The sequence below is a fragment of the Nycticebus coucang genome, chromosome 21 (assembly GCF_027406575.1).
Source record: "Nycticebus coucang isolate mNycCou1 chromosome 21, mNycCou1.pri, whole genome shotgun sequence".
Taxonomy (NCBI): Eukaryota; Metazoa; Chordata; class Mammalia; order Primates; family Lorisidae; genus Nycticebus; species Nycticebus coucang.
This window is the reverse complement of record NC_069800.1, coordinates 43,327,321-43,561,719: the sequence shown is the minus strand read 5'-3', so window position 1 is coordinate 43,561,719 and position 234,399 is coordinate 43,327,321. Positions and strand designations below refer to the sequence as shown.

General features: G+C 46.0%; 7 protein-coding genes and 2 pseudogenes across 15 annotated transcripts; 4 read left to right on the top strand and 5 right to left on the bottom strand.

Annotated features, from left to right (window-relative positions):
- The first annotated feature begins 4,903 nt into the window (after positions 1-4,903).
- Positions 4,904-97,982, top strand: NDRG3 (NDRG family member 3). 5 transcript variants are annotated; one of them, XM_053573566.1, is made up of 18 exons: positions 4,904-5,008; positions 22,912-23,013; positions 38,196-38,231; positions 54,509-54,614; positions 56,141-56,261; positions 59,135-59,197; positions 60,630-60,690; positions 63,085-63,171; positions 71,823-71,879; positions 79,182-79,285; positions 80,977-81,042; positions 81,162-81,213; positions 88,825-88,872; positions 93,592-93,627; positions 93,713-93,764; positions 95,057-95,095; positions 96,181-96,309; positions 97,733-97,982. In XM_053573566.1, exons 2-18 carry the CDS (start codon positions 22,957-22,959, stop codon positions 97,837-97,839), a joined length of 1,221 nt encoding a protein of 406 aa, XP_053429541.1. In that variant the 5' UTR covers positions 4,904-5,008; positions 22,912-22,956; the 3' UTR covers positions 97,840-97,982. The 5 variants fall into 5 exon arrangements, with proteins under 5 accessions (XP_053429541.1, XP_053429544.1, XP_053429545.1 ...); XM_053573567.1 differs by lacking the exon at positions 4,904-5,008 and adding an exon at positions 5,030-5,191; XM_053573568.1 differs by lacking the exon at positions 4,904-5,008 and adding an exon at positions 21,590-21,612.
- LOC128574412 (uncharacterized) lies at positions 18,337-18,426 on the bottom strand (annotated as a pseudogene).
- MYL9 (myosin light chain 9) lies at positions 43,557-226,705 on the bottom strand. Of its 2 annotated transcripts, XR_008376448.1 has the most exons (5): positions 226,600-226,705; positions 222,277-222,490; positions 219,818-219,979; positions 218,616-218,980; positions 43,557-43,567 (listed from the first exon to the last, which is right to left on the bottom strand). XR_008376448.1 is itself a non-coding variant. In XM_053573583.1 (4 exons), exons 2-4 carry the CDS (start codon positions 222,458-222,460, stop codon positions 218,808-218,810), a joined length of 519 nt encoding a protein of 172 aa, XP_053429558.1. In that variant the 5' UTR covers positions 222,461-222,490; positions 226,600-226,705; the 3' UTR covers positions 218,199-218,807. The 2 variants fall into 2 exon arrangements, 1 of the variants encoding a protein (XP_053429558.1); XM_053573583.1 differs by lacking the exon at positions 43,557-43,567 and having other exon boundaries at positions 218,199-218,980.
- LOC128573370 (S-adenosylmethionine synthase-like) lies at positions 65,390-66,979 on the top strand. The gene has a single exon (XM_053573571.1). The coding sequence runs from the start codon at positions 65,507-65,509 to the stop codon at positions 66,692-66,694; it is 1,188 nt and encodes a 395-aa protein (XP_053429546.1). The 5' UTR covers positions 65,390-65,506; the 3' UTR covers positions 66,695-66,979.
- LOC128574396 (uncharacterized) lies at positions 74,371-74,518 on the top strand (annotated as a pseudogene).
- Positions 106,440-140,441, top strand: SLA2 (Src like adaptor 2). 2 transcript variants are annotated; one of them, XM_053573577.1, is made up of 8 exons: positions 106,440-106,782; positions 109,859-109,992; positions 114,747-114,843; positions 115,208-115,294; positions 116,832-116,935; positions 136,620-136,769; positions 138,377-138,509; positions 138,797-140,441. In XM_053573577.1, the coding sequence occupies exons 2-8, from the start codon at positions 109,902-109,904 to the stop codon at positions 138,945-138,947; spliced, it is 813 nt and encodes a 270-aa protein (XP_053429552.1). In that variant the 5' UTR covers positions 106,440-106,782; positions 109,859-109,901; the 3' UTR covers positions 138,948-140,441. The 2 variants fall into 2 exon arrangements, with proteins under 2 accessions (XP_053429552.1, XP_053429553.1); XM_053573578.1 differs by having other exon boundaries at positions 109,847-109,992.
- Positions 139,897-153,335, bottom strand: RAB5IF (RAB5 interacting factor). The gene is made up of 4 exons (XM_053573585.1): positions 153,021-153,335; positions 151,396-151,499; positions 142,002-142,131; positions 139,897-140,441 (listed from the first exon to the last, which is right to left on the bottom strand). Exons 1-4 carry the CDS (start codon positions 153,132-153,134, stop codon positions 140,400-140,402), a joined length of 390 nt encoding a protein of 129 aa, XP_053429560.1. The 5' UTR covers positions 153,135-153,335; the 3' UTR covers positions 139,897-140,399.
- TGIF2 (TGFB induced factor homeobox 2) lies at positions 163,780-185,079 on the bottom strand. 3 transcript variants are annotated; one of them, XM_053573581.1, is made up of 3 exons: positions 184,914-185,079; positions 180,246-180,471; positions 163,780-166,516 (listed from the first exon to the last, which is right to left on the bottom strand). In XM_053573581.1, the coding sequence occupies exons 2-3, from the start codon at positions 180,435-180,437 to the stop codon at positions 165,995-165,997; spliced, it is 714 nt and encodes a 237-aa protein (XP_053429556.1). In that variant the 5' UTR covers positions 180,438-180,471; positions 184,914-185,079; the 3' UTR covers positions 163,780-165,994. The 3 variants fall into 3 exon arrangements, with proteins under 3 accessions (XP_053429556.1, XP_053429555.1, XP_053429557.1); XM_053573580.1 differs by having other exon boundaries at positions 184,821-185,051; XM_053573582.1 differs by lacking the exon at positions 184,914-185,079 and adding an exon at positions 184,230-184,262.
- LOC128573377 (60S ribosomal protein L21-like) lies at positions 198,223-198,732 on the bottom strand. The gene has a single exon (XM_053573584.1). It carries the CDS (start codon positions 198,707-198,709, stop codon positions 198,227-198,229), a length of 483 nt encoding a protein of 160 aa, XP_053429559.1. The 5' UTR covers positions 198,710-198,732; the 3' UTR covers positions 198,223-198,226.
- Positions 226,706-234,399: the final 7,694 nt, after the last annotated feature.

Here is a 234,399-nt window from a genome sequence, read left to right as displayed (position 1 = left end):
TGTTAGCTCACACCTGTAATCTCAGCACTTTTGGACACTGAGGTGGGAGCATCACTTGAGGCCAGAAATTTGAGACCGGCCTTGGCAACATAGACCTTGTTTCTAAAAAGAAAAAAATTAAAACAGATAAGGGATTTCCCCTCATGATGCTCACAATCTATTGGGGATATAAGGAACAAGAAGAGAAAACCACAGAAGAGCTATTTTAGCCGACTTAAGACGGATAAATGAGTTAAATGGAGAAGTATTTCAGGCAATATGATCAGTTTTCAAAGGCTTGAGGAGAGAGTAAAGTCTTCTGGGACACTTAAAAAAAAAAAAAAGGGCAACTAATAAAGCTGGAGTGCCGGGCATCAGTAGAAGAGTGGCCTAAGATGAGGATAACTGAAAGTCATTGGAAAGCTTTAAGAGGAGAGTGGCTGGGTGCAGTGGCTCACACTTGTAATCCTAGCACTCTAGGAGGCTGAGGCAGGTGATGCTCCTGCCTCAGTCTCTCAGTTAGCTGGGACTACAAATGTGCAACTACACCTGGTTAATTTTTTCTGTTTCTAGTTCAGACAGGGTTGTTTGAGCTCACGAGCAACGTCAGTCTGAGCAAAAGTGAGACCCCGTCTCTAAAAATAGCTGGTTGTTGTGGTGGGCACCTGTAATCCCAGCTACTCAGGAGGTTTGAGTCCAACAGTTTGAGGTGGTTGTGAGCTATGACACCACGGCACTCTACCAAGGGTGACAAATGAGACTCTGTCTCAAAAAAAAAAAAAGGATTAGAATTTTAAAATTTTATTTGTAGGGCCAGGCGAGGTGGTTCACGCCTGTAATCTTAGCATTCTGGGAGGCTGAGGCAGGTGGATTGCCTGAGCTCATGAGTTCGAGACTAGCCTGAGGCAGAGCAAGACCTCATGTCTCAAAAAAAAAAATAGCTGCGCATTATGGCAGGTGCCTGTAGTCCCAACTACTTGGGAGGCTGAGGCAAGAGAATCGCTTAAGCCTAAGAGTTTGAGGTTGCTGTGAGCTGTGATGCCAGGGCACTCTACTGAGGGCAACAATATAGGACTGTCTCAAGAAAAAAAAAAAAAAAGAATTTTATCTGTAAAAGATTTCTTTAGTTGCTATGTGGGGAACAGATAGAAGCAAGCAAGGGGTAGATGTGAGAGACGGGTTAGGCTCCTGTAGGAGTCTAAGTGAGAAATGACAGCTTGTGCTGGGTGCTGGCAGTGGATGAGTAGGGTGGGACTGTATGTTGCTTATAGTGTCTGAAACACAGATATGTGTTAAAAACCTAACTCTTGGGTGGTGCCCATAACTCAGTGGGTAGCTGGCCACATACACCAAGGCTGGCAGGTTCAAATCCGGCCTGGGCCAGCTAAAGCAACAATGACAACTGCAACAGAAAAATGGCCAAGCGTTGTGGTGGGTGCCTGTAGTTCCAGCTACTTGGGAGGCTGAGGCAGGAGAATCACTTAAACTCAAGAGTTGGAGGTTGCTATAAGCTGTGATGCCACGGCACTCTACCCAAGGCAACAGCTTAAGACTCTGTCTCAAAAAAAAAAAAAAAACCTAACTCTTAATGATTTTCAGGTATATAAAAAAACACTGCCACTTTAGTTAACTTGGACTGAGAAAAGTTATTTAACCTGTTATCTGTAAGGTTGGGAAAATGATAGAACCTGTATTACAGGGATACTCTAGCAGGGGTCCTCAAACTGTGGCCCACGGGCCACATGCGGTGGTGTGATTGTATTTGTTCCCATTTTGTTTTTTTACTTCAAAATAAAATATGTGCAGTGTGCATAGGAATTTGTTGATAGTTTTGTTTTTTTTTTTTCCTTTTTTTTTTTTTTGTAGTTTTGGCCAGGGCTGGGTTTGAACCCGCCACCTCTGGCATATGGGGCCAGCGCCCTACTCCTTTGAGCCACAGGAGCTGCCCTCATAGTTTTTGTTTTTTGTAGTTTTTGGCCAGGGCTGGGTTTGAACCTGCCACCTTCGGTATATGGGGCCCGCACCCTACTCACTGAGCCACAGGTGCCGCCCCATAGTTTTTTTGTTTGTTTTTTTTAACTATAGTCCGGCCCTCCAACAGTCTGAGGGACAGTGAACTGGCCCCCTGTTTAAAAATTTGAGGACGCCTGCTTAAGGATTAAATAAGTTTCGAACAGTGGTATCAATATGCTGCAGAGGGTGAAGCTTGCACAAGTGGGTGATGATATAGCAGTTAATGAAACAGGAAAGCTAGTACTTCGATTTGGAATACCAAATGGAGAAGTCAACTAGATTCTCAGATACAGGTAGAAAACTGTGTAGAAAGATCCAGATGAGAGTTAAAATTTGAAAGTTACTGGCTGGTCTAAGTGCAGTGGTGTTTACAATTAATTGATCACGACCAGGTAGATTCCTTTGTTCCTTCTCCCACTGCTTCATTGACTAGCCTTTAAAATAACAAAATCGAGAGTTACTGATATCTAGTTACTGAAGACTTGAAAATGAATGATACTGTCCAGGGTAGAGCAAGAAGGGAAACTTCGGACACCCTTAAGGAAACCCAACATTTAAGACTCAGAGGAATGGTGTTAATTGCCTTCTCAGAAAGCAGAGTAGTATAAGGGAAAGAGTATAGAGCTTGTAGTTAATCTTACTTTCTTATGCTCAATTTTCTCATCTGTAAAAACAGGATAGATCATTCTCTAAAGGTAATTATACTTCCCCCATTTGATTATAAGGATTTGTTCAAATTCAATAAAAAGTTTTGGGTCTTCAACATCTAAACATGATAGAACATAGAAATACAATCATTCAACTCTGAGCATTTTACATGAATATTATCATTTAGTCTTTACTACAACTTGTATTTTTTTTTTTTAGACAGAGTCTCACTTTGTCACCTTCAGTGGAGTGCCATGGTGTCATAGCTCTCAGTAACCTTAAACTCTTAAGTTCAAGTGATTCTCTTGCCTCAGCTTCCTCAGTAGCTGGAACTACAGGTGCTGGCCACAATGCCCAGCTATTTTTTGGAGACTGGGTCTAGCTTTTCCTCAGGCTGGTCTTGAACTCAGCTGGAGGCAGTCCACCTGTCTCAGCCTCCCAGTGTGCTTAGGATTACAAATGTGAGCCACTGTGCCTGACCAACTTTTTTTTTCTTGTCATTATAGATGAGGAACTCAAGTATGTATGGAGAGACTAAGTAACTTAACCAAGGATATACAGATAGTACTGAAGGGTGAACTAGAATCAATTTGGCATTTAGTAAATGTTAACAAATAAACATAAATCCTATAATAAAGGGGTATGCTCAATGAATATTTTCCCTCTACCCAAATGTGTTTCAGAATTGGGATTGATAGATAACATTTCTGCCTTCTGAGATATTTAGTAATATTTGCTCCATTCGTGCAATTTAGTTAATATTTTAATTTTAGTCAGTTATACTTAATATTAAAGAAATAATGGATTAATAAACTTTTAAAGGAAGAGTGGATTTTTGTGTTATTTAAATTGTTGAGTTATATGTGCAGTCGTTCTGGAAAAAGAATTCCATCTCTCATACTGCATTCAAGAAAGTAGATGTGGCTGGCAGTTTAACAGAGGTGACACAATGGAGGACTGGGAATTAGGAACCTTGATTCTCGAATTCTAGGGTTTTGGGGGGGGGGTTGCTTTGTTTTGGGGACAGTCTCACTTTGTCGCCCTCTGTAGAGTGCTATAGCGTCACAGCTCACAGCAACCTCCAACTCCTGGGCTCAAGCATTCTCCTGCCTCAGCCTCCCAAGTAGCAGGGACTACAGGCGCCGGCCACAACGCCTGGCTATTTTTAGCGATGAGGTCTTGCTGTGGCTCAGGCTGGTCTCGAACTTGTGAGCTCAGGCAATCCACTGGCCTCCACCTCCCAGAGTGCTGGGATTACAGGCGTGAGCCACGGCGCTCTGCCCCTAGTTTTTCAGGGGGTCTGGCTCTTGCTCAGGCTGGTCTTGAACTTCTGAGCTCAAGCAATCCACCGACTTGGCCTCCCAGATTACTCGAATCTTAGTTTTGTTGTTTTTTTTTTTTTTTTCTAGAGACAGTCTCACTTTGTCGAGTGCGGTGGCGTCACAGCTCACAGCACCCTCCAGCTCCTGGGCTTTGGTGATTCTCCTGCCTCAGCCTCCCGAGTAGCCGGGACCACAGGCGGCCGCCACAACGCCAGTCTTTTTTTGTTGTTGCAGTTTGGCCGGGGCTGGGTTTGAACCACCAACCTCGGTATATGTGGCCAGCGCCCTACGCACTGGGTCACAGGCACCGCCCTCGAATCCTAGTTCTTAAATTACTTTTTATTGGGTGGCGCCTGTGGCTCAGTCGGTAGGGCGCCAGCCCCATATACCGAGGGTGGAGGGTTCAAACCCGACCCTGGCTGAACTGCAACCAAAAAATAGCCGGGCGTTGTGGCGGGTGCCTGTAGTCCCAGCTACTCGGGAGGCTGAGGCAAGAGAATCGCTTAAGCCCAGGAGTTGGAGGTTGCTGTGAGCTGTGTGAGGCCACGGCACTCTACCGAGGGCCATAAAGTGAGACTCTGTCTACAACAACAACAAAAAAAATTAAATTACTTTTTATTCACCAAAAATTTACTAAGGCCCACGTACCAAGCATTGTGCCAGGCACCATGTGACTGACCTTGGGTATGGCTCTGAGGCCTCCTTGAAAGGCTTCCACGAGAGGCGACTTAGGGGAACGAAAGGAGCTACCCAGACGCAGCACACAGCGCCCCTCCCTCCGGGCAGCTCTTAAGTGTGAGATTCTCCTCCCAGGAGACTCAGAAGCAAGAAAACTACATCCAACATGGCGCTGCCGGCCCCTCTCGGCTGGGCCTCCATCTCCTTGGTAGTTCCCGAGGCGGGCGGAAGCAGTGCGCTTGCGCGGCCTCTAGTAGCCTCAGCGCGCCTGCGCGGCCGCAGCGCCTCTCCCGCCCCTCTCGCCGCCGCCGCTGCTGCCGCCGCCGTCGCCACCGCTGCTGCACTGACGGCGGGTGCTCGCGCCTCAGGTGAGTGAGTGAGTGAGCGCCTCAGCCCGGCCCGCGGGGGGCGCGCGGCGGTGCATGTGGGGGCGTAGCCTTTTCTTCCTGCTTCTTCCCCGCATCGTCTTCGTTCCACCGCGGGGCTCGGGGGCCAGGTACTGCCTGCTTCCTTGGACCCCCAGGGCTCTCCGCCTCGCCCGTGGGACCCAGGTCAGCCTGGCCTCCTCGGCCGCTCCCCCAGTCCTGCCCTCCGGCGACAGCGAGCTGGCGGCTAGGAACGAACCTGCCTCTAGCGCCGACACCTTGGCTGCAGGGACGTAATGCCCCCAACCCTCGCAGTCGCGACCCCCCTTTCCCACTCCTGCTCTGCAGGCGACGGAGCTCGGTGGGCCTCTGGGTTGGACATCCATTTACCTCGCCCGCCCTGAGCTCAGCGGCTTGGAAGGGGAGCTGTGAGCACTTCTTACACCCGTGTGGCTCCGAAGCAGCAGAGGGCAGCCTCTGATGGGACCCTAGACAACCCTTTGGGGAAGAGGCTTCTTAGCTCCACTTTACAGTCAAGGAAACTGAGGCGCAGAGAGCTGAAGCGCCATGCCCAAGGTCATGCTTCTGACTAGTGGCAGGGCCAGCTCTCGAACTCAGGGTCTCGGGCTCTCGGGCCAGTGCAGTTGGAATTTGATCTAGTACCTTTGAAAAAAATTGAAATACACTCGTCATCGCCGAAGTTGCTCTTAAACGTTATAAAAGTAGGCTGCAAAAAGATTATTTTTCACGTTTTCGGAGTATAATGGGGGCGTTACTGTAATACAGTAGCTGTGTTAATAAGAGCTAACGTTAATACAGTGCTATGTGTCTTGCTAAGCATTTATTATCTCGGTACATCAGCACTGCCCAATCCAATGCTTCCCCTTTGCTTTTCGTGAAACCTCTTTTTCTGCAGAGTTGGCCTCGTCACACACAGGTAGACTAGGAAGCTCGTGGTTTAGGAGGCAGGGGAGCTCCTTAGGTGGCTTACTTGGAGAACAGGAGTAAGCCTAGCCTGCTTGCATCCAGATTTTGCCCCAAGCCTGGCCCCCAGGGGGTATAAGTATCCTTCCTTCTCTGGCAGCGGGGAGAGCAGGACTGGGCTAGCTGGGCTGGATGGACTTGGAGGTGACAGAGCAGATTTGGCAAGCACTCACCTCATTCTGGGACTTTCTGGCTCTGCTCCAATCCCGGGCTTGAACATTTCAGTATTAAAGATAAAGTAAAAAGGGAAAGAACATTGACACCGTGGTTCTGAATATAAGAAACCTCTCATGAGTTAAAGTTCCAAATGAACAGCTATAAAAATATGTGAATGTTTCTCCCCCAAAATAACTAGCTCAAACTGTCTTTTTTCTCCCTTAGCAAATCCTCCTCCACATTTCAAAGGCTCCACTATATCACCACCTTCTCTGGGAAGCCTTCCCTGCTTGATTTTCCCAAATAGAATCACACAAACACGTTAGGGTCTTCCCTTCAGTCTTACCCCTAGGTCTGTTAGTCCTTTGAGGTCAGGGGGTCATCTTGGCAACCCCAAATGCTTGGCTCAGTAGACCTTTGGTAAAGATACAGTGAATTTCCTCTGCTGCTTTTCATTACTTTCCTATTGCCCTTCCATTCTTCCTTCTTGCCCTTCAATTTCTCTTTGCTGTTCCTTCCTTTGGATTCAACTTCTTATCATCCCTTACCACTCAAAGGCCTCTGTCTACCCTGTTGTTTCTGAAAACTTGCGGTTATAAGCATGTTTATCCCCAACAGTGGAGTTGGTATTTATTGCTTAAAGGTGCGGGGAAGTTTTAATTTGCATATTGTAGTTGCGTAGCCTGATGCTTACCTCCTTTTAGTCCCTAAGTGCATGAGAGATACATTTTTACATTTTTTATGCCTTGTAGTTGACGGCCCCTGGTGATACCAGAATAATCACAATCATTACCATATATCATTACATGGCATTTATATAATAAATGTTCAAAAGAGTCCTTTGGGAGGCAGCAGAAATGTGCATAGGGTCTTTATATAAATGTAGCTTCTTAAAGAGTTTTTCTAAATAATTTTCTGCAAATATATTGAACTGTTATGTGTAAGGCATAGTAGGATGCTGGAGTTAGTGGAAGATTCACAGGTGAATCAAACATGAATCCTATTGAAAGAGTTTAGCTAATTGGGAAACACTGTATCTAACTGTAAGTCAAGTCTAAAAATTGCCATATTAGTGTTACAAGCTAAGCCATGTTGGAGTGTAATGGAATAAGATATTCCAACATAGGTCGTTTTGTGAAATCTTACGTTATTCAAGCTGAAAAGAAGCATTAAGCATTGAGTCCAGCCTTCTCGCTTTTATAGACATCATCCTGAGAAATGAACTTGTCCAAGGTCATGGAACTAGGGCTACAATTTGAGATTCCAGACTCAGTATTTCTTCTCTCAGTGCATTTATAAGACATTACCCAGCAAATCCATTAAAATTTCATTTACGTCTGATGACCTAGCTCATGCTTCTATACCTAGTACTCTGGGAGGCCAAGGCAGGTGGATTGCTTGAGCTTAGGAGTTTAGGACCAGCCTGAGCAAGAGTGAGACCCCGTCTCTACTAAAAACAAAAACTATCGAGGTATAGTGGTGCATGCCTGTAGTCCCAGCTACTTGGGAGGCTGAGGCAAGAGAATTCAATTCCTTGAACCCAGGAGTTTGAGGTTTCTGTAAGCTATGATACCATGACACTCTATCCAGGTCGAGACTCTGTCTCAAAAAAGAAGAAAATTCTTTATGTGCTTTGATCAGGAGCAGGGGAAGAGTGATAAGAAACATGATTCATTAAAAAAAATATATATGATTCATATCTTCAAGGATGTTACAGTCTCTTGGAGGAAGAGTAAAGAACAGTTCTCTAACATTGAAGACAGAGTATATACCTAATTGTTAAGTTGTATGGTAGAGGGACTAGGTGTGTCGTTTAAGTTAGGGAAAGGGAGACAAGAAGGATCAGTATGAGCTGTAGTGGTGAGATCATGTTGAGGAGGAATTAGGACCTTCTGGGCTTTGACAGGCAATAGAGTCAGAGTTAATTAACAAGACAAGGAAAGCATTTTGAAGCAAGGTTGAAAATTGAGACAAGATAGCAGTGCCTGCCATATTTAAGGGAAAGTAAAAAAAGTTGGGTCCCACTTCCAGAGTTTCTGGAGTGGGCCCCTAGAATTTGCAGTTTTAACAACTTCCCAGATGAAGCTGATGTTGTTAGTCCAAGTTCCACACTTTGAGAACCACTGTGTTAGAAAGTTGAGGAGCTGGTCAAAAACTGTCAAAGAATTTGTTTTACAAGAGTGTGTATGTCTTAAATTGGCATCATAGGAGAGTTTTAGAAAGATATATACTATAACTATAGTGGTAGTCACTTGTGGGAGTGGGATTTAGAGGATTGGAGAACTGACTTTTTATCTTATCGTTCTATATTAGTTTTGCATTGTGCACATATTGCTTTTGTATTTTTAAAAGGAAAGAAAAATCAGAGTCCTTTTTGAAGATACATACTAAAATATTTATAGCCTAAAAAAAGAGCTTGGTAAAGTAATTTAGTTTCACACAACAAACATTTTTGGAGTGTCTGCTATATGCCAGATGCTGCTAGCTTCTGGAAATATAAAGCCTTTGCTAAAGCTTCTAGTCTGGTGATTTAGACGAGCAGATAAATAGCTCAACTTAGTGTGGCATGAGGTTCCTAAGAGCAGGTACCAGGATCTACATCTGTACTTGACTGATAATAGGCAATTGGTAAATGATGAATGAATGAACAAATCTAGAAAAGAATCGAAACTAGTAGGAAAGAAAGGAAAAGGCCAAGTGGGACTTTCTGGGAGAAAATTAACAAGCCTGGATGAGAATGGTGAAAGGAAGGGGTGCATTAAGAAGGACTTTCAAATCTAAAGATTGATAACATTTTGGGTTTGTTGCAGAATTGGATGTCAAATTATTCTAAAAGATTCCCCCAACCCCTTTTAAGAGTCTGCTTAAAAATAGCACACAAGGGTGGCGCCTGTGGCTCAAAGGGGTAGGAGGGGCAGGGCGCTGACCCCATATTCAGGAAGTGGTGGGTTCAGGTTCAGGCCCAGCCCCAGCCAAAAAAAAAAAAAAGCACACAAAAACATACCTAGCTTGTGTGTGAGAATTTACCAGGTTGCGGTGCTTTCTTTGGTAAATAAAAGTGTTTTTTTTTTTTTTGTTTTTTTTTTTTCAGTTTCTGGCCGGGGCTGGGTTTGAACCCACTATCTCCGGTATATGGGGCTAGCGTCCTACTCCTTGAGCCACAGGCACCGCCCAATAAAAGTTTTTTGTTGTTGTTTGTTTGTTTTGAGACGTAGTCTCACTGTGTCGCCCTGGGTAGAGTGCTGTGGCATCACAGCTCACAGCAACCTCAAACCCTTGGGCTTAAGCGATTCTCTTGCCTCAGCCTCCCCAAGTAGCTGGGACTACAGGCGCCCACCACAATGCCTGACTATTTTTTTGTTGCAGTTGTTAGTTGTTATTGCTGTTTAGCTGGCCCAGGCCAGGCTCAAACCTGCCAGCCTGGGTGTATGTGGCCGGCGCCCTATCCCCTGAGCTACGGGCGCCACCTAAATAAAAGTTTTTCAATCACAATGCTGATTCTGTTGTATTTATAGTATTTACCTATAATTGTTCTCTTATTTATTCATGTGAAATTAATTGATATTTGGAGGGGGTTTTTTTTTGTTTTTTTTTTTTAGAGACAAGAGTCTCACTTTGTCACCCTGGGTACAGTACTGTGGCGTCACAGCTCACAGCAACTTCCAACTGTTGGGCTAGGGTGATTCTCTTGCCTCAGCCTCCTGAGTTGCTGGGACTACAGGCGCCCGCCGCAACGTCCAGCTATTTTTGTTGCAGTTGCCGCTGCTGTTTTAGCTGGCCGGGGCTGGGTTCGAACCTGCCACCCTTGGTATATGGGGCCGGCACCCTACCCACTGAGCCACAGGCACCACCCTGAGAATGTTTTAAATAGTATGGGAAAATGGGTGGTTTTGTGTTTCTTTGGTCTTTTCAGTAAAAGGGATGGCAGTTGACTGAAAATTCTGTGATGTTTCCTGTAATGCCTGATAGAGTTAAAGATATTATCAGCCCTAAATAAATATTTGTTGTTGAAGACTAAATGGGGTGCATTTTTCAGAAAATATAGCTTCTTTGCATTGAGTTAAATTCTATATAAACACTAATTACTGTACTGAACAGGCTACGCTGTTAAACTTGAATGATATGGAGCCGGCATTCTGGATGTGGTGATAACACATGATACGGAGCCTCTGTTTTTTTTTTTTAGACACAGAGTCTCACTTTGTCGCCCTGGGTAGAGTTCTGTGGCGTCACAGCTCACAACAACCTCCAGCTTTTGGACTTAGGCGATTCTGTTCCTTCAGCCTCCCGAGTAGCTAGGACTATAAGCACCCACCACAACCCCCGGCTGTTTTTTTGTTGCAGTTTGGCTGAGGCCAGGTTTGAAGCTGCCACCCTCAGTATATGGGTCCGGTGCCCTACTCACTGAGCCACAGGCATTGCCCGATATGGAGCCTCTTTATATAGAGTTGCTACTTTTTCTCACTCCCCAGAGATTTAATATAGTAAATGAAGATTAATTTCCTCGGTAGAATGGTGGCTTTCCCCAGGTTTTGGCTATATCATTTGTCTATAATCTCTTAACCACATAAAAATGCCCGTAGTCTCCAGTATGGGTTTTTTAATTAGTAAGTATACATTCTTGGTACAGCCACTCTTCATACTTAATTTTATTACTTAGAGATTTTTTGTTTTAAGTTTTGCAGTATCTTTTTTTAAATGGTGCTATTTCAAGTTTTGGGACAATAACTGTCATTTTGGGGAGAACTGCCACTAATGTGATTACTTAAAAACTCATAAACCTAATAAATCAGGATAAGGAAATTGTATGTAGCTTATAAAAACAGAATGAAATTGCTTCCTACTTGCAGTGATAGCTTAAGATTAGAAATAGGGCTAGGTGTGTTGGCATGCTTCTGTAGTTCCAGGTACTCAGGAGGCTGAGGCTGGAGGATCACTTTAGCTCAAGGGTTCAGACCAGTCAGGGCAAAATAGCAAGATCTTGTCTGACAACAAGATCTTTTCCTTTCATTTGTTATGTAGTAATCTTTTCAGAAATATGTGCTTTCCAAACAGAGGGGGTTTTTTGACTCGGTGTCTCATGGCACAGTGGTTATGGCGCCGGCCACATGCACCGAGGCTGGCAGGTTCAAACAGCTAAACAATGACAACTGCAACAAAAAAATTGCCAGGCAGTGTGGCGGGTGCCTGTAGTCCCAGCTACTTGGGAGGCTGAGGCAAGACAATCACTTAAGCCCAAGGATTCAAGGTTGCTGTGAGCTGTGATGCCACGGTACTCTGTCACCCTCGGGAGAGTGCCATGGTGTCGAGACGGGGTCTCGCTTTTTGCTTAGGCTGGTCTCAAACTCGTGAGCTCAAGCAATCCACCCACCTCAGCCTCCCAAGTGCTGGGATTACAGGTGTGAGACACCACCAAGCCTCAAAACAGAGTTTTTAAAAAATGACAGTTTTGGGCCTTATAGGGTAGCTCACACCAGGAATTCCAGTACTTTGGAAAGCTGAGGTAGGAGGAGCACTCAAGGACGGGATTTTGATACCAACTGGGGCAACACAGTGAAACTCTGTTTTTTTATTAGCTGGTTATTGTGGTGCACACAATTAGTCCCAGCTACTTGAGTGGCTGAAGTGGGAGATTCTCTTAAGCTCAAGAGTTTGAGTTATAGTGAACTCTGGTCATACCACTGCACTTCATCCTCAGCAACAGAGTAAAATCCTATCTCTAAAAAAAAATGAATAAAAATGATGGCTTTATCTTTATGGTACTTTTGCATTTTTAGGCCTGAACTTGCAACTCATGGATAAAAATTGAATGCTTTTTAAAATTGTGAGATCTTAGTTCCAAAACCATTGTACTTTAAAAACCATAATACTTAGAAGAGAGCTAAGCGAGGAATCAGGCTATTTATTTATTTCCTTCCTTCCTTCCTTCCTTTCCTTCCCTTCCTTCCTCCCTCCCTCCCTCCTCTTTATCATAGCTCACAGTAACCACAAATTCTGGGCTCAGGCAGTCCTCCTGCCTCGGCCTCCCAAGTAGCTAGAATTACCAGTCATGTGCCACCACACCCAGCTAATTATTTCTGTTTTTGGTAGAGATCGGGTCTTGCTTTTGCTTGGACTGGTCTCAAATTCTTGAGCTCAAACAATCTTCAAGCCTCAGACTCCCCAAATGCTATGATTACAGGCATGCACCACTGTGCAGGCCACTATTGTCTTTTTATCCTTGCAGCCAGAAAGCTCTTGAGCCAGGGCCCCTCTTGCCATTTAAAGATGTTGCTTCTTTTAAGTCTTTGTGTTGGAAAGGTTTTAACCAAACTAAAATGAAGCTTTAGGTGATTAGATAGTCCCTAGATAGGTGGGAGTCTCTTCTATTAAGGTAGTAATGGTAATAATGATACCTGAACTTGTATAGTGCTTGCCAGTTTTCAGAATTCTTTGATCATTAAGATCCTGCCTGGTAAATTCCAGTAATCAAATCTCAGAAAATAAGTTAGAAGAACTAATGATAGGATGGCATCACGTGGGAAAAATTATTTATAGAGGTCTATTCAAGCTCTAGGTGCATATTACTCGGGTTCACGTCTTTGCTCTGCTGATTGCTAGCTGTGTGACCTTTGGCAAATTACAAAATCTCTCTAAAGCCTCAGTTTCTTCATGTGTAAAAAGGGGAGCATTACAGCACATAGCTTATAAATGTGCTTGGAAGTAAAATAAAACAATGAATGAATAAAGTGTTTATCATGGTACCTGCCGTAGCATAAGAGCTCAATATATTTGGCTAGTATGAGTATTAAGTCATGTATTTTAGGGTTCTTGTTTGTCCTTTACCTCACTCAGGCTGTCTTAAAGAACAAATTGTTTTTGGAGATTCTGCCTTAGAGCTGGCAGGAACCTGGAGCCCATCCAAGAGCACACCAGGGCCTTGCCAGCAGTAGCTTTCCTGGTGTCCTTAGCTGCATCCTTCAAGAATGGGAGCCAGAGGGTCGTGCTTCTGCTTTTAGAGTTACTTTAGTATGACCCTTGTGTTAGACCTTCAGATGACTGATGGGTGTTGGGGATTAATAAAAACCCTAGATTGGAGTTACTTTGTTGTAGCAGTTATCTGTACCAAGGCCCTGGAATGAATAGAATGAATATATGGGGCAGACTCCAATTCCTAGGTTGGCAGTCCCTGCAGATGTCCAGTTAACTACCTGCTGCCAGCACCCAGGTGTGTCACAACAGGAAGGTGGGCCTATTATAGGGGGTGCTGCCCTTTTCCTTTTCCTTTCAGGAAAATACAAGGGATGTGAATGGCTCTTATCCAGGACTGAGGACTGGCAAGGATGTTTCCTGTTAAAATAAGGATCCGTGAGCATGCTTCAGCAGCTGCCTTTGATCACTTCCTCAACCTCTTTGGTTATGTAGATAGGGGATAGTTACCTCACAGTATGTCTAATGGTGAGGAGGTACCCAGCCTTTCCTTTATTCAGTGAAAAATCTCTGTGAGCTGTATTTTAAAAAAATCATTGTTTCTTCCAAGGAGCTGGGTGGTTTGGGTTGTTTATCTGGTTTCCCAGGGACTCTCCTGAGACCTTTGCTTTCCTAAGGGCCTCCGGGAGACAGCAATGAAACCACCATCTATTACTCTACCAGGGGTCCTCAAACTACGGCCCACGGGCCACATGAGGCAGTGTGATTGTATTTGTTCCCGTTTTGTTTTTTTACTTCAAAATAAGATGTGTGCATAGGAATTTGTTCATAGTTGTTTTTTTTTTTTTTTAAACTATAGTCCGGCCCTCCAACAGTCTGAGGGACAGTGAATTGGCCTGTTTAAAAAGTTTGAGGACCCTTCTGGGGATGCTTAAGTCAACAGTTTATTATTAGATTAATTCAGGTTTTATCCCTGACAAAACTTAAAAGCCATAAGATACTTAAAACTTAAAAATCATCAGATAATTGCACATTTTATAGACTGAAGTTATCCCAGTACTGTAGTACCTTTTTCAGAGCCTGGGCTAGAAGTCCAGATGCTAGTAACGGCCCTACACCTAGCCAGCTGTGTGAATTTAAGCAAATCACTCAAGTTTTCTGGGCCTCTTTTCTCATTGGAGGATGGGGCTGTTACTGTAGACCAGTAGTTCTTAGCTATAGCTGCATGTAAGAATTACGTGTGGAGCTTTAAAAACAGTACTTGACCTGGCACTGCTGGGGAGGCTGAGGCGCCCTTGATGCCAGGAATTGAAGACCAGCTTAGGAGATCCTGGTTCAAAAAAGAAAGACTCACAATTCTTGGACCCTGCCCTACCACAGTTAAATTGGCACTGATACTCTTCAAAGCTGCCCAGGTCTTTTCTATGTATAATTATGATAACTACTGGACAACATGAACAAGTTTTCAATACCTGAAAAAATTAAGCTTCTTTGTTTTTCTGCTTCTCAGAAACCATCAGTGGTTGTCAACATAGTAAAGCCCAGTTCAGGCTGGGCACAGTGGCTCACACCTATAATCCTAGCACTCTGGAAGGCTGAGATGGGTAGATCACTCGAGTTCAGGAGTTCATGACCAGTGTAAGCAAAACTGAGACCCTGTCTCTAAAAATAGCTGGGCATTGTAATGGGCGCCTATAGTCTCAGCTAATTGGGAGGCTGAGGCAAGAGAATCACTTGAGCACGAGTTTGAGATTGTTGTGAGCTATGATGCCCCGGCACTTCACCAAGGGTGACAAAATGAGACTATGTCTCAAAAAATTAAAAATAAGAAAGCAAAATTCAGTTCAAGTGCTCTGCCTTCTCACACAGACTGCTCCAGCTTGTGTTCTTTTTCAGCCCTATTGTTCTTGTTGTCTCCTGAATGTCATATACATTTCTTTCTTATCCCAGATATTCTACTTGAAATGTCTTCTCTTTCCTTCTACCTAGCTAAAACATATACCTGGGTCAGCACCTGTGGCTCAAGGAGTAGAGCACTGGCCCCATATACCGGAAGTGATGGGTTCAAACCCAGCTCTGACCAAAAACTGAAAAAAATAAAAAATAAAACGTATACCTGGGCTTAGCGCCTGTAGCACAGTGGTTATGGTGCCAGCCACGTTCTAACCCAGCCCGAGCCTGTTAAACATCAATGACAACTGCAACCAAAAAATAGCCAGCATTGTGGCAGGTGCCTGTAGTCCCAGCTTCTTGGGAGGCTAAGGCAGGAGAATCGCTTGAGCCCAGGAATTGGAGGTTGCTGTGAGCTGTGGTGCCACAGCACTCTACCCAGGGTGACAGCTTGAGGCTCTGTCTCAAAATAAATAGATAAATAAAAAAGTCATGAAAATTCAAGCAACATTCTGTCCTCTTGGGAACACATGGAAGTGCAGAGATCCCTTACCCCAAATGCCTAAGACCAGAAGTGTTTTAGATTTCCCATTTTTTTCAGATTTATAATTGCATTATACTTACTGAATATTCCTCATTTGGAAGTCTAAAGTGCTCTAATTAGCATTTCCTTTGAGGGTCATGTTAGGGTTCCAAACGTTTTGGATAGGGAAGGGGGAGAAAGGGGCTCAGTAAGTCTCCACGTAAGGGATACAATGTAGGGGTATTGGCGTCTGGGTGAAAGACTCAAATAGGACTAGGACTTTTCCTACAAATGCAAACAATGTAGCCTTGTCATATGTGCCGTTATGTTAAGCCAAAATAAGAAGTAAAATAATTTTAAAAATTAAAAAACTTAAATGATGTTAAAAATGTTTTGATATTAGAATAGTTCAGATTTTGGATGTTCAGATTACAGATGCTCAGCATGTACCATTAGCATGACTTGTAAGACTGTTAAACATCTGTGTGATAGCTTGTATTGTTGGCTGTTTTATTGTGTGTGTATCTTGTAAGTATTAGTTCATGGATAGCTATCCATGATCTAACTTCATCTGTCATTTTTTTTACTTCCCTATTTCCAACAGGAACCTTCTGGTCTTTCCAAATTAGAATTAATATTATTGTTTTTTAGAGACAGGGTGGGAAGGTGCCTGTGGCTCAAAGGAGTAGGGTGCCGGCCCCATATACTGGAGGTGGTGGGTTCAAACCCGGTCCCGGCCCAAAACCGCAAAAAAACAAAACAAAACAAAACAATAAAGAGACAGGGTGTCACTATGTTGCTGAGGCTGGTCTCAAACTCCTGAACTCAAAAGAGATCCTCAGCTCCCATACATAGTGCTGAGATTCCAGGCGTGAGCCACCACATGTAACCCAAATTGGAACATTTTCCACCAGACCTGTGCTTTCTCATCTCTGTGCCTTTAAGTTATTCTCCCTTTCTGGAATTCCTTCTTTTATTTTTCTTTCATCCTCACCTATGGGAATTTTTTCTATTCTTCTAGGTGTAGTTTAAATATTACCTCTTCCATGAAGCTTTTCTCGGCACCTACAATGTGCATTAATATTTGCCCTAAAACCCTTAGAGCGATAGTTTTCAACTGGGAATACTTTTGCATTGTCTGGAAACATTTTTGGTTTTTACAGCTGTTGGTAGAGTGGTACTGGCATCTGGTTCTGTAGGCCAGAGATGCAGCTGTACATTCTAGAGCGTACAGGACAGTCCTCCCAAAAGAAAGAGTTGTCTGGTCTAAATGTCAATGGTGCCAAGTTTGAGAAACTGCCTTTGAGTTTGTCCAAGTCTTAAGTTTATGTGTATGCTGCCTTGAACTGTAGTGATTTGTTTATAGACTTTGTCTCTCCATCTCAATTGAATTAATGGGTAAAGAAGAACTCCAGTTCCAAATCTGTGCTTTCTTGTTATTCACACCATATCAGGGTTTTATCCTAGAGCCTATGGCCTGATCCTAACTGCTATGTGTGAAAGTGTTTTGTGAATTGTAAAGTACTGTGATGATTACTCTTTTAGCCACCTTTTATAGGTAAAAAGAGAAAGGATACTTAGATGCTCTCCTGACTACCTTTCCAGCCCATCCCCTGGCCACTTCTTGCTACTGTCTAACCATAACTACTAAAGAACCAGCTCCAGCTGACCCATTCCAAGTCTTTCTCCCAAGTATACCTCTTGTGTTTGCTGTCTTCATTCTGTTTGGGTTATCTGTCTACAGTCTTGGCAAAACCAAAAGTGGTTGAGTCTGCCCCTGGAATACAAACTAGTGATTTGGTGTTAGCACATACCAGCAAAATCTGACAAAGGCCAAATTACCTTGGTCAGGGAGAAAGCTACAAAACAAGACAGCTTGCAGTTTAGAAAGCCAGTGCTTTCTTATTCTTAGTCTTTTTTTAAACTAACAAAGCAATGCTTTTAAGCACTGGAAATGTCAGTGAAGTTTCTCTAACGGACATAGCTTAGGTGAGATAAAAACCCGAGACCCTCTTGTCTTTAAGGTCATACCAAGTATACTCTCCTGCTGATTTGCCCAGGGACCTTCAGCAAGTTGTTGAACCTCGGCATGCTGGAACCACTCAGGATTGTAGTAAGGGCTGTTATCAGTTACTCTGGGAAAAAATGTAATGTATATACTTTTATAGGGAGTTTCTGGATCAGAAAATGTTAGCCCTATTAGGGCCTCAAAAAGATCATCCTGGCCAGTCTTTCCCCTTGACAGACAGAGACTCATGCCTACCTGTGCTCACTGGGGTTATTCTTGGATTCCTGACCCAAATTGGTTTTTTGGATTTTTGTTGGTTAAATCAATTTCACTGTTAACTCTTTCTCAGCTCACTAATTTGCATTCATTGTGCATTCTTCTATCTCCCTAACCGGGATCCTTGGCGAAATCTGACTCTATTCTCACTTCATGCTGTTTTTACCAATTTTATATACCAGATCTCCCTTTTTCTCCTGTTTTTGTAATTCCAGTAACATGACAGACCTTTGTCACCTTTCAGCTAGTTTCTGAATTGTTGTTTTTCCATGATGTTCCCCTTCTAGTTGATCTGGCCTGTTGAGTGTTTTAAAAAATCCCATCTACTTCATTGAAATTCTTTTTGGAAGAAGCCAGGATGAAATAAAACTGAATCTTTCTCTACCCCATCCTCACTATCTTTATTGCAGACTGTTGCTAATAATCAAGCTTTTTAGTTCTGTACTTGCTTGACTCAGATAATCTCCACTCCTCAGTGATGAGGTCACATGTTAGACTGTCATCCCTCAAAACTGATGATGTCTAACATCCTAAACAAGATCCCCAGGTGATAGAGTTGGAGACACACTGTTCTTTTTTTTTCCATGTCAGATGGGTAATGTAATACGGTTTGAGGGAGGCACATCTCACACATGTGTGACACTCGGTCATCATACTTATGAACTATAAAAGGATCATACACCGTTCTGATAACAGACAAGAAATAGCTCTTTCTTCTGAAACTGGTTACCTAGTTTCTTTTTCTCTGCTCGTTCTGTGTTCTCCATGCCCTTCATTAACTGTGGAGCTAGTGAGGGCTCTTGTCCTGGTGCGATGACTCAAAATTTCATTTTTAAGATATCTGAGTCATTGTTGGTATGTATACAATTGCTTTAGGCTTCTATTACCTCAAGGAAGTATCACAATATGGGTAAGAGGAAGGAACAGGCCCATGGTCCAACAACTAGTTAGTTGGGGCCTTGGGATAGCCATTATGGTATACATGTTGAATATCCCTTACATGAAATTAGTGGCACCAGAAGTGTTTGAGAGTTCAGATTTTTCTGATTTTGTTATATTGGCATTACACAGTAAAACCTCTGTACGTTGACCATCCAAGGGACTGTATCAAATAGGTCAACGTACAGAGGTGGTCAACATAAGGAAGTAAGCCGATTATACTGATACATATACTGACGTGGTGCGTGTCCAGTATATGAAAATTAGGTCAACTTAAGGAGGTGGTCAACTATAGAGGTTCTACTATAGATTTACTGGTTAAATATCCCAAATCTAGAATTCCAAAATGATTGCTAACATGATACTGATAGGAAATGCTAATTGGATCATTTCAGATTTTAGATTATTGGATTTGGAATGCTCAAGCTATAATGGGAAAAGCAAATTTTTTTTTTTTTTTTTTGTAGAGACAGAGTCTCACTGTACCACGCTCGGGTAGAGTGCCGTGGTGTCACACGGCTCACAGCAATCTCTAACTCTTGGGCTTACGCGATTCTCTTGCCTCAGCCTCCCAAGCAGCTGGGACTACAGGCGCCAGCCACAACGCCCGGCTATTTTTTGTTGCAGTTTGGCCGGGGCTGGGTTTGAACCCACCACCCTCGGCATATGGGGCCGGCGCCCTACTCACTGAGCCACAGGCGCCGCCCAAAAGCAAATGTTTTTAAATCCTTGTACTACTATTTACTATCATTATTATTATTATTTTTATTATTTTCTTTTTTTTTTGAGACCAGAGCCTCAAGCTGTCTCCCTAGGTAGAGTGCCATCGTGGCATCACAGCTCACAGCAACCTCCAACTCCTGGGCTCAAGTGATTCTCCTGCCTCCACCTCCCAAGTGGCTGGGACTACATGCACCCGCCACAACACCCGGCTATGTTTTGGTTGCAGCCGTCATTGTTGTTTCGGCGGGCCTGGGCTGGATTTGAACCCGCCAGCTCAGGTATATGTGGCTGGCACCTTAGCCACTTGAGCCACAGGTGCCAAGCCTAGTATTATTACTATTATTAGAGATGAGGTCTTGCTATGTTGCCCAAGCTGGACTTAAATCTTGGGCTCAAGTGATCCTCTTCCTCAGGCTCCTGAGCAGCTAGGACTAGTCCACCTTCCTATTACTTATTAGATAGGGGATTTCAGAGAAGTTAATTAAATTTCTCATGAGTCTAAATTTCTCATCTACAAAGTAGGAAGTGAAGATATCTACCACAGAGGATTATTGTGAAGATTAAACATGAGGTACTTAGATAATTCCTGGCACGGAGTAGGTGCCCACCTTTTTCCCTTTCCACCCATTTAGTACTAGACTCACTTCCTTAACTTGAGGATGGCTAGTTTTTACTCATCTGTCTTCCCTTTTCCTCATAAGACTAGGAAAGACATAAAATTGTCTACTGCAGTTTATAAACTCTGTACTGGCCTTTTAAAAATATTAATAGCTCTGAGGTGGCGCCTGTGGCTCAGTGAGTAGGACACCGGCCCCATATACCGAGGGTGGCAGGTTCAAACCTGGCCCCAGCCAAACTGCAACAAAAAATAGCTGTGCATTGTGGCGGGTGCCTGCAGTCCCAGCTTCTCAGGAGGCTGAGGCAAGAGAATCGCCTAAGCGCAGGAGCTGGAGGTTGCTATGAGCTGTGATGCCTTGGCACTTTACTGAGGGCTACAAAGTGAAACTCTGTCTCTTAAAAAATATATATGTTAGGCTCAGCACCTGTGGCTCAAGCGGCTAAGGTGCCAGCCACATACACTTGAGCTGGTGGGTTCGAATCCAGCCCGGGCCCGCCAAACAACAATGACGGCTGCAACCAAAAAATAGCTGGGCGTTGTGGTGGGCGCCTGTAGTCCCAGCTACTTGGGAGGTAGAGGCAGGAGAATTGCTTGAGTCCAGGAGTTGGAGGTTGCTGTGAGCTGTGATGCCACAGCACTCTACCCAGGGTGACAGCTTGAGGCTCTGTTTCAAAAAAAAAAAAAAAAAATATATATATATACACACACACACACACACACACACACACACACACTATAAAAATAGCTCTTAGTACCATGATGGGATCTGGCAGCTATAGCATTTGTGCAGATGCTGGGACGCCGTTTGGGTCCCCAGGAGGGAGCCAGTCTGTGCAGCCCAGGGATCTAGAGATGGGAGTTTTCCACCATGTGATCTTAAGCTTTCTTATAGAAGTTACAAAATTGCCCATTGGTAAGGGTTGGCAACAATAAGAACTGAGCAAAAATTGAGTCTGGAAAGAAAACATTAAGTCCTCTAACATGTGGAAGGTGAATGTCTACTGCTTTGTTGCCAGCTCCTCTAAGTCACACTGGAGCAGCTAACTTACTGTTCTACACAGGCCATCCCTGATTTCTGGGGGGTGGGGGATAATACATGAGTGTGAATACTGGGTAACAGTGATCATTGGGCTCATTGGAAGCCATCTTAGAAGCTGACTACCATACTGCATCAACGGCTATGATTCCCCATACCTATTGCCGTTCCTAATTCAGGGCCTTATCCTACATACAGCATTAACCTTCCATTTTTATCCCTCTTAAGTTCTTCCTCTAAGCTATTGCTTCTTGAAGCATATCTCTGAGCATGTTGTGTCCTTATCCATTTCAGTAACTAAAGTGTATAATTCATGAGGGCAAAGATTATTGTATTTATTATTTATTTTTTGCTACATGAAAGTATTGCCACAAATTTAGTGGCCTGAAACAACACATATTTATTATCTTATAGTTTCCATGAGGCAGGAGTCTGCTGAAGGTTGCATAGGTCTTCTGCAAGGCTGCAATCAAGCTGTTGGTCAGGGCTTGCTTCTCATCTGAGACTCAGCTGGGGAAGGATCTGCTTCCAGGCTCCTGTGGTGGTTGGTCGCATTCAGTTCCTTGCAGACTGTTGGACTGAGGTTCTCAGATTCAGCTGGAGGCTGCTGTCAGTTCCTTGCCACATGACCCTCTCCCAATACCTCAGCTTGCTTCTTCAAAGCTAGCAGGGTAGAGAGTGTCAGCAAGACAATTGTTAAAACATCACATAGTGTCAGCAAGACAATTGTTTTTTTTTTTTCTGCCCGCGCTTGCGCCGTCCACTGCCAGCAAGACAATTGTTAAAACATCACATAGTGAGGGCGACGCCTGTGGCTCAGTGAGTAGGGCGCCAGCCCCATATGCCAAGGGTGGCAGGTTCAAACCCAGCCCTGGCCAAACTGCAACAAAAAAATAGCCGGGCGTTGTGGTGGGCACCTGTAGTCCCAGCTGCTCGGGAGGCTGAGGCAAGAGAATCGCGTAAGCCCAAGAGTTAGAGGTTGCTGTGAGCCGTGTGACACCACGGCACTCTACCCGAGGGCGGTACAGTGAGACTCTGTCTGTACAAAAAAAAAAAAAATCACATAGTGTAAATCACATACAGGTACTCCATCCTATCACTTTTGCTGTATTATGTTGTTTTTTTGGTTTGTTTGGGGTTTTTTTTTTGAGACAGAATCCTACCTAGTCACCTTGGGTAGAGTGTCATGGCATCATAGCTATGGCAACCTCAAATTCCTAGGCTCAAGCAATTCTCTTACCTCAGCCTCTGAGTAACTGGGATTATAAGCACCTGCACAATGCCTGACTAGTTTTTCTTTCTTTTTTTTTTTTTTTGTAGAGACAGAGTCTCACTTTATGCCCCTCAGTAGAGTGCCGTGGCCTCACACAGCTCACAACAACCTCCAACTCCTGGGCTTAAGCGATTCTCTTGCCTCAGCCTCCCAAGTAGCTGGGACTACAGGCACCCGCCACAATGCCCGGCTATAGTTTTTCTGTTTTTAGTAGAGACAGAGGTCTTGTTTTGCTCAGGCTGGTCTTGAACTCTTGAGCTCAGGTGACTCTGCCCCCCACCCCTAAAGCTTTCTAGCGTTCTAGGCCATATTCTATTGTTCAAAAGCAAGCCACAGGTTCTACCTCTACCTTTCCCAGGAGGGCAGAATTATGTAAGGATGTGAATACCAGGAAGCAAGAATCATGCAGGCCACTTTAGCATCTGTCTGCCATAACTATGTCTCTTAAGCCCCCTGAGCAGTGTGACGCAGAGTAAGCTCTGTTATTTGAATGAATGCGTGTAGTGTGACTATTTTATTTCCAACTCCTGGCTGAAGCCTTTTTCTTCACTTCTTTCTCTTCTTTTTCAGAGTTACTGATTTATTCTTGAGATTCCCCTGTTCTCATCTGTCCTCATGGATGAACTTCAGGATGTTCAACTCACAGAGATCAAACCACTTCTAAATGATAAGGTAAAGACTACTCCGTGTTTGCTAAAATATATGCAAGTCTTTCCTTCTGCTATTAGTTCATTTTCTGTATCATTTGAATAGTGACTAACACAGCATATTTAGCTTGACTTTCAATGGAGGGAATACTGTTCAAAATATATTTCTTAACCCACTTTTTTTTTCTTTTTTTTTTTGAAACAGAGTCTTACTCAGTCACCCTGGGATTGAGTCCTGTGCTATCATAGCTCACAGCAACCTTAAACCCTTAGGCTCCACAGCTATGTTTTAATAATAATAATTAAAAAAATCAAAACCAGGGCGGCGCCTGTGGCTCAGTCAGTAAGGCGCCGGCCCCATATACCGAGGGTGGCGGGTTCAAACCCGGCCCCGGCCAAACTGCAGCCAAAAAATAGCCGGGCGTTGTGGCGGGCGCCTGTAGTCCCAGCTACTCGGGAGGCTGAGGCAAGAGAATCGCTTAAGCCCAGGAGTTGGAGGTTGCTGTGAGCTGTGTGAGGCCACGGCACTCTACTGAGGGCCATAAAGTGAGACTCTGTCTCTACAAAAAAAAAAAAAAATAAAAAATCAAAACCAGGTGGCGCCTGTGGCTCAAGGAGTAGGGCCCCGGTCCCATATGCCGGAGGTGGCGGGTTCAAACCTAGCCCCGGCCAAAAACCACACACACACACACAAAAAATCAAAACCCTTAGGCTCAAGTAATCCTCTTTCCTCAGCCTCCCAAGTAGCTGGGACTATAGAAACCCACCACAATACATGGCTAGTTTTCTTTCTATTTTTAGTAGAGATGAGGTCTCACTTTACTCAAGGTGGTCTTGAACTCCTAAGCTCAGGTGATCCACCTACCTCAGCCTCCCAGAATGCTATCATTACAGATGTGAGCCACTGTGCCCAGCCTCTTAAACTACTTTTATTTCCACAGGCCAAATTCAATGAAGTTATATTTCGGGCTCGGTGCCCGTAGCACGGTGATTACGGCACCTGCCACACACACTAAAGCTGGTGGGTTTTCTGGTAGTTTGAACCTGGCATGGGCCAGCTGAACAACAATGACAGCTACAACAAAAAAATAGCTGGGCATTGTGGTAGGCACCTATAGTCCCAGCTGTTTGGGAGGTTGAGGCAAGAGAATTGCCTAAGCCCAAGAGTTAGAGGTTGCTATGAGCTGTGATGCCACAGCACTCTACCGAGAGTGACATAGTGAGACTTCATCTCAAAAATAAAAAAAAAATTATATTTGGAAAAAAATAATATGGCAAAGTTAAGCAGAAAGCATTGGGGTAGGGTAGGGTTTAACTATTTATTTTTTTTCTTTTGAGACCTCAGTAGAGTGCTATGGTGTCATACCTCACAGCAACGTGAAACTCTTGGGCTCAAGCAATTCTCTTGCTTCAGCCTCCCAAGTAGCTGAGACTATAGGCTATTTTTAGAGACAGGGTCTCACTCTGGCTCAGGCTGGTCTCGAACCTGAGAGCTCAGGGAATCCACCTGCCTTGGCCTCCCAGAGTGCTAGGATTACAGGTGTAAGCCACGTTGCCTGGCCAGGATTTAATTTCTATAAGGAAAATTTAACATCCATGACTTGTGATGTATATAGGCTGCAAGCCTCTCCAAAGTTTGTGAAGTCTGTGATTTGACCTTTCTGTCAACATTGTGGGGTTTTTTGTTTGTTTTGAGACAAACAAAAGAGGCTCAAGCTGTCCCCCTGAGTAGAGTGCTGTGGCATCACAGCTCATAGCAACTTCCAACTCCTGGACTCAAGTGATTATCCTGCTTCTGCCTCCCAAGTAGCTGGGACTACAGGTGCCCGCCACAACGTCTGGCTATTTTTTGGTTGCAGCCATCATTGTTTGGCGGGCATGGGCTGGATTCAAACCCACCAGCTCTGGTGTATGTGGCTGGCGCCTTAGCCGCTTGAGCCACAGGCGCTGAGCCAACATCATGTTTTTCATCAAAGATGCCTGGATGTCAGTACATACCTCTTCTTTTGTTTTTTTTTAAGACAGAATCTTAAGCTCTTGCCCTGGGTAGAGTGCTGTGCTGTCATAGCTCACAGCAACCTCCAACTCTTGGGGTCAAGCGATACTCTTGCCTCAGTTTTTCTTTTTTTTTTTTTGCAGTTTTTGGCCGGAGCTGGGTTTGAACCCGCCATCTCTGGCATATGGGGCTAGCGCCCTACCCCTTTGAGCCACAGGCGCTACCCAGTTTTTCTATTATTTTAGTAGAGATGGGATCTTATTTTTTTGCTCAAGCCGGTCTCAAACTCATGAGCTCAAGCTATCCACCCATCTTAGCCATCCAGAGTGCTAGGATTACAGGCATGAGCCACCTCTTTTAGCCCTTAAGCAACTCTCTTGCCTCAGCGTCCCAAGTAGCTGGGACTGTGAGCACCTGCCACAACACCTGACTATTTTTAGAGACAAGGTCTCACTCTGGCTCAGGCTGGTCTCGAACTTGTGAGCTCAGGGCAATCTGCCTGCCTCGGCCTCCCAGAGTGCTAGTATTATAGGTGTGAGCCACCATGCCCGGCAACATACCTCATTTTTATGTTAGTGTTAGAGAACTCCCCAATGAGCAGTGTGGTTAATAGCCACCAGGACTCACCAAATAAAGAATGGAGTGATATGAGTTACCAAAAAGTTGAGAAAGGCTTAACTTCTCTCTGTTTTCTTTCTATTCAATAAATCTGCCTTGGAATTCCTTCTTTTCCACCCTGTTCTTTGGGTTTGTTGTTATTGTCCCCTATTAAAATACTCTTGTAGTTTGGTATGCGTGAGTCCATGGCATCTTTTCCTGAGGGAGTGTTGATGGAGAGAAAGTATAAAGATGGGCATGGCTGGGCGGCGCCTGTGGCCCAGTCGGTAAGGCACCGGCCCCATATGCTGAGGGTGGCGGGTTCAAACCCAGCCCCGGCTGAACTGCAACCAAAAAATAGCCGGGCGTTATGGCGGGTGCCTGTAGTCCCAGCTACTCGGGAGGCTGAGGCAAGAGAATCGCTTAAGCCCAGGAGTTGGAGGTTGCTGTGAGCTGTGTGATGCCACGGCACTCTACTGAGGGCCATAAAGTGAGACTCTGTCTCTACAAAAAAAAAAAAAAAAGATGGGCATGGCTGGGATGGGGGCAACACCAGAAGATGTTGTTTATTCTTGTTCTGCCCAAAGCAAAGCCCTTCACCTACAACTTCCAGGGCTACTGACTTACGTGTTTACTAATTTGCTATTGAATCCTGTCAGCTCCATTTCATCCCTGTGACCATCCCCACTCCCACCTCTTCCTTTATTTTCCATCAGACTTCTTATTCTCTCCCTTGACAAGCTGCGCTATTTGGTTTCTCTTGCTTCTTCCCCACATGTTTAAAAAAAACTTTCTCCTTTAAGTATGTGAAGGACTGTCCACCAAATGATGTGCCTTGAAGAAAGGAAGGAAATGAAATCTGTATCTGTAAAACTTGCATATAGCCATGGAAATGAATAAACAAGACAGGTGAGAGAGGGCAGTTTAACTTTGGATAGGTTATTTATCCTAAACTTAGGTGATCCTCAGAGTCAGCTTGGGAATTGCTTAAGAATACAGATTTTTCAGCTGGATGTGGTGGCTCACACATATAATCCTAGCTCTCTAGGAGGCTGAGGCAGGTGGGTTGCTTGAGCTCAGGAATTCGAGACCAGCCTGAGCAAGAGCAAGACCTCATCTTTAAAAATAGCTGGGCATTGGCGGCGCCTGTGGCTCAGTGAGTGGGGCGCCGGCCCCATATGCCAAGGGTGGCAGGTTCAAGCCCAGCCCCGGCCAAATTGCAGCAGAAAAATGGCCAGGTGTTGTGGCGGGCACCTGTAGTCCCACCTGCTCGGGAGGCTGAGGCAGGAGAATCGCGTAAGCCCAAGAGTTAGAGGTTGCTGTGAGCCGTGTGACGCCCCGGCACTCTGCCCGAGGGCGGTGCAGTGAGACTCTGTCTCTACAAAAAAAAAAAAAAAATAGCTGGGCATTGTGGCTGGTACCTGTAGTCCAGCTACTCCCAGAGGCTGAGGCAAAAGAATCGCTTGAGCCTGAGTTTTAGGTTTCTGTGAGCTATGCCTCCATGGCACTCTAGACCAACTAAATTGGAATCTGGGGGGTAGAAGAGGGAGACAGGGCACATACCCTGTCTACGTACGATCAGTGGTTCTAAACTTTGACTTTTTTTTTTTTTTTTTTTTCTAGAGACAAAGTCTCACTTTGTCACCCTCAGTAGAGTGCCATGGAGTCACATAGCTTACATCAACTTCCAGCTCCTGGGCTTAGGTGATTTTCTTGCCTCAGCCTCCTGAGTAGCTGGGACTACAGGCACCCACCACAATTCCCGGCTATATTTTTGTTGCAGTTTGGCCAGGGCCGGGTTTAAACCCGCCACCCTCAGTATATGGGGCTGGTGCCCTACCCACTGAGCCATAAGTACCACCCTTGACTTCTTTATTGGAATTACCAGGGGAGATTTAAGAATTACTGATGCCTGTGCCCTGCCTCCTTATGATACCTGACCAAATTAGTCTGGGGTGTGGTTGATCTTCCCTTTTTTTTTTTTTTTAATTTGGCCGGGGCTGGGTTTGAACCCGCCACCTCCGGCATATGGGACTGGCGCCCTACCCGCTGAGCCACAGGCGCCGCCCTTTTTTAGCACATTATTAAAATTTGCTTTAAATACTTCTTTGGAGAAGAGCATACCATACTTTTAGTCAGTGAAGAGGAATGTTTTTATAGTAGCCTTTTATAACTATTATGCCATGAATTCACAGGGAAAAGGTTTCAGCAGCTCAGGAAGGTGCCTTTCCATTGAATGTGACAAAGCTTGCTATGCCTATTATGTCATGAATTCATGGGGAACAGATTCCTGTTCCATTCGTTTTCTTGGTGCTGTAGCCTATTATGCCATAAATTCATAGGGAATGGGTTCCAGGAGCTCAGGCTCCTTTCCACTGGTTCTCACAAGGTGAGCTTCTCTGGGTAAAGCAGGCTGGTGCTTCAGTTGAACCCAGGTACCTTTACTTTTTTATTTTTTTTTGGTAGACACAGAGTCTCACTTTATCACCCTCGGTAAAGTGCCGTGGCATCACACAGCTCACAGCAGCCTCCAACTAGCTTCAGCTTCCCGAGTAGCTGGTACTACAGGCACCCGCCACAATGCCCGGCTGTTTTTTTTGTTGTAGTTTGGCCGGGGTTGGGTTTGAACCCACCACCCTCCGCATATGGGGCCGGCACCCTACCCACTGAGCCACAGGCGCCGCCCTAGCATCCTTCTTTTTATGATCATTTTCCTTCATGCATTTTAGAAAGCTATCTCAGCTCTTAGAGTACTTAATATGCTCAATATGAATATTAATCCTCTTGGCAAGAATCTTGGCCTTAACTTGTTTGTTTACAACAATGCCAACAGCATGCTAGGTAACATTGTAGACTTTTCCACTTTTGCCATGGTAACATCTGTGTGGCATACCTTTTAGAACAGTACCCATTCCCTTGATGTCTACAATATCACCTTGTAGATTTACATATATGTGGCCAAAGGAACCACTCCATGTTTTCTTAAAAGCCTAGAGAACATATATCAGGTGGCTCTCCTCTTTCCCTTTTAGTTTGGTGAATTACTGGAAGATGGCGTCTCCTGCTAAAAACGAATGGTTGAGCATTTTTAAAAGCTCCCAAAATTGGCTTGGTGTCATAGCTCAGTGATTAGGGCGCTGGCCACATACACTGAGGCTGGTGGGTTCAAACCCAGCCCAGGCCTGCTGAACAACAGTGACAACTGCAACAACCAAAAAAACCAGCCGGGCCTTGTGGCAGGCACCTGTAGTCCCAGCTACTTGGGAGGCTAAGGCAAGAGAATGGCTTGAGCCCAGGAGTTTGAGGTTGCGTGAGCTATAACGCTACAGCACTCTACGGAGAGGGACAAAATGGGACTCTGTCTCAAAAAAAAACAAAAAACTCCCCAAATTGAGAACTGTGCCCAAAGTGATTCTGTTTAGCCAATTTGGAAACTCATGACCTGATGGCTCTCAGATATTTGAGAACTGGGGGACAAATGAGAGAAAGATCCTTTTCTAACCTGGAAAGACTATAGAATACCTGAGGGGGCACCTAAATTAAGAAATTGCAAGAATAAAAAAAAAAAAAAGAAGAAGAAATTGCAAGAATTGATTGAATGGATGTCTTATAGAGAAGACAGATGGAAAAGAATTTAGTGGATGTATGCATAGAAAAGCACTGAGTCTCCTCGCTGAGGCCACAGGTTTGCTCTCTTTAGCTATGTCTGATGTGTATCTGAATATTACAAACTGCACTGTGCTCACCCCAAATTTGTATGTTGAAACGCTAACCTCCCTTGCGACTTTATTAGATACAGAGACTTTATGGAGATGATTAAAATTAAATAAGGTCATAATGGTAGAGGCCTAAGCTAACAGAATCTAGCCAGGAGTTGTGGAAGGCACCTGTAGTACCAGCTATTCGGAGGCTAAAGCAAGAGGATAGTTTGAGCTCAAGAGTTTGAGGTTGCTGTGAGCTATGACACTATGGCACTCTACCTGACGGTGACAGAGCAAGACTCTTGTCTCAAAAAAAAAAGAAGAGGCTGCTCGGGAGGCTGAGGCAGGAGAATCGCGGAAGCCAAGAGCTAGAGGTTGCTGTGAGTCCTGTGACATCATGGCACTCTACTGAAGGCGGTAAAGTGAGACTCTGTCTCTACAGAAAAAAAAAAGAAGAAGAAGAGGAAAGGATCTCTCTCTCCTCCTGCCATGTGAGGATACAGAAGGCAAATGTCTACAAGTTAGGGGCAGGGCCCTCTTCAAAAAGGGAACCCCAGTGTTGAACTTTCTAGCCTCCAGAACTGTGAGAAAATGCATTTCTGTTATTTGAAGCAGTCTAGTCTATTATTTTGTTGTGGCAGCCTGAATAGTCTAAGACACCAAGCAGTGTCTCACTTCCTAACATCTGTCAGCTCCTCTTTGATATGCCTGTGCTGTTCCTACCTACTTATCATGCTCTGTCTTTCTCCCTGAGAAATAAGTGCTGCTGTCACCTCACCGTTTATGAGATCTCCATTGCCCTCGTCAAGCAGGTAGATAGGCAAGAGACCCTGTTTGGATGGTGGCATTCCCCAAAAAGAATTCTACCCCCATTAACATCCTTCCCTTCCCAGTAAGGGAAATTCTTCTGTTTTTCACCAGCAAGTGGGTGCTTTGCTGTATGTAGAGGTCTATTGATGAAAATGCCTCTTATCCATTATTTCACTTGATTCTCTCAATAGTTTGATGAGGTAGGGAGCAGAGATAATGTATTCCCATATTGCTGATGAGTAAACTAAGGTTAAGAAAGGTGCGGTAGTTTACTCATATTAAGTAGCAGAGAATGCTATATGGCAGGATGTAATCTCAGCACTGTTGGTGTTTTGGACCAGATAATAGTGGGACACTGTTCTCTGCACTGTAGGATGTTTAGCAGCATATGCTCCCTAGATGCCAGGAGCACCTCGAAGTGATGACAACCAAAGCTGTCTCCAGATAGTACCAAATGTCCTGTGGGGGCAAAGTTGCTTTGGTTTAGAACCCCTGGTATAAGGGAAAAGCCTTCAGATTTGAATAGGACCTAGATGTCTTAAGGGGTTTTTTTATTGTCCTTTTGGTTTAGTTTGGATTTTTTTTTTCTTATCCTGCTGTTATTTATTAAGCACCTTTTATATACCAAGTGTTTTACATATGTTCTCTCTAATTCTCGGACTATTCCTTTGAGGTAGGTGGTATTATTTCTCCCTTAGCACAGCCAGTAAGTGGCAAAGTTGGGACTGAAACCTAACTATTTCCTACTCTTACACTTGAGCCCTCACTGCTATGTTGACCTTGTAGATGTTTTGGTATCTCCTTTGTGGCTTGCCCTGTCTCCTTAAAGAAGCCTAGATATATGTATTACTTCAACTCATTTTTCTATCCATTCTCCTCATAAATATACTGTTTGCCAAGGATATTGCTGGACCCTTCTGGGCTTTAGGGAACTAAAGGAAGTCTAGACCCAATATAGAGAAATTTGTCCTGAGATGACTGTGAGGAAGCATTCTCAATATAGCTTTAAGCAAGGCTTATGTTAACTCATTTCTTGTCGTTGTTGGTACGTTTCCCATTTTATTTTAGTGTGCCTATAATTTTGTCTACAGCTCAGAATTGTCAAGGAGTGGATAATTTTGCTATGCTTGTTTTGGCTTCAGTGATGAAAAGAAACAACTACCTATACTTATATTTGTTTGAGGCGGGCAGAAATTGTATAGACATATGAAATGAAGTTTTTAATAGTATTTAACCATATCCCAGAACATTTTTATAAATATTTTTTTTAGATCTCCCAATCTCTTGTTGTGAAATAAGTAGTTGATGGTATTTTGATTCCATTTTACAAATGACACTAAGGGGTTATGTGACTTGTCTGAAGCTAATATCTATTAAGATGGTGAAGCCAAGACTAGAACCTGTGCCTTTAGACTTTGACCTAGATCCAGGGGTATAAGGTTCTTCCTAGCATATGCTGCCTCTTGTAACAGGTCATTCCAGCTTCCTTACCCAAAAGACCTAGCAAAAATGGAAGAGCTTGCTGTTTTGCTCTATTTTTCATGCCTTCCTCTACCTTCTATTGGTTCAGATACTGCCAAACCTGGTGAAAGCCAAAAGCCAGTCTTGAGAAAACAAGTAGAAGGCCAAATTGGCTTCTGACAAATTAAGGAACTATTAGGAAGGGGAATGCATATTTAGTGGTGAGAACAGAAACAAGTTAGTTATTTTGATTTGATTGTTGCAGTAGAAATTGAAGTAAACCTTCCTGCAATTCAAGTTTTCCCTGTCTGTTAACAACTAGACACGAAAAAAAATAACTAGACACGTAAGCAGCGGAGGGAGGAAGATGTTAGACCTGGAGCATGTAGAAGCCAGGGATCACCATTTTTTATAACCTGCAAGATGGCAGAAATAGGCAAAGGATTTATGCCATGGTTGCTTTAAAAAGAAAAAAAAGCATGGGTGGCACCTGTGGCTCAGTGGGTAGGGCGCCGACCCCATACCAAGGGTGGCGGGTTTAAACCCAGCCCCAGCCAAACTGCAACAAAAAAATAGCCAGGCATTGTGTTGAACACCTGTAGTCCCAGCTACTAGGGAGGCTGAGGCAAGAAAAACGCCTAAGCCCAGGAGTTGGAGGTTGCTGTGAGCTGTGATGCCACAGCCTTCTACCCAGGGCAACAGCTTGAGGCTCTGTCTCAAAAAAAAAAAAAAAGATTTATTGAGGTTTTCATTAAAGAATAGTCATAAAGTGCTACATTTAGTGTGGACTAGAGGGTGAGTGTCCCTTAATGTTCTAAAAGGTAATTGTCACATCTCTTGTCAGAAATGCGCTAGATAGGATGGGAGCAGGAAATGAGTTCCCAAGCAAAAAGTGATGCCACTGTGATAGACCAGATAACTCTCAACCAGTGGCAAGAAGCATTAGGAGAGCCCAAGCCTTAGTCAGCACTTAGCCAAATACCCACAGAATTTTTATTTATTTATTTGAGACAGAGCCTCAAGCTGTCCCTCTGGGTATAGTGCTGTGGCATCACAGCTCACAGCAACCTCCAGTTCCTGGGCTTAAGCGATTCTCTCGCCTCAGCCTCCCAAGTAGCTGGGACTACAGGCGCCTTCCACAACGCCCAGCTATTTTTTGGTTGTAGTTGTCATTGTTGTTTGGCAGGCCCAGGCTGGATTCGAACCCACCAGCTCTGGTGCATGTGGCTGGCACCTTAGCCACTTGAGCTACAGGCACTGAGCCCCCGCAGAATTTTTTTTTTTTTTTTTGTAGAGACAGAGTTTCACTTTATGGCCCTGGGTAGAGGGCCGTGGCCTCACACAGCTCACAGCAACCTCCAACTCCTGGGCTTAAGCGATTCTCTTGCCTCAGCCTCCCGAGCAGCTGGGACTACAGGCACCAGCCACAATGCCCAGCTATTTTTTTTTTTTGGTTGCAGTTTGGCCTTGGCCGGGCCTGAACCCACCACCCTCGGCATATGGGGCCGGCGCCCTACCGACTGAGCCACAGGCGCCACCCCCCCCGCGGAATTTTTAATGCAGAGGGTCAGTAACCTTAGCTTAACAGCATGTTAGTAGAGGTTTTTTAGTAGTAAAAATTGCACTTTTTCATCAGTGTGCTGGTAATTATCTAAATGTGGATAGTTTTATCCAAGTATTTGAGCTCTTTTTAAATTCCTTTATGAAGGCCAGGCATAGTGGCTCATGCATGTAATCCTAGCACTCTGGGAGGCCAAGGCAGGTGAATTGCCCTGAGCTCACAAGTTTGAGACTAATCTGAGCAAGAGCAAAACCCCAGTTTCTTAAAAAATAGCCAGGCATTGTGGTGGATACCTTTAGTCCCAGCTATTTGGGAGGATGAGGCAAGAGAATCACTTGAGCCCAAGAGTTGGAGATTGCTGTGAGCTATGATGCCACGGGCACTCTACCAGGGGTGACAAAGTAAGACTATTTAAAAAAAAAAAAAAATTCCTTTATGAAGTCTCAGTTTGTTTGTGTTTTGAGACAGTCTTACTCCATTACTTTGTGCTCACGGCAACCTCAAATTCTTGGGCTCAAGCAGTCTTCTAGCCTCAGCCTCCCAAATAACTGGGACTCGTAGGTGCCTGCCACAAGGCCTGGCCAGTTTTTCTATTTTTAGTAGAGATGGGGGTCTCGCTCTTGCTCAGGCTGCTTTTGAACTCTTGAGTTTAGGGGATCCTCCTGCCTTAGGAGAATGCCTTAGCTACTCAGAGTACTGGGATTATAGGCATGAGGGATTTTTTTTTTTTTAAATCAGTTTATTTTTAAAACTTTTTTTTTTTTTTTCTGAAACAGCATCTCGCTATGTTGCCCTCAGTAGAGTGCTTTGACATCACAGCTCACAGCAATCTCAAACTCTTGGGCTTAAGTGATTTTCTTGCCTCAGCCTCCCAAGCAGCTGGGACTATAGGCACCTGCCACAATGCCCAGCTATTTTTGTTGTTGTTGTTGTTGTTGTTGTTATTGTTTAGCTAGCCTATGCCGGGTTTGAACCCACCAGCCTGGGTGTATGTGGCTGGCGCCCTACCCACTGAGCTACGGGCGCTGCCTTATTTATTTATTTAATTTATTTATTTAGACACTGTCTCACTTCATCACCCTGGGTAGAGTACTATGGTGTCATAGCTCTTAGCAACCTCAAATTTATGGGCTCAAGCGATCCCCTCGCCTCAGCCTCTCAAGTAGCTGAGACTATAGGTTCCTGCCACAAGGCCCAGCTATTTTTTTAGAGACAGGGTCTTACTCTTGCTTAGGTTGATCTCAAACTCCTGAGCTCAGACAGTCCATCCACCTCAGCCTCCCAAAATGCTGCCAGGCATAGGCAGTGTGTAAGGCTAGTTTTTTAAAAGGTAGCCTTACATACAAGTGTGTAAGGCTACCTTTTAAAAAACAAAGAGTGCTCACCACTAACCTATAACTTCATAAGCTTTTGGTGTCTAGGTCAGTGCTGTTCAGTTGTAGTTACTGCAGTAATGGAAGTATGCTGTATCTATACTGCTCAATAATATGAGAATTTGAAATGGGGCTAATATGACTGAGAAACTGAATTTTTTTTTTTTTTTTTTTTTGAGGCAGAGTCTCAAGCTGTCATCCTGGCTAGAGTGATGTGGCATCACAGCTCATACAATTCTCTTGCTTCAGCCTCCCAAGTAGCTGGGATTACAGGTGCCCACCACAACGCCCAGCTGTTTTTTGATTGTAATTGTCATTGTTGTTTGGTGGGCCCAGCCTGGATTCGAACCCACCAGCTCTGGTGTATGTGGCTGGCACCCTAGCCGCTTGAGCTACAGGCACCTAGCCAGAGAAACTGAATTTTTTTTTTTTTTTTGAGAGAGAGTGTCTCACTCTGTTGCCCAGGCTAGAGTGTTATGGCATCAGCCTTGCTCACAGCAACCTCACACTTCTAAGTTCAAGCACTCCCCTCCTGGCTCAGCCTCCCTACTAGTGTTACCATACAAAGAAATCGCGCTGCCTGTCACTGTCAGCTGATACACAGAGACAGGGATAGGTCCACCAAACTATTTGTCAGAAGGCCAGGACTCTGGAGTACAGTGAAAGTACCCTCTCTGTGACTGTTCTCTTCCATTTTCAATTTTCTCTATGACTGTTCTCTTCCATTTCTATTTTCAGTTTTATACATTTGAGTTCAAAGTAAAGACCATGTTAACCCATATCTTAAACAATAACTGGCAGAACCCATGATCCATAGTAAACAATAATCTGTATAACTTATGACCCAAAATAACAGTCCGACTCAAAAGTTAATCTCGGCGGGGCAGCGCCTGTGGCTCAAAGGGATAGGGCACCAGCCCCGTATGCCAGAGGTGGTGGGTTCAAACCCAGCCCTGGCCAAAAACTGCAAAAAAAAAGTTAATCTCAGCTTGGTGCCTATAGCTCAAGCGGCTAATGTGCTGACCACATACACCAGAGCTAGCGGGTTCAAATCCAACCTGGGCCCACCAAACAACAATGACAACTACAACCGAAAAATAGCTGGGTGTTGTGGTGGGCGCCTGTAGTTCCAGCTACTTGGGAGGCTGAGTCAAGAAAATCGCTTAAGCCCACGAGTTGGAAGTTGCTGTGAACTATAATGCCATGACACTTTACCCAGGGCAACAGCTTGAGGCTCTGCCTCAAAAAATAAAAAACAAGCAAAAAACCCCAAAACTTAATCTCTCTTTTTTTTTTTTTTTTGTAGAGACAGTCTCACTTTATCACCCTCGGTAGAGTGCCATGGCATCACACAGCTCACAGCAACCTCCAACTCCTGGGCTTAAGTGATTCTCCTGCCTCAGCCTCCCGAGTAGCTGGGACTACAGGCGCCCGCCACAACGCCCAGCTATTTTTTGGTTTGCAGTTCAGCCGGGGCCGGGTTTGAACCCGCCACCCTCGGTATATGGGGCCGGCGCCCTACCGACTGAGCCACAGGCGCCGCCCAAAAAACTTAATCTCTTAAATCAATCCACCTAAACTACTCAAGGTAGACATTTTTAGGGTGAGAGCTAAATTTACAAAACAGTAAAAATGGGAGACGGGGGTAAAGGCAGGACTCAAGCAGAGCAGACCAGCTATGTCATGTCTGCCCTAGCCTGACAGACTCCATCTTCTTCTCATTATATGTGCTTTTGATAGCAGGGACCACAGGTGCTCACCACACCACCAGCTGATTTTTCTATTTTTTTTTTTTTTTTAGTAGTGATAGGGTCTGGTTCTTGCTTAGACTGGTATGGAACTTCTGAGCTCAAGGAATCCTCCTGCCTTGGTCTCCCAGAATGCTAGGATTACAGGCATAAGCCACCTTGACTGGCCTAAAATTTTAGTTTTAATTAACTAAAATTTAAATTGCATGAGTAGCTAGTGGCTACTTTACTAAATAGTACAGCTCTAGATCATCCCAGCAGGTTCTGTATTCTCCTCTTGAGGTAGACAAATTTTTTTCTTTGTATGTTTATACTGCACAGGGCTGTGGTTTTATCTTTTTGCTTTGTCCTGTCAGCAGTGTAGATGGTGGGATCTACAACTGTTTCTAAGAGGATCTTGAAGGGGGATGGGACTACTTTAGCACTCCCCTTGGGATCAGAGATCTGGAGCTTCTCTGGAGGAGCAGCTTTTGGGCAGCTATTGGGAACCTTCTGTAAGCTGTCGTAGAGACAGAATAAATATTGTTATGATAAATAAATTTCTAAATAATAAGAGATGTTTTCAAGGGAAGGGTTTATACTTTGTGAAAAATCAAGTCAGACGTTTGTTTCCTTCCCAGATGTATCACTTGTTACCCTTTTTATACTCTTAGATCATACTCTTGCACTGTGGCATCTGAAATGCTGCAGAAATGCTTCTGAGTTATTACCGTTGATTTTTTTTTCTTAATCTAACATTACTATAACATAATCCCCCCGGGCGGCGCCTATGGCTCAGTTGGTAAGGTGCCGGCCTCATATACCGAGGGTGGTGGGTTCAAATCCAGCCCCGGCCAAACTGCAACCAAAAATAGCCGGGCGTTGTGGCAGGCGCCTGTAGTCCCAGCTACTTGGGAGGCTGAGGCAAGAGAATTGCTTAAGCCCAGGAGTTGGAGGTTGCTGTGAGCTGTGTGAGACCACGGCACTCTACCGAGGGCCATAAAGTGAGACTCTGTCTCTACAAAAAAAAAAAACATAATCCCTTTTTAGACAAGCTCGATGAATTCTCCTTGGATCTTTTAACTGTATTCTACTTTCAAATGAATCAGTGACTAGTACCTTTTCCTTATCGGCATTTTTTTATCCATATAGTCTCTGTTGCCCAGGATAGAGTGCAATGGCATCAACATAGCTCCCTGCAACCTCAAACTCCTGGGTTCAAGCCATCTTTCTTCCTCAGTTTTCCAAGTGACTGGGACTATAGGCGCCTGCCACAATGCCTGACTAGTTTTTCTATTTTTAGTAGAGAAAGTCTTGCTCTTGCTCAGGCTGGTCTCAATGCCTGAGCTCGGGCGGTCCTTCCACCTTGGCCTCCCAGAAGGATTACAGGGATGAGCCATTGTGCCAGGTCCTATCAGCATTTTAGGGGGATGCAACAGATACAGCAGTGTATTAGGCATGCAGTTTTGTCTTTTTTTCCCCTCCTTCAGTGACAGTGACTGTCTTTGTTAGATTTCTGATCCATCCATGTCTTTGTCCTCTTCCTAATCTTTCTTTAATTTCTTTTGCAGGCTCCCTGGCAGGGTTGGCCTCCAACTCCTTTCCTCCCAGGCACTTCCTTCATGTGTTGAAGGTGTGCTTTCAGATTCTGATCTGTGTTTTACCCTCTTCCCACAAGTTCTCATTGTTCTCCTTAGATAGAGAGACAGGAAATTACAAGCTTGCTGGGAAACTAGGCTCCTTTCCTTTAGCTCCTCAGTAAGCCTACCAAAAAAACATAATCTTAGTTCTGAAAATTTAGTTACTTTACCAACTCGGGTTTATAACCCACCCTGCCTCTAAAGCCTTCTTACAGGAACCATTTTAATTTTATGCTAACCAAGAGGCTGCACATGAACTGCTTTCAGTGTAACTGAATTTGCTGCACATTTGGGGAAACCACATGGGGAAACTGACTGTGTTTTCTGCCTTCTGTTGACAGAATGGTACACGAAACTTCCAGGACTTTGACTGTCAGGTAAGGACTGTATCAGCACCATGGAGGCTCTGTACAGGAACTCTGCAATGCTTCCTTTCCTGTGTGATGGTCTTGACAAAGTAGATCTCTTACTGTAGCTCATGATGACTCCTTAATGTTCTTTTGGTCATTGGATCATTAGAAATGATTTGTTATTCATGTTCAAAAATTGCCTGCCAGGTACTTGTTTTATGATTGTAGGTTACTAAATCAAGCTACCTCTTTGTGATTAAGATCTCCTTTTCCTCAATGATATTGTCAAAGGTGGCAAATGGCGGGTTGTTACCTCACTGAAGAGAAGGTAGGGGAGGGGCAGTTTGGAAGTGGAGAGACTTCTTGATAGCAAAATCTTTTCCTAAAAGAAAAAGGCAAATGTTATTAATACAAAATGCAAGTTCCTCTTGGCCTTATGTTTGGAAATGCAAAATTCAGCCTAACTCATAAGTATTTTCCTAAAAGATACTGTTCTTCCTAGTCTACTTTTACATGTAGCTCTAATGCCAATTTGAAAATAACCAGTGACTCTACCTACTTTATCTGTTAACTGGTCTTGAAAGAAATGGGAGAAAAAAATGAGTACATGGATTGGGAACTTTGAAAGCCTAGACAACCCAATCTCTGGGATAGATGCCATAGGGTACTATCCGGAAGGGAGGGTGCTGGAAAACCAACTTTAGTATGTCTGGTTTTCAGCCAATCTCTATACCCACAGGTAAATAGTTATTTTCAAATATGCATTTTGTGTTAAGTACAGAGGAATCTCTATAACATTAACATCAAAAGAAAGAGCTAATATCTATCTCATAGTCAAATTAGTTATATCATCATAATTTATTGGGTACCTACTATAGGGTACCTACTAATCATACATTATCTTCAATTTGTAGTGCAATATTGCAAGGTGGTTTTTATTATCACTGTTTTACAGGTGAGGAAATTAAAACTCAGGCTTCATAACTTGCCATTGAGTAGTTGGGACTGGGAAACCCCATTCTCCCTGAATCTGTTGCCTATTCTTTCCTCCCTGTACATGTCCAAAGATGAAATGTTGAAAGGTGTTGAGTTGTCCTTAAAGGTGAGGTTCATGGGCCAAATGCCGTGGCTCACACTTGTAATTCTAGCATTTTGGGAGGCTGAGGCAGGAGCACTACTTGAGGCTAAGAGTTTGAGACCAACTTAGGCAACTTACCGAGACCTTATCTCTATTTAAAAAAGAAAAAATTAGGGGACAGAGCCTGTGGCTCAAGGCATAGACGCCAGATCCATATACCAGAGGTGGTGGGTTCAAACCGGGCCCCAGCCAAAAACTGCAAAACAAAAAAGAAAAGAAAAAATTAGCTGGGCATGGCATGAACTTGTAGTTCCAGCTCTTGGGACTCTGAGGCAAGAAAATCGCTTAAGCCCAGGAGTTGGAGGTTATAGTGAGCTGTGATTAGGCCACTATACTCCAGCCTAGATGGCAGAGCTAAACTCTTGTTTCCTCAAAACAAAACAACTGAGGTTCCTTGGCAGGACAGAAGAGGCTCAACTTGGAAGGATTCAGATTTCTGAATCCAAGTTCCAAACACCTCTTGATATAATTATTTGATACTTTATATGTAAAACAAAATTAGCCTCATTTCTTAGGAATAGTCTAATAGTCATTCCCTATTGGTGATGGCTCCTTTACTTGAAATAAAAAGTTCTATTTTTTTTTTTGGAGACAGAGCCTCAAGCTGTCGCCCTTGGTAGAGTGTCGTGGCATCACAGCTCACAGGAACCTCCAACTCCTGGGCTTAAGTGATTCTCTTGCCTCAGCCTCCCAAGTAGCTGGGATTGCAGGCGCCTGCCACAGTGCCCGGCTATTTTTTTGGTTGTAGTTGTCATTGTTTGGCAGGCCCGGGCTGGATTCGAACCAGCCAGCTCTGGTGTATGTAGCTTGCACTCTAGGCGCTGAGCTACAGGTGCTGAGCCATGGGTAAATTTTTAATATAGTAAGTAACATGTTCTGGCCTTGTAAAATATAACTTTTAGTTTCAGTTCTGATACGAATGGAGTGGTGCCAAATGTTTGTCATTGTCACTAGTATTGAATGTACAGAACTTTGGATTATAACAAAGAAAAAAACATGGACACTTCCTTTTTCCTCTTTCTAGCATTCATTCATGGATGCTATCGTACCTCTATTCTGGTCTGTCTCTTTGTTCAAGGTTTATGGGATGTTCTGGAGACTACAGCTGGGTCAGGAGTCTAGTAACAGGTTAATGGGAAACCTAGGAGTTAGAAACTGGGATGAGAGGTGTCTAGAATGGCTCGTCTTGCCTAAAGTCTTCCCCAAAACCATACTTAAGAACAAAGAACAAATCTAAAGCCAGTATTGTCATCTGATGGAAAGGCATTCAGCCTTGGCATTGGTGTTATCTGCTAGCATAATTATGATGTGTGGGTCAATTTAATCAGGGCTTCCTCAAGGAATCTTTGATGATATCCCCTGGAATTTATGTTAGTACTGACAACCAAGCTCTTAGCTCAATCTAAATTGCCTTCTTTCCTTCTGTTTTCTTTGCTAATCAACAATGTGCTTTTTCTCCTTCAGTAATTAAAAGCATGCTGTTTCTCTTGGGTTATAGTGTCCTAAGTGGTATCAGTGCTATATAGCTCCTCTGAGGCAAACAGCAGTTATAATATGGTTATAAGAGTAATGAAGGAAGAGGAATGATTCAAGATGAAGTGTTTGGAATAGATAAGAAAGGAGAAAATACCCTATTGCCAAATAAAACAGTTGAGGCAGCAGGCTTCTTATTGTCCATTTATTTACTTCAGTATTACTTAATTCTCTTCTCCTTGTGAGACCACTTAGAAGACTGGAACCAAAGGTGGGACAGATGCTGAAGCTTCTCTGTGTATATGATACGATGCTTTTTAAAAAATAATAACAATATTTTGTGGCTCAGCTATGACACCACGCACTCTACCCAGGGCAACACCTTGAGACTCTGTCTCAAAAAAAAAAAAAAAAATAGAAAGAAAGAAAAGCATATATATAAAGGTGGCTTATAATCCTACTACCTAGAAATAACCATATTTTATTATATTTCTTTCCTGTTTTTATTTATTTTTCTTTTTTGAGACAGGGACTCACTATGTGGCCCTGGGTAGAGTGCTATGGCAACACAGCTCACAGCAACCTCAAACTCTAGGGCTTAAGCAATTCTCTTGCCTCAACCTGCTGAGTAACTGGGACTACAGGCACCCGCCACCTTGCTCGGGTATTTTTTTGGTTGCAGTTGTCATTGTTGTTTTAGCAGACCCTGGCCGGGCTCAAACCCCCCAACTTTAGTGTATGCAGCTTGCGCCCTACACACTGAGCTATGGGCACCGATCCAGCAAACTCAGACTCTCGAGCTTAGCCTCACAAGTAGCTGGGACAGGCACCTGCCACAACACCTGCCTTTTTTTTTTTTTTTTGGATGCAGTTGTCATTGTTGTTTAGCAGGCCCCAGCGGGCTTGAACCTGCCAGCCTCTGTGTATGTGGCTGGTGCCCAACTCACTGAGCTACGGGCGCCAAGCCACCTGTTTTCACTTTTGTATTCTAGTTATCAAAAGAATGCATGCTGAACTGGGTGAGGTGGCTCACACCTGTAATCCCAACACTTTCAGCGGCTGAAACCAGGAGTTCAAGATCAGCTTGGGTGACACAGCACAACCCTAACTCTACAGAAAATAAAAAATTTAGCCAGGCATGGTGCCACACACCTGTACTCCTAGTTACATGGCGGGCTGAATCAGGAGGATCACTTGAGCCCAGGAGTTGGAAGCTATAGTGTGCTGTGATCACACCAGTGCACTGTAGCCTGGGCAGCAAGGTGAAACTCTGTCTCAAAAAGAAAAAAAGAAAGAAAAATGAAGTGTGCATGCTCATAGTTGAATGTTTAGAAAGCACAGAGAATTATGTACCAAGTGGAGTGCATTGGTGCCATCATAGCCCACTACAACCTCAAACTCCTGGACTCAAGCGAGCCTCTTGCCATAGCCTCCCAAGTAGCTAGGACTACAGGCACTGCCACCATGCCTGCCTAGTTTTTCTATTTTTAGTAGGGACAAGGTCTCACTCTTGCTCCATGTTGGTCTCTTAACTCCTGAGCTCAAGCAATCCACCAACCTCGGCCTCCCAGAGTGCTAGGATTATAGGTGTGAACTACCGGCCAAACATGCCCCACATAATTTTTCTATTTTTAGAAGAGACAGAGTTTTGCTCTTACTCAGTCTGGTCTCAAATGCCTGAGCTCAAATAGTCTTCCTGCCTAAGCCTCTCAGAGGGCTAAGAGTAGGTGTGAACCACTGTGCCTGGCCCTATATATTTTTAATTTTTATAAAAATGCATTTTTTTATTTATGTGTCTGTCACATTAGGTGTATAATTTGGTAGTCCCTTTTCTGACTTAATATTAGAAAACAATCTCATGCAGGAGCATCACATGAGTCCAGGAGTTTGAGACTATAGTTAGCTATGATCTTGCCACTGCACTCCAGCCTGGGCAACAGAGCAAGACTCTGTCTCTCTTTTTTTGAGACAGAGTCTCACTTTGTCACACTTGGTAGAGTGCTGTGGTGTCACAGCTAACAGCATCCTCAAACTCTTGGGCTCAAGCTATTCTCTTGCTTCAGCCTCCCAAGTAGCTGGGACTACAGGCACCCAACAAGACACCCGGCTATTTTTTGTTGCAGTTGTCGTTGTTTAGTTGGCCTGTGCTGGGTTCAAACCCGCCACCCTCAGTATATGTGGCTGGCATCATAACCACTGTGCTACAAGCGCTGAGCCAAGACTCTGTCTCTTTAAACCATGTCTCTTTAAACCAATCCATATCCATATATTTATATATATACATATCTGTATATGTTCAGTATACTGAACATTTTTGTGCATAAATATTATGTTTTTTAATTTTATTTATTTATTTATTTATTTTTTGAGATAGAATCTCATGCTGTCATCCTGGATAGAGTGCTTTGGCATCATAGCTCACAGCAACCTCCAACTTGGGCTCAAGTGATCCTCTTGCCTCAGTTTTTCTATTTTTAGTAGAGATGGGGTCTTGGTCTTACTCTGGCTGATCTCGAACTTGTGAGCTCAAGCAATCCTGCACCTGGCCTGTGCATAAATATTATTCGCACTTTGGACTATTTTCTTAGCTGGATTCTTTGAGTGTATTTAAGGCTCTTGGCATATCTTATCAAATTGCCTTCTACTTCCACCAGAGGTGTACTCACTATTTTTTTCTTCTTTCTTTTCTTTTCTTTTTTTTTTTTGAGACAGAGTCTTGCTCTGTGACCTGGACTAGAGTGCCCTGGCCTAGCTCATAGCAACCTAGCTCATAGCAATCTCAAACTCCTGGGCTCAGGCAATCCTCCTTCCTCAGCTTGCCGAATAGCTAAGACTGTAGGCGCACTCCACCATGTCTGGCTAATTTTCTATTTTTTAGAAGAGACAGGGTCTTTATTTGCTCAGGCTGGTCTCAAACTCCTGAGTTCAAAAAATCCTCTGGCCTTGGCCTCCCAGGCTGTTGAGATTATAGGCGTGAGCCATGGAATCTGGCCTCTCCATAAATGTTAATGGAGAGTGAAAAGCTGCTATTTCCATGGAAGATGTTGATAAAGGATGGAGTTCTTGTTTCTGTGATAATCCAGGCATGGCCAAGGGCCAAATAATTTTATGCTGGCTGTTTAATTGCAGTTGCTCTTTAGAGGACTGATTTATAGAACCCAACTGTGTGAGGGTTTGATTTTTACAACTCAAATATATATTTCTGACTGCTTCTTCAAAGGGGTCTAATTGTTTTAAACTACAGATCACTTGGTGATTGGGCATTATTTACAAAATAGAAATTAAGTGAAATAAATATCCTGAAAATTTCTTCAACAAAGAGATACTCTGAGAAATCTGTCGTTTTCATTCATGAACTGTTAGAGAGCTTGAATTAAACTTCATATTCCTCCCCTACTCTTGAAGTCTGCCTAGAATCTGGCCCTAGACTACCTTCCAGCCTCCTGTCCCACCATTTCCCTTTATATACACACTCCACCCCAGGAAAACTGGAATTATGCTGATCTCTCTTCTCTTCTGCCTTTTGCTTTTTATTTCTCACCGGTGTCTTTGGCCGTTGTTCCTTGACCACTCTGTTGAGATCCTTCTCTCCAGCTTTTGTGTTGATTTTGTTACCCTTTTTTTTGTGTGTGGGTGGGATCTTTTTTTTTTTTTTGTAGGGTAGCGGCAATTTAATTTTAGGAGACTTTATTTTTATTTAAGGGAAAATAAAAAGAACCTTGTTGAAATGTTAAAGTTCTTTTCCCTACCATCTCTTATTTCAATTCCCTTTTTCCTGTCACAGAACAGCAGTTTTCAACCTGTGGGTCGCAACCCCTTTGTAACAATGAAAATACATCTGGCGGCATTAGGAAGGTTGAGAACCACTGCACTAGAGAGTTTATGTCTCTGGCAATCTGTGTCACAGAACGTGTATGATAGCTGCCAAATGCCCCTAACCCACATTCTTTCAGCTTAGCAGCCTCAGTGTTAAGCGTTTACTAATAGCTCTAAGGGAAAAATCCAGGGAGTGAAGGGACTCTCCCTAGAGAATCTGTGTTCTAAAGGTGTTCTGGGCCGTTGTGTGTGAGTTAAAGAATCATTCAGTCTTTTTCATTGTTAACTAAAGCTATGTGAAGAAGATACTGGAGTTGGCTTTAAAGGAGAAAAAGATAGATTTTAGGTTGACAAATTGTAAAAGATGTTTTCAAATGAAGGGTATGATTTGTGAGAAGGAGACATCTGGAAGTGTGGACTGAACTATCCGGAAAGGTGGAAGAGGGAGAAGGGAAGCTAGTTAATGCTAGAATCAGGGAAAATACAGAACGATGAAAAGGAAGATGTGATTCACTGGTAGGTTGGAGGCTGAGTGATTAGTAAAGGCAGATTTTTTTACTGTGGGATTGAATGAGATTATAGAAATGAACTTTATACTTCTACACAGGGGTAAAGTAGTAAGGATATTACACCAAAAATTCCCATAGGATAATAAAAACTACACTTAAGGCCCATACAGTAGCCTGCTTATATTTCCTAGAGTATTCTGTCATACGTGTGTACCTAAGCTATTTCAGACTGGCCAGAGAGGGAAAGAAGTAGTAACAGGCGTAATATGATTATAATTTAGTAAATTTAGAAATACAAGTTAGATTGTGTCATCCTAGTGACAGCACATTTAGCTGAAAGGATAGGACTCAAGAAAAAGGTAAAAGTTAATTATTGTCAAATAATGTAATATCCTAAATTCTTAAAAAGACTTTCTGATTGGCTCAGCACCTGTAGTTCAAGCAGCTAAGGTGCTAGCCACATACACCTGAGCTGGAGAGTTCAAATCCAGCGTGGGCCCACCAAACAACAATGATGGCTGCAACCAAAAAATAGCCAGGCATTGTGGCGAGCGCCTGTAGTCCCAGCTACTTGAGAGGCAGAGGCAGGAGAATCTCTTGAGCCCAGGAGTTAGAGGTTTCTGTGAGCTGTGATGCTATGGCACTCTACCCAGGGCAACAGCTTGAGGCTTTGTCTCAAAAAAAAAAAGGGCTTTCTGATTGGCTCGGCACCCGTAGCTCAGTGATTAGAGCACCAGCCATATGCACCGGGGCTGGTGGATTCAAACCCTGCCTGGGCCTCCTAAACAACAGTGACAACAACAACAACAATAACAAAAATAGCCGGGCATTGTGGTGGGTGCCTATAGTCTCAACTACTTGGGAGGCTGAAGCAAGAAAATCGCTTAAGCCCAAGTGTTTGAGGTGGCTGTGAGCTGTGATGCCATGGCATTCTACTGAGGGTGACACAGACTGTCTCAACAAAAAGACTTTCTGATTAAAAGACTACATCTTTCTGGCAGGATGCAGTGACTCACACCTGTAATCCTAGCACTCTGGGAGGCCAAGGTGTGTGGTAAGTTGCCTGAGCTAAGATCAGCCTGAGCCAAATGAGACTTCATCTCTTAAAAAAAAAGCCAGGTGTTGTGGCACCTGTAGTCCCAGATCCTTGGGAGTCTGAGGCAAAAGGATCGCCTAAACCCAAGAGTTTGAGGTTGCTATGAGCTGTGATACCCAGGGTGAGAGAGTGAGACTCTGTCTCAGAGGAAAAAAAAAAAACTACATCTTTCATTAAGTAGGAGAGTCAGGCCAGAATAGAGAAGCATGTCAAGGATCTTTATGATTTCATATTATTTTATAAGCCTGGAGAATAAAGGGGTCATGTTCAGGAATTACGTAGACTTGGAGATGACAAGTAATCAGAAGGTGCTGGGAGAGATCTGTGCCCAGCCCATCCAGTGTTCCCTTGGGCTTTGCCCTTTGAGCACACCTCTCATTGTGTAGTCACACTGTCTAGAATGCTGAAGTAGGGGATGAGGTAACCAGAGAAAGAACAGATGATAGTTGACTGAAGCAGAAAGGTGGCAGCAACACGTCACTCTCGGCAGTGGCCTGGCCATTGAATTATCCCTGTAGCCAGGGTCTCTGAACGCTCATTTCCAGATGGAGTCTATTTCAAGCTATTCATTTACAGGGTCACAAGAGATGTGTGTGCAAGTCCCAATAAATGTGAGTGTCTCCTTTTCGTTCTTTATTCTAAGAACATTTATATTCACATACTTTGAAAATGAAGAATTTCATGAGATAATGACAACCAAGGGCTGTTCCAATAGGACAACAAATAGGACCTAGAACTCTTTACCTTTGATGCTTCCAGTGTTGTGTGATTTGAGGGCATATTATGGGGTGGTAGAGCCTGAGAGCTCACTAAAAAGTTCTGATTTTCTAAGGAGCCAATTTAACTCTGAATTTTATCCAGATTATAACAAAGCAGTGACTTTGTTCTGTTCCCTCATCTGTATTTACTCTGTTTCTCTTTTTGTTATCCTTCTGACCTTCCCTAACAATTCATTATCCCCCCACCATGCCTCACTAATCACCATCAGTTTACCTTCCTGGCTTTGCAGAGGTCCTACTGCACTTAGGGCCAAAGTGCAAACTGGGTGTTTTCAATTCTCAGTTCACAGTTGAGGCCAAGCTGGAATATTTAAGCAGGACTCTACTGAAGGTTTAGATATGACAGAAGGCAGGCTACAGCAACTAGATTATCAAGGTGACAAATTGTTGGATTCTTGGGTTTATCTCTAGTGTACGGTTTATCTCTAGTGTACATAGTGTCACTCTGTGATAGACACAGTCTTCTCCCTCTCTCTTCATTCTTTCTTTGTTTCAAGAAACAATACAATACATGAGAGATATCAAAGCCTCTTTTTTTTTTTTTTGTAGAGACAGAGTCTCAATTTATTGCCTTCCGTAGAGTGCCATAGCATCACAGCTCACAGCAACCTCCAGCTCCTGGGCTTAGGCGATTCTCTTGCCTCAGTTTCCCGAGTAGCTGGGACTACAGGCGCCCACCACAATGCCCAGCCTTTTTTTCCTTTTTTTGTAGAGACAGAGTCTCACTTTATTGCCCTCCATAGAGTGCTATGGCATCACAGCTCACAGCAACCTCCAGTTCCTGGGCTTAGGTGATTCTCTTGCCTCAGCCTCCTAAGTAGCTGGGACTACAGGCACCCACCACAACGCCCGCCTATTTTTTGTTGCAGTTTGGCCAGGGCTGGGTTTTTTTTTTTGTTTTTTTTATTGTTGGGGATTCATTGAGGGTACAATAAGCCAGGTTACACTGATTGCAATTGTTAGGTAAAGTCCCTCTTGCAATCATGTCTTGCCCCCATAAAGTGTGGCACACACCAAGGCCCCACCCCCCTCCCTCCCAGAGCTGGGTTTGAACCCGCCACCCTCAGTATATGGGGCCGGTGCCCTACTCACTGAGCCACAGGCTCTGCCCTCAAAGCCTCTTTCAGTTCTCTTTCGTTAACCATCTCCTGCCAGAAGGAAACAAAGCCCTACAAATAGTGTACATTCCTTTCCCCTCAATTTTTTCTACTTTAAATATATATGTAAATATATGTGATCTATAGTATTGCTTTTTTAAAAATTGACATAAGTAGTATATTGTATATACATCCTTCTGCCTCATAGTCTTTTATGTGGCATTGGTTTTTCAAGATTTTGTCCGTGTACTAAGTTCTACCTCATCATTTTTTTTTTTCTTTTTTGGCAGTTTTTGGCCAGGGCGGGGTCACCTCCGGCACCCCTTTGAGCCACAGGCGCTGCCCTTTACCTCATCATTTTTATCTGTATTTCATTAGATGAATAAATCATAATCCATTTATGGATTTATGAATATTTGAATGTTTCTAATTTTTTATATTATAAAGAAGGTTGCAATATATGTTTGACCCTTGAACAACACATGTGAACTGCAAGGGTCAACTTTTTTGTGTTTTTTTTTTTTCAATAAGCATGTTGGAAAAAATCTTGGAGATTTCTAACAGAATGAAAAAACTTGCAGATAAACCTCATAACCTAGGAATAGCAAAAAAAATTTTTTTTATTTTTTTGTAGAGACAGAGTTTCACTTTATGGCCCTCGGTAGAGTGCCATGGTATCACACAGCTCACAGCAACCTCCAACTCCTGGGCTTAAGCGATTCTCTTGCCTCAGCCTCCCAAGTAGCTGGGACTACAGGTGCCCACCACAACGCTCGGCTATTTTTTGGTTGCAGTTTGGCCGGGGCCGGGTTTGAACCCGCCACCCTTGGCATATGGGGCCGGCGCCCTACTGACTGAGCCACAGGCACCACCCAGAATAGCAAAAAAATTTAAAAAGCTATGTCACAGTTACATAAAATACATGTATTGTAGTCTGTTGTATCATTTACTACCATAAAATATACAGATTTTTATTTTATTTTATTTTTTTTGTAGAGACAGAGTCTCACTTTATGGCCCTCGGTAGAGTGCCGTGGCCTCACACAGCTCACAGCAACCTCCAACTCCTGGGCTCAAGCGATTCTCCTGCTTCCGCCTCCCAAGTAGCTGGGACCACAGGCACCCACCACAACGCCCAGCTATTTTTTGGTTGCAGCCGTCATTGTTGTTTGGCAGGCCCAGAATGGATTCGAACCCTCCAGTTCCAGTGTATGTGGCTGGCGCCTTAGCCGCTTGAGCCACAGGAGCCAAGCCAAATATACAGATTTTTATTATAAAAAGCCAAAACTGGCGCACATAAACACATGGCACCATAGTCCAGGGAAATGAAAACAAACATAAAGATGCAGTATTAAATCTTAACTGCATAAAGTTAATGATAGCATATATTGTACTACTGTAATAATTTTATATCCACCTCCTTTTGCTATTGGGTGAGCTCAAATGTTATGACTATGTGCTTAAACTGCCAGTGACACTCATCATCTCTGTGTGAGCAGTCCATCCCTCCACTAAATTGTGTATAATGGTTAAAGTGATGTCTTGAGGTTCTTGCATATTTTTCATCATGTTCAGCACAGTACCACAACCCTTGAATATCATGGGACCCATACAAAGTGCCACTAGGCTGAGGCACAACAATCATTTCAGCCCAAGAGTTTGAGGTTACAGTAAGCTATAGTTGTCTCATTGGTACACTCCAGCCTAGGCAACAGAACAAGATCCTGTCTCTGGGGATTAAAAAATAATAATAATAAGTGCCACTAGTAATGCTGGAAGCACTCCCAAGAAACAGAGAAAGGTCATGACGTTCCAAGAAAAAGTTGAATTTCATGATATGTCCTGTAAAAATAAAGTCTACAGCTGTGGTTGCCCACCATCTCAAGATAATGAATCCAATGTAAGGATCATTGTTTAAAAAAGAAAAAGAAATTCGTCAAGTTGTCACTATGGTTATGCTGGCAGGTGTGAAAACTCTGAACTTTTTTCAAAATACTTTTTATTTGATATTGAAAATACAGATTTTATGTGGGTTCAGGATTACTATAAGAAAGGCATACCTCAGGGCAGCACCCGTGGCTCAGTGAGTAGGGCGCCAGCCCCATATACCGAAGGTGGCAGGTTTAGACCCGGCCCAGGCCAAGTTGTAACAAAAAAAATAGCCAGGCCTTATAGCAGACGCCTGTAGTCCCAGCTGCTCGGGAGGCTAAGGCAAGAGAATCAATCGCCTGAGCCTAGGAGTTAGAGGTTGCTGTGAGCTGTGTGATGCCACTCTACCAAGGGCAATAGAGTGAAACTCTGTCTTTGAAAAAAAAAAAGAAAAGAAAAAGAAAGGCATACCTATAGGTTATGATATAATTCAAGAAAAAGTAAGGTGTGGGTGGCGCCTGTGGCTCAAAGGAGTAGGGCGCCGGCCCCATATACCAGAGGGTTCAACCCAACCCTGGCCAAAAACTGCAAAAAAAAAAGGAAGGTGAAGGATCTATAGCTGGAGAATTTAATGCCAGCAAAGGCTGATTTGATAATTTTAGGTGAGTTAGCTTTAAAAATGCTAAGGTAGCAGGAGAAGCCATTTCTAACAACCAAGAGGCAGCAGATGAGTTCCCATTAAGAAAATCATTGAAGAAAAAGGATATTTGCCTGAACAGGTTTTTTTCGTTTGTTTGTTTTTGTTTTTTTGGAGACAGAGACTCAAGCTGTCGCCCTGGGTAGAGTGTGGTGGCATCACAGCTCACAGCAACCTCCAACTCCTGGGCTCAAGCAATTCTCTTGCCTCTGCCTCCCAAGTAGCTGGGACCACAGGCACCTGCCACAATGCCCCGCTATTTTTTTGTTGTTGTTGTTGCAGTTGTTTAGCTGGCTGGGGCGTGTATATGATTGGCACTGTAACCACTGTGCTACAGGCTCAGAGCCTTGAGCCAAGATTTTCGACTATGGGAGAGGCACCCATAGCTCCCACAACAACTATATGTCTATGTAAATGTCTTTTTGTGTGTGTGTGTGTGACTGTGTTTGATAATTTCTTTAGACCATGCCTAAAAGTAAAATTGATCTAGGATAGGAACCTCTTAACTTTACCAGAAGTTACCACATTTTTCTCCAGGGTAGGTGTTCAGTTTGCATGCCTACCAGCTAATATGTGAGTTCTTATTTTTCTTTTTTTTTTTTTTTTTTTTTTTTGGTTTTTTTTTTTTGGCTGGGGCTGGGTTTGAACCTGCCACCTCCGGCATATGGGACCGGCGCCCTACTCCTTGAGCCACAGGCGCCGCCCGAGTTCTTATTTTTCTACATCTTGGCCAACACTTGGTATTATCTGTCTTTATTTATTTATTTATTTATTTTGGGACAGAGTCTCACTTTGTCACCCTCAATTGAGTGCCCTGGTGTCATAGCTTACAGCTTAGGTTCAAGTGATTCTCTTGCCTCAGCCTCCTGAGTAGGTGGGACTAACATGTGCCGGCCACAGTGTTTGGCTATTTTTAGAGATGAAGGTCTTGCTCTTGCTTAGGCTTGTCTCGAAACTGTGAGCTCAGGAAAATCCACCCACCTCAGCCTCCCAGAGTAATAAGATTACACCCATGAGCCACCGTGCCCAGCCTATCTGTCTTTAAATATTTGCCATTCTGGTGTGTATGAAATAGTATCTCATCGAATTTAATTTGTACTTTCCTGGCTGTTAATGTATTTCTTCTTAATTTTCTAGGATAGCACCCTATTTATTTCTTTCATAGCACTTATCACAAGCCATTATTTTGAGTTGGTCTGCCTCCCTATTTAGAGCATAATCTCTGTTAAGGCTGGGATCACATTTCTCTGGTTTACTATTTTATTCTCAGAGCTCAGTCCAGGGGTTAAAACTGAATGGTCTGACATGTAATAGGTGTTCTAGTAAATAGACGTTTAATGAATGAAGCTTAGGGGTCGGGGTATTTATTATCTCAGTAAATAAGTCTGACATTACTGTACTTGCAAGGGAAACATTTATACAGTATTAGAGATTTATTTTATATTCCTCCTATCCAAACCTTATACTTTATTCTATAGCTAGTTCACAGTCCCTGATTCTTTTTTTGTTTGTTTGTTTGTTTGTTTGACAAAGCCTCAAGCTGTCGCCCTAGGTAGAGTGCTGTGGCATCACAGCTCACAGCAACCTTCAACTCTTGGGCTTAAGTGATTCTTTTGCCTCAGCCTTCCAAGTAGCTGGGACTACAGGAGCCCGCCACAATGCCCAGCTATTTTTTATTTATTATTATTTTTTTTTGGTTGTAGTTGTCATTGCTGTTTGGGAGGACCGGGCTGGATTCAAACCCACCGGCTCTAGTGTATGTGGCTGGCGCCTTAGCCACTTGAGCTACAAGCACCGGGTCCATAGTCCCTGATTCTGAATCTTCCTTTTTTCCCCTTTTTAAGCCTTTGAATTAGCCTGAATGGGTGGTAGTAATAATAGGGGATAACAGAAATATTGAGTCATGCGTTGTTTGATTTAATAGATATCTAACTGCTCCCACTGGGGGCCTGTGATTTGAGATATACTGATGTCCAATTAACCTCAGATTGTCTTCTGAGTCCCACATCCAAGAAGAAACCAAAACTGATGAGGTTCATTATTAGGTAGGAAATTAAGTTAAAAGCCTTTTGCCTTAGTTGGGATTCCTTTGGACAGAGTTGATCTTATCTAATATAAGACTTTACGAGATAGGTACAGACTTCATCAGTAGAAATTCACTAAGCTAGGCATGGTAATTTTTTATTTTTGAGAAATATAAAAGTTGAAGAAGATTAGAGTAAACCTCGGTTAACTTTTTTGAAGTTCCTTTCTTGCCCACTAATTACTCTTAGTGCTATAGCCACTCCAAGCAGCTCTGATTGCATCCTGTTTGGGCTTATTCAGTTCCTGAGCTCTACACTGACTATATCTAAACTTTACTCATTGCCTTGGTTAGGATCCTCTGGGGTGTAGAGAACAAACCCAGGCAATCCATGGATATCCACAGATACCCATCTAGAATCTAAAAGCACACACATAACTAGAACCAGGAGTTAGAGTAGTGGAAATGTCTACTGAAAGTTCCAACCTTATGGCTGGGTACCTGTGACTCACTGGTTAGGGCGCCGGCCACATGCATGGGGCTGGTGGGTTCAAACTTGGCCCAGACCTGCTAAACAAACAAACAAAAAAAGTAGCTGGGCATTGTGGTGGGCGCCTGTAGTCCCAGCTACTAGGGAGGCTGAGGCAAGAGAATCTCTTGAGCCCAAGAGTTGGAGGTTGCTATGACGCAACGCAACGGTACTCTACAGAGGGCAACAAAGTGAGACTCTGTCTCAATTTTAAAAAATAAACAAAGTTCCAATCTTCTGTTTTTAAGAGAACCACTAAGCTTAGGATGGAGTCTCTTAGTTCCAATTACAAATTACTCAGGAAGGATGGGCCAGATGCCTACCTGACTCCAATAAGCTGTGGCTATAGGGTTATAGCTATAAACATGGCAGCCAAAAGCCACTCCTGTAATGGTTGATGCAGAAAGGCAGCAATCAGGAAAGAAGAGCAGAGTCTCACTTTATCACCCTCGGTAGAGTGCCGTGGTGTCACATAGCTCACAGCAACCTCCAACTCCTGGGCTTAGGTGATTCTCTTGCCTCAGCCTCCTGAGTAGCTAGGACTACAGGCATCCCCCACAATGCCCGGCTATTTTTTTTTGTTACAGTCTGGCCAGGGCTGGGTTTGAACCCGCTACCTTTGGTATATGGGGCCGGCAACCTACCCACTGAGCCACAGGCGCCTCCCTATACAACATTTTTATAAGCTCTGAAGCCTCACTTTGTTGCCCTCAGTATAGTGCTGTAGTGTCACAGCTCACAGCAACCTCAAACTCTTGCAAGCAGTTCTCTTGCATCAGCCTCCCGAGAAGCTGGGACTGTGGTGCCCGCCACAACGCCTGGCTAGTTTTAGAGACGAAGTCTCGCACTTGCTCAGGCTGGTCTCAAACTTGTGAGCTCAGGCAATTTACCCACCTCGGCCTCCCAGAGTGCTAGGATTATAGGCGTGAGCCACCATGCCCAGTCTCTTCCCCAAGTCTTAACTGGCTCCTTAACCCAACTTACTGATCTCATTTCCATACCCATTTGCGAATATATTTTCAACAGATGTCTGGCTTCTTGGACTCTTTAAGTGAGCTTTGGGGATGATAAGGTGTGCTTTTCTCCCTATTCACTTATCTGGAAGGATTAGAAAGTAGGAATATTATGTATAATACAGCATCTCTCTGATAGCCTTATATTTTATTAACATTCTACCCCACTTAGTGGGAAATGGTGGTGAAGTGGGTGTTGTGAAACTTTGGCAACCTGGAAAATGCATTCTGCTTTTGCTCAGAACTTTACATTTTCATTTTACAGGAACATGATGTAGAAACAACTCATGGTATGGTCCACGTCACAATAAGAGGCTTACCAAAGGGAAACAGACCAGTTATACTGACATATCATGACATTGGCCTCAACCGTATGTATTTGATTTTATACCTTCCCTTTTTTATCATATTTAATCTTTCTTTCTTTATTTTTGGAGGCAGAGTCTCACTTTGTCGCCCTTGGTGGAGTGCTCTGGCGTCATAGCTAACAACATCCTCAAACTCTTAGGTTCACAAGATCCTCTTGCTGCAGCCTCTCAAGTATCTGGGATTTACAGTCACCTGCCACAACACCCAGCTATTGTTTTTTTTTTAAAGATGAGGATGTTGCTCTTGCTTAAGCTGGTCTTAACTCCTGAGCTCAAGCAATCTACCTGCCTCAACCTCCCAGAGTACTGGGATTACAGGTGTGAGCCACCAAGTCCAGCTTAATCTTCATATATTAAAAAAAAAAAAAATGAATAACAGTATTCTAATAGAAAAGAGCTGTCCCTCTCTGTCATAACCTTTTCTCCTCATAACTACATTTGTTAATGGCAGAGTTAAAGTTCCTAGGAAGTGTGCAGGGGAATGTATTTTGGGGGATACTGGAATTATGGACTAAAGATTATACAGTGAACTTATTAGGAAAGCAAAACTGGAATCAGTTTTTTATGAGTCTGTATTTTGGCTTTTTCATAATTCAAGTTAGAAAATCCGGAGTTTGAACTTTTGTTGTAAGCTTTTCAGTCAATTAGTAAAACTATTCTTGCTACAGCCTGTTATCAGTGACTTTAAGTAGAGTTTTCTAAATGGTAGGGTAAGATTCTGGCTCTAGCCACAGGCACACGGAGTCTGTATTCACTAGTTTTCTTTTTTTTTTTTTTTTGTAGAGACAGAGTCTCACTGTACCGCCCTCGGGTAGAGTGCCGTGGCGTCACACGGCTCACAGCAACCTCCAACTCTTGGGCTTACGCGATTCTCTTGCCTCAGCCTCCCGAGCAGCTGGGACTACAGGCACCCACCACAATGCCCGGCTATTTTTTGGTTGCAGTTTGGCCGGGGCTGGGCTTGAACCCGCCACCCTCGGTATATGGGGCCGGCGCCCTGCTCACTGAGCCACAGGCGCCGCCCTTCACTAGTTTTCTTTAACACTGGCTGGCTTTCAGAGGTGGCCTGCATTTGAGACTATAGTTCAGTGCTAAAGCTTTTATATAGCCTTGGTATGGGAAGTGATTTAAGCATTTGTACTAACAGCATAGAAATTGAAGCAGCAACCCCATCATGCCTCCTAGCAGTTGTGCTAAAACATAAACTCCCATATGGAAAATAAAAGCAGCTAAGACATTCACTTTCACCAGGCCCTTGGGGTCTAGTCAGTGTCTCTTTGCTGGACAGAGAAATAATAATGAGAAATGACAACAATTATGGATGTAAGATTATTTTTGTGCAACATCCAGAAACCAACGAACATCAGGAAAGTATATCTCAGTATGGCTCTTTAGGGCAACTTGAATCCCTTTAGTGAAATGGTGATTAAAAGGAAGTGAATGAAGAATATGATACGGCATTGACTGTGTAGTAGAAAACTGGAGAGAAATGGGGGGCCCGTGACTTACAGGTGTTTTTACTCTTGTAGATAAATCCTGTTTCAATGCGTTCTTTAACTTTGAGGATATGCAAGAGATCACCCAGCACTTTGCTGTCTGTCATGTGGATGCCCCAGGCCAGCAGGAAGGTGCCCCCCCTTTCCCAACAGGGTAAGACACGTAAGACCTCCAGGGAGACACACACAGAGAAGACCAATGACCCAGCTCCAGTGGAAGAAGCAGTGTGTGCTTTCCTCCCACTTGATTTTATCACAGCCTATAGTTATACATCAACTGTATTGACCTCATATTCTCTCTCCTTGGGCTGAGAGGACTGTTATTTGTAGTCCACTGGGGGAACTGCATATTTTCCCATATCCAGGAATGGTTGTCCATAGTGTGAATGTGCTTTCCTATAATCACAAAGCATACGTGTCTGGAATACTCACTTCTTACTGTCTTTTTTTTTTTTTTTTTTGTAGAGACAGAGTCTCACTTTATCGCCCTGGGTAGAGTGCCGTGGCGTCACACAGCTCACAGCAACCTCCAGCTCTTAGGCTTAAGCGATTCTCTTGTCTCAGCCTCCCAAGCAGCTGGGACTACAGGCGCCTACCACACCTGGCTATTTTTTTGTTGTTGCAGTTTGGCCGGGGCTGGGTTTGAACCCACCACCCTCGGTACATGGGGCCAGTGCCCCACCCACTGAGCCACAGGAGCTGCCCTTACGTTCTTTTATCCGTTTCCTTTCTCATCTACCTGAAATCTGTTATTTTTATGTCCCTCTCTAGAACTCCCAAATACCTAGGCCCAAACTCAGATCCCTCTGAGCATCCCTGGGAACATCTTGCCATCCTTAATTTATGGGTTTTCTCTCTCTCTCTCTTTTTTTTTTTCCCAGTGATAGAAATTTGAATGTCTGTGTAACCATTTATTCTGAGAGGCTATCCTGGCAGATAGAGGTGCAGTCTGACTGGCATTGGCATTCTCAGCTTCATCCCAAGCCTGCTTTGCATGGCAGAGTCACAGGCTCCCTTCCTGTGAACCCTGGACTGTGTGCTTATCCAGAGGACTTCATGAGGAAGAGTGAGAGCACACACTGCAAGGCTAATTCTTCCCCTGTCCTTTTACTCATCTCCAGAACTGCTTTTCGCCAGTGACTGCTGTGAGATAAACCATTATAGATGAACAATAGCTAACTAACACTTACATAGTACTCAGTGTTTGACACTACTTTAAATGCTTTACTTTTATTATTTCATTTAATCTTCACTGCTCTAGGATATTATTATTCCCATTTTTTTTTTTTTTTTGTAGAGACAGAGTTTCACTTTATGGCCCTCGGTAGAGTGCCATGGCATCATACAGCTCACAGCAACCTCCAACTCCTGGGCTTAAGCGATTCTCTTGCCTCAGCCTCCCGAGTAGCTGGGACTACAGGCGCCCGCCACAATGCCCGGCTATTTTTTGGTTGCAGTTCAGCCGAGGCCGGGTTTGAACCCGCCACCCTTGGTATATGGGGCCGGCGCCTTACCGACTAAGGCGCCACCCTGTTATTCCCATTTTATAAGTAAAAAAAGTGAGGCACAGAAAAATTAAGTAACTTGGCTAAGATTACGTAACAAGTAAGTAGCAGAGTTAAAATTTGAACCAGGCAGTTTGGGTCCAGAATCTGTGCTGTGTCCAAGTTGTTCTGCCTCTCAAATGCAGATTAGCCTTTGAGTTTATATCCAACAAGAGTTGGTTCCCGTCCCTTCGTGTGTGTGCACGTGCAAACGGTTCAAGATCACTGTCTCCCTGAAAGTGTTCAAGCAAAGGCAAGGCGCTTTCCCTGTCAGATGTAAAGTAGATCCTGCCTCATACACAGGCAGCTGTCTTAGGATTCCTTCTGTCTCTTATTCTATAATCTCTAAATGCTTCTTTTCTTGGATTCCTGCCTTGGGTCTGTTCCTGAGCTTATCTGACCAATTTAGGATCAGATGGTTCATGTCATGAACCAAATCCAAAAACAATAAAATAGCCGTGTTATCCCATGCCTGAGTGAAACAAATAAGCATTCATGCTCAAGATTTCTAATTATGAGCCTAGGCCCAGTAAAGCTTTGTTTACATTTGTGTTTAGTGCCTAATTATAGGCTATAGACAAAGAGCCACTTCCTGATTTGACTCTTTTTTTTTTTTTTTTTTTGAGACAGTCTCAAGCCGTCGCCCTGGGTAGAGTACTGTAGCATCATAGCTAACAGCAACCTCCAACTCTTGGGTTCAAGTGATCCTCTTGTCTCAGTTTTTCTATTTTTAATAGAGACAGGCTCTCGCTTTTTCTCAGGTTGATCTCAAACTCATGAGCTCAAGCAATCCACCCGCCTCGGATAGGTGGTAGGATTACAGACATGAGCCACCATGCCTACCCTCTTGAGTTGACTCTTTTTTTTTTTTTTTTTTAATTTTATTTTTTTAGAGACAGAGTCTTACTTTGTCACCCTCAGTAAAGTACTGTGGTGTCACAGCTCACCGCAACCTCCAGCTCTTGGGCTTAGGCGATTCTCTTGCCTCAGCCTCCTAAATAGCTGGGACTACAGGCACCCACCACAACACTCGGCTATTTTTGTTGCAGTTTGGCTGGATCCGGGTTCAAACCTGTCACCCTTGGTATTTGGAGCCAGACCCTACTCACTGAGCCACAGGCGCTGCACCTGAGTTGACTCTTAATGCTGGAAATTTATCGAGCCTAGACCCCAAATGAAGTGAATTTTAGGGGGTTAGAAATACCCTGAGAGAGATCTGTATTACCAATTTTTGTTACATGGCTTCCTCTGGTCCCAGAGATTGCTCTTTAGGATATAGAAACATATAGATTGTTTTGCTTTCTTCTTAGCATGTCAGTCATAGAGAGTTACACAACATGATACAGTTGTTTTCACATTACCTCCTTTGAGCTTTTGATACAAGGGAATGGTTTTATCTAAGACTCCTGTACTTTTCCAGCCGTTGTAGTGAGTAGGAATTATGAGTACTTTCTAACTTAGGAGATACTCTTCTGGATTTCAGGTACCAGTATCCCACAATGGATGAGCTTGCTGAAATGCTGCCTTCTGTCCTTACCCACTTAAGGTAGGTTCATTCTGCAGTCTTTCGCACAGTTGGTTTTTTTTGTTGTTGTTGTTTTCTTAGAGAGTCTTGGTTGCCCTGGGTAGAGCGCGGTGACATCATAGCTCACAGTAATCTCAAACTCTTGGGCTCAAGTGATCCTCCTGCCTCAGCCTCACCAGTATTTGGGAGGTGACTGCCACAACACCCAGTTAGTTTTTTTATTTTTTAGAGGAGTTGGGGTCTCACTCCTGCTCAGGCTGGTCTCAAACTCCTGACCTCAATCAGTCCACCCACCTGAGCCTCCTAAAGTGCTAGGGTTATAGGCTTGAGCCACTGCACCCAGCCCTTTCACACATTTTTTTACTGACTTTCTATACTCAATTCTATAATGTCTGTTCCATAGGATGTGAAGGTGAGCAAAACAGGAAAGTCACTGTTCTCCTAGAGTTTAGTGGAGTAACAAGTAAGCGAACAGTCACAGTAAAGTGCTATGAAAAAGTTAGTGGGGGTGTTGTGATAGAGAATAAGGGCAGGATCTCCATAAATAAGGCTAATTAGAGAATGGGTGAGATCACCTAGGCTGAGACCTGGAAGACAAAAAAGAGACACCTAGACAGAGAGGTAGGGCAAGAGATTCTAGACAGAAAGAATATGTCCTAAAGCCCTGCATCAGATAACCAAATGGAAGAAGGGCGGGGAGTGAAATTCAAAAATAGACAAGGACCAGAAGAAGTTACTCTTACTGTGGAGAGAATGGTTTGGAGAAGAGTAAAAGACAAAAAGCAGAAAGAATGGTGGCGCTCATAGCTCAGTGGGTAGGGCATCAGCCACATACACCCAGGCTAGTAAGTTCAAACCTGGCTTGAGCCAGCTAAAACAATGACAACTGCAACAAAAAACGTAGCCAGGCGTTGTGGTGGGCACCTGTAGTCCCAGCTACTTGGGAGGCTGAGGCAAGAGAATTGCTTAAGCCCAAGAGTTTGAGGTTGCTATGAGCTATGACGCCACAGCAATTTACCCAGGGTGACAGCTGAGACTCTGTCTCAAAAAAAAAAAAAAAAGGCATGAAGAACAGTTAAACTATTAACAGTAGTCCAGGTAAGACATAATGATAGCATGGTATTGGATGCAGTCGGGGGATGGACTGAAGTAGATGGAAACATTCTAGAGGTAAACTTGCTGATAGGCTAGATACTGAGTGGTAGGACAGTGGGCAGTCAAGGATGATTTCCAGGTTTCAGTCGTATTTCCTTTAGCCCTTAAAACCAACTTGAAAATAGGTGGTGGTATCCTTCCTTGTTTTATAGGTAGGGAACTGAGTGTCAGAAAGTTACCAAGAAAAACTTGCCCAAATTGTCATGTCTAGTAAATGTCAGAGTCGGTGTTATATTCTTTCCACTGTATAATGCTGCCTCCAAATGAAGTTGACTGTGTTGTTATGTCCCATTCACAGTCTGAAAAGCATTATTGGGATTGGAGTGGGAGCTGGAGCTTACATCCTTAGCAGATTTGCAGTAAGTATTTACAACCAGATTCAGTACCTTTGAGACACTGATGTTAACTACTGTGTTAAATGACCAGGTACTTTACGTCAGCTTTCCTGTCAGTTTTGTCCTCTTAAGATAGGGCCTTGCTTTGTACTTATAGTACCTGAAAAACCACAAATGAGGGCAGTACGTTGTCAATTGAAAGTAAGGCTTATAAGTAACTCTGAGGAAAAAAAAAAAAAAGAAAGGCTTAGATGCTGCTTATGATACAATTTTATATAGCCATTAAAATTAAGTTGAAAAGTTTAGTCAGGCGGCGCCTGTGGCTCAAAGGAGTAGGGCGCCGACCCTATGTGCCGGAGATGGTGGGTTCAAATCCAGCCCTGGTCAAAAACAAAAACAAAAATTTAGTCTCGGCCCCAGTAGCACAGTGGTTATGGTGCCAGCCATGTACACCGAGGGTGGTGGGTTTGAACCCGGCAACAAAAAATTGCCGGACATGAGGTAGGTGCCTATAGTCCCAGCTACTTGAGAGGCTGAGGCAAGAGAATCACTTAAGCCCAAGAGTTGGAGGTTGCTGTGAGCTGTAACGCCATAGCATTCTACCAAGGGCAACATAGACTCTGTCTCAAAAAAAAAAAAAAAAAAAAAAGAAAAGTTTATGATGATACTTGGTTTGTTTGGACAGACTTATTTAGAAAAACAAACAAACAAAAAAAGATACTTGGTTTGTGTGTATATAACATTAACCAAAAAGTTGGGATATAAATTCATATGAAGTTTGTCATAATCAGAGAAAAGGACTTGAAGGAAGTGTTCCACGATTTTTTTTGAAACAGAGTCTCAAGCTATTGCCCTGGGTAGAGTGCCATGGCATCATAGCTCACAGCAACCTCCAACTCTTGGGCTTATGCCATTCTCTTGCCTCAGCCTCCGAAGTAGCTGGGACTACAGGCATCCACCTCAACGCCCGGCTATTTTTTTGTTGCAGTTGTCATTGTTGTTTAGCAGGCCTGGGCTGGGTTCGAACTCGCCAGCCTCGGTATATATGGCTGGCTCCATAACCACTGTGCTACGGGTACCGAGCCATAAGTATTCTAAAATATTAACAGTGATTGATGTGTGGTGAGGTAATGTGAGATCTTATTTTCTGCATTTTATAATTTCTCTGCTTAGTAGATTTCCTTTATTTATTTATTTATTTATTTATTTTTGAGACAAAGCCTCAAGCTGTCGCCCTGGGTAGAGTGCTGTGGCATCACAGCTCACAGCAGCCTCCAACTGCTGGGCTGAAGCAGTTCTCCTGGCTCCGCCTCCCAAGTAGCTGGGACCACAGGTACCCGCCACAGTGCCCGGCTATTTTTTGGTTGCAGCCATCATTGTTGTTTGGCAGGCCCAGGCTGGATTCGAACCCACCAGCTCAGGTGTATGTGGCTGGCGCCTTAGCCACTTGAGCCACAGGCACCAAGCCTGCTTATTAGATTTTCAGTAGTGAGCATAATCAGTGTAATACAAAAAATGTCAGCTAAAGTTTTTTTTTGGCTGGGGCTGGGTTTGAACCTGCCACCTCTGGCATATGGGGCCGGTGCCCTACTCCTTTGAGCCACAGGCACCACCGAAAGTTTTAAATTCAAGGTGGTGCCTGTGGCTCGCTCAGTGAGTAGGGTGCCGGCCCCATGTACTGAAGGTAGCAGGTTCGAATCCGGCCCTGGCCCAACTGCAACAAAAAAATAGCCGGGCGTTGTGGCAGGCACCTATAGTCCTAGCTACTTGGGAGGCTGTGGCAAGAGAATCGCCTAAGCCCAAGAGCTAGAGGTTGCTGTGAGCTGTGAGCCATGGCACTCTACCGAGGGCAGCAGAGTAAAACTCTGTCTCCAAAAAATAAATATATAAAGTTTTAAATTTACATGGAAATGTTCCTGTTTAAGACGATTTCTTTGAAATGCCTGCTAAGTGGTATGTCTTCTGAGGATAATATCACATATTCAGGTGGTTTCAGAAAAAAAACTTTAGAAGCCCTTATTGGGAACAAAGATACATGAATGTGAAACATCCCTTCTAAGCCTGAGCAGCCCCTTATGCCAAATAGTTCCAAGATTACTTTCCCAGTAGGGAAGATCCACTGTGAGTTGAACAAGTGCTGACAGACTAAATGCTTTCCTCCATGGTAGAAATACAAAAACGTGTCTTCCCTATACATCTTTGCAAGAGAAGATCGTTTTGATAAAGATTTAACAACTTGTTTCCAGATACTGCGTCAGACTTCAAGAGCTATTTTTCCACATATATTCCCTAGCCACCCCTCTGTAGTGCTACTTGCACATGTGCGGCATTAAAGCATAGTAAGAATTGATTAACCATGTTCCAACTGTTTAGAAGAACTGTGGAAATAGAACTTAAATACTGTCGTCTTTGTCTCAGCTCAGTCACCCAGAGCTTGTGGAAGGCCTTGTGCTCATTAACGTTGACCCTTGTGCTAAAGGCTGGATTGACTGGGCAGCTTCCAAAGTAAGTACCAAACCAGCCCTTATCAAAACAGCTTGTCTATATTTTATCAAGGAATACATGTACATACAGATAAGAGCAAAAAGTCTTCAGTATATAGCTTGAAGAATGAAAACCCAATCAATATAGACTTGATCTTAGCCAAAAGACCGAGAAGCAATAACCCAATCAATATACAGGGTGGCCATAAAGTTCGCATGCCTTTTAAATAGTTGTGCAGTTTAAATAGTAAATGGTACACAAACTTTATGGCAACCCTATATAGAATATTTCTATTTTTAAACAGGTTTATCTTTTCTTAAATAGGAATTATAGAACATACATTCCTTTGTGTCTAGCTTCTTCATCATTGTGCCTGTGAGCATGTTCTGTGTAGCACTGGGCTTTAGTTCTTTTTAATTGCTGTTTAGTAGTCTGTTATGTAAATATACAGAATGAGTTGTTTCCACATTTGGATCTTAAAAATAAAGCTGCTATACACATTCTTTTCAGTAAACATACACATTTATTTCTCTTGGGTTTATACCCAGAACTGAAATACTTGAGTCATACGGTTGTTGTATGTTTAGCTTTAGTAGATACGGCCAAAAATTTTTCAAAGTATTTGACCAGTTTATATATAGCAATGCATGAAAGTTCCAATTGCTCCACATCTTCATCAACATTTGATAGTCGGTCCTTTTAATTTTGTGAAAGATGAGCAATTTTACTTGTAATATTTGTTTCTATGTGGTACCTATTACCAAAATAGCTTTGGTTATTAAAATAATAATTTTTAATTATACCATTTTGAATAATGTAAGCTGTGCTAATAGGTAAATAATGCCAGGTTTTAGTTTGCATTTCCTGAGGGGTAAGGTGTCAAGCACCTCTACTTTAATATCCTCTTGTAAAGTGCCTGTTGGCGTCTTTTGCCCTCATATTCCTTCCCTTTTAAAAATATTCTAGGCCTGGTGCGATGGCTCATGCCTGTAATTCTAGCACTCTGGAAGGCTGAGGTGGGTGGATTGCCTGAGCTCATGGGTTGGAGACCAGCCTAAGCAAGAGCTAGACCCAATCTCTAAAAATAGCTGGGCGTCATGGCAGGCACCTGTAGTCTCAGCTACTTGGGAGACTGAGACAAGAGGATTACTTGAACCCAGGAGTTTGAGGTTGCTGTGAGCTATGATGCCATGGCACTCTACTGGGGGCAACAAAGTGAGACTCTGTCTCAAAAAAATAAAAATGAAAATACTCTGCATGTGAGTCTTTCACTGGCTACATGTATCTCAAATATCTTCTAGTTTGCGGTTTGCGTTTTCACTCTCTTAATGAAATGAATGAATGAATCACTCTTTTTAATGAACCCAAACAGCTTATCTGTGCTCCTGTTCCCAAAGACATGTGGATTATGCTAACTGGAAAATGAAGGAATTTAACCCCTAAAATCTGTAAAGGGAGATAGGAAACTAAAGGGGAAAGCTGAAGAGTTTACAAATATAAACAATCCCAATACCAAACCAAAGTAAAAAGAGGAAATAAGAAAAAAGGCATTATGTTATATCCCATTAAGGTCAAGCGAGGTGGCTCATGACTGTAATTCTAGCACTCTGGGAAGCCAAGGTAGGTGGGTTGTTTGAGCTCACAAGTTCAAGACCAGCCTTAGCAAGGGTGAGACCCTATCTCTTTTTAGCTTTAGAGACCCTATCTCTTTTTTACTTTCTCTGAAAGTAGAAAAACCAGTCAGGCATCATGATGGGTGCTTTTAGTTCCAGCTACTCAAGAGGCTGAGCCAGGGAGATTGCTTGAGCCTAGGATTTTGAGCTTGCTGTGAGCTATTATAATGCCATGGCACTCTAGCCTAGGAAAAGAGTGAGACTCCGTCTAAAAATACACACACACACACACGTGTATTATATTCCATTTACATTGAGGTCATCTATTCTAAATATGATTCACTGTTTTTAGGTTGGAAAGAAAGTAGTTTGGAACATTTTCTTGCTGAAGTACAAATGTCATTTGTATGTTGTTTTAATCTGAAACTGGGATTTTAGGTTAGGGTTAGAGAGAAAAATAACTTAAGCCTTTATTGCCTGATGTAGTATGCCTCATTTGTAAATAAATATCTACTTCAAAATACTTTTAAGTTGCCATGGGTGTTCTAATGTATCACTGGAGGACATGATCTCCAAAAGCTACCACCCAACTGGTCACATATGTTAAGAATCTTTATTGAGTTCGCTCCGCGCCGCTCGCTTTGAGTAGAACAGTTTGCAGCCTGCCCATTTCGCAGTCGCCACCTTGCTGCTGCTGCTGCTGCTCTTTCTCCTCAAGGCCACCTTAATTCACCGATACCAACATGAACGGGCAGCTCAATGGCTTCCACGAGGCATTCATCAAGGAGGGCACTTTCCTCTTCACCTCAGAGTCTGTGGGGGAAGGCCACCCAGATAAGATTTGTGACCAGATCAGTGATGCTGTCCTAGATACGCACCTTCAGCAGGATCCTGATGCCAAAGTGGCTTGTGAAACTGTTGCTAAGACTGGAATGATCCTTCTTGCTGGGGAAATTACATCCAGAGCTGCTGTTGACTACCAGAAAGTTATTCAGGAAGCTATTAAACACATTGGATATGATGATTCTTCCAAAGGGTTTGACTACAAGACTTGTAATGTGCTGGTAGCCTTGGAGCAACAGTCACCAGATATTGCTCAAGGTGTTCATCTTGACCGGAATGAGGAAGATATTGGTGCTAGAGACCAGGGTTTGATGTTTGGCTATGCCACTGATGAAACTGAGGAGTGTATGCCTTTAACCATTGTCTTAGCACACAAGCTCAATGCAAAACTAGCAGAACTACGCCGAAATGGCACTTTGCCTTGGTTATGCCCAGATTCTAAAACTAAAGTGACTGTGCAGTATATGCAGGATCGAGGTGCTGTGCTTCCCATCAGAGTCCACACAATTGTTATATCTGTTCAGCATGATGAAGAAGTTTGTCTTGATGAGATGAGGGATGCCCTAAAGGAGAAAGTTATCAAAGCTGTTGTACCTGCAAAATATCTTGATGAAGATACAATCTACCACCTACAGCCAAGTGGCAGATTTGTTATTGGTGGGTCTCAGGGTGATGCTGGTTTGACTGGCCGGAAAATCATTATGGACACTTATGGCGGTTGGGGAGCTCATGGAGGAGGTGCCTTTTCAGGAAAGGATTATACCAAGGTGGACCGCTCAGCTGCTTATGCTGCTCGTTGGGTGGCAAAATCCCTTGTTAAAGGAGGTCTGTGCAGGAGGGTTCTTGTTCAGGTCTCTTATGCTATTGGAGTTTCTCATCCATTGTCTATCTCCATTTTCCATTATGGTACCTCTCAGAAGAGTGAGAGAGAGCTATTAGAGATTGTGAAGAAGAATTTTGATCTCCGCCCTGGGGTCATTGTCAGGGATCTGGATCTGAAGAAGCCAATTTATCAGAGGACTGCAGCCTATGGCCACTTTGGTAGGGACAGCTTCCCATGGGAAGTGCCCAAAAAGCTTAAATATTGAAAGTGTTAGCCTTTTTTCCCCAGACTTGTTGGCGTAGGCTACAGAGAAGCCTTCAAGCTCTGAGGGAAAGGGCCCCTCATCCTAAATTTTCCTATCCTCTTTCAGCTCCTGATCAGTTGCAGTCACTCTAGTCAATGACATGAATTTTAGCTTTTGTGGGGGACTGTAAGTTGGGCTTGCTATTCTGTCCCTAGGTGTTTTGTTCACCATTATAATGAATTTAGTAAGCATAGGTGATCCATGTAACTGCCTAGAAACAACAGTGTAGTAAATATGCTTTGAAATCGAACTTCTGTGCCCTATCACCCAATGCTCCAAAGTCCTAATTGCATTAACTTTCCCACCAGACGCTAAAAATGTCCTTGTAATGTGCACGTAAAGTACCTGTAGTTCCACTATAGCCTGTCTGGCAATGCCATAGCCCTGTCAGCATGATTTGTAATGTCTTGAGCTCTATTATGAATGTGAAGCCTTCCCTTTATTCTCCCTGTAACTCAATCCATTGCTAATTATGTAGCTCTTTGTCAGGGAGTCTTCCCTATCCAGTCAATCTTGCATGTAACGCAAGTTCCCAGTTGGAGCTCTAGCCTGACATCAGAAAAAGGCAGTTACCATTAAACCATCTCCCTGGTGCTTATGCTCTTAATTACCACCTCTTTAACAGCACCAAATACAAATTTCTCCACTTCAGCTGTCTTTTGGAGGACGTACGTAATAAGGTTTTTACTTAGTAAACCAATCCTATGCATGGTTTCAGCACCAGCCAAACCTTACCAACTCTTAGTTCTAGAAAAACAGGCACTTGGCACCCTTGTGATTGTCATGCAGAGAAGTCACCCTCAGTACCTGAGGGTCTGTAGGTTGCACACTTTGGTACCAGATAACTTTTTTTTTTTCTTTATAAGAAAGCCCGAGTACTCCACACTGCACAATAACTCCTCCCAGGGTTTTAACTTTGTTTTATTTTCAAAACCAGGTTCAATGAGCTTTCTGAACAGCTGGTGTAGCTACAGAGAAACCAGCTTCCTTCAGAGAGCAGTGCTTTTGGCGGGGAGGAGAAAATTCCTTCATACTTGAACGTTTTCTAATTGCTTATTTATTGTATTCTGGGGTATGGCGTAAGTACAGAGAAGCCATCACCTCAGATGGCAGCTTTTAAAAGTTTCTTTTCTCTCAACACCATGATTCCTTTAACATGTTTCCAGCATTCCCAGGTAGGCCAAGCACTATACAGATATGTTAGGTTTTTTTTGTTGTTGTTTGTTTGTTTTTTACAGATAGAGTTTCACTTTGTCACCCTGGGTAGAGTGCTATGGCATCACAGCTCACAGCAACCTCCAGCTCTTGGGCTTAGGCATTTCTCTTGCCTCGGCCTCCCGAGTAGCTGGGACTACAGGCACCCTCCACAACGCCTGGCTATTTTTTGTTGCAATTTAGCTGGGGCGGGATTTGAACCTGCCACCCTCGGTATGTGGGGCCAGCGCCCTACTCACTGAGCCACAGGTGCCGCCTGATTTTTTTTTTTTTTTTAGAGACAGTCTTACTTTGTCACCCTCAGTAGAGTGCTATGGCGTCACAGCTCACAGCAACCTCCAGCTCTTGGGCTTAGATGGTTCTCTTGCTTCAGCCTCCCAAGTAGCTGGGACTACAGGTGCCCGCCACAATGCCTGGCTATTTTTTGTTGCAGTTTGGCCAGGGTCAGGTTTGAACCCACCACCCTTGGTATATGGGGCTGGTGCCCTACTCACTGAACCACAGGCGCCACCCAGGTATGTTAGATTTTTTTTTTTTAATTATCCTAGGCCAGGCGCAGTGGCTCACACCTGTAATCCTAGCACTCTGGGAGGCTGAGGCGGGTAGACTGCCTGAGTTTAACAGTTCAAGAGCAGTCTGAGCCAGAGGGAGACCTCCTCTCTAAAAATAGCTAGGCATTGTGTCAGGCGCCTATAGTCCCAGCTACTCGGGAGGCTGAAGCAAGAGAATCGCTTGAGCATAAGAGTTTGAGGTTGCCGTGAGTTGTGATGCTACAGCCTTCTACTGGGGGCGGCAAAGTGAGATTCTGTCTCAAAAAAATAAACAAACAACTTTTCGTTCTAGTAAAATTGTAAAATTCTAGTAAAATTTTACCTAGTAAATTGGTACCATTATTATCCTATGGAAAAATTAAGTCATTTGCTTAAGGTCATGTAACTAGTAAGTTGCAGAGCCAGGATTTTCATCAAAGCATGGTATGAGGCAAAAAGATAGAAACAGCCTAAGTGCCAATAACACACGTTAAAAATTATGTGGAAATCAAAAAATATGTTATTTTAGTTATTTAAGGAATGAGAAAATTTTTTGTTAAGTGAAAAACAGACATCAAGCTATACATGTATATGATCTCAATTTTGTTAAATACATATGCATAAGGAAAGAAGGCAAACAATGTCTTGTTAGTAGTTACATCTTTGACTGGTAGTATTTTTTTTTTTTTTTTTTTTTTTTTGAGATAGAATCTCACTCTGTTGCCCCAGACTAGAGTGTTGTGGTGTCGTCATAGCTCACAGCAACCTCAAATTCCCAGGCTGAAGCAGTCATCTTGCCTCAGCTTACTGCATACACCCATGACAATGCCTGCATCGTTTTTCTATTTTTAGTAGAGATGGTTTCTTACTCTTGCTCAGGCTGGTCTTGAAATAATGAGCTCAAGCAACCCACCCACCTCAGCCTCCCAGTGTGCTAGGATTACAGATGTGAGCCACCTCACCTAAGCCTTTGGCTAGTAGTATTACAAATGTTTTTCATATTCTATTTTTTCCTAATTTTCTATGATAAGCATAAATTAATTTTATAATTATTTTAAACTATTAAAATATTCTACCTACCATTAGGCCAGATTCTACACAATTTATTCTTTTTGTGGGAGGGATGGGGGAGACAGAGTCTCAAAGCTGTCGCCCTGGCATCACAGCTCATAGCAACCTCCAACTCTTCGGCTTAAGCAAGTCTCTTGCCTCAGCCTCCCAAGTAGCTGGAACTACAGGCACCCACCACAACGCCCAGCTATTTTTTTGGTTGTAGTTGTCATTGTTGTTTGGCAGGCTCAGGCTGGATTCGAACCCACCATCTCTGGTGTATGTGGCTGGCGGCCTAGCCACTTGAGCTACAGGTGCCAAGCCACAGTTAATTCATCTTTTCTAACATTATGTTTAAGCTTTGGAGAAATGATATATTTCCTAGCTTTGGGTGAAACATACTAACAGTGCTATCGTCAGATGCTATAGGTAGTTTTTCTTACAGCCTGAATTATTTAAAATTTGTCCTGGCCATGCTTGGGAGCTCACACCTGTAATCCTACCACTCTGGGAAGCCAAGGTAGGAGGATCCCTTAAGCTTAGGAGTTAGGAACCAGCCTGAGCAAATCAAGATCCTATCCTTACTAACACTAGAAAAATTAGCTGGAAAGGGTGAATTGTGCGGGCGGTGCCTGTGGTACAAGGAGTAGGGCTCCGGTCCCATATGCCGGAGGTGGCGGGTTCAAACCCAGCCCCAGCCAAAAAAAAAAAAAAAAAAAAGGGTGAATTGTGCCTGTAGTCCCAGCTACTAGGGAGTTTGAGGCAGGAGGATCTCTTGATCCAGGAGTTTGAGGTTTGAGCTAGGCTAAGGCCCATGGCACTCCAGCCCAGGCAACAGAATGAAACTATGTCTCATTTTTTGAGACTATGTCTCAATTTTTTTTTTTTTTTTTAATTTGGCCGGGGCTGGGTTTGAACCCGCCACCTCCGGCATATGGGACCGGCGCCCTACCCGCTGAGCCACAGGCGCCGCCCTCAATTTTTTTTTGTCCTAATTCTTATGTAGTATGTGGATACATTAACACTTCAACACTCTGTATCACATGTAACACCTTAATAAAATTCTTATAAAATTTCAGATTCATGAACATTTATGCATATTAAGCATGAAATGAGATTGGGTATTCTAATTATCCGTAACTTATTAAGACAATTTTAATTTAATTTCTAACCTGATAACTCATGTGAAGATTTCAGGACTTCTTTCCTCTTAATCTTTCTGGGACTATATGGTACTGTTCCATCTATATCCATATTTATTTCTCTCACCTCCTCTTCCCCATTCTCACCCCAGCTCAGTACCTCACCTCTTATCCAAGTCAGCAGTAGAAATTCATTATAAACCCAGGGAAGAAGACTTACAGGGAATCAACAACATAATTTGAGTTGGAAATTTTTCTGAAAATAGATTTCACAGCCTGTACATTTACGCAGATTGCTGCATTTATTAGACTGAGATGCAGCATTTTGAAATGGGGAGAATTAGGAGAAAAATGTTCAAAACGCAAGAACATTCTGTAAACAGAGCTATTTCCTCCCACTCCCTAAAATGAAGGTAGCAAAAACTGGAAGAAAGAAAAAAATGGTTTTTGTCTCTTGGCACCTTAATAGTGATTATAAGTCAGTCCTTATTAGCCACGAGTCCAGTGCAAATGCAGAATTACAGACAGGAATGAAGTAGCAAACAGCCATGAGTTTTAAGTCTTGAGTTTTCAAAGGGATGGCCAGAATTTCTTCCAAGCACCTATTTCAGGCTCTGTTGTTATCCTGGAAGGGAGACTTTCAGGGGAGTGTTTTGGGGTTTTTGTTGTTGTTGTTGTTGTTGTTGTTGTTGTTTTGAGACAGAGTCTCACTTTGTCGCCTTTAGTACAGTGCCTTGGTGTCATACTTCACAGCAACCTCAGACTCTTGGGTTTAAGTGATTCTCTTGTCTCAGCCTCCTGAGTAGCTGGGATTACAGGTACCCACCACAACTCCTGGCCATTTTTAGAGATGAGGTCTTGCTCTTGCTCGGTCTGGTCTCGAACTCATGAGCTCAGGTAATCCACCTGCCTCAGCCTCCCAGAGTGCTAGGTGTAAGCCACGACACCTGTCCTTGAGACTTTAGGTTTTTTCTGATTTAATTCTTTTTCTCGAGTTTCTTTGAAAGTACCATCTAATGAAAATGTATGACACTGAATGTGGAGGGGTTTTTTGTTTGTTTTTTTGAAGGATAATATATGTAAAATAAAGTGGAAAGCTTGGTAAATTTTTATGTATGATTACTTCTTGACACAGACTTTATATCTTTTTAGATCTCAGGCTTGACAACAAATGTTGTGGACATTATCTTGGCTCATCACTTTGGGCAGGTAAGCACCTATTCCAGCTAGGAGTGTTGTGTTTCTTGGCTTGAATGTGAATTCTTATTTTACCTCAGGAAAGAAGGGGTGCCTTAGATTTATCTGAACCTAGCAGATAACACTTCAGTGCAGGCTGAGGTGCATGTGGCCCTGCAAAGGCAACCTTATGGGAGAAGCATTAACTCTGTGCCACATGGCTCTTGACATTTAGAGAGATGAGAGAAGATAGCATCTCCCCCAACCTGTTCCTGTGAAGCAGCATGCCATCTGTTAGTGTTTGACAACATCACGTGCCTCACCAAACATGTTTAGAGCTGCGAGGTGGTCTGGGAAAGGCTTCACAGGAATAGAAATTTCAGGGGAAAAAAGAAACCATGAAATGTTAGTGCTGAAAGAACCTTAGATGTTATTATTTGTATTTTCTTTTGAGATAGTCTCATTTTCTTGCCCTCAGTAGAGTGTTGTGGTGTCATAGCTTGCAGCAACCTCAAACTTTTGGCCTTGAGCAATCCTTTTGCTTCAGCCTCCTGAGTAGCTGGGACTACAGGAGCCCACCACAATGCCTGGCTAGTTTTTCTGTTTTTAAAAGAGACCAGGTTGGTGGCACCCATAGCTCAGTGGGTAGGGCACTGGCTATGTACACCGAGGCTGGTGGGTTCAAATCCAGCCTGGTCCAGCTAAAACACCAATGACAACTGCAACAATAACAAAAAAATAGCCAGGCGTTGTGGGCAGGTGCCTGTAGTCCCAGCTACTTGGAAGACGGAGGTATGAAAATCCCTTACACCCAAGAGTTTGAGGTTGCTGTGAGCTGTGACACCGTGGCACTCTACTGCTATACTAAGGATGACAGTTTGAGAGTTTGTCTCAAAAAAAAAAAAGAAAGACCAGGTTTCACTCTTGCTGGGGGCTGGTCTTGAACTTTCAAGCTCAAGCAAACCACCGTGCCCAGCCTCCTAGAGGTTATCTTGTTCAGCCCTTAAAGTTTTTTTTTTTTTCTTTGTACAGACAGAGTTTCACCTTGTCACCCTCGGTAGAGTGCTGTGGCATCACAGCTCACAGCAACCTCCAGCTCTTGGACTTAGATGATTCTCTTGCCTCAGCCTCCCAAGTAGCTGGGACTACAGGTGCCCACCACAACACCCAGCTAACCCTTAAAGTTTTTTTTAATGGTGAAACAACTGAAGTCTACAGAGGAAGTTGCAGTTATAATGTAGATAGTTGTTAGGTGGAGAAGGGGGCTCAACTGGTAGGTTGGGGAATCCCAGTGTTCTTTCCATAGGTGGGTGACCTCTGAAGGTGTGATGGAATAAATGAGTAATGGGATCAGAGAGCTGTGAGATGTTTGGAGTAGGGAGAGGAGAATAATGTAAATAGAGTTAATGGGTGGTCAGTTACAGTCTGCCTAGTTAATTTTAAGTATCATCTGAAGGAAAATGGTAAGTAGAGAGAAAACCAAGTACTTATTGTTTATGATATGTACTGTAGATGCACAAGGTCAGTTATTTTTTTACATGGATCTATTAACCTGATTTTAAGATAGGGTTGATTCTGGGGCAGCGCCTATGGCTCAGTGGCTAGGGTGCCAGCCCCATATACTGAGGGTAGCAGGTTCAAACCCGGCTCCGGCCAAACTGCAATAAAAAAATAGCCGGGCGTTGTGGCGGGCACCTGTAGTCCCAGCTACTCAGGAGGCTGAGGCAAGAGAATCACCTAAGCCTAGGAGTTTGATGTTGCTATGAGCTGTGTGATGCCATGGCACTCTACCAAGGGCGATAAAATGAGACTCTGTCTCTACCAAAAAAAAAGATAGGGTTTATTCTAAGCAAGGGCAAGAGAGATAGTATAACTTGACACCACTATCTAGGTAGTAAGTGGTGGAGCTGACATTTGAATCTCAGTCAGGCCAAAGCCAAAGCCTATAATCTTTTTTTTTTTATTAAAGTTACAAATTCATATACATGAGGGTTGTCTGGAATATATCCAGCCATGTGATGTGAGAACTAGAGACCTACATGGCTGGATACTTTCCAGACAGCCCTCGTATTTTAAAGTAGAGAATTTCTATAGTGCTTATTACCAAAAATCTACCACCACCCCATTTTCTGGTTCTTAGAAATAACCATTCTAATTCTGGCTGATTCTTTCGGGTTTTGCCTACATATTGCTCTCTCTATCAAATTGAGGTAGGTATAATTTGCATAGAATATAGTGCACATAGGCCGGGCGCAGTGGCTCATGCCTGTCATCCCAGCACTTGGGAGGCTGAGTCAGGTGGATTGCCGGAGCTCATAGATTTGAAACCAGCCTGAGCCAGAGTGAGACCCCTTCTCTAAAAGTAGCTAGGCATTGTGGCGGATGCCTGTAGTCTCAGCTGCTTGGGCAGCTGAGGCAAGAGAATAGCTTAAGCCCAGGAGTTTGAGGTTGCTGTGAGCTATGACACCATGGCACTCTACCAAGTACAACAAGTGAGACTCTTTCTCCCCCCCCAAAAAAAAACTGGCTTGGTTTCGGGGGGTAGGGTGGGAGTGGGCTCAGCATACCCCACCTCCCCTCAGCCAAGCCTAGAGTATAGAGGCCAGGCATCCTCTCTGTGGGAAAGGCATTCAAGTAAGGGGTCTTACCTGGGCTATCCAAGCCTTACATTGAAAAAAAAAAAAAAAAAAAAAAGGGCGGCGCCTGTGGCTCAAGGAGTAGGGCACCGGTCCCATATGCCAGAGGTGGTGGGTTCAAACCTAGCCCCGGCCAAAAAAAAAAAAAACCACAAAAAAAAAAAAAAAAAAGAATATAGTACACAAATCATAAATGTATCTCAATGACCTGTGTATACTCCCATGTAACCATTGCCTAAATCACTATATAGAGCATTTCTCTCTTGCCCTATCCTATTCACTAATCCCCCACCCCGAAACCAGGTATTTTATTACCTCTATAGATTATTTTTGCCTGTTCTTGAACTTCATATGATTCATATCAATGAAATCATGCCACGTACACTTGTCTGGGTCTGGATGCCCTATTCTGGGTTTGCAGCTGAAAGCAGAAGTCTGCTTGGAGATGCAGAGGCCTTTGATCTTCCTCCCCCTTATTCTGATTTTCACCCAAACAATTAAGAAAGTACTTTGAATCATTCTTGCATGGAAAGGAGTGTCTTTCTGCCTGGATCCCAAGCTGTGGATTCTTTCAATTGTGCGTCCACCCTGTCTCAACAAAGTACCCTGGGAGAGAGGCAGACATTCCTTCTCCCCAAAGGGTGGCTGGAGATAGTGGTGAGGAATCAGAAGATGGTGATTATGAAAATTTGACCCCACAGAGCCCTCTAATAGTGCATACTCACATTCACAGGATTCTCAACCAATGACACATCACAAGGAGGACCCCAGGAACACTCAAACTTCTCAGATTTAACTATACAAAAGAAACTCTCCACTTAGCACTATTTTCTTTAATTGCTTATTGAGAGAGTGATTAGAGAGTGAGGACCTAATCTCAGGGGGAAACTGTTTTCTCAGATATCTTGACCCCCCACAAAGAGAGTCCTTGTGCACAGAACTTGTGGGGCCTTCATCCTCTGGTCCTCACCTTCAAGTGCAGTGTGTAGGTTTCATGACAGAATAATTAAGATAATCAAATTGTCCTTTTTCTAGTGCAATTTGTGGATGTACTGGTAAATTTAGGCAGAGTGAAACTTAATCAGCATAGTTTCTGTTCTTTTTCTTTTTCTTTTTTTTTTTTTTTTTTTGAGACAGACTCTCACTTTGTTACCCCTGTTAGAGTGCCATGGTGTCATAGTTCACAGCAACCTCAAACTCTTGGGCTCAAGCAATCCTCTTGCCTCAGCCTCCCAATTAGCAGGGACTATAGATGCCTGCCATAATGCCTGGCTATTTTTAGAGATGGGGTCTTGCTCTTGCTCAGGCTGGTCTCGAACCCATTAGCTCAGGCAATCCACCGGCCTTGGCCTCCCAGAGTGCTAGGATTATACGCAATAGTCACCGCACCCGGCCAGTTTCTGTTCTTTAAAATAAATTGAAATTTAGAGACTAAGCACAATTACTTAATAAATGTTCTATAAACCAAGAACTTCCCTCTTGTAGTATCATGCCTTGAATTTACTTTTTCAAAGGGAAATGAGTTTAACAACAGCCTTCGAAGAAAGAACTTGTTCCTATGATGAGCCAAATTCATCTTTGTCAGAAAAGAAATTTTGATAATTCCAAGAAGCCTGATAGGAATAAATTGGATATCCCTTTTCTTATCTGGATGACTTTGTGAAATCTAAAAGAGAGGGCTTTGTTTCAACTTTTTCCTACAAGCCTGATACATATTGTAACTTAAATTAGCTGCCTTTTAAAAAAAATGTAGAAATGTTAATTACTGGTAAGTAATCATATAAATAAGTATGTCATAAAATAAATTATTTTTCTCTTGGTGAGTTATAGTGGAAAAAAAAAGAACATTCTTAGACTCTATTCTCTTTGCCTCCATCTCTCTAATGCTTGTATTTCCACTTGGTGATTTTTCATTTGTAGACATTATCTCTTGACTTTCCATTATGGCACGTGATCTTTTGCAGTCTCTCTCTCACATACATACACGCTCCCACCCCTACCTTGTCTTTATGATATACATTTGTCTTTTTCCAACCCTTCTCTTCTCAATATAACATAACATAATCTGTGTTAGATCAAATTTAAGCATTTATAGCATCTTGTCTATCTAAATGTTATTCAGAGGCTGGGCGTGGTGGGTCATGCCTGTAGTCCCAGCACTGTGGGATGTGGCGGGCACCTGTAATCCCAGCTACTTGGGAGGCAAAGGGCAAGAGAATCACTAAAGGAAGGAGAGGAAAAAAAGAAAATTAAAAAAAAAAAAAAAAAAACCACTTCAAACTAAGAGTAAAAGCCAGCTGAAAGTGAAAGCAAAAATAAATAAATGTTATTCAGAGCTGGGACATGGCCACTTTTCTGTACAACATTTTGTGTTCTCTTGAGTTAATATTTGTCCTGTTTTTATTTTTATTGTTTTTATTAGTTACTTGCTGTTCCATGTATTATCGATATTTCAAACTCTGTCCCCTGTCAATACAAATCTCCTTGTTCAGTACATTCAAGGATGGCAGTTATTATTCATTTTCATCTTACTGAAGAATTCTCTCCCACAGTTTTAGTCTGGACTGGTTTGATAACTGGTATGAAAGAGCCAAAGATGGCTTCTGTGGATTGGCTCTTAGGTTGTTTATTTCTTCACTGTAGTCTATTAGCTTAGAAACCTTCCAGCACCAAAATTAAATTTTTACATGTCCAATTTCTTTTAAAAATAGCCCAAACAAGCCATGTAGAACCTGCTTGGTTTGCATGTCCTGCAAAACTTCACCTCACATTTGCTGACCATTGGTAAGATAGAGCCTTCAAGTTATAAGAACCTAAGTTACTATGATCCTTCAGAATTCTCTGACACAGAGACTCCCTGAGTTTGAGTCTAGCTTGGGCAACATAGTGAGACACCCACACACACACACTCTAAAAAGTAAAAAATAATAATAATAAAATTAAAAACCCACACAAATAAGGAAACTGGGGTTCAGAATGTTAGCATGACCTAAATTCCACAGCTAGTACTTGAATCCACAATATGTTCTTTGATGCCCTCATCTGATACAGAATATGTTACTGAACCCGTCTGGTACAAGTAAAAGAGGTTTCAGCTGTTCAGCCTGCAGGTACAGGCTAGCCCCCAGGCTCTTCCCATCATGAGCAGTAAAGTTTGGCTGTTGACATTGAAAATGCAAACCACCTGGGCGGCTTAGTGAGTAGGGCGCCGGCCCCATATGCCGAGGGTGGCGGGTTCAAGTCCAGCCCTGGCCAAACTGCAACAAAAAAATAGCCGGGCGTTGTGGCAGGCGCCTGTAGTCCCAGCTGCTCGGGAGGCTGAGGCAAGAGAATCATGTAAGCCCAAGAGCTGGAGGTTGCTGTGAGCCGTGTGACGCCACGGCACTCTACCAAGGGCAGTAAAGTGAGACTCTGTCTCTACAAAAAAAAAAAAAAAGAAAATGCAAACCACCTATAGCCCCAGCTATAGGGAGGCTGAGGCAGTAGGATGACTTGAGGAGTTTGAGGCTTTATTGAGCTATGATCGTGCCACTGTACTCCATCCTGGGTGACAAAGTGAGAACTTGTCTCAAAAAAAAAAAAAAGAAATAAAAATAAGTGCAAACCATAGCTGGGCGTTGTGGTGGGCACCTATAGTCCCAGCTACTTGGGAGGCTGAGGCAAGAGAATCACTTAAGCCCAGGAGTTGGAGGTTGCTGTGAGCTCCTCCAACTGAGACAGAGCCTCAAGCTGTCACCCTGGGTAGATTGCAATGATGACACAGCACTCTACCCAGGGTGACAGCTTGAGGCTCTGTCTCAAAAAAAAAAAACAAACATGCAAACCAGGAGAGGATGCAGTGGCTCACTCCTGTAATCCTAGTTCTCTGGGAGGCCAAAGCGGGTGGATTGCTTCAATTCATGAGTTTAAGACCAGCCTGAGCGAAAGCAAGACCCTGTCTCCACTAAAAATAAAAAAACTGAGGCAAGAGGATCACTTGAACCTAAGATTTGGAGGTTGCTATGAGCTATGACACCACAGCACTCTGCCCAGTAACAGCTTGAGACTGTGTCTCAAAAAAAAAAATATGCAGGCTCGGCACCCATAGCACAGTGGTTATGGTGCCGGCCACATGCACCAAGGATGGCAGGTTCAAACCCAGCCTGAGCCAGCTAAATAAACAGTGACAACTGCAATTAAAAAAAAAAAAATAGCCGGGCGGTGCCTGTGGCTCAGTGAGTAGGGCTCCGGCCTCATATGCCGAGGGTGGTGGGTTCAAACCCAGCCCCGGCCAAACTGCAACAAAAAAATAGCCGGGCATTGCGGCGGGCGCCTGTAGTCCCAGCTGCTCGGGAGGCTGAGGCAAGAGAATCGCGTAAGCCCAAGAGTTAGAGGTTGCTGTGAGCCGTGTGACGCCAGGGCACTCTACCCAAGGGCGGTACAGTGAGACTCTGTCTCTACAAAAAAAAAAATAGCCAGGCTTAGTAGCGGGCGCCTATAGTCCCAGCTACTTGGAGGGCTGAGGCAAGAGAATCACTTAAGCCCAAGAGTTAAATTTATACATGTCCAATTCTACATGTCAATGCTGTGAGCTGGGACACTACGGTACTCTACCAAGGGCGACATATTGAAACTGTCTCAAAAAAAAAAAAGCAAACCAAACAAAATGAACTTGTTCTGCAGTTCGGAAATTTACCCATGTCTTCTTTTAATTGTCTAGGAAGAGTTGCAGGCCAACCTGGACCTGATTCAAACCTACAGACTGCATATTGCCCAAGATATCAACCAAGAAAACCTGCAGCACTTCCTAAGTTCCTATAATGGGTACAGTTGTTTCCTATTTCTTCACTTAAATGCAGAAAGGTCTAAAAAGATAATTGACATGTAGGGGAGAGGGAAAGGGTAATAAATGACTTCTTCCATCATTGTTTGATGGGACTGCTTTTGTGCTATTTTACTCTCCATAGTAAAGAGTTTGGATTTCAAGATGTATTAAAACAGGCTTCAGAAAGAATGAGTGAGCTGGGTGCAGTAGTTCATGATGCCTGTAACCCTAGCACTTGGGAGGCTGAGGCAGTGGATTGCCTGAGCTCAACAGGTTTGAAACCAGCCTAAGCAAGAGTAAGACCTGGTCTCTAAAAATAGTTGGGTGTCGTGGTGGGCATCTGTAGTCCCAGCTACTTGGGAGGCTAAGGCCAGAGGATCACTTGAGCCCAAGAGTTTGAGGTTACTGTGAGCTATGACACCATGGTACTCCACTAAGGACGACAAAGTAAGACTCTGTCTCAAGAAAGAAAAAATGAGTGAACTGAAAGTAGTCTTGGGCATGTTCAAATATGAGTTGTAGTTCTAAGATGTTTTCAGACAGAAGGTACCTAAGTTATGTACACACAAAAACACACAAGTAAATTGAGATAGCACAGGAAAATGCATGTAGGGGCTCAGTGCTTGTGGCTCAAGCAGCTAAGGCGCCAGCCACATACACCTGAGCTGGCGGGTTCGAATCCAGCCCGGGCCCACCAAACAATGATGGCTGCAACCAAAAAATAGCTGGGTGTTGTGGCGGACGTCTATAGGTCTATAGTCCCAGATACTTGGGAGGTGGAGGCAGGAGACTCACTTGATCCCAGGAGTTGGAGGTTGCTATGAGCTGTGATGCTATGGCACTCTACCCAGGGCGACAGCTTGAGGCTCTGTCTCAGAAAAAAAAAAAAAGAAAGAAAGAAAATGCATGTAGGGAATACAAAGAAGATAAGTCATGGGCCTCAATGTAGTTTGACTTGGCTGGTATCTTGTCATCAGGCAGAAGTAACACATGAACACCTGTAAATTCTCTTTTGTTTGTATATTCCAAAACTTACTATTACATTCCCCCAGTCACCTTGAGAGAGAAAAAGAGTACTGAATCTGATCTTGGGATCAGCTTCTCCAAGGTGAAATTGTTAGCTCCTTCTAACTTCATGGAACACAGACAAAGATTAAGGAAATGGGCTAGCTGTAACTTACCCAAAGTTATACAAAGGAGCAAAGCCAGATTTTTAACCTTATTTCTTTAGCTATTTATATAACAGTGTTCCTATTTTAGTTGAAATCAGAAAGATTAAGCTCTGTGCTAAACTCTGTTCGTTACAAGGAAAACTCCTCCTGCTCCCCCAAAACATATAAGTTATTCCCTTATCTTTGGGAATTTATTCCTGTAAATTAATTAGAAAATTAAACTTAAGACTCGAGGATTTCAGCAGTGTTACCATTGAGTTTTGAGATTGGCTTCTTTTATAGCATCCCACACAGTCCCTTAGGGTTGAGCCAGGAGCCTCATTCCTGCTCTGTAACACTCAGGATGCCACTGAAATGGCTGCCGGAGAATTAAGTGACGGGGGGCCCTTCCCTCCTCAGTTGTGAAAGAAAGATAGTTTTCATATTTCTTCATAGATGTTGATGTTTTTCACCAGGAAATAACCTGAGTTTCTGCGATTTTACCTGAAAAGAGCATTACTTCTCCTTTGTTCTTCTAGACGCAGAGACCTGGAGATTGAAAGACCCATTCTAGGCCAAAATGATAATAAATTAAAAACATTAAAGTAAGTTCCTCAATTTCACCACTGACTTGCTAAAATAGCTTTGCCTTTCATAGACTTATTCTTTAGTAAGTTTATGTGCCTGTCTGCTAAGTGACTTCTCTAATTTTACCTGTACCTAGGTGTTCAACTTTACTGGTGGTAGGGGACAGTTCACCTGCAGTCGAGGCTGTGGTAAGTATGTCCTGATACCGTGAAGATGCAATAAAATGTATATGGCATACCGCTGATACACTATAAACAGTAAATACTAGTTTCTGTTGTTTTTATTGCTCTGTTAAACATTTTGGAAAATTAATTGTTCATAAACCACTAGGTTTCATCGTATGGAATCTGTATTTCTCTTGATTCATTTTGTGGAAATAGTACAACTAATCTCCACTTACTTATTGTCAGATTTCTGGAAGCCTTAGTCTTTAATCTGAAATAGATTACCACCCTAACTCTACCTCCTTCTCAAAGACATAGCACATTAATAAGAATAATTCACATTCATTATAGAAAATATGAAAAAAAAATTGAATAAAATTTAGGGAATTAAAATCATGATCCCATTATCCTAAGATAAACTATTATCTTTTGCTTTAACATAGACCTGATTATGTTAAACAAGATTTTGGCACTTGACTTAACATTAGCACTATTGGTAGCATTTTTCTATTTTAAAGTCTGTATGTCTGCATAATATTCCATCATTTACCTTTATTCTCGTTGATTATTTCTGATTTTACATCATTAATAATGTTGCTAGTGGGAGGGCACAGTGACTCATGCCTATAATCCCAGCACTTTGAGAAGCTGAGGCAGGAGGATCCCTTGAGGTCAGGAGTTGGAGAACCAGGCCAGGCAACACAGTGAGGCCCTTTTTTTACAAAAAAAGTTTTTAAAATGAGCCAGGCGTAGTGGTGGTTGCCTGTAGTCCCAGCTACTTGGAAGGCTGAGGTAATAGGATTCCTTAAACCCAGGAGTTTGAAGTTACAATGACCTGTGATCAGACGACTGCACCGTAGCCTGGGTTACAGAGCAAGAAATTGTTTCAAAAATAATAATAATAATAGGGTGGGGCGGCGCCTGTGGCTCAGCGGGTAGGGCGCCGGTCCCATATGCCGGAGGTGGTGGGTTCAAACCCAGCCCCGGCCAAATTAAAAAAAAAAAAAAAAAAAAAGATGGTATTGAAATAAAAAAAAAAATAATAATAATAATAATAATAATAGGGTGGTGCCTATGGCTCAAAGGGGTAGGGCGCCGGCCCCATATGCTGGAAGTGGCGGGTTCAAAACCAGCCCCGGCCAAAAACTGCAAAAAAAAAAAAAAATAATAATAATAATAATAATAATGTTGCCATTCAACATCCTTATGAAATCTTTGACTAAATCTTTGGAATGGATTTCCAGAAGTGGATTTAATGTGTTCAAAACACTAAGCCTTTTATAAGGTCTTTAATACATCTATAATCATTTGAGAATGATTATATGTGCAATAAACAAACAAAAAAAAAAATAGAATACATTTTGTCAGATTTCTTTCTAGGAAGGATATCCAGATATACTGGTATATTGCCATTAGCATTATATAAAATTGCCTATGTCACTGCACCCTCTCCAGCAGTGAATTTTTTTTCAGACTTTATATTTTTGTTTTTTCTTTTCATGGCTATTTCTTTTAATTACTAGTTTTTTGTAGAGATGGTGTCTTGCTGTGTTGCTCAGGCTGTTCTCAATCTTCTGGCCTCAAACAGTCCTCCGCCCTCGACTTCATAAAGTGCTAAGATTACAGGGATGAGCCACTGCACCCAGCCCAAAGCTGACAGTTTTTCATATGTCTATAACATTTTTTTTTTTTTTTTTGTAGAGACAGAGTCTCACTTTATGGCCCTCGGTAGAGTGCCGTGGCCTCACACAGCTCACAGCAACCTCCAACTCCTGGGCTTAAGCGATTCTCTTGCCTCAGCCTCTACAGGCGCCCGCCACAACGCCCGGCTGTTTTTTGGTTGCAGTTTGGCCGGAGCCGGGTTTGAACCCTCCACCCTTGGTATATGTGGCCGGCGCCTTACCGACTGAGCCACAGGCGCCGCCCAACATTTTTCCCATGGCATATATAACTTAACTAAGTATCTGTGTGAAATTACTTGATTTTCTTTGTCTGCTTTTATTTCTACCCTATATAGAACAAAACATTAAGCAGGAATCCTCAAACTTTTTAAACGGGGCCAGTTCACTGTCCCTCAGACCATTGGAGGGCCAGACTATAGTTTTTTTTTTTTTTTTTTGTAGAGACAGAGTCTCACTGTACCGCCCTCGGGTAGAGTGCCGTGGCGTCACACAGCTCACAGCAACCTCTAACTTTTGGGCTTACGCGATTCTCTTGCCTCAGCCTCCCGAGCAGCAGGGACTACAGGCGCCCGCCACAACGCCCGGCTATTTTTTTGTTGCAGTTTGGCCGAGGCTGGGTTTGAACCCGCCACCCTCGGCATATGGGGCTGACGCCCTACTCACTGAGCCACAGGTGCTGCCCCAGACTATAGTTTTTTATTTTTTCTTTTTTTGAGACAGAGTCTCACTTTGTTGCCCTCAGCAGAGTGCCATGGTGCCACAGCTCACAGCAACCTCCAGCTCTTGGGCTTAGGCAATTCTCTTGCCTCAGCCTCCCGAGCAGCTGGTACTACAGGCGCCCGCCACAACGCCCAGCTATTTTTTTTTGTTGTTGCAGTTTGGCTGGGGCCAGGTTCAAACCCCGCCACCTCTGGCATATGGGGCCGGCGCCCTACCCCCTGAGCCACAGGCGCTGCCCCGGACTATAGTTTTTAAAAAAACACTATGAACAAATTCCTATGCACGCTGCACACATCTTATTTTGAAGTAAAAAAACAAAACGGGAACAAATACAATCACACTGCCTCATGTGGCCTGCAGGCTGCAGTTTGAGGACCCCCGCATTAAGGAGTAATGCTTTTTGGAAATGGAGTCTAGTAAATAATCAGAGGTGCAGACATAGGTGAGAAGGTTTGTGGGACAGGGAAAATGTAGGATAAAATAGATGTGAAGATAGGATATATTCACATATCTCTTCTGAATTGCCCTGCAGAACATTCTGTATCCAATGTAAAATGCATGGCATGGCTTACATAGAGAGGCAAATAACCCTAAATCCCCAGCCTCTTAAATAAAATTCCCCAAAGGTAATATCCCAATATATCAAGAAGGAGCTTTATAAAGATCAGTCTTTTCTGGCTAAAAGATGGGAAATACATGCTACAACAATATCAGAAACATTTTTTAACAAATATTTACTTAATTTAAAACAGGAAAATACGGTCATTTTTAGAAAATACCCTTAATCAGAATCCCCTTATAATACTGAATTAAGTGGCTCAGCGGCTAGGGCGCCAGCCACATACACCGAGACTGGCGGGTTTGAACCCAGCCCAGGCCTGCTAAACAACAATGACAACTAAAACAACAACAACAAAAAAAAAAAATAGCCCAGCGTTGTGGCAGGAGCCTATAGTCTCAGCTAATTGGGAGGCTGAGGCAGGAGAATCGCCTAAGCCCAGGAGTTGGAGGTTGCTGTGAGCTGTGACACCACAGCACTTTACCAAGGGCAATAAAGTGAGACTCTGTCTCTAGAAAAAAAAGACAAATAACTTTAGACTCAAGATTCATCGTATAAATACTTAATCTAGTTTTTTTTTTTTTTTTTTTTGAGACAAAGTCTCACTATGTTGCCCTTGGTAGAGTGCAGTGGTGTCACAGCTCACAGCAAACTCCAACTCCTGGGCCTAGGCGATTCTCTTGCCTCAGTCTCCCGAGTAGCTGGGACTATAGGCACCTGCACAATGCCCAGCTATTTTTTTGTTGAAGTGTGGCTGGGGCCAGGTTTGAACCCGCCATCCTCGGTGTATGGGGCCGGCACTCTACCCACTGAACCATAGGCACTGCCCTATTTGCCTTTTTTATTTTTTATATTTACCTGGAAGGATTTGGAATATTTGCCTTTTTTAAATTGCCTTTTTAAATTTAAATAAAGCAACATTTGCAATTATTTTTCAAGACTATGTAATTTAGTCATATAGATGAGTTCTCGTCCTCTTTCTACTTTTCACACCCTGAATGTTTATAGAGAAGAACTTCAGAAGCCCATCTGAACCACAAAGCAGATATTCTTCTTTACACAGTCCAACCTAGCTCCCCTGCATTTTATCCCACAAATTGGTAGGGATTGAGAGGAGTGGAAGAACAAGGAGACACTCCACAAGGTCTAGTCGGTGTTGCTGGCTGTTCTTGCTCACTTACTCATTTAACATCAGTTTTTGAGCGTTTCCTATTTGCTTAGTACTCTGAAGAATATGAAAATAAAACAATCTCTATTCAGAGAGCTGGGTAGAGAGTAGCCATGTCAGAAAACACCAGTTGTGGTTGGCCCACCAGTATTAAGACTTCTTAAATTGTTACAGAAATTGCAAAGTAATGAACCAAGGAAGAAACTATGAGTTATTATATTAAACCCAGACTTGGGAGTTCATTCTTTCAGTTAATATTTGTAGCATATCTACTATGGTCAAAGCACTAAATTCTACCTTTTAGAGTTAATGCATATTCTAGAGTAAACTGGTATGTTTATCACCACCTGCATTTTTCGTTGTTTATAGCAAATCAAAAGTCCAATCTAGTAATCTGGTTTTTAGATTACCCCCTGATTTTAGAAGAGTTTTGTATACCTGCCCACCAGCAATCCCCACAGCAGAAGTTTAAGTCTAACACTAGTTTTTGTCTCAGTAATTTTAGCTCCCTAACTGGCTTGCTGCCTTTGGAATCTGTCATTATTAGGCTATTGCTGTCCTAAAACAGCTCAAATCCTGTTACCTCAGGCACCTCCTGTGGACTCCTGCCTTCCACAGTTAGCTCCAGCCTGCCCCCAGCCTTATCTCTCTATGCATCCTCACCTCACAGTTGACTCTGTATGGAGCATTCCCATCACACCTCCTGGGTCTTTGCTTTGCTTCTCCCCGACTCTGGAAGCCTTCAGACGCCTACCTCTTCATCTGTCTGTAGAAACCCTACTCATCCTTCTATTTTCATTCACCTCACTTGTGAAATTTTTTTTTTTTTTTTTTTTTTTTTTTTGAGAGACAGAGTCTCACTTTATGGCCCTCGGTAGAGTGCAGTGGCCTCACACAGCTCACAGCAACCTCCAACTCCTGGGCTTCAGCGATTCTCTTGCCTCAGCCTCCCAAGTAGCTGGGACTACAGTACTTGTGAAATTTTTGAAGTGATTTCATTTACTTTGTATTACATGTTATCACCCCACTATATTCCATACTCTTAAGCACAGGTTTTATTATTTTTTTTTTTATTTTTATTTTTTGTAGAGACAGAGTCTCACTTTATGGCCCTTGGTAGAGTGCCATGGCATCACACAACTCACAGCAACCTCCAACTCCTGGGCTTAAGCGATTCTCTTGCCTCAGTCTCCCGAGTAGCTGGGACTACAGGCGCCCGCCACAACACCCAGCTATTTTTTGGTTGCAGTTCAGCCGGGGCCGGGTTTGAACCCGCCACCCTCAGTATATGGGGCCGGCACCTTACCGACTGAGCCACAGGCGCCGCCCTATTATTATTTTTTTTTTTAATGTATTTTTCTTTTGTAGAGACCAAACAAAATGGACTTGTTCTGCAGTTCGGAAATTTACCCATGTCTACTTTCTTTTTTTCTTTTTTTTTTCCTCATGTCTACTTTCAATTGTTTAGGAAGAGTTGCAGGCCAACTTGGACCTTGGTTTTCTTTTCTATCACCCTCGGTAGAGTGCTGTAGAGAACCTCCAGCTCTTGGGACTTAGGTGATTCCCTTTTCTAGCCTCCCAAGTAGGTGGGACTACAGGCGCCCACCACAAAGCCCAGCTATTTTTGTTGCAGTTTGGCCGGGGCCGGGTTTGAACCCGCCACCCTTGGGATATGGGGCCGGCACCCTACTCACTGAGCCACAGGCACCACCCAGGTTTTATATGTTTTTTTCCTTTTTTCCTTGCATACATGTAGAAGGAAAGTCTAATTTGATCAAATTAGCCCTAAAACATTGCTGGGCCCCGGGGTCGTCTCTCCTCAAAACATTTTCTCTGGCTTGGCTCCTGCGGCTCAAGTAGCTAAGGCGCCAGCCACATACACCTGAGCTGGTGGGTTCGATTCAGCCCAGGCCTGCCAAACAACAATGACGGCAGCAACCAAAAAGTAGCTGGGCATTGTGGCGGGCATCTGTAGTCCCAGCTACTTGGGATACTGAGGCAGGAGAATCCCTTGAGCCCTGCAGTTGGAGGTTGCTGTGAGCTGTGATTTCACAGCACTCTACCCAGGGTGACAGCTTGAGGCTCTGTCTCAAAAAATAAAATAAAATAAAAACATTTTCTCTGAGATTTCTGCCTTTATGGATATAAGAATACAAGATACCACATATGTAAATGAGTGGAGTTCAACACTTCACTCTTCCATATGTAGAAGAGTTCAGCTTTAGAGTGGATAACCAAAGACCTGGAAGCAGAAAAGAGACTGAATGGAGGTAACAATAGATTCACCACCTCAGGGCCCAGGAGAAGGGTGAGAAGTGCCATGGGATGGGTACCTAGGGTTCAGTCATCATAATCAGTTGTACTGAGAAAGCCCAGTAGGGGGAAGGCCACTGTCTAGTTCACTTAAAGAGATAAAGTAACTGCCCTCTTCTTACATAGCTAGCCAGTATACCAGTATAAAGAATTCAATTCAGCATGCAGTTCTTTTTTTTTTTTGTAGAGACAGGGTCTCACTTTATGGCCCTCGGTAGAGTGCCGTGGCCTCACACAGCTCACAGCAACCTCCAATTCCTGGGCTTAAGCGATTCTCCTGCCTCAGCCTCCCGAGTAGCTGGGACTACAGGCATCGCCACAACGCCCGGCTATTTTTTGGTTGCAGTTTGGCCGGGGCCGGGCCCGAACCCGCCACCCTCGGTATATGGGGCCGGCGCCCTACCGACTGAGCCACAGGCGCCGCCCAGCAGTTCTTTTTTTTGAGACAGCCTCAAGCCATCACCCTGGGTAGAGTGCTATGGCGTCACAGCTCACAGCAACCTCTAACTCTTGGGCTTAAGCAATTCTCTTGCCTCAGCCTCCCAAGTAGCTTGGACTACAGGCACTCACCACAGTGCCCGGCTATTTTTTGGTTGCAAGTGTCGTTGCTGGATTTGAACCCGCCAGCTCTGGTGTATGTTAGCTGGAACCCTAGCCGCTTGAGCTACAGGCACCAAGCCTCAGAACGCAGGTCTTTCCAGTCTCTACTTAAATAGATTCTGAAAGTGAAATCAGCCAGTTTTAGATGTACTCAGAAATATCAAACACCACAACAGGGACTATACCTAACAAGTGCAAACACTATAACCTAATTCTTTGTATCCTCAAATGAACCTGAAATAAAAATAAATTAATTGATTTTTTCTAGTTTTTTTTTGTTTTGTTTTTTGGTTTTTGGCCGGGGCTCGGTTTGAACCCACTACCTCTGGCATATGGGACCAGCACCCTACTCCTTGAGCCACAGGCACTGCCCAATTAATTGATTTTTTAAAAGGCAGATGAGAAAGAAGGGGGAAAAAAGAAATACCAGATATAAAGTGTATCATATAAATATATCTGATATATTATGGTAATTTCTTTGGATGGTTCAGCCATCTCTGAGCTGTTGATCTTGCAAGATCATTCTCCTGACAAGCTGTTTCTTATGTTTCCAGCAATTCATAAAATTGTTTTCTCCTTTTTTTAAATTTTAGGTTGAATGCAATTCCCGCCTGAACCCTATAAATACAACTTTGCTAAAGGTAATGTATCCTCTTTTCTCACTTCCCAGTCATTTGTGTGTAAATTATACATGCTTCAAAATTACTGTTTTCTGAAGTAGTTGCCCAGAAAGAAACAAGGTTTCTCTCTCTCTCTGAGTCTCTTTCTCCTTTTTTTTTTTTTTTTTTTTTGAGACAGGGTCTTGCTTTGTTGCCCAAGCTCGAGTCCAGTGATCTCATCATAGCTCGTGGCAACCTCAAACTTCTGGGCTCAAGTGATCCTCCTGCCTCAGCCTTCCAAGCAGCTGCAACTATAGGCACCTACCACAATGCACAGATAACTTTTTCTATTTTTGTAGAGATGGGGGTCTCACTCTTGCTCAGACTGGTCTTCAACTCCTAACCTCAAGCTATCCTCCCACCTTGATCTCCCAGAGTGCTTAGGATTATATAGATGTAAGCCATCACACCTAACCTTATTCTTCTTACCTAAAAAATGTTTCTTCCTGAACATATTCTCATTGTAGAACATTGGAAAATAGAGAAGAACATAAAGAATAAAATAAGTTTAAATGACCCCCACTACCCAAGGGTAACCTCTGGTAAAATATTAGTATTTTTTTTTTTCCTATACATTCTTACATCATTTAAGACTTACATCTTCGGGGTGGCGCCTGTGGCTCAGTGAGTAGGGCACTGGCCCCATATACCGAGGGTGGCGGGTTCAAACCCAGCCCCGGCCAAACTGCAACTAAAAAATAGCTGGGCGTTGTGGGGGGCGCCTGTAGTCCCAGCTGCTCGGGAGGCTGAGGCAGGAGAATCACGGAAGCCCAAGAGCTGGAGGTTGCTGTGAGTCCTGTGACATCATGGCACTCTACCGAGGGCGGTAAAATGAGACTCTGTCTCTACAAAAAAAATAAAAAAAATAAAAAAAGACTTAACATCTTCGGCTCAGCGCCTGTGGCTCAAGCGGCTAACATACACCTGAGCTGGCAGGTTCGGAATCCAGCTGGGGCCTGCCAAACAACAATGATGGCTGCAACCAAAAAAATAACCGGGCGTTGTAGCAGGCTCTTGTAATCCCAGCTACTTGGGAGGCGAAGGCAGGAGAATCTCTTGAGCCCAGGAGTTGGAGGTTGCTGTGAGCTGTAATGTCACAGCACTTTACCCAGAGCGACCGCTTGAGGCTCTATCTCAAAAAAAAGAAAACAAAAGACTTACATCTTCACTGTACTCTATTTACATCATTTAAATCAGTAGGTTTTGGCCCCATGCGATGGCTCACACCTGTAATCCTAGCACTCTGGGAGGCCAAGGTAGGTAGACTGCTTGAGCTCAGGAATTCAAGACCAGCCTGAACAAGAGCAAGACCCCCCTGTCTCTACTAAAAACAGAAAAATTAGCCAGGTGTTGTGGGGGGCACCTGTATTCTCAGATACTTGGGAGGCTGAGGGAAGAGGATCATTTGAATCCAGGAGTTTGAGGTTGTTGTGAGCTGTGATGGCATGGAATTCTAGCTGGGGGCAACAGAGTGAGACCTGTCTCAAAAAAAAAAAAAAAAAAATCAGTGGGTTTTTACAGCCTGTATCTGTTTTTCTCAACTTTATGACATAGCATTTTCTTATGTAATTAAAAACTTCATATGCATTATTTAATATGAATATTAAGATAATGGATGGATGTGGTACATGTATACCATGGAATATTATGCAGCCTTAAAGAAAGATGGAGACTTTACCTCTTTCATGTTTACATGGATGGAGCTGGAACATATTCTTCTTAGCAAAGTATCTCTGGAAGAAAAAGTATCCAATGTACTCAGCTCTACTATGAAGCTAAATTATAGCTTTCACATGAAGGCTAAACCCAACTATAGCACAAGACTATGGGGAAAGGGCTAAGGAAGGGGAAGGGATGCGGGGAGGTATTGATGGAGGGAGGGTAATGGGTGAGGCCTCATCTACGATGCATCTTAGAATGGGTACAGGCAAAACTTACTAAAGGCAGAATACAAATGCCTACATACAGTAACTAAGAAAATGCCATGAAGGCTAATTTGAACAGTTTGATGAGAATATTTCACATTGTGTATGAAACCTGCACATTGTACCCCTTGATTGCACTAATGTACACAGCTATGATTTAACAATAAAAATAAAATAAAAAAGATAATGGGTGGAAATTCTTTATGTGCTAAATCCTGCTGCGTTAGTAAGGAAGTTTCAAATATTGTTCCTAAGAATGATGGTTGTTGCATTTTCTTTCTCTTAGGGCAACTAGAGAACAACTCCTGGACTAAATTTCTAGGGCTAGTATCAAGCGTCTCTCCCATTGGAGTATGCCTCATGGAAAAGTTTCAGCCTAGCTTTGTCTCAACCTAGCTTTTCCTAGAATTTCCACTAAAATGTTTAGGTAGCTGATCTCCTCATTTGAATTTGGGCTACTGTAGATTTAAATGTTAATCTTTTTTCTTTCTTTTTTTTTTTTTTTTTTTTTTTTCAGTTTTTGGCCGGGGCGGGTTTGAACCCGCTACCTCCGGTATATGGGGCCAGCGCCCTACTCCTTTGAGCCACAGGTGCCGCCCATTAAATGCTAATCTTATGTTGCATGCTGCCATATTTTCATTCTGAAAGACCTCTGCCTTCTTTCTTTTTTTTGAGACAGAGTCTCACTATGTCACCCTCGTTAAGAGTGCTGTGGCGTCACAGCAACCTCAAACTCTTGGGCTAAAGTGATTCTTTTGCCTTTGCCTCCCAGGTAGCTGGGACTATAGGCACCCACCACAACACCTAGCTATTTTTTGGTGGTGGTGGTTGTTGTTGCTGTTGTTTAGCAGACCCAGCCTGGGTTTAAACCTGCTATCCCCCATGCATGTGGCCAGTGCTCTAGCTGCTGAGCTACAGGTGCTGAGCTATAAGCGCTGAGCCACGCCTTCTTCCCTTTCTCTTTGAAGTGTGCTTGAAAGGGAAGTGCTGTCACTAAAAGCACTCTATAGTTCCTAAAAATATACATGAGGTTAATGCTCTAAAGTGACCAAATTGAAAATGTTCTGGGCTCCAGGTGATTAATAGGCTAGTCTAAAGCAGGAATTTAAAAAAAAAAATAGTTTGTGGTTTCAGCTCAGTTTTTCACTTCAGGTTTAAATCAGTATTCAGAAGTAAAAAACTGAATCTATAATAGTCATGGACATGGTAATTTCTAGGCAGAAATATCCATTTACCACAACATGGGAGATAAGATAACTATATATAACAGATTGAACTAATCCTCAAACTACTTGATGAGTCTCAGTCTTGGAAATAGTTTTTCCCAATATTCTGTGCCTGCATAAGGGAACTATTTTATGGGTGGCACCTACGGCTCAAAGGAGTAGGACGCAGGCCCCATATGCTGGAGGTGGCGGGTTCAAACCCAGCCCCGGCCAAAAAGTGCAAAAAAAAAAAAAGGAACTATATTATGGTTCTCATCATGCTTTATCTACTAAACTTAATGAAAATACAGCCTTTGGTCTGTTAAATATTTGTCAGGTTTATTGCTCCTTTCTAATCTTACGCATAGAATTTACAAGGGACTATTCCTTGTTAATCTCAAATTTCTTTGTCTTCTGTGTCATTCTTTTCTTCTCAGTAAATCCTCCTCCTCAAAAAAAGTTACTCCCAGTAAATTGAAACCATTGAGTTCATGTCCCTTTAAAAAAAATGCCAGTCAGGCTGAATAGGATACAGTCTGAGTACAAAGTACATAATAGCTGGGGAGAAGAGGGTGGGCTTATGTTTGGCCATCACGTCCTAGAAATACTGTTTTCTGCAAAATGCATCACCTGGGAGCAAATTCTTGAACTCTACTCCAGACCTATTAAATTAAATCAGATTCTGTAGGGCAGGAACCCAAGAGTCTGAGTTGTAACAGGTTCTCTGTGGGCTGCACCTGTGGCTCAGAGAGTAGGGCACCGGCCCCACATATAAAGAGGGTAGCGGGTTCAAACCCGGCCCCAGCCAAACTGCAATAAAAAAATAGCTGGGTGTTGTGGCAGGTGCCTGTAGTCCTAGCTACTTGGGAGGCTGAGGCAAGAGAATTGCCTTAGGCCTAGGAGTTGAAGGTTGCTATGAGTTGTGATGCCACAGCACTCTACCAAGGGCGATAAAGTGATACTCTTGTCTCTACAAAAAAAAAACAAAAAACAAGTTCTCCGGGTAATTCTAGTGCACACTAATGAAGCCCTACCCTAGAAATTGTTGCACATGAGAAAAACCAGCTATAAGGTTTATGAGGTGAAAACAAATCCAGCTATAAGAAGAAAGTGGCTGACCAAACAAGGTGGCTGAATCAGCATCAGCTACTGATTAGAGAGCTCCCCTTAGTCATGGAGTAAGGATAATGTACAGTTGAAGGGGATATAGAAAGCAGGATATACAGAGAAGTCAGGGTCACGCTGTTTGAGGACTTCGAAAGTAACATTCTTCAGGTGGAGGCAGAGCCCTAAACTTCATTGACAGAAAATTCCCACTATGGGCCCGAAAGCCAGGCCTTGCATCTTAACTGATAAATAGGTGTTGAATAAGTCTTTTAGATTTGCACCCAAGGTTGTTGCAAGGGTCCAAGTCTTTGTATAGGAGAATACTGAGGAGATGTAAACTGGGTCACAGTTGGATATTAAGGAATCTGAAATTCAATTCTGTCCTGTTTGACAGGGCTTGGGATGTTTAGAGCATGTCCCTTAAGTGTCGGTCCCAGTTGACGTACATGTTTTTCCTCTTCTAGATGGCAGACTGTGGGGGACTGCCTCAAGTAGTTCAGGTGAGATTTTTTTTTTTTAAGCACCTGTTTGATTCTATCTCTCTGTCTATGTAAAAATTAGTGCCTTCTTGTTTTGTCTCCACAGCCCGGGAAGCTCACCGAGGCCTTCAAATACTTTTTACAGGGAATGGGCTACAGTGAGTAGTATACCACTTTCTTTCTAACAAAAATTTATGAATAATGGTGGTCAAATGGCTTGACATCTAGGAGCTTGCAATTCTTCGGACATAACCTATGCTAGAGGAAGTAGAAACCAGAATGTTTATGGAACATTTATTTGTGTATATATAAGGAGCTAACACTTACTAAGCACTTACCTTGTGTCACATACTATATATTCTTAACCTCGGAGGTAAGTTCTGCTATTAGTTCCATTTTATAGAAGAGGAAACTGAGGCTCAGACTAAGTACATTTCCCAGGGTAACAGTTAAGCTGCAGTTGATTAAACCAAGGCAGTCTGACTCCATTATAACCACTGAAGCTTAAGCTGTCCTAGCAGTGAATCTGAAGCTATGATTTGCATTTGAAGTCAGATGATTAATAACTCTTGGCCTAGAGAAACAAGGGAGACTCCAGAAGAAGAGAATAGTGTCCTTGTTTAAATCTGTTCCACTACAGGACATGAAGTTGCAGGGCATTTTAGAGCAAGTCCTAGGATGTTTCCATATCATATGCTGTTGTCCTGGTCTCTTGTATTGTGAGATCCCTGAGCTTTCTCATTTGTCATGGAATTATCTACACTTGCTCTATTTTGAAGTTTTAAGAAAAACCTTTATACCCAGGTACAGAGCTCTTTACCCAGTAGGCTGATTTTTCTCCTGTCTTTGGTATCAGTGTGGATAATGGCCATTTGTGAGCCACTGGGTCAGCTGCTCTGGGCAGCTGGGCCCTGGGTGCAGCCCTGTACCTGCCAGGCAGACCATGTATGTCTTGTCTCAAGTGGCTGTGTCATCCCGTCTGTGAGCTGCTACCAACCGAGCCCACACCCACAGCCCTCTGGCTCACTGGAAGAAGGAGAAGTCCCTCTCCTTGCCCATTCTTAGAAAACAGAGGTAATCTTCCAACATATTTCTTTCTTTTTTTTTTTTTTGCAGTTTTTGGCCAGGGCTGGGTTTAAACCCGCCACCTCCAGCATATGGGGCTGGCGCCCTACTCCTTTGAGCCACAGGCACTGCCCCTTCCAACCCATCTCTGATCCAAAGCAAGATGACTGTTTATAGTGGAGGGGAAAACAATTGCCTTTGTCTAGTTGGGAGAGGTAACATCTGAGATGCTTTTTGAAGTGTCTGTCAGCCTCACCTCCTCTCTGACCTTAAAATTTTATCCCTGGCTTAGAGTATTCTGTTAGTGTCTACTAAGTAGCTTAGGTTGCCACTTGGCACTCTTTGGTCACTAACCTGCCTTTTCCTGTGTCCATCCTGCTTCCAGTACCGTATGTGCAGCTCAGTCATCTGAGCACCGAGTCAGGTACCTTCCTCTGTGCTGGCCCTGCCCCCTGCCTCCCAGCCATGCTCTCCTGCTGCATTGGCTGCCTGCAGCATGTCCACAGTTTTCTTGTGCAGTGAGAACCCGATAGAACATGGCTTATTATCCCCTAAGAGGTTTAGCCTGTAGGTCCAGCCCTAGGGGAAGAAAGGATCTGGTTGTAAGGGCCAGACCTCTTCATGTGATCCTAAATACTGGGTCCTAATAGCAGCTGAAACTTGAATAGTAGGGCCCCTCTTCCACTGCCTCCTGGAATTAATCTTTGGCCATACGCAGGAATGGAAGGGCAGCCTTGACTCTAAATGCCAGAGACTACACCCAGTGAACTCTGCAGGTGATGGCACCTTTTGGCCCCAGCGTTGAAATGACAGATGCCCCAAGAGGATAGGGAGGGAGGTTTTGCTAGGTAAGGACTTGTCCTAGCCAAGCTGGAAGGACCTTAGGGTCAAACAGTGGCAGAACAGAAGCCTGTATTAACAGGAGCCTAACCCCAGAGGTGTTCCTCCCTGGCAGCCTATACTTTATCCCTGTGTAAAACACAGCTCCCGGCATAGCTGCTCTCCCCTCTACTCACACCTTCCTACGTGTCTTCTTCCCAGGTAGGGAGGGTGGTCTGCGGACACGGATGGTAGTCTTGTTGTATCGGGCTTGCACTGTGTTTGTGAAACACTTTCATACTTGTGTGGTTTGTCCTTCTTTTTCTTTTGGTTTAGTCTTGCATGCACTGTAGGTTTTGGTTACCTGTTGGGTTTCCAAAGCCTCCTTCCTAATCACTGTATGAATCGTGTGGGCATAGCTAAGAGGCTATTCTCTATCTGGACTTAGGATTTCCCCTTGTTATGCTATGGACCAGAATCAGCTGAGATTCCAACCAGATTTATAGGATTAAAGCAGCCTTGCATATTGCCACTCATCTAGTGATGATGCAAATAGGAATAGCTGTCCCTTGTCCTGGGTGTCATTTAAAATGGGTTGGAAAGTCTAAACATAAAACTTCTGGTGAAACTTGTAGATTAGCTGAACATAACCGGGGCTCCTCTTCTAGTCCTCTCCGTTCTTTGTTACAGTACCATCTGCCAGCATGACCCGGCTCGCCCGATCACGAACCCATTCAACCTCAAGTAGCATTGGCTCTGGAGAAAGTCCTTTCAGCCGGTCTGTCACCAGCACTCAGTCAGATGGAACTCAAGAATCCTGTGAGTCCCCCGATGTCCTGGAAAGACACCAGACCATGGAGGTGTCCTGCTAAGCAGATGCTCCTCCCCCGGACCATGCAAGTCCATCCTTCTTCAGATGACCACTCCATAATATAACATTTCATCCAGTAAACTGGCCTCTACTATCTTTAACTCATGCATGGCCACTGAACCTCTCTCTAGTAGCCTGGATTTACCATTTTCTGCCTGCCCACCCCATGTTTTGTATATACTAAGAACCATACCCATGACATTACTGTAACATTCCAACATCTTCAGCTGATCCAATCTCCATATCTTCTCTTGCCAGCTTTTTCCTGTGCTCCCCCAACTATGTATCAGATAAGATCTTTGATCCCAACTCTGTGTGTGTGAGCACGCCTGTCTGTGTTTGTGTGTGCATAGTTCTGTGATTTTAGACATGCTTTCATGTAGTGCTTCTTCAAAAAACAAAAAAGGGACTTTTTTGCATTCTCAATGTTTTTAAGGGAAACGTGCAGAACAGATTTCTAGGTTGGGTAGGCCACTGCATTCTCTTTTGGTTCCAAATTGGTCGACATGATTTGCAAAATGACTTTAGGAGAGAGCTGCTCCAAAGAATGTAAAAGATGACTGTTGGGACCATTGAGTGTGACCAAGAGGAGATAGTCAAGGTGCCTGTTCAAAGGGAGACAGGCAGAGTGGCCATCCACCCCCTGTGCAAATGAATTCACATACTCCATAAAGGGAGGTATACATTCTACTAGAAGCCCATGAACAATGAGGTTCTGATACAACAGAATTTTTTCAAAGGAGTGAATGTGGCTTAATTACTGGACTCTCTAGCACAGGAATATAGAAAAATATTCCAGATCTCAGCTCTGCAAGAGCAAAACTGCTGTTGTTGCAGTGTCTAATACCACTTAGCAGACATCTGTAAATCCTCAAGAAGTGCCTCCCAGGTCTGTAACAGGGAGAGTGAAGTATAACCTTGATTTCAGCAGACTTAATGGAAGCTAAATTTAATGTAGAACCCAGTTCGCAGAAAGATTCTTTTTTTCTTTTTGAGACAGAGTCTCACTTTGTCACCCTCGGTAGAGTGCTGTGGTGTCACAGCTCACAGCAACCTCCAACTCTTGGGCTTAAGCAATTCTTTTGCCTCAGCCTCCCAAGTAACTGGGATTACAGGTGCCCACCACAACGCCCAGCTTTTTGTTGTTGTTGTTGTTGTTGCAGTTGTCATTGTGGTTTTAGCTGGCCAGGGCTGGGTTCAAACCCACCACCCTCGGTACATGGGGCCTGCACCCTACCCACTGAGCCACAGGCACCATCCTTCAGAAAGATTCTTAATCCTATGAGCTCCCTTTGGTAGGAGGGAAAGGGCCAATCTGTCAGGGCAGCCCTGTCCAAATAAAATTGTTTTAAGCTTCCTGTCTACTGTTAGGTGAAGGGTCACAGCCAACCAGAGAGTATAGCTGGAGGAGGATGAAAGACCACGGAGACCAACTGCCACACAGCAAGAGCCCAGTTCTTGGAAGCATTGCAATGTAAGCTCAGGGTTATACAGTTCCAAATCTTGGGAAGGGGCTTTTCAGACACATTGTTTGCTTTCTGCTGAGATAAGGAATGCATCACTCTGCCAGAATATGACTTTTTACAGATTATTAAATAAAGCTGTATATGTCTCATTGTTATCTGATTGCTGGTGTTATTTCTCTCAAGCTACTCACTGGGGTTCATGGATGCACCGAGTAATGGTATGCTGGCTCTGTGCTGAGCATTACCACATGTGATCACTTTTCCCACCCAGCAACACTGTCCATTTCAGGGTAAAGAATTTGTCTAAGGTCATACAGCCAATAAGTCCCTCAAGGACTGACTCCTAATTCCATCTGACATGTCTATATTTCCCTCAAACCAAAATTTGTGAGAAGCCCAACAGTGTTGTTTGTGATGAAGAAGCCGAGGTCTTTGGAAAGGTGCTTCACATCCCAGCTCTGCTGTCTGTGTGGGATTACTGAGTCCTGCTTATCATTTAACAATCTACAACCTCTTGTCTGGGTTCCTCTAAGGAACCAGGCATATTTCTTCAGAAATGGCTATATTTGTACTCATCAAGAATGATTTCAGGAAGCCGTCATCTCAGATGAGTTTTGAATTATCCAGAGGCTAGTGCTACCTTAAGTACAACCAGGTCACTGCAGGAAGTGCTCATAAAATGACATGGACCCAGCTCATTCTGGTAGAGAAGAGAAACAACTGGACGTAAACATAATCAGATTGCCAAGCTGAGTGCCTAATGGTGCAGATCAGTGCTCTTCTTTTCCCAAGATGGGGTTGATCTGATGGCCATGGTTGCTCTGGAAACCCATGTGGCGCCAACTTTGTTGGCCACACAACATGGAAAGTTGTGCCTGGAGTCAGGCCTTAACCTACTACCTGACTTGTCCTCAGTCCTCTTCTCATTTGCATTTCCTCTCTTCCCACTGAATACAGAAAAAAAAATTGCCTGCTCTATGACAGGCAAGCAGGTAAGCCACGTAGACACTGCGCAAGAGATAATTGTATAAACCTCTTCCGTTTATCCTGTCTTACCCATTTCTCATGGCAACTCTGCAAAGTGCGCAGCATCTGTTTTACAGACAAGAGGCTCACACCTGTAATCCTAGCACTCTGGGAGGCTGAGGCAGGTGGATTGCTTGAGCTCACAAGTTTGAGACCAGCCTAAGCAAAAACAAGACCCTGAGCTCGGTGCCTGTGGCTCAAGTGACTAAGGCACCACGGTCCACATATACCTGAGCTGGTGGGTTCGAATCCAGCCTGGGCCCGCCAAACAACAATGATGGCTGCAACAAAAAATAGCCAGGCATTGTGGTGGGCACCTGTAGTCCCAGCTACTTGGGAGATGGAGGCAGGAGAATTGCTTGAGCCTAGGAGTTAGAGGTTACTATGAGCTGTGATGCTACGGCACTCTACCCAGGGCGACCACTTGAGGCTCTGTCTCAAAAAAAAAAAAAAAAAAGACCCTGTCTCTACTAAAATAGAAAAACTGAGGCAAAAGGATCTCTTGAGCCCAAGAGTTGGAGGTTGCTGTGAGCTATGACACAATGGCACTCCACCCAGGGCAACAGCTTGAGACTCTTGTCTCAAAAAAAAAAAAAAGCCCAGGAAAATTAAATGATTTGCCTAAGGTCGCTTAACTTGAAAAAGTAGTTTCCGGTGGCGCCTGTGGCTCAGTGAGTAGGGCGCCGGCCCCGTATGCCGAGGGTGGCGGGTTCAAACCCAGCCCCAGCCAAACTGCAACAAAAAAATAGCCGGGCGTTGTGGCGGGCGCCTGTAGTCCCAGCTGCTCGGGAGGCCGAGGCAAGAGAATCGCGTAAGCCCAAGAGTTAGAGGTTGCTGTGAGCCGTGTGACGCCATGGCACTGTATCCGAGGGCGGTACAGTGAGACTCTGTCTCTACAAAAAAAAGTTTCCAACTGGATGTCTATAGTCCCAGCCACTTAGGAGGCTGCATTTAAATGAGAGAATGGCTGGAGCCCAGGAGTTCAAGTCCAGCCTGTACAGCACAACAGGACCCCATATATTCAGCATTTTTTTTTAAGACGAGGTCTCACTGTTTGCTGGGCTGGAGTAGTGGCACAATCATAGTTCACTGCAGCTTCCAATTCCTGGGCTCAAGGCATCCTCCCACATAGCCAGGACTATACCTATATGCACTACCATGCTAGGTTTATAAAATTTTTTGGTAGAAGGCTGTGCCTGTGTCTCAGTGAGTAGGGCGCCGGCCCATATACCAAAGGTGGCGGGTTCAAACCTGGCCCCGGCCAAACAGCAACAAAAAAATAGCCGGACGTTGTTGCAGGCACCTGTAGTCCCAGCTATTTGGGAGGCTGAGGCAAGAGAATCGCCTAAGCCCAGGAGTTGAACATTGCTGTGAACTGTGACACCATGGCACTCTACCAAAGGCAATAAAGTGAGACTCTGTCTCTACCAAAAAATATTCCAAAAAAAAAAATTTTTTGGTAGAGGCCGGGCACAGTGGCTCACGCCTGTAATCCCAGCACTCTGAGGGGCCAAGGTGGGTGGATTGCTGAGCTCACAGGTTTGAGACCAGCTGGAGTGAAAGCAAGACCCCGTCTCTAAAAATAGGTGGGTGTTGTGGCAAGCACCTATAGTCCCCGCTACTCGCTACTTGGAAGGCTGAGGCAAGAGAATCGCTTGAGCCCAAGAGTTTGAGATTGCTGTGAGCTGTGATGCCATGGCACTCTACTGAGGGTGGTGAAATAAAACTCTGTCTCAAAAAAAAAAAAAAAGATTTTTTTTTAGAGGCAGGGGACAGTACCTCAGGCCTATAATCCTAGCACTCTGGGAGGCCAAGGCAAGAGGATCCCCTGAGCTCAGGAGTTCCAAGACTAGCCTGAATAAGAGTGAAACTCCATCTCTAATAAAAATAGAAAAATTAAAAAAATAAAAATTAAAAATTAGCCAGGTGTGGCAGGCACCTAAGAGTCCTAGCTACTCAGGAGGCTGAGCAAGAGGATTGCTTAAACCCAGAACCCAGATATCAGCTAGGCTGATATCACAGCACTCTAGTCTGGGGCCACAGAGTGAGACTTTTTCTTAAAAATTTTTTTTTTTTTTTTTTTTTTTTTTGGTAGAGAGTGTTTCACTTTGTTGCTCAAGTGGTTCTCAAACTGGTGCTTAAATGATCCTCCCACCTTGGCTTCCCAAAGCGTTGGCATTACAAGCATGAGCCACAGCCACCAGCATTTTTTTTTTTTTTTAAGAGAGAGAGTCTAGCCGGGCGTTGTGGCAGGTGCCTGTAGTCCCAGCTACTTGGGAGGCTGAGACAAGAGAATCGCTTAAGCCCAGGAGTTGGAGGTTGCTGTGAGCTGTGTGATGCCATGGCACTCTACCGAGGGCCATAAAGTGAGACTCTGTCTCTACAAAAAAAAAAAAAAAGAGATAGAGTCTCACTTTATCATTCTCTGTAGAGTGCAGTTGCAATCAGCTCACAGCAACCTCCAAGTCCTGGGCTTAGGCCATTCTCTTGACTCAGCCTCCCATGTAGCTGGGACTACAGGTGCCCACCATAATGCCTGGCTATTTTGTTGTTGCAGTTTGACCGGGGCAGGGTTCAAACCTACCACCCTCGGTATATGGGGCTGGCACCCTACGCAATGAGTCACAGGCGCCAGCCAGCCTTCATCAGTTGTTTTTTCTTTTTTTTTTTTTTTTTGAGATAGAATCTCACTGTGTTGCCCTCAGTAAAGTGTTGTGGCAACACAGCTCACAGCAACCTCAAGCAATTCTCTTGCCTCAGTCCCCCAAGGAGCTGGGACTACAGGCGCCTGCCACAACACCTGGCTATTTTGTTGTTGTTGTTGTTGTTTGGCAGGCCCCAGGCTGGGTTCGAACCCACCAACCCAGTGTATGTGGCTGGCACCCTAGCCCGCTGAACTACAGGCGCCGAACCCCTTCATCCTTATTGAGCATCTATTATACTAAGGTCAGACCCTTAGCACTGTCCTATAAATTTTCTTCTGTTAACCCAGTAAAATACATGCTATGCCCATTTTCTGGATGCAGAAACATGCCTCGAGGTAACAAATGGTCACAAAACTGATCAGTGATTGTATGGAAAGCAGTTTTCTTTAGGACACTCAATACTTCTGTGACCAAAAATTTGGGACATTTTCCTGTACAAACTAGGTCTTCAACACTCCAGTTACCAACTAAGTGTCCTACAATTAATTCAGTTATGACGCTAGATAAATGGAGTTAATGTGGACCCTGTAGTTTAATGGGTCAGCACCACAAGACAACACCCCAACTTCGGACACCAATTGTAAGCAATGAATCCCTGGGCTGCTCACACTTCCCACATGACTGCAGATTTGGAGTTCCCATGACCCCTTCCTCAGGTTTGATAGTTTGCTAAGATGTCTTACAGCTTAAGGAAACATGTTTACTGGTTTATTATGAAAAATATGATGAAAGAGACACATGAATAGCCAGAAAAAGTAGATAGGATGAAGTCTGAAAGGATCCCAAGTACAAGAGCTTCTGTTCCTGTGGAGCTTGGATGGGTCACCTAACATGGATATATTTGCTGATGTGGAAGCTCTTTGAACGCTGTATTTTACAGATTTAATCCCACTATTTGTGCAGCACTTTAGGAATATTTATGGAGGCTTCATAACAACAATTACCAATTATTAACTCTCCAGCTCTCCCCTCCCCAGAGGATGTGAGGGTGCTGCAAACTCTAACCTCATTATCATGGCTTGGTCTTTATGGTGATCAGCCCCCATCGAAGAGTCCACCAAGAACTCCCACATTCGAACAAAAGACAGGCGGAGCACGGCAGCTCATGCTTATAACCGTAGCACTTTGGGAGTCTGAGGCAGGAGGATCACTTGAGTTCAGGAGTTCAAGACCAACCTGAGCAGCATGAGACCCCCATCTCTATCTCTACAAAAAAAAAGAAAGAAAGAAAGGAAAAGTGAGCCAGGAATGGTGGTGCATGCCCCAGAATCCCAATTACTCAATAGGCCGGGGCAGGAGGATCACTTGGGCCCAGGAGTTCAAGGTTACAGCAAACTATGATGATACCACTGCATTCCATCTGGGCGACAGAGCAAGACCCTGTCTATAAATAAATAAACACAGGCTGAGCACAGTGGCTTACACATGTAATCCTAGCACTCTGGGAGGCCGAAGTGGGTGGATTGTTTGAGCTCAGGAGTTCAAGACCCTCCTGAGCAAGAGCAAGACCCCGTCTCTACTAAAATAATAGAAAAACTGGCCAAGCACAGTGGCTCATACCTATGATCCTAGCACTCGTGGAGGCCGAGGCAAGTGGACTGCCTGAGCTCACAGGTTCGAGAGCAGCCTTAGCCAGAGCGAGACCTCATCTCTAAAAATAGCCAGGAGTGGCAGGTGCCTGTAGTCCCAGCTACTTGGGAGCTTGAGGCAAGAGGATCGCTTGAGCCCAAGAGCTTGAGGTGTGAGTTATGACACCATAGCCCTCTATCCAGGGAGACAGCCTGAGACTGTCTCAAAAAAAAAAATACATACATACACACATATGCCTATCACCCAGGAAATTACAAGGGTTTTAGGAGCTCTGGCTAAACCAGGGGAGAAGACCAAGTACATATTTCTTTTTCTTTCTTTTTTTTTTTAAGAGACAGAGTCTCAGTTTGCTGCCCTCAGTTGCTGATTTATTTATTTTTTAGGCAGAGTCTCCACTCTGTTGCCCAGGCCAGAGTACCATGGCATCAGCCTAGCTTACAGCAACCTCAAACACCTGGGTTCAAGCAATCCTTCTGCCTCAGCCTCCTGAGTAGCTGAGACTACAGCCATGTGCCACGATTCCTGACTAGTTTTTCTATTTTTTAGTAGAGATGGGGGTCTCACTCTTTCTCAGGCTGGTCTCACACTCCTGAGCTCAAGGGATCCTCCTGCCTCAGCCTCTCAAAGTATTAGAAATACAGACGTGAGCCACCATGCCCAGCCAGATTTTAAACTAATTCTCAGGTGCCTCCCTAGGTGGAAAAGGAAATTTATATGGTGGGACTCTTGTAAGAGACCAAAATTGGCCCCTCCCTACTACCTACCTCATTCAGAGACCTCTCTTTGAGGCTAGTCTTAAAAGTTTACTCACAGTGGTGGCTCATGCCTATAATCCTGGCACTCTGGGAGCCCAAGGCGGGTGGATTGCTTGAGCTCAGAAGTTGAAGACCAGTCTGAGTAACAGCAAGATCCCTCTCTACTAAAAATAGAAAAACTGGGGTGGCACTTGTGGCTCAAAGGAGTAGGGTGCCGGCCCCATATGCCAGAGGTGGTGGGTTCAAGCCCAGCCCTGGCCAAAAACTGCAAAAAAAAAAAATAGAAAAACTGTCTCGATGCCTGTAGTTCAGTGGTTAGGGCGCCAGCCACATACACCAGCGGATTCAAACCCAGCCTGGGCCTGCTAAAAACAATGGCAACTACAACAAAAAAATAGCCGTGTGTTGTGGCGGGCACCTGTAGTCCCAGTTACTTGGGGGACTGAGGCAAGAGAATCACTTAAGCCCAAGAATTTGAGGTTGCTGTGAGTTGTGTTGCCATGGCACTCTACTGACAGCAACATAGTGAGACTCTGTCTCATAATAATAATAATAATAATAATAGTGAAACTAGAAAAACTAGCCAGGCATACTGGCAGGCACCTGCAGTCCTAGCTACTCAGGAGACTGAGGCAAGAGGATCCCTTAAGTCCAAGAGTTGGAGGTTGCTATGAGCTATGATGCCATGCCGCTGTATACCAGGTGACAGTGAGAGTCTGTCTCAAAAAAAGAAAGTACACTTGGAAATCAGAGTTATATGGTGGCAGGAATGGGAGGGTGGGCTTGTGCTCAGTTCCTTGCCTGCCATCCTGGCCTACATCCCTGAGTGGCTGCCCCCGAGTCTAACACCCAGATTAGGACTTACTTACAGAGTTACTTCACTCTGGCTCCTTCAGCTCTCCAAACCAAATACCTGAAAAGCTAAATATCAAACCAGCCTTCCCTAGGGGCGAGGGAGAGAGAGGGAGAGGGACTGAGGGACCTGCAGAAACCCTGAAAACATTGGCAAGAGTGTGCTCTGGCTGGCAAGGCAGAAAAGGCTGCGAGTCTGAGCTGGAGTCAGGAGCCATCTCTGCAATGGGCAACACAGATTCCCCTCTATGTTGCAGGGCATCCATCTCCAGAAATACTGAGCCCCTCATGGGGAGGCAGCCGATGAGTGGTGAAATTATTATTTTTTTTTTTTTGTAGAGACAGAATCTCACTTTATCGCCCTCGGTAGAGTGCTGTGGCAGCTACCACAGCTCACAGCTCACAGCAACCTCTAACCCCTGGGCTTAGATGATTCTCTTGCCTCAGCCTCCCAAGTAGCTGGGCCTACAGGCGCCCACCACAACGCCCGGCTATTTTTTGGTTGCAGTTTTAGCCGGGGCTGGGTTTGAACCCACCACCCTCGGTATATGGGGCTGGCGCCCTACCCACTGAGCCACATGCACCACCCTAAGTGGTGAAATTTTAATGACCTACGGACTGAAGGTAACAATTGAAAACAATTCAGTCAGCATTGCATTCCTTATCCTGAACCAGAGATTGTTGGCTTGGGCATGCATCAGAACCATCTGGAGGGCTTATAGAAATATTGGGCAGGGGCAGCCCCTGAGTCTCAGATCCAATAGATTGTGATCAGGACTGATAGTTTTCATGTGTAACAAACTCCCAGGTAATCCTAAATCTGCTGGTCTAGGGAGCACACTTTGAGAACTATGCTGCAGATTATGCTATTCAAAGTGTGGTCCCCAGACCAGCAACATGGGCATTACCTGGGAGCTTATTAGAAAGGTAGAATCTCAGCTCAGTGCCTGTAGCTCAGCAGCTAGGGCCCCAGCCACATAACACTGGAGCTGGTGGGTTCAAATCCAGCCCGGGCCTGCCAAAGAACAATGACAACCAAAAAATATCTGGGTGTTGTGGCAGACGCCTGTAGTCCCAGCTACTTGGGAGGCTGAGGCAGGAGAAATAAAGCCCAAGAGTTTAAGGTTGCTGCAAGCTGTGATGCCACGGCACTCTACCCAGGCGACACAAGTGAGACTCTGTCTCAAAAAAAAAAAAAAGGTAGAATCTTGAAGCCCATCCTAGACCTACTGAATCAGAGTTTGCAACTTGTCGAGACCCCCAGGTGATTCCTATACACATTAAGGACTGTGGTGGCAGTGCCTTCCTGACTTGACCGTCAAGAGAATCTCTTGGCGTTTTGACAATTTAGATTCCTAGGCTCCCCTTCTGGCACTGTAGACTCAGAAGGTATAGGAGCATCACAGAAATTGCTAAAATTAAGCCCCACTGGTGATTATTACAGTCAAGCCAGCCTGGGCAACTCCTGCTCATTTACCTTGGTCCTGTGTTCCCTGGACAAGATCAAGTTGCAAAGCCAGAGAAAAACCTTTTGTTCCAGGATCATGACAAGGCAGCTGCTGCTTCCCCAGAAACAGGAACTTGGGGAAGGTGGCTCCTCACTGGTCTGTGATGCCGTCAGAGGAAATGGGTGGTTGTGAGAACCACAGAGTCTGCAGACTGGGAGCCAGAGCTCCAAGGACTTTGCACCTGTGTCTTTGTGACAGCGCTCAAAGAGCCCCCTGGGTCTTCTTCCCTGGCCCAGCTTTGCTTGGGAGAGCTTCCAGGCCCCCTGTCCAGGGTCCCCAAGGAGCATGGGGCTCCTCACCCTTCCTGGATGTACAAACTTCTGAGCACAGATAGATGCTGAGCTACCCAAGCTGACAGGCAGAGCCTCTTATTCAACATCCTCCCAAGCCGAGACAGTTCTGGGTATCCTAAGACCAAGGACGTGGGCAGACTGCTGGACTGCACTAAAGCTCTAATCTCTCCAGCCAAAGCATGCATCTTAGCTGAGCCTTCTCCAAACCTCCCACGACAAGAAACCCGTAAGTATGCTTGCTTTTTATTTTCTGATAGCCTCAAGACAGGTGAGGAAAAATGGTCCTGTCAGAGACTGGCACTGGGCTTTATTTTTTGGTGGGCAACGAGTTCAAGGAGGGGAAGTGGGTTTACTGAGGCTGTAAGAGGGGTGCTTTCTGGGGGTCCCAGAAGAACTGAGGTCTCCCCTCTTTCCCTCCCTCTTGCTGTGTGCATTTGGGCCCTGTTCTGTGCTGCAGTCTTCCAAAGTCGGTGAATGAACGAGGATTATACTCTGGGAAGACACGTCAGCTGCAGAGTCTACAATTCCTTTCAAAGAGTGATATTTCTCAATCAAAAAAGAGGTCTCGAATTTAATCCACATTCGTCACTCTTATGCTTACTGCTGAAAATGATCTTCAGAAGCACACGACACTCACAATGGTAGTAGATTCAGCTCTGCACTAACCAGCTACGTGACCTTAAGCATGAGGTTGTCCTCTCAGGGCCATGGTGATTGTATCTGAAGTAGGACTCCAGTGAGATGATCAAAAACAAGTTCTGGGCAGTGTGCTCATGTCACTGCCTTTCACTCTTTCCTCCCACCCCCGGCTTAGGTCCCCTAGAAAGTGCCAGGCACATAGTAAGTTGTTCATATATTCATATAGTTGATGATTAGATTATCTTTGTGTGTATGTGTGTGTGTAAAGCTTCAGCCAATACCTCCTCCTCAGAGGCCGGCACACTGCGTGGTCTTCATTTTGGCCCCAGGGCCTTACTGGCCTCAACCAGACCATGTGAAGGGAGGGAAAAGAGAGTTCTGGGGAGGCTTCCAGCATCAGGGGTGGGGAACCTGCAGCCTTCTGATTTCATGATTGTTCTTTAAGAAGCACCAAAGGTGGCAAGAAAAGTTTCATCTTTCTCTGCCAAGTCCCTTTTAATGAAAGGATTTGTTATGTAGAATTTGGATTCAGTCAAAAGGCTGCACTTAAGACTAGGAAGACCACAAGTTTCCTTAAGGCCACAGGTTCCCCACCCCTGGTGGGCCCAACCCCAGCTCCACCTGCAGCAGGAAGAAGTCTCTGGGTTTCTGCAGTTGGTGGTTGTGGTATTGCTGAAGGAGGGGAAAGGAAACTAAGCTTTACTGAGCACTCTGTGCCAAACTCCTCTAATTGAACCCACAATCCTGTGGAGTTGCTGTCACTATTCACATTCACAGATGAGATTCTGAAAACTTATCTGCTTTGCCTGGTCACACAGCTCGAACCTGATCTGAAGTCATCACTCATGTTACCCAAGGCAGATGTTCTCTCATGTCTGCAAAGTTAAGCATTTAGTCTGTGCCTCCACCAAAGGTCAAGGAAAGGCTAGGAGGCCACAGGAATATTGGCAACCTGAACTAAAGAGGCGCCCTAGCATCAAGGGAATCAGAAATCCCCTTGGGAGGCAGTAGTACCATCTCAATCTGCCAAGGGTGCAGGATCCCAAAAGCCTGACTAGGGAGAGGCTTTCAGAAGCCACTTCCCATCGGGGGTTAAGGAGCTTCTTTCCAGATGAATACTGAGTTTTATATTCCAGATGAATACTGACCTCCCATGGAGAGGCAGCAACAAGCAGGCATTGTCATTGCCATTTGATGACATGAGACTGAAGAACAGAAAGAGTCCTCAGGACTGGCCCAAGAGGCCATAGAAGTCATGCCATGATAGTGATGGACACATGTCCTCCTCCAGTCAGCATGGGGTTCAACGGCAAGCACGCTGTCCTCCTCCCTGGACCCCCTGCCCTTGACAGGTGCCTGGCAGAGAGCAGGAACTCAATGAATACCAGTGAATGGAACTAAGTGTGCAACTGTGCCTTGTCTCTACTGAAAAGGATGAAACCATCTCAATAGCAATATAAAACTCAGTCCCCCATTCTGCAAACACTATAATATAGTGTTTGAGAAAATTAGCCTTCCCCTGGAAACCTTGGTATTTATTCTAAGGATAAGACACCCATCCAAAGAGCTGATCATCACTTTGGTTCACTTAGATACTATTGCTGAGTACCTTCGGTGGTGCCTCACTGAGTGCTAAGGAAAAAGGCAAACAAGAGGTCCTGTCCTAGGAGACTCGCATGAGCCCAGGAGTTGGAGGTTGCTGTGAGCTGTGATGCCATGGCACTCTACCCAGGGCAACAGCTTGAGGCTCTGTCTCAAAAAAAAAAAAAAAAAAGAGGTCTTGTCCTTACACAGCTGTAGGACAAGGACAGATGAAGCAAGTAAATGCTATAGGAAATGAGTAGTTAAAACTTATGAAAAGATACAACAGGCAGCCAAGAGAGAAAAGGGGGAGAAAAAGGAGACTCCCAGGAGGAGCCAGCCTCTAACAAAGTAACATTCAGGACAAGCTGCAGGAAATTCGCCCAGCCAGGCTCCTCATGTGCATTATCTCAAAAACCACATGTTAGGTGTTGTTATCCCTATTTTCCAGACTAGGGAAAGGAGGCGCAGAGAGGGGAAGTGGCCCAGCCACCAACTTTTGAGGGCTTGCAAGTCATAATGGCATCATCCGGCTTTGTGGTACTCCGTGACACCAATAACATTGTCTTCTGTGCCACCTTTGCTTTCTGTGACACCAGCTTTCACACCTGCCCAAGTCCTCTCACCATCCTCTCACCCTAGCTATGGGCCCTGATATGCCTCATTGGCCTGCCACTGTTCTCTTTCTCCCAGTGGCAAAGTGAAATCCCAGGTCAGAGAAGGAGTTCCATGTGGCCCACAGGAATTCAAGGGAGTGGTCAGCAAAGGCTGGGACATGGGGAAAGCTTCCCCAGGAAAGGCAGGATCCAGACAGGCCCTAAGGGGAGTAAAGGGCATTCCTGCCACAAGAGGGGACATAAGCAAAGGCCTAGAAATAAAGAATTGAACCTGGCTGTGGCATAGAAAAGATGGGATCCAGGTAACCAGGAGCCTTCAGTCTGGTAGGGGGCTGAGTCTAGTCCTGATGGGAAGTGCGTCATATGTGTCAGCAGGAGATGTGCTGGGCCAGGCTGGGGAGGGAGGGGTGTCTGGGGACCAGGCCAGGGGCCATGGCTCAGTCTCCATCACAGCATCTCTTTCAGATTTCTCTTGGCAATGTGCTTCCAAGTGCTCTGCTGAGGAACAATGGGAAGTCTGCCCAGCAGAGGAAAAACGCTGCCAAGCCCAAGCTCAAGCCCTTCTGTCCGAGGCCAGGAACCTGCACCCATGCAAGCAGGTAGGCTGCAGGCCCTTCCCAGGCACAGCGAGGTTGTGCAGTCCAAGACATCACTGCCTCTGTGGGCCTTCCTGGCTAGCAAACCTAAAACAGCATCAAGTATCAATGAGTGCCTGCTGTATACCAGGCCTTTCCTAGTGAGCCAAATAGGCAGCATCCCTGCTCTTGCAGAGATTGCATTAGCCGTAAAAGCATTAAACAACTAGATCAATGAGAAAATCAGATAAAGTGATAAGCATTAACCAGAATGTATGACTAGGAGGGCCTAATAGTCCCTCAGTCGTCTCCTTAGACATCTCTCCTCCTCAGCTTATTCAGAGGCTAAGCTAGCCAGCTTCACCCTGTAGCTTCCAACACTGCACTGTCCGTTACATAGCCACTAGCCACAGGCACTTGTTCAAAATTTTTTAAATTCTATTCCTTCATCATACCAGCCACATTTCAAGTGCTCAGTAGCCACATGTAGTTAGTGGCTACCTTATTGGACATCATGAAATTATAGAACATTTCCACTGTTGCAAAAAATTCTACGGGACAGTTTGGACAGTAGGGCTGGTATCAAATTCTGAAGTAAAAGTAGGGCAGTCTCTCTCTCTCTTTTTTTTTTTTAAAGATGGGGTCTCACTCTGACATACAGGCTGGAGTGCAATGGTGTTATCATAGCTCACTGGAACCTTGAATGCCTGGGACCAAGTGATCCTTCTTCCTCAGCCTTCTGAGTAGCTGGAATTACAGGTGTTCTCTGCCACACTTGGATAATTTTTTTTTTAATTTCATTTTTATAGGGATGAGGTCTTACTATGTGTCCCAGGCTGGTCTTGAACTCCTCACCTCAGGCAATCTTCTCACCTTAGCTTCCCAAAGTGCTAGGATTACAGGTGTGAGCTACTGCACCAAGCTTAAAAGTAGGGCTCTTTTGGGCGGTGCCTGTGGCTCAGTGGGTAGGGTGCCCGCCCCATATACCGAGGGTGGCGGGTTCAAACCCAGCCCTGGCCAAATTGCAACAAAAAATAGCCAGGCGTTGTGGAGGGTGCCTGTAGTACCAGCTACTCGGGAGGCTGAGGCAAGAGAATCGCCTAAGCCCAGGAGTTTGAGGTTGCTATGAGCTGTGTGATGCCACAGCACTCTACTGAAAGTGATAGAGTGAGACTGTCTCTACAAAAAAAAAAAAAAAAAACATAGGGCTCTTTTAATAGGGGGAAAATAGCTCATACAATGCATATACTGAGCCCATAACTATGATTTTCTACAATAGTCTGATGGGACTAAAACTCCCAGTTTTTAGGACAATTGGACAATTAAAATATCCTAGAAATTCTAGTATTTTGATGTTAAAACTGTGGCTCCAGGTCTGAATTATTCTCCAAAATAGCCTACAAATCTGTTCTCAAATCATGTCTTGATTCAGGATTTGGATAATGTATTAAGGCTGTCCAGAGAAACAGCACCAGTAGTGCATGTGTGTATGGAGAGAGAGGGGAAACTGATTTTGAAGAGCTGACTCACATGATCATGGGGCAGGCTGGGGAAATGCTGCTGTGGTGGTCCGCAGGTAGAACTCCCTCTTGCTCCAAGGACCTCAATTTTGTTCTCTCAGGGGCTTTAACTGATTGGACGAGGCCCACTCTCATGATGGAGGGTGTTCAGCTTTACTCAGTCTACCTATTTAAATATTTTGTTTTATTTTGTTTTGAGACAGAGTCTCACTCTGTCACCCTAGGGTTGAGTGCCCAGGTGTCATAGCTCACAGCAACCTCAGACTCCCAGGCTCAAAGGATTCTCTTGCCTCAGCCTCCCAAGTAGGACTACAGGTGTCCACCATAACGCTCAGCTATTTTTTTTTTTTTTTTTTTTTTTGGCCAGGGCTAGGTTTGAACCCGCCACCTCCGGCATATGGGACCGGTGCCCTACTCCTTGAGCCACAGGTGCCGCCCAGCGCTCAGCTATTTTTTAGAGATGGGGTCTCGCTCTTGCTCACTCTGGTCTCAAACTCTTGAGCTCAAGAAATCCCAGTGGGCTGGGATTATAGGTGTGAGCCACAGCACCTGGCCTCTATTTGTTTTGTTTTGTTTTGTTTTGTTTTTTTGAGACAGAGTCTCAAGCTGTTGCCCCTGGGTAGAGTGCTGTGGTGTCATAGCCCACAGCAACCTCAAACTCAGGCTCAAGCAATCCTCTTGCCCCAATTTTTCTAATTTTAGTAGAGACAATGGTCTCACTTTTGCGCAGACTGGTCTCAAACTCCTGAGCTCAAGCAATTCACCCGCCTCGGCCTCCCAGAGTGTTAGGATTACAGGCATGAGCCACCCCGCGTGGCCCCACCTGGCCTCTATTTAAATGTTAATCTCACCTAAAAAATATCTTCACTGCAACATCTAAACCGGTATTAGACCAGATGTCTGGATACTGTGGCCTAGCCACAATGACACATAAAATTAACCATCACAGATAACAAAATCGTTCTACTTCATGGTTTATTTGCTTAGCTCCCTTGGATAGAAGCTGGGGACATGTACTTCATAGGGATCATGTGTGAGCCACGACTGGTTAAGTCACCTAAACTCATCAAAAGTTGAAAGTTTTCCATTTGAGGCTGAGCATAGTATTGGTGGCTCAGTTAATCCTGGTGCTTTGAGAAACTTAACTGGGAGGGTCAGTTGAGGCCAGGTTATTGAAAGCAGACACTGGACAACATAGTGAGACTCCATTTTCTTATTTTCTTTCTTTCTCTCTCTCTCTCTTTCTTTTTTCTCCCTTCCCTTCCCTTCCTTTCCCTCTCTCTCTTTTTTGAGAAAGAGTTTCATCTTGTTGCCCCTGGTAGAGTGCCATGGCATCACAGCAAACTCAAACTCTTGGGCTCAAGCGATTCTCTTGCCTCAGCCTCCCAAGTAGCTGGGACTACAGGTGCCCCCAACAATGCCCAGCTATTTTTAGAGACGAGGTCTTGCTCTTGCTCAGGCTGGTCTCAAACCTGTGAGCTCAGGCAGTCCGCCCACCTCGTCCTCCCAGAGAGCTAGGATTACAGGCATGAGCCACTGCACCTGGCCCAATTTTCCCATTCTTATCAGAGAATACTCTCCACAAGACTTGAATCAGGTATTTCCCTGCACCATGGGATGGCCAGGCCTTGTGCTGCAAAGACAGCTCAGAGGAGAGACTTGGGGAGCTCTGAGCTGGGTTCCCTACAGGAGTCTCCATGCATGTCTGGAAGGATGTGTAGGAAATGGTCCATTTCCAGAATCAGTTTTACTATTCCCATGTCCACCCAGAGCAGAGGCCCTTCAGCCACACAGTGTCTAAACTCTTGGTTCTTGTCTGTTTACCTGCCTTCACCTCCCCCACATCCTGAGTTTCCACCTAGAGGCCATTCCGGAGTCCCCTGAGACCTTGTTCCTTTGGAAGCATCTGAGACAGATAAGCCTATCCCCTGGCCCACCAGTGAGAGCGTTGCTGTGTGTACAAGTCTCTTCTAGAGACTCTTACTGAAAGAGGACAGGAGGAAGGAATGGGAGGGTCCCTGGGCTCCAGTGAAGTCGCTTCTAGCACCTATTGACAGCACATTTTTCAGGCCCAGAAGGCCCTGGCGGACAGAGGGAGGTCTTGTTAGACTGGGTGGGCTGATCCCTGAGGCAGTTGAGGTATGTGAGTCCTGTGCTGACGGCACCACTTGCTGCCTGATGCCCAGCCTTAAAATTGGGCCACTGTGTCTCTGGGAACAGTCCCAGGCTGAGGACTTAGGGTCCATCTAGCTCTGGGACCTAGGCCCGTCACTCCCTGCCTGACCATAAGCCCCTCATGTTATTCAAGCCCTTCCTGAGAGGTTGTGCCTAAGAGCTATGGCCTCATTTCCCAGCTGAGTGCACAGTCAGGGCGGCAATACCACAGCATGGCAGAGAAACAACTGCCTCAGGCAGTGGTAAGGGCTGGGGGGGGAGGGGTGGGGGTGTAAGTGCACAAAGCCCCCTCAGCAAGCAATGGCAGGGTGGCTGACCAGAACATGTAGTCACACACACATGCTGAGTATCTGCCCAGGGCCAGTCCTGAAACAGTGGGCTTGGGGTGGCAGCTGTTCTCAGGAGCCAGCACAGGTCTACACCCGCTGCTCTGGACAAAGGCCATGGGGAAACCACTACTCCCACGTGTACAGCACTCTAGAGTTATAAAGCCCATTCACATCTGATTTCATGGGCCCCCACGTGTACAGAACTCTAGAGTTATAAAGCCCATTCACATCTGATTTCATGGGCCCCTCCAGAAGCCTGGAGAGGGGGGAGATAGAAGGAATGTGGGAGCAGCAGGTTTCCATGTGGAAGGGAGGGTCTTCAGCCCCCACACCACATGCTGGTGTTCTCATGGTCCTCCCAGGCCCACCTTAGTGTCGCTGTGTAACTTGGGACCTGAGCTTCCTCTTCCCCACCCTCCAAAGCTAGCACCATCAGTGCCTTCCAGAGGCTGAACTCAGGTCCATGCTGATACCCATTTAGAGCCATAGGTTTTAAGTTTTCTGAGAGCAGAATCTCTTTGTAAAGTCTCTGTGAAAAGCCATATATTAAATGGCATTATAGCCAGAAGCCCCACTCCTTTCGCTACATAATTCTCTGCAGCAACCCCAAAGCTCTGCAGAACCCTGCTGGGAAAGCCTCAGATTCCAGGGTAGCCATCTGGGAAGCAGGTAGGCTTCCCTCAGGGCATTTGCGGGAGGAATGCCTACCAGAGCCAGACTCCTGTAGATCTCCTGTTTCTGTCCTTCCATCCAGAGAGAAGCAAGGCTGCCGTGGCCCTAGGCAGTTTCCCTGCAGGTGGGCAGGCTGAACAGTCGCTGAGACTGGGGGAACCATTGACCGTCCTCTCTGAGTAAGTCAGCGGGCACTGGATCCCTGAAGACACACTGATTGGGAGAAGGGGCCATCACCCCAGTAGAAAAATACAAGGCTTTGGGTGAAGTGCCCCATGTGACCCTGTGATTGGATTTCTGGCAGCTTAGCACACCATTAGTGACAAGTGGTGGATGTGCAGGCCTTGTAGCAGAGAGCCTTGAATCATGCCATCTCCCAGCAGCCCTAGCCTGGCCCAGGAGGTGCCAGGACTGGCCAGTGCAAGGAAGCCTGGGAAACAGGTGGCCACAGGACCAAACCTGAAAGGGTCCTTGTAAACCCCAAAAGTGCAGTTCCTAGGGCCTTGGCTCTTCTGAAAGAGGTGCCTCCTCCTCTCTCTCTAGGAATGGAGACTGGTGGACAGTGCTGTCAGAAGTCTCAGGCAAAGAGTACAGTATCCCCAGCGTCCACGTGGCCAAAGTCTCCCATGGGTAAGTTCTCACCAGGAGCCCAGAGGAGGGGTTGGGGGAGACCCTCTAGAGCATCAGTCCTCAATCTTATCGGTTTCATGGAAGACAATTTTTCCACAGACTGGGGTAGAGGGGATAGTTTGGGGTTTTATTAGTTTTAGGTTCTTTTTTTTTTTTTTTTTTAGAAACAGAGTCTCACTTTATCTCCCTCAGTAGAGTGCTGTGGCCTCACAGCAACCTCCAACTCCAGGGCTTAGGTGATTCTCTTGCCCCAGCCTCCCGAGTAGCTGGAACTATAGGCGCCCGCCACAACGCCCGGCTACTTTTTTGTTGCAGTTTGCCAGGGCCAGGTTTGAACCCACCACCCTCGGCATATGGGGCCACATCCTACCCACTGAGCCACAGGCACCCCCCTTTTTTGTTTGTTTTTGAGACAGAGTCTCAAGCTGTCGCCCTGGGTAGAGTTCACAGCAACCTCAAACTCTTGGGCTTAAAGTGATTTTCTTGCCTCAGCCTCCCAAGTAGCTGGGACTACAGGCGCCTGCCACAACACCCGGCTATTTTTTGGTTGTAATTGTCATTGTTGTTTGGTAGGCCCGGGCTAGATTCGAACCTGTCAGCTCCGGTGTATGTGGCTGGTGCCCTAACCGTTGAGCTACAGGTGACGAGCCAAGGGGATGGTTTTGATATAAGTCTGCAAGCAATTGATTTATTGTGGTCTCTGTGCAGTCAAACCTCCCTGCTAACGATAATCTGTATTTGCAGCTGCTCCTCAGCACTAGCGTCACTGCCTCAGCGCCACCTCAGATCATCGGCATTAGGTTCTCATAAGAAGCACAACCTAGATCCCTCACATGCACAGTTTACAGTAGCAGGGCTCTCACTCCTAGAATCTAGCTCTGCCACCTACCCAACAGGAGGCAGAGCTCAGGTGGTGATGGGAGCCATGGGGAGTGGCTATAAATACAGATGAAGCTTCTCTTGTCCGCTGTTCACTTCCTTCAGCGTGGCCTAGTTCCTAACAGATCATGAATCAGTACTGGTCTGTGGGCCAGGGGTTGAGGACCCTAGCTTTACAGGACATGATAAGGTCTGGAATTTGAAAGGTGGCAAGGATCTGGTGGAGGAAAATGCTGAGAGGGACATGCCAGAGAGGGGAGCAGTGGGTATAAATGTCTACAGGCAAGAAAACCAGAGGGGCTGTTCTTAGCAGGTGAAGTCTTAGAAAGGAGAGTGAGTAGAATGGGGTTCTGGGTGCTAGGGGCTGGGTAATTACAGGAGAGAGGCCAGGAGCACCCTTCCAGAACCCCCCAGGACACTTGAAAATGAGGTTTCCAAGGAAAAAATGTGGAAGCTAAAACCAGAAAGTTGTCCTCCCCAGCTCCTGGGGCCAGGACCAGAAGGATAAAGCTTGAGCGGACCTCAGAGACCCTGAGGCCAGATACAACTTTGGAGGCCCAGAGAGGGAGGGCCTTGGCAGGATCACATAGGGGGTGGAAGTAAGGTCCCCCTGACCCACCACAGCTGATCTCATCCCTCTCTCTCGTTCCTCTTCCAGGTGGCTCTATGAGGGCCTGAGTCGGGAGAAAGCTGAGGAACTGCTGCTGCTCCCAGGGAACCCTGGAGGGGCCTTCCTCATCCGGGAGAGCCAGACCAGGAGAGGTGGGTGAGCTCAGCCCCATCCCATGCCCTCCCTGGGGGAGACCTCAGGGAAACAACCCACAGATTCCCTAGAGAATAGGCTATACCTCTCTCCTCAGCCAGTCAGTCAACCAAAACATCTTGAGCCCCAGGTTTGTGCCAGCCTGTACGGGCTGTGTGGGCCCCAGGCTGGGAGAGAGAGGGACAGGCTGTGAGGGCAGAGGAAGACAGCTAACTCTGGAGCAATCAAGGGAGGCTTCCTGGGGAAGTGGACTGTGAGTGGAAGTTTGAAGGATGTTCCCACAGGAGCCCAGGGTGTAAGACACAGTAGTGCTGGGATGGGCCACTGGGCTGTACCAGGGGACAAGAGGTTAGGAGAAGCAAGCAAGGCCCCAGCCCAGAGGGCCTTGAATGCCAGGCTGAAAAGCTGTGGTGTTTTTCCCTAAGGTAGTAGGAGTTGTTACTTGTCAGAGAGACATGGTTAGTCCTGTGCGTTGAGTTGGGGGTGGAGGGGAATGAAATGCTGCAATACCCTGACTCTAAGTGTGTTCTGTGGGCCACTTGCTTAGAGATAGAGCAGATGGGAAGGTCACTTTGGGGAACGCCACAAATCATATCCTTCCCTGAGAGTAACAATCCGTGGTAATACAGCCTTCTTAGTGCTTTGCCTTTGTCTGTTGAGGCATTTCCCAAACACTTCTTTTTTATTTTATAGAGACTGGGTCTCACTATGTCATCCAGGCTGGAGTGCAGTGGTGTCATCATAGCTCACTGTAATGTTGAATGCCTGGGCTCAGGCAATTCTCCCACCTCAGCCTTCTAAGTAGCTGGGACTACAGGCATGTGCCACCATGCCTAGCCTCCCAAACGCTTTGAACACAGGAACTTTTCACCATGCAGTACCCAGTAATGTTCACTCCATATTCATTTCTTAAAATGTTTCTCAAGTACCTACTATGTGGAGAGGCTTTAGAGAAAGGCGCCTATTATGCGTGCCAGGTCTTAGGCACCTCTGGTGAATGAGGTAGCTATGGTACTTGCTCTTGGGGAGCTTCCAGCTCACTGGGTGCCAGTGCTCCATGGCACATTCTTTAGGAAATAGAACTATTTGAGATTTGTATTGATGCCAGGGCTTTTTCCCTGAATGCTAAGAGGCAAGTGTGATATGACTTGGGGCTGGAGATAAGAGGCCAGCCTTGGTGTTAGACCATCTGACTATCTGCCCTGCGAGCCCATCAGCAACAGAGCAAAAAATCAGCATTTCTAACAGTCAACATAAATGGCTCACATCAGGGATCCAGGCTCAGCCAACATTTTGGCAACTGGGACTTATAATAGTCCCAGGATTTTCCTATCCTGACTAGCAGGCCCCAAGTTGTAGGAACATGCCAAATTACATATTCCTGTGGGACTTCTCTCACCCCAGGTGCAGGGCCTTTGCAAGCAAAACACAAAAGTCGACAAAATCTCTCTCTGATGTCCCTAACCTCCTCTGAGCTGCTGCTACCAAGTTCCTTAAGGGAGGGACAAAGTAGGAAGTTGAAGGAAAAGTAGCAGTGCCCATGTTTGTGTTAGTCTGTTTATTTAGAGATGAGGTCTCGCTCTATCTCCCAGGCTGGAGTACACTGGCACTATGCTGGCTAACTTTTTTCATTTCTTTTTTATTTATTATTATTATTATTATTTTTTGTAGAGACAGAGTTTTACTTTTTTTTTTTTTTTGTAGAGACTTTTTTTATTGCCCTTGGTAGAGTGTTGTGACATCACAGCTCACAGCAACCTCCATCTCCTGGGCTTAGGTGATTCTCTTGCCTCAGCCTCCCTAGTAGCTGGGACTATAGGCGCCTGCCACAATAACCAGCTATTTTTTGTTGCAATTTGGCCAGGGCCAGGTTTGAACCTGCCACCCTCAGTATATGGGGTCGGCACCCCACTCACTGAGCCACAGGTGCCACCCACAGAGTCTTACTTTATCACCCTCGGTAGAGTGCCGTGGCATCACACAGCTCACAGCAACCTCCAACTCCTGGACTTAGGTGATTCTCTTGCCTCAGCCTCCTAAGTAGCTGGGACTATAGGCGCCTGCCACACGCCTGGCTATTTTTTTTTGGTTTTTGGCTGGGGCTAGGTTTGAACCCGCCACCTCTGGCATATGTGACCGGCGCCCTACTCCTTGAGCCACAGGCGTCACCCTACGCCTGGCTATTTTTAAAATGCCTGGATTTGACCCGGCCACCCTCAGTATATGGGGCCAGTGCCCTACCCACTGAGCCACAGGCGCCACCCAATTTTTTCATTTCTTTTTTTTTTTTTTTATTTATGCACCCAATTTATTTATTTATTATTATTTTTTTTTTTTTTTTTGGCCGGGGCTGGGTTTGAACCCACCACCTCCGGCATATGGGACCGGCACCCTACTCCTTGAGCCACAGGTGCCGCCCTTTTCATTTCTTAAAGACAGAATCTTGCTATATTGTCCAAGCTGGCATTGAACTCGTGGGCTCAAGAGATCCTCCCACCTCAGCCTCCAGAGTAGCACACCGGGCTCTGTGTTGGGCCCTTTAAGTGTGCCTTTAAACCTTTCCATTGTCTGCCTTTCACAGATGAGAAAACCAAGGCTTGGAGAAGAGAAACAATTCACCTGGGAACAATGAACTAATAAGTGCAGATGTAGGATTCAAATCCAGCCAAGGTTCATCTCCAGGAACCCACTATAAAGGCACACTAGGGGCAATATGCTGGAACCACAGGCACAATGGCAGACTGGGAAGAGGTATCCTAGAGTGAGGACAGACCTCCTGGTGCCTGCCCTAACTTGAGTGTCTGTGATGGGCTGGGAGGGTTTTTTTTTCTCTGCCTCGGTCCTCCCTTCTAGGGCCCCTCCAGCTTGCCTTTGCTTCTCCTGCCTTTCCCTCAGTACCTCCCTGAGGTCCCTAGGATGCCCGCTCCCAAGCCTCTCCTGTTATTTTCCAAGCAGCACCAACACTCACCCTCACACACACTCATAGAGTGGTGGGGGCAGGGAGGCAGGCAGCCCAAGTGCAGCCACTGCAAACAGGAAACCACAGTGGTGGTGCTGAGTGGGACAGGGCCCCACTGCAGACCTGACCCAGTGAGCCTGAGAAGCCACAGGAGGTGTTCCAGGCTCAATTGCCCCACCCCACCCTCCTTCTGGCCTGGTTCAGACCCAAGAGTATAGTGACCAGCTTTTGTGGGCGCTCAGCCTCTGACCTAAGAAGGCATACGTACAAGGGGAAATTGGTTGGGTGAGAAAGGAGAAAGCCACTGTAGGTCCACATAATTACTGGGATTAAGGTCCCCATAGCCAACACCAAAAGGTAGATAAGAATGCAGCTCTCAAGGCCAAGGCAGGTGGATTACTTGAGCTTAGTTGTTCAAGACCAGCCTGAGCAAGTGTGAGACCCCCATCTCTAAAAAAATAGCCAGACGTTGTGGCAGGTGCCTGTAGTCCCAGCTACTGGGGAGGCCGAGGCAAGAGGAGCACTTCAGCCCAAGAGTTTTAGGGTTGTGAGCTATAAAACTCTGTGGCATTTGGGTGGTACCTGTGGCTCAAAGGAGTAGGGTGCCAGTCCTATATGCCGGAGGTGGAGGGTTCAAACCCAGCCCTGGCCCAAAAAAAACAAAAAAAAATCCAGGTGCATCTTACAAGGGTATATGTGAAATTTAGTAAATGTGGAATGTAAATGTCTTAGCACAATAACTAAGAAAATGCCAGGAAGGCTATGTTAACCAGTGTGATGAAAATGTATCAAATGGTCTATGAAACTAGTGTATGGTGCCCTGTAATCACATTAATGTACACAGCTATGATTTAATAAAAAAAAAAAAAATTCCATGGCACTCAACCCCAGGGCAACTGAGTGAGACTTTCCCTTAAAAAAAAAAAAAAAAAAAATGGGCTTGGCTCCTGTAACTCAGTGGCTAGGGTGCCAGACACATACACCACCGGAGCTGGCGGGTTCGAATCCAGCCTGAGCCCGCCAAACAACAATGACAACTATAACCAAAAAATAGCTGGGCATTGTGGTGGGCACCTGTAGTCACAGCTACTCGGGAGGCTGAGGCAAGAGAATCGCTTAAATCCAAGAGTTTGAGGTTGCTGTGAGCTGTGATGGCATGGCACTCTACCCAGGGCAACGGCTTGAGACTGTCTTAAAAAAAGAATGCAATTCTCATTATCAAAAAGGAAGAAATTATTCAATTCTTCAGGAAAGGTAAAGATTTCCCCTGGTACTAGCTTCTAAGCTGTCATGTGGGGTTTCCTTTTGGGGAGTGTTTGTCAGGCACAGATCATGACCTATGCATGGATCAAGAAATCAGTTTGATATGGTGTTTATAGACGTGTGGGTTTCAAACCTGGGCATGCACCAGGTTCACATGGAGGGCTTGTTCTAATACGGCCAGGTGGACTCCCATGCCCAACAATGCTGATTCAGTAGGTCTGGGTCAGGCCTGCAATCTTAACTTTTCTTACAAGTTCTCCACCTGGGGGAGCTTTCATAGTGACCCACGTACTTTTTTTTTTTTCTGTAGAGACAGAGTCTCACTTTATGGCCCTCGGTAGAGTGCTATGGCATCACACAGCTCACAGCAACCTCCAACTCATGGGCTTAAGCGATTCTCTTGCCTCAGCCTCCCAAGTAGCTGGGACTACAGGTGCCCGCCACAACGCTCGGCTATTTTTTGGTTGCAGTTCAGCCGGGGCGGGTTTGAACCCGCCACCCTCGGTATATGGGGCCGGGGCCTTACTGACTGAGCCACAGGCGCCGCCCCCACCTGGGGGAGCTTTATAAACTACTGATGCTGGCATTCCACCCCAGAGTTTCTGATTTAATTGGTCAGGGGAATGTGGCCTGGTCTTTGGATGCTGTAAAAGCCCCCAGTATAATTTTGATATAGGGGTAAGACCCACTGATGCAGTGATTTTCAACTGGTGTGCCATGAGAGGATCTTAGGTATGTTGTGAACATTTTTAAAGATTATTAATTATGGGCAGCGCCTGTGGCTCAGTGAGTAGGGCACCGGCCCCATATACCAAGGGTGGTGGGTTCAAACCTAGCTCCAGTCAAACTGCAACAAAAAAATAGCCAGGTATTGTGGCAGGCGCCTGTAGTCCCAGCTACTTGGGAGGCTGAGGCAAGAGAATCACCTAAGCCCAGGTGTTGGAGGTTGCTGTGAGCTGTGACACCATGGCACTCTACCAAGGGCAATAAAGTGAGACTCTGCCTCTAAAAAAAAAGATTATTAATTAAATTATTTTCAAAACAAGTTCAAAGCACAATAAGTGTATTCTTTCCTTTTACTGTTTTTTTTTTTTTTGATCAACATAATTTAAGGGTGCCACAGAAATTTAACTGTAGGTTCAAGTGTGCCATGAGATAAAAAAAGGTTGAAATACACTGCACTAATGTTTATGTATATAGTGAAATAGAGCAGAAAACATCAGGGAGCATGATTGTGGTTGGGGTAATATTACTTCAAGAAACTTGTGTTTAGGGCAGCACCTGTGGCTCAGTGAGTAGGGCGCCGACCCCATATACCGAGGGTGGTGGGTTCAAATCCGGCCCCAGCCAAACTGCAACAAAAAATAGCTAGGTGTTGTGGCGGGCTCCTGTGGTCCCAGCTACTGGGGAGGCTGAGGCAAGAGAATCACCTAAGCCCAGGAACTGGAGGTTTCTGTGAGCTGTGATGGGAAAGCACTTTACCAAGGGCAATAAAGTGAAACTCTGCCTCTACAAAAAGAGAAATAAAAAAGAAAGAAACTTGTGTTTAGATATTTATGAGTAAGTGTATCCTGGGTCACAGTGCAACATTTCACACTGTGGTTTGGCACCACAGCTCTGAAGGGCCTGTATGATGTCATAGACAGTGGCTCTTACACTTGGGTGTACAAATCTTCAGGGGTATTTGTTGACGCTTAGGACCCACCACAGACCTACTGAGCTGGACTGCTAGGGGTGGTGATCAGAAATCTGCTTCCTTGACAAGTTCTCTGGGTGGTTTTTCTTTTTTTTTTGGTTTTTGGCTGGGGCTGGGTTTGAACCCGCCACCTCCGGCATATGGGACCGGCGCCCTACCCCTTGAGCCACAGGCACCGCCCTGGGTGGTTTTTCTCTTAAGTTCAAAAATACAGCTCTAGGCTCAGCGCCCGTAGCACAGTGGTTGTGGCACCAGCCACATACACCAAGACTGGTGGGTTCCAAACTGGCCCAGGCCTGCTAAACAACAATGACAACTGCAACAAAAACAACAACAAAAATAGCCGGCCTTTCGGTGGGCACCTATAGTCCCAGCTACTTGGGAGGCTTGAGGCAAGAGAATCACTTAAGCCCAAGAGTTTGAGGTTGCTGTGAGCTGTGACGCCATGGCACTCAACTAAGGGTGACATAGAGAGAATCTGTCTCAATAAATAAATAAATAAATAAATACAGTTCCAGTCTGGGGACCCAGAACAAAGTAGCAAGAAACAACTTTTACATTTACCACATGCATCCTGCCACATACTATGTATAATTGGAATTGGCTGTTGACTGAGTGATACCAGGATTGGTCCAAAGTCCCGATTCACCTCTGGGAAAGGGATTCTCTAGGAGCAACAGGCTTGTTTGTGGACCAAGAAGGAAGGCCTGGCCCCTGAGCTGCCAAGAAGCTACCAGACTCTGGAAGGGGAAGATCCTCATCCTCCCCTGAGTCCCTCTGGCACATCCCTGTGTCATAGGCCTGAGGAGAGTCACGGCCAGGCTCATATTCCTGGTCTGGGAAGGGGGCCCTGAAGACTATGTGGAAGTCAGAGGACTATACCAGAGGTCAGCACAGGGTTGGGATAGGCCCTACAGCATCAACCCCGGCTTCTTGCTGTCCTACTCTGTGTCAGTTCTGTGTTGGGCACTGCAAGGACGACTGATGAGCAAGACGTGGCTCCTGCCGCACAGGGTGCAGCACCATCCACTCTGGAAGTTGGGAGACACTCTTTGAGCATCTCTTCAGGCCGGCCCACTGAGTCATCATGGCTCCTGTCCGCAGGCTGCAGACAGTGGAGGGTACAAGGCTCAGCACTGCAGCTCACGATCCAGTTAGCAAGATGGACAGTCAGCAAGTAAATAGAAAGTGTCTGGCAGCGCCCGTAGCTCAGTCGGCAGGGCACCGGCCACATACACCTAGGGGGGTGGGTTCGAACCTGGCCTGGGCCTGCTAAGCAACAATGACAACTACAACCAAAAAATAGCCGGGCATTGTGGTGGGCGCGTGTAGTCCCAGCTACTCAGGAGGCTGAGACAAGAGAATCGCTTAAGCCCAAGAGTTCAAGGTTGCTGTGAGCTATGATGCCATGGCACTCTACCCAGGGCGACAACAGCTTGAGACTCTGTCTCAAAAAAAAAAACAAAAAAGAAAGTATCCAATGAGAAGGACCAGGCAGACGCAATAAAGCAGCGTGAGAAGCCAGAGGACAAGTCAGTTCTTTTTTTTTGTTTGTTTTTTTTGTCTGGGGCTGGGTTTGAACCCACCACCTCTGGCATATGGGACCGGTGCCCTACTCCTTGAGCCACAGGTGCCGCCCGACAAGTCAGTTCTGAGGCACAAGTGCCACAGGAGGCCACAGTCCTGGGGCAGTGCTGGGGCAGGAGGAGGGAGAGAGTCAAGTTTTGCAGGGCCTTCCAGGAAGAGGCCTGTGGATCCCAGTGTGACTGAGATGGTCTTCAGCAGGGGAGTGACATGACCTATGAGGGAAGTTGCTGTAAGTGCTGTCTGGATGTGTTCTGAGCAGAGGCAGGAGGGCTTTCTGTTGGGTTGGATGTGAGGAAGCAATCAGGGGCGACTCCAGGCCTGCGGTGCTGAGTAGCTGGAGTGATTGGAGGACAAGTTGGGACTGAGCCTCTGAAGGCTCATGGCTGGTTATGTGTGGGGGCTAGGTTGAGGGACAGACAGTGACAGAGTGGGACACTGTTGCCATAGAGCACTGATGGCTGGCAAGCCCAGAGATGAGGACTTTTCCCAGGGAGGGAAGGCATTCTGGAAGTTGTCTGAGTAGAACCGAGTCTAAGAAGGAAGTCTGGGTTATTCAGGAGGAGTGTTCCATGTAAAAGGAGCAGCATGAGGAAAGGGCCAGGCATTTGCTCCATGCCGGACCCTATGCTGAATGGCTGCCTCACCTCCAAAATGCTCATGGCAAGCTAGAGGGACCAGGACAATTATCCTGCCCCTCACAGATGAAGAGACACGTAACAGGTCAAATAGCATGCCTGACAGACAACACATCTAGTGAGTGTGGGGCAGCGGGGGTGTTACAGGATGTGTCTCTGTGTGGTATTGCAACTGAGGCAGTCTGAATTATGAAGACGTGTACTGGCTGGGCACAGTGTATTGCACCTGTAGCTCCAGCTACTCGGGAGGCTGAGGTGGGAGGACGACTGCTCATTGAGCTCAGGAGTTTGAGCCCAATGTGGATAACACATACAGACCCTATCTCTGAAACAAATAAAACTTCATTTAAAAACAAAAAGGGGGCGGCGCCTGTGGCTCAGTCGGTAAGGCGCCGGCCCCATATACCGAGGGTGGCGGGTACAAGCCCGGCCCCGGCCGAACTGCAACAAAAAAATAGCTGGGCGTTGTGGCGGACGCCTGTAGTCCCAGCTACTCGGGAGGCTGAGGTAAGAGAATCGCTTAAGCCCAGGAGTTGGAGGTTGCTGTGAGCTGTGTGATGCCATGGCACTGCACCGAGGGCCATAAAGTGAAACTCTGTCTCTACAAAAAAAAAAAAAGGGATACGGGGCGGCGCCTGTGGCTCAAGGAATACGGCCCGGCCCCATATGTCTGAGGTGGCGGGTTCAAACCCAGCCCTGCCCCCCCCAAAAAGCAACAAAAATAATTAATTAATTAATTTAAAAAAAAAAGGGATACAGGGGCCAGGTGAGGTGGCTCACACCTGTAATCCTAGCACTTTGGGAGTCCAAGGCGGGTGGATTGCCTGAGCTCACGGTTTGAGACCAGCCTGAGCAAGAGCGAGACCCCATCTCTAAAAATAGCCAGTGTTGTATGGGCGCCTGTAGTCCCAGCTACTTGGGAAGCTGAGACAAGAGAATAGCTTGAGCACAAGAGTTCGAGGTTGCTGTGAGCTGTGATGTCAGAGCACTCTATGCAGGGCAACAAAGTGAGACTTAATACAAACAAATAAATAAATGATAAAGATAAAAATAAAAAAGGAGATGTCCTGAAACTGGGAGAGAGCAGTAGATATTTGGGACTAGCTGGAGCAGAAGCCACCAGGCAGGGAGAGCAAGCAAGGGTCAGCCACAAGTGGCCTGGGTAGGAATTGGCAGAGCTGGCTCCCCAGTGTAGCTGCCCTGGTGTAGTATTAGGTTCTAATAACTGTGGTGAGAGTGCCCAGGGTCAGGTAGCTAAAAAAACAGGCAAAGGATGGAAAGTCTTGGTCACAGGTTTGGCTGGGTTGGTTGGCCTTCTGGGCCTATTTTCAGATATGTAGCTCTTTTATAACCATAGTTTTTTCAGGGTCATAGCATAGCTGTGTGGTAGCTCATGTGTGGTAATCTCAGCTAGTTGGGAGGGTGAGGTAGGAAAATCACTTGAGCCCAAGAGTTCAAGGCCAGCCTGAGCAACATAGTGAGATACCATTTTTTAAAAAGAAAAAAATAATAATTTTTTGCCTTAACCTCCCAAGTATCTGGGACTAAAGCTGCCTGCCACAACGCCTAGGTATTTTTTTTTAATTTATTGCTAGAATTTTATTTGGTTGTTATAAAGTCTGTAAGGACATATATATTAAAAACCCTGGGTATTTTTAGAGATGAGGTCTCGCTCTGGCTCAGGCTAGTCTTGAACTTGTGAGTTCAGGCAACCTACCTGCCTCAGCCTCCCACAGTGCTAGAATTATAGGCATGAGCCACTGTGCCCAGCCCAAAAAAATTAATTAAAGGTACAGAGTTCAAAGAGCTCCAAGAGTCAACAAAAGAGGCTCAGTGCCCATAACTCAGTGGTTGGGACAACCAGCCACATACACGAGGGTTGCCAGGTTTGAATCCAGCCTGTGCCTGCTAAACAACAACAACAACTACACCAACAACAGCAACATAAAAAATAGCCAGGTGTTGTGGCAGGCACCTGTAGCCCCTGCTACTTGGGAGGCTGAGGCAAGAGAATCACTTCAGCCCAGGAGTTTGAGGTTGCTGTGAGCTGTGATGTCATAACACTCTACTAAAGGCAACATAGTGAGACTCTGTCTCAAAAAAAAGAAAGAGGACAAAGAAAAGGAAGCAGAGACCCTGTGCCACACTTCTCAAAGTACAGTAGTTCCTCTATAAGTTGACCACCTAAGGGACTATAACAAAGTAGTCAACATATGGAGGTGATCAACATAAGGAACTAGGCCTCCTGTGCTAATATGTACATGTGGTGCCTGTCTGGTCTGTGAAAATTAGGCCAACTCAAAGAGATGATCAGTGTAGGGAGGTATATTATAATATATAAAATTAGGGGCGGCGCCTGTGGCTCAGTTGGTAGGGCGCCGGCCCCATATACCGAGGGTGGCGGGTTCAAACCCAGCCCCGGCTGAACTGCAACCAAAAAATAGCTGGGCGTTGTTGCGGGCGCCTGTGGTCCCAGCTACTTGGGAGGCTGAGGCAAGAGAATCACTTAAGCCCAGGAGTTGGAGGTTGCTGTGAGCTGTGTGATGCCATGGCACTCTACCGAGGGCCATAAAGTGAGACTCTGTCTCTACAAAAAAATAAATAAATAAAAAATAAAAAATAAGGGCGGCGCCTGTAGCTCAAGGAGTAGGGTGCTGGTCCCATATGCCGGAGGTGGTGGGTTCAAACCCAGCCCCGGCCAAAAACCACAAAAAAAAAAAAAATAAAATAAAATAAAAATAAAAAATAATAATATATAAAATTATATATACTATATATTTTTTATATATAACTATGGAGGTTCTACTATTTGTTTATTTATTTATTTATTTTTTTTTTTTGTAGAGACAGAGTCTCACTGTACCGCCCTCGGGTAGAGTGCCGGGGCGTCACACGGCTCACAGCAACCTCTAACTCTTGGGCTTACACGATTCTCTTGCCTCAGCCTCCCGAGCAGCTGGGACTACAGGCGCCTGCCACAATGCCCGGCTATTTTTTTGTTGCAGTTTGGCCGGGTGTGGGTTTGAACCCGCCACCCTTGGCATATGGGGCCGGCGCCCTACTCACTGAGCCACAGGCGCTGCCCATCTACTATTTATTGATTTTGGATTACCTTGTTAAATTTGCTTTTTAATTTTAGTAGGTTTTTATAGATTCCTTAGAATTTTTTCTTTCTTTCTTTTTTTGAGACAGAGTCTCACTTTGTCACTCCGGTAGAGTGCCATGGCATCATAGCATTATCACAGCAACCTCAGACCCTTAGGCTCAAGCGATTCTTTTGCCTCAGTCTCCTGAGTAGCAGGACGACAGGTGTCCTTAGAATTTTCTACATACATGATTGTGTTATCTATGAATAAAGGGATTTATACTATCTATTTTCCGATCCATATACTTTTTTTGTTTTTTGAGATAGAGTCTCATTCTGTTGTAGAGTGCTGTTGTGTCATAGCTTACAGCAACCTCAAATTCTTGGGCTTACAAGGTACCTTTGCCTCAGCCTCTGGAGTAGCTGGGACTACAGGCGCATGCCACATTGCCAGGCTAGTTTTTCTATTTTTATTAGAGACGGGGTCTTGCTCTTGTTCATGCTGGTCTTGGAAGTCCTGAGCTCAAGGGATCCACCCACCTCAGGCTTCCAGAGTGCTAGGGTTACAGGTGTGAGCCCACATACTTTTAATTTCTTTCCCTTTCCTTATTGCACTTACTACGTCATCTAGTACAACACTGAGCAGACGTGGTTAAAACATTGCTTTGTTCCCAACCTTAGAAGGAAAATTCAGTCTTTCCCATTACGTACGATCTTCACACATGCTGTATATCAGGTTGAGAGAAAGTACCCTTCTGTGGTAGGCAGAATGATGTTCCTCCTAAAGATGTCCAGGTCCTAAACCCTCAAACCCATGAATATGTTACCTTACAAGGCAAAAAAGGCATTTGCCAATGTGATTAAGGATTTTGAGGTAGGGATTTTATTTGGGATTAGCTTTGTTTGTTTGTTTGTTTTGTTTTTTGAGACAGAGTTTCACTCTGTTGCCCTGGGTAGAGTGCCATGGCATCATCATAGCTCACAGCAACCTCAAACTCTTGGGGTTTGAAGGCAAGGCAATCCTCCTGCCTCAGCCTCCTGAGTAGCTGATACTACTGGTGGCTGCCACAACACGCAGTTAGTTTTTTCCATTTTTAGTAGAGACGGGGTCTTGCTGGGCTCAGGCTGGTCTTGAACTCCTAAGCTTAAGCAGTTGATCCACCTCAGCCTCACAGAATGTTAGGATTAAGGGGTGAGCCACCATGCCCAGCCAATACAAGTCTTCTTATAAGAGGGACTCAGCAGGGTCTAAGTTAGAGATTGGAAGATGCTACTGGTTTGGAAGACTGAGGAATGGGCCACAAGCCAATGAGTGTAGATGGCTTCTGGAAACTGAAGAAGGCAAGAGAATGAATTCTCCTCCAGAGCTTGCAGGAAGAACATAGACCTGCCAACATCCTGATTTTTAGTCTAGTGAAACCCATTTCAGACTTCTGACTTCCAGAACTATAAAATAATAAATTTTTGTTAGGCTGAGGCATAAGAATCGCTTAAGCCCAAGAGTTTGAGTTTGCTGTGGGCTATGATGATACAGCACTCTACAGAGGGCGATACAGTGAAACTCTGTCATAAATAAATAAAGTTTTGTTTTATGAAACCACTAAATTTATGGTAATTTTTTTTTTTTTTTTTTTTTGCCAGGCTGGGTTTGAACCCACCACCTCCGGCATATGGGACCGGCGCCCTACCCCTTGAGCCACAGGTGCCGCCCAATTTATGGTAATTTTTTACAGCAGTAGTAGGAAACATACATTCTATTAATAGTTTTCCTTTTTAAAAAAAAATCATGGGTTAGCCGGGCGTTGTGGCGGGCGCCTGTGGTCCCAGCTACTGGGGAGGCTGAGGCAAGAGAATCGCTTAGGCCCAGGAGTTGGAGGTTGCTGTGAGCTGTGTGATGCCATGGCACTCTACCAAGGGCCATAAAGTGAGACTCTGTCTCTACAAAAAAAAAAAAAAAAAAATCATGGGGGCGGCGCCTGTGGCTCAGTCGGTAAGGCACCGGCCCCATATACTGAGGGTGGCGGGTTCAAACCCGGCCCGGCCAAACTGCAACCAAAAAATAGCTGGGTGTTGTGGCAGGCACCTGTAGTCCCAGCTACTCAGGAGCCTGAGGCAAGAGAATCGCTTAAGCCCAGGAGTTGGAGGTTGCTGTGACCTGTGTGAGGCCACGGCACTCTACCGAGGGCCATAAAGTGAGACTCTGTCTCTACAAAAAATAAAAAATAATAAAAACAAAAATAAAAATAGAAAAACGGAGGCAATGGGCGGCGCCTGTGGCTCAGTCAGTAGGGCACCGGCCCCATATACCGAGGGTGGCGGGTTCAAACCCAGCCCTGGCCAAACTGCAACCAAAAAATAGCTGGGCGTTGTGGCGGGTGCCTGTAGTCCCAGCTGCTCGGGAGGCTGAGGCAAGAGAATCGCTTAAGCCCAGGAGTTGGAGGTTGCTGTGAGCTATGTGAGGCCACGGCACTCTACCGAGGGCCATAAAGTGAGACTCTGTCTCTACAAAAAAAAAAAAAAAAAAGAAAAACGGAGGCAAGGGGCCGTGCCTATGGCTCAGTGGGTAGGGTGCAGGCTCCATATACAGAGGATCATGGGTTTGAACCTGGCCCCAGCCAAACTGCAACAAAAAAAATAGCTGGGTGTTGTGGCGGCCGCCTGTAGTCCCAGCTACCGGGAGGCTGAGGCAAAAAAATTGCCTAATCCCAGGAGTTGGAGGTTGCTGACAGCTGTGATGCCATGGCACTCTACCGAGGGTGATAAAGTGAGACTCTAAGAAGAAAAAGACTTTTTTAAGAAGAAAAAGAAAAAAAGATAGGGTGGCGCCTATGGCTCAAGAAGTAGGGTGCCGGTCCCATATGCCGGAGGTGGCGGGTTCAAACCCAGCCCTGGTCAAAAAAGAAAAAAAGAAAAACATGGCTAGGCACCTGTGGCTCAAGTGGCTAAGGTGCCAGCCACATACACCTGAGCTGGAAGGTTCGAATCCATTCCGGGCCTGCCAAAAACAATGATGGCTGCAACCAAAAAATAGCCGGGCGTTGTGGCAGGTGCCTGTAATCCCAGCTACTTGGGAGGCTGAGGCAGGGGAATTGCTTGACACCAGGAGTTGGAGGTTTCGTTGAGCTGTGATGCCACCACACTCTACCCAGGGTGACAGCTTGAGGCTCTGTCTCAAAAAAAAAAAAGAAAAATAGAGGCAAGAGGATTGCTTGAGCCCAGGAGTCTGAGATTGCTGTGAGCTGTGATTATGCGATGGCACTCTATCCAGGGCCACAGAGTGAGTCTCTGTCTCAAAAAAATAAAGGCTATCATATGCATCCTCATTGGCTGAAAACTACTCTTGGAGGCCTGCGTATTATGTCTTTTTTCTTCATTCATTTTTCAGCCATGTGCTTTTCTTTTTTTTTTTTTTTGTAGAGACAGAGTCTCACCTGATTGCCCTCGGTAGAGTGCCGTGGTGTCACACAGCTCACAGCAACCTCCAACTCCTGGGCTTAGGCGATTCTCTTGACTCAGCCTCCCAAGTAGCTGGGACTACAGGCGCCCGCCACAATGCCCGGCTATTTTTTTGTTGCAGTTTGGCCAGGGCTGGGTTTGAACCCGCCACCCTCGGCATATGGGGCCGGCGCCCTACCCACTGAGCCACAGGCGCCGCTCTTTTTTTTTTTCCTGAGACGGAGTCTTATTATGTCTCCCCTCAGTAGAGTACCATGGCATCACAGCTCACAACAATCTCAAACTCTTAGGCTTAAGCGATTCTCCTGCCTCAGCCTCCCAAGTAGCTGGCACTACAAGGCGCCCATCACAACACCTATTTTTTTGTTGTAGTCGTCGTTGTTTTAGCAGGCCTGGGCTGGGTTCAAACCTGCCAGCCTCGGTGTATGTGGCTGGTGCCCTAACCACTGAGCTACGGGTGCCAAGCCCAGCCATGCGCTTTTCTCTTCTAACCAGGTTCTTTGTTTCTTTTTTTTCTGAGACAGAGTCTCACTTTGTTGCCTTTGGTAGAGGGCCGTGGCATCATTATAGCTCACAGCAACCTCAAACTCCTGGGCTCAAGTAATTCTCTTGTCTCAGGCTCCTGAGTAGCTAGGACTACAGGCACCTGCCATAATGCCCAGCTATTTTTTAGAGACAGGTTCTCACACTCACTTAGGCTGGTCTTGAACCTGGGAGCTTAGGCAATCCACCTGCCTCGGCCTCCCAGAGTACTAGGATTATAGGTGTGAGCCACCTATAATGTGTGTGCCTGACCATAACCGTTTTTTGGGTTTTTTTTTTTTGAGACCTGGCCTCAAGAGATCCTTCTGACTCATCTCTCAAGTAGCTGAGACTATAAGCCCATACCACCACATACTAACATACTACTTTTCTTTTTTAATTTTTTATAGAAACTGAGTCTTGCCAAGTTGCTCAGACTGGTCTAAAACTCTTAGGCTCAAATGATCATCCTGCTTTGGCCTCCCAAATTGCTGGAATTACAGGCATGGGCCACCATGACACCAGCCCTTTTTGATGTTTTTTTTTTTTTTGATACTCACTACTATATGAATGAGGACCTTTTGATTATTTAAAAAATTAAAATTTTTTAGCCAAGTATGCTGGCAAGCACCTGTGATCCTAACTACTTGGGAAGCTGAGGCAGGAAGATCACTTGATTGAGCCAGGAGGTTCCTGCCTAGGTGACCAAACAAAAGTTTTTTGGTTACCCAGGTGCATCTAAGTAATTCTTTAGGATGGTGCCTGTGGCTCAATGGGTAGGGTGCCGGCCCCATATACTGAGGGTGGCAGGTTCAAACCCAGCCCCGGCCAAACTACAACAAAAAATAGCCGGGTGTTGTGGTGAGTGCCTGTAGTCCCAGCTACTCTGGAGGCTGAGGCAAGAGAACCTAAGCCCAGGAGCTGAAGGGTACTGTGAGCTGTGTCACCACGGCACTCTACCAAGGGCAACAAAATAAGACTCTGCCTCTAAAAAATAAATAAGTAAATAAATAAATAAATAAATAAATTCTTTAATTCTAGCTCTCTGGGAGGCGAAGATGGGAGGATCCCTTGAGCTCAGGAGTTTGAGACCAGCCTGAGCAAGAGTGAGACTCTGTCTCTACTAAAAAAAGAAAAATTAGTGAGGCATTGTGGTGGGCACCTGTAGTCCCAGCTATTAGGGAGGCTGAGGCAGAAGTAGCCTAAACCCAGGATTTTTTTTTTTTTGAGACAGAGCCTCAAACTGTCGCCCTGGGTAGAGTGCTGTGGCATCACAGCTCACAGCAACCTCCAACTCCTGGGCTCAAGCGATTCTCCTGCCTCTGCCTCCCAAATTGCTGGGATTATAGGCACCTGCCACAACGCCTGGCTATTTTTTGGTTGCAGTCGTCATTGTTGTTTGGCGGGCCCGGGCTGGATTCAAACCCGCCAGCTCAGGTGTATGTGGCTGACGCCTTAGCCACTTGAGCCAAGGTGCCAAGCCTAAACCCAGGATTTTGAAGTTGTTGTGAGCTAGGCTAATGTCATGGCACTATAGGGGACAGAGTGAAACTGTCTCAAAAAAAAAAAATTGCTGAAACTTAGCAAAGTGTACAGTTTAAATGTGTGTATTTTATTACACGGTATGTAAATTATACCTCATAAAGTATACTTAAAAAACTAAAAACACAAAATTGGAAAAATCCTGTCACATATACCAGTGTACATGATGTACACATATAGGTTAAACAGTAATAGTAAAACTAACATCCATGTTCTCACTTGCCAATTTAAGAAATTGTACGGGCGGCGCCTGTGGCTCAGTCGGTAGGGCGCCAGCCCCATATACCGAGGGTGGCGGGTTCAAACCCGGCCCCGGCCAAACTGCAACCAAAAAATAGCCGGGCGTTGTGGCGGGCGCCTGTAGTCCCAGCTGCTCGGGAGGCTGAGGCAAGAGAATCGCTTAAGCCCAGAAGTTGGAGGTTGCTGTGAGCTGTGTGAGGCCACGGCACTCTACCGAGGGCCATAAAGTGAGACTCTGTCTCTACAAAAAAAAAAAAAGAAATTGTACAATAACAATCTCTTGAAAGCCCTTGTATGCTTCATTGCTAATCATCCAGTTGCTTTTCTTCATAGCTTTGCCTTACCTGTATCTGTGTGTAACATGTAATACAGTCATGGCTACCTTTGAACTTTAAATAGAATCACGCTGGCTGGGTGCAGTGGTTCGGGCCTGTAATCCTAGCACTCTGGGAGGCCCAGGCAGGTAGATTGCTTGAGTTGAGTTCAAGACCACACTGAGTAAGAACAAGACCCAGTCTCTACTAAAAGTTAGCTGGGTGTTGTGGCAAGCACCACTTGATCCAGTTATTCTGAAGGCTGAGACAAGAGGATGTCTTGAGCGCAAAAGGTTGCTCTGAGCTATGATGATGTCACAGCACTCTACCCAGGGTAATGGAGTAAGATTCTGTCTCAGAGGGAAAAAAAAATAATCCTGCTGAAGGTATGCTTTGTGACTTGTTTCTACTCATTAATTCCAAAATTGTTTTATGCTTATATGGTAGCAGTTATTAATTTTTCCTGTTACATATTATTGCATTCTGTAACCCACCATTTAATCTACTATTGTTCACTAACAGGCTGTTTTGGTTTTTGAGCTTTTTTTTTTTTGAGACAAGAGTCTCAATATGTTGCCCGCAGTAGAATGCCATGGTATCACAGTTCACAGCAACCTCCAATTCTTGGGCTTAAGTGATTCTCTTGCCTCAGCTTCCCAAATAGCTAAAAGTACAGGCGCCTGCCACAATGCTCAGCTATTTTTTTTGTTGTTGCAGTTGTCATTGTTGATTTTAGCTGGCCGGGGCCAGGTTTGAACCTGCCAGCCTCAGTGAATGTGGCTGGCGCCCTATCCACTGAGCTTCAGGTGCCACCCCACAAATAGGCTGTTTGCAGTTTTCTCTTCTACAAACAATGCTTTGGTGAATATTCGCATTTGTCTATTTCTTTTTTTTGTTTTTTTAGAGACAGTCTCACTTTATCGCCCTCAGTAGAGTGCTGTGGTATCACAGAACACAGCAACCTCCAACTCCTGGGCTTAGGTGATTCTCTTGCCTCAGCCTCCCGAGTAGCTGGGACTACAGGTGCCCACCACAATGCCCGGCTATTTTTTTATTTGTAGTTTGGCCAGGGCCAGGTTCGAACCTGCCACCCTCGGTATATGGGGCCATGCCCTACCCACTGAGCCACAGATGCTGCCCACAGTTGTATATTTCTTTTTTTTTTATTATTAAATCATAGCGTAGCTGTGTACATTAATGCGATCATGGGGCACTATACACTGGTTTTATAGACCGTTTGACATATTATTTATTTATTTTTTTATTAAATCATAGCTGTGTACATTAATGCAATCATGGGGCACCATACACTGGTTTTATAGACCGTTTGACACATTTTCATCACACTGGTTAACATAGCCTTCCTGGCATTTTCTTGGTTACTGTGTTAAGACATTTATATTCTACATTTACTAAGTTTCACATATACCCTTGTAAAATGTACTGCAGGTATAATCCCACCAATCACCCTCCTGCTGCCCACCTCCCCGCTCCCTCCCCTCCCTCTCCCCCTTCCCCATATGCTTAGGTTATAACTGGGTTATAGCTTTCATGTGAAAGCCATAAATTAGTTTCATAGTAGGGCTGAGTACCATTTGTCTATTTCTAAGGTAATGTGCCCAGGATGGAACTGCAAAGTTGTAACGCATGTGTACATTCAACTCAGCTAGTTAATGACAAACTGTTTCCAAAGTGGCTTGTATTAATTTCTCTTTCCACCAGCAGGGTGAAAGTTCCTATTTCTCTACCTCCTTGATGACATGTGCTTGACATCTTTTCACATTCTAACACTTCTGCCACCTGAGCCTTAGTAAGAACAGCCAGCATTTCGGTTTATTTATTTATTTATTTATTTTGAGATGGGGTTTCACTATATCATCCATGGTAGAAGGCCATGGCGTCACAGCTCACAGCAACCTCAAACTCTTGGGCTTAAGCGATTCTCTTGCTTCAGCCTCCCAAGCAACTGGGACTACAGGCGCCCATCACAACGCCTGGTAATTTTTTGTTTCAATTGTCATTTCTGATTAGCTGGCCTGGGCCAGGTAAGAACCCACCAACTTTGGTGTATGTGGCTGGTGCCATAACCACTGTGCTATGGGTGCCAAGCCAAGAACAGCCAACATTTAATGTTCACTGACAAAATGCCAGATTCTGTACTGAGGGCATTGTGTGCATTACCTGATTTCATCCTCAAAAAAGCCTCATCTATGAACCTGTAATTCATTGCCAACAGAGCAAGTCTTTGTCCTACCCCTACCTGAGAGACTTCCCTTTTGCTTGGGCCCTGTGGCCATTTCTAATTTCCTCCTTCCTCTAACTTGGGTGGAGCTGGATCCTGGCAGATCCTCCATGCCCCTACCCACCTACCCATTCCTCCTCAGGCTGTTACTCACTGTCCGTCAGACTCAGCCGCCCTGCATCCTGGGACCGGATCAGACACTACAGGATCCAATGTCTTGACAATGGCTGGCTGTACATTTCACCACGCCTCACCTTCCCTTCCCTCCAAGCCCTGGTGGACCATTACTCTGGTATGGCCTTTCCCTGCCTCCATGAGAGTAGACTGGGATGAGGGGTCTAGAGGGGACAGATTTGTGTGCCCTTAGAGATTTTACCTGCTAAAGAATATCCAAACAGAAGGGCCTCCCTTGTCTCCATGCCAGTCTGTGCCAAGAGATGCAAGTGCGTAGCCCTGTCTTCATCTCATTCCCTGACAGGAAAGTCACAGACCTGCGTGAGCTCAGACAGGCAGGCCAGTCCAGTCTGGTTCTGATTCAGAGCCCACAGCAACAGCAGAGTTCTTTCCACAGGAACTAGGCCCAACACTGGTGCTGTGTGGAAATCAATTCCGATTCTTTTTTTTTGTAGTTTTGGCCGGGGCTGGGTTTGAACCCGCCACCTCCGGCATATGGGGCCAGCGCCCTACTCCTTTGAGCCATAGGTGCCGCCCCGATTCCGATTCTTTTTTTTGAGATGGAGTCTCATTATGTCACTCTCGGTAGAGTGCTGTGGCATCATAGCTCACAGCAACCTCAAACCCTTGGGCTCAAGTGATTCTCTTGCCTCAGCCTCCCAAGTAGCTGGGATTACAGGCACCTGCCACAACACCTGGCTCTTTTTTTGTTGCGATTGTCATTGTTTGGTGGACCAGAGCTAGGTTCAAACCTGCCAGCTCTGGTGTATGTGGCTGGCACCATAGGTGCAAAGCTACAGGTGCCAAGCCTCAATTCTGATTTTTTTTTTTTTTAGAGACAGTCTCACTTTGTTGCCCTCACTAGAGTGCCGTAGCATTACAGCTCACAGGAACCTCCAGCTCTCGGGCCTAGGCGATTCTCTTGCCTCAGGCTCCTGAGTAGCTGGGACTACAGGCACCTGCTACAACACCCAGCTATTTTTTTGTTGCAGTTTGGCCAGGGCCGGGTTTGAACCTGCTGCCCTCAGTATTTGGGGCCAGCACCCTACTCACTGAGCCAGAGGCACCGCCCTGAATTCTGATTCTTAGCATCTCCTGATGAAGTCACCAGGGCACAATGTCAGGAGAGCGAAGAGGGAATACTACTCCTGATCAAAGTTTTCTGCAAGGCCGCGCCACGCAGAAGTAAAAAGATTGAGCATTCCTTAGCTTTCTTCTTTCCAAAGCACTTTTTCTTTCTTTTTTGAGACAGAGTCTTAAGCTGCCGCCCTGTGTAGAGTGCTATAGCATCATAGCTCACAGCAACCTCCAACTCCTGGGCTTAGGTGATTCTCTTGCCTCAGCCTCCCAAGTAGCTGGGACTACAGGCGCCCACCACAACGCCCGGCATTTTTCTGTTGCAGTTTGGCTGGGGCTGGGTTTGAACCCACCATCCTTGGTATATGGGGGCCGCCCCTCCAAAGCACTTTCAAAAACAGAAACCAGGGCTCAAAGAGGTCTATTTAACTTACCTGAAATCACACAGCGAATTAAGTCTCCCAAAACATAACCCAAAATGACCTTTTTATGCATGTCAGCCTCCGTGTACCTAACAGCTTGGGGCTCATGTCTTGTCACTCTTTGGCAACCATTCCACTTGCCAGGTGTGGATAGTCATCAAGGTGGGGGTTTTAGGGGAGAAGCAGGGCTGGAGTCAGCCATGTGAGGGTCTGGTCTCTCCCTCAGAGCTGGCGGATGACATCTGCTGCCTCCTCAAGAAGCCTTGTGTCCTGCAGAGGGCTAGCCCACTCCCTGCCAAGAACATACCCCTACCTGTGACTGTGCAGAGGACACCACTCAACTGGAAGGAGCTCGACAGGTAATGGGACTCCTGGAAACATTAGTTAGGAAGACCCACGCCAACCCAGAATGGGTCTGGCCTGATCAGGGACACCTGGGAGCCAGAAAGCACTGACTAAACGCTAGGAGCCCAGTCCACGCTCAGTAGGCAGTGGTCAGAGGGTTGATCTGATGGGGAAGGGGGGAGCCCCTATGAGTTTCTCAGCAGGAATGACTTGAAGACAGGCTCTGAGAACAGTGCCCTGTGCAGCAACTGCGTGGAGGAGGAAGAGGCTCCTTGACCCAGCTCTATTCCCCTATCCACAGCTCCCTCCTGTTTTCTGAAGCATCTGCTACAGGGGAAGAACCTCTTCTCAGTGAGGGTCTTCTGGAGTCCCTCAACTCCTACATCTGCTTGACTGAGGATACATCTTGGGACGATGTCAAGGCCCAAAGCAGAGGCCAAAAAGGAAACTAAGACTGCAGCACCTAGAACCCCAACCAGCTCACCTCGACTAAACACCCCTGAGACGAGGCTGACTAAGGGAGGCCTGGGTCACACGGGGTTCCTCAGCTCCTTCCTCTCTTGGTCCTAAGAAGTCACCCACCTCATCCCAGTACCATGACCCTATCTGCAACCTCTCTAGTCCGAGTACAGATAGTTGAGAACAGGGCAGTGCTCCAGAAAGAGTAAACTTCCCTGGTATCTGACCTGGTGAGGTCCTGAGTTTAGGGCTTCCAGCACTGTCTTCATCCCGTCTGTTGATTCCCATTCTACATCCCCACTGTCGACTGGCCTCACCCACAGGGTAGCGATTACCATTAGCATCAAGGAGAAAAAAAAATAATTTCAAGCAAATTTACAAGTCTTACCACCATACCTTAGAAGGTAGGGGTGTGGCCTAGAAGGAAAGGAGAGGGGACAGATGGCTGTACCACAGCAGCAGATCCTGGGTTGTCCAGCCTCCACCCAACCTCCAGAGCAAATAGGACCTCTGACAATCCAAGTCCTCAAATGTCTTCCTTCCATCAAGGCCCTTCTCTAGACAGCCCCATCTCACAGATCTCTATTTCATATTGGTACTTAATTTAAACCTGGCCAAGCTTTCCCAGCCATACTGGCCTTGCCACCTTGTGGCCAAGTACAAAATGACACTTCCTGAGCCTGACACTGCAGTGAGGCCAGTCACCTCTCATGCTGGCCAGAGGCACCAGAAGGTGGTAAGCCTTCCCTCCACCATACCAAGACAATGCCACAGCCTAAATCTACTCCAGCCCTTGATTTCCCTGCTGCCCATAAGGAGAAAGAGGGCCAGTGGGAGCTGCTAAGAAATTAGGCAGAGGAAGAAAGAGCAGCGCTAATGCTTCTACTGGGTCCTCAAGCTACAGGTAAAGTGGGAAAGGGTTTACCAGGTATTGTCAACAAGTTCTCAATTAAAGATCTGATTTATTCAAGTATCTGAAAACATTCTACAATGGAAACTGTTATTAGGTGCTGCTCATACTGTGCTATGGGCCATGCACATACAGCCATATTGTTTCAGAAGACTTGAAATGCCACTGATAGTTTAAAAACTGTACACTTGATAGAGAATCGAGGAAGACATTTTAATGTTTCATCCGAATCCATAGGTGCATCAAGGTAAATGACAGCTCCACTTGGCAAACGGCTGTTACATGATGGCATCCAAGAAGAAATGGTTGGTGATGGACAAACTCAGAAATGCTTCCCCCAAAGGTGATGGTTCTTTAAAAAGTTTCAGGTCACAATCCTTGCAGAAAACACTGATGCCCAACACACTGATTAGAGGTCCAGGAAACACAGGTCTTTTAGGTTCCAAGGGGCTGGGGTGCCCCAACAATCATGTTTCTGTGCTGTTATTAGGAGGCTTCCTTTGGACTGGACAGGGAGGTGGGAGCTTGTACACCATCAGTCATAGTGAATGGCAGTATAAAAGATGATCCAAATGACCTAGTAAGGAGATAAGCAGTGTTCATAGGTGACTTGGATCAACACAGGCCCCGATTCCATAAAACAAAAACGATGCTTAATGAGGGTGCTCCCTGGGGGCTAGCCAATGCACAACCTTCTTGGGAGCCTAAATTATTTGGGCTGAAATCAGGCTATCTCTAATAGAGGAGCCCCCGCTCCAAGACCGTCTCCAACTAAACAGAAACTCTAGTCCCAGAGGGTGGACGTATGTACATGGAAATGATATAAGCAAAGCGTTCTGTACTGCTACCGGCTATTAAGGTTATAAACGTGAAATATAAAAAGACCATCACACTTTGTCAGCTCCACATCAAAGCAGAGGTTATCAAACTTGCCTACCAATTGCCATCTCCTGGGACCTTTGTACATACACATGTGCACACACACACATATGCAAACAAAACTGCAACAAAAATATAGCCAGCGTCATGACGAGCACCTGTAATCACAGCTACTTGGGAGGCTGAGGCAAGAGAATCGCCTAACCCCAAGGATTTGGAGGTTGCTGTAAGCTGTGACACCACAGCATTCTACGAGGGTTAATAAGTGAGACTCTATCTCAAAAAAAAAAAAAAAAAAAGAAATATAATTCATATTCCAGAAAGTTCTCCCTCTTAAAAAAATTTCTTTTTTTTGAGACAGAGTCTCACTTTGTGGCCCTTGGTAGAGAGCCATGGCGTCGTAGCTCACAGCAACGTCAAACTCTTAAGGCTCAAGCAATCTTCTTCCCTCACCCTCCCAAGTAGCTGGGACTACAGGTGCCCTCGGTAATGCCCAGCTATTTTTTTTTTTTGTAGAGACAAAGTCTCACTCCATTGCCCTCGGTAGAGTGCCGTGGCATCACACAGCTCAAAGCAACCTCCAACTCTGGGCTTAGGCGATTCTCTTGCTTCAGCCTCCTAAGTAGCTGGGACCACAGGTGCCCGCCACAATGCCCGCCTATTTTTTTGTTGCAGTTTGGCTAGGGCTGGTTTGAACCCACCACCCTCAGTATCTGGGGCTGGTGCCCTACCCACTGAGCCACAGGCACTGCCCAACCTAGCTTTTTTTTTTTTTTTTGCAGTTTTTGGCTGGGGCTGGGCTTGAATCTGCCACCTCCAGCATATGAGGCCGGGTGCCCTACTCTTTTGAGCCACAGGCACTGCCCCCCAACCTAGCTATTTTAGTAGAGACGGGGTCTTGCTCTTGCTCAGGCTGGTCTTGAACTCCTGAGCTCAGGTAATCCACCTGCCTTGGCCTGCCAGAGTGCTAGGATTACAGGTGTGAGCCACCATACCCAGCCTATAAATGTATTTTTAAATGTTTCTCAGTATCTTAATACGTAGCCAGGATAGAGAATCAAATGTAGAAGCTGACAATGTGCCCTGGACTTATGCATTATGGGGAGATTTACAGTATTTTAGCACATCTTTTGGGACAATATGGCTCAATAGAGGACATGCCTTTTGAAAAACAGGGTATCACTCAATCACTGGGCTCCTTCAAGTGACACCTCAGGAAATGAATAGTACCAGCTGTAAAACTATCAGCTACACATACCATGAACAAGGCAAAAGATGTCATAAATCCCTCTTTTGTGAGCTCCCATGTGCCGCCATATTCTTCCTCATCGATCTGTAGGTAGTTGCTGAAGTAGAGGTACAGCACTCCTGCATTGATTAGGCAGAATCTGGAGCGAAGGGGACAAGCACCAAATATAAACTGTCAACTTAGAAGACAACTCCCACCACACTGTTCAGCTCCATTAGGGCACACACTGTGCTTCATTAACTATTTGTCTACCTTGTATACCTGTTTCCCACCGCCCCCCCACCCACCTTCACCCCCAGGCAGGGGTTGACTAGAAAGAAACAAGTTATCTTGGAATCTATGAGGTTCCTTAGGGTTTTTTTTTTTCTGGCCTGGGCTGGGTTTGAACCCTCCACCTAAGGCATATAGGGCCAGCACCCTACTCCTTTGAGCCATAGGCACCGCCCCCTTAGGGCTTTTTTCTTTTCTTTTCTTTTTTTTTTTTTTTGTGGTTTTTGGCCCGGGGCTGGGTTTGAACCCGCCACCTCCGGCATATGGGACCGGCGCCCTACTCCTTGAGCCACAGGCACCACCCTCCTTAGGGCTTTTTTCAAACATAAGTTTTGTTTTTTCTTTTTTTTTTTGTAGAGACAGAGTTTCACTTTATGGCCCTCGGTAGAGTGCCATGGCGTCACACAGACAGCTCACAGCAACCTCCAACTCCAGGGCCTAGGCGATTCTCCTGCCTCAGCCTCCCGAGTAGCTGGGACTACAGGCGCCCACCATAACGCCCGGCTATTTTTTTTTGTTGTAGTTTGGCCGGGGCTGGGTTTGAACCCGCCACCCTCGGTATATGGGGCTGGCGCCCTGCTCACTGAGCCACAGGCACCGCCCCAAACATAAGTTTTGTCCACCCAGAGGTTATGAGACCTTTTACAAGTCTCCTGACATGGGTTTCAGTTTCCTCATATAAAATGGGAAAGCTGAAAGATATTACAGAACCAAGTGAAATAATATATAAAAATGTCTGGGCCCTCAACAGAACTGCCCACCTTGCTAAGCTAGAGAATTTTTTTAGAGACAGAGTTTTGCTCTGTTGCCTAGGTTGAAATTCAGTGGCCTGATCACAGCTGACTGTAGCCTCCAACTCCTGGGTTAAAGTGATCCTCCCACCTCAGCCTCCCAAGTAGCTGAGACTGTATGTACTACCACGCCCAGCTAATTTTCTGAGATAGAGATTTAAAGAAGGAGCAACTCTTTTCAGTTACTGTGCAAAAGCAAAAAATAAAACTTTTGCTGGGCGTGGTGGCTCATGCCTATAATCCTAGCACTCTGGGAGGCTGAGGTGGGTGAATTGCTTGAGCTCAAGAGTCTGAGCCCAGCCTGAGCAAAAGGGATACTGTCTCTAATAAAAAGAGGAAAACTGAGTCAAGAGGATAGCTTGAGCCCAAGTTAGAGATTGCTATGAGCTATGACGCCATGGTACTCTACCCAGCATAACAGCTTGAGACTTTGTCTCAAAAGAAAGAAAGAAAGAAAGAAAAAAAAAGCCAGGTGGCACCTGTGGCTCAGTGAGTAGGGCACCGGCCCCATATGGCGAGGGTGGCGGGTTCAAACCCAGCCCTGACCAAACGGCAACAAACAAACAAAAAAAGCCAAAAACGGTCTTTCAAGGATAGGTGAGCAGAGTGAGTGTCACTCTGTTTTCCAGGCTAGAGTGCTGTGCCATCAGCCTAGCTCATGGCAACCTCAAACTCATGGGCTCAAGCAATCCTCCTGCCTCAGCTTCCCCAGTAGCTGGGACTACTGGTGCTGGCTACAACCCTCAGCTAAGTTTTCTACTTTATTAGTAGAGAAGGTCCTCACTTTTGCTTGGGCTGGTTTTGAACTCCTGAGTTCAAGGGATCCCCCCAGAATACTTAGATTACAGGTATAAGCCACCAAACCCAGCAAAAATAAGAAAATTCAAGAGCATAAAGAAGTTCTCCAAACTCTCTGGAAGAAAGGAACAATGGCTGTTGAGAAATCCCAGGCAGGACCAAATACATATATGGACCTCTAGGTAGCTCCACCTGAAGGGTGGCCATAGGACACACAACAAATGCATGCTAAGCTGCTTCTTCACAGCCTAGTTGAACAAGTAACAGCACATGCTCCTGCGTAACTCCCAATGGCAGACCATCCACTTTCTGTTACTGCACTTGACGCAGAGGTGACACCACGAGTGTTCCTGCCCTTGGGTCACCACCACTTAGGGGGCTAACACCAGCAATGGCAGTGGAATTGAAGCCAGCAGTTGGTGGGCACCCCCAGGAAGACCTTGGACTCCCAAAATGTATTTAGCTAATCCAAGACTTGGAATGCAGTGAGCAGAAACCTATTACCCTGCTTACCTAATTCCTTGCTTTCACAGAGTGATCAAGATTTTCTTTGTGGTCTTCCCAGTTTCTGCCTTTAATCTAAAGGGACTATATGTCTCAGGCCACCTCCCTTCTGAAGGCTCCCAATGTGTGAAGTGTGGGCTGGTGCACTAGAAGGCAGTGCAGTGGCATGGAGTATAAATTGGCACACGGGGGTGGGGTGGGGGGTGGGCGGTTGGGGAAGACCCTGAGGCTGTCTGAGCAAGGTGGGTGGTGGTGGGATGTGTATCTTTCAAAAGTCTAGTTCATGGGGTGGCGCCTGTGGCTCCAGGAGTAGGGTGCCAGCCCCATATACCAGAGGTGGCGGGTTCAAACCCAGCCCCGGCCAAAAAAACCTGCAAAAAAAAAAAAAAAGTCTAGTTCATGAACAGTGAGAGTATGGGCTTTCTCACACATGGGAGAAACGGGCTGGGAGACTGCTTTAGATGTGCACTAATGTTTCAGGACAAAATAGCAAATAAAGTTTGAGGATGGGAACCAGGAAAGTAGCTGAATGGGGGATAAGAAGCCCCAAAGGCTTCGAGTGTTAAGGGCCCAGGAGTACAATGGTTTTAAGAACAGAAGCAGGGAGTCAGGAAGAATGCAATACAGTCCTTAGCTTGGCCATTTCTGCCCACATCCTTACTTCTGTCAGAATTCTTAGGATCCAGCCAAATCTGGCTACCTCCCTCTGACAGAAGGTTCATTTTGAACAGGCAGATCTAGTGGCTCTAGATGGAGGCTATTACTCTGAAGTTGAAATAATGAGCTAGGACTGGAGAGTGATTGGAGACTGGAGCAAGGAAAACAGGGAGAGAAAAAAGGGCTGACACACTAAGCAGGAAGTGAAGTGACAGAAACAAAAGTAGTGGGCGGCACCTGTAGCTCAAGGAGTAGGGCGCCGGTCCCATATGCCGGAGGTGGTGGGTTCAAACCCAGCCCCGGCCAAAAACCACAAAAAAAAAAAAAAAGAACAAAAAGAAAAAAAAAAAAAAGAAACAAAAGTAGTAAGTCCAATATTTGATGGTCAAGGGAGAAAGGTCAGGAACGGATCGGAGGTGTTCAAACTGAGCTTTAAGGAGGGGCATGATTAACCTTTTGTAAATAGGCAACAGAGTTATAAGCAAATGTGTAGATGAATTAACGTACTGGACTGGGGTGGAATAAGAACGTGAAACAGACTAACTTTAAAATGGGGTTTTAAATGTTCTATCCAACAACTCTAGTCAGAATTTTAAGAAGATAATGAATCTTTATTTATTTATTTTTTTGAGACAGAGTCTCACTATGTTGCCCTCAGTAGAGTGCCATGGTGTCAAAGCTCACAGCAACCTCAAACTCTTGGGTTTAAGCCATTCTCTTGCCTCAGCCTTCCAAGTAGCTGGGACTACAGGTGCCCGCCACAACACCCAGCTGTTTTTTTGTTGCAGTTGCCATTGTTGTTTTAGTAGGCCCGGGCTGGGATCGGGCTCACCAGCTTCGGTGTACGTGGCCGGCGCCCTACTCACTGAATGACGGGCGCCAAGCTGATAATGAATCTGTAACACTCTACTTTCTGGGCTGGAAGGCTACAAGCCAACAGCAATGTATGTTTTCCACAGTCAATATAACTTGTTACGGTCTTTAAAAAATTTTAACACAGAGCAGCGCCTGTGGCTCAAAGCCGGCTCCCTATGCCAGAGGTGGCGGGTTCAAACACAGCCCCAGCCAAAAAAAAAAAAAAAATTTTTTTTAACACAACGATCATTCAGTACTTACTGTCCCTCTCTAAAACCTCAGTATACAGCCGGAACATCACTCAGTTCTCGGGCAAATTATAAATAATGAGACTCAAGGAAATTGTTTTACCTTAGCAGGCTCTAACTCATGGACACAACAGAGGGAAATGAAGAGAAGCAAGTTGTGGTTGAGAAACAGGGCAGTTAAGGAGAGACGAGGTCACCAGAAAAGAGCCCCAGAGCAGTCCTGCCCTAAGCCCAAGCAGATGGTCAGACAGATGGAGAGGGTACATGTGTGGAAAAATCAATGTCCTTGGGTCTTTCCAAGAGCAGAGGAAAAGGTGCCAACCAGAGGGAGGGAAGGAATCGTTTGGAGAAAAACCAGCAGGACAGTGTGGGACTGAATCCCGGAAAACAGGCAGTTCTGAAAACTATGCACTATGGGTGAGCCACTCTGAGGTGTGTTCATTCCCAAGCATCCCATTTCCTGTTTTAATAGTCATTACCGGGCAGCGCCTGTGGCTCAAGGAGTAGGGCGCTGGTCCCATATGCTGGAGGTGGCGGGTTCAAACCCAGCCCCGGCCAAAAAAAAAAAAAATAGTAGTCATTACCACTCTTTATAAAGCTTACCCTATAATGGAAACAGTGAACCATTTACAAAATACCTACATTGTACCAAACACTACATTTAATAATTACTTGCATTATCTCATTCAATTCCAATTCAATCACTTTTTTTTTTTTGCAGTTTTTGGCTGGGGCTAGGTTTGAACTTGCCACCTCCGGCATATGGGGCTAGTGCCCTACTCCTCTGAGCCACAGGCACCGCCCACCACTTTTTTTTTTTTTTTTTTTGAGACAGTCTCAGTTTGTCACCTTAAGTAGAATGCCATGACAGTTTGTCACCCTAAGTAGAATGCCATGACATTATAGCTCACAGCAATCTCAGACTCTTGGGCTCAAGCGATCTTGCTGTCTCAGCCTCCTGAGTAGGTAGGACTATAGAAGCTCACCACAGGCCCAGCTATTTTTAGAGACAGGCTCTTGCTCTTTCTCAGGCTGGTCTTGAACTCAGAGGATCCACCTGCCTCGGCCTCCCAGAATGCTGGGATTATAGGCATTAGCCACAACGCCCAGCCTTATCAACCACTCTATTGCCCCCATTTTACTGAGGAGGAAACTCAGAAAAGCCCAAAATTATGTGGTTTGAAAGTGGCAGAACTAGAACTTAAATCTAGAGTTTTCTATTAAGTTTTAAAAAGTCTGTTTGGGGCTCAGTGCCCGTAGCACATGGTTATAGTGCCAGCCATATACACCAAGGCTGGCGGGTTTGAACCCCGCCCAGGCCAGCTAAACAACAATAACTGCAACAACAACAAAAATAGCCAGTGTTGTGGTGGGCACCTGTAGTCCCAGCTACTTGGGAGGCTGAGGCAAGAGAATCGCTTGAGCCCAAGAGGTTGCTGTGAGCTGTGATGCCACAGCACTCTACAAGGGCGGCATAGTGAGACTGTCTCTACAAAAAATAATAAATAAAAAAAATAAAAAGTTTGGACACAATAGGGAGTACACTGAGCTAGCTCTAATCCTTGCTGTATTATTCCCAGAATGGGTGATTTTTGAGAAATCCCTTTTAAGAATCCTACAATACCAGATAGGTGCAGGGACTCTGAATTAATATTATTCCTTTCTTAGACAAGTGGCCTTGGAAGACGAAAAATAGCCTCTTGCCTGTAGGGTGCCCTCTTCCTTCCTCGGGCATTCTCATTCTGATTTTCTCTCATAGACAACTCAAACAGGGTGACCAACATTCTAAGAATCTATTTCTATATCACCTTCAACCTGGGAAGACATCTATGAACCCCAGGTCCTGCGTCTTTTTACCCTCAGTCTTCAAGTGTCCACTCTGTTAAGGTCAGGCAAAGAAAAAACACTCTCTCTCTCTTTTTTTTTTTGTGGTTTTTGGCTGGGGCTGAGTTTGAACCCGCCACCTCCAGCATATGGGACCAGTGCCTTACTCCTTGAGCCACAGGCGCCGCCCCTCTTTTTTTTTTTTTAAGAGATGGGGTCTTGCTATGTTGCCCAGACTCGCCTTGAACTTCAGCCTCAAGTAATTCCCTTCCTCAGCCTCCTAAAGTGCTGCTGGGATTATAGGATATTGCACTGGGCCACACAGAGTGTAATAAACTCTTAACAGTTCCAGGGTGGCACCTGTGGCTCAGTCGGTAGGGTGCGGGCCCCATATACCAAGGGTGGCAGGTTCAAACCCAGCCCCGGCCAAACTGCAACCAAAAAAAAATAGCCGGGCATTGTGGAGGGGGCCTGTAGTCCCAGCTACTCGGGAGGCTGCGGCAAGAGAATCGCTTAAGCCCAGGAGTTGGAGGTTGCTGTGAGCTGTGTGAGGCCACGGCACTCTACCGAGGGCCATAAAGTGAGACTCTGTCTCTACCAAAAAAAAAAAAAAAATTAACTCTTAACAGTTCCCTTGTACATATACCTTGCTCAGTATCATAAATTAAAAACCCTTTTTAGGGCGGCGTCTGTGGCTCAGTGAGTAGGGCGCCGGCCCCATATGCCGAGGGTGGTGGGTTCAAACCCGGCCCCGGCCAAACTGCAACCAAAAAATAGCCGGACGTTGTGGCGGGCGCCTGTAGTCCCAGCTACTCGGGAGGCTGAGGCAAGAGAATCGCTTAAGCCCAGGAGTTGGAGGTTGCTGTGAGCCGTGTCACGCCACGGCACTCTACCCGAGGGCGGTACAGTGAGAATCTGTCTCTACAAAAAAAAAAATAAATAAAAAAATAAAATAAAATAAAAACCCTTTTTAATTAGAAGAGAGGACTGGACATTTCGGGTTATCTTCTGAGAAAGCAGGTAACTCAAATGTTTGAAATATACTTCACCTCTTTACCCTAAAGTAAGGGAATAGTAAGATATGTGATCATACCTAAAGTAATCAATCTGGTTTTTACATGGGGAAATGGTGACAGTTTGTATTCCTTGTATGCAAAGACCTGAAATCCAAGCACTTTAGGAGGCTGAAGTGGGAGCATTGCTTAAGGCTAGGAGTATAAGATCAGCCTGGACAACACAGCTAGATCTGGTCTCTTAAAAATTTTTTTAAAAATTACCTCGGTTAAAAAAAAAAAAAAAATTACCTGGGTATACTGGTTAATGCCTGTCATCCTCCTAGCTACCTGAGAAGTTGAAGTGGGAAGATCGCTTGAGCCCAGGAGCTTGAGGTTACGGTGAGCTATGACCAAACTATGGCACTCCAGGCTGGGTAACAGAACAAAACCTTGTCTCTAATGAATAATAATTTTTTTTTTTTTGAAGACCAGGAAAAGAAATGTTTGAGGTGGTGGATATCCTAATTACACTGATTTGATCATTATGCATTGTATACATGTAGTAAAACATCACATGTACCCCCAAATACATATAACTATGACCCATCAATTTAAAAAAATACAGAAAGGAAAAAGAAGAGCCAGGCTCTCCCTTCTATATCCACAATAGCTTACTTCTGATACCTACCTTAAGATAACTCTCACATATCTATTTAATTCAATCTGCTGGGCATGTGGACTCACTTTCAGCAGCTTGTTATACTGACCATGAACAGAGGCTGACATCAAGTGTGCTGCCTCTGGCCACAGGAGCAAAACAAAATGTGGAGGGCCCAACTTCCTACTTTTGAGCTGCTTTAAAGTTTAGAGACCTGAGCTAGATAAGGTGACACACACTTACGGTCCCAACTACTCAGGAGGCTGAGGCAGAAGGACTGCTTGAGTCTAAGAGTTTGAAACCAGCCTGGACAACATAGCAAGATCCCACCTCTTAATAAAATTTAGGGACCTTGGCTGGGTGTCTGTAGCTAAGTGGTTAGGGTGCCAGCCACATGCTCCAGGGCTGGTGGGTTCAAACCCGGCACAGGCCTGCTAAACAAAAAAATAAAAGGCTCGGCGCCTGTGGCTCAAACGGCTAAGGCGCCAGCCATATACACCTGAGCTGGCGAGTTCGAATCCAGCCTGGGCCCACCAAACAACAATGACGGCTGCAACCAAAAAGTAGCCGGGCGTTGTGGCGGGCGCCTGTAGTCCCAGCTACTTGGGAGGTGGAGGCAGGAGAATCGCTTGAGCCTCTGTCTCAAAAACAAACAAACAAAAACGAACAATAAAGTAGAAGAAATGGTTTAAGGCATATTTAAAAATAAATAAATAAATAATAAAAAATAGCCAGGCATTGTGGTGGGCAACTGTAGTCCCAGCTTCTAGGGAGACTGAGGCAAGAGAACGGCTTCAGCCCAAGAGTTTGATGTTGCTGTGATCTGTTATGCCATAGCACCCTACCAGGGGTGACAAAGTGAGACTCTTGTCTCAATTGGAAAAAAAAAAAAGGCAGTGCCTATAGCTCAGTGGGTGAGGGCGCCAGCCACATAAACTGAGGCTGGTGGGTGGCGCCTGTGGCTCAAGGAGTAGGGTGCCAGTCCCATATACTGGAGGTGGTAGGTTCAAACCTGGCCCAGGCCAAAAACTGCAAAAAAAAAAAAAAAAAATTAATAATAATAAACTGAGGCTGGTGAGTTCGAACCTAGCCCGGGCCAGCTAAGACAACAAGGGCAACAAAAAAAATAGCCAGCCTGTAGTCCTGGCTTCTTGGAAGGCTGAGTCAAGAGAACTGCTTAAGACCAAGAGTTAGAGGTTGCTGTGAGCTGTGACACAAACACCACAGCATTCTACCCAGGGTGACAGCTTGAGACTCTGTCTCAATTAAAAAAAAAAAAAAAAAATTAGGGACCTGAAGTAACTTCTGACAAAGCCAAGATTTAGTACATCAATCACAGTGCCAGGCACAAAGGAGATGGTCACGTACAGAAGGTCCTCCATTTCTCTAACTTCCATGGGTATAGAAGTCATACCAGAACTAGAGTGCATGTTACCTTAAAGTATCATGGTAGCCTCTTGCAAAAGCTCACTTCAGACTCATGAATGAATGGACTAGTCCAGCCCTTTGGAAGGTAACCTGCCTGACCTGAGATGCTCCAGGGCCTGCTGAACTGAGAAGTGTCACACCAGACCCAGGAGTGCCATCATGTAGCCCCCTCTTTTCTTTAGTCATTATATATACACACAGCTCCAAAGTAGCAATGGCATTTTTTACAAAAGGAAAAAAAAAGCTTTATTTAAAAAGAAATGCTGCCTGTAGTACCCACTACTTGGGAGGCTGAGGTGGAAGGATCACTTGAGCCTAGGAGTTGAAAAATAGGGAAAGATGATACCATCAAAGTGCAAAATACCCAAGACTTACCCTGCTATTCCCAAGAAACCTCGTAATGGCAAAACTCCCCAAATGACACCCAGGACCACAGCAATGATCTGTCTGAACCAGTAGATCACATCTAAAAATTCATCCTGTAGAAAAGACAGATGGACAATCTATGCATTATCTGAAGTGGGTGCCACAGGACAGCTGGGGGATAGGGGGAGATAGACAGGCTTTCTGCTAAACACTTCTCCTAGAGAATTCCCCCCCAAAAAGGTTCTCGCACCATTTCTTACATTAAAATGTGATATAGAATAATACAATTAATCATCTTAAGTGATCACTTCCAGAGTTTGTGCTCTAGATCAAAATTTTAGCAAATTTACTTTTTTTTTTTTTTAGAAGCTACGTATATGAACTGGCTTGTAATGAAATGGCTGTGACAGTAACGTGCTACTGCCCACAGATAAAGATTAGAACAAAAGTGCGGGAGACAGGTACCAGCATATCTACATTTCATAGGACACAGAAGACTCAGGTTTCTGATCTGCCCTAGATTCCAGAAACCAGTCCTTATATGAGGAAAGAAAGAAATGACACAGCAGATTAGAAAGAGACTGCAGGTTTTGCAAGAGCTGGGCAGGGCTGGGGGCAGGACAAGGGCACCTGAGGAAGTGCCTCCCATCCCCCCTTACAGGAACTCCAAAAAACAAATCCACTTCAGCAGCCCAGAAAAACAAAGAGAACACTGCAAATACAACAGTCATTTCAAACTATCCAGACTCAAGCGGTCTGATGGTCCCTTTTAGATCATGGAGCAGAGTTGGGGAGTGCCCACACTCAGATCCTCTGAATATGACCAGTAAGAACATCCTGAAGCCCCAACCACTTCTCACACACATTTGGTAGCGTTTCTTCCTCCCTTTCATTCTTTCTTTCTTTTTAATTTTATTTTATTTCTGCTGTTTTTGGCCGGGGCTGGGTTTGAACCCACCACCTCCGGCATATGGGGCCAGCACCCTACTCCTTTGAGCCACAGGTGCCGCCCTCTTCTTCCCTTTCTTAACATACACACTCACCTCAAGGTCTTTTCTTCTGATTCTCCTGCCTTTTAGTATTTGGGTTTTTTTTTTTATTCAACAATCAAGCACTATCAGTCACATTAGCGAGCTTCACTACATACAAAACGCTTTAATGCACATAGCTCTCAGAATTGTTAGGAATTAAGTGAGATTATGCATGGAGAGCGTCTGACGTATGTTAAAAGTATTCAGTAGACGTCTGTCACCGTTACCGTTTATGCTAACGACTTGTCAGCAGTTAATTCGAAGGAGGTAACTTACAAGATCGTACTAGAAAGAAAAGGCTGAGTCCGAATCGAATTCAGCTCAGTCACCCCGTCAGGCACACGCCCTGCCCACGATGACTACTCCTTTGCCCCCTCCTCGCAGCTTCCGCGTGACCAAGCGGCTCCTTCCTTGAGCCATTCCAAGAGAATCTCCTAGCCCGGCTTGTCAGACCCGCGTTCTCCAAGTTCGCCCCGACACCACTGGGCTACCCGCCCCACCTCCCCAATCGACCGCGTTGGACTAGGGCGAAGGCAGGCCCGGGCCCGTCACCCGGTCCCAGCCGGCTCCTCGAATCTGCGCCCTCGCCACGCCCCACCGAACCTTGTCCTCCCAGGCCGCGTCGCTCCGCAGCACCTTGCTCCAGACAGAGACTTTCAGGGCCCCGTTGGCCAGCTGCGGCTGAGGCGGCTCCTCTTTCCGCCGCCCGCCGCTCATCCTCCCGTCGCGCCGCCCGGGCCCGGCCAGGGGGGCGCGGGCTGAGCCACAGGAAGTCTGAGTCTGCGGTCTCGGGTCACTGCACGAGGAGCGGCGGCAGGAGGCTCAGCGATCTTGACCACACAACGCGCTCCGGGTCTTCTAACTCGGCCAACCTGCCGGGCTCTGCGTTCCACGGAGCAGGCTCCGCGGAGGGAGGGGCAGCGTAACGACGTGTCCACGCAGCCAATCTGCGGCCGCGCAGCCTTCAGAGCGACAGCGCGTCCGACGCCTCACGCGAGGGTCTACGCGTGTCGGAAGTGACGGAAGCTTCCGCCAGGTGCGCGGTACAGTGAGAGGCAAGGGACAATCTTGGGGGGCATGATGGCGGCATGAGCGCAAGGAGGCGCTGTGGAGACTGAGCAAGAGCGTGTAAGGCAAGAACAAAGGTAACCTGAACTCGAGGGTGGCCCACTCAGCCACAGCTACCCCTCCTGCAGCTGGGCAGAGGCGACTCGGTCTGGCGACTTACTCAGCTGCTGAGCCCAGACCCTGCTCCATGGGAGCCTACAGCTGCCCTGCAGGATTTATCCCAGCACATTTCTCCCCTAAACCTGCGAGTTCTGTGGGACCTTGCTCAAATGTCAACCCTTAGGCCAGGTTCAGTGGCTAACGCCTGTAATCCTACCATTTTCGGAGGCCAAGGATGAGACTTCGTCTCTACTAAAACCAGAAAAATCACCCACTCGTTGGGTCCTGCACCTGTACTCCCAACACTCAAGAGGCTGAGGCAGGAGGATGCCTTGAGCCCCAGGAGTTTGAGCAATGATGACGCCACTACACTCCAGCCGGGGCAAAGGACCACAATTCTGTTTCAAAAATATAATAATAGGCTCAGCGCCTGCGGCTCAAGCCGCTAAGGCGCCTGCCACATACACCTGAGCTGGAGGGTTCGAATCCAGCCTGGGCCAGCCAAACAATGATGACGGCTGCAACCAAAAAAAATTAGCGAGGCGTTGTGGCGGGTGCCTGTAGTCCCAGTTACTTGGGAGGCAGAGGCAGGAGAATCGCTTGAGCCCAGGAGTTGGAGGTTGCTGTGAGCTGTGACGCCACTGTACTCTACCCAGGACGACAGCTTGAGGCTCTGTCTCAAAAAAGAAAATATATATATATATATATATATTTAAATTTAAAATAAATAATTAACTCTTCTGTAACAACTAATTTTATCTTGCCCAGCACCCTTTTTTGGCAAGCGAGAGAACCCTGAGACCCCGAGAGGTAAAATGAGTTCCAACTAACAGATCTCCTTTGGGTGAAATGAAAGGACAGTTGTGTTGAGCATCAGAATATCTGAGTTATTTATCTCTTGCATCCTCCCTGTGTGCTACTGTTTCCAAAATAGGTCAGTGGTTGACCCGCAGCAGCCACATCACCCAGGAATTTTTTTTTGTTGTTGTTGTTGTTGCAGTTTGGCCGGGGCTGGGTTTGAACCCACCACCATTGGCATATGGGGCCGGCGCCCACACCCAGGAATTTTAAAAAGGTGCAGATTCTCTGGGCGGCGCCTGTGGCTCAGTGAGTAGGGCCCCAAACTGCAACAAAAAAATGGCCTGGCGTTGTGGCGGGCGCCTGTGGTCCCAGCTGCTCGGGAGGCTGAGGCAGGAGAATCGCGTAAGCCCAAGAGTTAGAGGTTGCTGTGAGCCATGTGACGCCACGGCACTCTACCCGAGGGCGGTACAGTGAGACTCTGTCTCTTAAAAAAAAAAAAAAAAAGGTGCAGATTCTCAGTCACCATCCCAGACCTACTGAATCAGAAATTCTGGGGATGGAGCTATCAGTGTTTAAATGAGCCTTCCGGTGGTGCCATACATATTGTGCTGTGTAGTAAGTTGAGGGACAAATGCACATCACTTATGTGCAGTAGGTTTATACAGGCAAGTAGCTTCCCTATAATCACCAAGCAGTGCCTGACTCCAAAAATCTGTGTTCTTAACACTTAAGCTTTCAGTCTTAAAGAATATTAACATGGGCGGCACCTGTGGCTTAGTGAGTAGGGCGCCGGCCTCATATACCGAGGATAGCGGGTTCGAACTGGGCCTGGCTGGGCGTTGTGGCCGGCGCCTGTAGTCCCAGGTTATCTGGAGACTGAGGCAAGAGAATCACTTAAGCCCAAGAGTTGGAGGTTGCTGTGATCTATGACGCCACACTGCTCTACCGAGGGCGACAAGGTGAGACTCTGTCTCAAAAAAAAAAAAAAATTAACAAAGTGAGAACATCCATTACATACCTTTCAACATTCACCTGTAGTTCCTGACTTTAGATGAGCAACAAAATCTCCTAGGGAGATGGTGTTTCCCACTCCAACCCCACCCTAAGATCCTGTTTCAGTAGATTGAGTGATGGTGGCTCCCAAAGGTGATACTCATGGCCACAGGCATTATTGTGTCTGGCCCTGATGGAAGGGCAATATTCTTTCTTTTTTTTTTTTGTGGTTTTTGGCCGGGGCTGGGTTTGAACCCGCCACCTCCGGCATATGGGACCGGCGCCCTACTCACTGAGCCACAGGCGCCACCCCGAAAGGGCAATATTCTTGATATCAGCGCACACCTTTATTCCTAATTGCTCTAGAGACAAACACCACTCTGTCAGTAGAATGTTGGAAGAACACCTAGCTCATGGCCAAAACATAAGTTTTCACTGTGCAAGCAAAGGTGTGTATTGGAGGCTCGGTGCCTGTGGCTCAAGCCGCTAAGGCATCAGTCACATACACCTGAGCTGGCAGGTTCGAATCCAGCCCCAGCCTGCCAAACAACAATGACGGCTGCAAACAAAAAATAGCCGGGCGTTGTGGCAGGTGCCTGTAGTCCCAACTACTTGGGAGGCAGAGGCAGGAGAATTGCTTAAACCCAGGAGTTGGAGGTCGCTGTGAACTGTGATGCCACGGTACTCTACCCAGGGCGACAGCTTGAGGCTCTGTCTAAAAAAAAAAAAAAAAGTGTGTATTGGAGGATTAGGAAAGACTGATCTCTGAAAGAAGAGTAGGGGTTAAGAAAGAGGGGACGAGGAGAGAGCGCATTCAGGGAGATAACCATGTCAGCTGATGGTGAAGTATAAAGCCATAAGTAGGGGAAGGAAATGGAAGAATCATACTGAGAATTTACTTTTAATCCTAAGAGTTCAGGAAGCCACAGAGAGGATTCAAGAAGGGAAAGTGATTAGGTTTACATCTTAGATCACTCTTGCTGGCTCAGTGCCTATGGCTCAAGCGGCTAAGGTGCCAGCCAGATACACCTGAGATGGTGGGTTCAAATCCAGCCCAGCCTGCCAAACAATAATGACGGCTGCCACCAAAAAAAAAGCCAGGTGTTGTGGCAGGTGCCTGTAGTCCCAGCTACTTGGGAGGCAGTGGCAGGAGAATCGCTTGAGCCCAGGAGTTGGAGGTTGCTGTGAACTGTGATGCTATGGCACTCTACCCAGGGCGACAGCTTGAGGCTCTGTCTCAAAAAAAAAAAAAAAAATCACTCTTGCTGTTTTTTGGAGGACTGGATCAGTTTAAAGCAGCAACCTGTGTGGGACCCCTTTGTAATGATGAAAATACATCCTGCATATCAGATATTTACATTACGATTCATAACAGTAGCAAAATTACAGTTATGAAGTAGCAATGAAAATAATTTTATGGTTGGGGGTCACCACAACATGAGGAAATGTATTAAAGGGTCACGGCCTTAGGAGGAATTAGGAAGGCTGAAAACCACCGAGTCAAAGGCTGGCTAGTTAAAAGGCTGTTAAAGTCATTTAGGTGAGAGTGGGATTACTGAAGAGGGAGAAAATTGGTTATAAAGTTCTTTTTCTTTTCTTTTTTTTTTTTTTTTGAGACAAAGCCTCACTGTGGTGCCCTCAGTAGAGTGCCCTGGTGTCATAGCTCACAGCAACCTCAAACTCTTGGGCTTAAGCAATTCTTTTGTCTCAGCCTCCCAAGTAGCTGAGACTATAGGTGCTGGCCACAACATCCAGCTACTTTTCTGTTGCACTTGTCATTCTTGCTTTGCTGGCCCCAGGCCGGGTTCGAACCCACCAGCCTTGGTGTATGTGGCTGGCGCTGTAACCACTGTGCTACAGGTGCTGGGGTGATAAAGTTCCTTTTATTTTTATTTTTTTTTTTGTAGAGACAGTCTCGCTTTATGGCCCTCAGAGTGCTGTGACCTCACACAGCTCACAGCAACCTCCAACTCCTGGGCTTAAGCGATTCTCTTGGCTCAGCCTCCCGAGTAGCTGGGACTACAGGCACCCGCCACAACGCCCGGCTATTTCTATTTGTAAAATTTTTTTAGGAAGCAGTAGCATACAAGGGTACTAAGACACTTATTTTTTCTGTTGTTTTGATGTTAGCCATACTACTGGGTATGAAGTAGTATTTCATTGTGGTTTTGATTAGCATTTGTAAAATTGATCATCTAGGTAGTGGTTAATAATATTGATCATCCATTCATTAGCTTATTTTGGAAATTCTTTAGCTATTTCTGCCTAAATCCTTATTCTGGATATTAATCCCTTATCATATATGTGATTTTCAAATTTTTCTCTCTGGGGTTTGCCTTTTTAGTCTGTTGTTAGAATCCTTGGATGCATAGAAGTTTGTTTGTTCAATTTTTTTTTTTTTTTTTGCAGTTTTTTGGCTGGGGCTGGGTTTGAACCCACCACCTCTGGCATATGGGGCTGGTGCCCCACTCCATTGAGGCACAGGCGCCGCCCGAGTTTATTTGTTTTTGAGGCCTCTGAGTGCCCTGTTACCATAGCTCACTGCAACCTCAAACTCCTGGGCTCAAGCAGTCCATCTGCCTCCATCTCTCAAAGTGCTAGGATTACAGGCAGGAGCTACTGCACTGGGCCTGCATAAAAGTTTTTAATTTTCATGAACTCCAATTTTTCTTTTCTTTATTTTTTAGAGACAGAGTCTCACTTTGTCGCCCTCGGTAGGTAGAGTGCTGTGATGTCACCGCTTGCAGCAACCTCTAACTCCTGGGCTTAGGCGATTCTCTTGCCTCAGCCTCCCAGGTGAGTAGCTGGGATCACAGGTGCCCACCACAACGCCCAGCTATTTTTTTGTTGCGGTTTGGCTGGGGCTGGGTTTGAACCCGCCACCCTCGGTATATGGGGTAGGTGCCCTACCCACTGAGCCAAGGTGCCGCCCCTGGTCATGTTTTGTTGTTGCCTACAATAAATGTTATACTAACAGTTCATGAGTCGTTACTAGGTGCCAGTCACTTTGCTAAATGTTTTTTCTTTGAGACAGAGTCTCACTTTGTCTCCCCTGGTAGAGTGCCATGGCATCATAGCTCACAGCAACCTCAGACTCTCAAAACAAAAAAAAAGAATATATAGGGCGGCACCTGTGGCTCAGTCAGTAAGGTGCCGGCCCCATATACTGAGGGTGGCGGGTTCAAACCCGGCCCCGGCCGAACTGCAACAAAAAAATAGCCGGGCATTGTGGCGGGCGCCTGTAGTCCCAGCTGCTTGGGAGGCTGAGGCAAGAGAATTGCTTAAGCCCAGGAGTTGGAGGTTGCTGTGAGCTGTGTGATGCCACGGCACTCTACCCAGGGCCATAAAGTGAGACTCTGTCTCTACAAAAAAAAAAAAAAAGAAGAATATATGTATTATATATAACTATATATTATATATATCATGTATATTATATATTATACATAAGCGATTCTCTTGCCTCAGCCTCCTGAGTAGCTGGGACTACAGGCGCCTGCCACAATACCTGGCTATTTTTAGACAGGGTCTTACTCTAGCTCAGGCTGGTCTCGAACTCCTGACCTTAGGCTTTCCACCACCTCGGCCTCCCAGAGTGCTGGGATTACAGGCGTGAGCCATTGCGCCCAGCCTAGGAATCTGTATTTCTATAAGATCTCCTGATGATCTTGATGTATATCTAGGCTTGAGAATCATACTCTGGGTAGTTACTTCCTGTTCTGCCACTTAAAAGTTATGTGGTATAAGGGTGGTGCCTATGGCTCAGTGAGCAGGGCGCCGGCTCCATATACCGATGGTGGTGGGTTCAAACCCAGCCCCGGCCAAACTGCAAGAAAAAAAAATAGCCGGTTATTGTAGCAGGCGCCTGTAGTCCCAGCTACTGGGGAGGCTGAGGCAAGAGAATCGCCTAAACCCAGGAGTTGGAGGTTGCTGTGAGCTGTGATGTAATAGCAGTCTCTACCAAGGGTGATAAAGTGAAAATCTGTCTCAAAAAAAAAAAAAGTTATGTGGTATGGGGCAGTGTCTGTGGCTCAGTGGGTAGGGTGCTGGCCCTATATACCAAGGGTGGCGGGTTCAAACCCGGCCCCGCCCAAACTGCAACAAAAAAATAGCCCAGGGTTGAGGCCCGTGCCTATAGTTGGAGTTTGCTGAGAGTTGTGTGACACCACGGCACTCTACTGAGGGCGATAGAGTGAGACTCTGTATCTACAAAAAAAAAAAAAAAAAGTTACGTGGTCTGGGGTAAATTATTATTATTTTTTGTAGAGACAGAGTCTCACTTGATTACCCTTGGTAGAGTGCAGGGGCATCACACAGCTCACAGCAACCTCCAACTCATTGGGCTTAAATGATTCTCTTGCCTCAGCCTCCCAAGTAGCTGAGACTACAGGCGCCCACCACAACGCCTGGCTATTTTTTGTTGCAGTTTGGCCAGAGTCGGGTTTGAACCTGCCACCCTTGGTATATGGGGCCGGCGCCTTACCGACTGAGCCACAGGCACGGCCCTGGGGTAGATTATTTTAAGGGATCTGTTTTTTCCTCAGCTCTGTGCTGAAACCAAGGGGGGGGTACAGATAGTAACAGATGGTAACACTAACATAAGTTGTACAATTTCATCCTCCCAAGAGATGAGTATTGGCAGTGCCTGTAGCTCAGTGGGTAGGGCACCGGCCACATATACCAAGGCTGGCGGGTTCAAACCTAGCCCGGTCCAGCTAAAACAACGATGACAACTGTGACCAAAAAAATGGCTGGGCGTTGTGGCTGGTTCCTGGTCCCAGCTACTTGGGAGACTGAGGCGAGAGAATCTCTTAAGCCCAAGAGTTCGAGGTTGCTGTGACGCCATGGCTTTACCTAGGGTGACAGCTTGAAACTTTGTCTCAAAATAAATAAATAAATAAATAAAAAGAGATGAGTATTACTATTGCCACTTTACTGATAAGGAAATTGACATTTGTAGTAGTGGATTTACTTGTTTATGGTCATGACAGCTAATCAGGGACAGACCCAGAATTGAACCCAGGCATAGATCAGAGAGAAGTGCTTTGCAATCAGTAACAGTGACAGCTGTGATCATTATTTCCAAGTCCCTTCTGAGTGCCAGATCTTATTCTCTGTGGCCATAGTGCCTGCCACACTAGGGCAGACCTGGTTTCTGCCCTCTGGGGGTTTTCATGTAGCAGCTTTCAAACTAGAGCATTTTTTTTTTTTTTTTGAGACAGAGCCTCAAGCTGTCGCTCTGGGTAGAGTGCCGTGGCATCACAGTTCACAGCAACCTCCAACTCCTGGGCTTAAGTGATTCTCTTGCCTCAGCCTCCCAAGTAGCTGGGACTACAGGCACCCACCACAACGCCTAGCTGTGTTTTGGTTGTAGTTGTCATTGTTGTTTGAGGGGCCCCAGCTGGATTTGAACCCGCCAGCTCTGGTGTATGTGGCTGGCGCTGAGCCATCAAATTAGTGTGTACTTTTAAAATCTAGAGTCCTGAGTCCCACCCCAGAGATCTTACTAACAGGGCTCAGTTTTCAGTGGGAAGGAGGGAAAAGTTTCTTTTTTTTTTTTTTGTAGAGACAGAGTCTCACTGTACCACCCTCGGGTAGAGTGCCGTGGCGTCACAGGGCTCACAGCAACCTCTAACTCTTGGGCTTACGCGATTCTCTTGCCTCAGCCTCCAGAGCAGCTGGGACTACAGGCGCCCGCCACAACACCCAGCTATTTTTCTGTTGCAGTTTGGCCGGGGCTGGGTCCGAACCCGCCACCCTCGGCATATGGGGCCGGCACCCTACTCACTGAGCCACAGGCGCCGCCCCAAGGGAAAAGTTTCTGATGGTTCTGAGGCTGGGGACCATGGAGAAAGTGCCACTCAAATAGTGGGAAGGTTTCTGAGACCTTCCCTGATGCCAAGACTAAAGAGTACCATACCTCTTTTATCACTAACACCACTTTTTTCAACTATTCGAAACAAGGTCCAAATTGATGTTGATATCCAAGGACTTAAATGATCATTTTGGTGCCCTATTAGTAACAGGAAGTAGGTAATTAACATACTGAGCCCAAAGAGACAGCAGGTAACTTAATACAGGGGCAGAGATGCATTTTAAAGTGGTTTCCTAAATAAGGCTGTTACAAGGTGGGTGTCCCTAGATTCCTAGCTTCAGAGGGGCCCTAGCTACTTTGTCCCTTTGTCAACTTTGTCTTGTGTTTGCTGACTCCAGGACTCAGAAGCTCATCAATTGGGGCTCAGTGCATAAGACATTTTTTAATTCTTTGAAACAGTTATATAAGAAGCCATCTCTCCTTATGTGGTTGAACCATCCAAATTTCCTCCCCTTTTAGGGAAAATTACTGTTTTCCAAGATGTGGAATGACTATTAAACTAATTTTCAAGAATTCTTCCAGCATGTTCCTGTTCTGCCAAACCCCAGGGTCAAGCATCCAGTTTGAGAGGGAAGTGGGGAAAATTTGGACCATGGATGAGTGGCAAAGGAGTTAGGGGTCTTTAATCTGGGAATCTTTTTTTTTTTTTGTAGAGACAGAGTCTCACTTTATGGCCCTCAGTAGAGTGCCCTGGCCTCACACAGCTCACAGCAACCTCCAACTCCTGGGCTTAAGCGATTCTCTTGCCTCAGCCTCCTGAGCAGCTGGGACTACAGGCGCCCGCCATAACGCCCGGCTATTTTTTGGTTGCAGTTTGGCTGGGGCCGGCGCCTTACTGACTGAGCCACAAGTGCCCCCCCCCCTTTTTTTTTTTGAGACAGAGCCTCAAGCTATTGCCCTGGGTAGAGTGCCATGGCATCATAGCTCACAGCAACCTCAAACTCCTGGGCTCAAGCAAGTCTCCTGTCTCTGCCTCCCAAGTAGCTGGGACTACAGGCACCTGCCACAACGCCCGGCTATTTTTTGGTTCCAGCAGTCGTTGTTTGGCAGGCCTGGGCTGGATTTGAACCCACCAGCTCAGGTATATGTGGCTGGTGCCTTAGCGGCTTGAGCCACAGGCACTGAGCCTAATCTGGGAGTCTTGAGTGGGGAAGACTACTCCAGATACCAGAGGAGAGTGACCTGTGGGAGACTGAACATCCTTAATCCTGGGATACTGGGGAGAAATCACAAAGAAGCTGATTTAGTTCACAGAAGAAACTTCTCTTGCTTAGCTCCATACCACCATTACACAGCTGCATGTCAGATATTACTGCCCATTAGATCAAATACATTCCAGGCAGACTTCAGAGTGACACTGAAGCAGGAGACTTGAACTCAAATCCTAGCTCCATACTTACAAGGTTGGACAATTAAGTTCATGAACTTCTCCTAGTAAAAATGCTACATTACCTCATTGCTGAATATGGTCACCTTTGAAGTACTACCCATGGCCATTTGGTTACCATAGTGATATTTAGCTACTAGGTATGTGCATGTAGAACTTTTTTCCTAGGATAAGTTCATAAACTTAATTGTCAGGCCTCCTATGACAATAGCCCTGATGGCCATTCCAAAAAGTGCTTTGAAGGGTAGACTAGGTGCTGGTGTCAATGCATAGCTTTCCAACAAGTACTTTGATGATGACTATAGTGTGGCGCCTGTGGCTCAAGGAGTGGGGCGATGAAGAGTGGCAGGTTTGAACCCAGCCCCGGCCAAAATTGGAAAAAAAAAGAAAAAGTGATATTCAGCAAAGAGGTATGTGGTATCTTTTTCTAGGATGAGCTTGCAAACTTAATTTATCCAGCCTCGTACCCCAACTATATGAGTTTAGGCAAGTTAACTCAGTTTTATCACCTAAAGGGCAATCTCACTTTTGTATATGTACATAAAAAATTAAGAACGAATGAACATTGATCACATAAGCCCAGACAGACCCAGCAAAACTTGATGTTCACTACTGTTTCAGACCTTGGTTTCTGTAGTTTGGGCTGCAACCAGTGTACTGTCATTTCAATATGGCAGAAATGCATTTATAGGTAGCTTAAGCAAAAAGAGGAATGAATTCACTAGCTTCCATGATAGGGAAGTCTAGAGGTGGTACTGGTTTCAGACATCACTAGAACCTCCATTTCATAACTGCTTCTCTTTGTGCTGGCTTCATGTTGCACTCATGTTCTCTGTCCTGAGACAGTAAGAGAACAAAGTTGTCAACTGTCCCAAGGCCACTTGCTTACCACTGAGCGATCCCAAGGATTAACTATAGATCCCAGGGACAACTGATCCCACCTGGGAGGCATATGCCCCCTGTACATTCTGATGAACGGGGCCTGGAAGGAGGCTGGAGAGAGGAAACTGGTGGAGAGTGCACAAAACTTACAGCTGGCTACTAGAGGGAGAATAAGATACAAGGCAGAATAAGAACTCGGTGACAGCTTTGTCTCTAGGATTCCCAGAGACACAGTGGATCAATCAAGAACCCCGTTTCTGCTTAAAAAAAGAACAAAAACAACTTTATTTGACAAGACAAAAACAAGTTATTTACAGTAGTTTTTCCTCAATTCAATGGGACAACTGTGCTTCTCCAGTTATCTTTCAACCAAACCTAAGCAGTGTCTGTCCCACCCTGACACCCCATTTTACACTGGGGGGGATGCCAACCAGAATTCAGCAGCATGGCTCCCTTACCCCTTCCACTGCTCAATGCACTGTAGGAGGGAAAAAAATCCCCTCCCCACTAGCCCAGTACACCCCCAGAGTCCCTCCTACAGGTATCGGCAGCAGGCACGCCAGACCTGGGCTCACAGATACGGTTGGGGTGGAAGAGGCTGGGCAAACAGCAGCTTCAACTAACCTTGAGGCTGCCATGCTCATTCTTCCCCAGCTGGGCCTCAGGAGGGTAAGGATCCCTGAACCCCCTGGGGCATACCAGAAGACACAGGAAGAGGCCAAAGGCAAAGCAGAGCCCAAGAAACTTGCTCACTCACAGAGAGCACAACTCCTTCTCCTTACTAATCAATTCCCATTCCCACAGCAACAGACAGGGCAAGCCACTCAGAAGTAGGGGAGCCTCCCTGAAGGCTTCAGGACACAAAGGACAAAATGTGTGTTGCTGCTTTCTTCCTGTCCGGACCCCTCAAGTCAACACCCAGGAACCCCTCCTGTGTCTGGCCCAGCAATTTCAGGAAACTAAAGGCTAGGGCTCCTGACCTATCTTTTGGCCCAGTAACAATGTTATTCAGAACAAAAATATTTTGGCTAATAATAACCTAGGATTAGTGTTTCTTAGGATATATAAAGATGGGACGTATTGCTGTTGACACTGTCAACAATGAAACAGCAAAAGAAAAAAATGAGGGTGAGGGAGGAGCACAAGACCAACTGCGGCGCCCACCCAGTGGCTCACGCCTTAAGACCAACGGTGAAACTCAGGGTAGGCACCCTGCAACTCCAGGCTAAAGAAAAGTGAAACAAAGACACAACAAACAGGCTTTAACCCATCTCCAGCCCCACTACCTCGGAAGGCAGTTCCTGGGGCAGCTGCCGGCACTGCCCACTGCTTCTTCCCGCTCAGTTCTGCCGCCCTGGGGAACTGGGAGGCTTCCTGACCAGTAGGTGGCTCACTTCCCCCAAATTGGAGATGGCGGGAGTTTGTGATACTCCAGCCTCACTATCCCCAAGTTCCTTTAGGAAATTCAAAACTCAGGCTGCAGGGTAAAAGCAGTAGAGAATAAAGAAGGGAAAAACATTAAAGAAAAAAATATCCACTGCTTCAGTCTAGCTTACTCTTCCCCACCCCCTAAATACAGTAAATAAACAAGAAAACCGAATACCTCTCTGGTTTTACCATCTTTCTGTCTGCTCTGCACCTGGAAGGTTTAGTCAGACTCTGTTGACTTTTGGCCATGGCTTTATCCCCTTCTGTGACTGATGCAGAAGAGCCAATGCCTGTAAGGTTTTGTTTTTTCTTTTTTCTGCCCTTTTTGGTAAACCAAACCAACAATATAACCACATTTGGAATTTCACATACAACTGCAGAGATTTAGCTGGTCCCCAAAATAAAAGCACTCCTTCCTTCCAAAACACTCCCAAATTGCAGTGCTGGGTCATTCCTAGTTCATCAGATTCCATCATGTAATGCATTCTCATTCCCCACACCTAGGCTAACTACTGCCATTAATGCAAACCACAGCAAAAAGAGAAAAATAAACAGTTTAGCAAAAACCTAAACATTCAACTGGAGTCAGTTCTGTTGTATCTGCTGGGCTCCTCTTTCCTTTTGTTCACGATTAGGAGCTTGGAATGTCCACACCTGGCTTGATAGAAAGAGGCACAGCTCAAGGGCAGTTTGGACCCAGCATAGTTCTGAACTTGGCAGGGTTCCTGAGCCCAGCCCTGGAAACTAGGCTGGAACAAAGGTGTCCCAGGAATCCTCTGGAGAAGCAGCAGCAGCAGCACCATGCCTGTTGCCAATCTCTTGGCATCACCACTGAGGGGAGGCCTGGAGAAATGGCAGAGTTAGCAGAGGAGAGGTCCCCTGTCACTGTACGGTGACACCAATTGGCGTCTTCCCGCTGAAGACCTCTGGACAGAGATGATCCTGATGTTTGGCAGTGATCCATAGAAAACCCTCTGTATGGAAGGGAACCAAAACGGAAACCCAGGACAGCTGGCTCAAGCCTTGAGCACCCCTGCTGGCAGATGCCTACTTGGGGTTTTCAGAGACTAAAGGGATGGGAGTGTGCAGTAATGGGAGCGATGGGTCCTGCTGCTTCTGAAGCTCCATCTCGGCAGCCCTCTGTAGCGCCACCTCCACCAGCAGCTGGAAGCTGCTGAAGTCCTCTTTGTCCTGCTCTGGAGGTGTGGGCGGAGGCGTGTTGAAGAGTCCACCTGTGGGGCTTCCGGCCTCAGCCCTGGTCAGCAGGGTGAGGGTGCTACCAGGGGTCACCAGAGGCTTGGGGGGCTCCAGCTCTCCCTGTGGGAAGGGGGCTGCTGGCTTTTCCCCCTGGCCTGAGTGGAGTGGCATGGAGCACACGGACAGAGACAGCACATTGGTGGGGGCTGGTACAGACACAGCCAGCATTGAGGGGCTGCTGCCACGGGGGAGGGCCACATCTGAGGCTTTACCCCCACGGCGGGAAATGGTGAACTGATTAGGGTCTTTGCCGTCCTTCCGAAGCATGTCTGGCAGAAGCCGCCGCCGGGCATTGATAAACCAGTTACATATCTGGAATGAATATAAAAGACTGTGATCAGTGCACTCAATGGAAAACTACATCCCAGGAACAAACAATGCAAACCCAATCCCAGCCCTCAGAAATGGTCACAGCAGGAAGAGAAAGCTAAATTAGATAAGTGCCTGGTTCTATGTTGTAAGGGCACTGGGGAGCTGTAGGAGGGTCTAAAACAAAGGAGTATCATTATCATGCTATTTTTTGGGAGGGAGACAGAGTCTCACTTGATTGCCCTTGGTAGAGTGCTGTGGCGTCATAGCAACCTCAAACTCTTGGGGCTTAAGCAATTCTCTTGCCTCAGCCTCCCAAGTAGCTGGGACTACAGGCGCCCGCCATAACGCCCGGATATTTTTTGGTTGTCATTGTTTGGTAGACCCAGGCTGGATTCAAACTCACCAGCTCCAGTGTATGTGGTTGGCACTCCAGCGCTGAGCTACAGGCGCTGAGCCCTTGGTCTTTTTTTTTTTAAATAGCTTCATGTCTTTTGCACACCACATTCCTTTTGTCTGGAACATCCTCTATCCCATCTGGGGAATGGCTACTCCTTTAAGTAAGATATTAGAGATAGGGCCAGAGCAGAGGAAATGGATTCAAAACTCATCTCTGTTCTCCCAGGTCAGTGGGAGAAAAAGAAATGATACCACGAGGGTAGATAACAGTGTTCAAGAAGAGTATGAATACAGCCTTTACCCACCAAGGGCAGCAGACATCGCATCCTGGCATCATTCCTGACCCTCCACAACAGTGCTTTTCAACCTTTTTTATCTCACGGTGCACTTGACCCTGTAGTTAAAACTTCCGCAGTACACTTAAATTATATTGATTAAAAAAAAAAAAAAGTCAAAAAACAATATACTTACTGCTTTGAACTTCCTTCCAAAATAATTTAATTAACGATCTTTAAAATTTTTCACAGCACACCGGTTGAAAATCATTGCTCTAAAAGATCAACCACATGTACACTCTTTCCCCTTGTCACTCCTAAAGGCATGGGGATCCTACAGTAGCTTGTCTGGCCATTATTTAAAAAAAAAAAAACAGGTAAGGATTAGAGTAGAAAACACTTGCTTAGCTGCATGATTGTAAGCTCATAAATACAAACCTGTTTTAAAACACAGTTCTTTTATTACACACAAAATCTCCATCTACTTTTTTTATTTCAGTAGAGTGCTATGGCATCATTTAGTAGGGAGGGGGTCTTGCTCTAGCTCAGGCTCAAGGAATCCACCTATGTTGGCCTCCTAGAGTGCTAGGATTACAGGTGTGAACCACTGTGCCCGGCCCCCCATCAGCTTTTCTAAACCCTCCTCCTACCTGCCCTTCCACTGAAGGGGGCACCACAGTGGAAAAGCTGCCTAATCACTTTCTTGCCACCTCAGGAGTAGGGGGAAAGAAAAAACATTAGAAACTGTATGTGTGGTGGGAGAGGCAGGGAGGTACTCACACATCTGGGCATCTTTCTGGGATCCTTGACTGCAAACAGTTTGCCAAGAGCTGCCACTTACTAAGCACTCTACATCTGCACAATTTTCTTCTAATAATTACATCAGCCCTATGAGTTTGATTAACTCCCACTTTCCCAGTGAAAACACTTAAAACTCAGACTGGTAAAGTCAGCCAGGACTCCACCTCAACCAGGGATCCCCCCAGGTCTGGGCCTTTGCCTTGGGCAGTCACCCCTCTGCTTCATTCTGAGGCTGTCACAGGGCAGGGCCTGGCTTATTATAGTCATGACAACTGTCAAGTTGGACCCTTCTGCCTTTCTGTGCCTCTCCTTTTCAAGGCTTCTTGCTCATTCAAACATCTGAACACTTGCTATGTGCTAGGCCTGATTCTTGGTGCTGGGGATGCACTCTGCTCCGCAGAGCCTTACAGTCCATCTAGATGTGGAGACAGGCAAGAAACAAATAGGTGACTAACCACCAGTGAAGTGCCAGAAGGGAACAGACAGGAATAATGGGGTAGTGTACAAACATAAGAGAAGCTACTGTAGACGGGGTCTGGAAGGCTGAGACCTAAAGGAAGACCCAATGATATAGAAAGCTAAGGAAAGAATGTTCTGGAGACAGGGAACATAAAAGGCCAAAGTGCTGAGGCAGGAAAAGGTTTGGTATAAGGGACTGACAGAAGGGGTGAAAGGTAGGTGATGAACTCTAAACTCAAAAATGAGCAGGGCTGATTTCTCACCAGAGGTCCCAACAGTGACTTGATTGAAATTTAACACTTTAGATCAGTGTTTTTCTTGTTATTTTTTTTTTTTCCTTGAGACAGAGTCTCACTTTGTCACTCCTAGAAGAACGCCATGGTGTTATAGCTCACAGCAACCTCAGACACCTGGGCTCAAGTGATTTGCTTGCCTCAGCTTCCCAAGTAGCTGGGATTACAGGTGCCCCACCACAAAGCCCAGCTATTTTTAGAGGTGGGGTCTCTCTCTAGCTCAGGCAATCTGCCCCCTTCAGCCTCCCAGAGGGCTAGGATTACAGGTGTGAGCCACCGTACCTGCCACACCCATCCCACCCCACTTTTTGAGAGTCTCACTCTGCTATCCTGGGGTTGAGTGCCATGGTTGAGTAGCTCACAGCAACTTCAAACTCTTGGGCTCCAAGTGATTCTCATGCCTCAGCTTCCCAAGTAGCTGGGACTACAGGCACCTGCCACACCAGGCTCATTTTTCTATTTTAGTAGAGATGGGGTCTCGCTCTTGCTTAGGCTGGCTTTGAAATCCTGAGCTCAAGCAATTCACCTCCATCAGCCTCTCAGAGTGCTAGGATTATAGGCGTGAGCAACTACCAAACCTGGCCTATAGGTCAGTGTTTTTTCAACCTTTTTTATCTAATGGCATACTTAAACCTACAGTTAAACTTCTACCACACACTTAAATTACGTTGATCAAAAAAAAGAGTTAAAAATGATTTTTAAAAATGTTCATGGCACATCAAGATCCTCTCGTGGCACAACAGTGTGCTACTGCACACTGGTTGAAAAAAAATCACTGCTCTAGGTCCTTCTTCTGATCCAGTCATGTCTCCTCTTAGTTCAACAGGTACTTGAGGGGCCTGTACTTAAGTACCAGTTGGTATAGGGGACCTCCTGCATGCATGTGGGCACTGTTAAGGGTCACAGCAATGCCCAGCATGCCTCAGTGTCTATCCCTGGCTATCACCAGACCTCTTTCTTGGCTGTATCTGAGCAAGCCCTTGGGTATCATTTTTTTTTTTTTCCCTGAGACAGAGTCTTACTTTGTCACCCTTGGTAGAGTACTCTTGGTGTCATAGCTCATAGTGACCTCAAACTCTTGGGCTCAAGTGATCCTCTTGCCTCAGCCTCTTAGAGGGGTAGGATTATAGGCATGAGCCACTGTGCTGGGGCTACCCTTAAGTACCATCTTCTCATAGCTGTCTGCCTCTATCCAGTCAAAGGGACAGCTACTCATGACATGAGCTGGTGCTTGGAGTTGGCATGGGTCTTTGCCTAGGTGACCCAAAGACAGTATCAAGCCCCTGACCCTGTCAGGCTAGAAGGCTTCTGTGGCCCTTTACTCCCTCTCCGTCCTAGCCAGAAAGGACCCTGCCTACTGGGGTTCTCATCTGTTTCTCTTCACCTCTGGGGTGCTCCACTGTAGTCAAGTACACACACAACAGCAGGCATCGGTGGACCAGGCTGAGACAAATCCTAACTAGAGTTGTACCAAAGAGAGGTGTGGCTGAAGAGCTGGGTGGAATATAGGGAACAAACTTATTAAAAAGCACTTCTTTTTTTTTTTTTAGAGACTGAATCTCACTTTGTCACCCTCAGTAGAGTGCCATGGCGTCACAGCTCACAACCTCCAGCTCTTGGGCTTAGGTGATTCTCTTGCCTCAGCCTCCCGAGTAGCTGGGACTACAAGCACCTGCCACAACACCTTTTTTTTTTTGTTGCAGTTTGGCTGGGGCCGGGTTCAAACGCACCACCCTTGGTATATGGGGCGGGCGCCCCACTCACTGAGCCACAGGCGCTGTCCTTAAAGCACTTCTGATACCAGAACCATGCCAGCGATCTCACCTGCATTATGCTTAATCTGCATATAAACTGGAAGGCAGAAAGCAGTGTCCCCTAAGTATGAAAAAGAGCAGTGGAGCTCAAGGAGACAGAAAAACTTGCCCAAAGTCACATAGCCACTGAGTACAGAGCTGGGATTCAAATCTAGGTCTCCTAGCTTTACAATCTCCACTGCTTTGCTGTCTCTTCCCAGAGAAGCAGAAGGGACAACTGAACCACCATCACCCTAACAGCAAATACATGACAAAACTATCAGGTGCTACTCTGGACACTGCACATCTAATTACTCATTTGACCTCAACAGCCCCGACACAGGTTCTATAATCATCTCCACTGAAGAAACAGAGGCCTGGGGCAGCTCCTGTGGCTCAAAGGAGTAGGGCGCTGGCCCCATATGCCAGAGGTGGCGGGTTCAAACCCAATCTGGGCCAAAACTGCAAAAAAAGAAAGAAAAAGAAAAAAAAAAGAAACAGAGGTCTGATCAAAGAGGTCCACAAACCTGCTCAAGGTCATAGGCTGGGATCTGATACATAGCCTGGTTCTGGGCCTTGCTCCTGCTCAGATATGGCTTCAATCCTTTCTTCCCCTTCTGCAGCTGCCACCTCGGCTCCCTGAGCTACAGGAGTGAGTTGAACCTCCCACCTCACCCCTGGATGTGGGGGAAATGGTCAGGTCACAGCGACCTGGGTCAAGCCAAGTGGGGATGAGTGTTGTTGAGAAGAGTCTCAGAGAAGGGAACTGGGTATACACCAGCAGCTGTGTGGGTACCTCGCCCCAGCTGCACCTCCTATTTTGGCTGATTCAGAGAACAGACTCCCCCCACCCTCCCCACACACACTCCCCTGCAACTTGCCCTGGCCCACAGAACATTTGGCAGCCCCGCATCTGTCTGTTTTGTCTTCTCAGCTGTAGTTACGCACAGCTGAGGGGGCTGGGCAAGGGCTGGATAACAGGATTTCTGCAGCCCCTTCCACCTGCCTTGCCCAAGCCTAAGTCAGGAAAAAGCCTATGACTTGGCCTCACTCAAGGACCCAGGCGGGTGGAAGGAAGAACACCAAGGTAAACGCTGTGATTTATATGGCAGAACACAGGCTTGGGCCGGAAGCCATCTCTCCGTGGAACAGGCCTCTATCTGAAAGGCTGCTGCCCTGTCAGTTTTTTTTTTTCATTAGAGATGAAGGACAGAGGAATCACTGTGGCAAACGGGGGTGGGAAGGGCACCAGAAAGCTGATGAAGGCCATGAGGCTGGAAGCAGGGTGGCCGATGAAGGCAGACACTAGTACCCTCATTTTCATTTCTTTTCAGTGGTGAAAAATGGAGAGAAAGTGGGGAAGGAAGTAAAGGCAGAGAGGGGCCTTGCCCAAACATCATGGCGCCACCACCTGTGCTGTGACTAACGTACTCGGGTGCTTGCAAAGGCAGCTTCATGTATCAGAATCACTTTTTTTTTTCTTGGCGACAGAGCCCCGTTCTGTCACGCAGGCTAGAGTGCAATGGTGTCATCATAGCTCAGAGAACCTCAAACTCCTGTCTCAAGTGACCTTCCTAACTCAGCTTTCCAAGTACCTGGGACTACAGGTGCCCACCACTATGTCTGGTTAATTTTTCCTAGTTTTAGTAGAGATGGGGTTTCTTGCTCAGGCTGGTCTTGAATTCCTGACCACTGTGTCCGACCTAAATTTTTAAAAAATGTCAAATTTTTTAAACGCCTGTGGCTCAAAGGAGTAGGGCGCCGGCCCCATACGTCGGAGGTGGTGGGTTCAAACTCAGCCCCGGTCAAAAACTGAAAAAAAAAAAAAAAAAAAAAGTCAAATAGTTATTTCTCATCTGCTCTATACACTGGGTGGGGACAAGGGGCAGAGTCAGGAATGTGTGTTTTAAACAAGCTATCCAGAGTCAGGGTGCCCAGTCTTAGGAACCTAGGATTTAGGCCACTGGTTTGATTTGTTCTTGTAAGCAGAACACTTTACTTAAAAGCAAAAAAAAGTGGCTCAGTCTGTAAGGCGCCGGCCCCATATACCGAGGGTGGCAAGTTCAAACCTGGCCTGGGCTGAACTGCAACCAAAAAATAGCTGGGCGTTGTGGCGGGTGTCTGTAGTCCCAGCTACTCGGGAGGCTGAGGCAAGAGAATCGCTTAAGCCCAGGAGTTGGAGGTTGCTGTGAGCTGTGTGATGCCATGGCACTCTACCGAGGGCCATAAAGTGAGACTCTGTCTCTACAAAAAAAAAAAAAAAAAAAGCAAAAAAAGCTTAGAAGGGCCAGGCGCGGTGGCTCACGGCTATAATCTTAGCACTCTGGTTAGCCAAGGTGGGTGGACTGCCTGAGCTCACAGGTTTGAGACCAGTCTGTGCCAAAGAGAGACCTCATTTCTAAAAATAGCCAGGTGTTGGGCAGTGCCTGTAGTCCCAGATACTTGGGAGGCTGAGGCAAGAGAATCACCTAAGTCCAAGAGCTGGAGGTTGCTGTGAGCTGTGACGCCACAGTACTCTACTGAGGGTGACAAAGTGAGACTCTGTTTTAAAAAAAAAAAAAAGCCGGGTGTCGTGGCAGAAGCCTGTAGTCCCAGCTAACTTATGGCTTAAGCCCAAGAGTTTGAGGTTGCTGTGAGCTGTGACACTACCGCACTCTACCCAGGGTGACACGAAGTGAGCTCTGTCTCAAAATAAAAAAAGCTTGCACAGAAGCTCAAGAAATATATACGCAGACAAAAGGCCTTGAGATGGGGAGACAGAGACTGCCCGTGGGAGGAAATTAGAAGGCTGCTAGCTTTAGAGCCAAGAAGAGGAGGAGAATGAGTGGCCCTGGACGTAGAGATAATCACTGGCTGCCACGGGGGGCAGGCCAGGGCACTCCTCCTCCCACACAGCCAGGCTTCTTTCTCTTGTCCTAACCAAGGGACAGCTGCCCTGTCAAGGTGTGGGAGTCTTTAGATATGAGCTTCTGAGAAAGGCTTCCCAAAGCAGGATGCATTTGAAAGGAGACCTGACAGTAATGAAGGAATGGGAGATGCCTTTCGTCTACCACTATGCTTCCGGCACAGAGCACTGGACCTCGCATACAGTATGTCCCCAGCCAATGTGAGAGCGAAGGAATGGGGCTCAGAACTACAGATCTAGTCCAACTAATGAACTGGGCTTAGACGGTGTCACAGGGACCTGTGAAAATCCTTCACAAAAGACTCCTTGCCTAGCCCCAGGCAAGTACCAGCAAACCAGTTAGCTAAATGACTCATTGACTTGCTAATGAGATCACTCCTGGGCGGGTTAAAGAGGACAATCAAAAGAGAGGCCCCCAGGGAGAGAGAAAACTAGCCTGGCAAAACCTGATCCTTGTTGAAGCCATGTGATTGGTACCGAGTGTCCACTGTAATATTCTCTTACTTTTGTGGATATTTAAAAACGTCCTAGGTAAAAAGTGAAATATAGGAAGCTGGGTGCCATGGCTCATACCTCCAATCCTAGCACTCTGGGAGAACAAGATGGCAGGATTGATTGCAGCCAGGAGTTTGAGCCCAGCCTGACCAAGAGTGAGACCATGGCTTTAAGAAAAATAGAAAAATTAGTCAGGCATGGTGGCACACACCCGTACTCCTAATTACTCTAGGAGGCTGAAGCAGGAGGCCTGGTTAAGCCCAGGAGTTTGAGGTTGCACTGAGCTATCTATGATGACACCAATGCACTTTAAGCCAGGAGACAGAGCAAGACCCTGTCTCAAAAATAAAATGAAATTTAAAAAGATATGCCTCCAGAGACTTAAGATAGTTTTTCCTGATCGAGGAGTCACTACATTTCCTAACTTCTGAGGATCTGAGGGTTGACACTTTATAGTCATATTCAACAATTATTTACAGAGCTACGCTGGGGCTACAGCAATAAACCTAACTAACTCACTGCTTTCCACACTTCCAGAAAATGTTGACGTCTAAAATGCAATTACAAGGCAGGACACAGTGGCTCACTGGCTCATATCTGTAATCCTAGCACTCTGGAAGGCCAAGGTGAGTGGACTGCCTGAGCTCAGGAGTTTGAGACCAGCCTGACCTAGAGTAAGACGCATCTCTAAAAAATAGCTGGGCACTGGTGGTGCCTGCAGTCCCAGTTACTTGGGAGGCTGAGGCAAGAGGATCACTTGTGCCTTAGAGTTTGAGGATGCCCTGAGCTATGATGCCAACAGCACTCTGCTGAGGATAACAAAGTGAGACTCTGACTCAATAAATAAATAAATAAATACATAATAAACAAATAAACAAAATACAATTACAGTCAAGTGACCCAATGTTCTGACCCAGCCCAGGCACATGGGAGTTTGTCCTCTAGGGATCAGGAGTCTTCCCTGCCAGGTAGGAGAAGTCTTGGGGCAGTGGTCAATGTAGCCCAAACACGAGGGACCAAGACTGAGGCCCCAAGTGCAGACAGGGGAAGGTGATGTCATTAGGCTGACAAGAGCCATTTAAGGTATTTAAGTAGGGGATGGACAAATGATCAGACAATAATGGCTTGGACCAGGTGGGACAAAAGCCAAATCCCAGAAATACATATGTACAGGAAGTGGTGATTTACTGGGGAAAAGGGCCAGCGTGGGGTTGTCAGAGGTGTGCTCTTGAGGCTGATGTGGGATTCATGGTATAGTTTCCACCAGTGAGTCCCAAATAGTCACAACACCTTTAACTTTCAGCAAGACTCTAAGACAGTGTGATCACCACTGGAACCCCTCCCTTCAGGGCATGCTCTGAGGCAGCCAGACCTTCCTTGAAAGTCCCCACAGGCCTAAGGTGTTCCAGACTTACTCAGCTTCCAGGGAGTCCTGTCATACTACACACTACAGCTGCGGTCAGCAAAATAGCATCTGCCATTTTAAATGATACAGTTAGATGGAATTGTTTTTACATTCACATACTTTGGAATATTGTTTTCATAGTTGTGTATAAGAGCAAAAGTAAAACAAACAGAAAAGATTTTACCTAGGTTTTTTTTAAGAGATAGAGTCTCACTTTGTTGCCCTTGGTTCAGTGCCATGGCATTACAGCTCACAGCAACCTCCAGCTCTTGGGCTTAGGCGATTCTCTGGCCTCAGCCTCCCAAGTATCTGCGACTACAGGCGCCCGCCACAACACCCAGTTATTTTTTGTTGCAGTTCGGCTAGGGCCAGGTTTGAACCTGCCACCCTTGGTATATGGGGCCGGCGCGGTACTCACTGAGCCACAGGTGCTGCCCATACCTAGTTTTTTTTTTTTTTTTTTTAGACAAAGTCTCACTTTGTTGCCCTTGTAGAGTGCTATGGCGTCACAGCTCACAGCAACCTCCAACTCCTGGGCTTAGACGATTCTCTTGCCTCAGCCTCCCAAATAGCTGGGACTACAGGCGCCTGCCACAATGCCCGGCTACTTTTATTTTGTTGTTGTTGCGGTTTGGCCAGGGCTGGGTTTGAACCTGCCACCCTGGGTATATGGGGCTGGCGCCCTACCCACTAAGCCACAGGTGCCACCCTCAGAGTTTACTCAGTTTTATGTTTGCACAAAGTGATGTTTACAATAAAAATGACTCCAGTTAGTATTTGAAGGGGAGGCAAGTCTACAAAAAATGTTTTCTTTTTTTTTTTTTGAGAGGGTCTCACTCTATCACCCAGCCTGGAGTGCAGTGGCCTCATAGCTCAGAGAAACCTCAAATTCCTGGGCCCAAATGATCCTCTTGCCTCAGCCTCAAAAGTAGCTGGGACTGTAAGTGCGTGCCACCACACCTGGTTGGTTTTTCTATTCTTTGTAGAGATGGGATCTCAGTCTTGCTCAGGTTGGTCTCAAAGTCCTGGCCTCCAGCAATCCTTCTGCTTGAGCCTCCCAAAGTGCTAGGATTGATCATAGGCACAAGCCACTGTGCCATTGGAAAAAAAATTTTTTTTAAAAAGAGAGCTGGCAAATAAATTAATAAATACATGGAGTTGATACTGGGCCAGGTGTGGTGGCGCACACCTGTAATTGTAGCACTCTGGGAGGCTGAGATGGGAGGATTGTTGAGCTCAGGAGTTCCAGACCAGCCTCTCAGCAAGAGTGAAAGCCCGTCTCTACTAAAAATAGAAAAATGATAGCCGTACGTTGTGGTGGGCGCCCGTAGTCCCAGCTGCTCCGGAGGCTGAGGCAGGAGAATCGCGGAAGCCCAAGAGCAAGAGGTTGCTGTGAGTCCTGTGACATCATGGTACTCTACCAAAGGTGGTAAAGTGAGACTCTGTCTCTACAAAAAAAAAAAAAAAAAAAAAAAAAAATTATAAAAAAAAAATAGAAAAATGAGCCAGGCATTTTAGTAGATGCCTATAGTTTGAGCTCTCAGGAAGCTGAGGCACAAGGATAGCTTGAGGCCAAGAGTTTGAAACTGTTGTGAGCTATCATGATGCCACAGCACTCTCCCCAGTATGACACACTCTATCCCAGTGTTTTTCAACCTTTTTTTAAGTCACAGTACATTTAAACTTCTGCGGTACACTTAAATCATGTTGATAAAAAAAAAAAAAAAAAAAAAAAGGAGGGCGGCGCCTGTAGCTCAGTCGGTAGGGCGCCGGCCCCATATACCGAGGGTGGTGGGTTCAAACCCGGCCCCGGCCAAACTGCAACCAAAAAATAGCTGGGGTTGTGGCGGGCGCCTGTAGTCCCAGCTACTCGGGAGGCTGAGGCAAGAGAATCGCTTAAGCCCAGGAGTTGGAGGTTGCTGTGAGCTGTGTGATGCCACGGCACTCTACCGAGGGCTATAAAGTAAGACTCTGTCTCTACAAAAAAAATAAAAAAAAAAAAATAAAGGAGAGGCTTGGTGCCTGTGGCTCAAGTGGCTAAGGTGCCAGCCACATACACCTGAGCTGGCGGGTTCGAATCTAGCCCGGGCCTGCCAAACAACAATGACGGCTGCAACCAAAAAATAGCCATGCATTGTGGTAAGCACCTGTAGTCCCAGCTACTTGTGAGGCAGAGGCAGGAGAATCGCTTGAGCCCAGGAGTTGGAGGTTGCTGTGGACTGTGATGCCACGGCACTCTACCCAGGGTGACAGCTTGAGGCTGTCTCAAAAAAAGGAAAATAAAAAATACACTTACTGAGCTTTCAATTTCTTTCAAAAATAAAATTATTATTATTTTTTGAGATAAGAGTCTTTAGCTGTTGCCCTGAGTACAGTGCCGTAGTGTCACAACTCACAGCAACCTCCAACTCTTGGGCTTAAGTGATTCTCTTACCTCAGCCTCCCAAGTAGCTGGGACTACAGGCGCCTACCATGACGACCGGTTATTTTTTGGTTGTAGCTGTCATTGTCATTTGGCAGGCCTGGGCTGGATTCGAACCTGCCAGCACCCCCTTGTAAGCGGCTGGCACCTTAACCGCTTGAGCTATAGGCACTGAGCCACTGAGCCATTCAAAAATAATTTAATTAATGATTTAAAAATAATTTTGAGGCTCGGTGCTTGTAGTACAGTGGTTATGGTGCCAGACACATACACCAAGGGTGGCAGGTTTGAACCCAGCTAAACAACTGCAACAAAAAAATAGCCGGGCATTGCAATGGGCGTCTGTAGTCCCAGCTACTTGGGAGGCTGAGGCAAGAGAATCGCTTAAGCCCTAGAGTTGGAGGTTGCTGTGAGCTGTGATGCCATAGCACTCCATCAAGGGTGACAAAGTGAGATTCTGTCTCAAAATAAATAAATAAATAAATAAGTAAAATAAATAATAATAATTTTGAGGTACACCTAAGATCCTCTCATAGCACAAAGGTTGAAAATCACTGGCCTAGAGGCTAAAGGGTTCCAGGGCAAACGAAGGGAAGAACTGAGATGATACTGATGAGCTTGGACTCTATTCTGAGGACTTGACATCATCAGATTTTTGCTTCTGTGTTTAAAAGAAAGGATTAAAACAATGCTAGAGGAAGTGAGACTGGCTGAGAGGCTGTCTAGGTAATTCTGGCTCTCAGGCTCGAGGCCTTTTGTCTGTACAGCTCTATGTCCTCTAAGTTTAAGGGCAGCTCTTCTAGGAGGCTGTGCTGCCTTCTATCCCAAGTCGATCACTTATACAAACATCAGTGGTCAAATTGGCCCTGCTACCCTCATGCCAGACTAGACACCCCTTGAAGGTAAGAATGTGTCTGCTTCCTCTCTGGGAACCCAAGTCTGCCCAGCATGGAACAGGGCCCAGTGGGCTGCTCAGTCCAAGACCACATGACCTAGGAGGAGAGGTGAGGTTGAGAACAGGAGTAGATGCACCCACTCGCCTGGCTAACTCTTCAGTCACCCTTAGGTTCTTCTGCTCAGTCCCTCCCCCTACGTGCTGTGAAAGTGGTATAATCACCTCCCCTTTTACAGATGAGGAAATAATGGGGCTCAAATAAGGCAATGACCTGGCCAAGGTCCAGGTTTCTATTTGTGGAAAAGATGAAATCTGAGTCAGGATCTATAAATCCAGACCGTTTTTCGTAGAGAGACTCCAATTAACCACTGCCCACCAAGTAGCAACTCTAGTGACAAGGGTTCCAAGGGCTAAAGTACTTACCATGTCTCTTCATGGAGGAAGGACAGGACTGGCCGGAAGGGGAGGAGGGAGACACAGAACTGTATGGTGGATTAACGGGGGAACACTGGGGGTGAGTGGGGCAGGGTGAGACTCTGGGCTAGGCTGAGGGCCTACTATGTATCCCTCAGGGAGGTGAGAGCCAAACTGGAGGCAATTGGTGCTGGTCCCAGGTATCCTGACTCAGCACAACAGAACAAAGACACCAGCAGGTCAGCAACGGGGATAATTCAAAGGGGACACCACTTTGCACTGTCTTTTGAGGATGCTCATGCACAAGGTTTACAAAGCATTTTCATACCCAATTTTAAGTCTATTCTTCACAAGAGTTCTGTCATGGGGAAGGAGTCTGACCCTTCACTTTACAGATGGGGAAATCAAGGCATGTGGCAGAACTGTGTTTTGAACTCAGAATCTCTGACTTCTGCCCTTTCCTTGGCCGTGATTTCAACTTATCTCTCTCTCTCTTTTAAAATTTGAGACAGAGTCTCAGTCACCCTTGTTTGGAGTGCTCTGGCATTATAGTTCACAGCAACCTCAAACTCCTGGGTTCAAGAGAATCCCCCTGCCTTAGCCTCCCAAGTAGCTGGGACTCAAGGTGTGCACCACAATGCCGGGCTAATTTTTCCTACTTCTAGTAGAGACAGAATTTTGCTCTCATTTAGGCTGGTCTTGAACTCCTCAGCTCAAGCAGTGCCCCTACTTTAGCCTCCTATGGTGCTAGGATTACAGGTGTGAGCCACTGTGCCTGGCCCCAATTTATCTCTTAAACACAATGCAGATTACCATCTACTCCCCTACAACCAAGTCCCTGTGCAAACACTGCTCTGGGGCTGGGGGCCGGATCTCAAAATCTCAGATACTCAATATCTTCTGACAGCCTTCAAATGCCTCTAATAATGACACTAAAATTAGTAACAAATAGTTCCCTGCCTCTGCAGAACTCTCCACAGTCTGAAATCCTGCAGCAATGACCTCAATTCATCATGTTCCCTTGAGGCAGGGAGAGGGGTGTTCTCACTTGACCCAAGAAGAAACCGAGCCCCAAGAGACGGAAGTGACTTGCCCGAAGCCACAGTGAACCAGTGACAAGTCTGCGACAAGACCAGAACCCAGGTTTCCCGCTACTCCCTCGATTCCCTTTCTTACCTGCAACACTGACAGGTTGGTCTGTCCAGAAAGGCTCAGCTTCTCCTGCTCTGAGGGGTAGGCGTTATAGCGATGCAAGTACAGCCAGTCCCGGAGAATCTTCACGGACTCCTTGGGCAGGTTCCCTCTGCGCTTCCTCTTGCCTGCCAGAGACAGGAGGCCTTCGTCTTCGCCTAGGTCACTGTCTGACATGGTGTGGAGCTGCTAGGCTGGACCTTGGGCAAGCCTGAGACAAGTAAAGCAGGGGAAGGGAACATCATTACCTTGTACTGCTTCTCACCTTTTTCCTAGTCTCCAAACACACTCAGCATTACTAGAGCCTAAGACACCAGAATCCGGGGAATTGTGATTTAAAGTCTCAAGTCATACCAGAACCTGAGAGAGCTAGACAGGATGAGTCTAAAAGTGCCCCACTGAATGGAGCTGGAAGGTGACACTGAAACAACTCATTCATAAGCAGGAAAGGATTAGAATAATTACAGCTACCATTGAGGTCTACTGATTTCTGTGCTCTGTACTGAGCACTTTATGCTATCTCACTTAATCCTCACAGGCCCCTTGTAGGGAGAAACTGCTATCATCATCATTTTCTATTCTTTTCGAGCCAGAGCTCGCTATGTTGCCTTTGGTAGAGTGCTGTGGCGTCACAGTTCACTGCAACCTCAAACTCTTGGGCCTATGCGATTCTCTTGCCTCAGTCTCCCAAGTAGCTGGGACTACAGGTGCCCATTGCAATGCCCAGATATTTTTTTGTAGTTGTTGTTTAGCTGGCCCAGGCCGTGTTTGAATCCTCCAGCCTCGGAGTATGTGGCTGGAGCCCTCCCCACTGAGCTACGGGCCTGCCTCATCATCGTTTTCTTTTTTTTTTTTTTTTGTAGAGACAGAGTTTCACTTCATTGCCCTGGGTAGGGTGCCGTGACATCACACAGCTCACAGCAACCTCCAACTCCTGGGCTTAGGCGATTCTCCTGCCTCAGCCTCCCAAGTAGCTGGGACTACAGGCGCCCGCCACAGCGCCCGGCTATTTTTTTGTTGCAGTTTGGCCGGGGCTGGGTTTGAACCCACCACCCTCGGTATATGGGGCCGGCGCCCTGCTCACTGAGCCACAGGCGCCGCCCCTCATCATCGTTTTCTATGAAGAAACAGAGAGATATCAAGAAAGCCATTCAAGATATAGTCGGGATTAAACACAGAGTATCATGCAACCCAGTGATTTCATTCATAGAGAGCATCTACCCAAGAGAAACTCGTGTCCACACAAAACCTCATACACAAATGTTCACAGCGTTATTTTTAACAGTCAAATGGTACAAACAACCCAGTGTCCATCAATAAATGAATGGACAGGGCTGGGCGCAGTGGCTCATGCCTGTAATCCTAGCACTTTGGGAGGCAGAGTTGGGTGGATTGCCTGAGCTCACAGGTTTGAGACCAGCCCGAGCCAGAGCAAGACCTAGTCTCTAAAAATAGCCGGGCATTGTGGTGGGTGCCTGTAGTCCCAGTTTCTTGGGAGGCTGAAGGCAAGAGAATTGCTTAAGCCCAAGAGTTTGAGGTTGCTGTGAGCTGTGATGCCTCAGCACTTTACTGAGGGCGACAAAGCGAAACTCCGTCTCAAAAAACAAACAAACAACAACAAATGAATGGGGCTTATCTCTACAATGGAGTATTACTCTGCCACAAAAAGGAGTAAAGTCCTGATGAGTGCTACACGATGGACCCTTAGAGCATTATGCTAAGTAAAAGATAGTCAGGAAAGCGCACGTATTTTATGATTCTATCTGTCCTGAAATGTCCAGAATAGGCAAGTGTATAGAGACAGAAGAAGGTAGACTGGCACTTACTTAAGGCCTAGGAGATGGAACAGTGAAAAAAGTGTGTGGGGTTTCTTTTTGGGGGAAAATCGTCCTAAAGTTGAATATAGTTGTACATACAGTAGAACCTCTGTAAGTTGACTACCCAAGAGACTGTAATAAACTGGTTAACATAAGGAACTAAGCCTACTGTATTAACACATGTGGTTATGTGTCGCATCTACAAAAATTAGGTCAAAGGTGGTCAACTATGGCGGTTATACTGTATACTAAAAACTGCTGATGTATATATTTCAAATGCATAAATTATATGCCACGTGAATTGCTGGTATATCTCAATAAAGCTGTTACCTGAAAAAAGAAATCCAACTCCAGAACATGATACAAAAGTAGGATTTGGGCTCTTTGCCTCCTCCCAGATGCCTTGGGGGATCTATGTCTTCTTGTCTCCCAGGTCTCCCAAGGCCCAGTGATAAGTCTGAAAACTGTATGGAACACCATGGTCCTATATAATTAAAAATTTATGGAGTACCTACTATGTACCTTGCAGAGAATGGTGAGTCATCCCTACCAGTTGTTTCTTGGATATTCCCCTTTGTCAGGCCCTGTGGCCTGGTCATAGACTCAGTCCCTCAGGAATAAACAAGAAGACCAAGCTTTGGTCCCTGCCCTACCCTCCAGTTACTTGGCTGTGCGACCATGATCAAGTGTCCTCCCCTCTCTGGGCTTGAGTCCCCACTTCACAGTCAAATGAAGGTTTTTCTGTGGATAACCCAACCCAGCTGTTCATCTCAGGACAAAGTTCTTGTTCACACAAGCAAAACAGATTTACATTTTAAAAGCAAAAGTTCTAGGTCAAGCCAATGCCAGAATCTCAAGGCCCCTCCCTTCTCAGCCTTTTAACAGCTTGCCAGCAGGCGGCCAGCAGACTCTGGCATCTCCCAGGTTTTGTTTCCTCTATTTGGGCCTGAGCCCAGATCTCTTGGCCCGCTAGGCCAGACTTTCGAGGGAAGGGTCTCAGCCAGGCCACCAGGAGGTGAGACAGGCACTAGTTGAGGTGCCACTCCTCAGAGAACACCACTGGCAGGGTACTTTCTGAGGTCAGACATTTCCAGGCCACCAGGGCAGCTGGATCTGGGCTCAGGGATGAAGCCCCCACAGGCTGAGAGAAGTTTACTTAAGGTTATCTGCACAAATTCCACCCTGGCTGTCAGCCAAGCCCCAGTCTGCAGGGTTCCTGGGATGGGCCCAGAGGATGACCCTTCAGTATCCTGCACCCCAGGTCTGTCTACAGTCTGGGAGGTTTCCCACCCAGACGCCCAGGCTCCCACTCACACGACACACAACAGCACGCTGATAACTGGCATCGACGCACTGCTCAAGCCCTAGAAGCCCCGGGATTTTCACTGGGACATCCAACACACACAGAGCTCACAAACCTCACACCTACCATGAGCAACTGAGAGCTGTACAACTAGCCCCGCTTCTGTATCCACCTACCCCCTATCTTTCAGACAGGGACGTCATCACACTAGCCATCGGTTCTTTCCCTAACTGGCCTATGCCCCAGCACCCCCTCGAGACAACCCAGTGCACCCTCCCACATACTCCCACGACGCCACCTGCAGCTACTCCGGCACTAACTTTCTGACAACTCTCCTAGCTCAGCCCCGACACTCCCCCGGGCCGCGCACTGACGCTCGCATTCCCAGCAGTTCACACAAAGCGCGCAACCTCCCCCGCGGCCCACACCGAGTCGGAGCACATGGCTCCCGGGGCGGCGAGGAATAGGCCGGCGCTCGGGGCGCCTGCACCCCCACCCCCGTACCCTAGGGCAGAGTCGGCGCAACAGCTCCCCCGCGGGTCCGCAATCCCGGTGAGGCTGGGGCTCTGGAAGAAAGAAAACTCACGTGTCTGTCCCGGGGCAGGAAAAAGTTTGGTTCCCACCCCCTTCCCCGTCGGCTCGGCGCTGGCTGACTCTTCGGGGAGAGGGGCTGGCCGAGCGTGCGCGCTCGGCTTTGTGCTCCGAACTCGGCCCGGAGGGGGAGGGGAGGGCAGGGGGCTGGGCTCCCACCTCCGCACCGCCCCCCCCCTCAGCCCAGCGCCCAGACTCCATGTTGGCCGCCCCCTGCCCAGGCGACTGCGCGCTTCCCCTGCGAGAGGCTCGGCTCACCCTCGGCCTGTCCGAGGGTCCCGGCGCGCACAAACTTTCTCTGGGTCGTGGGCCCCACGCGCCCCGCTCCCTTGGCCCGCCTGGGAGTGACAGATGCCTCGGAGACAGACTTTCCTTTGTTCCAAAGGAAAGGGGAACTCGCGCGGGCTCCCCAGCCCCCCCCTGCTCCGGGCCCTTCTCGCTGCCCCCACCCCCAGCTGTCACTCTCAGCTGCCCCCTCCCCGGCTCCGCGGCGGCGCGGGGGGGGCCGGCCGGCGGTTAGCAACGTGCACTTTTGAAACCAAACAAACCCGCCCCCCGCGCGCTCACTCCGTTCTGGGGTGTGAGCGGCCCTCTCCCAGGGTGGGATCCTAGGGAGCTGGGCCCCCAGACCGGGGTTTCGAGCGAGCTTCCTCCGGTGGCTGGAACAACCCCCCTCCCCCGGCCCCGCCAGCACACCTCAGTCGCGACTCACACACCCGAGGTCACACACCCACAATCGCACGCGCCAGGACGACGCCCCCTCCCCCGCCCGACCGAGAAAAAGAAACTTTCCAAGTAGTCCGCGCGCCCCCCACCCCTATTTGGCCCCCTCCTCCGCCCCGCACTGACTTTTCCGAGCGGCTTTCGGGTCCACGCGGCCTCAGGCTCTGTGCGGGGCGTCCAGGCAGGGGTCGGAGGGCGCCGGAGGAGCGCGCCGCGTACCTGCCGGGCCTGACACTCGGCCTGACAGCTCGCGGCTGGAAAGCACCTCGCGGCCTGACGTCAGATCCCCTCTCCTCCCCTCCGCGCGCTCCTCTCCCTCCCCAACCCGCGCGGAGGGAGAAAACAAACTTTGTGAGGAGCGCGTCGAGCTACGCCCACCCCCCGCGGGGCGGGCCCTAGGCGCCCAGGGGCTTCGCCCCGCCCACCGCGCCCGGAGGGGCGGGGCCGGGAGGGCACCTTCTTCCTGCGCCCACCCCCACCCTCAGGAATGCCACATGGCCTCCAGAGAGGAGAGGTGGGAGCGGCGGCTCGGGAGAGTCGGCTTGGGGGCAGGAAGTGCCTGTTCCTCCTTTTGGAGCGCATTTCCGGAGCGCCTACTGTGTGCTCCTTGCTGGGGATGGGGGCCGTTACCTAGAGAGAAATAATGCAAATTCTGACTTTTGTGAGTTAGCTCCTTCAACCAGATCTCCTGCCGGCGGTGCGACTGCTCGCTTTGCATCGAGGGGAAACTGAGGCCCAGTTAGTCCGAGGATTTACCCTTATCTGGTAAGGGACAGGGCCCACAATGCGACACTTTTTCTGCCCTCAAGGGCCTGTAGAGTTGGGAAGGAGACTGCCTCAGGCTTACTCCCCAAGCACACGGTCTAGCACCCATGGGGCGCTGAGGTCAAAGCGGCCGAGCTGTTTTCCTCGGGGTATGGGGTAGGTGCATTTTTTTTTTTTCAGTTTTGGCCGGGGCTGAACCCACCACCTCCGGCATATGGGGCCAGCGCCCTACTCCTTTGAGCCACAGGAGCCGCCCTGTAGCATTTTTTATAAGTCACTGGCTTACTCCTGAGCCACAAGCGTTCTGGACTTGGTTTTGTTACACAGTCAACCAGTCTCATTCATTCTAGGTTGGTCTGTCCACGGAGCCTGCCCCTTACCCTGTTGTGGCTGGCCTTTGACTGGAGGCAGACCTCAGCTCCCAGCGGCCCTAACTGGTTTCTTGCTCCTGTTCTGCCCGTTGTACCCAATTCATGTGTTCTCCTTAGCCTTCCCTGCCCCTGTCAGCACTCCCTACCCTGTTCTCTGCTCCTGGTAGGTACCACAGCCCCGTAACAAGTATGCCTAACTCAAACCTGCCTTTTCTGGGTCTTTTTTCCTCATCTAGGCCCAGGTATCTAGGGTCCGAGCTTGGAAATCAACAGCTTTTGGTCTTAATTGCACTTTACCAATGGAGGACTTGGAGCAAAATCTGATTTTTTAAACAGGCCCTAAATCTCATCAGAATGCTGATAAATAACTATTAAGATACACCTGGCCTCCCCATTGAAGCCAGATTTCCCTGGAAATGCCAAGAACCTAGTTGGCTATGTCATTCTCCTCACAGCAGCACCCCCAAACGTCAGTTGCACTGCCCAGTGCTCTCCATTTCACCCATGGGGAAACAGGCCCAGAGTGGCAGCAAAAACCAATTTTTTGCCAAATGGTTCTCCATCCACATCCTTTTGTTAGAAAAGGGGAGGCTTGAGGAATCTTAGGTAAGAAAGGTAAAACCAGCTATGCTCTGGCCACTTGGGTCAGAGAGCTTGCATTAGAACAGAGGAGCCTGGAGGGTAAAATGGAAGTGTAGCCACTTGAGCTTGTGTCACTGGCTACTGAGCTTGGACTCCACATTAAGTGTTTTTGTATGTGCGTGAGAGCCAGATTCTGCCCTTAGTGGGAACCTGGGTCTGAGACCAGAGACATCACCATAATTTTTGACTATTGACAGCCCCCTAAGCCAGTGTTTCCAAGTCTGTGCTAGATCAGATGGTGGAAAAGGAGCATGGCTTCCTCTCCTTGGGCTATAGCATAGTCCCCTGCATAACAAAGCAGCTTCTGGAGACTCTGCAAACTTCCTCCAGAGGATAGGAGGAAGGCAGAGAGTGTATGAGGATTTTGCATCATAAAACAAGTTCTGCAGGTAAAGCCTAAAAACAGAGTTTGAGAATGACAATGTGAAGTTTCTCAGCTAATATCAGAATTTAAGACGAGTGCATCTTCCAATCCAATAATTCCACTTCTAGGAATCTGTCTTGAGAAATAGCTGCACAGCAAAGATAAATGCTTACATAAGATTGTTCTTTGCAGAATTATTCATTTGGAAAATTGCCAACAACTGCCAACTGCACCTCTCTAGGAGCTGATTAGAGCAACTCTGGGACCTCCCTGCAGTGGGCCAGTTATGATGGGGTAAGTCTGTGTGCGTTAGGGGTTGGCTTAGGTATATTTATTGGTATTGTACAGTGTCCCAGCTGAATAGGACTTTGGACATAGTTGGTGAGAACTTTTCATGGGAAAACTTCTTCTGACTGGTAATTATTTTATTGTTACTTTTCTCTTAACCAATTTTGACATATTCCCACTTTCTAAATTTAAAAGAAAATATTGCAAGAAGTTCCTCCTCCAACTGCCTCCTGAAGAAGAAATTGGGAATAAAGATACTTACTTGTCTGAGAGTGAGCCATTGGTCCTGACTCGGGGAAGCTCAGGGGTGTGTTAGGAGAGGAAGGAGCTGGCTGCTCAGGTGCTATAAGTCAATTCCCTGACTCCGTACTGAAAAAATTCATATCAGAGGCTCTTGGATAGGGGACTCCATGTTGATCCTTTGGGTGATTGCACAGGTTTTTGTTTATTTTTTTTTTTTTTTGATTGCATAGGTTTTATTTATTTTTTTTGCAGTTTTTGGCTGGGGCTGGGTTTGAACCCACCACCTCCAGCATATGGAGCTGGCGCCCTACCCCTTTGAGCCACAGGTGCCGCCCGATTGCATTGGTTGTAAATGGAGGCCGTGTAAATCTATTTTTATTTTTAGAAAGGCTAGCCACTTCCCTTTTAATGGAAATGGGCAAAGGTACCACCAGCATTCACTGAAAACCAAGATGAGCCAAGTCTAGGTTCAGTGTAAAGGAGAAGATAGGGTTCTGTGGAGTACAGGGAAGTGGTCCAGCAAAGGCCAGAGAAAGTAATTCAGGAAACAATTGGATTTGGTCAGATGATAGGGCCTTGAAGGCCTGGGTGAGGAATTGAGATTTGGCAGTGTGGGCAGTAGGGGTTCTAGGGGTTCTTCTGGCAGTAGGGCAGTAGCAGTCCCAGGCCGGTTCTTGACAGGAGCTGAGGAGAGTTGGGAAGATTAGAGGGGGTGGGATGGGGTCAGGTGACTCAGCTCTGGGTAATTGAGGCTAAGCAGGTGGAGATCTGCATCTAAGGTGTAGGCTATCTGGCCTTTAGGAGGTTCTGCGTTTTCATGTAATATGGATTGCCACTTATCAACATCTTCCTTCTGAAAAGTCTTGTGTCTTGTTGGTCAACCACACTGTGTTTAACTTTCTTCTAATTGTTAGTTATATCCTTATTTAATTTTGAGTGCCTGCCTGTGTGCTTGAGGTTAGAAGGTCCATAGCCTAGGTGACCTGAGGGCTTTGGGCAGCAGTGACATGTGGAAAGGCTATGCCACTTGGGATTTGAAGTTACCAGCCAGGTGATTTAGTCAAATCATCCTATATATATATATATATATATATATATATATATTTTTTGCAGTTTTTGGCCAGGGCAGGGTTTGAACCCACCACCTCCGGCATATGGGGCTGGCGCCCTGCCCATTTGAGCCACGGACACCTCCCCCAAATTATCCAGAATTTTTTAACTTCTATTTTTTCATCTGTGGAAATAACAAATCTTTGTGATATAAGCATACCTCATTTGATTGCACTTCGTTTGATTGAGCTTTGAAGATATCTCAATTTTTATTTTTTACAAACTGAAAATATTTGGCAACCCTGCCTTGAGCAAGTCTGTAGGTACCATTTGTTCAATAGCATGTGCTCACTTTGTGTCTCTATATCACGTTTTGGTAATTCTGACAGTATTCCAAACTTTCATTAGTGTATCTGTGAGGTTGATCTGTGAACGGTGATCTTTGATGTTACTATTGTAATTGTTTTGGGCTACCATATACTACACATGTAAGATTACAAACTTCATTAATGTTGTGTGTGTTTCACTGTTCTCCTGACAGGTTGTTCCCAGGTCCCTCTCCCTCTCCTTGGGCCTCTGTATTTCTTGAGATACAACAGTATTAAAACTAGGCCAATGAATAGCCCTGCAATGGCCTCTTAGTATTCAAGTGAAAGGAAGAGCCACAGATGTCTCACTTGAAATCAAAAACTAGAAATGATTAAGCTCAGTGATGAAGGCGTGTCTAAAGCTAAGATAGGCCAAAAGTTAGGCCTCTTGCAACAACTGATTAGCCAAGTCGTGAAGACAAAGGAAAAGTTCTTTTTCTCTTTTTTGAGACAATTTCATTTATTAACCCTTGGTAGAGTGCTGTGCTGTCATAGCTCACAGCAACCTCCAAATCCTTGGGCTTAGGTGATTCTCTTGCCTCAGCCTCCCAAGTAGCTGGGATTACAGGCACCCACCATGACGCCCAGCTATTTTTTTGTTGTAATTTTGCTTGGGCTGGGTTCGAACCCACCACCCTCAGTATATGGGGCCGATGCCCTACTCACTGAGCCACAGGTGCTGCCCTTTCTTTTTTTTTTTGAGACAGAATCTTACTTTGTCACCTTCAGTAGAGTGCTGTGGCATCACGGCTCACAGCAACTTCCAACTCTTGGGCTCAAGTGATTCTCTTGCCTCAGTCTCTCAAGTAGCTGGAACTGTTGTTGCCTGCCACAACACCTGGCTATTTTTTTTTTTTTTTTGATATGAGGACAATTAATGACAATTAAGGTTATGGGGGGGGGAGCAGAAAGAGGGACGGGGGGTGGGGCCTTGGTGTGTGTCACACTTTATGGGGGCAAGACATGATTGCAAGAGGGACTTTACCTAACAATTGCAATCAGTGTAACCTGGCTTATTGTACCCTCAATGAATCCCCAACAATAAAAAAATAAATAAATAATAATTAAAAAAATAAATAAATAAAGACAGAGTCTCACTTTGTCGCCCTGGGAGTGCTGTGCCATCACAGTTCACATCAACCTCCAACTCCTGGGCTTAGGCGATTCTCTTGCCTCAGCCTCCCGAGTAGCTGGGACTACAGGTATTTTTTTTTAATTGGAAAGACAGTTCCTGGGATTAGGGCATTTATTTATTTATTTAATTAATTTTTTTAGAGACAGAATTTCACTTTGTCACTCTCTGTAGAGTGCTATAGTGTTACAGCTCACAGCAACCTCCAGCTCCTGGGCTTAGGCGATTCTCTTGCCTCAGCCTCCTGAGTAGCTGGCACTACAGGCAACCGCCACAACGTCCAGCTATTTTTTGTTGCAGTTTGGCCAGGGCAGGTTTGAACCCACCACCCTTAGTCTGTGGGGCCGGTGTTCTACTCATTGAGCCATAGGCACAGCCACAAGCCCCATGCTTGGCTATATTTAGAGACAGGGTCTCGCTCTTTCTCGGGCTGATCTTTTTTTTTTTTTCTTTCTTTTGCAGTATTTGGCTGGGTCTGGGTTTCAACCTGCCACCTCTGGCATGTGAGACCAGTGCCCTTCTCCTTTGAGCCACAGGCACCGCCCCTCTCAGGCTGATCTTGAACACTCTTTCTCAGGCTGATCTTGAACCCATTAGGTCAGGCAGTCCACTCCCCTCCACCTGCAGAGTGCTATGATTATAGGCGTGAGCCACCGAGCTGGTCCAAAGAAAAGGTTTTTTTTTTGAGATAGAGTCTTAACTGTGTTGCCTTCAGTAGAGTGCTGTGTTGTCACAGCTCACAGCAACCTCAAACACTTTGGGCTTAAGAGATTCTTCTTTTTTTTTTTTTTGGCCAGGGGTGGGTTTGAACCCACCACCTTGGGCATATGGGGCCAGTGCCCTACTCCTTTGAGCCAAAGGTGCTGCCCTTAAGCAATTCTTCTGCCTCAGCCTCCCAAGTAGCTGGGACTACAGGTGCCCGCCACAATGCCTGGCTTTTTTGGTTGTAGTTGTCATTGCTGTTTGGCAGGTCTGGGCTGGGCTCGAACCTGCCACCTCTAGTTATGTGGCTGGTGCCCTAGCTACTTGAGCTATAGGCAATGAGCCTTTTTTTTTTTTTTCCTTTTTTTGAGATAGAGTCTTACTATGTTGCCCTCGGTAGAGTGTCGTGGGGTTACAGCTCACAGCATCCTCAAACTCTTGGGCTTAAGCGATTCTCCCGAGTAACTGGGACTACAGGTGCCTGCCACAACACCTGGCTATTTTTTGGTTATAGTTGTCATTGTTGTTTGGCAGGCCCGGGCTGGTTTTGAACCCTCCAGGTCCCCTGTATGTGGTTGGCACCCTAGCCACTGAGCTACAGGCGCTGAGCCAGAAAAAGTTCTTAAAGGATATAAAAGTGCTACTTCAGTGAATACATGAATGATAAGAAAATGAAACAGACTTATTGCTGATACAGAGAAAGTTTGAGTGGTCTAGATGGAAGAGCAAACCAGCTACAACATTCCCTTAAGCCAAAGCATAATGCAGAGCAAGGGCCTAATGCTTTTCGATTATATGAAGCCTCAGAGAGGTGAGGAAACTGCAGAAGAAAAGTTGGAAGCTAGTATAGACTGGTTTATGAGGTTTTTACATTTTTTAATTTTAATTTTTACTTTTTCTTTTTTTTTTTTTTGGTTTTTGGCCAGGGCTGGGTTTGAACTCACCACCTCCGGCATATGGGACCGGCGCCCTACCCCTTGAGCCACAGGCGCCATCCTTTACTTTTTTTTTTTGAGACAGAATCTCTCTCAGTTGGCCTGTAGTTGAGTGCCATGGTGTTGTAGCTTATAGCAACCTCAAACTCTCTGGCTCACGAGATCCTCTTGCCTCAGCCTCTCTAGTGGCTGTGACTACAGGTGCCCACCACATGCCTGGATATTTTTAGTTTGCTTAGGCTGATCTGCAGCTCCTGAGCTCAAGCAGTCCACTGTCCTCGGCCTCCCAGAAGGCTAGGATTATAGGCATGAGCCACTGCACCTAGCCTGGTTTATGAGGTTTAAGGAAAGAAGCCATCTCCGTAACATGAAAATGCAAGGTATGAAGCCTATGTAGAATCTGCAGCAAGTTATCCAAAAGATCTAGCTAAGATAATAGATGAAGGTGGGAACCATAAACAGATTTTCAGTATAAATGAAATGCCCTTATATTGGAAGAAGAGGTCTTCTAGGATGTTCATAGATAGAAAGAAATCAGTGCCTTGCTTCAAAGTTTCCAAGACTGACTCTTTTGTTACGGACTAATGCAGCTGTGACTTTAAGTGGAAGCCAATGCTCATTTACCATTCTGAAAATCCTAGGGCCCTTAAGAATGATGCTAAATCTTCTCTGCTTGTGCTCTATAAACAGAACAACAAAGCCTACATGACAGCATATTTGTTTACAGAATGGTTTGTTGAATATTTAAAACCCACTCTTGAGACCTACTGCTTAGAAAAGATTCCTTTCAAGGTATTACTGTTCATTGACAATGCACTTGGTTACTTGAGAGATGTACAAGGAGATTAATGTTTTCATGTCTGCTGACACATCCATCCTGCAATCCTTAGTAGATCAAGGAGTATTTACTTACTTTGAAGTCATTATTTAAGAAATAACATTTTGTAAGTTTATGGCTGCCATAGATAGTGATTCCTCTGGTGGATCTAGGCAAAATAAATTGAAAACCTTTTGGAAAAGATTCTGCATTCTTGATAGCATTAAGAACATTTGTTGGCTTAGTGCCTGTAGTTCAGTGAGTAGGGTGCCAGTCACATACACTGAGGCTGGTGGGTTCGAGCCCAGCCTGGACCTGCTAAACAAAAATGACAACTCCATCCAAAAAGTAGCCAGGTGTTGTGGCAGGCGCCTGTAGTACCAGCTACTTGGGAGGCTGAGGCAAGAGAATCGCTTTAAGCCCAAGAGTTTGAGGTTGCTGTGATCTGTGACGCTACAGCACTCTACTGAGGGTGACATAGTGAGACTGTCTCAAAAAAAAAAAAAAAAAAAAAAAATTTGTGGCCAGGCACAAATTGTAATCCTAGCATTCTAGGAGGCTGAGGTGGGCAGAATACTTGAGCTCAGGAGTTCAAGACCAGGCTGAGCAAGAGCTAGACCCCATCTCTACTAAAGATACAAAAAAAAAAAAAAAAAATAGCTGGGCATTGTGGCAGGCACCTGTAGTCTCAGCTACTTAGGAGGTTGAGACAAGAGGATCACTTGAACCCAGGAATTTGAGGTTGCTGTGACCTTTGACGACAAAGGCACTCAATCACAGGGCCACAGAGTGAAACTCTGTCTCAAAAAAAATAAAAATTTGTGATTCATAGAGGACATCAACATCAACATGAAGAAGAGTTTGGAAAACGTTGATTCCAACCCTCATAACTTTGAGATGTTCAAGACTTCAGTGGAGGAAGTAACTGCAGATATGGTAGAATAGCCAGAGAACCTAAATTAGAAGTGGAGCCTAGGGCTGGGCACAGTTGCTTATGCCTATAATCCCAGCACTTTGGAACACCAAGGAGGGAGCATCGCTTGAAGCCAGGAGTCCAAGGTTGCAGTGAGCTGTGATCATGCTCCAGCCTCGGCTACAGAGTGAGACTGTTTCTAAAAATAACATAAAACAAAACTTTTACAGATGAGGAGTTGCTTCTTAAGGCTAAGCAAAGAAAGTGGGCTTTTGTTATTTGTTTTGAGATGATGTCTCACTCCATCATTCCTGCTAGAGTAGAGTGGTATCATGGTAGCTCACTGCAACCTCAAACTCCTGGGCTCAAGCAATCCTCCTGCTTTAGCCTCCCTAGTAGCTGGAACTGCAGATAATGTCATCAAACCTGGTTAATTTTTGTGTATGTGTGTGTTTTTTTTCCTAACTATTAGACCACTGGGGATTTTCCGGGTTTTTTTTTTTTTTTTTCTTTTGTAGAGACAGAGTCTCACTTTATGGCCCTCTGTAGAGTGCTGTGGCCTCACAGCTCACAGCAACCTCCAACTCCTGGGTTTAAGCGATTCTCTTTCTTTTTTTTTTTTTGGTTTTTGGCCAGGGCTAGGTTTGAACCCACCACCTCCAGCATATGGGACCAGCGCCCTACTCCTTGAGCCACAGGCGCCGCCCTAAGCGATTCTCTTGCCTCAGCCTCCCGAGCAGCTGGGACTACAGGCGCCCGCCACAACGCCCAGCTATTTTTTGGTTGCAGTTTGGCCTGGGCTGGGTTTGAACCCGCCACCCTCGGTATGTGGGGCCAGCGCCTTACCGACTGAGCCACAGGCGCCGCCCTCTGGTTTTTATTTATTTATTTATTTTTTTTTTTTGTAGAGACAGAGTCTCACTTTATGGCCCTCGGTAGAGTGTCGTGGCCTCACACAGCTCACAGCAACCTCCAACTCCTGGGCTTAGCGATTCTCTTGCCTCAGCCTCCCGAGCAGCTGGGACTACAGGCGCCCGCCACAACGCCCAGCTATTTTTTGGTTGCAGTTTGGCCTGGGCTGGGTTTGAACCCGCCACCCTCGGTATGTGGGGCCGGCGCCTTACCGACTGAGCCACAGGAGCCGCCCCGGTTTTTTTTTTTTTTTTATAAAGACCAGGTCTCACTCTTACTCAGGCTAGTCTCGAACTGAACTGCTGAGCTTGAGCAATCCCCCTGCCTCAGCCTCCCAAAGTGCTAGGATTAGAAGTGTAAGCTACCAAAGTTGGCTGAAAGTGGTTTCTTTTTTTTTTTTTTTTTTTTTTTTTTTGAGACAGTCTCACAGCAACCTCTAACTCTTGGGCTTAAGTGATTGTCTTGCCTCAGCCTCCCAAGTAGCTGGGACTACAGGTGCCCGCCACAACGCCCAGCTATTTTTTTTTTTTTTTTGGTTACAGTTGTCATTGTTGTTTAGCAGGCACAGGCTGGGTTGGAACTCGCCTGCCTCAGTGTATGTCGCTGGCGTCCTAACCACTGAGCTATGGGCGCCGAACCCTGGCTAGTTTTTCTGGTTTTTTTTTTTTTTTGTAGAGACAGAGTCTCATTTTATGGCCCTTGGTAGAGTACCGTGGCATCACACAGCTCACAGCAACCTCCAACTCATGGGCTTAAGCGATTTTCTTGCCTCAGCCTCCCGAGTAGCTGGGACTATAGGCGCCCGCCACAACGCCCAGCTATTTTTTGGTTGCAGTTCAGCCGGGGCCGGGTTTGAACCCGCCACCCTGGGTATATGGGGCCGGCGCCTTACTGACTGAGCCACAGGTGCCGCCCTAGTTTTTCTATTTTTGTTAGAGACAGAGTCTTGCCCTTGCTCAAACTCATGTTGAACCCCTCAGCTCAAGTGATTATGAACCATTGCACCTCACACATTTTAAGCATTTTTTTTTTTTTTTTTTTGCAGTTTTTCCCGGGGCTGTGTTTGAACCTGCCACCTCAGGTATATGGGGCCGGAGCCCTAGTCCTTTGAGCCACAGGCGCCACCCCCCATTTTAAGTATTTTTAAAGTGGTTGTAAGTACGTTGTTTTTTTTTATAGAGACTAGAGTCTCACTTTATCATCCTCGGTAGAGTGCTGTGGCATCACACAGCTCACAGCAACCTGCAGCTCCTGGGCTTAAGCGATTCCCTTGGCTCAGCCTCCTGAGTAGCTGGAACCACAGGTGTCCGCCACGACAGCCAGCTATTTTTTTGTTGCAGTTAGTCTGGGGCCGGGTTTGAACCCGCCACCCTTGGTATATGAGGCTGGTGCCTTACCCACTGAGCCACAGGCGCCGCCTGTACCTTCACATTTTTATGCAGTCATCTCCAACATCCATTTCCAGAATGTCTTCATCTTCTCAGACTGAAATTCTATGCCCATTAAACAGTCCCATCCCTTGTCCCTCCAGCTCCTGGTAACTTTTATTCTGCCTTTTGTCTCTGAATCTACTGTTACAAATAAATTATATGAATGGACTCTTAAAATATGTGTCTTTTTGTATCTTATTTATTTTTCTCAGCTTAATGTCCTTAAAGTTTATGCATGTTGTAGCATCTGTTAGAATTTCATTCTTTTTTAAGGCTGGATAGCCAGGCAAGGTGGCTCACACCTGTAATCCTAGCATTCTGGGAGGCTGAGAGGTGGGTGGATCCTTTGAGATCAGCCTGAGTAAAATCGAGACCCATGTCTACTAAAAATAGAAAAACTAGCTGGGTGTTGCAGCAGGAGCCTGTAGCCCCAGCTACTTGGTAGGCTGAGTTAAGAGGATTGCTCAAGCGTGAGAGTTTAAGGCTACTGTGAGCTGTGAGGCCATGGTACTCTACCCAGGGTTTGGAGTGAAACTCTTGTTTCAAAAAAGGGAAAAAAAGGTGATACTCCATTCTATGTATATAGCACATTTTGCTTATCCATTCATCTGTCAATAGATACTTGGGTTATTTCCGTCTTTCGGTTTTTGTTAATAGTGCTGCCATGCACACTGATGTGCAGCTGTCTACTTGAGTCCCTGTTTGGGGTATATACCCAGGTGTTTCTTCAGATTTTGAATGTATTACTCCATTTTCTCTCAGTTTTCAGTACCGTGGTTGGGAAGTCCCAAGTCATTCTGATTACTGACCCTTTACAATATGCCTTTTATTCTCTAGACTCTTCTACAGAATCTTCTAGAATCTACTCTCGTCCTCAGTGAGCTGGAATTTCTTGATGCTATGCCTTTTCCATTATTTTGAGAGTTCTGGGAGCTGAATAGGGATTGAAGGCCTTGTTGGGGCGGGGGGTGAGGGGTGTTGCACCATTTGGTGTTAGGAGCTAGCTCTGCCAGGGCTGTCTGTGGGGATTATTTGAGGACTGTTTTGCTTATCTGTGGTGTTGGATATCACAAAAATTATGCACAGACCTTCTTTTTTGCTCATCACCTTTCGTTAGTGTTTATGTATTTAATGTGTGGCCCAAGACGGCTCTTCCAATGTGCACCAGAAAAGAAAACAAAGATAGAGACCCCTGGGGGCTGCAAGTGTTCCTAGAGCTGAGTGAAGGCAGATGATTAAGGGTCTGCACATCCCTCTGTTGCTGCTGTCTCCTCCCTTTCCTGTGCCTGGTGTCCTATCTAGACCTTGTACCTTCTGAAAATAACACTTCTGATCTCTTGCCAAGGTCTGGGTTGCAGCTGTGGGGGGAATCTAGGAGTCTACTGTGTTTGTTTAAGATGCTTCTTTTACTCTATTCTGCCTGTCTGTCTTCCCATAATACCCCCTGCTCCCCTTTGTGCCCCCTTCTGGAGGTGCCAGTAATTCCTGAGCCTCTTAAGGTTCCTGTGGTGTCAATCATATTAAGTTTTCTTATTGCTTGCTTGGTTTTACCAGATGTGTTATTGCTGGTCTGTTTATTTTCTAGCTTCCAAAACTTTGTTGTGGTTCCTTTTTCCATCTTTCTCTTCCTTAATTGGTTTATGCCTTTTGAAAGATCCCTCTGTGGTCGTTTCAGTGGCATATCAGGTGAGAACCAAATTACGTACCTATGACAACCTGCCATCTTCAGCTTAATTTTTTTTTTAATTTTTTATTTTAGCTTGCTTGTTCATTCTTCGTTTGAAGTACTTTTTTTTTTTTTTTTTTGTTCATTTTCTTTCTTCTTTTTTTAGATGTTCTTCCTCTGGCAATGCTCTGTCCCCTTGCCTCCCCAGTAGCTGGGATTACAGACGCCCACCACAATGTCTGGCTGTTTTTGATGTTAGTAGAGATGGGGTCTTGCTCTGGCTCACTGCTGCTCATACTGATCTCGAACCTCTGAGCTCAAGCAATCCACCCGCCTCGGCCTCCCACAGTGCCTGGGACTACAGGCGTGAGCCACCACCACCTTCAGCTTAATTTTGTTCCCAGATGGCTTCTCGGTCAGAAGTCTCAACACCCTTTATTGAGTCATCTGCCTTTCACCCTCTGGTTTGGGATAGCACCTTTATCCTATGCCAAATACAAAGTCCCATTTGTCCATTCCTGAGCTTCTCTTCTGTTTCAGCAGATACTTATTGAGCACTTTTATTTTTTTTTTTTTAGGAAACATTAAAATTTGCTTTAGTACTTCTTTGGGGGGGGAAAACACACTTGTAGTGAATGAACAAGAAACATTTTTATGCTATTATTTGTATCTACCATGCCATGAATTCATAGGGGAAGAGGTTCCAGTAGCTCAGGGAGGCACCTTGCCATTGAATGTGACAAAGTGTTGATTGACTTTTGAATTCGTGGGAAATAGGTTCCAGCACCTTGTATCACTGTTACATGGGGTCTATTGGTTATCCTTTGTGCTATGCTGTACACATATTATGCCATAAGCTTATGGGGAATAAATAGGTTCTTGCGCCTAAAAACATGGGTCCACTGGTACTCCTGTGTGCTATGTTATATGCTTATTATGCCATGAATTCACAGGGAATGGGTTCCAGGAGCTCAGGCTCCTTTCCGTTAGTTCTCACAAAGTGGGCTTCTCTGGGTGGCACAGGCTGGCGCTTCAGTTGAACCCAGGTACCTTTCTCTTTGGCTTCCTTCTTTTTCTGATCATTTTCCTTCACACGTTTCAGGAAGCTATCTCGGCTCTTAGAGTGCTTAATATGCTCAATACAAACATTAATCCTCTTCGTGAGGATCTTGCCCTTAACTTGTTTGTTTACAACAATGCCAACAGCATGCTGGGTGACACTGTAAACTCTTTCAGTTTTGCCACAGTCACATCTGTGTGGCATGACTTTTTGAACAGTACCCATTCCCTTGATGTCTACAATATCACCTTTCTTGTAGATTCGCATATATGTGGCCAAAGGAACAACTCCATGTTTTCTAAAAGGCCTAGAGAACATGTATCGGGTGCCTCTCCTCTTTCCCTTTGTGTTTGTCATTTTGGTGAATTACTGGAAGATGGCGTCTCTAGCCAAAAGGGTATTGAGCACCTTTTAAGTGCCTTTATCTGGGCACTTACCAAACTTCAAACTATACTATAAGGCAATAATAACCAAAATAGCATGGTATTGGTATAGAATACAGACAAAGACCAGTGGAACAGAATAGAGAACCGAGATATAAAACCATCTACAGGGCGGTGCCTGTGGCTCAGTGGGGAGGGCTCCGGCCCCATATACTGAGTGTGGCCGGGTCAAATCCAGGCGTTTTAAAAATAGCCAGGCGTAGGGTGACGCCTGTGGCTCAAGGAGTAGGGCGCCGGTCACATATGCCAGAGGTGGCGGGTTCAAACCTAGCCCCGGCCAAAAACCAAAAAAAAAAAAAAAAAAAATAGCCAGGCGTGTGGCAGGCGCCTATAGTCCCAGCTACTTAGGAGGCTGAGGCAAGAGAATCACCTAAGTCCAGGAGTTGGAGGTTGTTGTGAGCTGTGTGATGCCACAGCACTCTACCGAGGGTGATAAAGTAAGACTCTGTGGGCGGCACCTGTGGCTCAGTGAGTGGGGTGCCGACCCCATATACTGAGGTGGCAGGTTCAAACCTGGCCCTGGCCAAATTGCAACAAAAAATAGCTGGGTATTGTGGCAGGCGCCTGTAGTCCCAGCTAGTAGGGAGGCTGAGGCAAGAGAATCGCCTAAGTCCAGGAGTTGGAGGTTGCTGTGAGCTGTGATGCTATGGCACTCTACCAAGGGCAATAAAGTGAGGCTCTGTCTCTTAAAAAAAAGAAAAAAAAAAACCCCATTTACGTACAGCTAATTGATCTTTGACAAAGGAGACAATGACATATGCTAGGGAAAAGAAGCCCAATGCCATAAATGGTGTTGGTAAAATTGGATAGCCACATGCAGAAGAACGAAACAGGATCCCTGTCTCCCCTATCTCTTGCCACTCAACAAAAATTAATTCAAGATGGATGGAAGACTTAAATGTGAGGCATGAAACCATAATTCTAGAAACAAGGGTAGGGAAAAGGATTTATGACTAAGACCCCAATGGCAATTATAGCAACAACAAAAATAAATAAATGGGACTTGATTAAAAATCTTATGTACAGCTAAGGGAATAATCAACAGAGCAAATAGACGATCTACAGAATGGAAGAAAATATTCGCAAATCACACATCTGATAAAGGGTTAATATGCAGAATCTATGAAAATTTCAAATCAAAGAAAAAAGACCCCATCAAAAAGGGGACAAAGGGGGCGGTGCCTGTGGCTCAAGGAGTAGGGCACCGGTCCCATATACCAGAGGTGGCGGGTTCAAATCCAGCCCCGGACAAAAATCACAAAAAAAAAAAAAAAAAAGGGACAAAGGACATGAACAGTTATGAAAAGAAGATAGACAGGCTCGGCACCCATAGCACAGTGGTTACAGCGCCAGCCACACTGAGGCTGGTTGGTTGAAACCCGGTGTGGGCCAGCTAGACAACAACGACAACTGCAACAACAACAACAAAATAACTGGGTGTTGTGGTGGGTGCCTGTAGTCCAAGCTACTTGGGAAGCTGAGGCAAGAGAATCGCTTAAGCCGAAGAGTTTGAGGTTGCTCTGAGCTATGATGCCATGGCACTCTACCCAGGGTGACATAAAAATAAAGAAAAGAAGGGCGGCGCCTGTGGCTCAGTGGGTAGGGCACCGGCCCCATATGCCGAGGGTGGCAGGTTCAAGCCCAGCTCCGGCCAAACTGCAACAAAAAAATGGCCGGGCGTTGTGGTGGGCGCCTGTAGTCCCAGCTACTTGGGAGGCTGAGTTAGGAGAATCGCCTGAGCACAAGGATTTGGAGGTTGCTGTGAGCTGTGTGACGCCGCGGCACTCTACCGAGGGCGATAAAGTGTGACTCTGTCTCTACAAAAAAAAAAGTAAAGAAAAGAAGATAGACAAATGGCCAAAAAAATGTAAGAAAAAATACTCAACATCAGTAATCATCAGGGAAATGCAAATTAAAAGCATGATGAAATATCGCTTTACTCTTGTTAGAATGGCTTTTCTGTGCAGATGCAGAGAAAAAGGAACATTTACACACTGTTGATAGGACTTTTGTAGCATAAGCATTATGGAAAACAGTATGGAGATTTCCCAAAGAACTAAAAGTAGACTTCTCATTTAATCCAGCAATCATGCCACTGTCTATCCAAAGGCAAAGAAGTTGTTCTATTAAAAAGGTACCTGCATTTGAATCTATATTGCAGCACAATTAGCAATCGCAAAGATGCAGAATCAACCCAAGTGCCCATTAACTCATGACTGGATTAATGAAATGTGATGTATACAGTGGAATGCTACTCAGACAAAAAAGGATGAATTAGTGTCTTTTGCAGCAATTTGGAAGGAATTGGAGAACATTATCTTTTTTTTTTTTTGTAGAGACAGAGTCTCACTGTACCGCCCTCGGGTAGCCCTCGGGTAGAGTGCCGTGGCGTCACACGGCTCACAGCAACCTCCAACTCCTGGGCTTAAGCGATTCTCTTGCCTCAGCCTCCCGAGCAGCTGGGACTACAGGCGCCCGTCACAACGTCCGGCTGTTTTTTTGTTGCAATTTGGCCAGGGCTGGGTTTGAACCCGCCACCCTTGGCATATGGGGCCGGCGCCCTACTCACTGAGCCACAGGCGCCGCCCTGGAGAACATTATCTTAAGCAAAGTATCACAAGAAAGGAAAAATAAACACCACATACTTTCCATTAAATTGAAACTAGCCAATAGGTACACAAGTGCGCAGGGGGTGCCAAAACAAAACACATCTAACAGGTATTTGGGTGATGGGCCCATTTGTGGCCCCGATTCAAGCCGTTTCACAGAAACACTTATACCCTCTTAATATTTTGAAATAAAAAAAAATTTATTGAGGTTTGCTTTATGACCTAGCACATAGATTTTCCTGGAGAATGATCCATGTGCACTTGAGAAGAATATGCATTCTACTGAGATTTGGTGGATGTGTCCTATAGATGTCAGGTGTAGGTATTTATAGTGTTATTTTAGTTGTCGCATTCCTTGGTGATCTGCTTACTTGTCCTGTCTGTTATTGAAAATGGAGAATTCAGCTCAGTACCTGTACCTCAGCAGCTAGGGTGCCAGCCACGTACACCAGGGCTGGAGGGTTCGAACCCAGCGTGGGCCTGTCAAACAACAGTGGCAACTACAACAAAAAATAGCTGGGCAGGGGCGGCGCCTGTGGCTCAGTGAGTAGGGCGCCGGCCCCATATGCCGAGGGTGGCGGGTTCAAACCCAGCCCCGGCCAAACTGCAACAACAAAAAAAAATAGCTGGGCGTTGTGGCGGGCGCCTGTAGTCTCAGCTGCTCGGGAGGGTGAGGCAAGAGAATCGCGTAAGCCCAAGAGTTAGAGGTTGCTGTGAGCCGTGTGACGCCACGGCACTCTACCCGAGGGCGGTACAGTGAGACTCTGTCTCTACAAAAAAAAAAAAAAAAAAAAAAATAGCTGGGCATTATGGTGGGCGTCTGTAGTAACGCCTATGGGAGGCCGAGGCAAGAAAATTGCTTAAGCCCAAGAGTTGGAGGCTGCTGTGAGCTGTGATGCTATGGCACTCTACTGAGGGTGACATAGTGAAACTCTGTCTCAAAAAGAAAGAAAATGGAGTATTCAAGTCCAACTATTACTGTTGAATTTTCTTTCTTTTTTTCTCCCCTTTCCCCTTCTTCTTGGGCTATAATTGGGTTATAGCTTTCATATGAAAGCTATAAATTGGTTTCATAGTAGGGCTGAGTACATTGGATACTTTTTCTTCCATTCCTGAGATACTCTGCTAAGAAGAATATGTTCCAGCTCCATCCATGTAAACATGAAAGAGGTAAAGTCTCCATCTTTCTTTAAGACTGCATAATATTCTATGGTGTACATGCACCACAATTTATTAATCCATTCATGGATCAGTGGGCACTTGGGTGTCTTCCATGACTTAGCAATTTTGAATTGGGCTGCAATAAACACTCTGGTACAAATATCTTTGTTATAATGTGATTTTTGGTCTTCTGGATATATACGTAGTAGAGGAATTGTAGGATCGAATGGCAGGTCTATTTTTAGATTCCTAAGTGTTCTCCAAACATCTTTCCAAAAGGAACATATTAGTTTGCATTCCTACCAGCAGTGTAGAAGTGTTCCCTTTTCTCCCATCCACGCAATATCTCTGTTTTTGTGATGTGGGCTAATCTTACTGGAGTTAGAAGATATCTCAAAGTAGTTTTTTTTTTTTTTTTTTTTTTGTAGAGACAGAGTCTCACTTTATGGCCCTCGGTAGAGTGCCGTGGCCTCACACAGTTCACAGCAACCTCCAACTTCTGGGCTTAAGTGATTCTCCTGCCTCAGCCTCCTGAGTAGCTGGGACTACAGGCACCCGCCACAATGCCCGGCTATTTTTTGGTTGCAGTTTGGCCAGGGCCAGGTTTGAACCCGCCAGCCTCGGTATATGGGGTTGGCGCCCCACCGACTGAGCCACAGGCGCCGCCCTCAAAGTAGTTTTGATTTGCATTTCTCTGATGATTAAGGATAATGAGCATTTTTTCATATGTCTGTAGGCCGTGCTCCTGTCTTCTTCAGAGAAGTTTCTCTTCAAGTCCCTTGCCCAGCCTGAGATGGGATCACTTGTTCTTTTCTTGCTAATACGTTTGAGTTCTCTGTGGATTCTGGTTATTAAACCTTTGTTGGAGACATATCCTGCAAATATCTTCTCCCATTCTAAGGGCTGTCTGCTCGCTTTACTTACTGTATTCTTGGTTGTGCAGAAGCTTTTTAGTTTGATCAGGTTTCAGTAATGTATTTTTAGTGTTACTTCAGTTGTCAGGGGGTCCTCCTCATAAAATACTCACCCAGGCTGATTTCTTCAAGTGTTTTCCTTGCACTTTCTTCTAGTATTTTTATAGTTTCATGTCTAAAGTTTAAATCTTTAATCCAGTGAGAGTCTATCTTAGTTAAAGGTGAAAGGTGTGGGTCTAGTTTCAGTCTTCTACAAGTCGCCAGCCAGTTCACCCAGCACCATTTGTTAAATAGGGAATCTTTTCCCCACTGACTGTTTTTAATTGGGTTGTCAAAGATCAAATAACGGTAAGTAGCTGGGTTCGTCTCTGGTTGTCTATTCTGTTCCATACATCTACCTCTCTGTTTTTGTGCCAGTACCATGCTGTTTTGATCACTGTCGATTTATAGTACAGTCTCAGGTCTGGTAGCGTGATTCCTCCTGCTTTGTTTTTATTTCTGAGTAATGTCTTGGCTATTCGAGGATTTTTCTGATTCCATATAAAACAAAGTATTATTTTTTTGAGGTTTTTTCTTTTTGGTAGAGACAGAGTCTCACTTTATGGCTCTTGGTAGAGTGCTGTGGTGTCACACAGCTAACAGCAATCTCCAACTCCTGGGCTTAGATGATTCTTTTGCCTCAGCCTTCCGAGTAGCTGGGACTACAGGTGCCTGCCACAACACCTGGCTATTTTTTTGTTGCAATTTGGCCGGGGCTGGGTTTCAAACTGCCACCGTCAGTATATTGGACCAGTCCCCTACAGACCGAGCCACAGACGCCGCCCTATTTTTTTCAAGGTCTTTAAAGTATGACAGTGGAGCTTTTATAGGGATTGCATTAAAATTGTATATTGCTCTGGAGGCTGAGGCAGGAGAATCGCTGAAGCCCAAGAGCTAGAGGTTGCTGTGAGTCCTGTGACATCATGGCACTCTACTGAAGGCACTAAAGTGAGATTGTCCCCAAAAAAAAAAAAAAAAAACAATTAAAAAAATTGTATATTGCTTTGGGTAGTATGGACATTTTAACAATGTTGATTCTTTCTAGCCATGAGCATGGTATGTTTTTCCATTTGTTAACATTTTCAGCTATTTCTTTTCTTAGAGTTTCATAGTTCTCTTTATAGAGATCTTTCACATCCTTTGTTAGATAAACTCCCAAATATTTCATCTTCTTTGGCACTACTGTGAATGGAATAGAGTCCTTGACTGTTTTCAGCTTAACCATTGTTGGTATATATAAAAGCTATCGATTTATGAATGTTGATTTTATAACCTGAGACGCTGCTGTATTCCTTGATCACTTCTAAGAGTTTTGTAGTAGAATCCCTGGTGTTTTCCAGATATACAGTCATATCATTTGTGAAGAGTGAAAGTTAGATCTCTTCTGACTCTATATGCATACCCTGGATATCTTTGATCGCCTTTTCTTTCCTAATTTTGATGGCTAAGACTTCCATTACAATGTTAAAAAGCAGTGGAGACAATGGGCAACCTTGCCTGGTTCCTTATCTGAGTGGAAATTATTTCAATTTAACTCCATTCAATACGATACTGACTGTGGGTTTGCTGTAGATGGCCTCTATTAGTTTAAGAAATGTCCCTTCTATACCAATTTTCTTAAGTGTTTTGATTATGAAAGGGTGCTGGATATTATCAAAAGCTTTTTCTGCATCAATTGAGAGAATCATATGGTCTTTGTTTTTTAATTTGTTTATGTAATGAATTATATTTATAGATTTATGTATATTGAACCAGCCTTGAGACCCTGGGATAAAACCCGCTTGATCGTGGTGTGTAATCTGTTTGATGTGTTGCTAGATTCTGTTTGCTAGGATCTTTTCGAATATTTTTGCATCAATATTTATTAGTGATATTGGACTATAATTTTCTTGTTGGGTCTTTCCCTGGTTTGGGGATCAAGGTGATGTTTGCTTCATAGAATGTGTTGGGTATTATTCCTTCTTTTTCTATATTTTGGAAAAGGTTGAGTAATACAGGTATTAGTTCTTCTTTAAAGGTTCGATAGAATTCTGATGTGAAGCCATCTGCTCCCAGGCTTTTCTTTCTTTTTCTTTTCTTTTTGCAGTTTTTGGCTGGGGCCAGGCTTGAACCCACCACCTCTGGTATATGGGGCGGCGTCCCACTCCTTTGAGCCACAGGTGCTGCCCCGGGCTTTTCTTTTTAGGGAGATTCTGTATAGTTGATGCTATTTCACTGAAATTTTCAGTGCAAGGGTGGAAACAAGTGGCACCTTTACAAAGTGGTGATTAGAACATAAGGCCTCTGCCCTCATGAATTAATATTGTATCTCAGGAGTGAGTGAGTTACCTAAAGAGTTGCTTCCTGATAAAATGCAAGTTCAGCTGGCCGCAGTGGCTAATGCCTGTAATCCTAGCACTCTGGGAGGCCGAGGCGGGTGGATTGCCTGGGCTCAGGCATTCAAGACCAGCCTGAGCAAGAGTAAGACCCCATCTCTAAAAATAGCCAGGCGTTATGGCAGGTGCCTATAGTCCTAGTTACTTGGGAGACTGAGGAAAGAGGATTGCTTAAGCCAAAGAGTCTGAAGTTGCTGTGAGCTATGACACAAGGGCACTACCAAGGGTGACAAAGTGAGATTCTGTCTGCAAAAACCAAAAAAATATAGGGGCAGCAGTTAGATAAGAGAACTGCCCACTTGGCTCCCCATGCTGAGTTTCCTGTCCTGACTTTGTATTGTATTGTACAAAATCTTAGCATTTTCTGCACATTTTATTTGTGGGAGCAAAATAGTTTTTGTAATTCTTTTCTTTTTTTTTTGAGATGGAATCTCACTCTGTTGCTCTGTGTAGAATGCTGTGGTGTCACAGCTCACAGCAACCTCACACTCCTGGGCTTGAGCAATCCTCTTGCCTCAACCTCCCAAGTAGCTGCGACTACAGGTGCTCACCACAGTGCCCAGATAGTTTTTCTATTTTTAATAGAGAGGAGGGTCTCGATCTTGCCTAGGCTGATCTCAAACTCCTGAACTCAAGCAGTCCACCCACCTTGGCCTCCTAGAGTGTGTTAGGATTATAGGTTTGGGCCAGTAAGCCCAGCTGGGAGCAAAATGTTTGAAGTCAAGACTTTCCAGAAGAGTCTCAGAGATCTGTGATGCCTAGTGAATCTTCAAACTGAGGCCCAGGACAGGCTAAAGTAAGTCAGTGATGGAGCCAGTTCCTCAAGCATCTGCCCTGGGATGTATCTTCACCCTGGTGGCCCCAAAGTAGGTGTATCTAGGGTCACTCCCCTCCCGTGCCCTCTCTGAGCCCAACTTCTCATCTGGGGGAAGGGAAGTTATAGAAGAGACATCATCACTAGTTCCATTTTATGACTTCCTACAATTACCTAATTTGAGTTGCCCAGATCTGTGTATGTATATGTGTTTGGTGTGGGAAGGGTTCTGTAGGAAATCAGATTAACAAGAGGATACTTGTTTCTTGCATGAAATGTCAGGGAGCGCCACAGAGAAATCTGTCCTTTTTGTTGGGAGGAGATGAAGTATGTCCACACAAAGATCTGCACATGAATGTGCAGAATGGCAGCCTTATCCGTGATAGTCCAAACTGTAAGCAACCATATGTTTATTAGCTGACAAAAGCATAAAAACTGAATAATTACATTCTGTCTATATAGCAGAATGCTACTTAGAAGTTAAAAGGAACTAGAGATACATACAATAACATAGGTGAATCTCAAAAATAATTTTTTTGGCTTGGTGCCCATAGCTCAGTGCTTAGGGAGCCAGCCACATGCACTAGGGCTGGCGTGTTTGAACCTGGCCCGGGCCTGCTAAACAACAATTACAACAATAACAAATAAAAAAAAAATTATATATTTTTTTCATTTTGGCTGTGTGTGGTGGCTCTTTTCTGCAATCCTAGCACTCTGGGAGGCTGAGGTGGGAGGAGCCGTTGAGCTCAAGAGTTTGAGACCAGCAAGTCTCTACTAAAAATAGAAAAAAATAGCCAGGTGTCAGGGCTACTGCCTGTAATCCCAACTACTCAGGAGGCTGAGGCAGGAGGATTACCTGACCCCAGGAGTTTGAAGTTGATATGAACTAGGCTGACTGGGCAGTAGAGTGAGACTCCATCTCAAAGAAAAACAAATTTTGGGCGGCGCCTGTGGCTCAGTGAGTAGGGCGCCGGCCCCATATGCCGAGGGTGGTGGGTTCAGATCCAGCCCCGGCCAAACTGCAACCAAAAAATAGCCGGGCGTTGTGGCGGGCGCCTGTAGTCCCAGCTGCTCGGGAGGCTGAGGCAAGAGAATCGCCAAGAGTTAAGAGGTTGCTGTGAGCCATGTGACGCCACGGCACTCTACCCGAGGGCGGTACAGTGAGACTCTGTCTCTACAAAAAAAAAAAAAAAAGAAATTTTTTTTTTTTTTTTTTGAGACAGAGCCTCAAGCTGTCACCCTGGGTAGAGTGCTATGGCATCACAGCTCACAGCAACCTCCGATTCCTGGGCTCAAGTGATTCTCCTGCCTCCACCTCTCAAGTAGCTGGGACTACAGGTGCCCGCCACAACGCCCGGCTATTTTTTGGTTGCAGCCATCATTGTTGTTTGGCAGGCCCGGGCTGGATTCGAACCCGCCAGCTCAGGTGTATGTGGTTGGCACCTTAGCCGCTTGAGCCACAGGCGCCCAGCCCAAATGTTATTTAAATTTGATTTTTCTTTTCCCTACTGCCTCTGTAATTTTGAGGCCTCAAAAATATTATGCTGAGTGAAAGAAGGAAAATAGGTTTGGCATCCGTAGCTTAGTGCTTAGGGAGCCAGCCACGTACACCAGGGCTGGTGGGTTCGAACCTGGCTTGGGCCTGCTAAACAAATAAGCAGCAGCAACAATAACCAAAAAATAGCTAGGGGGGCTGAGGCAAGAGAATTGCTCGAGCCCAAGAGTTGGAGGTTGCTGTAAGCTATGATGTAACAGCTCTACAGAGCGCAGCAAAGCAAGACTGTCTCAATTAAAAAAAAAAAAAAAAGAAAGAAAGAGAGCAGTGCCTGTGGCTCAAGGAGTAGGGCGCTGGCCTCATATACCAGGGGTGGCCGGTTCGAGTCTGGCCTCAGCCAAAACTGCAAAAAAAAAAAAAAAACAAAATAAATATCATATGACCCATTCATATAATATTCTAGAAATGGCAAAGAAATTTATAAGAAAGAGGTCAATGGTTGCCTGAGTTGAGGGTTGGGAGAGGGGCTTGACTAAAAAGGTAAACGAGGGTGGTGCCTGTGGCTCAGTGGGTAGGGTGCCGGCCCCATACACCGAGAGTGGTGGGTTTGAACCCAGCCCCAGCTAAACTGCAGCAAAAAATTAGCCAGGTGTTGATGGCAAGTGCCTGTAGTCCCAGCTACTTGGGAGGCTGAGGCAAGAGAATTGCCTAAGCTCAGGAGTTGGAGGTTGCTATGAGGTGTGATGCCATAGCACTCTACTGAAGGCGATAAAGTGAGAAAAGAAAAGGGAAAAGAAGGAATATTTGTCCAATTTTTTTTTTTTTTGCCCTAGGCTAGATATGGTGGTGTCATAGCCCACAGTAACCTCAGACTCCTGAGCTCAATTGATCTTCTCTTTCTTTTTTATTTTTTTTGAGACAGAGTCTCACTATGTCACCCTGGGTAGAGTGCTGTCACAGCTCGCAGCAACCTCAAACTCTGGGCTTAAGTGATTCTCTTGCCTCAGCCTCCCAAGTAGCTGGGACTATAGGCACCTGTCACAATGCTCAGCTATTTTTTTTTTTTATTGTTGGGGATTCATTGAGGGTACAATAAGCCAGGTTACACTGATTGCAATTGTTAGGTAAAGTCCCTCTTGCAATCATGTCTTGCCCCCATAAAGTGTGACACATACCAAGGCCCCACCCCCCGCTCAGCTATTTTTTTTGTTGCAGTTGTCGTTGTTTAGCTGGCCCGGGCCAGGTTCGAACCCACCAGCCTGGGTGTATGTGGCTGGCACCCTACCCACTGAGCTACAAGCACTGCCCTTGAGACAGAGTCTTACTGTGTCACCCTTGGTAGAGTGCTGTGGTGTCACAGCTAATAGCAACTTCAAACTCTTGGGCTCAAGTGATTCTCTTCCGTCAGTCTCCCAGGTAGCTGGGACTACAGGCGCCTGCCACAATGCCCAGCTTTTTTTTTTTTTTTTTGTAATTGTCATTGTTGTTTAGTAGGCCTGGGCCGGGTTCAAACTTGCTAGCCCCGGTATATGTGGCCAGCAGTCTAACCTCTGAGCTACGGGTGCTGAGCCTCAATTGATCTTCTTGCCTCAGCCTCCTGAGTAGCTAGGACTATAGGGGCCACGACACCTGGCTTGACCAAAGTAGTTTTATAATGCCCTTATAGAAGCTAAATTACATGTTTTCTTTTTTGTTTGTTTTGTTTTTTTTTTTGAGACAGAGTCTCACTATTTCGCCCTTGGTAGAGTGCTGTGATGTCACAGCTCACAGCAACCTCAAACTCTTGGGTTAAGCGATTCTCTTGCCTTAGCCTCTCAAGTAGCTGGGACTACAGGTGCCCGCCACAATACCTGGCTATTTTTTTGTTGTAGTTGTCCTTGTTGTTTAGCTGGCCTGGGCTGGTTTCAAACCTGCCAGCCTTGGTGTATGTGGCTGGCGCTGTAACCTCTGTACTATGAGCGCCAAGCCTAAATTTCATGGTTTTTAAAAAAACAACTATGGATTGTGGACAGTGCAATAATAAAGTGAAGCAAACTCAACAGCAGCAAATAGTTAATCAGATATCAAATGGAAGTTGACCACCGGCTTCCACCCCCAGTTAAATTGTGCTCTTTGTTCACTGGTTGTAAATTTACTTTCTCATCATCCCAGATGGAGACTTTTTTTTTGTAGAGACAGAGTCTTACTTTATGGCCCTCGGTAGAGTGCCGTGGTGTCACACGGCTCACAGCAACCTCCAACTCCTGGGCTTAAGGGATTCTCTTGCCTCAGCCTCCCAAGTAGCTGGGACCACAGGCGCCCGCCACAACGCCTGGCTATTTTTTTGATTGCAGTTCAGATGGGGCTGGGTTTGAACCCGCCACCCTCGGTATATGGGGCCGGCGCCTTACCGACTGAGCCACAGGCGCCACCCACCAGATGGAGACATTTTATAGCTCAGCATCTGAATAAACAAAACTCTTTAAGGGCTAAAGTGAATTCCTTTCGTAAAGGTAGATATATATATATTTATTTTGAGACAGAGCCTCAAGCTGTCACCCTGGGGAGAGTGCCATGGCATCACAGCTCACAGCAGCCTCCAACTCCTAGGCTTAAGCAATTCTCTTGCCTCAGCCTCTCAAGTAGCTGGGACTATAGGCGCCCACCACAACACCCGGCTAGTTTTTTTTTTTTTTTTGGTTGTAGTTGTCATTATTTGGCAGACGGGGGCTGGATTTGAACCCGCCAGCTCTGGTGTATGTGGCTGGTGCCTTAGCCACTTGCGCTACAGGCACCAAGCCCATAAAGATAGATTTAAATCTGCCTTTATAATTTTTCTTTCCTAAAGATGAGGAGGGCTTATAGTTCTATTTCTGTAGGTTTTTAGGGTTTTGATCAGCACAGTTGTCAGATATATAAAGAGCAACTCAGAACTGCCCTATGGAAGGGAGAAGGGCAAGGGAGTACCAGGAATACCCAAAATTCTCAGAATTGTGTGCTTAAAATTTATGCATTTTTCTATATGTGAATTATACTTAGTTTTCTTTTTTTAAATACTTTAGTTTTTAGAAAAGGCTATCATAAGGCCGAGCACAGTGGCTCACATCTGTAATACTTGCACTCTGGGAGGTCAGGCGGGAGGGTTGTTTGGTCTCAGGAGTTTGAGACCAGCCTGAGCAAGAATAAGACCCCATCTCTCCAAAAAGTAGAAAAAACTAGCTGGGTGTCATGGCTCACCTGTAGTCCCTGATACTTGGGAAGATCAGTTGAGCCTTGGAGTTTGAACTTGTAGTGAGCTGTGATGACACCACTGTACTCTAGCCCGAGCGATCAAGTGATACTGCCTCCAAAAAAGGCAGGGGGCTATCCTAGTAGTCCACATAACAGTTAAAGTAATTGTTAAAGTCTGAACAAAGGATTTCTAGGGCTGGATGGGAGCAATGGGGTATGTTTGGGGACTTGGTGGGAGTCTGGTCTTGACTGGATTTTGGAAGTAGTTGATGTGCTGATGGGGGAGAAAATCAAACTATTCTTGAGAATTGAAGGTGGAAACTTCTGAGCGGAGCTCAGGAGCCCTTGCTGAATGAAGAAACTGACTCTGCAGCTTGGGAGTCCTGTTGGAAGCAAGGCCAAGAAAAACCTCAGACCCCTTAGGGGAAAAGGGACAGCTTTCTTTGACTGGTTGTGGAAGGTGTGAAGTGTCTCTGGGGGAGGAAGTAGCCATTCTCTCAGACGCTCTTCTCACCAGTCTGCCTCTTCCCCAGACCTGTCTGGGGTGGCAGTACAGTAACCAAGTGACAGTGGTGTGACTCAACTGGGCTTCAGTGTGGTTCTGATGTTCCCCTTAGCAGTGTGATCCTGAACAGGTTGCTTTACCTCTTTGAGCCTAAGTTTCTTTTTTTTTTTAAACGTTTAAACCATACAGTGGATTTATTTATTTTTATTTTTATTATTATTTTTTTGTTTGCAGCTTTTGGCCGGGGCTGGGTTTGAACCCACCACCTCTGGCATATGGGGCCAGCGCCGTACTCCTTTGAGCCACAGGTGCTGCCCAAGCCTAAGTTTCTTCACCTGTGAAGTAGGGATGCTCTCCTATTTGGTGGCATATGCCTCATTTGCCTCCTTTCCAACCCTTTCTAAAGAAAGGTATTCTGCAGTTTCCCTTCTGCCTCACAATGTATGCCAGTGTTTTATATCAAAGACAGTGGTGTAAAGTGTGGTTCTTAGGTACCCCAGGCTGAGATGTCCCTTGATTTAGGCATTTGAGGGCTCCATGGGTCTGAGGCTGCTAGTCCCATGAGATAGAATCCTAGCATCTTAGAGCTGGAGGGACCTCACAGGTCCTGAAGAGGCAGCCGGCCCCTGGGAAAGCACACTGGGGCCAGGAGTTCTGAGAGCTCTGTCCCTAATTTGCTTCATGACCTTGGGCGACCCCTAGTGGGAAAGAGTGACACACAGCATTCCAGCAAGGATGGGTTTTGCAGCTTTGTACCTGAGTTTGTGGATACACGTCCTCTGTTTACTTTTGCTGCAAGTACTGGATAGCAATCTTGTCAGTATATTTTCTCATTGTGTCTTTATTTTTATGTTTTTTGGCAGTTTTTGGCCAGGGCTGGGTTTGAACCCGCCACCTCTGGCATAGAGGGCCGGTGCCCTACTGGCCCTACTCCGTTGAGCCACCTTCATTGTGTCTTTATTTTTAGTTATTAAAAGCAGGATTCGCTCGGATGCGGTCTTGGTATTTGCTTTTACACCATTGTGTAGATTGAGTGGGGCTTCATTTGCCAGCAAACGCTATGTGTCTTGTTTCTTTTGATGTACATACAGATTGAGCATCCCTGATCCGAAAACCTGAAGTCCTAAATGCTCCAAAATTTATGAGAACTGACATGATGTTACAAGTAGAAAATTTCACACCTGACTTCATGTGACAGATTGTAGTCAAAATACAAAGACTTTGAATCATGTACAAAATTATTAAAAATGTATAAAATTACCTTCATGATATGTGTGTATGAAACATAAATTTCATGTTTGGACTTGGGTTCTGGCCCTAAGATATCTCATTATGTATATGCAAATATTCCAAATTCCCAAAAAATCTGAAATTAGAAACACTCTGGTTCTAAGCATTTCAGATGAGGGATGTCATATATATATATATATATATATTTTTTTTTTGTGACAGAGCCTCAAGCTGTCACCCTGGGTAGAGGGCTGTGGCATCACAGCTCACAGCAACCTCTAACTCCCGGGCTCAAGCGAGTCTCCTGCCTCTGCCTCCCAAGTAGCTGGGACTATAGGCGCCTGCTACAACGCCCAGCTATTTTTTTGGTTGCAGCCGTCATTGTCGTTTGGCGGGCCAGGGCTGGATTTGAACCTGCCAGCTAAGGTGTATGTGGCTGGTGCCTTAGCTGCTTGAGCCACAGGCACAGAGCCGGGATGTCATTTTTTATTAGCTTTTGAAATTCTGTCCTTTCCAGAGCTTGTGATTGCCTACTAGAACCCTCTGAACTGTATTTACATAAACAAAATGTCTCCCATAAAATCATTTTTGGGTTTACACTCAGTATGTGTATTTTGGCTGGGTGTGGTGGCTCACACCTATAATCTTAGTACTCTGGGAGGCCAAGGTGGGTGGATCCCTTGAACTCAGGAATTTGAGACCAGCAAGTGCGAGACCCTGGCTCTAAAAATAGCCAGGTGTTATGGTGGCTTCTGTAGTCTCAGCTACTCAGGAGGCTGAGACAAAAGGATCACTTGAGCCCAACAATTTGAGGTTGCTATGAGCTATGATGTCACCTTCACCGAGAGTGACAAAGTGAGACTGTCTCAAACAAAAATGTATTTTAAAATGCATTTTATGGTGGCACCTATAGCTCAGTGGGTAGGGCACTGGCCACATACACTGAGGCTAAGGTTCGAATTCTGCCCGGGTCAGCTAAAAAAACAATGAAAACTGCAACAACAACAAAAAATAGCCAGGCGTTGTGGCGGGTGCCTGTAGTCCCAGCTACTTGGGGGGCTGAGGCAAGAGAATCACTTAAGCCCAATAGTTTGAGGTTGCTCTGAGCTGTGACGCCATGGTATTCTACCCAGAGCGACATAGTGAGACTCTGTCTCAAATAAATAAATAAATAAAACATGTGAGTAACACATCATTTTCCAGATAGAACTGTTATTCCTAGTAATATAATCAGACTCTTCATCAGAGACCTAAGCATAATAATTAACACTAACACTAGAAAAATAGGCTGAATGCCGTGGCTCATGCCTTTAATCTTAGCACTGTGGGAGCCTTGGGGTCAGAGGATCGCTTGAGACTAGGCAAGATAGTGAGACCCAATCTCTAAAAAAACAATTTAAAAAATTGGCCAGGCATAGTAGTATGCACCTATAATCGCAGCTACTCAGGAGGCTGAGGCAAGAGGATGACTTGTGCCCAGGAGTTTGAGGCCACAGTGAGCTATGATCGGGTCACTGCACCCCAGCATGGGAGATAGAGTGTAACCCTGTCTCAAAAAACAAAAACAGGCAGCGCCCATAGCTCAGTAAGTAGGGCACCGGCCACATACACTGAGGCTGGCGGGTTAGAACCTGGCCACGGCCAGCTAAACGACGACAACTGCAACAAAAAAATAGCCGGGTGTTGTGGTGGGTGCCTGTGGTCTCAGCTACATGGGAGACTGAGACAAGAGAATGGCTTACGCCCAGTTTGAGGTTGCTGTGAGCTGTGACGTCATGGCACTCTACCCAGAGCGACAGCTTGAGACTCTGTCTCAAAAATTAAAAAAAAAAGGAAAATATTAGAAAAAAATAGAAAATTTTACAGTGATGTCTAGCACTAAAAAATGCTGAACATTTACAAAAAGAAAAGAAAAACAAAAATGCTGAACATTTAAAATATGCTTTTGTATGTTTGTGTGGCCCTGTCTCTACCAAAAGAAAAAACAAACATTAGCCAATTGTGGTGCCCTGTATAGTCAGGAGGCAGAGGCGGGAAGATAACTTGAGCCCAGGACTTTGAGGCTGCAGTGAGTTGTGATTGTACTACTGCACTCCATCCTGGGTGACACAGCCTGTGAAGGAGAGAGAAAATCTCTTCCAGACGGATCTCAAACTCCTGGCCTCAAACAATCCTGCTTCAGCCTCCTGAAAATATGTTGAAGTGTTTGTATTTCTTCTGAAATTCCCTTTCATATTGTTTGTCTATTTTTTTCTACTGAGTTGTCTTTATCTTATTGAATTGTTGAAATCTTTTGCAGATAAATATCATTAACTCTTTTTTTTTTTTTCTTCTGAGACACAGTCTTAGCTTGTTGCCCAGGCTAGAGTACAGTGGTATGTAGCTCACTACAGCCTCGAACTCCTGGGCTCAAGCCATTCTTTGGAGTAGCTGGGACTACAGGTGTACCTCACCACACCTGGCTCATGTTTCTAGTTTTTGCAGAGGAAGGAGTCTTGCTCTTGCTCAAGCTGGTCTTGAACTTCTGACCTCAAGCCATCTTCCTTGGCACCCCAAAGTGCCAAGATTTACAGCTGTGAGCCACTGCACCCAGCCTTGTTAAATATTTTGCAAATATTTTCTTTTAGTGTGCATTTGGCTTTTAACTTTGTTTATAATTTCTTTAGTCCTACAGAAAATATTTAATCTTCATGTGTTTAAATCAGTCTTTTTGTTTGTGGCTTCTGGGTTTTGTGCCAAACTTGGGAACTTCTTGGGGATACTTCAGTGTTACCTCTAAATGTTGCCTGAGATAAATAAAACACATTAGTGTCTTCTTTTTCTGAAAAGCTGCTAAGATCTTTTTTCTTATTGTTTCGCTTGACTGTTGCCAAAGAAGACAGGACTTCTATCATTTTCCTTTCTTTTCTTTTTTTTGAGACAGAGTCTTACTATGTTACCCTCGGTAGAGTGCTATGGCCTCAAACTCTTGGGCTTAAGCGATTCTCTTGCCTCAGCCTCCCAAGTAGCTGGGACTATAGGCGCCCGCCACAACGCCCGGCTATTTTGTTGTTGTTGTTGTTGCAGTTGTCATTGTTGTTTAGCTGGCTCCAGCTGGGTTCGAACCTGCCAGCCTGGCTGTATGTGGCTGGTGCCATAATCATGGTGCTATAAGCCCCAAGCCTGTAGCAGATCTGTGCTGCTAAGATCTTAATAGAGCAGTTCTTGATGTGATAAACTGCTTTCTCCCCAGCTCCTGTGCGTTCCTGGTCCCCAGACCTTGGCTCAGGCTGTTTCCACACCTTAAGCACCCTTCTTTCCCTCTCCCTCTGCTCCTTTAGTTCCTGCTTATCCTGCCCTACCCCACCCAGAGCATTTCCTTTTCCCTTTCTGGGAGTCTCATGAGCTCCCAGGTTATTTCTGAAACCAGTGAGGTTGGACTGAGTCGGTCCTCTTCCCAGCCAGATGTGAGCTCTTTCATATTTCTGGGGGGAGAGTGTTAGGCTGTGACAGCATGCACACTGGGGCTCAGGATGCTGATGAAATGAAATGTCCCTGCCTTTCTAGAAAGGCCTTTGGCCAGGTATGGTGGCTCATGCCTGTAATCCTAGCATGCTGGGAGTGTTGAGGAGGTATATTGCCTGAGCAAGAGCAAGACTCCATCTCAACTAAAAATAGAAAAACTAGCTGGGCGTGGTGGCACATGTCTGTAGTCCCAGCTACTGGGGAAGTTGAAGAGGATCACAAGAGTTTGAGGTTTCTGTGAGCTATGACGCCAGGGCACTCAACCCAGGGCAACAGAGAGAGACTCTGTCTCAAAAAGAAAAAAAAAAAAGAAAAAAGAAAGGACTTTGGTGTCATAGGGGCTCTGCTGAGAGGCCCCTATCATCCTGGTGTTGGGCATGTGTGGCCAAAACTCTGGGAGATACTCAGAGCCAGCATTCCACCCCTTTGGGGACTGGCAGCAGTGAGTGGGTAGCCAGACTAAGTAATGGTGGCTCAGGGCCCTTTGTGCAGCTGGGGGCCCACAGTCTAGGGCCAGGAGTGAGGGTATGGTTGGGCTTGGATCTAGGATGTATTTGGGCCTGATATGGAACTTGTTGGGTTCAATTTGGAGCCATAATAAGGAATTTCATCTGGGCTCTGACCAGGACCCAGTGCCAGAGTGGGACAGAGGCCTGTGGGAGCTCGAGGCCTCCTGTGCTGGTGCAGGGCCCTCTTGGTGCTCAGCATCCCTTGGCTCTGATCTCAGACCTTTGCTGTGTGCTTTGGGGGCCTGGCTCTGGATGGTCTCTAGAGAAGGCAGCAGGACCAAGCTGGGTCCGCACTTACTGACCTTTGCTGGGGTCATGTCAGATGTATGCAGCTGTAGCCTGAGCCCCATGGAGGGTCCAGCCCTTGCATTGTCCAGACCCACTGGGCAACTTCAGGAAGTCCCTTCTTGGCTTCTTGGCTCTCTGTTCAGTCATTCTGCTAATATTTTTGCCCTTTGATGCCCCAGGCGCTGTTGTCATTGTCCCCAACATTCAAATGTAGCAGGTGTCCCAGGCCTACCTGTTTTGCGCATACATGGGACATAAAGAGCTGTGTCTTGTTTGCTGCCAGTCCTGTGACTGAACACACCATCCAGATGCTGAGGGTGTGGCCAAGGTACAGAGCTGGTAACCCGCTCATTCCCACCCACACCTGAGCTACTGGGACAGCCTCCAATCACTGTTCTCAAAGCCTCCCCTTTCTTCCAGGACCCCCTAGCTTTCCCAGAGATCCAGAAGCCCCTACTAGGAGTGCCTGCGGAGGTTCCTGTGGGTCCTGCCCACTCTGCCTTTTCCCTTCTTTGAGCCCCAAGGCCAGCAGGCCCGTGTCCCTCTGCCACTGTGGTCTCAGCTGAGCATGGAGCCCCCTCAGTGAGCGACTCTGGCCCCTGAAGCTTCAGAGTCCCTATGACTACAGGCCCCTAGCCCTTCTTCTGGCCAGGGAGGGGAAATCAGGGCAACCACTGGGGGGGACAGGAGGGTGTTTCAGTTTTAGAGGTCCTCTTATTTCACCCCAACCACAGACACACAGACCCAGAGCAGTGCTCATCTTTCTATTAGAGATTCTGCCTCCCCTGGGATAAACATCCACTTTACATGCATCGTCTGGAACACAGTCCCAGTGAGTGGTGAGTGGGCGTGCTCTGGTGTCTGGACAGGGTGCAGGGGAGGAGTCTGGTGTCCTGTCCTCTGAGAGGGGACTTTGGTGAGCTTGTGTTTGTGTGTGGGTACACACGAAAGGGTGTCCAATACAAGGACACAGGGCCTCTTCCTCTTGGTGGGCACGCAAGGCCCCTTCCTGCTGGGTGGCAGCCTAGGAATGGGCAGGCTACACGGAGGCCTGTGTTCTCTTGAGCAGCCTTTCCTTGGTGCCTCTGGCCCATCTCCCCAGAAGATGGTCTGTCCTTGGAGGGGGTCAGAGACTCCCTCTCAGGTCTCTAGAGTCATGGTGGGAACACCAGCCTCATGTTGGCTGTGTGCCCCTGGCCTAGCACTGCACTTCTCTTGCTCTGTTCCCTCCACTGGGAGCTGAGACCCCAACTCCTTGAAGGGTCTTGTAGGGTCGTGGGCATGGAGCTGGTACAGACATGTGCGGGGGAGAGGGGGTGACTGGGATGGGGGCCTGGGTGTTGGGAGGCCTGGGGTGGCCTAGTCATCTTTGTCCTTGGCGCCATGTTTGAGGATGCGGGTGAACTCCACGTAGTTGAAGTTGCCTTTCTTATCAATGGGTGCCTCACGGTACATCTCGTCCACCTCCTCGTCTGTGAAGCGGTCACCCATGGTGGTGAGCAGCTCCCGTAGGTGGTCCTCGTGGATAAAACCTAGAGGTGGGGCCAGGCCCATGACAGCAGGAACCTGGGCTGAATGCACACAGCATCCCCTGCCCTCAGCCCCCCACTAGCTCTCGCAGACCTGGAAGGGTCAGAGAGGCACAACCTTAGTCTGCAGTCACTTTGAAGGAATGAGGCCATGGCAGGAGGGCTTGCCAGGGTCCCAGAGGGGTGAGTTCTGCAGTGGGACTGTCTATGAGGTGCTTCTGTGGGCAGGGTGGGGCTATGTGTGTGTGTGTGTGCTGGGTACATCTGCCCAAAGGACAGGAGCTCTGCAGTTCACCATCTGGGCTGAAGCTGCTTCCCATCCTCCCTGGCCTTGTGCTTCTGGGCAAGGTACTGAACCTCTCTGCCTGTTTGATCTGGAAAATGGGGATAAAAATATGCCAGCCCGCTGGGGGATTGTGAAGGTAGTCAGGAAAATGCTGTGAATGTGCTTAGGCCCGTGGGCTACGGCAGTGTTATTGGTGCCATCCTCTGGTGTGGCACGTGCTAGGGGGAAAAGTCAGGTGTGGGACAGAAAGTCCTTTGAAAGATCTGAAGATGGGGGCTGGTTTCACTACTTTGTTGGCAAGAAAGGCATGGAATGGTGTGATTTCTGGAAAGATCTACTGCAGGAGAGTATGTATTAGACCAATAGGTGAGATCAAGAAGTCAGACGCCTTGGTGGGCGTGACTGTTCTGGCTTAGCATTTTAGGGAGAGACAAGCAAGCTTCCGGCAGTAGAAACAGGATGGTGACATCTGTTCTGGCCTTTGGGATAGGTTGTGCCCCACCACCGCCAGCTTCTGGCCTATCCCCATTCACATGCAAGGGTGTGCCACTGACCTGAGGCCTCCTCGTCAAAGCAGGCGAAGGCATTGCGGATGACGTCCTCGGGGTCTGTGCCGTTCAGCTTCTCCCCAAACATGGTGAGGAACATGGTGAAGTTGATGGGCCCTGGGGCCTCACTCATCATGCCCTCCAAGTATTCATCTGTGGGGTTCTTCCCTGTGGTAAGTGGGACATTTCGTGCCTGCCATCCCCTGGCCCTGTGCCCCAGCCTGGGCAAATCCTGCCTCCTTGTCCCCACCCTTCACGGCCCCCTGGGAGAGATGGGACGATAGCGAGATTGTGAATTGTAAAGCACAGTGCCCAAGGAACCAGGAGTTCCCAGCTGCCTCCGCCATTTCCTCCTCTGGTGTGGATATCAGTAGTCAGGAATGCTTTCTAAGGACAGGAGGAGCAACGACCTGCTGAATGCTCACTGTGTCTGGAGCACCAGGTGTCTCATTGCATTAACTCTTACCATCCTGTGTGGTCAGCATTCTTCAGGTGTGTGGAACCCAAGGCAAGGAGAGATGAGGTCACTTGTCTAAGGTCACATAGCAAATGAGGAGTGGACCCAGCATTTGAACCCAGGCAGCCTAAACCCTCAAGGTCCAGGCGTAGTGCTTTGCTGTCACACAGGCGCCTGGTTTTCAATTCCAACTCTTGCCTCGGTTTCTCCCATTTTTTTTTTTTTTTAATTTTTTTATTGTTGCAGTTTGGCCGGGGTTGGGTTTGAACTCACCACCCTCAGTATATGGGGCTAGCACCCTACTCACTGAGCCACAGGCACCACCCTCTCCCATCTTTTAGAATTATGAAGATGAATAAAACTGTGGGTGCAAAATACTTACAATGGTGATTGGCACAGCTCTACCACTTAGTAGCTGTATGAGCTTGGGTAAATTACCCTCTGCGAGCCTCAGTTTCCTCATTTGGAAAGTAGGAATAATAGTCACATCTATCCAGTAGGATTGCTGGGAAATTTAAGATAATCCCTGCGGGGCGGCTTCTGCTTATTATTTGCTCTCTCATTCTTTAGTTTTTTTTAACCAGAAAATGATGTTCTCAGCTAGAAGACCATGACTGATCTGCATGAACTACAAACATGAATGCATATTTTTCTGGGTAGATAACCAGGGCTATCATCAAGTCTTAGGTGTGGGGTTCTGCCTTGTAAATGGCAAGGAGTCTTCACATCCCTGTCTCCCCTGAGCCTCACACACCCTGCTGTGTGTCCCACAGGATGGCCAGGGAAACTGAGGCTTGGAGGAACTGTGACATTAGGACCCCAGTTGGGTACCCTGGGCCAGTTCCTCCATTAACCAGGCCAAAGCTGGGGGGGCCTCAGGTAAAAGCCCTAGAGTTTACTCCCTGCCAGCTGACCTTAGGGGAGGGGACATGCAAGTGACCCTGGCCTGAAGCTGGGAAGGGTTTGGCAGCCAGGGTGGGGGCAGTGTCCTATCAGCCCTCCCACTCAGGGTTGGCTGGTCTTCCCACCACATGGCTTGTTGGGTACACGAGTGCCTTGGTCACCATTACACAGGGAAGGAAATGGGCAAAGCAGGCCAACACACTCAGGGCTGTCTGGCACCAAAGCTTGTGGTTTGACCGTTACTTCCTCTAATCCCAGATTCTGGCTCCCCAAGCCCGTCTCTAGGCCAGATGTTTTCACCCACTGAATGGTGTGCCAGGAACTGGGCTGAGAGTGTGTGTATGGCCAGCATAAGGGCAGGGATGTGGGGCATGGCCATAGGTGGGGGTGTGGTCTTTGGCAAATTGGACTTGGTTCCTGAGCCCTTTTAAGCTCTAAGATCCAGGAAGTCACTGGGGTCAGAGAAGCTCTGAGAGCCTGGGATGGGTACCTCTGGTGGAAAGGAGGTGCTCTGGCCTCTCTAAGCTTCAGTTTTCCCATCTGTACAGTGGGACATCTGTGCAGTTCAAACTTTCATTTAGATACTGATTCCTCTCTTTTATTTTTTTGATACAGGGTCTCGCTATGTTGCCCAGGCAGTGGTGTAGTCATAGCTCACTGTAACTTTGAACTCCTGGGCTCAAGCAATTCTCCTACCTTAGCCTCCTAAGTAGTTGGGACTACAGGTGTGTGAGCTGCCATGCCTGGCCCTGCTCCCTCTCTTTATTTTATTTTATTATTATTTTTTAAATTTAATTTTTTTATTATTAAATCATAGCTGTGTACATTAATGCGATCATGGTGCTCCCTCTCTTTAAATGAAATGTTACCAGGCAGCCCAACACATAAATCTGCTCTCAATAGTCCCACGCTGGAGGCAGCCTGTCTAGGTTCAGACACTGAGCTGGACCTCAGGCAAATCCCCCGACTGCTCTGTGCCTCATTTTCCCTATTAAACCAATGAAGTCATGACAACTACCCTCTAGGGTGGGTACCACGTGTCATCCCTATACAGGAGTGCTTTGTAAGTGATTAACAGCCCTGCCCCATTCCCATCCTTGCTCACCCAGCGAGGCCAGCATGTCATGCAGGTCCTCCTTGTCAATGAAGCCATCACGGTTCTGGTCAATCATGTTGAAGGCCTCCTTAAACTCCTGGATCTGGGACTGGTCAAACATTGCAAAGACATTGGATGTGGCCCGCTGTGGCCTCTTTTTGGTGGTCTTGGCCTTGGCCCGTTTGCTGGACATCTTGGCTTCAGGTGTGGGGGGGTGGCTTCCCTGCAGGAAGTGGTTGGGAAGCAAATGAGCCTGGGCCAGGGAATCTTCCAGGCTCCCCTATATGGGCCTTTAGCATTCATAGACCTTCCACAGGCTTGGGGCTCCTGCCACCCAGATGTTCACAAAAGCAGACAGGTGTGATTTTGAACAACTTCCTCTATCTTGAGCATCGAGTGTCGTGGGAAGGGCACATGAGGAGTGCCTGGCAGTGGGGATTAACTGACTTAGTGTCCCTGGAACAGTGCCGGCCATGGAGTAAGCTATTTTTGCTGTGACTGTTTGAGTCAAACACTCAGGATTGGGCTTGGTGCCAACCATTAACATTGTTTACTTTATCTCCTTTAATCCTTAATAGCATTTACCCTGTCCATCTCTCTCTACAAGTGACAGAGGTTTGTCAATATGTGGGAGACAGTGAGCCACCCCTCCTCCGGCCCTCCCAGTAGGGCCCCCCCTCGGGTCAGCAGCCCTGCGTTCCTGACATTCCTCCTTCTGCTCCTCCTCCTCTGTCTTCTCCATCTCTCTGTGTTGCCTGCTGTTCTCTGGGCAGTCTACCCCCTGCCTGCCCTTCTCTGGGAGCTTGCCAGCTCCTGGGTGTACAATAGGGTGATCCTGGGCCCTCCTCCTCCATTGCACTCCCCGGTGCTCACAGGGTGTGAGGCTTCCTTGGCCTGAGAGCCCCAGCTGCTCTTCACCCGGCTTCTAGCCACCAGCCCATCTCTCCCACCCACAGACCTAGATCTGCACCTGTCACCTTGCAGCCCGCCTCCCCCTCAGCATTTGAGGCCCTTTGTGAACTCCTCCTGGCCTCCGTGACTGGCCAGCCACCCTCATTGTGTCCCTCTTTGGTCTGTAGTGTTGCCAAGCTATTCCCCAGCCACTCCCAGACTGCCCTGCTTGTTCCCTCCTCCTACATTGCTCTTCCTCCTCCAGCCCAGTTCTTTTTTTTTTGAGGCAGGCTAGAGTGCTATGGTGTCTTTTTTTTGTTGTTGCCCAGGCTAGAGTGCTATGGTGTCACAGCTCACAGCAACCGTTAGCTCTTGGGCTTAGGCAATTCTCTTGCCTCAGCCTCCTAAGTAGCTGGGACCACAGGCGCCCGCCACAGTGCCTGGTTATTTTTTGTTGTAGTTTGGCTGGGGCCGGGTTTCAACCTGCCACCCTCGGTATATGGGGCTGGTGCCCTACTCACTGAGCCACAGGTGCCACCTGTAGTTTTTCTATTTTTAGTAGAGACAGGATCTCACATTTGCTCAGGCTGGTCTCAAACTCCTGAGTTCAGACAATCCCCGCTTTGGCTTCCCAGAATGCTGGGATTATAGGTGTGAGCTACTTGTCTGGCCTCCAGCCCAGTTCTTGACAAACCCCCTCGGGGAGCTATTTCTCTCATTCGTGCTTTGATGATGAGCATTTATTTATTTATTTATTTATTTTTGAGATAGAGTCTCATTACATCGCCCTCGGTAGAGTGATGTAGCATCACAGCTCATAGCAACCCCCAACTTTTGGGCTTAAGCAATTCTCTTGCCTCAGCCTCTTGAGTAGCTGGACTACAGGTGCCCACCACAATGCCTGGCTACAGTTGTCATTGTTGTTCAGCAGGCCTGGGCCAGGCACAAACCCACCACCTTCGGTGTATGTGGCTGGCGCCCTACTCACTGAGCCACCGGCGCAAAGCCAGATGATGGTGAGCATTTAAAGATCTCTCTCCCTCTAATCGGAGTCAGCATAAATCCCCCAATTTACATCAATCACAGGTCTCAGTGAGGTTAATGCTTATTTAATGAATGATGATATAAGGGCAACTGCGGCCAGTCTGCTGTATCTACTATCTAGGTGGGAAAACTGAGGCCAGGCAAGGGACTCTTTCCATGAACCCCTGTCAGAGTTCGTAGGGCCTGTATGCCAAAGATCTAGTGCCTTCTTCCTCTTAGCTGGTCAGTCATGGGCCCAGCTGAGATCCTAGGATGTTGACCCCCCTTTCCTTTGTCCTGGGCCCCTTCCTTGTTCCAGGGCCTCCGGGAATCTGCCTCTTTTCACTCCAAGTTGTGTGGTTATGAGTGCTCTTCAAGCTGCTTTCAGGCTTTCATCCCACAATCCCTTTCAAGGCATTCTTGGTCCTTGGCCTATGAGATCTTAAATCCTGAGCTGGGATCCTGGCCAGCCCCAGTGGATCCCCAGACCACATTGTTGTGAGACAGTGGCTACCTGCGTCCCATGGACTGACGCACCCAGCCCTTGGTGTTTCTTGCATGGTTTGGGGACAGATGGGAGTACAGGGAGTAGATAGAAGCCCTTACCTGTGACCTGGGTAAGAGATGGAAGGTGCAGAGGGCAAGGGGTGCTATTGTCCCCAGAAGCTGGCCTCCTTCTCCCTGTGGCTTGGAGGGAGTGTTCTTTGGGAACTTTGACTCCTGGTCCTCACAGAAGGCTACTCACATAGGAGAAACCCACTGTGCTCAGGAAGGATTGTGATTGGCAATGTCTGTCATTGCCACAGCCACCCTACTGTCCCTAAAGCTCTAGGGCAGGCATGGCCAAGCCCACCCACTGCTCTTCCTGAGCTCAGCTGGAACTCTCTGCCATCACAGCCACCACAACCCCACTCTTTTCCCTACTGGAGCCATGACATGGCTGGGTAGGTACTGAATTTGAGAGTTTGCACAAGGCCACCACATCCATTCCCACAGTCATGGGAAGTGGGGATGGGGGTGGGGGGTGTGACTGGATCCCCCCTCCACTGTGCAGTTAGAAAAAAGGGCCTAAAATGGGAAGAGGTGTATCCATGAAAGGCATGGAGGTCAACTGGAAGTCAAGACTCCTGGACTAGGTTTGGGTTAGTGAGTGCCTTCCAGGCCTGAACAGAAAAAGGAAACACATCTATCCAAAGAGGCTCATCGTGGTCCTATGGCAGCTGAGTGGTAAAAGGCTCTCTGTGACCAGAGGCAGTTTCTAGGGTTAGCTGAGGGCCTGAGGTTGGGGCAGGCTGGGTCTTTAGCTCTAGCCTCTGCTTTCCCCTCCAGGGGTCTTGGACACCAGGGATCAAACATCACTGATACTTGGCCTGGCTGTGACTAGATGCCACCTCTCCCTTACTGGTGTCCAAAACCACACACACTATGGCTGTAGAGACTTAAGCTGAAGCCAGACCAGGCCTGTGCCCCCATTACCTCACAGTCCCTACCACTGGTGATGCCAGCTGCCTTGCTATAAACTCACCTCATTCCTTTTTTTTTTTTTGTAGAGACAGAGTCTCACTTTATGGCCCTCGGTAGAGTGCCGTGGCATCACACAGCTCACAGCAACCTTCAACTCCTGGGCTTAAGCGATTCTCTTGCCTCAGCCTCCCAAGTAGCTGGGACTACAGGCACCCTCCACAACGCCCAGCTATTACCTCATTCCTTATGCAGCTCTTCCCAGAGAACAGCCAGAGCAGCTGGAGGGCTGGGAAGGAACAAGGCCCAGGTTCTCCCAACCCTGAGTTCTTGTCCCACCCCCTGGAAGTGAGTTCATCGGGGCCCTTAGCAAGCCTTTCCCACCCACAGGTGCACAGGGAGCAGATGGCCCAGACAAGGGAAGCCCAGGCCCACCCTACATGTGGGGAGGTTCCTCTGGTCTCCCTTCCCTCTCTCCTGCCCCAGGTTGTGGGGATGGTAGACAGGGGAGAGACATGGATGTTCTGAGGGGCACAGAACCTGACAGGGCTCTCCTCATCTGGGACACACATGGCTCTTTCGGGTCAGGGGGGCACTGGCCATCTTAATCCTCTCCCCAGCACCCTTTCACCCAGGCACCCAGAAACCCTGGGTGTGGCACCTGTCGCTCTCAGCAAAGGGGAAGAACCTGGGCCATCTCCTTTCCTCGCTGAAGGACCACTGGCTCCCAGAGTATAGAAAAGTCTTCCTGCTGCCCAGCCCCAGGCCAGAATCCCTGACCACCCGAGCAAACTTGCAGCCCCTGCCGCCGTTTATGCCCAGCACACCCCCTCCGACATCCCGGTTCGTGGGGGTTGCCCCATGATGGCCGGTCGGCCCCAGGCCACCACAATCTGCAGCCCCGGGCCGTCAGACCCCCAACTCTAGACCCCCAGGCCCAGCGGGGTGGGCTCCTACCTAGTGCGGAGAAGGTGCTGGCTTGCCGGGTGCGCGGAGCTGGGCGGCCGTCGGGTCTGGGCTCGGGGCAGGGGCGGGCTCAGGGCGGGGCGGGGCGGGGCGGGGGCGGGGCTCTGCGGCCAGGCCCTTACAAGGCAGAAGAATGTGCGCGGCCAGCGGTGCGGGCGGGCAGGCGGCCCGGCCTTATTTGGCCTCGGCCCACGGCCGGGAGGCGGGGGTGCTCCCGGTGCCGTCCCCTTTGCCGTTTCCCTCCACCCTCGCTTTGCTGGGACCCTGTGGGGAGAGGAGGGACTTGAGGTGCTGGACAGGCGGTAGGGGGTCGCTCTGGGTTGCCCTCTCCTCTCCAGCGAGAGGTGGGCGGGACGTCCAGGGGCCTAGGCCTCGGAGCCCGCCCCCACTTCTCCCCAGGCTTCACTGCCGGTGCCCACCCAGTGCACTCCCGGCCAAGTAAGGCTGCTTTAGAGGGAAGAGGCGGGCTAGAGAGCACAAGCTGTCCTCACGTGAAGGGCCTGCTGAAGGCCCCTTTAAATAGCTATTAACAGACAGCGGCTAAGTACCTGGCTTGGAGCTGAAGGACTCCCATCAGGAAGCACGTGTTTTATGGAGGGAAAGTAGCACCTCGGTGTGGGGACATTATTCAGTGCTTGGAAGGACCAAGCGAGGAGAGGGATGGGGGGGGGGGTTGTGCTGGAGTGGCTGGAGGGGACCACCCAGGAGGGACATTTGGGCAGGCAGGGAGCAGCAGGAAGGCTGTGGGGCAAGGGAGGGGTGGGAGAAGAGGCCTGAGATCCACTGAGGCCGCTGTGAGCAGAAGGGTGGCAGGATGTGGTTTAGAGTTTGATAGAAACCCTGTGTTGAAAATAGCCTGGAAGGGCCAGGGAGGGAAGCTGGGAGAGGAGCTATAAAGCAAGAGGCGATGTTGACCTAGGTTGGGTAGATGTGGTGGTGATGAGAAGGGCTGGGGTTATTAAAGTATTTTGAAGGTGCAGCCAACAGGACTTGAGGGTGGATAGGAGAGAGTGTGAAAGACAAGGCCTAGTTTGGCTCTGGTGGAATTAGAAAGGTAAATCTGTCATTTTCTAAGATGGAGGTCTAGCTGTGGGTGGAGCAGGTTTTGGGAGAGATTAGAAGTCTTGTTTTAGATAAATTAATTAAAAAACTTTATTTTGAAATAATTTCAAACTCACAATAAAGTTACAAGAATTGTACATTGTGCACCTTCATCAAGATTGTCCCATTGTTGGGCGGTGCCTGTGGCTCAGTCGGTAAGGCGCCGGCCCCATATACCGAGGGTGGCGGGTTCGGACCGGCACCGGGCATTGTGGCGAGCGCCTGTAGTCCCAGCTACTCGGGAGGCTGAGGCAAGAGAATCGCTTAAGCCCAGGAGTTGGAGGTTGCTGTGAGCTGTGTGATGCCATGGCACTCTACAGAGGGCCATAAAGTGAGACTCTGTCTCTACAAAAAAAAAAGATTGTCTCATTGTTGTGGCTCAAAGGGGTAGGGCACCAGCCCCATATTCCGGAGGTGGTGGGTTCAAACCCAGCCCCAGCCAAAAACTACAAAAAAAAAAAGATTGTCCCATTGTTAACATTTGGCTTTATTATACCCTCTGTATATGTGTGTGTGTGTCTCCCCAGCAACCATTTGAGAGTAATTTGTGTACATTTTGCTCTTTTATACCTAAGTGATTATCTCCTAAAAAAGAGATTCTTTTTTTCATAGTACAATTATCAAAGTCAGAAAATTTTTAACATTGATTTAATTATTTAATTTACAATACATGTTCAGATTGTGCCAATTATCCCAATAATGCCCTTTTTCTGGTTTAGGATCCAGTCCAAGGTCATTTATTGTCAAGTTTCTTTAATCTCCTTGTTTCCTTTTTTTGCATGTGTGGTCAAATATACACAACAAAATTACCCTTTCCATTGTTTTGAAGTGCCCAGTTCTGTGGCATTAAGAACATTCACTTTGTTGTGAATTGTCAGTACCATCCATCTCTAGAACTCTTATTTTTCCCAGCTCAAACTCTGTGTCGGTTCAACACTCTCTCCCCATTCCCCCTTCCCCAGCTCTAGCACCCATCAATACCTTTGTTTTTATGAAGTTACCTACTCATAGGAACCTCATAGTGCAACCATATAGTATTTGTAACTGGGTTATTTCACTCAGTATAATGTCCTCAGGTTTCATCCATGTTGTAGCATGTGTCAGAATTCCTTCCTTTTGAAGGCTCAGTAATATTCCTTTGTACATGGATCTCACATTTTCTTTATCCACTTGTTATGGATGGGCACTTGGGTTGCTTCCACTTTTTGGCTATTCTGGATAACGTTCCCATGAATATGGGTGTACAAATAATCTTTTCAAGTCCCTGTTTTGGATATGTGCCCAGAAGTGTAATTGCTGGAGTGTGTAGTTATTCTATTTTTAATATTTTGAGGAACTGTTCTGTGTGTTTTCTACAGTGGCTGTACCATTTTAAATTCCTATCAGCGATGTACAAGGGTTCCAGTTCCTTCACATACATGCCAACACTTTCTATTTTCTGCTTTTTTTTTTTTTTAAATAATAGCTGTCTTAATGGGTATGAAGTGAGGTCTCATTGTGATTTTGATTTGCATTCCCTAATAATGTTGAACATCTTTTCCTGTGCTTATTGGGCATTTGTATGTCTTCTTTAGAGAAATGTCTACTTAGATCCTTTACTCATTTTACTATTATTTTTTTTGAGACAGAGCCTCACTATGTTGCCCTCATAGAGTGCTGTAGTGACACAGCTCACAGCAACCGACTTAAGCAATTTTCTTGCCTCAACCTCCCAAGTAGCTGGGACTACAGGCACCCACCACAACGCCTGGCTATTTTTTTTGTTGTTGTCATTGTTGTTCAGCAGGCCCAGGCCGGGTTCGAACCCACCAGCCCAGATGCATGTGACCAGCACCCTAACCACTGAGCTATGGGCACTGAGCCATCCTTTACTCATTTTACAATTTGTTTTTTGTTCTTTTTTTATATTCTACCTATTACTATTATAACCTTATCAGATAAATGATTTGCAAATCTTTTCTCCCATTCTGTGGGTTATCTATCCATTCTTCTTTTTTGAAAGAGACAGGGTCTTGCTTTGTCACCCAAGCTGGAGTGTAGGGGCTGGATAAAGGCTCACTGTAACTGTAAAATATAATAATTACTTCCTTGCCTAACTGCCTTGGCTGGAACTTCCAGTACAGTATTTTTTTTATAGCAAACTTAGTATTTCAAATGAACAACAACAACAAAAAGTAACACAGTATTTTAAGATAAATTGACTTTGGATGGGAGCTTCTTTTCTAGTACTTTGAGTTGGGGTCTACAAGACCTTTCTAGAAAATTTACTACTGTGAACAATGAAGACTGCTTAGATCAAATGGGTGGAAGGGGAAGGGCTGGCAATTCTTTTTGATTAATTGCTGTAACACTGTCCTTTAGGTGAATGAAGGAGTTACATATTTTCTTTAGATATCATTAAGTGCTAAAGCTCTTGTAGGACTTTGATGCTTTATGAATTCTGCCATTTTCCTAGCACTGGTATGGCTCTTGGACACTATTAACTCCATTTTTGTTAGTTTCTGTTGCAAATCTTACATAGGAGAGTGCTTCTGGGTATTTAGCTCCACATTCTAATTTAAGGCTGTACATTCAATTTTCATAAGTCATCCAAGCCCCCGGTGGCTGCCATCTGTGTCACTCTACTATATTATTGAATAGAGGTGGTCAGGGAGGACCTCCTGTCTTGTTCCTGATCTTAGAAGCTTTCATTCTTTTACCATTAAATATGATTTTAACTGTGGATATATATATTTTTGTAGATGCATTTTATTTATTTATTTATTTATTTTGAGTTTATGATGCTCTCGGTAGAGTGTGATGGTGTCACAGCTTACAGCAACCTCCAACTCTTGGGCTTAAGTGATTCTCTTGCCTCAGCCTCCCAAGCAACTGGGACTACAAGTGCCCGCCACAGTGCCCAGCTATCTTTTGTTGCAGTTGTCATTGCTGTTTAGCTGGGCAGGGCTGGATTTGAACCCACCACCTTCGGTGTATGTGGCTGGCACCATAACCACTGTGCAACAGATGCCAAGCCAGTGTAGATGTACTTTAAAGCTTGCAGAAGTGCTCTTCTTCCTAGTTTGTTGAGTGTTTTTTTATGAATGGCTTTTGGATTTTGTCAAATGCTTTTTTTTTTTTTTTGTAGAGAGTGTTTCACTTCATCGCCCTCGGTAGAGTGCTGGTAGAGTGCTGTGGCATCACACAGCTCATGGCAACCTCCAACTCCTAGGCTTAGGCGATTCTCTTGCCTCAACCTCCTGAGTAGCTGGGACTACAGGTGCCTGCCACAATGCCCAGCTGTTTTTTTGTTGCCGTTTGGCTGGGGCTGGGTTTGAACCCACCACCCTCAGTACATGGGGCTGGTGCCCTACTCACTGAGCCACAGGCGCCGCCCATTGTCAAATGCTTTTTTATTGAGATGTCTTTAGTCGCTTAGTTTGGAACTCTTCTTCAGCCTTTCTTGTCTCGTAACAGTGACATTTTTGGAGAGTTCAGAACAGGCACTTTGTGTCTCCCATGATTATCTTTAGTTTTTTTAATGTATTGGTTTGTTTGAGATAGAATGAGACTCTCCCGCCCTGGGTAGAGTGCCATGGCATCATAGCTCACAGCAACCACAAACTCTTGGACTCAAGTGATTCTCTTGCTTTAGCCTCCCAAGTAGCTGAGACTACACGTGCCTGCTACAATGTCTGACTAGTATTTTTTAGAGAAGCGGGTCTTGCTCTTGCTCAGGCTGGTCTCGAACTCCTGAGCTCAATTAATTCACCCAGCACAGCCTCACAGAGTGCTAGGATTACAGGCGTAACCCACTGCATCTGGCCCGGGCTATGTGTTTTTGTCAGAAAGACGGAGTATGTTGTATCTTTCTCAGTACCTCATATCAGGAAACACGTAATAGTCACTGGTAATATTTACCTGGACCACCGAGGCAAGGTAGTATCTGCCAGGACCCTTGCTCGTTGTGAGGTTACTACTTTTCCCCTTGTAATTAATATATTCATTATTGGGCGGCGCCTGTGGCTCAAGGAGTAGGGTGCCGGTCCCATATGTCGGAGGTGGCAGGTTCAAACCTAGCCCCGGCCAAAAACCAAAAAAAACCCAAAACACCAGCCCTCTGGTGGACTTAAGTTAGGGACCGGTGGGGCATTAAAAAAATATATCTATATATATATATATTCATTATTAAGTAATTTGTGGCTGGGCACGGTGGTTCTCATCTATAATTGTAGCACTATGGGAGGCTGAGGCGGGTGGATCACTGAGCAAGACTGAGACCCTGTCTCCAGTAAAAGAAAAAAAAGTAGAAAAACTAGCTGGGTGTTGTGGCAGGTGCATGTAGTTCCAGCTACTTGGGAGGTTGAGGCAAGAAGATCGCTTGAGCCAGAGTTTGCGGCTGCTGTGAGCTGTGATGACATGATGCCGTGGCGCACTACCCAGGACGACAGAGTGAAACTGTTTTTTAAAGAAGAGTAATTTGTGGGGTGCTGGGTTGTGACTGTGAACAGAATTCTTACCCAATGCTTTTAACATCCACTGATGATTCAGTTATTATGACGATGGTTGCCAAATGGTGATTTTCCAGCTCCTTCTAAATTCCTTTTATTTTTATCAGTTGGTAGACATGTTAGTTTTGAAATTACTTGCTTGAGGGCGGCGCCTGTGGCTCAAGGAGTAGGGCACCGGTCCCATATGCCGGAGGTGGCGGGTTCAAACCTAGCCCCGGCCAAAAAACAAAAAACAAAAAAAAAAGAAATTACTTGCTTGATATCCAAGTGGAGATGTTGAGTGGGAAGTGTGGACTTAGAGAAAAGATAATACAGGCTGTAGATTTAGATGTGAGAGTTTCCAGTCTACAGAAGGTGAAAGCCATGAGGCAGCTGAGGGACCCCAAAGGCCCATCTCCCCTGTGGGACACAGGAGCTTCTCTGACCCAGGTTCTGCTGACAGTGTGCTCTGTCAATATTCCACTGCCAAAGCTAGGAATATTCCTGCTCATCCGTCAAGGCCCAGTTCAAGTATTGTCTTCTTTGCAAACTCGACCCTTCTCCGAGGTTCTTCATTACCCTCCTCCGAGGTTCTTCATTTGTGAAACAATTCTTGAGCTCTACTCTGTGCTAAGCACTGAGATCTGGAAAAGAGACTTGATTCCTGCCTACAATTTTTTTTTTTTTTTTGGTGGTTTTTTTTGGCTGGGGCTGGGTTTGAACCCGCCACCTCCGGCATGTGGGACCGGCGCCCTACTCCTTGAGCCACAGGCGCCGCCCCTGCCTACAATTTTTTTAAGAGAAGGAGTCTCGCTGTGTTGTCCAGGTTGGTGTGCAGCGGCTGTTCATGGGAGTGATGATAGTGCACTGTAACCTCAAACTCCTGATCTCAAGGGATCTCGCACCCAACCTCCCCAAAGCTGGGATGACAGGTCGTGCCACCTGAAAATGGGGTGCACCACCTTCTGGGAAGAGATAGATATTCACATGTAATTACACAGATACAAGCGTCATCACATCAGTGGCAACAACAAAGAACAGTAGCCCCTGGCCTGGACAAGGTGCTATGGGAGTTTCCCTGAGGTAATGCCAACTGACACAAGAGCAGAGGCCAGCTGCATCAGGGAACGGCCAGGGGGCATGTGCAGGGCTACTGAGGGAAGGGCACAGGGGATGGGCTGTCACTGCAGGTATAGCTAGAGAGGGGGACAGTGGCCTCCAAGGCCAAAGTAAGGCAGCCAGGTCTTCTCCTATAGGCATGAGCAGGCCACACAGGGTTTTTAATGAGGGTGATGCCCCCCATTGGCATTTTGAAAAGTCTCCCTGGCTGCCACAGGGAGCAGGAGATGCAACTTTAAATCCCATTCCGCTGCTGGTGTCCCTCAACAGCATTTACCCACGCAGGCTCCCCATGGTCCTTGGCCCTCAGGCCCCTGGTGGCAGTGGCTTTGTTCTGCTGTTCTGTCTGTAAGGCTCCTGGACCCAGTGCTGCTCCTGGCAGTGACTGAGCCTTCTCTTCTAGGCCAAGGGTGGGGACCCCACAACTGTGGAGACCTGCAACCTGGTCCTTCCTGCTCTCTTAGGCCTGCAGCCCCATGTGGGGTTCTCAGTGACCCAGGGGGCTTACAGTCTCTGTCCCCTGAGCCTCCTCCCTGGTCATCCTGCAGCCTTCAGAAGCATTGTCTCCTGTCTGTCCTGGTCCTCTGTCCCTCAAGGAATAGGTTTTGGAAATGCAGAAGCTAAGGACTCATTCTCAGCTTCTTTGGGAAGCTGCTGTCAACCTTTCCCTAAAGCGACAAATAAGCCTTCCTGATGGAACAAGATACAGAGATGGGCCGTCATCTAAGTCATATTCTTGTCAAAACCATTAAATCTGAATTTGTTCATGAGAAAACAGAGATAAATCCAAATTATGAAACATTCTATAAGACGCTTAGATACTCTAAAAAGTTAACATCTTAAAAAACAAGGTGAGGAAACTTTTTGATTTCAAGAGGCTAAAGAGACAAAGTAACTGAAAGCATTGACTGTGCCTTAATTAAAAGGGAAAAGTCATACAGAGCATTACTGGGGCCACTGGAGGATGGACTGTGCTTCAGGTGATAGTGATACTAGGTTCTAAGTGCCCTCCCAGGTGAGGGAGGTGCTCCTTGCTTTAATTTTAGGGTGATAATGGTTATGGTTTGTGCAAGAAGGTCCTTGTTCTTAAGACGTTGGAGAG

Coding starts and splice junctions, on each gene's coding strand:
- LOC128573370 (XM_053573571.1), top strand. CDS start 65,507: ATGAACGGGCAGCTCAATGGCTTCCACGAGGCATTCATCAAGGAGGGC.
- LOC128573377 (XM_053573584.1), bottom strand. CDS start 198,709: ATGACAAACACAAAGGGAAAGAGGAGAGGCACCCGATACATGTTCTCT.
- SLA2 (XM_053573577.1), top strand. CDS start 109,902: ATGGGAAGTCTGCCCAGCAGAGGAAAAACGCTGCCAAGCCCAAGCTCA. Junction 109,993..114,746: donor ACCTGCACCCATGCAAGCAG/GTAGGCTGCAGG, acceptor CCTTCCATCCAG/AGAGAAGCAAGGCTGCCGTG. Junction 115,295..116,831: donor GTGGCCAAAGTCTCCCATGG/GTAAGTTCTCAC, acceptor TTCCTCTTCCAG/GTGGCTCTATGAGGGCCTGA.
- RAB5IF (XM_053573585.1), bottom strand. CDS start 153,134: ATGAGCGGCGGGCGGCGGAAAGAGGAGCCGCCTCAGCCGCAGCTGGCC. Junction 151,500..153,020: donor ACGCGGCCTGGGAGGACAAG/GTTCGGTGGGGC, acceptor TCTTTTCTACAG/GATGAATTTTTAGATGTGAT. Junction 142,132..151,395: donor GGTTTCTTGGGAATAGCAGG/GTAAGTCTTGGG, acceptor CCTTCGCTCCAG/ATTCTGCCTAATCAATGCAG.
- MYL9 (XM_053573583.1), bottom strand. CDS start 222,460: ATGTCCAGCAAACGGGCCAAGGCCAAGACCACCAAAAAGAGGCCACAG. Junction 219,980..222,276: donor TGACATGCTGGCCTCGCTGG/GTGAGCAAGGAT, acceptor CACTTACCACAG/GGAAGAACCCCACAGATGAA. Junction 218,981..219,817: donor CTTTGACGAGGAGGCCTCAG/GTCAGTGGCACA, acceptor CCCCACCTCTAG/GTTTTATCCACGAGGACCAC.
- NDRG3 (XM_053573566.1), top strand. CDS start 22,957: ATGGATGAACTTCAGGATGTTCAACTCACAGAGATCAAACCACTTCTA. Junction 59,198..60,629: donor TCTGTCCTTACCCACTTAAG/GTAGGTTCATTC, acceptor TCCCATTCACAG/TCTGAAAAGCATTATTGGGA. Junction 79,286..80,976: donor TTCCTAAGTTCCTATAATGG/GTACAGTTGTTT, acceptor TTGTTCTTCTAG/ACGCAGAGACCTGGAGATTG.
- TGIF2 (XM_053573581.1), bottom strand. CDS start 180,437: ATGTCAGACAGTGACCTAGGCGAAGACGAAGGCCTCCTGTCTCTGGCA. Junction 166,517..180,245: donor CCAACCTGTCAGTGTTGCAG/GTAAGAAAGGGA, acceptor TATTCATTCCAG/ATATGTAACTGGTTTATCAA.